General features: G+C 44.5%; 1 protein-coding gene and 1 long non-coding RNA gene across 4 annotated transcripts; one reads left to right on the top strand and one right to left on the bottom strand.

Annotated features, from left to right (window-relative positions):
- Window positions 1-13,557: 13,557 nt before the first annotated feature.
- Window positions 13,558-155,778, bottom strand: kitlga (kit ligand a). 3 transcript variants are annotated; one of them, XM_059977650.1, is made up of 11 exons: window positions 155,256-155,778; window positions 154,724-154,828; window positions 110,568-110,681; window positions 97,098-97,160; window positions 88,949-89,107; window positions 85,480-85,639; window positions 47,675-47,800; window positions 22,408-22,556; window positions 22,072-22,124; window positions 20,624-20,701; window positions 13,558-16,522 (listed from the first exon to the last, which is right to left on the bottom strand). In XM_059977650.1, exons 1-10 carry the CDS (start codon window positions 155,268-155,270, stop codon window positions 20,644-20,646), a joined length of 1,002 nt encoding a protein of 333 aa, XP_059833633.1. In that variant the 5' UTR covers window positions 155,271-155,778; the 3' UTR covers window positions 13,558-16,522; window positions 20,624-20,643. The 3 variants fall into 3 exon arrangements, with proteins under 3 accessions (XP_059833633.1, XP_059833636.1, XP_059833634.1); XM_059977653.1 differs by lacking the exon at window positions 47,675-47,800 and having other exon boundaries at window positions 155,256-155,777; XM_059977651.1 differs by lacking the exon at window positions 154,724-154,828 and having other exon boundaries at window positions 155,256-155,777.
- On the top strand, window positions 126,843-137,900 carry LOC132398358 (uncharacterized). The gene is made up of 3 exons (XR_009513630.1): window positions 126,843-127,200; window positions 134,611-134,696; window positions 134,872-137,900. It is a non-coding gene; the product is annotated as an uncharacterized LOC132398358 (long non-coding RNA).
- Window positions 155,779-256,754: the final 100,976 nt, after the last annotated feature.

Genomic DNA, 256,754 nt, shown 5'->3' with positions numbered 1-256,754 from the left:
TCACTGTTGCTGATGCGTAGGGTGGACTTACAGTCATTTTGGTCTTAATGCCCTGCCACATGTGCCTCATGTGAGGTATTGCACTTTGGAAGGACAAACCAAGGTAGAGCATAAATGGTAGGACACAGAGGAGTGCAGTAGAACAGAGGGATCCAGGAATAGAGATACACAATTCCCTAAAAGTGGCGTCGCAGGTAGAAAGGGTAGTGAAGAGAGCTTTTGGTACACTGGCCTTTATAAATCAATGTATTGAGTATAAGAATTGGAATGTTATGGTGCGGTTGTATAAAGCATTGGTGAGGCCGAATTTGGAGTATTGGGTGCAGTTTTGGTTACTGAGTTACAGGAAGGATATTAATAAGGTTGAAAGAGTACAGAGAAGGTTTACAAGAATGTTGCCAGGACTTGAGAAACTGAGTTACAGAGAAAGGTTGAATAGGTTAGGACTTTATTCCCTGGAGCGTAGAAGAATGAGGGGTGTTTTGATAGAGGTGTATAAAATTATGATGGGTATAGGTAGACTGAATGCAAGCAGGCTTTTTCCACTGAGGCTAGGGGAGGAAAAAACCAGAGGACATGGGTTAAGGGTGAAGGGGGAAAAGTTTAAAGGGAACATTGGGGGGGGGGGCTTCTTCACACAGAGAGTGGTGGGAGTGTGGAATGAGCTGCCAGATGAAGTGGTAAATGTGGGCTCACTTTTAACATTTAAGAAAAACTTGGACAGGTACATGGATGAGAGGTGTATGGAGGGATATGGTCCAGGTGCAGGTCAGTGGGACTAGGCAGAAAAATGGTTTGGTGCAAACAAGAAGGGCCAAAAAGCCCATTTCTGTGCAGTAATGTTCGATGGTTCTATGGTTCCTGTCTTCAGTGGGGGGTGGGGGGAGCAATGTACGCAGTAGCAATCCCAATAGCAGTGAACACCCTCGGTAAATAGAAGGGGCTGCTCGTTTCAGTTAAGGACTCTACCTGAGCTGAACAATGGGTCGTCACTACTGAAGCATTCACACAGCAGTGTTATTAATGTAGACCTCCATTGTTGGTCTTGCCAGAGATTGTGGGAATTCTGTCAGTCCAATAAAAGTTGAAACTGTTTCGGGGTTGGTGCCTTGGATCCACGTTCCACGTTTCCATCATAATGTCCTTCATCACGTGCTGAGTCAGTCTCAGACTGGGGTTTATTTTTTAGCGATTGAACATTTGAATGCACAATCGGAGGGAGAGCTGGCCTGTAGGGTGCCACATTTAGTCTTGTACCAATACCAGCGTAACTTTTGCGGTTTCATTTCCTTGTGCAGCATTTCCGATGGTGCCTCCCGCCCCCACCCCCGGGTGGCTGGAGCAGAAGACAGCGCGGTGTGCAATAATCCCATGCCGCGGAGCTCATCTGCTATCCAGCAGCTCGCTGATGATGTCACTTTATCTGCCTGCCTGCTCTGCACCTTCTCAGTAACTGTAACGTGCAAACGGAGCTTTTCACAGTATCTCGGTAATGTGACAATCATAAACCAATTACAGGTTGGCACAGTAGTCCAGCTGTCCGCGCAATGCCTTCCAGTGCCAGCTTTAAGACCAGGGTACGATTCCCGCCACTGTCTGTAAGGAGTTTGCACGTTCTCCCCGTGGGCCTCCCCTGGGTGCCTTGGTTTCCTCCCACATTCCAAAGTTGTACTGGTTAGAGTGAGTGAGTTGTGGGCATACTATGTTGGCACAGGAAGCATGGCAAGACTAGTGGGCTGCCAGCACATTTCTCACTGATTTGATTTGATGCAGATCAGTGTTTGTTTCAGTGCTTCGATGTAATAAATAAAGCTAATCTTTCAGTCACCAACTACCCTTGAGTTGGATCTTACCATTTCCGTAAAATGTCCGGCAAATTAGATTTAAAGATTAGTTTTACTTGTCACGTACGTTGAAACATACAGTGCGATGTGACTTTTATGCCAATGACCAACACAGCCCGAGGGTGTGCTGGAAGCAGCTCACAAGCATTGCTGAGCTTCCAGTGCCAAAATAGCATGGCCACAAACTACAAACCCCAACCCCTACATCTGTGGAACACAGGAGGAAACCAGAGCACCCGGAGGAAATCACAGGGAGAAAGCACAAACACCTTACAAGCAAGAGCTCGAATTGAACCCATGTCACTGATGCTGTAAAGCATTATGCTACCATGTTGCCTACTGTGCAGGGCACAGTAGCAAGTGGAGTGTAAGGTGCAGAGGGGAGGAGAGGGTGGGTTGCATTGGGTGGGAAGGGCTGGATGTATAAAGCAAACACTAACCATTTTGCTGCCTCAGAACTGACCATTTTCCCAGGCACTTAAAACAACAAATACTTCTTTTGCTGCTAAAGCACTCAGAGTAATTACTGCAAGTTACTAAAAACACTCCTTTGTTTCTGGGAATTTGTCCATGGGAACTAAAAATAACCGAGAGTTAAGCTGAAATGTAAGCCAGGTCTCACAATTCTTACATTTGGAAAGAGCACATCCAGTGTTGTCCTGGTTATCATTAAGTTGCTCTTAATCTGACAACTGAGAATTAAATCTGTAGTGCACACATTAATGGAATCTGATACAAAGTGATACCCTATATGGGGTTCACTAAGCTATGTTTAAAAATTAATCCATTAAAAATCCACTTTGTAATTTTTGATTTGATTTGCTTTCTCTGAACAGCATAGGTCACAGGGTGTATTATAGACCATTAGACCATAAGACAAAGGAGCAGAAATTGGCCATTCGGCCCATTGAGTTTGCTCCACCTTTTCATCATGAGCTGATCCAATCTCCCCTTTAGTCCCAATACCCCACCTTCTCTCCATAACCTTTGATACCCTGACTATTCAGATACCTATCAATCTCTGCCTTAAACACACCCAATGACTTGGCCTCCACTGCCGCCCGTGGCAACAAATTCCACAGATTCACCACCCTCTGGCTAAATTTTTTTTTCGCATCTCTGTTCTGAGTGGGCGCCCTGCTATCCTCAAGTCATGTCCTCTCGTACTAGACTCCCCCACCATGGGAAACAGCTTTGCCACATCCACTCTGTCTTTGCCTTTCAACATTCAAAATGTTTCTATGAAGTCCCCCCTCATTCTTCCAAACTCCAAGGAGTACAGTCTATCTTGTCATATGCCTCCAGGTACTCTGTAACCTCATCCTTGACAATTGACTCCAACAACTTCCCAACCACCGATGTCAAGCTAACAGGTCTATAATTTCCTTTTTGTTTCCTTGCCTCCTTCTTAAAGAACAGAGTGATATTTACAATCTTCCAGTCCTCCGGAACCAGGCCAGAATCTATCGACTTTTGAAAGATTGTTGCTAATGCCTCTGCGATCTCCACTGCTACTTCCTTCAGAACACAAGGGTGCATTCCATCTGGTCCAGGAGATTTATCTACCCTTAGACTATTCAGCTTCCTGAGTACTTTCTCTGTCGTAATTTTGACTGCGCATATTTCCTTCCCTGCCACCTTTATGTTCAGAAGCAGCGTGAAACTTCATTTAAATATCTAGATTCCATCTAGTGTGCTGCTTGAGTTATTTTTGATGTCCTGTATCTTTTTGTGTAAAGCCCTCTGTTGTGCAATCAATATGTCAAAAATATTTGAGTAATCTTGTATGTCTGCATGCCATGCTGAAGAGTAAACACAAAGTTAGATCCACATTTTGGACTTCTATGTCTTTCTTTGAAATAGTTTAATGTTTTGAAGTTACAGAACACAACATTTTCCTTGGCTAAAGCCCAGGTTTAACCCGCACCAAATGCTGAGGCAGCTCAGCAGGTTAGGCAGCATATATGGAGAGAAATAAATAGTGGCCACCTTGGCCCAAGACCCTTCACCAGGTCTCCAGTGTGTTTTCAGTTTACTCTGCATCAAAAAACAAACCCTGATTCAGAATCAGAAACAGAATTATTATCAAATTTAAAGGATAAAAAATAAACAGATTAGCTTTATTTGTTACGCATACTGTACATTGAAACATCAAAACATACAGTACGGTGCAAAAGTCTTAGGCACGCTGGATTTTTAAAATGGTTTCAGATGGTATGACCATCACAGAACCCTGATCTCCATATCAGTCGGGCTGTCTGGGATTACCTGGAGAGACAGAAGAAAGCAAGACAGCCAAAGTCTGCAGAAGAACTGTGGCAAGTTCTGCAAGATGTTTGGAGCAACCCGCCAGCTGATTTTCTTATAAAACTGCACAACATTGTACCTAAGAGAATTGATTCCAATTTAAAGGTCACACCAAATACAGATTTTATTTAATTTTTTTACTGTTTACTGTTCTTTATAGTAAATTTCTGATATATAGAAACTTTTCATTTCATTATTTTTGAAAACACCTTTACTGGTTGTTTTATATGTGACTAAAACTTTTGCACAGTACTGTAAAGTGAAATGCGTCATTTGCGTCAACAACCGACACAGCCATGGGGAGAACGTACCAACGCCTGTTAGGGTATGTCTCCAGCAACAATGAATATACAATTAAGACAGGTTTTTTAAATAAGCCAATAAGCATTTATTCAACCCTGCTCAACAAAAATGAAAAGTAAACAAACAACTAACTTAACTGGAAGTTAACCACTATACGGCAACTCTAACAGTTCTTAAAGCAATAAATGAGAACACAGTTCTTAAAGTGGTAAATGCGAAAGTCCAAATAATTTATAGTAAAATTAGGAGAGACTTTCCTGAAGTAACAAATTTCTTGATGACATGACATTACCACTAATCCCAGCCGAAATATGTCTGAAAGACTCACAATGAAGGAAATTTTAAAATTGCTTAAAGGAACTGACCTTTTCCTTGGTGAATAACACTGCTCCCAACCCTTTCTGATCTCACATGCAGGGGTTATCTCGGATGCAGGTTACTATTTCCTGAATGAAGATCCAATAAGGTCGATCCTGTATTAAACCGCCGACAACACCAACTTTACTCGATCCTTCGGGTTCCTGTACTTTGGTAAATGCTTCACTCTCCAACTGAATTGCAAAGGTAGAGAACCAAAACTGGCAGCATTAAGTGAAACTGTCGGCAATAGCCTTTGAGACTTAAGATGGAAAGTAAAACTCGACTTTAAAACAAAACTGCATCATGAGACCAAATATGCAGCATAATGGAGTAACTGATGACTTAAACAACGTCTCAACACGAAAACTCCTGCCTCACAGCAGGCTTTCCAGTTTTATACCTGTTGAGAACAGGTCATCACGTGACCTCACACTGGCAGGAAATTACATCACCCCCATCATCACAAGACCATTACATCATACTCACCAGATACTCAATTACATCATGGTCATACTACAGTCACAAGATACCCATGGGGTATGTAACACTCCTTACACACAGAAGTGGGACTTAAACCTGAACAATGATCACTGATGCTGTAAAGTGTTATGCTGGTTGCTAAGCTACCATGCCTCCCTAGATGACACAAAATGGCTTGCTTTACAGCAGATGTACAGTGCATCGGAATAAAATTACTGCAAATAACAAAAAATTGATAATGAGGCAAAAAGAGGAATAATGATGTAGTGTTCCTGGGTTCTTGGGAATTTCTGATGGCAGAGGGGAAGAAGCTGTTCCTTAAATGTCGAGTGTGTATCTTCAGGTTTCTGTTCCTCCTCCATGAAGGTAGTAACAAGAAGAGGGCATACCCCAAACAGTGAGGGTCCTTAATGATGGTGCTTGAGGTACTATCTCTGGAGGATGTCCTCGATAGTGGGGTGGGATGGAGCCTGCAGCCTCTTGTGATCTTGAGCATTTTCGCCTCCAAACCAGACGGAGATGTAACTAATCAGAATGCTCTCAACTGTACATGTGCAGAAATCTGTATATCTTGGTAACTAGAAATTAGACTTTGTCCTTTTTTGCAATGTTCTGTATGTTCTGTGCTGGACCTAAATGCCCACTCATAGGACTTGCTGCGAGAGTATGCATGTGTGCTTTTTAGGATGCATTTCCTGAATGATTTGCATGAAAGAGCTGCAGACACAAAAAACCGCAGATGATGGAAACTGGAGAAAAAAAACAATCTGCTGGAAGAACTCGGCAGGTTGAGAAGCACCTGTGGAGGGAGAAGAACCCTGGACATTTTGTGTCACAAAAGACCATTGGGTCTTTGGTAAGACCAAAACCAACTAGTACACACAATGGATGGCTGTAGGAACCTTTGGGACCAATGCAGTGTTTCCACCTTAAACATTGACAGTACCTCTCCCTCCACAGATGCTGCCCCACCTGCTGAGTTTATCTGTAGGTGGTTCTTGCTGTAGGTTTCTGCAGTCACCCTGTATCATATCATCATTCACATTGATAGCAATGACCTGATAGAGATGTGTAAGAAGATAAGAAGCATAGATAGAGTGGAGAGACAGAGACTTGTTCCCAGGGTGGAAATGGTTAATAATAGCGGGCATAATTATAAGGTGATTGGAGGGAAGTATTGAGGGATATCAGAAGTAGGTTTTTTACACAGAGAGTTGTAGGTGCATGGAATGTCCTGCCAGGGTGGTGGTGCTAGAGGCTGATACATTAGGGACATTCAAGAGACTTTTAGATAGGCACATGGATGAAAGAAAAATGGAGGGCTATGGAGGAATCAGTAAGACTGATCTTACTTTAAAAGGTTGGCACAATATCGTGGGCCGAAGAGCCTGTGTGGTGCAGTAGTGTTCAATGTTCTCAACCAACATGGCACTTCCTCAACGTTGGCCCAGAAGTGGAAAGCTAAAAGAACTGCAGATGCTGGAAATGTGATGTAAAATCAAAATATACTTGAAAAACTAAGCAAGTCAGGCAGCACGGGTGGAAGACAGAATAGCTAACATTTCAGGTTGAGGACCCTTGATAGATTTTTGTACTTAAATCCCTGCACCAGAACTTATGAAGTAATCAGGAAAAAAGATCAGGCCATTGGTTGAGGAGTCGGCAGGCGATCGGCTCCAGGATTTGAGTTACCGTAGGAATGGCAGCCTAGGGGTCAGCCTAGGCGTGCATGGGGGGTAGTGGCAGTGTAGTGGTTGTTATAATGCTTTACACTGCCAGCAATCTTGATTCATTTCCCAGGGCTGTCTGTAAGAAGTTTGTACGTCCTCTCTGTGACTGTGTGGTGGGTGCTGATTTCCTCCCACGTTCAAAAAGAACATTCAGGTTAGGGTTAATAAGTTCTGGGCATGCTATATTGGCACCAGAAATGTAGTGACTCTTGTGGGCTACTCCTAGCACATCATTGGACTGTGTTGGTCTTTGACTCAAATGACACTTTTCACTGTACATTTTGATATACATGTTAAGAATAAAGCTACTCAACATTGTCCTTAGAAATGTAACCAACCACCCACAGTCTTTTATTAAAAATAAATTGAACACAGCATGGTTTCTTGGGGTTTATACCGCAAGTGAAATATTTATCCATTTACCCTGCAATTTGTGCTAATCAAGAGTTCAACTTAAAAAAAATGTCTTTCATTACTTCATAAGATCCAGAAGGTAGACATTCTGATAATAAACGTACCCATTCCTTATATCCTCAGGGACTTTTCAGTCTTTAATTAGAGCTGTATTTAATTCAGAAATAGAGAAAAGAAGACTTGAATTTCTATGATTCCCTTCAAATCCTTGGGGCTTTCCAAAGTGCTTGAGAATCAGTGAAGTGTACCAGCTGTCAGATTGTAAGAAACACAAGTCAATTTCTGCTTCCACCAATGCCAATGAAATGACCTTTGTCAGAGATGTTGAAGGAGGGATAAATATTAGTGCAGTCGTGTGGAGTGGCTAGTTTGTTCTTCAGAGTTAGGCCTACAGAAAGTGCTCCAGTGTAATTTCTCATCTGAAAGCTGGCTTCCTGCTGTGCCGTGTTCCCTCAATGCTGCATTGACGAATATACATCTCCAGCGCCAAAGGAGGCCACTCAGACTATCATGAACATTCTGACCAAAAGGGGCACTTGAAACTAATCCCCACAGCCTGTTGGGGGAACTAAGCAGCTGGAGCACCATCAGGGGTAGAGAAGGGAACCGTGATGCTTTGGGTTGTAACCTTGCATCAAAAGACCATAAGTCCATAATACATACTGTAGAACAGTACAGGCCCTTTGGCCCAACCTGATAACCTAATGTAAGATCAATCTAACCCTTCCCCCTCACATAGCCCTCCATTTTTCTGTCATCCATGTGCCTAGCTAAGAGTCTTTTAAATGCCTCGAATGCATCTGCCTTACCAGTATCCCTGTTGATGTTTCAGACTGAGAATTTCTGATGAAGGGTTTAGGCCTGTCTGTTGCCTGTTCATTTCTCTTCCTGGATGCTGCCTGGCCCACTGAGTTCTTCCTACAATTTGTGTGTTGATAATGTAAACCATTGTCAAGGTGGTGGGGTGGCCTGGTGGGTGAAATGTGTGGGTTGCAAGTGGTAGGAACCAGGCCAAGGAGGAGGGCGATGGACAGTCTTTGGGACCCATCCACGTCCCATTTCTCAATTCATTTTACCATACATCAAATATTCATCCAGATACATTTTGAATGGCATTTTCAACTCCATTATCCTCTCAGTCCGAGTTCCAGAGCTCTCCACTTTCTGGTTGAACATAGAACAGTAGGAGCTCTTTGGCCCACAATGTTGTGCTGACCTTATAACCTACTCTAAGATCAATCTAACTCTTCCCTCCCACATAGCCCTCCAGTTATCTTTCATCACGTACAAGATTGTCTTAAATGTCCCTAATGTATCTGTCTCTAAAGCCACCCTGCTAGTTTATTTTATGCACTCACCACACCCTGTGTAAAAAATCCTACCTTCAACATCCCCCCCCCCCCCAATACTTCCCTCCAATCACCGTAAAAGTATTTCCTCACATATTAGCCATTTCCAGTCTGGGAAAAGGGTGCTGGATGCCCATTCTGATTATGCCTTGATCAAGTCACCTTTCTGAAACGGTAAGGCCACAGTCAGTCCACGTGGGCAGCACCGTTTCTGGCCCCATTACGCTGGGCACTGGGGCTCCCCGGGGCTGTGTGCTCAGCCCGCTGCTGTTCACACTGCTGACACATGACTGTCACAGGATCCAGCTCCAACCGTGTCATCAAGTTTGCGGATGACACAAAAATGGTTGGCCTCATCAACAACAACAGTGAGTCGGAGGAGGAAATGGATGGCCTAAGCCTGAATGTGGAGGAGACAAAAGAAATCACTGTGGAGTTCAGGAAGGTGCGGACAAACTAACCCCTTCTGAAAATACATGGCTCCTCCATAGAGACGTTAAGACAACCAAGTTCCCGTGAGTTCACATCATGGACGACCTCGCCTGTCCCTCAATATCACCTCCCTGAACAAGAAGTCACAGCAGTGCCTCCACCTCCTAAGAAGATGGGGGCAAGCAAGGATCCCCCATTTTAACTTTTACAGGAACACCATTGAGAGCATCCTGACAAGTTACATCTCCACCTAGCATGGGAGCAGCCAAGCATCCCTACAAGGACTGTGAGAACAGCTGAGGGGATCACAGGGTGTCTCTCTACTATCCATTGGAGATGTTTATCATGAGTGCTGTGTTCACAGGTCCCGTAGTATTATTAAGGATCCCACCTGCTCATCCAGCATTCTCTTCGACTTTCTACCTTCAGGAAGGAGACTCCAAAGCATAAAAGCAAGAACGGTCAGGATGAGAAACAGTTTCTTCCCCCAGGCCATTAGGCTTCTGAACTCCCAGCCGCATCGTATTCGGTCACTGTTTAATCTGTTCCAGACTTTCCAATATTTAGTTATGCATTTTAGTTAATTAATTATGCATGAATCCTTTTTAGATCTTATCCTTACCTTAATAAATTATTATGTGTTATGTGTGTTGTGTATATTACTGTGCTTTACATCCTGGTTCAGAGAAATGTTGTCTCTTTTCTCTATACATTATATAATTATATTTGTTATATACATGTATATAGCTAAATGACAATACACTTGACTAGTCTTGACTTGATTCATTCTCCTTTGCTCTGAAGACCATAAGACATAGGAGTGTGATTTGTCCATTTGGCCGGATGAATCTGCTCCGGATAAGCTGTTTATTGTGTAAAATAGCAGACTTGAAGGAGCAATCAGTGATCTCATCAACCCCAGTGTATGGTGACCAGATTTGAGTGGTTTAAACTGGTCAGGATTGAATAGAACAAATGTCGTCACCTAAGGCATGAAGATGAAGGCGAAGATGAAGGAACAATACTGCTTGTAGCCCCGGGCTACAGCCAATGAGAACTGACACAGGTCAGCCAGATGGCCTAGAGCCAATGGGATTGAAATTAAACACTTTCTGATAAGGAACTGTTTAAAAGAAAGGAGCTTTGAATGCAAGTCAGTGACAACTTGCTGGAGACAAACCATCCCAGATCACTGAAGTAAATAAACCCACGTTAGGCATGGGGAGACTAGATCAGGAACATGGGACACACCTGGCCAGTGCAAATTCCGTTTGATTACCTTTTCTATTCGTTGACTCTTTGTGGAGGGTCAGTAGGTGTGCACACTGGTATTTGGTTGTGTAAATACGCATGCTTGTGAACTCAGCCAATAAATGTACTTCTCAGTAAATTCAGATACTCGCTGTGCTTAACTGATCACTATTAATAAGGGGTAAATCCTTGTAACAATTCAAGGTGGAGCTTGATTTTTTTTAATTAGTAAGAGAGTCTAAGATTATGGAGAGAAGGAATAGGAATGGGGTTAAGATTGAAAGGTTGCTAAGAACATTTACAAAGATTTTGTTGGGTCTTGAGGACCCGAGTTATAGGGAAAGGTTAAATAGTTTAGGACTTTATTCCTTGGAGCGTAGGAGAATGAAGGCAGATTTGATAGTAACATGCAAATTATGAGGGATATAGATGGGGTAAATAGAAGCAGGCTTTTTCCACTGAGTTTGGGTGAGACTAGAACTAGAGGTTATGGGTTAAGGTTGAAAGGTGAAAGCTTTTAGGGAGGCTGAGGAGGAACTTCTTCACTCAGAGGGTGGAGCGAGTATAGAATGAACTGCTGGTGGAAGTGGTGGATGTGGGCTCAGCTTCAATATTTAAGAGGAGTTTCGACAAGTTCATGGATGGGAGGGGTGTGGAGGACAATGGCAAGGGTGTGAGTCAATGGGACTAGGCAGAATAACAGATTGGCATGGGGAGAACATGTTGTATTGCTCCATGAGTCAATGACTCCCTTCCTCCTTCCTACACCATTAGTATTGGCTGCAGCACTTCCAAAGCAACCTACCACAGACCATCGTCCAGCTTGAGGAAGAGGCAGGCTGAGAACAAGGTCTCTGCAAAGACCAGTTCTTCCACATGGATCTGCCTGCATTCACCTCCACAATTGTCAGGGAAGATAGGGGGTTTGACAGGAATTTCCTGCTCACACACATAAGATTCCTCACTGCTGGCTGTGCTTTGATAATGGATTCCTTGTAACGACCTGAGCAGAGACACCCCAGTTCACGTGGTATTTCAGCCACACACTGCCAAGTTTGTCTGCTGTCCCACTCCAGGATGGGCCCCATGTACTCCACCCCTTTAGAACAGAGGTGAGGGGGAATTGTTTTAGCCAGAGGATGGTGAATCTGAGGAATTCATTGCCTCAGAGGGTTGTGGGGGTCAAGTCATTGCTTGTATTTAAGGCACAGTAGCATATGGTTTGTAAAGTGCTTGTGACTAGGGTTCAATCCCTGACATTGTCAGTAGTTCATGGCTGTGTGGGTTTCCTCTGAGTGTTCCCGTTTCCCTCCTGTTCCAAAGACATACGGTTAGCACTGGCACTGGAAATGTGGTGACACTTGCGGTCTGCCCTCCAGCACAATCCTCACTGATTTCACTGTACGATTCAATGTACACGTGACAGATACAGGCAGAGTTTGTTAGGCTCCTGATCGGTAAGGGCAAAGGCAGAAGAATAATTCAGAAAACCAGGATGAGACATGGATGAGAGGCGCCTCTAGGCCCTACCCCCTCCCCATCTCTATTACTGGGCTTCGGCCCTCTCTTCCCCCCCCCCCCCACCATTCCTGATGAAGGGTCTCGGCCTGAAACGTTGGCTACTCTTTTCTCATGGATGCTGCCTGACCTGCTGAGTTCTTCCAGCGATGTGTACATATTCTCAGGATGAGACATGATCGGATGGTGCACCAGCCTCTATGTGTAAAATGGCCTAACTCTGTTCCTGCATCTTATATCCATTCCTGTAGCGTTATTAGAGCAACAGACAACCTGCTGGAGGAACTCAGAGAGTTGAGCAGCATCTGAGGGGTTGGGGGAGGGGTAGAGTGGAAAAATGGTCAATGCTTCAACCCCAGACGTTGACAATTCCTCTCCCACCACAGATGCTGCTTGACCCACTGAGTCCCTCCAGCATTTTGTGTGTTGCTCCAGATTCCAGCATCTGCAGTCTCAGTTGTCCCCCATAGCATTTTTGGGTAGAGTGCACACAGTCAGGATTGCAGTGTGGGCTAGCATAAACTCGATGGGCCAAATGTCTTCTATGTTGTAAAGAAACATGGAAACAAAGGAGGGATTCCCATGAGAGTATCAATAACTGTTCTTAGCTGTGTTCATTAGATCTCATTAATTTGTTTTCTGTATTTTAAATTGGCTTTTAATGTTTCTTAACCATTTGTTTAATTTGCATCAGTTTTATCATTTTAGAGATACAGCACAGTTACAGGCCCCACCAGCCTAACAAACCCACGCAGCCCAATTGCAACCATGTGAACATGTTAACCCGTACATCTTTGGAATGTGGGAGAAAACCGGAGCTCCCAGAGGCAACCCACAGGGTCACAGAGAGAATGTACAAATTCCCTACGGACAGCGGAGAGAATTAAATCTGGATCACTGGCACTGTATTATCATTACGGCATCATTATGTTACCATGCTGCCCCAGTTCTTGAATATATGTGTGTCTTCCTGCAGGATTTTGATTGGAAGCTCACAGTCTATTAATCAGGCAACAGGTCAATTCTCATGCATTCTAGGCTATAGAGGGTTGTAGGCCTGGCCAGCTCCATCACGGGCACAACTCTCCCCACCATGGAGGGCATCTTCAAAAGGTGATGCCTCAAGAAGGCGGCATCCATCACTAAGGACCCTCACCGCCCAGGACATGCCCTCTTCTCGTTGCTGTATCAAGGAGGAGGGACAGGAGCCTGAAGACACCCACTCAGCATTTCAGGAGCAGCTTCTTCCCCTCTGCCGTCAGATTTCAGAATTGTCCATGAACCCACAAACACTACCACAGTATTTATTTTGCATTGAAACTTACAGTAATTTTCATTTCCTGAACAGGTCTGCTGCCACAAAAAGATGAATATTATAATGTATGTGTGTGTTTGATGGTGAGCATGGATCGGTTGGGCTGAAGAGCCTTTTTCCTTGCTTGATAACTCCATGTGTGTGTGTATTGTTATCGAGAGGAAGGTTATCATAATAGAAAATAGATTCATACATTTAAGGTAAGTACTCCAAAGCTGGTGTGGATGTTATGGACAAAATTTGAAATGCAACTGTTTGTAAAACAAAGAACTGTATTTGTCCAGGATCATTTTGTTCCAGACCTTTGGATTCTCAGAATCAGAAGAATCGGGTTTATTATCATTGGCATGTGACGTGACATTTGCTAACTTAGCAGCAGCGGTTCAATGCAATTCAATAGCCTATCCTGAGATTTGGCCAGTTGTCCCTGATCCCTCCCTGTTCTGGTCTCCCTTTGCATACACTCCTAGTTCTAGGAGGTTCACGAGAGTGATCCTAGGAATACAAGAGTATTATCTGAGGAACTTCTGATGTCTCTAGGTCTGTACTCCCTGGAGCTCAGAAGTTCGAGGGGGTTATCTCATTGAAACTCACTGAATACGGAAAGACTTGGATGGAATGGACATAGAGAGGATGTTTCCAAATGCATAAGAGTCTAGCAACTGAGGGCACTGCCTCAGAATAAAGGGATATTTTTTTTAAAACTGAGATGAAGAAGAATTTCTGCTAATCAGTGGTGAATCTACATAATTCATTCCCACAGAAGGCAGTGAAGACCAAATCATTGGGTTTTTTTAAAATGGAAGTTAATAGGTTGCTGATTAGTAAGGTTGTCAAAGGTTATGGGGAGAAAGCAGGAGAATGGAGTTGAGAAGGAATAATAAATCAGCCATGATTGAATGATGGAGCCGATGGGCCAAATGGCCTGATTGTATGCCTACATCTTATAGTCTCTCCTAGGAAACACAGGATCTTTGCAAAGGGAAGTTGGCCTTTAAGCATCTTTATGTTTGGATCAGCCACAGAATTCTTAAGGCCATAGTGTGTAAACCAGACAAATTCTGATGCTGTGTTAGAGAAGCAAGATGGGATTGTATTATTCAACCTCGTCTATCTAGGGGACAATGTGAAGTCACATGGAATGGGCAAAAACACAGGAAAATGAGACCAGGAATAGTTATAAAATCCAGAAATTTATTAAAAAATGTATATTCCTTGGAATACTGTCTATCATTCCCATCAGATGTGACCCCCCCACCCCCCACAGTGGTTTAGAGTATACACATCAATATTCCTTGACACAGGACATTTGACACAGTAAAATCCTTTACCAGTAGTCAATATCACGCATTTGACACAAACTGGGGCAGGGGTCCAAAAGCTGGGATGGACTTTGAGGAGGCTTGAAGGAAAGCTGGTGAAGTTTAGGGAGGGGTTTCTGGTGGTTGGGCAACAGGGTAGCTGAAAGGGTATTTGTCAACGTCAAAGTAATGGACATCTGTTCCTGGAGATGAAACACATTAGTAGAGGGGTGAAGAATGTAGCTAAGAAAGGGAAGGTTAAGGTCAGGGAAATGAGGGTGAAACCCTATTTGCTCACCATAAGCTGGTTTCCTCATGGACATTGTGCCCAAAAGATCTGATCAGGTCAACACTGTTTTGTAAGAAGGAAGTTGTATTCATGTAGCACCTTTCACATCTCAGGATATTCTTTGTTAGAGTTTTAAGGCCTCGGGGAATTTGATTTTGGTGATGTTGATTGTCAGATTAAATTAAGACATACTTGCACTGGTATTTTAATAGCTGTAGAATGTGCCTTTTATGACTGAGGTTCCATTTCTTTGCTGCATTTTAAATGATGTGACCATTCATGATTTAGACATATAATATGGAAAAGGAAAGATACCAGGAAGAACTTCTGTTTCACTCCAAAATACTGCTGTAAAATCTTCTGCAAGCACTTGAGAGAGCAGAGACAATCTTGCTTTAATGTTTCATCTGAAAGACACCATTGACAATGCCACACTTTCTCAGCACAGCAGGAAGCCATTGCACATTCCTACTGATCACATGACTTAGAGGTGAGGTAACAAACCAATGAGCTAGGTACAGAAACAGCCAATGATAAAGTGCTTCCATTACCTTAGGACCCTGTTCAGCCAATGAAATGACTTTTCATTGTGAGAAACATATTAGCCAATTAGTGTGCACTCCCTCAGACAAGAAGAATGAACAGTTAATTAGAATGTGAATATTATACTGGGTTAAATATCAGCTATAATTCCATTTAAAGACATAATTACATTGGTATAGTTTAGATCATAGGATATGCCTTTGCAAATTATTGTTCTGACACATTGATGCAGATTTATCAATGTGACCCATTCATTATTTCAACATTGACTATAATATACAAAAAGAATAATAACTGGTTCATATTGGATATCTACCGGTTTGGTTAGGAGAGAGGCATCAAAAATTCCAGGACTATCTAAGTGAGGTGAGAAACCTGGATCTTCGGATTCTCCTATACTCCTATACAGAATGGCTTTCTACAGGAGTGATCTTTATTGCTGAGTTATCTTTGAGATCTCAGCTTAATGCCAAATGGGTTACATTGGCCAGGCTGAGACAGCTGAGCATTTTGGAAACCCCGGCAAAATCAGAGCCTTCCCAATGTGTCTTCACCTGCAAGTTTGTCTGTGCCTTCAAACTCAATATGTGCTATGTTGTGTAATGTCCAGCAGGGCTACCTTGGGCCGAATGGCCGCCTTCTGTGTTGCATCATTCTAAATAAAGCGTAGAACCGACATCTCATTGCTGCTAAGTTTATGACCTCGTTTAGATACAGGTAGTCCTGTAAGAACCCAAAGTACTTTTTTACACCATGAAGTTGGTATAAATCACTGCTTTCTCCTTATTCCACCATCAGTTCCAAGCTAAACTCATTGCCTTCTCTGAGCTGATGGAAAGTCCTGGTGCGATGTGGATTCATTGCAAGTTAGGGATGACAAGAAGGGGCTTCCACTCGGAGAACGAAGGTGCACTTCTGTCAGCGAAGGTACCCATCCAACGCTCAGTGGGGACCTCCCGCAACCATCTCACCAAAGGAGATGCCACCAGTCCATCGCATCAATCCCGTTTCTTCTTCATGTCAAATGGAAATAATACAGGTGTGGAAAATATTGGACCAGTTCAGAAACTGCACAAAACTGACTACCTGGAAATGAAAGAAAGTAAATATGTCACATGGTGCAAACAAAATTTAAAAAAAGTTGCGAAGTAAATTTATTATCAAAGTATGTATAACAGACAGAACCCTGAGATTCATTTACTTGCAGGAACCCACAGGAAAATAAATAAATACAATCGAATCCATGTAAAACAAAGACAGATTCCCTGAAGATGAGCCTATATGCTCTGGAGTTAGCTGAGTTCTGAGGTGAGTGAAGCCATTCACACCGGTCCAGGAGCCCAATGACTGTAGGACAATAACTGTTCCTGAAACTGGTGATTCAAAAACTTGTGATTCTTTTCCTGCAAGTTTCCCGCCAATATTCCATGATCTCCACCTCATTTCCAGGAACCCTGCCCTCTCATTCTCAGTTACAACTCCGGCCTGACAAGTCTCTGAGATCACCACTGGCAGACATATCTTCAGTGTCCTGCCCTCTAAACTCTCTCCTGAAACCCAAGTCAGAGGGTCTGGTTAAACCAAAACTTAAAAGTTCAAAGTAAATTTATTATCAAAGTATCAAAGTTTCTGTCACCATATGCTACCTTGAGATTCATTTTCCTGTCAGCATCACAGTAGAACAAAGAAATACAATAGAATCAATGGAAAACTGCACACAAAGACTGACAAGCAACTGGGGTACAAATGAAGGCAAACTATGTAAATACAACAAAAATATAAATGAATAAATAAGTAAATATTATTGAGAACGTGAATTGTACAGTCCTTGAAAGTGAGTCCAAAAGTTGTAGAGTTGAGGTGGATGATGGATAACGTCATCGTTCCGTTCAATATGGTGCCAGCAGACAATGATTCCTCTGGTGACATATTCTAGATGCCATCCTCTTCAATTATTTCACTTTCTCTACAGCTTTTTCTTGCTCTTTTTGAGTGATTAATAAAGTGTGTTGGATCTCATTAGCTGGACTGAGTTCAAGAGCCACAGGGTAATATTGCAGCTGTATAAAACTCTGTTAGAGTTTCACTCCTTCTTTGGTGTGAAGGAGAATGAGAGATGACTTGATAGAAGATGATAAGAGATATTGATAGTGTGGATAGCCAGAGGCTTCTCCCCAGTTTAATATGAGGGACTGTAATTTTGAGGTAACTGGAGCAAAGTATAAAGGGGATGACAGAGGTAAGTGTTTTTTTTCAAGCACAGAGTGTGGTGGGTATGTGGAACACCTGGCCAGGGATGGCGGTCAAGGCAGATACATTCGGGATATTTAAGAGACTCTTAGATGAAAGCACATGGATGAAAGCAAAATGGAGGGGTATGTAGGAGGGAAGGGTTAGATTGATCTCAGAGTAGGTTAAAAGCAAGATACAACAATGTGGGCTGAAGGATCTGTACTGTGCTGTACTGTTCTATGTAGATATAGATAAAAGAAAAATGGACTGCTATGTGGGAGGGAAGGTTCATTTGTAGTGTATTAAAGATTGTGAGCCAAAGGGCTTGTTCTATACTGTACTGATCTACGATGCATGTTCTATATATTTCAGGATGGATCAGGACAACTGTCTCAAGTGTACAGTTCTAGTGTACAGAATAAATCATAAGGATCAAATATATCAATTAGAATGTCTGAGAAATAGGCACCCTGCCAACAAATATTCTCTGCAGTATTTCACATCTGATAGTAATGATATTCGATCTCCCTTTCCTTTGGAATTAGCTTGCCTGATAATTCAATCACAGTATGGGTTTATGGAGAAGCAGTTAGTACTTAGGAAAACTTGACCTGCGACAATTTTTATTCACGCACCTTAAAAGCATCCTATCTGGATGCATCACAGCTTGTTGTGGCAACAGCTCTGCTTGAGACTGCAAGAAGCTGCAGAGGTTTGTGGACGCAGCTCAGGACATTATGGAAACCAGCCTCCTCTCCAAGGACTCTATACTTATCGCTGCCTTGGTAAAGCAGCTAGTACCATCAAAGACCCTGCTTACCCCAGGCATGCTCTCTTACCCCCTCTCAAGGGACAGATGATGCAAAAGCCTGAAAGCACATAACACCAGGCTTAAAACAGCTTCAATCCCGCTGTTAAAAGACTATTGAACAGACCCATAATATGATAAAATGGTCTCTTGACCTGAAAATCTATCTTGTTATAGTCTTGGACCTTATTGCCTACCTGCACTGCATTTTTTATGTAACTGTAAAACTTTATTTTGAACTTCATAAGACTATAAAACATAGAAACCAAATTAGGCCATTCAGCCCATCAAGTCAGCTCTGTCACTCGATCACAACTGATTTATTTTCCTTCTCAACTCCATTTGCCTGCCGTCTCCTAATAACCATTTCAACGCTGACTATTAACCCACGCTTTAAATATACCCAATGACTTGGCCTCCACAGCCATCTGTGACAATGGATACCACAGATTCACCATAATCTAGCTAAAGAAATTCCTCATCTCTGTTCCAAAGGGATGACATTCTATTCTGAGGTTTTCCACTCTGGTCCTAGACTCTCTCACTATTTGAAATATCCTCCCATGGCCACTCTATCCAAACCCTTCAATATTCGGTATGTTTCAATGAAATATCCTCTTCATTCTTCTAAGCTCCAGTGAGAACAGATCCAGTGCTATCAAAAGCTCCTCATTTGTTAACCCTTTCATTCCTGGGATCATTCTTGTAAATCTCCTCTGGAACCTCTCCAACACCAACACATCCTTTCTTAGATAAGGGGCCTTATCCGGCTCACAAAATTCCTATTGCCACCTGAACAATGCTTTAAAAAGCCTCTGCATTATATCCCTGCTTTCATACTCTAGTCCTTTCAAGATAATTGTTAACATTGCTTCTGTCTTCTTTAACCTTCACTCTTATTGTTTACCTTTTAATACCTCAATGCATTATTGTAATGAATTGATCTATTTGTATGTTACCCAAAATATGTTTTCATTTGTACCTCAAGCAAACTGTTTTTCAATAGCATCAGTTGTACTGGTTTGTGTTCAAAAAGCAGTGATTTCTTTGGTGGGAAATAAGCAATAAGATATTTCAGAACTATTTTGCTCAATGTGGTTTCAAGCATTCAGACTTGGAAATGCCAAGAACAGCCAGGAGTGAAAATGAAACAATTTCACTACTTTAACAAGTTAAAAATTATGAAGAATTTGAAGGTATCGACAATAATCTTGAATATTAAACTTTGGTCCCACCGAACACTCAGCTCTCACTTGTGTGGCTCCAAGTAGCTGTTTGCATGTGACAGTGACCATACCCTGGTACACTGCTTTGACAGGTGGGCTAAACTTTGTGAGGGTAGCCTGAGTCTCATACCCATGCGAAGCCACTTTCAAGGAATTATGGGTCTGTATACCCCGGTACCTTTGTTCTACTGCTCCTAGTTTTAAGCAACTCCCTGAATTTCTAAACAAATCCCTGAGAAGATTTATAACTGGAGGATCAAGTCATTCCTCAGAGCTGTGGAGGCACTCGGCATAGGCAGAGGTTAACTGCGTCCATGACAACCCGGAAGCAGTTAGAAGCACAAATGCAAGAGATTCTGCCGATGCTGGAAGTGTTGAGCAACATGCACAAAATGCTGGAGGAAATGCAGGTGGCAGCACATATGGAAGGAAATAATGGTTGATATTTCAGGCCCAGGCTCTTCACCAGGGCTGGCGTTTTGTGTGTGTTGCTTCCATTTTCCTGCACTATCCCCATACCTGTTGCCTCTCGTGATATCCAGAACTTTATCGATGTCTGTCTCAAATGAACGTGGACTGAATGCCCACAGCACTCTGATATACAGAATTCTGTACATTTAACATCCTCACCGCCAAAGTGCTGAATGGCAAACCCTTCTTTCAAAGACTGGGAACCGTTAACACTCCAGGCTGTTGGATACTAGTTCAGTGTCCACTCTGCTCCATCATGAATACCCTCAGCTGTGGGATTGCTCCCTCAGGCAGCAGAGATCATTTTGGGGAAATGGGACAAAGACAGTGGAAACAATTAGAGACTTAAAGAAGGCTCAGAAGACAGGAATCAAAAATATCCTTCCTTTACGTTACAAGTTACATGTGAGACAAACGAAAATAAACACATTTATTGAAGAAATTACCTACCACATTATCAGCTGGTAACTTTATGTACAAGAATCTTGATTTTCAGCGATGAATTGGACATCTTGCTCTGTCTCCAACCTGTGGAACATTAATTAATATTAACAGGGTTGCACAGTGGCTAATGGAATCTTATTACAGCGCCAGTGACCAAGGCTCAATTCTGCCACTGTAAGGAGTTTGGATGTTTTTCATGCATGGGTTTCCTCCAAGAGCTCTGGTTTCCTCCCACAATCCAAAAATGTCAGTAGCTTGATTGGTCACATGGGTGTAATTGGGTGGTGCTGGCTCATTGGGCCAGAAGAGCCTTTTATCATGTTGAATCTCTAAGTGAAAAAAAAATCGCTCCAGTAATCTAGATAGTTTGCAATATTAATGTATTACAATTGGTGAACCTCAGATTTAAGGCTAAATTAGAACATAGAATATAGAACACTATAGCACAGTACAGACCTTTCAGACCCCATTGTTGTGCCAACCCTTTAGCCCCAAGATCCTTCTGTTGGTCCACACTCCTCCGAATCCTGCAATTAATTTTCTATTCTGCTTTCAAGCTCACCTTTCCAAAGTGAATCATTCCACTCTTTTCCAAACTTAACTCCATTTGCTAATTCTCAGCCCAACTCTGCATCCTATCAATGTGTCGCTATGACCCTTGACAGATTTCTACGCTGTCCACAATGTCACCAACCTTCACGTCCCCTGTGAACTTACTAACCCACCCTTTCACTTCCTCTCATTCAAGTAGCGTATAAAGATCACAAAGAGCAGGAGTGCCAGGACAGATCCCGGTCACTGGCCTCCATGAAAAATACAGTATGTTCTAACTAAAATCACCTTCCACCTTCTGTGGGGAAACCAGTTCTGAATCCATGTGGCACAACTGGTAACATGGAACTTACAGGAGACAGGGGAATTAATATTTCAGGTCAAAATCCTCCATCATTCAAGCCTGACACATTAACTCTATTTTTCTCTCCATAGATGCTGCCTGACTTGCTAGTAAAGTATTTCTACTGTTGTCTGTTGGCATTTTATGTTTCAAGTGGCTGTAGTTTTGTACATGTACGTTATGTGGTACCCGATGGACAGTAAGGTTTATACCACATGCACTCTGAGCAGTTCTGGGAGGCATGCAGCAGGAAGGATGTGGGAAAAGTGTAGATGCTTCGATGGCAAAAGTTCAATAAGGGGAGTAGGCATAACCCTGGGTATTAGAGACCAGTAAGTCTTACTTCAGTAGGGGGCATATATTGGAGAGGATTCTTTGAGACAGGATCAAGCTGCATCCATAGAGGGGGATAAACAGTTGATGTTTCGGACTGAGACCCTTCATCAGGACTGTTTATTCATTCCTATAGATGCTGCTTGACCTGCTGCGTTCCTGCAGCACTGTGTGTGTGTGTTGCTCTGGATGTCCAGCGACTGCTTGTGTAAACTCTTGTGTTTACCTTGCTGCTTCATGCTCGTTGTCCGTTGGGTTACGTCTACTGTTTCGCTTTCTCTGTGGAGAGAGGCACACAAAGGGTTAACGGGTTAAGATTGAGCCTCCAGTCCATAAGAATGTTGCTCGTAATTGCAGGCTATAAGACCATGAAACATACAGTGTGAGCAGAATCAGGCCATTCAGCCCATCAAGTCTGTTCTGCCATTACATCAATAACCCTCTCAATTCAGTTCTTCTGTCTTCTCCCTGGAACCATTGACACCCTTACTAACCAAGAAGCTATCAAGCTCTGCTTTAAATATACCCAGTGACATGGCCTCCACAGGCACCAGTGACCTACCTTCTGTGTCTGGATGATGAGGCACGTGAGAATCACAGTGATCGTCGCAGTGCAAGCAACGGTGGTCAGAATCATAGGAAAATGGTCCATTAATGTGGCACAGTTGATACAACCTCCCTTGATATGATTGAGATCGCTTAGTGGCTGATCTGTAAGGAAAGCAATATTTCTCTGTCAACACATTGCAGTGATACATGGATTCACGTGCATTAAAGTGAAGGGTGATTCCCTCTGGTGAAGTCTGAAGAAGTGCTGGGGGTTTACTGTTCTGGGAGATGGGTGGCCTGTAGCTCCCAAAGTGGCCACCAAGTGTAAATCACCATAGACTGAGGTCTGTTTTCTTGCAGGCTTTCACAGCAGACAGAAAGAAACACAACGGAATCAATGAGAAGCTACGCACTGAGAAAGACGGACAAACAAGTGATATGCAAAGGCAACAGATTGTGCAAATACAAAAACTAACTAATAATACATAAATAGTATCGAGAACATGAATTGTAGAGTTCTTGAAAGTGAGCCCATAGGTTGTGGAATCAGTTCAGTGTTGGGGTGAGTGAAGTTATCCACGCAGGTTTAGGTGTCTGATGCTTTAGGGGAGAGGTGATCTACAAGAGATCTTCAAGCTCACGTTGGCATTCACAAGGGTGGCACGTGAAAAGGACTGAGATCAGAGCTACGATATGAAAACGTCACAGATAAATCCCACTGAAGATTCAGGAGAAATTGTCCAGCATGGTAGCAGAGCGGATTGCGTAACGCTAATACAGTGGTAGCAACCCAAGTTTGGTTCTGCCACCATCTGTAAGGAGTTTACACATTCTCCCCATGACTCTGAGTGCTTCAATTTCCTCTACAGTCCAAGGGTGTACAGATTGGTAGGTTAACTGGTCACCTGCTGTAACTGTGTGATGTCTCATTGGGCCAGAAGGGCCTGTTACCATGCTGTATCTCTAACTAAAATAAAAACAAAGAAGCGATTTTACCAGATAATTGCTGTAACTTGGGACTTGTTCCCACCAGGGTGTAGCTGAGATGATCTGAGTGAAAAAGATGAGGAACTGTGGAAGGGGCACCTGGAATTTGAGAATGTTCATGGCATTTTTTTTGAGTTAAGTGGCCTGATTCTGAGTTGTAAATAATTACAATGGTAGGCTTTATAGTCCAATGGGAAGGCCAGTTTGGTCCATTCCACCTCTGTCTGCAAGGAGTTTGTACGCTCTTCCCATGACGATGTGGGTTTCCTCCGGTGCTCTGGCTTCCTCCCATAGTCCAAGGATGCATGGTTGGGTTCTGTAAGTTGTGGGCATGCTCTGTCGGCTCAGGAAGCACGGTGACATTTGCGGGCTGCCTCAAGCACACCTCGAGCTCTGTGGGTCACTGACACAAAATGACACTGTATGTTCTGACATACAAGTGACAAAGAAAGCTAATCTTTCGTAACTTTATCTTTCTCCTGCCACTCTAACTCCCCTGGCATTGATTTTAGTTACTGAATTCCTCACAAGTCCGTGCAGACTCGTTGGGCTGTAAGGACCTCTTACCGTGCTGTAAGGACCTGTTACCATGTTGTAAGGATCAGTTACCATGCTGTAAGGACCTGTTACCATGCTGTAAGGACCCGTTACCGTGTTGTAAGGACCCATTACCGTGTTGTAAGTATCAGTTACCATGCTGTAAGTACCTGTTACCGTGTTGTAAGGACCCGTTACCGTGTTGTAAGGATCAGTTACTGTGCTGTAAGGACCTGTTACCGTGTTGAAAGAGCCTGATGCAGCAGAGTTCATGGCACCATGGGTGGCTCTGCGGCAAAGGAGGGAAGGGAAAGGAGTAGGAGAGCTATAGTGATAGGGGATTCGATTGTAAGGGGAATAGATAGGCATTTCTGTGGCCACAAACGAGACTCCAGGATGGTATGTTGCCTCCCTGGTGCAAGGGTCAAGGATGTCTCTGAGCGGCTGCAGGACATTCTGGAGTGGGAGGGTGAACAGCCAGTGGTTGTGGTACACATAGGTACCAACCATATAGGTAAAAAACGGGATGAGGTCCTACAAGGTGAATTTAGGGAGTTAGGAGATAAACTAAAAAGTAGGACCACAAAGGTAATAATCTCCGGATTACCACCAGTGCTACGTGCTAGTCAGAGTAGAAATAGGAGGATATTTCAGATGAATACGTGGCTTGAAAAACGGTGCAAGGGGGAGGGATTCAAATTTCTGGGTCATTGGAACCAGTTCTGGGGGAGGTGGGACCGGTATAAACAGAACAGTCTGCACCTGGGCTGGACTGGAACCAATGTCCTAGGGGGAGCGTTTGTTACTGTTGTTCAGGAGGCTTTAAACTAATGTGGCAGGGGGATGGGGACAAGTGCAGAGAGACAGAGGGGTGTAAAATGAGGGTAGAAGCAAAAAGCAGTAAGGTGAAAAGTAAAAGTGTCAGGCAGACAAATCCAGGGCAAAAATCAAAAAGGACCACTCTTCAACATAATTGTATAAGGGCTAAGAGTGTTGTAAAAACAAGCCTGACAGCTTTGTGTGTCAATGCAAGGAGCATTCGTAACAAGGTGGATGAATTGAATGTGCAGATAGTTATGAATGAATATGATACAGTTGGGATCACAGAGACATGACTCCAGGGTGACCAAGGATGGGAGCTCAACATCCAGGAATATTCAATATTCAGGAGGGATAGACAGAAAAGAAAAGGAGGTGGGGTAGCATTGCTGGTTAGAGAGGAGATTAACACAATAGAAAGGAAGGACATTAGCCTGGAGGATGTGGAATCAATATGGGTAGAGCTGCATAACACTAAGGGGCAGAAAATGCTGGTAGGAGTTGTGTACAGGTCACCTAACAGAGGTAGTGAGGTTGGGGATGGCATTAAACAGGAAATTACAATGCGTGCAATAAAGGAACAGTAGTTATAATGGGTGACTTCAATCTACATATAGATTGGGTGAACCAAATTGGTAAGGGTGCTGAGGAAGAGGATTTCTTGGAATGTATGTGGGATGGTTTTCTGAACCAACATGTCGAGGAACCAACTAGAGAGCAGGCCATTCTAGACTGTGGATAAATGTGAGGTTATCCACTTTGGTTGCAAGAACAGGAAAACAGATTATTATCTGAATGGTGGCCGATTAGGAAAAGGGGAGGTGCAACGAGACCTGGGTGTCATTGTACACCAGTCATTGAAGGTGGGCATGCAGGTACAGCAGGCTGTGAAAAAGGCAAATGGTATGTTGGCATTCATAGCAAGATGATTCGAGTACAGGAGCAGGGAGGTTCTACTGCAGTTGTACAAGGCCTTGGTGAGACTGCAGCTGGAGTATTGTGTGCAGTTTTGGTCCCCTAATCTGAGGAAAGACATTCTTGCCATAGACAGAGTACAAAGAAGGTTCACCAGATTGATTCCTGGACTGGATGGACTTTCATATGAAGAAGGACTGTATCGACTAGGCTTATACTCGCTGGAATTTAGAAGATTGAGGGGGGATCTTATTGAAACATATAAAATTCTAAAGGGATTGGATAGGCTAGATGCAGGAAGATTGTTTCCGATGTTGGGGGAGTCCAGAACGAGGGGTCACAGTTTAAGGATAAAGGGGAAGTCTTTTAGGACCGAGATGAGGAAAAACTTCTTCACACAGAGAGTGGTGAACCTGTGGAATTCTCTGCCACAGGAAACAGTTGAGGCTGGTTCATTGGCTATATTTAAGAGGGAGTTTGATTTGGTCCTTGGGGCTAAAGGGATCAGGGGGTATGGAGAGAAAGCAGGTACAGGGTTCTGAGTTAGATGATCAGCCATGATCATACTGAATGGCGGTGCAGACTTGAAGGGCCGAATGGCCTACTCCTGCACCTATTTTCTATGTTTCTATGTACCAACGCAATTAACTTCAATCACACAACTCTGAACTGATTCTACAATTTACAGACACTCTCAGGTACCCTTTACATCTCATGTTCTCACTTTTGTGTTACTTGCACAGTTTGTCTTCTTTTGCACGAGTTATTGTCAGTTTTTGTTTGAGTCTACTTTGCACTTTTCCGGATTGAACCATATCTGCCTCTCTGCCGTTGATTGGCCAGATATTCCATCGTGAGCGAGCACGAAGTCTGACAGAGGTCCACCCACTCTGCCGGGCGTTAATCTTCCACGCCTGAAGTACCGACTCTTGGACTTTGCCTTGCAGAAGAGTTCCCTTTCCTCTTGCCACTCAGGCAGGCTGGGATCTGATCCAAGTTTTACTAAACTCAAAGGAGTTGCTGAATGCAAAGTGTTGTGATGTGGTCAGAATGGGCTAAACTAATAATTTTAAGGTGGAATGGAGGACAGCATTTCAGACTGCCTGTTCCCACTGGGAGCTTCATCCTTACGTCTGAAACTGAAGAAGGAAGTATTCTGCCTGTAATTCCTTTAACTGTTACCACTCTAATATTGACCTTATTGAGTGTTGTAAAAACAAGCCTGAAGGCTTTGTGTGTCAATGCAAGGAGCATTCGTAACAAGGTGGATGAATTGAATGTGCAGATAGTTATTAATGAATATTGTATTGTTGGGATCACAGAGACATGGCTCCAGAGTAACCAAGGATGGGAGCTCAACATCCAGGGATATTCAATATTCAGGAGGGATAGACAGAAAAGAAAAGGAGGTGGGGTAGCATTGCTGGTTAGAGAGGAGATTAACGTAATAGAAAGGAAGGATATTAGCCTGGAGGATGTGGAATCGATATGGGTAGAGCTGCATAACACTAAGGGGCAGAAAACGCTGTTGGGAGTTGTGTACAGGCCACCTAACAGTAGTAGGGAGGTTGGGGATGGCATTAAACAGGAAATTAGAAATGCGTGCAATAAATGAACAGTAGTTTTAATCAGTGTCTTCAATCTACATATAGATTGGGTGAACCAAATTGGTAAGGGTGCTGAGGAAGAGGATTTTTGGAATGTATGCGGGATGGTTTTCTGAACCAACATGTCGAGGAACCAACTAGAGAGCAGGCCATTCTAGACTGGGTATTGAGCAATGAGGAAGGGTTAGTTAGCAATCTTGTCGTGCGAGGCCCCTTAGGTAAGATTGACTATAATATGGTGGAATTCTTCATTAAGATGGAGAGTGACATAGTTAATTCAGAAGCAAAGGTTCTGAACTTAAAGAAGGGTAACTTTGAAGGTATGAGACGTGAATTAGCTAAGATATTTGGGCAAATGATACTTAAAGGTTTGATGGTGGATATGCAATGGCAAGCATTTAAAGATCGCATGGATGGACTACAACAATTGTTCATCCCAGTTTGGCAAAAGAATAAACCAGGGAAGGTAGTGCACCCGTGGCTGACAAGGGAAATTAGGGATAGTATCAAGTCCAAAGAAGAAACATATAAATTAGCCAAAAAAAGCGGCACACCTGAGGACTGGGAGAAATTCAGAGACCAGCAGAGGAGGACAAAGGGCTTAATTAGGAAAGGGAAAAAAGATTATGAGAGAAAACTGGCAGCGAACATAAAAACTCATTGTAAAAGCTTTTATAGATACGTGAAAAGAAAAAGATTGGTCAAGACAAATGTAGGTTCCTTACAGTCAGAAACAGGTGAATTGATCATGGGGAAAAAGGACATGGCAGACCAATTGAATAACTACTTTGGTTCTGTCTTCACTAAGGAGGACCTAAATAATCTCCCGGAAAAAATTAAGGGACCGAGGGTCTAGTGAGATGGAGGAACTGAGGGAAATACATGTCAGTAGGGAAGTGGTGTTAGGTAAACTGAAGGGATTAAAGGCAGATAAATCCCCAAGGCCAGATGGTCTGCATCCCAGAGTGCTTAAGGAAGTAGCCCAAGAAATAGCGGATGCATTAGTGATAATTTTTCAAAACTCCTTAGATTCTGGATTAGTTCCTGAGGATTGGAAGGTGGCTAATGTAACCCCACTTTTTAAAAAAGGAGGGAGAGGAAAACCGGGGAATTATAGACTGGTTAGCCTGACATTGGTGGTGGGGAAAATGCTAGAGTCAGTTATCAAAGATGAGATAACATCACATTTTGAAAGAGGTGAAATCATTGGACAAAGTCAGCATGGATTTGTGAAAGGAAAATCATGTCTGATGAATCTTATCAAATTTTCTGAGAATGTAACTAGTGTATATAGTGTAATATGTGGTATATTTGGATTTTCAAAAGGCTTTTGACAAGGTCCTACACAGGAGATTAGTGTGCAATCTTAAAGCCCATGGTATTGGGTGTATGGTATCGATGTGGATAGAGAACTGGTTGGCAGACAGGAAGCAAAGAATGGGAGTAAATGGGACCTTTTCAGTATGGCAGGCAGTGACTAGTGGGGTACCGCAAGGCTCAGTGCTGTTTACAATATATATTAATGATTTAGACGAGGGAATTAAATGCAGCATCTCCAAGTTTGCAGATGACACGAAGCTGGGCGGCAGTGTTAGCTGTGAGGAGGATGCTAAAAGGACGCAGGGTGACTTGGATAGGTTAGGTGAGTGGGCAAATTCATGGCAGATGCAATTTAATGTGGATAAATGTGAGGTTATCCACTTTGGTTGCAAGAACAGGAAAACAGATTATTATCTGAACAGTGGCCCATTAGGAAAAGGGGAGGTGCAAAGAGACCTGGGTGTCATTGTACACCAGTCATTGAAAGTGGGCATGCAGGTACAGCAGGTGGTGAAAAAGGCAAATGGTATGTTGGCATTCATAGCAAGAGTATTCGAGTACAGGAGCAGGGAGATTCTACTACAGTTGTACAAGGCCTTGGTGAGACCGCACCTAGAGTATTGTGTGCAGTTTTGGCCCCCTAATCTGAGGAAAGACATTCTTGCAATAGAGGGAGTACAAAGAAGGTTCACCAGATTGATTCCTGGGATGGCAGGACTTTCATATGAAGAAAGACTGGATCGACTAGGCTTATACTCACTGGAATTTAGAAGATTGAGGGGTGATCTTATTGAAACATATAAAATTCTAAAGGGATTGGATAGGCTAGATGCAGGAAGATTGTTTCCGATGTTGGGGGAGTCCAGAACGAGGGGTCACAGTTTAAGGATAAAGGGGAAGTCTTTTAGGACCGAGATGAGGAAAAACTTCTTCACACAGAGAGTGGTGAACCTGTGGAATTCTCTGCCACAGGAAACAGTTGAGGCTGGTTCATTGGCTATATTTAAGAGGGAGTTTGATTTGGTCCTTGGGGCTAAAGGGATCAGGGGGTATGGAGAGAAAGCAGGTACAGGGTTCTGAGTTAGATGATCAGCCATGATCATACTGAATGGCGGTGCAGACTTGAAGGGCCGAATGGCCTACTCCTGCACCTATTTTCTATGTTTCTATGTACCAACGCAATTAACTTCAATCACACAACTCTGAACTGATTCTACAATTTACAGACACTCTCAGGTACCCTTTACATCTCATGTTCTCACTTTTGTGTTACTTGCACAGTTTGTCTTCTTTTGCACGAGTTATTGTCAGTTTTTGTTTGAGTCTACTTTGCACTTTTCCGGATTGAACCATATCTGCCTCTCTGCCGTTGATTGGCCAGATATTCCATCGTGAGCGAGCACGAAGTCTGACAGAGGTCCACCCACTCTGCCGGGCGTTAATCTTCCACGCCTGAAGTACCGACTCTTGGACTTTGCCTTGCAGAAGAGTTCCCTTTCCTCTTGCCACTCAGGCAGGCTGGGATCTGATCCAAGTTTTACTAAACTCAAAGGAGTTGCTGAATGCAAAGTGTTGTGATGTGGTCAGAATGGGCTAAACTAATAATTTTAAGGTGGAATGGAGGACAGCATTTCAGACTGCCTGTTCCCACTGGGAGCTTCATCCTTACGTCTGAAACTGAAGAAGGAAGTATTCTGCCTGTAATTCCTTTAACTGTTACCACTCTAATATTGACCTTATTGAGTGTTGTAAAAACAAGCCTGAAGGCTTTGTGTGTCAATGCGAGGAGCATTCGTAACAAGGTGGATGAATTGAATGTGCAGTTAGTTATTAATGAATATTGTATTGTTGGGATCACAGAGACATGGCTCCAGGGATGGGAGCTCAACATCCAGGGATATTCAATATTCAGGAGGGATAGACAGGAAAGAAAAGGAGGTGGGGTAGCATTGCTGGTTAGAGAGGAGATTAATGTAAAAGAAAGGAAGGACATTAGCCTGGAGGATGTGGAATCGATATGGGTAGAGCTGCATAACACTAAGAGGCAGAAAACACTGGTGGGAGTTGTGTACAGGCCACCTAACAGTAGTAGGGAGGTTGGGGATGGCATTAAACAGGAAATTAGAAATGCGTGCAATAAAGGAACAGTAGTTATAATGGGTGACATCAATCTACATATAGATTGGGTGAACCAAATTGGTAAGGGTGCTGAGGAAGAGGATTTCTTGGAATGTATGCGGGATGGTTTTCTGAACCAACATGTCGAGGAACCAACTAGAGAGCAGGCCATTCTAGACTGGGTATTGAGCAATGAGGAAGGGTTAGTTAGCAATCTTGTCGTGCGAGGCCACTTGGGTAAGAGTGAATATAATATGGTGGAATTCTTCATTAAGATGGAGAGTGACATAGTTAATTCAGAAGCAAAGGTTCTGAACTTAAAGAAGGGTAACTTTGAAGGTATGAGACGTGAATTAGCTAAGATATTTGGGCAAATGATACTTAAAGGATTGATGGTGGATATGGCAAGCATTTAAAGATCGCATGGATGGACTACAACAATTGTTCATCCCAGTTTGGCAAAAGAATAAACCAGGGAAGGTAGTGCACCCGTGGCTGACAAGGGAAATTAGGGATAGTATCAAGTCCAAAGAAGAAACATATAAATTAGCCAAAAAAAGCGGCACACTTGAGGACTGGGAGAAATTCAGAGACCAGCAGAGGAGGACAAAGGGCTTAATTAGGAAAGGGAAAAAAAGATTATGAGAGAAAGCTAGCAGGGAACATAAAAACTGACTGTAAAACCTTTCATAGATACGTGAAAAGAAAAAGATTGGTCAAGACAAATGTGGGTTCCTTACAGTCAGAAACAGGTGAATTGATCATGGGGAAAAAGGACATGGCAGACCAATTGAATAACTACTTTGGTTCTGTCTTCACTAAGGAGGACCTAAATAATCTCCCGGAAAAAATTAAGGGACCGAGGGTCTAGTGAGATGGAGGAACTGAGGGAAATACATGTCAGTAGGGAAGTGGTGTTAGGTAAACTGAAGGGATTAAAGGCAGATAAATCCCCAAGGCCAGATGGTCTGCATCCCAGAGTGCTTAAGGAAGTAGCCCAAGAAATAGCAGATGCATTAGTGATAATTTTTCAAAACTCCTTAGATTCTGGATTAGTTCCTGAGGATTGGAAGGTGGCTAATGTAACCCCACTTTTTAAAAAAGGAGGGAGAGAAAAACCGGGGAATTATAGACTGGTTAGCCTGACATTGGTGGTGGGGAAAATGCTAGAGTCAGTTATCAAAGATGAGATAACATCACATTTTGAAAGAGGTGAAATCATTGGACAAAGTCAGCATGGATTTGTGAAAGGAAAATCATGTCTGATGAATCTTATCAAATTTTCTGAGGATGTAACTAGTGTATATAGTGTAATATGTGGTATATTTGGATTTTCAAAAGGCTTTTGACAAGGTCCTACACAGGAGATTAGTGTGCAATCTTAAAGCCCACGGTATTGGGGGTATGGTATCGATGTGGATAGAGAACTGGTTGGCAGACAGGAAGCAAAGAATGGGAGTAAATGGGACCTTTTCAGTATGGCAGGCAGTGACTAGTGGGGTACCGCAAGGCTCAGTGCTGTTTACAATATATATTAATGATTTAGACGAGGGAATTAAATGCAGCATCTCCAAGTTTGCGGATGACACGAAGCTGGGCGGCAGTGTTAGCTGTGAGGAGGATGCTAAAAGGACGCAGGGTGACTTGGATAGGTTAGGTGAGTGGGCAAATTCATGGCAGATGCAATTTAATGTGGATAAATGTGAGGTTATCCACTTTGGTTGCAAGAACAGGAAAACAGATTATTATCTGAATGGTGGCCGATTAGGAAAAGGGGAGGTGCAATGAGACCTGGGTGTCATTGTACACCAGTCATTGAAGGTGGGCATGCAGGTACAGCAGGCGGTGAAAAAGGCAAATGGTATGTTGGCATTCATAGCAAGAGGATTTGAGTACAGGAGCAGGGAGGTTCTACTGCAGTTGTACAAGGCCTTGGTGAGACCGCACCTAGAGTATTGTGTGCAGTTTTGGTCCCCTAATCTGAGGAAAGACATTCTTGCCATAGACAGAGTACAAAGAAGGTTCACCAGATTGATTCCTGGGATGGCAGGACTTTCATATGAAGAAAGACTGGATCGTCTAGGCTTATACTCACTGGAATTTAGAAGATTGAGGGGAGATCTTATTGAAACGTATAAAATTCTAAAGGGATTGGGCAGGCTAGATGCAAGAAGATTGTTTCCGATGTTGGGGAAGTCCAGAACGAGGGGTCACAGTTTAAGGATAAAGGGGAAGCCTTTTAGGACCGAGATGAGGAAAAACTTCTTCACACAGAGAGTGGTGAATCTGTGGAATTCTCTGCCACAGGAAACAGTTGATGCCGGTTCATTGGCTATATTTAAGAGGAAGTTAGATATGGCCCTTGTGGCTCAAGGGATCGGGGTTATGGAGAGAAAGCAGGTACAGGGTTCATGATCACACGGAAAGGCAGTGCAGGCTCGAAAGGCTTAATGGCCTACTCCTGCACCTATTTTCTATGTTTCTATGACCTATTTTAATGGCATTTGTTGGCAGTTGGAATGAGGGATCAGAAAGTTCTTGGCAGAAGTATAATTCTAATCTGTACTCTTTTATATTCTGTGGCCACCTTATCAGGTACACCTGTGGTTTGAGTATCGCCAAAACTGTTGATCTCCTGGAGTTGTCACGTACAATTATCACCTACAGGTCTCCTGGAATTGTCCTCTAGAATTTAAAGAGAATGGTGCGAAAAAACCCCTCAAAACATCCAGTGAGTGGCAGCTCTGTGGGTGATAATACCTTGTTAATGAGAGAGGTCAGAGGAGAATTCCCAGATTGGTGGAAGCTGACAGGAAGCTGAGAGTAACTCAAATAACCATGTGTTACCTGGGCTGATAATTCTGGTCACTGAATTATAGGAAAGGTGTCAACAAAATAGAGAGAGTACAGAGGAGATTTACTAGAATGTTACCTGGGTTTCATCACCTAAGTTACAACAAAAGTTTGAACAAGTTAGGTCTTTATTCTTTGGAGCATAGAAGGTTGAGGGGGGACTTGATAGAGGTATTTAAAGTTATGAGGGGGATAGATAGAGTTGATGTTGATAGGCTTTTTTCCATTGAGAATAGGGGAGATTCAAACAACATTACATGAGTTGAGAGTTAAGGGGCAAAAGTTTAGGGGTAACATGATGGGGAACTTCTTTACTCAAAGAGTGGTAGTTATGTGGAACATGCTTCCAGTAGAAGTGGTAGAGGCAGGTTCGATTTTGTCATTTAAAGTAAAATTGGATAGGTATATGGACAGGAAAGGAACGGAGGGTTATGGGCTGAGTGCAGGTAGGTGGGACTAGGTGAGAGTAAGCGTTTGGCACGGACTAGTAGGGCCGGGATGGCCTGTTTCCGTGCTGTAATTGTTATATGGTTATATGGTTACAGCAGTGGAGAAGCGAATGTCTGAATGCACAACCCATTACACCTTGGAGTGGATGGGCTACGGCAGCAGAAGACCAAGAAAATACACACTTTATTAGGTAGAGGAGGTACCTAATAAGGTGGCCACTGAATGCAGATTCTAGATGCTCCAAGCATTCATCCATTGTACCTCCCTGTGTCCCAGCTCTGGGTCTCATGTGCAGTTCAGTGGATGTGCGCTTGCCTCAAGGTTTGGAGTTCAAATCTCTGTCTGATGGTTTCAACCAAATACCTGGGCTGATGATTGAGAGCAATGTGGAGGGAACGATGCCTCACTGCAGGCCATTCATTACTCCTGCTTACCCATCCAACGTTCTGTTCAATGTTTACCCATCAAAAATTCACCAAGAGATCAAATGCTGCTTGCGGGAACTTGCTGTGCACAAGTTCCCATCTTAATGAGGGAAGAGTGGTTTGTAGTACAGAGACATAGAGTCATACAGCACGAATACAGGCCCTTCGGCCCATCTGCACCATGCTGACTAAGATGCCCGTCTAACCTAGTCCTATTTGCCCACATCCCTCTAAACCAGGGGTTCCAAACCTTTTTTTATGCCATGGATCAATACCATTAATCGAGGTGTCTGTGGACCCCAGGCTGGGAACCTCTGCTCTAAACCTTTCCTATCCATGTATCCATAATGTCGTACCTTATTGTTCACCTGCCCTGCACTTTCTCCAGAAACAGCTAGGAATGAAAGGGTTAACATATGAGGAGCATTGGATGGCTCTGGGCCTGTATTCACTCGAGTTTAAAAGAATGGGGAGGGGGGATCTCATTGAAACCTATTGAATATGGAAAGGCCAGATAGAGTGGATGTGGAGAAGGTGTTTCCTATAGTAGGAAAGTCCAGATTCAGAGGGCATAGCCTCAGAATAGAAGAATATCCCTTTAGAATAAAGATGAGGAGGAATTTCTTTATCCAGAAGGTGTGGAATCTGTGGAAGCCAGAGAATCTGTGTTTTATAGAGTTGCTTTTATATTTACATTCATGGTTATTCTGTTTTATTATTGTGTTCTTCATGCTTATCACATTATCTTATACTGCATCAGATTTGGAGAAACAACCATTTCACTCTCATTTTCAACTGTCTACTGAAGAAATAATCTTGAACCTTGAACCCCTCTAAGTTCATCACCTTCTGAAGCAAAACAACACTTGATTGGCATCCCACAGGGCACTGTGGCTGCTAAGAGTGTGACCTACAAAATGTTGCTTGCCCACGTTATTTTGACTTGTAGCCTCCAGACTTGCAACCTCCCCCAACAAGGACAGCAGGCTTATGGGACCATCACCCTGTCCCACATGGTGCATGTTTCCCTCACCCTACATGTTAGTCGCGGTGCTTAAGATTAGGAGGTGTGTTTGGTTTTAAAGCATGTGATTTGGGTTAGGAAATATTGGCTAGGGTTAGCGGGGGTTTTGGCTAGAGGAGGTAGGGGTGTTGCTAAGATTTGGTGGGGTTGTTGGCTGGGGTAGACTGAGTGTGTTAGGGGCTGGTGGTAGTGTTGGCTAGGGTTGGTGCATCCCAAATGGCCCTCTTTTTCATCATCATCATCGGCTGGAACCCTTGGCACACTCTCCCCAACAGCTCTGAGGACATCTTCAGCAGAAGGACCACAGGACTTCAAAAAGAAAGCTCACTACCATGTTCCTGGGAGGGGCAACATCCCCCCCTCCAAAAAAGAAAATAAATCCTTACTTTACAATTATCTTTTGAAATATGGCCAAATTATATTGTCTCTTGCTTAAAGTTCTGCATTATTTGAAGAGATCTGGCATGGCTCCCAGAATCTCTTCCACATAAAGATCAGTTGTATTCCACATACTAATGACATTGCTGAGGACATCATTTATCAGAAGTGTCTACAGATAGATAATAGAGGCAATTAACATCTCCATGCTCCTGATTTTCCTGATGTCTATAACCTTGTCTCGTACAGTAATCTTCCAAAGGCTCTGTCCCTGAATTGAATTGTTCCATCTTGGGCACTGTGCCTTCAACTGCTAGAACCCAAAGCTTTTGGAATTCTTCCCAGAGATCTTCTCCCTCCCTCCCTCCCTCTCTCACTCATTTCTTCTGCCTCTCTCTCTCTTTCCCTTTCCCTCTCTTCTCTCCCACTTCCCCTCTCTATACCCATTTTTTTTCTCTCTTTTCTCTCAACCCCACTCTCTTTCTCTAACTCAATCTCACCCCCTCTCCCTACTCTGTCTCTTTTCTCTCTCTGTCTCTCAGATATTTAAATAATGAGCAGGATAGAGAAAGGAGATTTGGTTGATGTTGGTGCACTTGGATTTTCAAAAAGCCTTGACAAGATGCCACACATGAATCTGCTTAATAAGCTATGAGCCCATGGTATTATAGGAAAGATGGATGAATCAGTGGCTGATTGGCAGGGGGCAAAGAGTGGGAATAAAGGGAGCCTGTTCTGGTTGGCTGCCAGTGACCAGTGATGTTCCACAGGGGTCTGTGTTGGGATCGATTCTTTCGATTTCAATGATGGAATCGATGGCTTTGTTGCAAAATTTGCAGGTGATATGAAGATGGGGGAGGGGCAGCTAGTTTTGAGGAAATAGAGAGGCTACAGAAGGACTTAGACAGATTAGGAGAATGGGCAAAGAAATGGCAAGATGGAATACAGTGTTGGGAAGTGTATGATCATGCACTTTGGTAGAAGTGAAAGGGTTGACTATTTTCTAAATGAAGAGAAAATACAAAAATCTGGGGCACAAAGGGACTTGGGAGTCCTGTTGTGGGATTCCCTAAAGGTTAGCTTGCAGGTTGAATCTGTGATGAGGAAGGCAAATGCGATGTAAGCATTCATTTCAAGAGGACCAGAATATAAAAGCAAGGATGTCATGTTGAGACTTCATAAAACACTGGTGAGGCCTCACTTGAACAGTTTTGGGCCCCTTATCTTAGAAAGGATGTGCTGAAACTGGAGAGGGTTCAAAAAGAGGTAAATGAAAACGATTCCATGATTAAATGGCTTGTCATATGAAGAGCGTTTGATGGCTCTGGGCCTGCATTCAGAGGCATTCAGAAGAATGAGGGTGACTTAACTGCAACCTATCGAATGGTGAAAGGCCTTGATAAAGTGGATGCGGAGAGGGTGTTTCCTATGATGGGAGAGTCTAAGAGCAGAGGACACAGCCTGGTTGTCATTAGTTGAGGAGACAGATTTAGGTGTGAAGTCCTGTAGGTAGAACAGGATGATGACTGGTAGTGGATCAGTCTGTGTACTATAGAAATTCAACAGATCACATCCTTTGCATTATGGAGTCTTACAGCAAAGAGAACAGCAGGTGACCAGGTAGAGAACGGAGGGAAATGGATCATGAGCAGGAGAGGAATTTAGTTTTGATTGGCATTATGGCCTGTGGGCTGAAAGGCCTGTTCCTGCACTGTACTGTTCTATGATCTATGTAATACATCGATCCAGAGGTCTATTGGAGTTATTGACCTGGAATGTACACCAGAGTTCATACACTAACTAGATCAGGGGTTCTTAACCTGGGATCCACAGGGGTCCGTAGATTGATCCCAAAGGGTCCATGAACTTCAACAGGAAAAAATTTACATCTTTATTTTCACTAAAAGTTAACATTTACTTCAATTAGGAATGTAGGCAACATAGCACAGTAGTATTAACAATACCTGTGACTTTGTTATCAATAGAAATCACAGATATTTTCATATCACATTAGAGATGTTACAAATATCTCAAAATATTGCTCACTGCTTGTTTTTAATGCATTAATAATGTGTACATATATTACTATATGACAGATTTCTTAAAAATTTTGAAAACAGTGTTTCAATATAATTGGCTTCTTTTGTTACCAATTTTTGTGACAAGTGTGCGCCTTGCTTAAAGTAAAAATGAATGTAAATAAGTGATTATGTGGACTCTCTTATTCTTCTTCTAATTGTTTTTATGTTTTAGAGTTACAAAACAGAACACCTTCCGTGACCTGTGGCACCAGGGAAACCTTCCACCCAGGATGGAGGTGCGGTGAAAATAGGCAGTTGTGGTGGAAGCAGTAAAATGATGGAATTTGATGAATAATCCATCCTATCAACCCGAGGAGGAACTTCTTCACTTGGAGGGTGGTGCAAGTACGGGATGAGCTGCCAGTGCAAGTAGTGGATGCGTGCTTGATTCAACATTTAAGAATACTTCGGACAACCACATGAATGGGAGGGTTATGGAGGACTGTGGTCCAACCGCGGGCTGATGGGACTAGGCAGAATAATAATTTTGGAACGGGTTAAATAGGCCAAATGGCCTCTTTCTACGCTACCTCGCTATTTCTCCCTTGCTCTTTTTCTTGTAACTTATAGCAACGTTTATGTATTGTATTGCATTGCTGCTACAAAACAAAGAGTACAACATAGAACTTGGAACAGTACAGCACAGCACAGGCCCTTAGCCCAACAATGTTGAGCTGACCTTATCAGCCGACTCCAGGACCAATCTAACCCTTCCCTTCCACATAGTTCTCCATTTGCTAGCATGCTACGCTGGTGCCAAAAGCTTACTGACATTTGCACAATGCTTGCCGAGTTGATTTTCTGCCAGCAACACATTTCAGCATACGTTTGAAAGCACATGTGAAAACAGCGCAGTTTCATCCTGATCTTTATTTTTCGTTCATCCATGAACCTATCTCTTAAATGTCCCTAATGTTTCTGCCTCTACCACCACACCCTGCAGCATGTTCTACGCACCTAATGCTGTCTTTGTAAAATAACCTACCTCTGACTTCTTGCCTATATTTTCCTCCAATAACGATAAAATGAAATTCATGGCACATGTCAGTGATACTAAACCTGATTCTGATTTTGAATGTGGCCTGGGCTAGTCAGCCAAATGCTGAACCTTCCTCGGGAGGGTTTATGCCAGAATCTAAGCGAAGACATGCAAAGCCTACATTCCAAGGAGATCAAATCCAGATTGAGTGACCTGGGGCCAACAGGCTACAGAGAAAAAGTGTGGTAGAGAAAGTGAACCCAGTATTCTAGGTGAGTAAGACGCTGTCGCATCAAAGGATATACCTTCTAAAGCATTGAGATACTGAAAATATTTCTTTGAAAGTCAGTGATTTGCTGTGCGAGCGGATTGAATGTTACCCGCAATGTGAAGCCATGTGCCCATCTGACTCAAAGTCAAGTCAACCAGTCACTGCATGGCGGTAACACACACACAAATTCTGGAAGAGCTCTGCAGATCAGGCAGCATCTATGGTGGGAAATAAACAGTCAATTTTTCAGACAGAGACACTTCAGCGGGACTGCAAGAGAAGGAGAAAGAATCCAGAGTAAGGTTTGGAAAGTTACCAGATGAGGGGAAAGGTGGGTGGGGAGGGGGAATGATGTTGGAAGCTGGGTTGCGATAGATGGTGGAGGTAAAGGGCTGAAGGAGGAATCTGGTAGGAGAGGAGAGTGCACCATCAGAGAAAGGGAAGGAGGAAGGGCACTAGAGGGAGCTGATTCAGTTACTCTGAAGTCACGGCAACTAGATCTCAGAAGCAACAAGGGATGAATTTCCAGGGGCCAAGCCTGGGCTGCAACTTGGTTAATGTATAATTCAAATAAGGTGGGGGGGGAGGGAAAGGGGCATGAGCAGGTGAGGGGGAAGCCCACTGGGTTCTTGCAGGCTGTTGTCAAGAAGTTACCAGTCAAGGGATGTCTGTCACAGGACCAGCTCCAGAGGCCACGCAAAAGAGCAGGCTAGAAAAAGCACTGAGGGTATGCTACTTAAGAAGCAAGAACAGCCCAACTCCCGGATGCTGCTGGGACAATATTTTAGTAATTTTACAGCAATGGGAATATTTGCTGTCTTCCACAAGAACCAGTTCACAGGAGGATTCTTGCCTCTATCTGGGCAGGAAGAGATAGCAGGGTTACTTGTGTTTCAAGGTGGTGGATGTGCCCTTGGCACAAATCTATAGATTGGGTGGAAGTAGTAACGTATACAGAAGGATGGAGAGAGGTCATACGGCATTAATAGAAAGCAATAAAGAGTCGGCGTTTCGGGCCAAGACCCGTCAGGGACTCAAAATGGAGTCCTAATGAATCACAGGATTAAGCAGTGAGACTGTTCATTTGTATTTGGCATATCATGTACGGTACCATGAGACATAGGAGTCATTTGGCCCATTGAGTCTGCTCCACCTGTCAACCATGGCTCATCTATTTTCTCTATCAACCCCATTCTCCTGCCATCTACCCGTAGACTTTGACATCCTTGCTAATCAAGAACCAATCACCCAAGATCAGGATTCAAATATATTTATCATGAATACATCAAACCATACAATGAAATGTGTCTTTGACGTTAATAAGCAACACACCCAAGGGTGTGGTGGAATTAGCCACACATCCCTGCGCCAACATAGCATGCCCACGAGGCTTGACAGAACAACATAGGAACACAGGAAAGGATAATGTTGTGCGCATCCTGTAGAAGAAATGTTATTTTCACAGTATAGTACAAAAGTCTTACACACATATATTGTATATAGTTAGGGAGACTGAGACTTTTGCACATCACTGTAGTAACTTTATGTATCGTACTCTACTGCTGTTACTAAAAGAAACAAATTTCATGACATGTGTGATAATAAACTTGATTCTGATGTGGGTCTCTATTGTGGACTGAGAGAGGGAAGGGGGCAGGGAGAGGGGAATCACGGTTGGGGAAAGGGGAAGGGAGAGGGGAGGGAGCGGAAAGCACCAGAGAGACATTGTGTAATGATCAATAAACCAATTGTTTGGAATCAAGTGACCTTGCCTGGTGTCTCAGGACTGGGTGTATCTGCACCTGCGCCATTCCCTGCCCCGGCACACCTTCTCTGCCACGTGTCCCACACCCATCCCGCGGTGCCCCATCCTCACCCTTCCCAACATCCTTTGCACCTGCCAGATTTACAAGCTCGTTCTCTGCTCCACGTTGACAAATACAATCCTATGCAAACATTTTGGGACCCATAACTACATACATGTGCCTAAGACTTTTGCACAGTACTCTATATCAACTGAGTGGCCTAAATCAAACACAGATTGAGTTGGAAGTCAGACTGCATTCCACTGTGGAATCCTGCCAAAAACTCCAACCACTTAATTGGTAATACCACAATAGGCGTTTGACCTACTGATGTCAAGCCAGCCTCTGTGGCCACACACCCACAAGAGAGAATGAAAACAATCAAGGCAGAATTTTGAGCATTAATGTCACATAAGAAGATGAGTTTGTAACTTCAAGCAGCAAAGGGGAAACATCTGGATTCTAAAGCAATTTAGTGTGTCAGTCAGGACACCAAACCGAGATGGAGAGCCCTAAGAAGAAGTCAATGCTGTAGCCACTGAGTGCAAGACTTCTAATAATTTTTTGAAGTTTTTATTTATTGATTGAGATACAATGCAGCTCAGGCCCTTCTGGCCCTTCACGCCGTGCTGCACAGCAACCCCCAACATAACTGTAACTTAATCAAGGTCGCATTACAATGACCAATCAATGTATCAACTGGCATTTCTTTGGATTGTGGCAGGAAACCAGACGGTCATGAGGAGAAGGTATGAACTCCTTACAGACAGTGGCGGGAATTGAACCCGGGTCACTGGTACTATAAAGCATAGTGCTAACCATTACGCTACTGTGCCACCCATAATTTAGCAACTACAGCTTGGTACTACAGCTGTCCAATACCCATTCATTAGGTACACTAGTACACCTGCTCATTAATGCAAATATCAGACAATCATGTGCCAGTAACTCAATGCATAAAAGCATGCAGACATGGTTGGGAGGTTCAGTTGTTATTCAAGCCAAACATCAGAATGGGGAAGAAATATGATCTAAGTGACTTTGACCATGGAATGATTGTTGGTGTCAGATGGGGTGGTTTGAGTATCTCAGAAACTGCTGTTTGCTTGGGGTTTTCATGTACAACAGTCTCTAGAGTTTACAGAGAATGGTACAAGAAACAAAACAACATCTAGGGAGCGGTAGTGCTATGGGTGAAAATGCCTTATTACTGAGAGAGGTCAGAGGAGAATGGCCAGGCTACCTTAAGCTAACAGGAAGGTGACCGTAACTCAAGTAACCACACATTATGACAGTGGTGTGCAGAAGAGAATCTCTGAAAGTACAACACGTTGAAACTTGAAGTGAATAGGCTACACAAACGTACACTCAGTGGCCACTTAATTAGGTGCAGGAGGTATTGAGTAGAGTGATCACTACAGTAGATTCCGGTTAATTGGGACACATCACGACCAGTACATTTTGGCCCAACAAAGCAGCTGCCCCAATTAGCAGGTTTCATGGAAATCGTTAAAAAGGTATACAAAAGACAAACTACTGTTTAACTGAGTAACAAATTATGTACTTAAATGAAATATGGAACCTTCATAGATGATTTTGACAACTACTGTACATGCTCCAAATCTTCATTTTCATTGTAACATTCAAATTGATCATTGACATATTCAAATTCTTCATAGTTCCTAACTTGTTGAAGCAGTGAAATAAGTTCATTTTCAATCCTGGCCAATTCTGGCATCTCCAAGCCCGAATGCTTGAAAGTGCAGTTCTAAATTGTCTTACTGCTTACTTCTTGCCCACTATCAGAGACAAAAATCTCTGCCCTTTAAACACAAACGCACACAACTGACGAGCATAGTCAACGTTTTGGGCCGAGACCCTTCAGCAGTACTTTTTCCATAGAAGCTACCTGGCCTGCTGAGCTCCTCCAGCATATTGTGTATGTTGCTTGGATTTCCAGCACCTGCAGATTTTCTCAGTCCTGCTGAAGGCAGCATCCATTATTGAGGGCCCCCACCATTCAGGACTTGGCCTCTTTTCATTACTATCATCAGGGAGGAGCTATAGGAGCTTAAAGACTCACACTCAGTGTTTTAGGAACAGCATCTTCCCCTCCTCCATCAGATTTCTAACAGTCCATGAACCCATAATCATCACCTCACTCTTTTGCTCTTCACCTGCACTGTCTTTTTCACACAGGTGGCTCCCAGGGCTGTGTCCTAAGCCCCCTCCTTTACTCTCTACATACCCATGACTGTGTCACCACCAATCTGCCAATTAAATTTGCTGACGACACTACACTGATTGGCCTAACCTCAAATAATAACGAGGCAGCCTACAGAGAAGAAGTCGTTACCCTGTCACAGTGGTGTCAAGAAAACAACCTCTCCCTCAATGTCACAAAAACAAAGGAGCTGGTTGTGAGGAATGGAGACAGGTTCATCCTGATTGACATCAATGGATCTGGGGTTGAGAGGGTGAACAGCTTTAAGTTCCTCAGCATACACATCACCGAGGATTTCACGTGGTCTGTACATACCGGCTGTGTGGTGAAAAAGGCAGAACAGCACCTCTTTCACCTCAGATGGTTTAAGAAGTTTGGTATGAATTCCCAAATCCTAAGAACTTTCTACAGGGGCACAATTGAGAGCATCCTGACTGGCTGCATCACTGCCTGGTATGGGAACTGTACCTCCCTCAATCACAGCATTCTACAGAGAGTTGTGCGGACAGCCCAGCACATCTGTAGATGTGAACTTCCCACTATTCAGGACATTTACAAAGACAGGTGTGTAAAAAGGGCCTGAAGAATCATTGGGGACCTGAGTCACCCCAACCACAAACTGTTCCAACTGCTACTGCGGGAAACGGTACCGCAGCATAAAAGCCAGGACCAACAGGCTCCGGGACAGCTTCTTCCACCAGGCCATCAGACTGAGGAACTCATGCTGATATAATTGTATTTCTATGTTATATTGACTGTCCTGTTGTACATACTATTTATTATAAGTTACTATAACTTGCACATTGCACATTTAAACGGAAATGTAACGTAAAGATTTCTACTCCCCGTGTATATGAAGGATGTAAGTAATAAAGCCTATTCAATTCAATTCAATATACTCTTATTGTAAATTTATAGCAATTTTTATATGTTACTCTGTACTGCTGCTACAAAACAACAAACTTCACCACACGTCAGTGAGAACAAACTCGATCCTGATTCTGATTCATACAACATAGAACATTACAGCAGAGCACTTTGGCCTTCGATGTTCTGCTACCCTTTTAACCTACTCGAAGACTAACCTAACTCTTCCCTCCTGCATAACCCCCCATTTTTCTATCATTTAAGAGTTTCCTAAAAGTCCCTAATGAATCTGCCTGTAATACCACCCCTGGCAGTGCATTCCATGCACCCATATTTTTGACTGAGTGTCTGGTTTCTACCACATGGTTTTATCAGGCACTGGTGCACGCTGAGAGTTGATTGCCTTCAAAAATAATGTTTTATGGTTGGCTTTTGCCAGAGTAAGGAGAATAATAAAGCGGCAGCACGCTCAATGTGAAATGTGCTGATGAGTCTTCTCACATTAAAGGTGTGACCTGCAGAAACTTTCTTCAATCATTGATGTCCTGATAACAATGTCATTGTGCAATGCTTCTGTGGAAGTCCTACTGAGTCATAATCATACAATGCTTAGAACTGCATTTGCTTTTCTTGAAATTCTGGCGTAGCAGACCCACTTTTCACTCAACACACACAAAATGCTGGAGGAGCCCAGCAGGTCAGGCAGCATTGATGGAGAGGAATAAATGTTTCGGGCTGAGACTCTTCATCGGGACTGGAAAGGAAAGGGGCAGAAGAAGGTAGGCAGAGGGGAAGGAAAGGAGCTCAAGCTGGCAGGTGATAGGTGAGACCAGGTGAGGGGGAAAGGTGGCTGGGGGAGGGTGGGGGAAAGGAAAAGCTGGGAGGAGATAGGTGGAAGTAATAAAGGACTGAAGAAGTAGGAATCAGATTGGACCATGGCAGAAAGTGAAGGAGAAGGGAGGTAATTCAGCTCCACTTAAGTCATTACGACTAGATCTGAGAAGCAATGAGGGGTGAATCTCCAGAGATAAGTCTTTCAACATTGGCCGGGCTGCAGCTCAGATAAGATATATTCCAAATAAATATTCCCTATCTATTTCTCTCACATCGTTTGAGGAAGCCAATGGACCCAGCCTCTACCAGATCCCTTCCTGTAACTTTCTTAGGTCAATTGCCCTCTCTTGCACATTTACCTCTGCCCTCCTTGGCCTTGAAGGGGACGAAAGTGTGGGCAAAATGAAGCAGACACCAGGAAAGAGGTGTCCCGACCCACCACAATCTCCCAGACCCTGTCGGGGGTGGGGGATTCATGCTTTAATCCCACTGAATTTACAGCAGAGAAACAGGACATTCTCCCCAACAGGTCACCAAGTGGACTCAGTTGCGATTTGATTGGATGGGCTGGTGGAGCAGACTGTATGATCAACTGGGTTACCTCTACAGGCACTGCCAATGTTAGACCTATAGCTGAACTATTGTACCTCCTAAAATGGAACAGCATTTAATGGCCTGGCATTGGGGCATCAGGACATGATGTCCTTGCCCACCACTAAAGGATTTGAGGATATTCTCACTTCTCACATCTTGATTCCTAGCCACAAAGGCAATGTCCCTTCAAATGCTCTTCCAGTGCGCGCCACAGTAGCCTAGAGGTTAGGACGATGCCGTTACGGCTCAGGTGCCTGGAATTCAGAGTTCGATCCTATTGTCCTCTACAAGGAGTCCATACGCCCTCCCTGTGGAGCGCGTGGTGTTTCACCCAGGCGCTCCGGTTTCCTCCCACGTTTCAAAGAGGTACCAGTTAGTAGGTTAATTGGTCCTTGTAAATTGTCCCGCGATGAGGTTAGGGTTAACTTGGGGTTGTCGGGGGTTGCACTGCTCGATGTGCAGGAAATGCCTACTCTGCACTGTATCACTAAATCATTAATTAATAAAGGCACCTCCTGTAACTCCAGAGTGACCACTGAGTGCATATTCAAGGTCATCTGCTGCTGTAGACCATCCACTTCAAAGCTCGGTGTGTTGTGTTCAGAGGTGCTCTTCTGCACACACTGTTGTAATGAGTTACGGTCTCCTTCCTGTCATCTTGAAGCAGTCTGGCCATTCTCCTCTGACCTCTCTCATTAACCAGGCATTTTCACTCACAGGACTGCTGCTCGCTGGACTTTTGATTTGTCTTTCTTGCCATTCTCTGTATATTCTAGGGACTGTTGTGCATGAAAATCCCAGTCTGCCACCAAGAATCACTTCACGGTCAAAGCCACTTGGATCACATTTTTTCCCCATTCTGATCTTTAGTTTGAACAACAACTGAACCTCTTGACCACGACTGCATGCATTGATGCATTGAGTTGTTGCCACGTGATTGGCTGATTAGATATTTATATTAATGAGCAGGTGCACAGGTGTACCTAATAAAGTGGCCATTGAGTGTATCTGTGTTCATTTTAATTCCTATAACCTTCTGATCCTTGCCTTCTGAGTCCCCAAATTTAACACTCGATGGCAGCTCTTGTTTTTGGAAACATTTTAGTGGGATAGGTGGTGATCTAAATCAAGGACATTGAGATCTAACTTGTTATACGCAGAGCTTGTACCTGCCCTGCACTTTTGCTGTAGCTGTTACATTTTATTCTGAATTCTGTTATTGCAATGGACTCTGTAATGAAATGATCTGTACAAGCAGTATGCAAAGGTTAGCTTTAGTCATAAGAGTTATAAAACTCTACAGCTTAGAAACAGGCCTTTTGGACCATCTAGCACATGCTGAACTAATATTTTTCCTAGTCCAATTGACTTGCATCTGAACCACAATCCTCCATACCTGTCCCATCCTTGCACCAAAGGTCACTTCAAATCGAACTTGCATCCATCACTTCCGCTGGCAGCTCGTTCCACACTCACAACCCTCTGAGTGAGGAAGTTTCCCCTTAAATATTTCACCTTTCACACTTATCTCGTGACCTCTAGTTCTAGTTATATCCAACCTCAGTGGAAAAAGCCTTTCATTTAACTTGTCTATACCCCCATAATTTTGTATATGTCGAGAAGTCCCCTAATTCTTCTGTGCTCCAGGGAATAAATTCCTAACATTCAACCTTTCTCTATAACTCATGTCCTCATGTTCCATCAACTTCCCTGTAAATTTTCTCTGCACCCTTTCAATTTCACTTTTCACCCTTAACCCCTTAAGCTTCATTTGTCACAAGTACATTGATACTTCAAAGCAAGCAAGACAAGCTTCCTCACTGTATCTTGGTACATGTGACATTTCTATTCTACCTCAATATTTATGACTCTGTATAGATATGATCTGTATGAATGGTATGCAAGACAAGCTTTTCACTGTATCTTGGTATACATGAAAATGAACCAGTTCCAATTCCGAGACGTGGGAGGTTGGGTGCAGAAAAATGCTGATGCCTGGTGGGAGAACAAGTGGAAGGGGTTTACAGTGGGTTCAATCTGTAACTGCAGCTCCGTCCTCGGGCTTGTGGTGGAGATTTATTAGCTGGCATAATGGAAATGCTCAAGTTGCCTGGCTTAACACAAGCACATGTCCGCAGAGGCCTTGGGTCACTCTACATGTTCCCCTGTGCAGTGCTTTAGTAAATACTTACTGGCTGTGAGAGAGTGTCTCTTAGCACGGACCGGCCTACCCCGCTCCGGATGTGTGTGTTCACACCTGGGCACACAGGTTTTAGTTATCTGCTCCAGAGTGTATAAGGTAGAGTTGGAGACACGCCCTGGGTAGAAAAGGGTGGGGTGCTGTCAGTGTGTTACATGAAAGAAAGACGCCTAGCAAACTACGTGATTCGTTCCCTACACATCTACTGAAAGAGGGCATCTGGCTTAAATGGTCTATGCTGCCACTTCTAACGCCTCCATCCCAATTCTTCCCAAATCCTTTTGTCCCTCAACGACATCCAACTGCCCTCTACCTGAGCCTCAGTTTGTTCCTGTTGAAGCCATTTCTAGGCTTCCCTGCTTAATCTCAGCAACCCTCCCCTGAGAACCCACCACCCAATCACTTCTAAGCTGGGGCCAGGGCGATTTAATTTATTATTTAGAAATATAGCGTGAACGGGCCCTTCCGGCCCCTCGAATCATGCTGTCCAACAGCCCACCCATTTAACTCTAGCCTAATCACAGGACAATTTACAATGACCAATTAACCCACTAGCCCGTATGTCTTTGGATTCTGGCTGGAAAGCACATCACCTGAAGGAAACCCACACGCACACTGGAAGGAATGTACAAAGGACACTGGAATTGAACTCTGAACTCCAATGACCTGAGCTGTAATACCATTTTGCTAATCTCTATGCTACCATGGCACCCCCACTTGGAAGCCCAAACATATAATTCCACAATTATTTTCTGTTAAAACTCTTCCCAGTGAACTGTGATGGAAATTTGACACCTTAATTGATTATCAATCTCAGAACACATTATCAATCTCAGAACATCACTGCCCTCGTTTCACGATAGCAGAGTGGCTACCATAACAGGTTACAGCACCAGTGATGGGAGTTCGATTCCTGCCACTGTCTGTAGGGAGTTTGTACGTTCAACCCGTGACCAAATGGTTTCCTCTGGTGCTCCACCTCCTCCCTCATTAGTAAAGCTGAATAAACTGTAGGCATGATATGCTGGTGCCAGAAGTATAGCCGTACTTGTGGGCTGCCCCTAGCATATCCTTGGGCTCTGTAGGTCGTTGACGCAGTTCATTGTACATTTATAATGTATGGTACCTGTGACAAATAGAGCTAATCTTTTTTCAAAAAAATCTTTAAGGAGGAGATCTTTCAACACCTCAAAAATCTTTCTCCATTCAATTAATTTTACTTACGATTAATTGGCCCCTGTATGTTGAAATATACAATGAAAAGAGTCATTTGTATCAAACCAAATCAGCGAGGAATGTGCTGAGTGTGCAAATGTTGCAATACTTCTGGCACCAACAAAAGGGTTGGTGACCCAGAAGCATGGTGACACTTGTGGGATGCCCAGCACAACTCTCACTGATCTTCATTCCCCAATCCTTGCTACCTTTGCCTGGGTACTTCAAAGCACTGGTATATGAAGAAGATTATTCTCAGGGCCTTTGATAGTTGATAAGTTACTTGACAGACACGAGGCGACTCAAAACCCGAATTACCAGATTGTAAATTAATTTTTGCAGTTATTTTCACTTGGCTGCTTAGAGTGAGAACTGAGATTTGGTGAAATAATGCTATGCTGCCACTAAAGATTCCCTCAGGGCATTCCACCTATTGTCCTTCCAAACTCTTAACACTTCTATCTCCTTCTCTCTGACAGCTGGGAGGGGAGGAGTTCTCCCTCAGAATCTAACAGCCGCTGTGCTGACAAAACCCAGGCCTATCCAGCCAACTCCACTCAGTCAATGAGAGTGGACCCATGTCTCAAACACACTCACTCAGAAACACCTTTATAAGGAGAGCTGGGGTTGGGGGTGTCGGTGGGTCATCCCCTGCTATGTGCTCTGGGTACCTCAATGCCCTATTGTAATGTGCATTGCTTCAATGCAATGATGTAATGAATTGACCTGACAAACAGTATACAAGACTAGTTTTCCACTGTACCTCAGTACCTGTGACAGTAATAAACCGATTTACCAATTTATCAGTTTCCTACTGGTTTGGGATTGAGCGATGTAGCTGATGAGAAAACCCAGCCAAAATAACGGCTTTTGTGGACATGATCTCCCAGCGGCCACCCATTTCAATTTGACTTCCCATTCTCACACCAACATATCTGTCCATGGACTCCTCTACTGTCAGGAAGAGGCCAAAGACAGGTTGGAGGAGCAACAGCCCATATTCCTTCTGAGTAACATTCACCTTGATGGCATGGACATTGACCTCCCTCCATTTCTCCAGTTCCTCCGGCATTTTGTGTGTGTGTGTGTTTTTCAAGATTTCCAGCACCTGCAGAATCTCTTCTGCCTCTAACTTGTTAAATGCACTCCTAAACAAAGTAAATTGCTTTTGGCTTTAATCATGTCCAGGATCAGAGCTGACCAATGCTTAGTTTGGTATCATGGGATGTGGAACACGTTTGGTCGAATCATCTGAACATCTGTTTGTCAGAACCATTAGATCAATCATTTTGTGTCACTGATCGTCACACAAACCTCTGAACTTTGTGACCTCAGCACTGGCAGAGAGGCTACAGCCAACGGTGACTCACTTGTGAATTTTCACTGGATTTGCACTGTCATATTATGTTCAAGTTCTGGAGTTCATACCTTTAAAGGTGAGAGAGATGAGGAAAGTTTAAAGGAGATATGCGAAGAAATTTTTTTGAGACGGGGAGCAATGGGTGACTGGAATGGGCTGACTAGATAGGTGGTAAAGGCAGATATGATAGTGATTTTTAAGAGGATGTTAGACATGTGGATGTGCAGGGATTAGAGAGATATGGGTCACATACTGTCATAAGTATTTAGTTTAATTCAGCAGCGTGCTTGACACAGACACTATGGGCTGAACGACCCGTTCTTTGGCAGAACAGCAGCACCCCAACTTCCTTAGAGGGCTAAGGAAATCAGTCGCATCCATGTTGACCCTCGCCAGTTTTTACAGATGCACCACAGAAATCATCCCATCAAGATGTATTGCAGATTGGTATGACAACTGCTCTGCACCATATGAAACAGCAGAGAGCAGTGGACAGAGCCTAGTCCATCAGGTCCACCAGTCTGCCCCCCCCACTGACTCCGTCTACACTTCCCACTGCACCAGTAAAGTCCCAGCATTATCGAAGATCCCATTGACCCAAGCCATTCCCTCTTCTCCGCCCTCTCATTGGGCAGAACATACAAAAGCTTGAAAACGCACACCTCCAGGCTCAAGGATAGCTTCTACCCTTCCTGTTATTGGACTGTTGATTAGAGCTCTTGTAAAATAAGATGTCCTTTTGACCCTGCTTTCTACCTTGTGGCCCTTGCTCCTTTTTGTTCCATAAGGTACAGCATGGAGCCAGCCCTTCCGGTCCTTTGAGCTGCTGATTTAACCCTAGCCTAATCACGGGACAATTTACAATGAACAATGAACCTACCAGCTGGTACATCTTTGGACTTTGGGAGGAAAGCCACGCGGTCAAAGGGAGAGCGTACAAACTCTGTTCAGGCAGTGGTGGGAAATGAACCCCAGTCACTGGTACTGTAAAGTCTCATGTTAATCACTACGCTACCGTCTAGCTGCACTTCCCCTGTAACTGTACACTGCGGTCCGTTATTGTTTTTCCCTTGTACTACCTCGATGCACTGATGAGACGAACAAGGGGAGGGCAGTGAATGAGAGAGACCCTAGGAAGGAAGAGCCTGTGGCTCAGGCTGAGAGTCAGGAGCATTGGAGGAGTGGGGAGGGGTGGGGGGAACTTGTGAAACACAGTAAATGGACTTACTGTCCATTTCTTTTCAACTACTGAGGACATCTGCATTAATTTTGAACTGATTTTGTCCTATTGACTTCAAAAACCTCTGAGCAAACAATTAAACAAATCCAGAAAATTGGGGTATTTCGTACTTTATAATTGGGTCCTTTGACTAAGAGAGGATGTACTGGCATCGGAGAGGGTCCAGAGGAGGTTCGCGAGAAAGATCCCGGGAATGAAGGGGTTAATGTTTGCGAAGCATTTGATGGCTCTGGGCCTGTACTCACTGGACTTTAGAGGAATGGGGGGAGGGGGGAAATTTCATTGAAACTTATCAAGTATGGAAAGACCTAGATAGTGTGGATGTGGAGAAGATGCTTCCTATAGTAGGGGAGTATAAGACCAAAGGACAAAGCTTCTCAATAGAGGGGCACCCCTTTAGAACAGAAACGATGAGGAATTTCTTTAGCCAGAGGGTGGTGAAGTTGTGGAATTCATTGCCACAGACGGCTGTGGAGAACAAGTCATTGGGTATATTTAATGCAGAGGCTGGTAGGATTTTTGATTAGTCAGGGTGTCAAAGGTTATAGAGAGAAGGCAGGATAATGGGATTGAGAGGGATAATATATCTGCCATGATGGAATGGCAGAACAGACTCAATGGGCTGAATGGCTAGATTGCTCTCCAATGTCTGATAGTCTTACAGATCTCCTCCCAGTAAGTCTAGCCAGTTGGAAAGCCTTCCTTTCTCCCCACTGCCCACAAGAAGGTGCAAAGACTCAGCAGGTCAGACAGCATCTATGAAGGGAAATGAAAGTTGAAGGTGTGGGACAGAACCCTTCATGAGATAAACTGAGGAATTCCTCCAGCATCTTGTGCACTTTGCTCAAGATTTCCAGTATCTGCATAGCCTCTTGTGTTTTCCGCACTGCCGTCAAGTCCTTCAACTGACCTGAGAAAAACTTATCATCTCAGTCCACATATATGTTACCTCTCTCAATTTTGCACACGTGTAATTTATGCTAACTTAAGTTTATGTCAACTTATGTTTGTCCTCATCATGGTAGTGCAGTGATTAGAACATAGAACATAGAACCTAGACATCTACAGCGTATTACAGGCCCTTCGGCCCACAATATTGTGCTGACCATGTAACCTACTCCAGAAACTCAACCTATTCTCATAAAACATGCTCTCCAATCTAAGCAACAGACTTGTAAATCTCCTCTGCATTCTCTCTAGAGTATCCACATCCTTCCTGTAATGAGGTGATTAGAACTGAACATAGTACTCCAGGTGGGGTCTAACTAAGATCTTATATAGCTGTAACATTACCTCACGGCTCTTGAACTCAATCCCACGGTTAATGAAGGCCAACACACCATACACCTTCTTAACAACACTGTCAACCTGCACAGCAGCTTTGAGTGTCCTATGTACACAGAGTCCAAGAAATATTTTAAGATCTACACTGCCAAGAGTCTTACCATTAATATTATATTTTGTCTTCAAATTTGACCTACCAGAATGAACCACTTTATACTTTATTGTCACCAAGCAATTGATACTAGAGCGTACAGTCATCACAGTGATATTTGTTTCTGTGCTTCGTGCTCCCTTAAGTACAAATTGAAGTAAATATAATAAAAATTTAAATTATAACTCATAATTAGAAAATAGAAAAGGGAAAGTACGGTAGTGCAAGTCAGGTCCGGATATTTGGAAGGTACAGCCCAGATCCAGGTCACGATCCATTCAGCAGTCTTATCTCAGTTGGAAAGAAGCTGTTCCCAAATCTGGCCGTACAAATCTTAAAGCTCCTGAACCTTCTCCCAGAGGGAAGAGGGACAAAAAGTGTGTTGGCTGGGTGGGTCGTGTCCTTGATTATCCTGGCACCACTGCTCCAACAGCGTGCGGTGTAAAGTGAGTCTAAGGATGGAAGATCGGTTTGTGTGATGTGTTGGGCTATGTTCACGATCTTCTGCAGCTTCTTCCGGTCTTGGACAGGACAACTTCCATATCAGGTTGTGACGCACCCTAGAAGAATGTTTTCTACGGAGCACTTATAAAAATTAGTGAGGGTTTTAGGGGACGGGCCAAATTTCTTCAGCTTTCTCAGGAAGTAAAGGCGCTGGTGGGCCTTCTTGGCAGTGGACTCTGCTTGGTTAGACCAAGTCAGGTCATTTGTAATATTCATCCCGAGGAACTTAAAGCTTTTGACCTGTTCCACTTAGCTGTTCCATTATTCTTATCTCTTACCTGTTCCACTTCACACTTATCTGGGTTGAACTCCATCTGCCACTGCTCAGCCCAGTTCTGCATCCTATCGATGACCTGCTGTAACCTCTGACAACCTTCCAGACCATCCACAACAGCCTCAACTTTTCTGTCATCAGCAAACTTACTATCCCACCTTTTTACTTCATAATCCAGGTCATTTATAAAAATGACAGAGGAGGGGTCCCAGAACAGATTCCTGTGGAACACCACTGGTCACCGTCCTCCATGCAGAATGCGAACCTTTGCCTTCTGTGGGCAAGGTGGGTCTCCTTGGATTCCATGCCTCCTTACTTTCTAAATGAGCTTGGCATGGGGAACGTTATCAAATGCCTTACTGAAATCCATGTACACTATATCCACTGCTCTACCTTCATTAATGTGTTTTGTTACTTCGTCAAAAAATTCAATCAGGCTTGTAAGGCATGACCTGTCCTTGAAAAAGCCATGCTGACTATCCCTAATCAGATTATGTCTCTCCAAATGCTTATAAATCCTGCCTCTCAGGATCTTTTCCAACAAGTTGCCCCCCCCCCCCAATGGAGTAAGACTCATTGCCCTATAATTTCCTGGGTTATCTCTACTCCCTTTCTTGAACAAGGGAACAACATTTTCAACCCTCCAATCCTCTGGTACTTTTCCCATCCCTATTGATGATGCAAAGATCATCATCAGAGCCTCAGCAATCTCCTCCCTTACATCCCACAATAGCCTGGTGTACATTTCATCTGTAGCTGGTGACTTATCTAACTTAATGTTTTTCAAAAGTTCCAACACACCCTCTTTCTTAATGTCTATATGGTCAAGTGTTTCAGTCTGCTATAAGTCATCCTCACAATTGCCAAGGTCTTTTTCCCTGGTGAATACTGAAGCAAAGTATTCATTAAGTACCTCTGCCACCTCCTCCAACTCTATGCACGTTTCCACTATCGCACATGATTGGTCCTATTCTCACATGGATCATCCATTTGTTCTGCACATATTTGTCGAATGCCTTGGGATTTTGCTTAATCCTGCTTGCCAAGGCCTTCTCATGGCCCCTTCAAGCTCTCCTAATTTCATTCTTAAACTCCTTCCTGGCAATCTTGTCATTTTCTAAAGCTCTAACAGTACCTAGTTTCTTAAACCTTTTGTAAGCTTTTCTTTTCTTCTGAACTAGATTTTCAACATCCTTTGTACATCATGGTTCTTTTACCCAACCATCCTTTCCCTGCCTCAATGGAACATTCCTATGCAGAACACCATGCAAATATTCCCTGAACATATGCCACACTTCTGCCGTGCATTTCCCTGAGAACATCTGCTCCCAATTTATGCTCCCAAGTTTCTGCCTAAAAATATCATATTCCCCCCTACCCCAGTTAAATATTTTTTGAGATTGTCTGTTCCTATCCCTCTCCAGCTTTATGATATAGGAGATAGAGTTGAGATCACTATCTCCAAAATGCTCTCCCATTGGGAGATCTGACACCTGACCAGGTTCATTTTCCAATACCAGATCAAGTACAGTCTCTCCTCTAGTTGGTTTATTTACATATTGTGTCAGGAAACCTCCTTGAACACACCAAACAAACTCCATCCCATCCAAGTCTCCTTGTTCTAAGGAGATGCCAGTTAATATTAAGAAAGATAAAATCACCCATCACAACAACCCCATTAATATTAGTGTAAAGATATATAGCACCAGCAACCCAGGTTCAATTCCTCCTGACATCTGAAAGGAGTTTGTACTTCCCGTGATAGTATGGGTTTCCTCCAGGTGCTCTGGCTTCCTTGCATGTTCCAAAGACAAATGGGAGACATTGTGGGCATGCTATGTTGGTGCTAGAAACATGGTGATACTTGTGGGCTGCCCCCAGCACATCATCGGACTGCATTAGTCATTGATGCATACAAGGCATTTCACTGAATGTTTTGATGTTTCAATGGACGTGTGACATAGAAAACTAATCTTTATCTTTCTCTTTATAAATGTAACCACCTATCCACAGACAAGGACCATGTGTAGGCAGATGGAATCAGTTTAAACTGACATTGTGATTGGCATTGATGTTGTGGGCCAAAGGACAGGTTTATTTTATTTAGAGATTCAGAACTGGTTACCTGCTGTATGATGAACATTTGATGCTGTGAGTCTTACTGGACAGAGGAATCTCATTGAAACCTACTGATTATTGAAAGGCCCAGATACACCATAAGACAATAAGTTATAGGAGCAGAAATAGGCCATTCAGCCCATCCAGCTTGCTCCGCCATTCAATCATGGGCTGATCTAATTCTTCCAGTCATCCCCACTTCCCTGCCTTCACCCCATGCCCTTTGATGCCAAGGCTAATCAAGAACCTATTTATCTCTGCCTTAAATACACCCAATGACTTGGCCTCCACAGCTGCTCATGGCAACAAATTCAATACCACCCTCTGACTAAAATAATTTCTCCGCATCTCTGTTCTATCTAAGTGGACGTCCTTCAATCCTGAAGTCGTGCGCTCTTGTCCTAGAATCCCCTACCATGGGAAATAACTTTGCCATATCTAATCTGCTCAGGCCTTTAACATTCGGAATGTTTCTATGAGATCCCCCTCATTCTCCTGAACTCCAGGGAATACAGGCCAAGAGCTGCCAGACGTTCCTTTCATTCCTGGAATCATTCTTGTGAATTTTCTCTGAACCCTCTCCAATGTCAGTATATCCTTGCTAAAATAAGGAGTCCAAAACTGCACACATGGTCTCACAAGTGCCTTATAGAGCCTCAACATCACATCCCTGCTCTTACATTCTATACCTTTAGAAATGAATCCCAACATTACATTCGCCTTCTTCACAACTGACTCAACCTGGAGGTTAACCTTTAGGGTATCCTGCACGAGGACTCCCAAGTCCCTTTGTATCGCTGCATTTGAATTCTCTCCCTATCTAAATAATAGTCTGCCCATTTATTTCTTCTACCAAAGTGCATGACCATACACTTTCCAACATTATATTTCATTTGCCACTTTTTGCCCATTCCCCTAAACTATCTAAGTCTCTCTGCAGGCTCTCTGTTTCCACAACACTACCTGCTCTTCTACCTATCTTTGTGTCATTGGGAAATTTAGCCGCAAATCCATTAATACCATAGCCCAAATCATTGACATACATCATAAAAAGCAGTGGTCCCAACACCAACCCCTCTGGAACTTCACTGCTAATTGGCAGCCAGCCAGAATAAGATCCCTTTATTCCCGCTTTCTGTTTTCTGCCAACCAGCCAATGCTCCACTCATGCTAGTAACTTCCCTGTAATTCCATGGGCTCTTATCTTGCTAAGCAGTCTCATGTGTGGTACCTTGTCAAAGGCCTTCTGAAAATCCAAGTACACCATGTCTACCGCATCTCCTTTGTCTACCCTGCTTGTAATTTCCTTAAAGAATTACAGTAGGTTTGTCAGGCAGGATTTTCCTTTCAGAAAACTATGCTGGCTTTTGCCTATCTTGTCATGTGCCTCCAGGTACTCCATAATCTTATCCCTAGCAATCAATTTCAAAAACTTCCCAAGCACTGATGTCAGGTTAACAGGTCTATAGTTTCCTTTCTGCTGCCTCCCACCCTTCTTAAGTAGCGGAGTAACATTTGCAATTTTCCAGTCATCCGGTACAATGCCAGAATCTATCGATCATTGTTAATGCCTCCGCAATCTCTCCAGCTGCTTCCTTCAGAACCCAAGGGTGCATTCCATCATGTCCAGGAGAATTATCCACCCTCAGACCATTAAGCTTCCTGAGCACCTCCTCAGTCGTAATTTTCACTGCACAAACCATACTTCCCTGACACTCTTGAATGTCTGGTATACCACAGATGTCTTCCACTGTGAGAACTGATGCAAAATATGCATTCAGTTCCTCTGCCAACTCTGCATCTCTCATTACAATATCTCCAGCGTAATTTTGTATTGGTCCTATATCTACCCTTGATTCTCCTTTACCCTTTATATACTTAAAAAAAGCTTTTAGTATCTTCTTTGATATTAGTAGACAGCTTCCTTTCATAATTCATCTTTTCCTTCTTAATGGCCTTCTTAGTTTCATTCTGAAAGTTTTTAAAAGCTTCCCAATCTTCTATCTTCCCACTAGCTCTGGCTTCCTTGTATGCCCTCTCTTTTGCTTTACTTTGGCTTTGACTTCACTTGTCAGCCACAGTAGTGTCATTCTTCCATTCAAAAAATTCTTATTATTTGGAATATATCTGTCTTACACTTCCTTCATTGTTCGCAGAAACTCCAGCTATTGCTGCTCTGCTGTCCTTCCTGCAAATGTCCCTTTCCAGTCAGCTTCGGCCAGTTCCCCTCTCATGCCATTGTAATTTCCTTTATTTCACTGAAATACCAACACATTGGATTTTATTTTTTCCTTCTCAAATTTCAATGTGAACTCGACGATATTGTGATCACTGTTCCCCAAGGGTTCCTTAACTTTATGCTCCCATAACACCGCCGAATCATTGCACAACACCCAATCCAGTACAGCCGATCCCCTAGTGGGCTCAACAACAAGCTGTTCTAAATAGCCAGTCCTCAGACATTCCACAAATTCTCTCTCTCGAGGTCCAGTGCTGACCTGGCTTTCCTAATCCGCTTTCATGTTAAAATCCTCAATGGTTATCATGACATTGCCTTTCTGACACACCTTTTCCATCTCCTGCTGTAATTTGTAATGCACATCCCGGCTGCTGTTTGGAGGCCTGTATACAACTGCCATTAGGGTCCTTTTACCCTTGCCATTTCTTAACTCAACCCATAGAGACTCTACACCTTCCAATCCTAAGTTATCCCTTTCTAATGATTTAATATTTTATAAAACACGGAGCCACACCTCCCCTCTGCCTACTAACCTATCTTTCCGATATACCGTATATCCTTGGATGTTCGGCTCTCAGTGGCAGCCATCCTTTAGCCATGTTTCAGAAATGGCCACAATGTCATACTAGTCAATCTGTAGCTGAATTTCAAGATCATCCATTTTATTCCTTATGCTGTGTGCATTCATAGATAACACTTTCAGTCCAGTATTTGTTTCAGTTTGTTTTAACTGCACCACGCCTCTATTGCCCTGTAACTCATGCCACTGGATTTGATTAAACCTCATCTCCTGCCTGTCCCTTTATCATCTCTGTCACACGCTATCTTTGATTTATTTCTATTTTCCGCTTCCTCAGCCCTATCACTCTGGTTCCCATCCCCATGCCAAATTAGTTTAAACCCTCCCTAATAGCTCTATTAAATGTCCCTGCTCGGATATTGGACCCCTTTGGGTTCAGGTGTAACCCGCCCTTTTAGTACAGGTCCTACCTCCCCCAGAAGAGGCCCCAATGATCCAGGAACCCGAAGCTCTGCCCCCTACACCAGTCTCTCAGCCACACATTAATACGCCTGATCATGCTATTCTTGCACTCGCTAGCACATGGCACAGGCAGCAATCCTGAGATTACTACTCTAGAGGTCCTGCCTTTCAGCTTCCTACCCAACTCCCTGAATTCCCTCTTCAAAACCTCCTCCCTTTTTCTACCTATGTCATTTGTACCAACGTGTACCAAGAATTCTGGCTGCTCACCCTCTCCCTTCAGAATACTCTGCATTCGATCCGAGACATCCCGTACCCTGGCACCTGGGAGGTAACACACCATGCGGGTATCTCTATCAGGCTGACAGAACCTCCTGTCTGTTCCCCTCACTATGGAATCCCCTATGACTACTGCATTCCTCATCTTCCTCTTTCCCTTCTGCTCCACGGAACCAGGCTCAGTGCCAGAGACCCGATCACCATGGTCGTCCTGTGTCAGGTCACCCCCCTCAACCGCATCCAAAATGAGATAACGATTACTGAGGGGTATGGCCACAGGGGTGCTCTCCACTATCTGAGCTTCTCTGACGGTCACCCACTTGTCTAACTCCTTCAGCCTCGGGGTAACTAATTCCCTGTAGCTCCTCTCTACCTCCTGCTCACTCTCCCTAATAAGCTGTAGGTCATCGAGCCGCAGCTCCAGATCCCCGAATGGATGTGGAGAGGATGTTTCCTATAGTGAGAGAATGTCAGACCAGAGGGCACAGCCTCAGAATAGAAGAATGTCCCTTTAGAACAGTGATGAGGAGAAATTTATTTTGCCAGAGGGTGGTGAAGCTGTGGAATTCATTACCACAGATGGCTGTGGAGGCCAAGTCATTGGGTATACTTAAAGTGAAACTGATAGGTTCGTGATTAAACACAAGGAAATCTGAAAATGCTGGAAATTCAAAAAACAACACACACAAAATTCTGGTGGAACACAGCAGGACAGGCAGCATCTATAAGAAGCACTGTCGATGTTTCGGGCCGAGACCCTTTGTCAGGACTAACTGAAAGGAAAGATAGTAAGAGATTTGAAAGTAGTGGGGGGGGGAGGGGGAAATGCGAAATGATAGAAGACTGGAGGGGGTGGGATGAAGCTAAGAGCTGGAAGGGTGATTGGCGAAAGTGATACAGAGCTGGAGGAGGGAAAAGGATCATGGGACGGGAAGCCTCGGGAGAAAGAAATGGTGGGGGGGGGGGGAAGCACCAGAGGGAGATGGAGAACAGGCAAACAACTAAATATGTCAGGGCTGGGGTAAGAAGGGGAGCAGGGGTATTAACGGAAGGTAGGGAAGTCCATGTTCATGCCTTCAGGTTGGAGGCTACCCAGCCGGTATATAAGATGCTGTTTCTCCAACCTGAGTGTGGCTTCATCTTGACAGTAGAGGAGGCCATGGATAGACATATCAGAATGGGAATGGGGCATGGATTTAAAATGTGTGGCCACTGGGAGATCCTGCTTTTTCTGGTGGACCGAGCGTAGGTGTTCAGCGAAACAGTCTCCCAGTCTGCGTTGGGTCTCACCAGTATATAAAAAGCCACACCGGGAGCACCGGACGCAGTATACCACACCAGCCGACTCACAGGTGAAGTGTCGCCTCACCTGGAAGGACTGTCTGGGGCCCTGAATGTTGGTGAGGGAGGAAGTGTAAGGGCAGGTGTAGCACGTGTTCCGTTTGCAAGGATAAGTGCCAGGAGGGAGATCAGTGGGAAGGGATGGGGGGAATGAGTGGACAAGGGAGTCGCGTAGGGAGTGATCCCTGTGGAAAGCAGAAAGGGGGGGGGGGGAGGGAAAGATGTGCTTGGTAGTGGGATCCCGTTGGAGGTGGCGGAAGTTACGGAGAATTATACATTGGACCTGGAGGCTTTTGGGGTGGTAAATGAGGACAAGGTTCATGATTAGTCAGGGCATTAAAGATTACAGAGAGAAAGCAGGAAAATACACTCAGTATACCTGTCCACCTGCCTGTTATTGTAAATATCCAATTTGCCAATCATGTGGCAGCAACTTCATGCATAAAAGCATGCAGCCATGCTCAAGATGTTCAGTTGTCATTTGACCAAATATCAGAATGGGGAAGAAATCTGATCTAAGTTACTTTGATCATGGAATGATTGTTGGTGCCAGATGGGGTGGTTTGAGTATCTCAGAAACTGCTGATCTCCTGGAGTTTTCACACACAACTTTCTCTAGAGTTTACAGAAAATGCTGCAAAAACACACACAAAAAACATGCAGGGAGCAGCTGTTCTGTGGGTGAAAGGTCAGAGGAGAATGGCCAGACTAGTTCAAGCTGACAGGAAGCTTACTCAAATTACTCAAGGAACCACACGTTACAACAGTGGTGTGCAGCAGAGCATCTCTGAACAAACAAGATGTTAAACCTTGAAGTGGATGGACTACAGCAACAGAAAACCATATCACGTTCCACTCCTGTACCTAATAAAGTGGCTACTGAGTGCAAATCTGCCCTGGTCGAATGGTAGAACAGATGCAATGGGCTGAATGGCCTAAATGTGCTCCTATGCCTTATGGTAAAAAGCTCTTCCGACTCAATAAACTCCTGTTGCTGAATTACACCCATGTGACGTCTTTGGAATGTGAAAGGAAACAGGAGCATCTGAAGGAAACCCATGTGGGAGAGCGTACAAACTCCCTACAGACAGCGGCGATGTTGAACACGGGTCACTGGGGCTGTAACATCATCACGCTGCCATGTTTAAGCCTATGCTCTACCCATAAGGAGCACTGGGGTCGACCTTGTGATGCAGCAGCACAGCTCCTCAGGCAAGCCCTCTCCCATGGTGGCTACTGGTCAGTGCTGAAAACTGATCCCAAGGAAACAGTCGGCAGGACTGGTCCGAAACATCGACCGTACTTTTCGCCACAGATGCTGCCTGGCCTGCTGAGTTCCTCCAGCATTTTGTGTCAGTTGCACTAATGGAACACTGCCTGGGTCCTTGTATGATTTATTAGTGTCTATTTTACTTATTACCCAGTAATAAGCTCTATGCCCTTTCTGCGTACTGTTTTACTGAAACACGATCCCAGGATGGACACAGATACCTTGAGCGTTGGACCACAAGTCTACTGATTAGATGGCCACGCCACTGTGTCCAATAGTATATTGATCAACAAGACCTTTGGTAATATCAAACAGACCAATCTCTTACTTAACTTGGCAACTTCCTTTCATAGAGGTGCCTTTTATTGAACCACAGTAAGCACACACACAGTGCTGGCCAGGGCACTTCACTGGGACTTTCCCTATAGTCACATGTTCTTCAGCTATAATCATTGAAGTAACATAAGCTCAGTCATTACCACGTTTTTCAAATGGTGAGACTGTACATTCACTTTTAGGTTTGACTTTGGTATTCTAGTTTTGCACACATCTTCATGTTTATAACAGAAACACAGAAATTGGTTGAAAGCTACTAAAAGAGGTGAACACAGGATAGAGATGTACAAAATTATGAGGGGTACAGATAGGGTAAGTGCAAACAGGTTGTTCCCACTGAGGTTGGCTGAGACTAGAACTAGAGGCCATGGGTTAAGCATGGAGAAGTTTAAGGGGAACCTGAGGGGGTACATCTTCACTCAGAGGGTGGTGAGAGTGTGGAATGAGCTGCCTGTGGAAGTAGTGGATGAAGACTTGATTTCAACACTAGAGAGAAGTTTATAAAGATACATGGATGGGAGGGGTATGAAGGGCTATGGTCCGGGTGCGGGTTGATGGGACTAACCAGAATAATAGTTTGGTATGGACTAGATGGGCTGAAGGGCCTGTTTCTGGGCTGCAGAGCTCTACGATTCTATGACGGCAGGCAATAATGTCAAAAGTATTACTGCTAACTCTTAATCAAATGGAATGCTAAATTCATGCAACATCCCCTCTTGCACTGGGCTATTTGTTAGTTCCATTCTGCTGAAGGCAATGAGGCCATTCACCCCATCACCTGCGCTAGTCCCTGGTAAAAGTGGCTCAATTTAGATCTTCAGCACCGACATGATAGTACAGTATATTTATGTATTTATGCACATTTTATCCATCCCATTCTTTAACCTCCAACTTCATTTTTTGTAAGATTCATTATTCTTTATAATTGTTGAATGCTGTTTTACTGTTGCATATCACACACTAACCAACACACCACAGCAAATTCTTAATACATACGAAAGTATATGATGAATCACCTTAATCCTTGATCCTAATGACTCTACAAGTGAGTCTTCTAAGAGCACAGATTTTCCTTGCAGTCCCTTGCACTCAAGTTGTTAGTTAATCAGTTCCAGAATAGCAAGTCCTTTGCATGGGAAGAGAATCTCCCTTGCATCTCCCAATTTCCCTTCTGATTTCTGAGCAATTATGATTTAAAAAAAACTGGCATGCAAGATCATTTTCTGGGGATTTCTGAAATTTCAGAGAGGTGTAACCAAGTTGAACTTCAGAATGCTTGCTGACTATAATTAGGCTTAGTTGAATTAGATGTTTAGTTTTCATATTTGTTTGCATTTTGCTAAGCTTTAGTTGAAGCAAAGTACTTCACAGGCTTATTTTAAACTTGAAACAGTTCATTATTGAACTGAAGCCTACTGGGGAAAAAGTAAGTCTGTTTGAAAGTTGATGTCCTCAAAGGAAGAGAGTGAATTAGTGTATTTCACAGGCGAATTAACAGTCACTTGAATCACAAATAAAATAAGACTTTTACAGCATTTTTGACTCTGCAATTGATTCACTGGCCAGAGAAAACATCTTTCCCATTCGCATTTTCTCAAACGTCTTAAGTGTAAACACCACCCCCTAATCTCTGTTCCAACTGAACTCTCTGAGCTCTCTGCTGAACCTTTATCCCAGGTGATGTCTGGGTGAAACTTCTCTGTTCAACGTCCAGGATTTTAACATCCTTCCTAACATGTGCTGGCAGGAACTGTGCACAATGGTCCCAGTGTGACCTAATCAAAGATCTGTGAAGATATCTCTATTTTTGCAATCAGTGCCCTCATGTATAAAGCAACTAAGAGCATCTATTTATATGAAAATGACTAAATGCAAGCAACACAAAACATCCTTACTCAGAGACCATCTGGAACATAGAACTAATTACATCAGGAAGTGATTGATATAGAATTGTGCATGGGCTCTTTAAGTTAACTCTGAAATTTCATTGATCTTCACACTGCAGCCTCCAAGTATGCACAATGTGTAAACATCGACAATGGCCTGTTCTAGTCCAGCTATGTTGATGTCAAGGGCAAGAAAGCTCAACAAGGCCTTCACTTCTTCAGAAGGCTAACAAAGTTGGCAGGTCCCCATCGACCCATACCAATTCACCACAGAAAGCATTCTATCTGTTGTGCCATGGTTTGGTACGGCAATTGCTCTGCACGTAACTGCAGAGAGTTGTGGACACAGCTCAGCACATCACGGAAACCAACCTCCCCTCCATGGACTTCCTCCACACTTCTCACTGCCTCAGTAAAGCCGACAACTTAATCAAAGACCCCACCCACCCTGAACAGTCTCTTCTCCCCCTCTCCCATCAGGCAGAGATACAAAAGCCTGAAAGCACGTACAACCAGGCTCAAGGACAGCTTCTATCCCACTGCTACCAGACTCTAGAATGGACCACTTGTACGATAAGATGGACGTTTGACCTCACAATCTACCTTGTTATGATCTTGTACTTGATCATTTACCTGCACTGCATTTTTCAGTAGCTTTTACGCCTTCTTCTACCTCAATAAACCGTGTCGTGATTTGATATGTATGAGCAGTATGCAAGACGAGCTTTTGTACATGTGACAATAATAAACCAATAGCAATACTTGCACAGTCCCAGAATTGGGGGGACTGTTCGTGCCGTATAACAACGCACTGCTATAGGGTGTACATTTCTGTCTGGAGTGTCTCGGAAATTGCTGCAGAGTTTCTGAGGGTCCTTTCATAAATTGCTGGTGTCCCTTCATCTAACCAGGAGACTAGCTCTAAAATCCAGGGGTGCTGAAATTCTGAGATAAAATCAGTAGGTTAGTCAACTTCTGTGGAGGGAGAAGCAGAATCAACATTTCAGACTGGTTTCAGCACCCTCTATTTCTCTCCACAGATGCATAGTATCTCCCATTTGAACAGCTAAAATTCCTCACTCTCTGGGGCTGTTAAAAGGAGTTAAAAACGGCCTTTGGCCTTCAGCGTGGTTTGGGGGTCTGTGGCCTGAGGCCTAGATGTCACTAGCAGCCTGCTCTATCCATGGAGTCTGCAAACAGACAGAGGGGTGGAGAAGGCAAATGATATGTTTGTCTTCACGGTTGACCCATTAAACATAGCAGTTGGGAAATCATGATACAGCTAAATAAAACTCTGGTTAGGCCGCACTTGGTGTATTGTGTGCATCTCTAGCTGCTCCATTGTAGGAAGGATGTGCAGGCTTTGGAGAGGATGCAGAAGAGGTTCACTAAGATGCTCTCTGGATTAGAGGGTATGAGTTGTGCGGAGAAGTTGGAAATTCTTGATTTTCTCTGGAGTGGTGGAGGCTGAGGGGAGAGTTGACAGAAGATTATAACATTATGAAAGGCTTTGATAGGGTGGACAGTCATAATCAGGTAGAATATCACTGTCATACATCATATTGTTTTGCAACAGCAGTACGTTACTATACAAAATAATAAAATACCAGAAGTTACAATAAGAAACAGCAAATTACATTAAATAAGCAGTGCCAAAAAGAGAGCAAAAATAGAGTGGTAGTGTACATGCATTCATTGTCCATTCAGAAATCTGACAATGGAGGGGAAGAAGCTGTCCTAAAACATTGACTGTGTATCTTCAGGCTCCTGTACCTCCTGCTTGATGGTAGCAATGAGAAGAGGGCATGTCCTGGGCAATGGGGATCTTAAACGATGGATGCTGCCTTTTGGAGGCATCGCCTTTTGAAGATGTCTTCGATGCTGGAGAGGTTAGAGCCCTTGATGGAGCTGTTGAGTGTGCAACTTTCTGCAGCTTTTTCTGATCCTGTGTAGTGGCCATTCCACACCAGATGCTGATGCAACCAGTTAGCATGCTCTCCAGGGTAAATCTGTAGAGACTTGTGAGAGTCTTTGGTGTCATATCAACTCTCCTCAAACTCCTAAAGAAATATATTTGCTGTTGTGCCTTCTTTGTAATTGCATCAATATGTTGGGCCCAGGAGAGATCCTCGGAGATTTTGATTCTGGCTCTTCTAATTCCGACAGCATTGTTAGATGAGCACACGGGTAGGAAGGGAGTGGAGGGATGGGGATCATGTACTGGCTGACAGGTTTCTGGTTAATTTACCATCTTGGTTGGTACAGACATTATAGGACGAAGGGCTTGCTCCTGCACTAAACTGTTCAGTATTCTGTGTAATCCGAGCCCCTGGGTTATTGCAAACAACAAAGGCACAAATATGTGAAATAGGGTGGGGAAGGGCTGTGGGAGGCAGTGATAGTGTAGGTGGGGTGATAACACTGAATTTGGCAACAGGCCCAGTCAAGTACTGACATAAACCCAGCCCTTACATAGTCAAGTTTCTCAAATCAGCATCTGGTTCATGAACCGACCCTGACTCGACTCTGCTTCGTGAACAGTCCCTAACTCGACACTGATTTGTGAACTGACCCTGACTCGACTCTGGTTCGTGAACTGACCCTGACTCGACTCTGGTTCGTGAACTGACCCTGACTCGACTCTGGTTTGTGAACTGTCCCCGACTGGACTCTGGTTCGTGAACTGTCCCAGAGTGGATTCTGGCTCATGAACTGACCTGAAGAAGGGTCTCAGCCTGAAACGCTGACTATTTATTCATTTCCATAGATGCTGCCTGACCTGCTAAGTTCCTCAAGCTCTTTGTGTGTGTTGACGTGGACTGGAATCTGAGTCATGAACCGAACTGGACTGGACTCTTGTTCTTGAATTGACTCCAGACTTATTAATGCAGCTGATTCTTACCCTCCCTCTGAAATGGCCCACAAGTGTAACTAGCAATGGTCATTCATGTGAAATGAAAAAATAGATTTAGAAGGATTCGTTTTCAACCAAAGCCACTGCTGTCAAACTGTGCCCAGACATGAAGATGTTTGGGGTCTTAACATTGACACCCGTTACTTCAGAGCCTGTGATCAGCAGCAGAGTAACACAAATCTCAAATAATCTCACCGATGCGATCAGTGTTCCTTGACGGAGAAAACATTCCACTCTCATTAACCTCCTGCTCCCACGATCCACAGACACAGCAAACTGTGTGTCAGGCATGTCAGAATATAAGCTTCTGCTTTTAGTAACCTAACATTCACTATTAATCATCCGTGCGTTCCCCCTTGCAAATAGTTCAAAGTCACTGAACATTCAGGTTACACCATAAACTGATTTTATCTTTTAAAGATAACATTTGGATTTGAAATCTCACACAGCTTAGGCTCTTCCAAATGCCTTTTACACATTGTACTTGCACCCACCTCTACACCCTTCCATCTACCCACCATCCTGTGTGAAAATCTGGTCCTTCAGGTGAGGCTTTATCAGGCACTGCTCAGACCACACTTGGAGTATTGTGAGCCCCTTGTTTATGAAAGGATGTGCTGTCATTGGAGAGGGTTCAGAGGATGTTCAGGAAAATGATGCCTGGAATGAAAGGGTTAATGTATGAGAAATGTTTGATAGCTCTGGGCCGGTACTCACTGGAGTTCAGAAGAACGAGGGGCAGAGGGGAATCTCATTGAAACCTACTGAATATTGAAAGGCCTCTATAGAGTGGACACAGGAGAGGATGTTTCCTATGGAGGAGGAGTCTAGGATCAGAGGGCGCAGCCTCAGTGTAGAGGAATGTCCATTTAGAACAGAGATGAGAAGGAATTTCTTCAGCCACTGGGTGGTGAATCCCTGGAATTTATTGCTGTGGAGGCAAAGTCATTAGGTAAGTTTAAAGTGGAGGTTGATAGGTTCTTGATTAGTCAAAGGTTACAGAGAGAAGGCAGGATAAGGGAGTTGAGAGGGATAATAAATCACCCATGAAGGAATTGAGGAGCACACTCGATGGCCCAATTCTGCTCCATTGCCTCATGGCCTCATGGTCTTATTTGACTCTTTCCCCTTTTGTCTTAAAGCTTTGCCCTCACTCACCCTGGGAATAAAGGATGTGACCGCTCTCCTTGTCTATGCCATCCCTTGTGATTTTAAACGGCTCTGTAAAATCACACCAGAGGAAACGTCTCAAGCTGCCATGTGACTGGCTGATGAGATATTCGTATGAAAGAGCAGATGTAAAGGAGTATCTCGTGGAGCGGCCAGAGTGTAGCTGTGGACCATGCTGGGAATGAGCATCAGAGTTGTTGTCGATGGGTCTGGTGTGTGCTGTTCAGTTCCTGTATGAGGCTGGTGTATCTCACCCTCTGCCTATCAGGTCGCTGGATGCCAGCGGCCCAAGAAGAATACGATAGTGTCTCGAAGCTGCATTGCTGCAGCGCCATTGTTCTGTGCCATGAAAAAACAAACACTGGCGTTTCAGTGCAAGGACAAGATGCTGGAGCAGAATTAGGCCAGTGGCCCATTGAAACAACACAAAACACTGGAGGAGCTCAGCAAGCCGATCAGCATCTATGGAAGTAGCAGAGGTTTCGGGCCGAGACCCTTCTTCAGGATTGGAAAAGGAGATGAGAAGTCCAGTTCCGTCCCAGGATTTCTCCAGTCTTGATGAAAGGTCTCGGCCTGAAACATCCATGGATGCAGCCTGGCCTGCTGAGTTCCTCCAGCATTTTGTGTGCATCGCTTGGATTTCCAAAATCTGCATATTTTCTCATACCGTTCCACCATTCAATCATGGCTGGTTTTTTAAACCTCATCCTCCTGCCTTATCCTCCTTTGCAATCAATCTCTGCCTTATCAATACTCAATGACCTTTGGGGCAATGAATTCCACGGCTTTACCATCTTCTGGTTGAAGAAATTCCTCTCCATCTCTCTTCTGTTGTGCTCTTGGATCTCATGATATTGTGTATTCTCTTATTTTGTTCCACCTCCTCACATGTGGATGTTCTGGCATTGGAACTGGTTTATTAATTAACTTACTGAGATACTGTGGAAAGCTTATTGTGTATACTTTTCATATGGGTCAAATCATTACACTGTGTATTGACGTAGAAAAATAAAACAGTAACAGAATAGAGTGTTATAGCCACAGAAAAAGTGGAGTACAGGCAGTCAATAAGGTGCAGGGTCATAACTCCGGGCCTCTTCTCACTGGAATTCAGAAGAATGAGGAACGGCCTCATTGAAACCCACTCAATGTTGAAAGTTCTTGATGGAGTAGATCTGGAGAGGATGTTTCCTATGGTGGGAGAGTCTAAGACTAGAGGACACAGCCTCAGTATAGAGGGATGTCCTTTTACAACAGAGATGAGGAGGAACTTCTTTTGCTAGAGTATGGTGAGTCTGTGGAATTCTCTGCCACAGGTGGCTGTGAGGGCCAAATCATTGGGTATATTTAAGGCAGTGGTCGATAGGCTCTTGATAAGTCAGGGCATGAAGGGATAGAGGGTGAGAGATCAGGGCTGAGAGGGAAATAGATCAGCCATGATGAAATGGCAGAGCCAAACGGCCTAATTCTGCTCCTATATCTGATGGTTTTATAATGAGGTAGATTGTGAGGTCAAAAGTCCATCTTATCATACTCCATTTAATAGCATTTGTAATGGCAGGTTAGAAACTGTCCTTGAATTTGCTTGTACATGCTTTCAGGCTTAAAGAAGGATTAAGATTAGCTCAGTTTTATGTCCTGCACATACATCAAAAAAATCAAAAGACAGTGAAATGCATTGTTTGCACCAAAGAGCAGCGGCGCCTAAGGATGTGCTGGGGGCAGCCCGCAAGTGTTGCCAGGCTTCTGGTGCCAAGATAATATGCCCACAAATTCCTGACCTGTACATCCTTAAGAGTGTGGGAGGAAAGCAGAGTACCTGAGGAAGCCCGCCCTGTCACGGAGAGATCGACAAACTCCTTACAGACAGTGTGGGAATTGAATCTCCATCTTATGCCAAGCACTATGCCACCACGCTGCCGTGTGTATCATCTGCCCACTATGAGGGGGTAGAAGAGAGAATCTCTGGGGGAGAGTGGGCTATTTGATCATGCAGGCTGCTCTACTGAGCCCCCAACCCTGTGTTGAACTTAGGTACCAGAAACCTTCCCTTCGGTCCACACGAGCAGACACAGGGACACAGTGGGTGTGGAATTTCTCCACGTTGTGCGTTTCTCCCAGGTATACCGTCCTTACACATGTTGCCCAAGCAAGCTCCCAGAAGGTTTTCATGGACTCTTACACCTTCAGTGATTGCTTTTCACTGACCCTCTGAATTCCTCCTCTTTCATTATAGCTGGACACAGAGAACATAGAACATGACAGCACAGTAAGGCCCTTTGGCCCATGATGCTGTGCTGACCTGTTAACCTACTCTAAGATCAATCTAACCCTTCCCCCTCACACAGTCCTCCATTTTACTTTCACCCCCATGCCTACTTAGGAGTTTTCTGATGTACCTGTCTCTACCACTCCTAGCAGCACATTCCAGGTTCTGTGTAAAAGCTGTAGCTCTGACTTTCCTCCAGTCACCTCATATCTTGCTGATATTGAGATATGCCTCTTTAATAGCTGGACACAGAGACTGCATCTGCTGTGTATATACCGGCAGCTGTGAGGGGGACAGCACCGGAGTGCAGTTGGTAGAGCCACTGCCTCACAGTGCCAGTGACCCGGGTCCAACATGCCCTCGGGCACTGTCTGCGTGGAGTTTGCATGTTCTCCCTGTGACTGTGTGGGTTTGCTCCAGGTGACCAGATCCTTTGCCCATCCCAGAAAATTGCAGGCTGATACAGTAGCTTAACGGACCACTGTTAAACAGCCTCTGGTGTAGTTGGGTGATAGAATCTGGGAGAGATGATGGGAATGTAAGGAGAATAAAAGTTAGTATTGATGTAGAATTGATGCACATGGGTGGTTGATACTCAGTGTGGACTTGAGGGACAAAGTGCCTGTTTCTCTGTGATAGTCTCCCTCTCCTCTCTTGTGCTAAAATTCTTGCAACACGAGAGAGAACCCAACTGGACAACTCCGTGATCCTTGAAATTGAAAGCCTTGATCTTTGCATGTCTTTCATTAAGATGACCAAAAAATATTAATCTTATGCTATTAAAAGTAAAATTTATTAATATATGTTACCATATACTACTTTGAGATTCACTTTCTTGCAGGCATTTACAGAAAAAGAAATATACAGTAATAGAATTTATGAAAAGCCATACATAAAGACTGATAAACAACTAATGTGAAAAAGAAGACATATTGTGCAAAAAAAATACAGTAGATTCCAGTTAATTGGGCTAACAGTTAATTAGGGCAACAATTTATTTGACCATAAAAGGATAATCATCAGACTTTGGAGCAGAACAAGGCCATTTGACCCATTGAATCTGCTCCGCCATTTCATCATGGTTAATCGAATTATTCTCCCAGCCCTAATCTCCTGTCTTCTCCCTGTATCCCTCCATGCCCTGGTCAGTCAAGAATCTATCAATCTCTGCCTTAAAGACTTGGCCTCCACAGCTGCCTGTGGCAAAGAATTCCACAGGTTCACCACTCTCTGACTCAAGAACTCCCTATTCATCTCTGTTCCAACAGGACGCCTCTCTATACTGAGGCTCTGGCTTCTGGTCTTAGACTCTCCAACCATAGGAAACATCCTCTCCACATCCACTCTATCAAGGCCTTTCAGCATTCAACAGGTTTCAATGAGGTCACCCCTCATTCTTCTGAGTTCTAGTGAATACTGGCCATCAAACGCTCTTCATATGACAAGCAATTCAATCCTGGAATTCCTCTCCAACTTCAGCACATCCTTTCTGAGATAAGGTCCAAAACTGCTCACAATACTCCAAGTAAGGCCTCACCAGTGCTTTATAAAATCTCAATATTACATCCTTATAATAGGACGACTCTAAAAGAACAAAAGCTAAATCGTTGAAATTGCCGGGATTCCTTTATTTATTTGGGACATTATGCCATTTACTTGGGGCAGGAAACTATATATCAACATTTTTTAACAAGTGTTAGTCACGTGCACTTGCGTGGCCATTAGACACTGCACCATGCCTAGAGTTTTTAAATAGTGTGTGTGTGTGTGTTTTTGTGTTCAAAAAGCAGTAATTTTTGCCAGTGAGAGTTGGCGAGAAGTAAGCAGTAAGCCAATTCAGAACTGCATTCAATCTTAGAGGTGACAAAAACAGCCGGGTGTGAAAATGAAACGATTTCACTACTTCAACAAGTTAGGAGGTACGAAGAATTTGAAGATATCGACAATCATAGAATATAGAATATTACAGCACATTACAGGCCCTTTGGCCCACTCTGTTGTGCCAACCCTCAAACCCTGCCTCCCACATAACCCCCCACCTTAAATTCCTCCATATACCCGTCTAGTAGTCTCTTAAACTTCACTAGTGTGTCTGCCTCCACCACTGACTCAGGCAGTGCATTCCACGCACCAACCACTCTCTGAGTGAAAAACCTTAAAACATTATGGGAAATTAGTCAGTTATCTGCATTAGATGTTTAAACTGATTTTGTTCATTTATAGTCAATCAAAAGACTATAATGCAGTTTTATATTATTGTAGAAGTATTGGTAGTGTTATTGTCTATAATACATTTCATTAAAATGCACTACATTGTTACTCAGTTAAACAGCAGTTTGTCTTTTTTCCAGTCTCCTGACTATTTCCATGAGACTTTGGCTAATTGGTCCAATATGTATTGTTCCAGTTATGTCCTAATTAACCAGAATCGTAGAGTCCTTGAAAGTGAGTCTGAGGTTGTAGAAGCAGTTCAGAGCATCTGTGGAATTGTTGACATTTTAGTTTGAGTCTCTGCATCCTTTTCTCTCATGGATACAGGTCAATCTGCTGAGTTCTTCAGGCTGTTGGTTCAGTGGTCCAGATTTAGACCATAAGACATAAGACCAGAATTAGGCCATTCAGCCCAGTGAGCCTGCTCCACCATTTCATCATGGCTGATCCTGGATCCCATTCAACCCCAGACACCTGCCCTCTCACCATATCCCTTGATGTCCTGACCAATTGGGAATATATAAACTTCCCCTTTGAATATACATCTTCTACATCTTTCTGCATCTACAATATTTCTACATCTCCTGTCTCCCGTGTCCCTCTCAGACCTTGTTGTGTTGTTTTCACCCTGGCCCTGTTCATTCTCCCCATATTCCCATGAAACATCCCATTTGGGAACTGACAGGGAACATGGAGAGAACTAAAGCATGGACTTATTGTAGGATGCATGTAAACAGGTTCTCGGTGGTTGTCATGGACTAGGTGGGCCTATTTCCATGCTGTATCTCTCTACAACTTACACCGAAGCAAAAAATCCCAGGACTTTGAAAGGAAAGACATTGTGAAACTGGGGAGGATGCAGAAAAGATTTACCAGGGTGCTGCCGTGCCCCGAGGGAAAGACTGGGCGTTCTGGATCTTCATTCCGTGCAGCACAGGAAAATTCATAGAAATTTACAAAATCATGAGAGGCACGGATAAGGTGGATGGTCACTGTCCTTTCACCAGGACTGGGGAGTACAAAACTAGTGGAAAGTTTGAGCGAGATGGGGCTTTTCTCTGTGGAGCAAAGCAGGATGAGAAGTTGACTGATGGAGGTGGCTGGGATTATGTGAGGCACAGACAGGGTGAACAGCCAGCAGCTTTTTCCAGGGTGGAAATGGCCAGTAACTAACATCTGGTTAAGGTGAGTGGAGAAACGTTTAGGGAAAATTCTAGAAGTTACTCAAGAGCCCACGGCAGCATGGCGTTTACGTAACATTTTACCGCGCCATCTGTAAGATTGGGGATCAATTGCCACTGCTGCCTGTAAGGAGTTTGTACGTTCTCCACGTGACTGCGTGTGTTTCCTCCAAAATTCCTAAGATGTACAGGTTAGGGTTAGTAAGTCATGGGCATGCTATGCTGGCGCTCGAAGCATGGTGACCCTTGCAGCCTAAGTTGGCGCAGATGGCACATTTCACTGTATGTTTCAATGTACAAGAGACAAATAAAGCTAATCTTTATCTTTAGCTTTTATCCTGTTATCAGACTCAGAAAGGAGCTCTCATGCACAAAAGACAAACACTTGGTCTTCTGCTGTCTGTGGAGCAGCTGTTGTTCCACCTGGATCTTGAACTACCTTTTAAGCAGTGGCTGTCGCCAGGGCAGCAAACTCTCTTTATCTTCAGCTGTCCTAGGCTACACACAGCAGGAGCTTAATAAGGTCCCAAAGGCAGCCACATCAGGGAGTGCAGAATTCCCAGCAAGAATTTCTGGAGAACACTTGGACCACAGGGCAAGCAAGAAGTGGCTCGCACAGCTGTTCCCCACATGCACAACACTGGCATCCTTTCGGACAGCTGGCGTCAATCCAATTCATTGGCACTGTCAAGTCAGGGAAGCACTCGATGATTCACCAGCCATGTCTCTATTGTCCAGTGTTCCATCGCATAAAGGGCACTGGGACATCTGAACTACCTCATCCCCAGAGGTAGCAATGCCCTCTCAAAGGGTGGATCTTTGCACGGCAATTACTGCTCCAAGTGACCCAACACTAACCTTTTTCCCACTGTGTTTGGGTTCCGTGAGAGCCCAAAGGCAGCTGTCACATGCATTGGCCTGTTCTGCACCCACAATGCAGTGTAGCATACAGGGTACCTTCAACATCACCCAGGGTGTAAAACCCTCTGCAGTGTGGAGCAACAACCATCCCCTAGGAGATTAGTCAGCCATTTTCCAACTGAGGCACGCTGAATTCCTCACTTCCCCTGGGGTCAGGAAAGTGTTGTCAGACCCCAGACGCACGTACAGAATCGAGACACAAAGCCGGCATGGTTGCGCCACAGTTAGAGTAACACTTTACAGTGCCGGCGACTGTGGTTCAGCTGCCACCACCGTCCATAAGGAATCTGCACATTCCCTCTGTGACCACACAGATTTCCTCCAGGTGCTCTGGTTTCCTCCCACACTCCAAAGACACATGGTCAGGGTTAGAATTAGTAAGTTGTGGGCGTGCTATGTTTGCGGACTGGCCCCAGCACACCCTCGGCCTGTGTGGGTCACTTTTGCAAACAATGCATTTCACTGTATGTTTTGATGTTTCGATGTACATGAGACAAGTAAACCTAATCTAATCTTTAGATGCCCTTTGCAATGTGGTCCTGACTGGGTGCTGTCTATTGAATGGACTTCTGACCACACAATCTACCTTGTCATGACCTTGCACCCTATTGTCTACTAACACTACACTTTCTATGTAACTGTACCATCAGTTCATACATTGCTTTGTTTTTTCTTTGTATGACTTTAAGGTTAACTTTATTTGCCACATGTACATTGGAACATACAGTGAAATGCATCATGGACATAACATTATTATCAATAGTCGCTCTGCTTTTCCTTTAATTGGGCTTATTCTATGGTACGCCTTTTATCTGAGACTTGCTTGCTGGTCTCTGAGCTGACTTTGCCGGCAATCAAAACGTAATGAGGCAGCACAATAGCGTAGTGGTTAGCACGGCGTTTTACAGCAACTGGGGTTCAATTCCCACCACTGCCCATAAGGAGTTTGCACGTTCTCCCTGTGACCTCGTGGGTTTTCTCCCACAGTCTGAAGGCGTTCCAGTTGGTAGGTCAAATGGGCATTGTAAATTGTTCTGAGATTGGGCCAGCATTATATCGGGGGATTCCATGCAGTAACACAATAAATGAATAAATAAATAAATTAACTAGTGTTTTTTCCTGCCAGCAAACCTCTCCTCCAAGACTAAGAACAGAGCCACTTCCATACTGACTGAGCGCTAAGGAAGAGGCTGGTATTGGTGTTGGTTTATTATTGTCACATGTCGTGTTCAAATGGCACAGCAGACTTGATGGGCTGAATGGCCTAAGTCTCATCAAGTATCTAATGCTCTAATGGATTTGGGTGGGATCAACTGAGCAACAGCGGATGTGTTTCTACACATGCTATCCATAAGACTATCCCGCTTTCACGGATTGCAAGTAGATTGGTGGTAATGTAAGGTGTAAGGTTTCTGGTGTCACACTATCATGATTAACCTCCCAGCTGGTTTTAACAGGTATTGGAAGAGTCACTGTTGTTTTCTGAATGGTTAAAGCACAACAGAGTGGGTGGGAAGCCAAGTAGCCATATGAACTTCCAGTCTCCCTGACAATGCCTACAATGATCTGGCTTTTCTCATGAAAAGATCACTAGCCTGTCAGGGATTATACTCCAGAGCAGAATTGTTTACTACTCCACAATTATCCCCTCTTGGATGAACATCTGGAATGTCTGCTTAACGCACAAAAGTTGGATTGGACAAGTAGAAACAAACTCCAACATAACTGTTCTTTTCCAAGCTTGTTTTCAGAGACTTAATTAGAAGAGACCAAAATAGATTTGTTTTCCTAAAGTAATCTTTATTATGGGGATGAAGTCATGCACCATTTGACCTTTTACCAGTGGCTTTCTCACAGGAACGACGGACAGACTGGTAAAACAATGCAACAGAAGGCCTACAAAAAGTGGAGATACAGTCCAGTCCATCACAGGAAAAGCCATCCCCACCACTGAGCACCTCTACAAGGTGCACTACCACAAGGAAACGTCATCAAGGACCCCCAGCTTCCAGGCCACACTCTCTTCTTGCTTTTGCCATTGGTCAGGAGGTACAGGTGCTTTAGGCCCCTCACCACCATGTTCAGGAACAGTTATTACCCTTCAATCATCAGGCTCCCGAACCAAAGTGGATAACTTCACTCGGAACAGAACAGCTTCCACAACCGATGGACTAACTTTCAAGGACTCAACAACTCATGTTTTCAATTTTATTCATTTATTATAATATTTTTTTCTTTTTGTATTTGCACAGTTTGTTGTCTTTTTCACATTGGTTGTGTCAGTCTTTGTGTGCATGTATTTCCAATTGATTCTTCTGTGTTTCTTTGTATCTATAATGGCTGCAAGAAAATGAGTCCCAGGGAAGTGTGTGGTGACATATACGTATTGGATAATAAATTTACGTTGAACTTTGAACTTGGTTCTCTGTTCTGGCAATACCTTGAAGTCCTTTTTAATCCCTTGCCAGGCCTCTCTTCCACTGTATCCTCCTTTACCCCTCCCACTTACTGTTAATTCATCTGTCCCTAAAGACATCCAAAAATCCCTCCAAATCCGGCCTTTTTTATTTTGTGAGGTTCTCAATCTATATCTCTTTGCCTTTCTCTTCCTTCTAAATCCTTGGCCAATTGACCTCATTCATCCCAGTGCAGTTTTTGTGATGAACATAGAACATAAAAATTTATAGCATGTTACAGGCCCTTCGGCCCACAATGTTGTGCCGACCATATAACCTACTCCAGAAACTACCTAGAATTACGTTACCGTGTTGCCCACTATTCTTCTAAGCTCCATGTACCTATCTAATAAAGACCCTTGTATCCGCTTCTACCACCGTCACTGGCATTGCATTCCACACACCCACCACTCTATGTGTGAAAGACTTACCCCTGACTTTCCCTCTCTACCTACCTCCAAGCACCTTAAAACTTTGCCCCCTCATGCTAGCCATTTCAGCCCTAGGAAAATGCCTCTGACTATCCACACAATCAATGCCTCTCATCATCTTATACACCTCTACAAGTTCACCTCTCATCTTTCACCACTCCAAGGAGAAAAGGCCAAGAATCCATTGGACAGTATACTTAATGTAAGATTTAGGGGTTTGGATAAGCATGGGATTATGAGAGATAATCAGTGCGGCTTTGTGTGGGACAAGTTGTACCTTAAATTGTGATTGCTTTTTCTGAGGCAACAAAGATGATTGATCATAGAAGGGCAGTGGATATTGTTTATATTGACTTTAGTAAAACATATGTAAAAGGTTCCTCACGGTAGGCTGAACCAGAAGATTAAGATGTGAGTTTAAATTCATACAATGGCTTATTCATAGAAGAGAGAGGGTAGTGGTGGAGGGGTCTTATTCTGACTAGGAGTCTGTGACCACTGGTGTTCCAGAAGTGTGGATACTGTGTGGATTACAGGATGTGTGTACTATAAGGAGAGTTTGGTTAAACTCATTAATACTGGAGCGTTAAAGACTGAGGGGATATCTGACAGAAACTTATCAGAGGCATGGAAAGAACTGTCAAATACTAGAAGGCATAACTTTAAGATGAGGGGGGTGAGAAAAGTTTAGAGATAACATACAGGACAAGTTTTTATTTTAAACACAGTGACAGCTGTGTGGAAAGCCGTCAGGGTTTGGTGATGGAAGGAGATACATGAGTAGCATTTCAGCAGACACATGACGATGCTGGGAATAGAGTGACACAGACCATCAGCAAGGATGATGGGATTAATTTAATTTGACATCATGATCATCACAGACGTCACGGGCTAAAGCCTGTACGGTTCTACAACAGGAGCAGAAATCCTGATTTTCCAGTGAAGAAAGGGAATGTGGTGGAGGATCCCATGTATTCTCTCTGTCTCACCCTGGCATTTAAAACATCGGTTCCTCTGTCATATTCGTTGGTCAGTGTTAACCTGCTTGAGTGGGATTACACACAAGCCTAATGAAACAAAGGTTCTATGATTAATATCTCTAATCCTGTCTAATCCATAGCCCACTTTCAGATATCCAATACAATTCACTTTCAAGGACTCTTCATCTCATGTTCTTGATATTTATTGCTTGTTTATATATTTTTATTTTTTTTCTTTGTACTTGCACAGGTTGTTGTTTTTTTATTGCACATTGGTTACTGTCTGTCCTGCTGAGTGTGATCTTTCATTAATTCTTGTTTCCTGTATTCATCATGATGAATTGTCTGATTCAAACAAATCTTCTGATTTAAGATGGTGCTGGTGAAGCACAATGACTACTTATCAGTAGCAAGCAAAAGGAAGAAAACTACTAACTACTTTATTAATCACACTCTTTCTGGTAAACAATCATGGCAATCAATTATCTGTAACTTCTCTTTCAGAGTTGAGCTTTTGAACCATCGGTACGACCCAGCACTCTTATTACTGAGAACTGAAGTCTCAAAGGTGCAGGACCGTTGCGACAGAGCATGTACAGGCCGAACTGGGGCAAGGTCCGCGATCAGGGAATGAGCCAATGTATGATCGTCGCTTGAGTGGACTTGGAGGCAATTTGATGTAGCAGAACCAAAGTGAGGCAGAGCTGAGGTGCAGGACAAGGAAAGAACTGAGGTTCGATCGATTTAAGAGCCGGGTCGAATTGGAAAGGTCGGATACAGACCAAATGGATCAATGGCCTCAGACCCGAGAGCACATCGAACTGGCAGGGCCCAGGTCTCGGAGCAAGGTACAACTGGAGCTTTGTTTAGGTGCTGAGACAAATTGGAAAGGTAAGGTATGGGCTGAATCGAGGTGGTGGGGTCCAGGTCTGGGCCTGAGAGCGAGGACAGAACTGTGGTTTGATCAATTTAAATGCTGGGCCAAATAGGAACATAGAAAACCTACAGCACAATACAGGCCCTTCAGCCCACAAAGCTGTGCCTAACATGTCTTTACCTTAGAAATTACATAGCCCTCTATTTTTCTAAGCTCCATGTACCTGTCCAGGAGTCTCTTAAAAGACCCTATCGTATCCGCCTTCACCACCATCGCCAGCAGCCCATTCCACGCACTCACCACCCTCTGCGTAAAAAACTCACCCCTGACATCTCCTCTGTACCTGCTTCCAAGCACCTTAAAACTATGCCCTCTCATGCTAGCTATTTCAGCCCTGGGGAAAAGCCTCTGACTGTCCACACGATCAATGCCTCTCATCATCTTGAACACCGCTATCAGGTCACCTCTCATCCTCTGTCGCTCCAAGGAGAAAAGGCCGAGTTCACTCAAGCTATTCTCATAAGGCTTGCTCCCCAATCCAGGCAACATCTTCGTAAATCTCCTCTGCACCTTTTCTATGGTTTCCAACTCCTGTATCAAATACTGTATTAAGGGTGAAAGGTAAAATATTTAAGGGGAAGCTGAGGGGGAGCTTCATCACTTGGAGGGTCGTGCGAGTGTGGATCGAGCTGTGAGTGGAAGTGGTGGATGTGGTTCCAGTTGCAACGTTTAAGAGAAGTTTGGATAGGGAGCGGACGGTGATGGTCCAAGCGTGGGTTGATGGAGGAGAACAGTTTGGCATGGATTAGATGAGACTCAGGACTTGTTTCTGTGCTGCAGTGCTCTATAGCTCTACGAGAGGTTGGGTTGTCTTCTTTGGTATGTCTGGGGCTGACAGGAGACCAGACAGAAGTTTAAAAAGTATAACAGGCATACTGTAGATAGCATAGACTGGCAGAATCTTTCTCCCAATGTAGAAATGTCAAGTACTATACATGTTATTTAAGGCGAAAGGGAGAAAGTTAAAGGAATTCTGCAGGGCAAGTTTTCTTACACTTTGATAGTGGTGTGTGCTTGGAATGGGCAGCCGGGGGGGAGGGAGGGGTGGCACTTAAGCATCTGGTAGATGGGCAGGTGAATACACAAGAATAGACAGACACAGATCATACACAAGCAGAAGAGAATTAGATCAACTTGGTATCATGTTCAACATAGACATTGTGGGCCAAACGGCCTGTTGCAACGGCCTGTTCTACATTCTATCCACAGTGTAGGTTGCTAAACTCCCGGGTACAGTTGGAGCACTGCACTGTCTAATGAGATGATAAATGGGGCTCCATCTCGCTGTTACAGCCCACGTACAAGGTCCCCCTGCTACTTTTCAGAAAGAAAATCACGGCCTTTGCCAGCATGCTCCATTCAACACTAACCAGACACTTTAACTGTTGATCAATAGGATGGTTTGTGAAGTCTTGTTCTTTGTGAATTGGTCCTGCATCAGTCTACAAAAGAACTGTGATTAGACCAATTCATTCACTATGAAACTCTCTGGCACAGGACATGAAAATTATTTCATGGGACGAGCCAAAGAAGGGATCTGGGATTCCGGTTTGAATGCTGATGTGCAATTTTGTGTTTTTGTTGGGTTTTTTTCAGAAGTTTCCTCTCTGGAAATTCCTTTCTCAAGGACTGTTGGTAGCAAGCTTCCAATGGTATGACTCAGCCCTCCCATAGCAGGCCACGCTCCAAGTCCTTCTCAGGCAATGAGTCAAGGCCAAACACTCCTTGTCATAACAAGGGATCTAGTCTAACCTAAGCTGAGAGATTCCCTGATACCTGTCAGGCTTCACAGTCTTCTGATCAAAGAACAGCTGCAATTTCTATAGATGTAACTTGGAGAGCACCCTAACTGGTTGCAACACCATCTGCTACGAAGGGACCGATACACAGGAATGGAAAAAGCTGCAGAGGGTTTTTAATACATCCTTATAGTAATCTATAGCAATTGTTATATATTGCATGGTAATACCCACATCATCCAGGGCATGCCCTTTTCTCATTAGGAACATTGGGGAGGAGACACACTGAACGTTTTCAGAATACCTTCTTCGCCTCTGTCATCAGATTTCTGGGCAGTCCATGAAATCAAGAGTTATTTCTTATTGCAATTTAAAATATCAATTATGCCCTGCTGTCACAGAACAACAAATTTCACAAAATATGTCAGTAAAAATAAACCTAGTTCCGATTCAGACTTGAGCATGACATATCTGAAAATATGACAATGGACGTAATTCCTTCCAATCTCTCAGGCTGTACTGTTGCTCAAATGGACCATGGCTGATCTGCATCGGATCTCCACTTTGCCACTAAACTCCGTAATTCCAAGGTCAATTACATTAATTTTAATATTTTTGATTAACCCCCCCACCTTCCCCGAGCCTCAACAAATTTTAAGAAAAAAGTAAGCATTCATATAGCACCTAGAGACCTTTTTAGAGACATTTACAGCAATTTGAACGCGGAGGGATATATGAAGCTTTAGGAAGTAGAGGACTATGCCCATTTAATCACTGATGTATGTGCCCGGCACCTACCAATGCCTAACTGAGTTTGTATGTTCTGCCCGTGACTGTGCGGGTTTCCTCCTGGTGCCCGTTTCCTCTTACATTCCAAAGGGGTTCAGTTAGGGTTAGTGAGTTGTGGGCATACTATGTTGGTGCCAGAAGCAAGGCGACACTTACAATCTTCAGGCTGTGCTGGGGGGGGGTTGCAGACGAAAAGCTACACGTTAATTGTTTTGATATACATGTGACAAATAAAGCTCATCCTTGAAACTCTAATCCTTAATCTCTTGATCTACAGGAGGCGCAGCCGCAAAAAGGCAGACATCCATCATCAAAGATGTCCACCATTCTGGCTATTCCATCTTCTTGCAGCTACCATTGGGCAGGAAGTACCGAAGCTCAGGTCCCACACCAGTAAGTTCAAGAACAGCTACCTCCTTCAATGCTTTAGTTCTGACACCAACCAGCGCAATGCGAATCACTACTATAGCAACACTATCAACACTTTGGTCACTTTATGCTATAATAGACTTAGTTTTATTTGTCATTTCACACAGCATGCAGGTGCTCAACAATATGGTGACCTGGTCATTAAGATCTTCAGGAATTCAATTAATCTATTCATTTGGTAAACGAGTTAGTAAACAGGTCCTGTCAGATGGAAGTAAAAGGAACCTTGCACACAACATCAGTAAGACCAAGGAATTGATTGTGGACTTCGGGAAGGGGAAGTCAAGGAAAAATACACTAGTCCTCATCAAGGGATCAGCAGTGGAAAAGGTGAGCAATTTCAAGATCCTGGGTATCAACATCTCTGAAGAATTATCCCGGGTGCACCATATTTATGCAATTATGAAAAAGGCATGACAGCAGCTATATTTCTTTAGGAATTTGAGCAGACCTGGTATGTCAGCAAAGACTCTCACAGGTGTACTGTGGAAAGCAGTTGCATCAGCCTCTGGTATGTAGGGGTGACTGCACAGGATCAGAAAAAAAGCTGTAGAAAACTGCAAACTCAAAAAGGTGGCACCTGCCATTAAAGACCCCCATATCCCCATCACACAGGCCATGCCTTCTTTTCATCACTACCATCAGGGAGGAGGTAAAGGAGCCTGAAGGCACACATTCAATGCTTTAGGAACAGCCTCTTCCCCTCAGTAATCAGATTTCTGAGCAGACCCAGGTACACTACTTCACTATTTTTATCCCTTTTTTTGCTCTTTTTGCACTACTTAGTTTAATTTTTATACACAGTATATTTCTGTATTTCACTCCACTGTTGCCACAAAGCACCAAATTTCACAACATACTATATGCTAGTGATATTAAACCTGATTCTTATTCTGAGGTAAAACACCTCAAAGTCACCCTGATTTATAAAAGGGATGTGTTCTTTGAAAGCATTTCATTCGGCAAAATATCATTAATTGAAATTGTATGATTGGTAGTTTTGGAATTGGAATTGGTTTATTATCGTCACGTAAACTAAGATACAGTGAAATGCTAGTATCTTGCATACTGTTCATACAGATCAGATCATTACATAACGCACTGAGGTAGAAAAAGATAAAACAATAACAATGCAGAACAAAGTTTAACAACTACAGGAAGGTGCAGTCTAGATAAACAATACAGTCCAAGAATATAACGAAGTAGATTGTGAGGTCAAGAGTCCTACAAAGGGTACATTTGAAAGATTTATAACAGCGGGATAAAAGCTCTCTTTGAGCCCTGTGTTATATACTGTCAGGCTTTTGTATCTCCTGCCCAGTAGGAGAAGGGAGAAGAGAGAATGCCATTTGGTGCATCACTTTTCTATTTGTGCAGAGTGGTGTGTTAAGGGAAAGAAGATTTGTAAACTAATGATTCATAGCCTTGGTATTAAAGCAAGTTCTTGCAAATCAAACATTCATGAATTGAAGAATTACTCTTTTAGAGAAGCAAGCAGAGGTGCGACCAGGAAGATCATCCTCATAGCTTGGGTAATGTTTAGACCTCAGTCAACTTTACCTAAAATGCTAACTGTTAGGTCTTTGTCAAGTTGCAGTTTGTAGGAGCTTGCTCTACACAAACTGGCTGTCGTGTTGTAATACTGAAAGGGAGAAGGGGATGAAGCTGTCTCTCTTTTGTCTGGGGGAGCCTGGGATCAGAGGGCACAGCCTCAGAATAGAAGGACGACCCTTTAGAATGGAAATGAGGAGGAACTTCTTTAGCCAGAGGGTGGTGAATCTGTGGTTTAGATTGGCAGAGACGGTTGTGGAGCCCAAGTCATTGGGTTGATAGGTTCTTCGCTAGTAAGGGCGTCAAAGGCTATAGGGAGAAGATAAGAGAATGAGATTGAGAGGGAAAATAAATCAGCCATAATGGAACGGCGGAGCAGAGTCAATGGGCCAAATAATCCAATTCTGCTTCAATGTCTTGTGGTCTACTACATTCCTATGAACACCACCTTGTTCTCCACACCAGCTTTAGTCTGACGAGTCTCTGCCTCATTCTCTCTGAGGTCGAACTACACATCCAGAGGGGTAGTGTGCTCACCTCCAGGTGAAAGGACAGTCAGGGGGACACTAAATGTACTCAGACAGAAAGAACTGGGGCATTGTGCACTCCTCTGGTAACCTCACCAACTACAGGTAGGGCACGACTGTAGCAGAGAAGAGAATATCGCCTGGCTTGGAGAATTATAGTTGCAAAGGGAGACACAGGCTCGGTTTAGATTGCTCTTTTCAGGACAAAAGGAGAGTATGCGGCTCTGGATAGAGTAGGAAGGAAGATGTTTGAGAGGCATGGCACACTGGTACCAGTCTTGAAGCTCTCCAGAGACCTGGGTTCAGTTCTGTCTCTGTTGCATCTTTGTGCGGGTTCCTATGACAAAGTGGGTTTATTCCGGATGCCCCGGTGTCCTCCCGCATCCAAGGGAGCTGTGGGTGGGCAGGTTCGTGGTGTGGGTGAGTGCAGGCGGAGCGTGGTGATGAAGTGCTTGCTGACTGGCATGGGCTTGACAAAGTTGTTTCTGTGCCGTGTGACTCTTTGACTTAATATGTAGACAGTATGGATTCAAAGCAATTGATTAGAGGGGACCCAGGAAGTTTGTTATACCCAAGTGGTCTGGAAAACACCGCTGAACTATACTTGGAATGAAGGAATGAGAAACTGTGGACTCAAAACTGGGAACAAGGACAAAATTGGCTAGCATGGGCATGATGGGCCAAAAGGACTCTTGCTGTGCTGCAATTTTTTTGCAGCCCTGTGGCCATCCTGGTCTCCCAACGTCTTATGCTGAATCTCACCCTGTGATTTAGACAACGCCAGGAATGCTGCTGGAAAACCTGGACGCCTACCTGCGTCTGGCTCCTCCACCCTGCAGCTGACGTCGGAGTCACACGGGCTGCTGTCCTCTGCTGACTGGAAGGCGCCAATGATTTCGTTGAAGTAATTGAAGTATTGCCTGGGCTCCAGGTTGGATTTTTCACAAGTGTATTCGGATTCATCCACGTAATCCTGCATCAAAACAACAAGATAGTTAATTAGACCCCCAGAGTGTCTGGATACAAACTTGATTATATAGAACTCCATTAGACCAAAGACAGAGGAACAGAATTAGTCCATTTGGCCCATCGAGTCTGTTCCGCCATTCCATCATGGCTGAATTATTATTTCTCTCAACCCCATTCTCCTGCCTTCTTCTCATAACCCTCGATGCTCTGACTAGTCACTTCAAATGTACCCAATGCCTTGGCCTCCACAGCCACCTGTGGCAATGGATTCAACAGATTCACCACCCGCTGGCTGAAGAAATTCCTCCTCATCTCTGTCCTAAAGGGATGTCCTTGTGTCTGAGACTCTGCCCTCTGGTCCGAGGCTCCCCCACTATTGGAATCACCTCTTCAGGTCCACTCTATCTCAGCCATTCGATATTTGGTAGGTTTCAATGAGAACCCCTCATTCTTTTAAACTCCATCAAATGCTCCTCATACTGCGATCCTCTCATTCCCAGGGTCGTTACTTGTGAACCTTCTCTGCACTCTCTCTAGTGCTTGCACATCATCTCTTAAACAATGGAACCAAAACTTGTCACAATACTCCAAGTGTCTTCTGAGTAATGGCTCAAAAAGCTACAGTATTACCTCTTTGCTTTTATATTCTAGTCCTCTGAAATGAATGTCACCATTGCCAAGGCATTGGGAATACTAACACAGGGTACCTTTCACTGGAGAAAGACATCACCCAACCCACACTTTCAAGGAATCTATAACTCATGTATTCAGTATTTTATATATACACATTGTTTGTATTCTTTTGCACATTGTCTGTTTGTCAGCCTTTGGTGTAGTTTTTAATTGATTCTATTATATTTCTGTTCTACTGTAAATGCCTGCAAGAAAATGAACCTCAAGGTGGCATGTGGTGATATATATGTACTTTGATAATAAATTTACTTTGAACTTTGAACACTGCATCAAAAGTCACAACACATGATCTGCACAGCTCTTCAAAGGTACATGTATACACGGGTAACTCCAGTCTCACTGGCAGAGGGTGGTGGATTTTTCGTAGAAAATGTCTACATTGCGATATTTCATATTGCGAAGATGCACCCATCAAGAAATGTGAGTTGACAAAGTATAACTTTTGTGTAGTCATGGTTACAATGTTCACATAAATTTTAGAGAAAATTTAAATTTGGCATCCCACATTATCAGATAGTACTTCTGTGAATTCTATTAGGACAAATTTTCATTTCCTGAACACCATTTCCCCTGGCAACCCCACTCAAACAGCTAACATTTGTGAAATTATACGATGAATCAATTATTTACAGAGATGCTTTTTTTGCCAGAATTTAAAATGAAAACATTTAAAATTTAATTATGAATTCTTAATCATCAACCACAAAAAGCTCAACACATAAAATCTCCATATTATTCCTCCAAATAATTTTCAAGCACAACTATCTCACATCTGGTATTACAATTTTTAATGTTGCTTGAAGATGTTTCCAAGCATCAGTAAGATATGGGCTAATAAAACTCCATTTATAGATGCACAGTAGGGAATATCCTGACTAGCTGTATCATGTCCTGGATAAGGAAGTGGAGGGATGGGTTAGTAAATTTGCTGATGACACAAAGGTTGGGGGTGTTGTGGCTAGTGGGGAGGGCTGTCAGAGGTTACAATGGGACATTGATAGGATGCAAAACTGGGCTGAGAAGTGGCAGATGAAGTTCAACCCAGATAGGTGTGAAGTGGTTCATTTTGGTAGGTCAAATATGATGATAGAATATAGCATTAATGGTAAGACTCTTAGCAGTCTGGAGGATCAGAGAGATTTTGGGGTCCAAGTCCATAGGACACTCAGAACTGCTACGCAGGTTGACTCTGTGGTTAAGAAGGCATACAATGCATTGGCCTTCATCAATTGTAGGTTTGAGTTTACGAGCCGAGAGGTAATGTTGCAGCTATATAGGACCCTGGTCGGACCCCACTTGGAGTACTGGGCTCAGTTCTGGTCACCTCACTACAGGAAGGACGTGGAAACCATAGAAAGGGTGCAGAGGAGATTTATAAGAATGTTGCCTGGATTGGGGAGCATGCCTTATGAGAATAGGTTGAGTGAACTTGGCCTTTTCTCCTTGGAGCGACAGAGGATGAGAGGTGACCTGATAGAGGTGTTCAAGATGATGAGAGGCATTGATCGTGTGGACAGTCAGAGGCTTTTCCCCAGGGCTGAAATAGCTAGCACGAGAGGAGCTAGCTAGTTAAGGTGCTTGGAAGAAGGTACAGGGGAGATGTCAGGGGTAAGTCTTTTACTCAGAGAGTGGTGAGTGCGTGGAATGGGCTGCTGGCGATGGTGGTACAGGTGGATACGATAGGGTTTTTTAAGAGACTCCTGGATGGCTACATGGAGCTTAGAAAAATAGCGGGCTATGGGTAAAGCCTAGGTAGTTCTAAGTTAGGGACATGTTCGGCACATCTTTGTGGGCCGAAGGGCCTGTATTGTGCTGTATGTTTTCTAGGTTTCTATGTTTCTGTGACCTGGTATATAAACACCAATGGCCAAGAATGGAAAAGCCTATAAAAGGTGATGGATACAACCAAGTCCGTCACAGGAAAACCCTTTGCCACCTTTCAGCACATCTGCGATAATCAGTGCCACAAGAAAGCAGTGCCCATCACAAAACCCCACCATCCAGACCATGCCACTTTTAGTACCTCCTGTACCTAATAAAGTGACCATTGAATGCATGTCTGTTTCAAGGTTCAACATATTGTGCATTCAGAGATGGTCTTCCGCACACCACTCTTGTAGCACGCGGGTATTTGGAGTTACTGCCACCTTCCTGTCAGCTTGAACCAGTCTGGCCATTCTCCTTTCAGCTCTCTCATTAACAAAGCGTTTTCACCCATAGAACTGCCACTCACTTGATGTTTTTTGTTTCTCGCACCAGTCCCTGTAAACTCTACAGGCTGTTATGCATGAAAATCCCAGGAGGTCAGCAGTTTCTGAGATACTCAAACCACCCCATCTGGCACCAACGATCATTCCATGATCAAAGTTGCTCAGATCACATTTCTTCCCCATTCTGATGTTTGGTCTGAATAACAACTGAATCTCATGACCATGTCTGCATGCTCTTATGCACTGAGTTACTGCCACATGATTGGCTGATGAGATGAGTTGTGATGAGCAGGTGTGTGATTGAATGTTTATAAGATTAGCTTATACGTATGCACATAAAGTGACGTCACGTGCAGAAGTATCTCAACATAAGGTGACTGCCCACACAGAGTGGACATTAGGTACCTTACCTTTCCATCTTCAGACAGACAGTTGTGAATACCATTCAGAATCCGGTGGAGCTTCTCAATAATTAAATAATTTGATGAGTTCTTGGCAAACTTATCTGAAAGGCTGTCTAAGCTGAAGGACATTTCGGGTACTGTTAGATGCAGCCAACATGTATCTGTCTGCAAGGGGGAATAAATGAACAAATTAACCAACAGTAAGGCAACATCATGGAAGAGATGTTCAGAGAGCTGAGCTGAGATGGAATTGACCAGGGCTCCCGGGTATCATCGCAGCTCTATAAAACTCCAGTTAGTTCACACTTGGAATATTGTGCTCGGTTCTGGTCACCTCATTACAGGAAAGATGTGGGCGCATTAGAGAGGGTGCAGAGGAGATTTACCAGGATGCTGCCTGGATTAGACAGCATTTCTGACGGGGATAGGTTAAGTGAGCTAGGGTTTTTCTCTTTGGAGTAAAAAAGATGAGGGGTGACTTGTTAGAGGTACACAAAGTGAGAAGAGACATAAATCGAGTGGATAGCCAAGGACCTTTTTCCCAGGGAGGAAATGATTAATACCAGGAGACATAATTTTAAGGTGACTGGAGGAAAATATAGGGTGATGTCAGAGTGATTTTTTTTCTCACAGAATGGTGAGTGCATGGAACGTTCTGCCAGGGGTGGTGGCAGAGACAGATATATTAGGGACATTAAGAAACCCTTTGATAGGCATTTGGATGATAGAGAAACAAATGGCTATGTAGGAGGGAAGGGTTAGATTGACCGTGGAGTAGGTTAAAAGGTTGGCACAACATTGTGGGCCAAAGAGTTTGTACTGTGCTGTAGTGTTCTACATTCTATGTCCTAATATATAGAAACCAGGTAATGATATAGAAGTTAAATCAATCCTGTAAGTGGCACTCTCATTAGGAGTTTGAGAGTACTTGGTATGTTAGCAAAGACTCTTATAAAGTTTGACAGATGTTGAATGGAGAGTATTCTGACCGGTTGCTTCTCAGCCTGGTAGGAGGCTCTAATGCTCAAAATCGTAAGAGGCTGCAGAGGGTTGCAGGCTCAGCCAGATCCATCACGGGCACAAACACTGAGGACGACTTAAAGAGGTGGTGCCTCCTGAGGCATCAACTGCTAAGGAGCCTCATCATCTAGGACATGTCCTCTATTCATCACTACTATTAAGGAGGAGGTACAGGAGCCTGAAGACCCACACTCAATGATTCAGGAACAGCTTCTTTCCCTCTGCCATCAGACTTCTGAACTGTCTATGATTCTCTCTATTCCTATTTTTTTTTCCACTACTTATATTTTTGCTGGAAAGGGAGGTGCTGCCATACTAATGGGGCTTGTGGGATCTTGCTGTGTGCATTTTTGCTAGCGTACTTGCATACATCCTGCATGGAAAGTGTGCCATTGGATGCGAGGTATTCTGGTTGAGAAGGGTGAAATAGAAACACAATTTCCTTTTGATCCTCGGCCATTTTTATCGGTGCACTGAAAGCATTCTGTCTCGATGCATAATGGCTGGCGATGGCACACGACCACAAGAAACTTCAGAGCATTGTGGACACAGCTCTGCACATCACAGAAACCACCGTCCCCTCTATGGACCCCACCTATACGTCTTCCTTCCTTGGTAAAGCAGCCAGCAACATCAAAGTCCCATCCCACCCCAAACATTCTCCCCTCTCCCTCCTCCATTTGGTCAGAAGATACAAAAGCCTGAAAGCACATTCCACCAGGCTCAAGAACAGTTTCTATCCCACTGTAATCAGACTCTTAACAGACTTCTTGTACGCTCAGCTGGACTATCTACTGTGCCGTGATATAATCATGCACTTTATAGTTTACCTGCACTGTACTTCTTCAGCAGCCTTTACACTTTATTCTGCATTGTCAGGGCTTTTATCTTATCCTAGCTCAATGCACCGGTAATGATCTGATCTGAATGAACGTATGAAAGACAAGTTTTTCACTGAATCTCGGTACACGTGACAACAATAAACCAATACCATTCTCAACTGGGTGTGGTTTTAAATACATGAAATAAAAATAGGATTGGATCACATGGTCCCTCCTGACTCTCTACCATTTGGTAGAATCCTGGTTGATCTTGACAACTACCTCACTCTTCTTCAGTGAGCTAAAAGAATAACAACAAAGAAGCTGGAGAAACTCAGCGGGTCAGGCAGCGTCCGTGGGGGGGAAATGTACAGTCAACATTCTGGGTTGAGACACTTCATCTGGACTTAAAGGTGAAGGGGTTGTGGCCAGTTTAAAGGGGTGAGGTGAAAGGTGGACCAGGTGAGGAAATGTGGAGGGGGGAGAAATGGAAGTAGTGATGGAGGCTGGAGGTGAGAGATGTGGTTGATGAAGTGCTGCAGATGATGGAATCTGATGGGAGAGGAAGATGGAGCATGAAACCAAATAAGAGAGTTGGGGAGAACATACAGAAACAATGGGAGGAGGTGGGCAGATGGAGTGGACAAAGGAGAAGAAAGATAGAGTGAAGAGTGGGTCAGGATGGACTGTGTGTACCAGGTGGAGAGGGCAGGATGCCTGAACTTGGAGAACTCAATATTCATACTCTCTGGTTGTAGAATATGAGGCCTCTAGTTTCAGCCTGGCAGTAGAGTAGATTGAGGACAGCCAGGCTGGTGTGGAAATGTGGAGCAGAATTGAAATGACTGGCAGCCAGGAACTCCAGACAACCATGGCGGAGAGTGTGCAGGTACCCCGATAATGAGATCGGTAAAAAACTTTAGGAACTCACTAAACGCCCCAGAACGTGAAGGGTCTGTACGGTGATGTAGGGTTGTGTTCCAAGTTGCAATTCCCATGTTCTATGTTCACTAACTCTATTCACTTGGTAGAGAGCAACGCCAAAGATTTTAATTTCTGGTGAGCGTGCTGTTCAGAGTCATCTTGCATTCCTTCAGGTTCAACCTTAAAAGCTGCCCTGTTTCTTCCAGCTTTCCTGCATTGTTGGCAACTCTCTGCTGTCACGAGACCTGCGACAAGTAACTTGGCAAACCTCGGCATGCCGAAGAACCTGCCAAAAGTGGGGAGCGGTGACCCACGGAACCGGGATCCCGATCCGGCACGAACAATGGGTGTGTGAGCTACGGAAACATCACTGGAGAATGGAGACACACCACAGTTTTCACATTCCCTGGCTTTTAGAACATAGTACATAGAACATAGACCAGTACAGCACAGGAACTGTACAGGCCCTGGGATCCACAATGTGGTGCTGAACAAAGTAAATGTCTAACTAGACTAATCCCTCTGCATACACAATGGCCATATCCTTCCAATTCCCACATACTCTTGTGCCTATATAAACATCTCTTAAAAATCTCCAATACATCTGCCTCTACCATCACTCAAGGCAATGCATTCCAGGTATCCACCACTCCTTTGAACAAAAGGTGCAGTTTAAGCTTACCTTCGCTGTTTCGAAATTCAAAAGGAGGCGTACAAAATGAGAAGAGGCACAGATTGAGTGGATGGACAGAGACTTTTGCTCAGGGCAAAAAATAGCTAATACAAGGGGGGGGGGGGTCATTTTAAGGTGATTGGAGGAAAGTATAGCGGGGATGTCAGGGGTAGTTTTCTTTATGCAGAGAGTGGTGGGTACATGGAATGCTCTGCCGGGGGTGGTGCTACAATCAGATACATTAGCAACATTTAAGGAACTCTTAGATAGGCACACAGATTATAGAACAATGGAGGGCTGTGTAAGAGGGAGAGTTTGATTGATCCTATAGTAGGTTAAAAGGTTTGCATAACATTGTTGACTGAATGGTCTATACTAAACATAGAAAACCTACAGCACTATACAGGCCCTTCGGCCCACAATGCTGTGCTGAATATGTACTTATTTTAGAAATTACCCATAGCCCTCTATTTTTCTGAGCTCCATGTACCTATCCAGGAGTCTCTTAAAAGACCCTATCCACCACCTTCACCGGCAGCCCAGTCCATGCACTCCTCACTCTCTGCGTAAAAAAAACTTACCCCTGTCATCTTGTCTGTACCTACTTCCAAGCACCTTAAGTCTGTACTGTGCTGTACTGCTTTATGTTCTATGTTCAAGGGCAGTTAGTGGAATGGGGAAGGCAAGTTCATGAAGAAAATAGAAGCAGGAGTAGGCCACTTGGACCCTCAAGCCTGGCCTGCCACTCAATATGATCATAGGCTGTTCTGCCCCAGGCCTCAGCTCCTCTCTGTACTGGTCACGCAGCCCTCAATCCCTCAAAACACATCTCCTTCCTCCTTGGGTGCCCACAGTGACTCAGCTTCTGCTGCTGTCTGCAGTCCCGAATACCAAAGATTCACCACCCTCTGCAAGATCTGGAGACGGCAACAAGGAAAATGATCTATGTAGTACAGTGCAGCATAGGAACAGGCCCTTCAGCCCACTATGTCTGTGCTGTACACAATGCTGGATCTGCTTGTGCATAATCTACATCCCTCTATTCCCCGCATGTTCATGTATCTATTTAACAGCCTCTTAAACATCATGATCGTCTCTGCTTCCACAACCACTCCTGGTAGCCTATTCCAAGTGTTGTAATGTGAGTGTAAGTTAATACTGATTGGGAGCTGTTGGTAACAAGAGGTGGGCTCCGGGGTTGGCGGGGTTTCTTACTTCCAGTGTGCATTGTATATAGTTCCACCACCCATGCTGCACAAGGTATCTGAAAGCCTCTGTATTGTAAATATCATTTGCTGTCCCAGATAAAGATGTTCTTTTGGCTATGAACTTGCTGAGTGGTCCTTTTGTAAAGTAGAAGTTCCCACACCAGGCACTCATCATGCTGTGTAAAATACTTGCTCTGTACACTTCTCCAAGGTTGAACTTCCTCCTGTTGGGATGAAGGCATACCCTCTAGAACCTGACATCTCTACTCTGGGGAAAAAAGATTCTGATTATCTACCCTATCTCTGCCTCTTATAATTTTATAAACTATCCTGTCTCACCTCAGCCTCTGCCACTCCAAAGGGAAAAAAAAACATAAGTCTTCCCAACCTCTCCTTATAGTTCATACTCTCTAATCCAGGCAGCATCCTGGTAAACCTCTTCTGCATCCTCTCGTAAGCCTCCACATCCTGTAATGGGGTGACCAGAACAACACACAATACAGTCGGCCCTCCTTATCCACAAATTCCGCATGCGCGAATTCAATCAACCGTGAATCGCGAAAACCCAGAAGTGCTCTTCCAGCGCTTGTTGTTCGAGCATGTACAGACTTTTTTTCTTGTCATTATTCCCTAAATAATTCATTATAACAACTAGTTTACATATCATTTACATTGTATTAGTTATTATAAGTAATCTAGAGATGATTTAAAGTATACGGGAGGATGTGCATGGGTTATCGTGGATCAAGATAAAAAAAAATCGTAAGTTCTCTTACTAAGTAAGTCCGAACAGGTACTTTCGGTATTATTTAGCGTCAGTTAATCAAACGTTTGTCTTAATATATAGTATATATTTTACCTTTATATGCATATAAAACGCTTAAGAAAGTATGTTTCAACGCTGGGCTCGGGAACAGAAGTTCCCAAGTTTGATCCAGTGACAGACCGCTCCGAGTGCGCTCTCCACCGTGCTGTGTTGATGTGGAGGATCGAAAACCCCAAAACCCAATAATTAAACCATTGTGTTGCTTAGTAATAATTGTAGCTTTCATCAGGGCAGCACCTTTCTCACTTTATCCTTTAAAGTTGTTCTGGTCGTTGACCGACGTAGTCTAACGCTTTTCCAATGACCGATGGCGTTTCACTTCTTTCCGATTGCTTTATTATTTCCACTTTATTTTCAATCGTGATCGTGATTATTTTCGTGAACAGAAACACTGCGGATACAGAGCTCTACCACCGGGTCCTCATGTCCACCGCACTGAGACAGGTTAAATAAGGTCTGGGGTTCCGCTGGGTCCTAAGGTCCACCACATTGAGACCCAGTTTGAATAAGGCACTTGAACATCCGCGTTTTTTGGTATCCGCGAGGGGTCCCAGAACCAATCCCACGCGGATAAGGAGGGCTGACTGTACTCCAAATGCAGCCTAAACAAAGTTTTATATAGCTGCAATAAGACTTCCTGACTTACACTTGGTACACGCCCTTTTCCAGTTGTTCTCCAAAGAAAGTTGGAACCTTAGCCTTTACTTCACAAAGGAATCAGTATGCCAGAACTAATTGGTGCCAAGGCTAGTTTTGTGTTTTAAACTAACTCAAGGCCAGAATTTTCTGAAATTCTAAGCCAACTACACTCTCTTTAGTGAGTCTTCAGAATCAGAAATATCCATGTGATGTGGAATAATGAGAACCTCTATATGAATTTCTCCAGTGCGTGGGGCATAAATAATAGGGGAATTGGAGACCATTAATGGTGCTTTATCTTGTTAATTCAAACTCTTTCAATGATGAGTAATGAAAGCATCTGAGAGGGACTCTTTGATTGGACAACGAGATCGGAGGGGTAGTCATGTGACAGAAGCACCATAGGTGGCTCAGAGAGAGCTAGACTGGGGTCACCATTATGTGACGTTGCCATGGTAACTGTTTAGTTGTCATGCAACCAATGGTATACTTTAACGAGAACTAAAACACTTTAGCATTGATTAGAAAAGAACAGATATACAAGATTATGCAAGATTAGGGAGGTCATATTTAACTATACAAAACATTTGTTAGGCCACAGCTAACAAGTTTAGGTCACACTATAGGAAGGGTGTAGAAGATGTTTACATAGATATTACCAAACCTTGAGAATGGTAACCAGGAAGGTCTGGATTATTTTCTTTGGGAGAGCAGAAGTTGAGGAGAGATTTAATCGAGTTGTTTAACATTGTACTGAGACTTTCAGTGTGAATTTCTTGAGCACCTTCATCCTGTCTGCTGAAACAGGTGGGATTTCCTGGCTGCCCTCAATTTAATTCTACTTCCCATTCCCATTCAGACATCCCAGCCCATATCCTCCTCTATTGCACTCACAAGATTGGAGGAGGAACATCTCATATCTCATCTGGGTAGCCTCCAACCTGAAAGTACAAACATTGAATTTTCTAACCTCTTGGAATTTCTCTCCTCTCCCCCTTCTCTCTTTTCATTTCCTCATTCTGATTCCCATCTTACCCCTTCTCCTCTCCTCACCTGCATCATTTCCATGGATGATACCTGACCTGTTGAGTTCCTCCAGCATTTTGTGTGTGTGTTGCCCTGAATTTCCAGCGTTTGCAGGAGCTTGTGTTTATTAGTTTATTATTGTCAAGGTATGCCTTGCAGATGGATCCTTCCAAACATTAGTACAATGAGATGGCACAAAAAGGAAAAGCAATAACACTGCAGAATAGAGTGTTACGGTTACACAGAAAGGGCAGTGCAGGTGGACAATGACTGAGAGATCAAAAGTTCGCCTTTGTTGTACAGGAGGTCTTTTCAATAGCCTTATAACAGTGAGGCAGAAGCTGTCCTTGAGCCCGGTGGTATGTGCTTTCAGGATTTTCTATCCTCTGCTCACTGGAAGCTGGGGAAGAAGAGAGAATGTCTGGGTTGTTGGGGTCTTTGATCATGTTGGCTGCTTTCTCAAGGAAGCCAGTTGTGTAAAAGATCTGAAGGAGGGATTGACGGTGTGCGGGATGGACTGGGCTGCTCTCAGAACTCACTGCACTTTCTTGAGGTCTTGGCCAGGGCACTTGCCGTACCAAGCGGTGATGCATCTGGAGAGCATGGCTTCTGTGGTGCACTTATAAAAATTAGTGAGTGTCAACGGCTCACGCTGAGTGTCCTTAACTTTCTGAGGAAGTAGGGGCACTGGTGTGCTTGTTTTGGCCATAACCCTGTGTGGTTGGACCAAAGATGTGGAGGATATATTTGGCTTGGCAGAGGGGATAATAACCAGACATAGGTGGGGTATAGCAGTGGGGCCATGAAATTAAAATATTTGGTAGAGGTACAAGAAAAGACCTGAGGGAAAAACTTGCCCAGCGAATGCTGGGGTGTCAAGCACATTGCCTCAATGGGCGGTGGATGTTTACTTTATGATAATAATAACAAATTTCTCAAGCTATTTTCAAAGTTAACTTCCCTTGAAGTTAAGTAGAAAAGAAACTTACTAAAGTCAACAGGTAAAATGTTTACATACCACATTAGGGACTTTAGAAATATATCTTATCTGGATTTTGTAATCACTTGGCAAGTTCCCAACCTAAAAGAAAAATAAAGAAAAACTTAAGTGACAGATAAATAAACCTGACATTCTGCAAAGAACAAAATAGAGCTTCAATCATAAACATAAGAGATTCTGCAGATGCTGGAAAGTCAGAGCAACACACAAAAAATGCTGGAGGAACTCAGCAAGTCAGGTCGCATCGATGCAAATGAATAAACAGCCGATGTTTTGGGCCAAGATTCATCTTCAGGACTGGAAAGGAAGGGGGCAGATGCCAGAATAGAAGTGGGGGGAGGGGTGGAGGGAAGGAAGACTTGCTAGAAGAAGTTGGGTGAAGCCAGGTGGGTGGGAAAGGTAAGAATGTGAAGGAATCTGTTGGGAGAGGAGAGAGTAACTTGGGAGAAGGGGAAGGAGGAGGTGATAGGCAGGTGAGTACAAGAGGTGAGAGGCCTGGGTGGGGAATGGAAGATGAGGGAAGGAGGAGGGAATTTTTTTTTACCAGAAGGATAAATTGATGTTCATGCTTCAGATTGGAGGAGTCTGTGGACTGATACGTTGGAACAGGAACGGGGATGGGGATGGGTATTATAACGGTCGGCATATTTGTATATTTACACTTGCCACTGCGTACATTGAGCACAGTTACAAGGAGCTCTGCTGCAAGGAATGTTAAAATCCTCCACCAGCCAGGCCATGCTCTTCTACCACTGGCCAGGAGGAACAGGAGCCTTAAGACACACACATCATGTTCAGGAACAATTATTACACTACAACCATCAGGCTCCTGAACTGGTGTGGGTAACTTCACTCAACACTGGACTAATTCCCCAACCTATGGACTCACTTTCAAGGCTCTGCAATTCATGTTCTCAGTATTATTTTATTTGTACAAATTGTACATTGGTTGTTTGTCAGTCTTTATGTATAGTATTCAGAAATTCCTTTGTATTTCTTAATTTTTCTGTAAATGCCTGCAAGAAAATGAATCTCAAGATGGTATATGGTAACATAAGCATTTTGATAATAAATTTATTTTGGCTTTTGACTATGTATGCAATTAAGTACTAAATGCATGACGTGGCATTGGACCTGGATATGGGACTGAGAATTACCTCAGCAGATAAGAAGCTCTGGCAGAAATAGGATTGTACTTGAATAAATCTTAAAGGGAGGGACAGTCCTTCACTGTACGGTTGATATGGAGTCTACTTATAAAAGACAAAGGATTCGACCCCAATGCAATCTTGGAGCCTGTGCCCAATCTGGAAAGGCCTTGTGCAATATTTGGTGCTTTCCTCCCAGCTGATCCTCTTGCATGTGTCTAGTTCGGGCACTGTCTCCACTGGAGGAGAAAGGTGTGATCAGTCCTCCATCCCGAGACCCTGACTACTTCCAGCAGCAGTTTCAGATCCAAAGTTCAAAGTAAATTTATTTTCAAAGTGCGTATATGTTACCATATACAACCCTGAGATTTATTTTCTTGTGGGCATTCATAATAGAGTCAATGAAAAAACACAAGCAAAGACTGCAAATAACCAGTGGAGATCCAGCCACAAGAAGATGTCATATACACTCCTAATTCCACGCATCTAACATGCAGGCCTTGCTCTGCTGGAGGAACTCAGCGGGTCACTTGGCATCTGTGAGTGCAGGAGGATAGTGCAAAGGAGGCAGTATTATAAAGAGGAGGAGGAGAAGGGGAGTGAAGGTACCAGCCATCACACCTTTTAACACTAAGACCTGATACAGCGTCTCGACCCTAAACATTGACCATCCTCCTTTGCCTCCACAGATGCTGCCTGCAAAGGGGTCTGGGATTGCAGATTCATAATTCCTTGAAAGTGGTGTAAGGGGATAGGGCTGTAAAGACAACTTTTGGCATACTTGCCTTCATAAATCAAAATACTAAGTACAGGATTTGGGAAGTTATGTTGAAGTTGTGAAGGATGTTGCTGTGGTCTAATTGGGAGCACAGTCACCAACATACAGGATAGTATGTTCAATCTTATCAATAAGATTGAAAGATTGCAGAGAAAATTGACAAGGAAGTTGCCAAGGCTACAGGACCAGAGTGGAAAGGGGAGGGTTGAATAGGTTAGGACTTTATTCCCTGGGGTGTGGGAGGCTGAGGGGAAATATAAGGGTATGCAAAATAATGAGGGCTATAGTTCGGGTAAATGCAAGTTGGCTGCTTCCACTGAGGTTGGATGAGACTAGAATTAAAGGTCATAGGTTAAGGGTGCAAGTTGGAGTGGTGAATGCGTGGAGTGAGCCGCCAGTGGAAATGATGGATGTGGGTTTGATTTCAACATGTAAGAGAGGTTTGGGTAAGTACATGGATGGAAAGGTGTGGTCAATGGTATTAGGCAGATTAACAGTTCAGCATGGAATGGATGGGCTGAAGGGCCTGTTTCTGTGCTTTAATGCTCTATGACTATGACTCTTTTCCTCCACACTACACTGTTAGTGTTGACAGTAGGGCTTCCAGAGGCAGGTTTTGAATGAAGACTAAAAACTTCCACAAATACTTCTGCATGGATCTGCTTGGGTCGCGGTTTGTCAGGGTTTGTCAGAAACTCAGGACTTGCTTCTGTGGTGTAACTCACTGAGATCCCTCAGCAGTTTGCAGCTCACTCCAGGTTCCAGGCTACCGTGCACAGCTCTGCAGGAGACACTGCGGGATCAGCCCACTACACTGGGGACGGACGGTAGACCCCACCCCAGCAAAGAAATGCTGTTTTTTGATGTGAAGGATATTCCCCAGACCAATGCATTTCCCTTTAAGAGGGACAACTGCTTAAAATGCACACAGCTAAGGTCAGCGGGAAGATATTTACATGTAAAAAGGAACACCGCTAACTCACAGCACGTCAGTCACGGACACCAGGCAGAACAGCGCACTGACCTGAATTACTGGTACTCTCTCTCTCTCCTAATCCACTAAATATTTCCAACAAATTAATTTGGATGACAGAGATTTTCTTTACTGTTGACTGCTTATTTCGTTCACAAATTATATTTCCGATTTCTTGTACTATTCTATCACTTTGAGGCTTAGTTTTACAAGCTAGAGAAACAGGCCCTTCTGCCCACTGAGTCTGTGCTAACCATCAAGCATGCACTCACTCAAATTCCCTTATATTTTCCCTAAATTGCTCTCCCGGATTCTCCCGCTTACCTACACACACAAGGGGGTCACTCCTTTACATTTTAAACAAACCAGGATGGGCTTGAAAACTCTGGGTGCAATGGACCACTTAAAAAGGGAAGTTAAGGTCTGCCCCGAGCCTGATTGGCTCATCAGGCCGGTGCTTATGCTGATTTCCGTGGCGTGAAGCAACTGAGAGTACAAGACTCCTCCCACACCCCCCCCCCCCCCCCCCGCAGATAGGACGTCAGTCTATTGCAACTTGAAAAGGAGTTAAAGGCAATTTTGTTTTGTATCCTGTGGCCCTAAATTACCCAGCACCACAGAAAATAAGAGAAAAGAGAGGCTGTTGATGCTGGAATTTGGAGCAAGACAGAAAAAGAAAACAAACTCCAGGAGAAACTCAACGGGTCACTCAGCATCCGTGGAGGTGGAGAGATGGTTGGCTTTCAAGTTGAGACCTTACATCAGTTCCAGTTCATGTAAAGGCTCTGGACCTGTACTCACTACAATTTGGAAGAAGGAGGGAGGATCTTTTTGAAACCTATTGAATGCTGAAAAACCTAGATAGAGTGGACATGGACAGGATGTTTCTTATACTGGGCGAGTCTAGGACCAGAGGCCACAGCCTCAAAATAGAAGGTTGGTCCTTTAGAAAAGAGGTGAGGAGGAATTTCATTAGCCAGAGGGTGGTGTTCATTGTCACAGGCTGCTGTGGAGGCCAAGTCACTGGGTATACTTCAAGCAGATTTTGATAGGTTCTTGATTAGTCAGGGCATCAAAGATGGAATTATGACATTGTAGCCTTTAGTGAGACTTGGTTGCAAGAGGGGAAGGACTGGTAGCTCAGTATTCTAGGGTTCCATTGTTTTAGACAAGATTGAGCAGGGGGGATTAAAGGGGGAGGGGTGGCAATACCAGTCAGGGAAAATGTCACAGCAGTGCTCAGTCAGGATGGACCCGAGAGCTTGTCTAGTGAGGCTTTATAGGTAGAATTAAGGAATAAAAAGGTATGACCATGTTAATGGGATTACATCGTAGACTACACAACAATCCACAGGATTTAGAGGAGCAAATTTGTAGAGAGACTGTAGACTGTTGCAAGAAACATAAGGTTGTGATAGTAGGTGATGTTAACTTTCCACATATTGACTGGGTCTCCCATATTGTAAAGTGGCTGGATGGGAAAGTGTTTGTCAAATGTGTTCAGAAATGTTTCCTTAATCAGTACATAAAAGTCCCAATGAGAGAGTGTGAGACTAGATCTTCCATAAGGGAATGAGACAGGGCAGGAGGTGGAAGTTTGTGTAGGGGAACACTTTGCATTTTGTGATAATGATACCATTAGTTTCAAGGTAATTATGGAAAAGTACAGGTCTAGTCCTCAGGTTGAGATTCTAAATTGGAGAAAGGACAAAGTTGATGGTATCAGAAAGGATCTGGCAAGTGTGGATTAGGACAGGTTGTTTTCTGGCAAAGGTGTAGTTTGTAAATGGGAGGACTTCAAAAGTGAAATTTTGAGAGTACAGAATTTGTATGTTCCTGTCAGAATAAGGAGCAAAGTTAACAGGCTTAGGGAACCTTGGTTTTCGAGAGATATTGAGGCTCTGGTTAAGGAAAAGGAGGAGATGTGTTGCAGGTACAAGCAGGTAGGAACAAATGAGGTACTTGAGGAGTATAAGAAATGCATGAGAATACTTAAGGAAATCAGGAGGGCGAAAAGAAGGCTGAGGTTGTTCTAGCAGACAAATGTATTAAGAGCAAAACGATAGCAAGGGACAGCAATGGTTTTCCAGATGATTGGAGTGTTAATCTATGCGTGGAGCCGAAAGGGATGGGGAAAATGTGAAATGGATCTTTTTGCATCTGAATTTACTGTGGAGATGGATACAAAGTCTATACAAGCGAGGCAAAGCAGCAACAAGGTCATGGACCCCATACAAATTACAGAGGAGGAGGTATTTGCTGTCTTGAGGCCCATTTGGATGGATAAATCCCTGACAAGGTGCTCTCTCGGACCCTGTGGGAGCCTAGTGTAAAAACTGCTGGGACCCTAGCAGGGATATTTCAAACAGCCTTAGCCACGGGTGAGGTGCCGGAGGACTGGGGCTGGCTAATGTTGTCCCGTTGTTTAAGAAAAGCCCTAAGAATAAACCAGGAAATTGTAGGCCAGAGAGCCGCACACCAATAGTGGCACCTGGATGGTATTCTAAGGAACTGAATATACAAGTAACAACACACACACACAAAATGCTGGTAGAACACAGTAGGCCAGGCAGCATCTATAGAGAGGGACGCTGTCGATGTTTCGGGCCGAGACCCTTCGTCAGGACTAACTGAAAGGAAAGATAGTAAGAGATTTGAAAGTAATGGGGGGAAGGGGAAATGTGAAATGATACGAGAAGACCGGAGGGGGTGGGATGAAGCTAAGAGCTGGAAAGCTGATTGGTGAAAGTGATACAGAGCTGGAGAAGGGAAAGGATCATGGGACGGGAGGCCTCAGGAGAAAGAAAGGAGGCGGGGGGGGGGGAGCACCAGAGGGAGATGGAGAACAGGCAAACAACTAAATGTGTCAGGGATGGGGTAAGAAGGGGAGGAGTGGCATTAACGGAAATTAGAGAAGTCAATGTTCATGCCATCAGGTTGAAGGCTACCCAGCCGGTATATAAGGTGTTGTGCCTCCAACCTGAGTTCAGATTCATTTTCACAGTAGAGGAGGCCATGGATAGACATATCAGAATGGGAATGGGACATAGAATTAAAATGTGTTGCCACTGGGAGATCCTGCTTTTTCTGGCAGACCAAGCGTAGGTGTTCTGCGAAACGGTCTCCTGGTCTGCGTCGGGTCTCACCAGTATATAAAAGGCCACACCGGGAGCACCGGACGCAGTATGCCACACCAGCCGACTCACAGGTGAAGTGTCGCCTCACCTGGAAGGACTGTCTGGGGCCCTGAATGGTGGTGAGGGAGGAAGTGTAAGAGCAGGTGTAGCACTTGTTCCGTTTACAAGGATAAGTTCCAGGAGGGAGATCGGTGGGAAGGGATGGGGGGAAACGAGTGGACAAGGGAGTCATGTAGGGAGCGATCTCTGCGAAAAGCAGAAAGGGGGGGAGAGGGAAAAATGTGTTTGGTAGTGGGATCCAGTTGAAGGTGGCGGAAGTTACGGAGAATTATATGTTGGACCTGGAGGCTGGTGGGGTGGTAGGTAAGGAGAAGGGGAACCCTATCCCGAGTGGGGTGGCAGGTAGATGGGGTGAGGGCAGATGTGAGGGAAATGGGAGAAATGCATTTGAGAGCAGAGTTGATGATGGAAGAAGGGAAGCCCCTTTGTTTAAAAAAGGAAAACATCTCCTTCGTCCTGAAATGAAAAGCCTCATCCTGAGAGCAAATGCAGCGGAGACGGAGGAATTGTGAGAAGGGGTTAACATTTTTGCAAGAGACAGGGTGGGAAGAGGAATAGTTCAGATAGCTGTGAGAGTCTGTAGGCCTATAGTAGATATCAGTAGATATGCCGTCTCCAGAGATGGAGACAGAAAGATCAAGAAAGGGGAGGGAGGTGTCGGAAATGGACCAGATAAATTTGAGGGCAGGGTGAAAGTTGGAGGCAAAGAAAATGAAGTCGACGAGCTCAGCACGCGTGCAAGAGGCAGCGCCAATGCAGTCATCGATGTAGCGAAGGAAAAGAGGGGGATGGATACCGGTATAGACTTGGAACGTGGACTGTTCCACAAAGCCAACAAAAAGGCAGGCATAACTGGGACCCATACGGGTGCCCATGGCTACACCCTTGGTTTGGAGGAAGTGGGAGGAGCCAAAGGAGAAATTATTGAGAGTAAGAACTAATTCCGCTAGACGGAGGAGAGTGGTCGTAGAGGGGAATTGGTTAGGTCTGGAATCCAAAAAAAACCCGAAGAGCTTCGAGACCATCTCGGTGGGGGATGGAGGTATATAGGGACTGGATGTCCATGGTGAAAACAAGACGGAGGGGGCCAGGGAACTTAAAATCATTGAAAAAATTCAAAGCATGAGAAGTGTCACGAACATAGGTGGGAAGAGATTGAACAAGGGGGGATAAGACAGTGTCAAGGTATGCAGAAATGAGTTCAGTGGGGCAGGAGCAAGCTGAGACAATGGGTCTATCTGGACAGGCAGGTTTGTGGATCTTGGGTAGGAAGTAGAAACGGGAAGTGCGGGGTGTGGGAACTATGAGGTTTGTGGCAGTGGATGGGAGATCCCCAGAGCTAATAAGGTTGGTGATGGTATACAAACCTCATAGTTCCCACACCCCGCCCTTCCCGTTGCTACTTCCTACCCAAGATCCACAAGCCTGCCTGTCCAGGTAGACCCATTGTCTCAGCTTGCTCCTGCAGTATGGAGTAGAAAGGAGGGATCTGGGAATGCAATCCGTAATCCCTTGAAAGTGGTGTTACAGGTAGATAGGGTCATAAAGAGAGCTTTTGACACATTGACCTTCATAAATCAATGTATTGAGTACAGGAGATGGGATATTATGTTGAAATTGTATAAGACTTTAGCGAAGCCTCATTCGGAGTACTGCGTGTAGATTTGGTCAATTACTTACAAAAAAAGATGTAAAATAAGATTGCAAGAGTGCAAAGAAAATTTTAGAAGGATGTATCCAGGACTTGAGGTCCTGAGTTATTGGGTAATGTTGAATAGGTTAGGATTTTATTCTACAGAACACAGAAGATTGAGGGGAGATTTGTTAGAGTTACACAAATTTATGAGGGCTATGGACAGTATGTTCCTTAAGGTTGTCATAGCTGGGGGTAGTAGTGGGGAAGAGCTCCCACTACCTATTCAATGTTCCCAATGGCATGCGTCTCGAATAGCCTCTGTCGACTCTGTTCAACTCCTGGGCTCCACATGTGGCTTATGAAGCCCAGTGGAACTGTTTCTACTGACAGGAGAAGGGGCAAAGGTGGGTTACCGGTGCTTTAAAACCAGTCGCTTCAGGCAGATGGGGCTCATGAGATATGGTTGGCAGCTCACGCAGGTGAAGGACAACTCTGATCTCAAACCTTTGCTGCCTTTGCGGCTCGACCACTCATGGAGGAGGTTTCAGGAGAAAACCCTGAAGAAAAATCTGGGGCTGGAATCCCTAAGGCACTCCTACATTGAGTTCAGTCCTGACTAGACACACTGCAGTTCCAAAACTATTCCTGTCGTTCCTTCGGATTCACCAGCTGTGTGGAGAAGGGGAGCATGCTACATGGACAACAGCTTGTGTATCTCCATATTGTATTGCCCTGGCTCGTGTATCTCCATATCGTATTGCCCAGGCTCATGTATCTCCATATCGTATTGCCCTGGCTCGTGTATCTCCATATCGTATTGCCCTGGCTCGTGTATCTCCATACTGTATTGCCCTGGCTCGTGTATCTCCATATAGTATTGCTCTGGCTCGTGTATCTCCATAATCGTATTGCCCTGGCTCGTGTATCTCCATACTGTATTGCTCTGGCTCGTGTATCTCCATAATCGTATTGTCCTGGCTCGTGTATCTCCATACTGTATTGCTCTGGCTCGTGTATCTCCATATCGTATTGCCCAGGCTCGTGTATCTCCATATCGTATTGCCCTGGCTCGCGTATCTCCATATCGTATTGCCCTGGCTCGTGTATCTCCATACTGTATTGCTCTGGCTCGTGTATCTCCATATCGTATTGCCCTGGCTCATGTATCTCCATACTGTATTGCTCTGGCTTGTGTATCTCCATATCGTATTGCCCTGGCTCGTGTATCTCCATAATCGTATTGCCCTGGCTCGTGTATCTCCATATCGTATTGCTCTGGCTCGTGTATCTCCATATCGTATTGCCCTGGCTCGTGTATCTCCATAATCGTATTGCCCTGGCTCGTGTATCTCCATACTGTATTGCTCTGGCTCGTGTATCTCCATATCGTATTGCCCTGGCTCGTGTATCTCCATAATCGTATTGCCCTGGCTCGTGTATCTCCATATCGTATTGCCCTGGCCTGATTCCCTTAACACGGTCTGGAACATACTCAGAGACAGACTCCTCAACAGTTTTGAGTCTAGAATTCCATATTCACTGCACTCTTGGTTGACCTTGACCAATGGAGGGCCTCAAGTGGATAGGTTTAATGCAAGAAGGCTTTTCCCTCTCAGGTCAGGTAAGACTACAACTAGAGGGCATGGGTTAAAAGTGAAAGGTAAAATGTTTAAGGGGAACGTGAGGGAGAATATCTTCACTCAGAGGGCGGTGAGACTGTGGAACTAGCTGCCAGCACAAGTGGTGGATGTGAGGTTGATTTCAACACTTTAGGGAAATTTGGAATAGGTATGTGGATGGGGAGGGGTATGGAGGACTGTGGTTGGGGTGCTGCTGGTCAGTGGGACTAGGCAGATTAATGGTTGGCACAGACTAGGTGGGCTGAAGGGCCTGTTTCTGTGTGTGGTGTCCTATGACAAAGGTTATGAAGAGAATGCAGGAGTGTAGGGTTGAGATGGATAATAAATCAGTCATGATGGATTGGTGGACCAGACGATTACTAAACGTCCTAATTCTGTTACTATGTCTTGTGGTTCACCTGAAGCATCTGCCATGCTGCTGAGTTCGTACCTCAGCTTGTTTAAGCATCACACAGAATAAGACTGTCTGTTCATCTCATTGTTGTGTGTGGGATCTTACTACGTAGAACTGGACAGAGTGCAGGTCCGTTGGTTATTATACTATTTTGAAGGTTGTGTGATTGAGCCTCTTTATTACGTTTACCTGCACACCTGCTCGTTAATGCAAATATCTAATCAGCCAATCATGCGGCAGCAACTCAATGCACAAAAGCATGCCGACATGGTCAAGAGTTTCAGTTGTTGTTTAGGCCAAACATTCGGATGGGGAAGAAATGGAATCTAAGTGACTTTGACTATGGAATGATTGTTGGTGCCAGACAGGGTGCTTTGAGTATGTTAGAAACTGCTGATCACCTGGGATTTTCATGCACAACAGTCTTTAGAGTTTACAAAGAATGGCATGACTACAAAATAACATCCCATGAGTGGCAGTCTGTGGGCAAAAATGCCTTGTTAATGAGAGGGTCAGAGTAGAATGGCCAGACTAGTTTAAGCTGACAGGAAGGCAATAGTAACTCAAATATCCATGCATTCCAACAGCGGTGTGCAGAAGAGCATCTCTGAATGCAGAACGTGTCGAACCTTGAAGTGGATGGGCCACAGCAGCAGAAAACCATGAACGTACACTCTGTGGTCACTGTATAAGATGGCTTCTGTACCTAATTAAAGTGTCCACTAAGTATATGTTCCAATCTCAGTGCTGTACTGTAGCTTTAACTTTAAATAAATGGGCTACGTACCGCACCCAACCCGATTAAAGTCCACGGGTTATGATACTGTACATACCAGCTGGTATCAATCAGAAAAAGACAGCATGGTTGTAAACAGTGAATCTGGTCCACCACAGGGAAGGCAATATGGTGTTCTTACAAAATCCAGTGACTTCAGACCCACCAACCAATGTGACTGGTATATTATTGCCCTCTTGGGACAAATTGGTACAGACAAGACCTGGTCTTGTCAATAAAGCCCACACACGTACGAAGGAATTAGATAAGCAACTGCAATGCTTAACAATAAGACAAAGAAATCTATTGTGCATGAAGCAATTTGGGAAGAATTGGATCAGCTCATTTGCAGATGACACCAAAACTGTGGGTGTAGTGGATAGTTATGAACCATCAAAGCTTGCAGTGGGATGTGAACCAGCTGGAAAAATGGGCTCAAAAGTGATAAATGGAATTTAAAACAGGAAAGTGTTGCACTTTGGGAGGAAAGACCAGGGTAGGACTTACATTGTGAGTGGTAGGGTACAGGAGAGGGATCTGAGAATAGAGATGCATAAATCCTTAAAAACAGCATCACAGGTAGATAGGGTCATAAAAAGAGTTTTTGGCACATGGGCCTTCATAAATTAAAGTATTGAGTTACTGTTTCATAGGACATTGGTGAGGTCTAATTTGGAGTGTTGTGTGTAGTTCTGGTTACCTACCTACAGGAAAGATGTAAAGAGTGCAGAGAGAATCTACAAGAATGCTGCTGGGGCTTGAGGACCTGAGTTAGATGGAAAGGTTGAACAGGTTAGGACTTTATTCCCTGGAATGTAGGAGAATGAGGGGAGATTTGATAGAGGTGTACAGACAGGAAAAAGCAGGCAGGCTTTTTCCACGGAGGTTGGGTGAGACTAGAATTAAGGTCATAGGTTAAGGGTGAAATGTTTAAGGGGAACATGAGGGGAAACTTCTTCGCACAGGGGGTGGTGAGAATGTGGAATGAGCTTCCTCCGGGAGTGATGGATGCAGGTTCATTTTCAACACTGACACAGATTTGGATAGGTACATGGAAGGAGGGATATGGAGGGTTATGGTCCGGGTGTAGGTCATAGTGTGGCATGGACTAGATGGATCAATGGACCTGTTTCTGTGCTATGCTGGTCGATGCCTCTAAGACTCTGAGATTGCGAGGGCAGTAGACGGGTGTAAGTTTAAAATTTTCTCTGGGAGGGGATGCTGAAAACAAGAGGACAGGGTTTAAGAGATTTAAAAGGGACACTAGGGGCAACTTTTTCATGCAAAGGGTGCTGTGTGTTTGGAATATGCGGCCAGAAATAGTGATAGAGGTAGGCATATTTGCAATATTTAAATGCCACCTACATAAGTGTCTGGATAGGAGAGGTATTGAGGGCAATGGGCCAAATAGAACATAGAACATAGAAATCTACAGCACATTACAGGCTCTTTGGCCCACAATGTTGTGCCGAATATGTAACCTATTCTAGGAACTGCCTAGGATTTCCCCATCTTCTGTTTTACTAAGCTCCATGTACCTATCCAAGAGTCTCTTAAAATATCCTATTGTATCTGCCACCACTGCTGTTGGCAGTGCATTCCATGCACTCATCTCTCTCTGTGTGGAAAAACCTAACTCTGATATCCCTCTTGTACCTACCTCCAAGCACCTTAAAACTATGCCCCCTCATGTTAGCCATTTCAGCCCTAGGAAAAAGCCTCTGGCTATCCACACAATCACTGCCTCTCCTCATCTTATACACCTCTATCAGGTCACCTCTCATCCTCTGTCGCTCCAAGGAGAAAAGGCCAAGTTCACTCAACCTGTTTTCATAAGGTACGCCCTCCAATCCAGGCAACATCCTTGTAACACTCCTCTACACTCTCTATAGTATCCACATCCTTCCTGTAGTGAGGTGACCAGAACGGAACACGGTATTTCCAGTGGGGTCTGACTAAGGTCTTATGCAGCTCTAACATTACCTCATGGCTCTTGAACTCAATCCTATGGATGATGAATGCCAACACACCATAGGCCTTCTTAACAACACAGTTAACCTGCATAGCAGCTTTGAGTGTCCTACGGACATGGACCCTAAGATCTCTCTGATTCACCACACTGCCAAGAGTCTTACCATTGATATTATATTCTGTCTTCAAATTTGACCTACCAAAATGAACCACTTCACACTTATCTGTTGAATAAATGCAGGAAGATGGGTCTAGCTCACTGGGTAAACACAGCTGGAATGGATGAGATGGGCTGAAGGGTTTTTCCATGACCAGATTTCTAAACATCTTAGAGCAGAGTTTTCAAATTGGAACTTCAGTCCCAGCTGAGCTTGCTTAGCTGGCAGTGAGAGGGGCTCTCCCAGTCAGATCCTTCCTCATACCTGGACTACCACTTCGATGGCATGTTGTATGGATGACTGTACTGGGGATGAGATGGTTGGTCATCTCTTTGTGGGCTGTGTGTTTGCAGGGAGTGCTTGGAGAAAGATGCAAAGGCCTGTGTTACAGCTTCATCCCGCGGTCTCTCTGATCCAGACACACACATACACCGCCTTTGGTCTGTCTGAAACATCGAGATGTCCATCAAGGGATGCTGCTGACTGTCACATTGCAGGGGTACAGTACGTGCTGGGAGACGTACCAACGCTGGGTGCAGCCATCACCAAGGCTCGGTTGGGGAGGACTACGGTGTTGTGTACTTCCTCTACTGGACAGGCAGGGGCCGGGTTGGGTGAGGAAGCCCTTCAGTTATTGTAGCAGCGTATCACCCCAGGAGGCCATGAACAGCAACAGTGCTATTGACTTTACAGAATGTCATACGACAGAACTTAATGCATTGACTATGAATGCAAAGTCTATTTTTGTACATTTTTATGAATATAGATTAAATAAAAAACTACTATGATTAAGGTGCTATGACAAGGTTATTACTTACCAGTTCATCAATGCGTTTTATATCATCAGTCACTGGGTTCCCTGTCTTGCATATAGGTCCTCCAAATATATTGGGCAGAAATAACTGCAGGCAAATCACGCTGTTTATCAAAGTCTGTGAAAGAGAAGGGTAATAAATCTGAAACTCAGTGAGACATCAGCTGCCCTTGTTACACTTTCAGATAACGTCCTCAGCCTCCACCATTTATTCCCCTCCGTAGTTGCTACCCGACTTGCTGGGTTGCTCCAGCGTTTTGTGCATATTGCTCAAGATTTCCAGCCCCTCTCATGTTTAATGTTTTCAGATTTTGTCTGTCAGGTGCATTCTTTACTTTAAAAAAAATCAAGATCTGAAAACAGATAAAAACTTGACAATTGTGGGGAGGAGACCTTTCGGGACCTTGTGGATGGTCAAGTGTGACCTGCTACCTGCTACCTTCACATGGTGTTCCTGCACAGACCACGTGTCCCTTGACAACAACTCACTTTCAAAGCCTCTACAAATTATGTTCACTGTATTTTTTATTTGTACAATTTGTCTTCATTTGCATGTCAGTGATTGTTTGTGTATAGTTTTCATAAATTCTATTGTATTTCTTTATTTTCCTGCTGGAATTGTCCACAAGAAAATGAACACGCACGCACGCATGCACACACGCACACACACACACATCTTGATAATAAAGTTACTTTGACTTTAATATCCAAAACTCTGTCGATCTCTGGCCTGAGTATGGACAGTGACAACGTTCTTGCGTGGAGAGTTCCAAAGATGCACTACTGTCTTGGTGAAGCTTTCTTTTACCTGAATGACCAGCCCCTTAGTTTAAAATAGTGACTGCTGGCTTGAGGTATCAGCTCTGCACCTGCCCTCTCATGCCCTGTTAGAGTTTTACATGTGAGACCAATTCGCATTCTGCTAAGGTCAAGGAGAGTAAAGATCCAATCTGCATCACCTCTCATCTTAGACAAACCAGCCATTCTCGGAATTAATCTGGTGAAGATTCAGCGCACAGTCATATCTCTCTTCAGTAAAGGAGAGCAAAACTGGAACTACTCTAACTCTGTCCCACTAGTACCCTTTATAACTTCAGTACAAAATTATAAATCCTCATTTGGATGTGATGAGAAGGTCACAGATTTAGGGTGAAAAATGAAATATTCAAGGGGAACCTGAGGCAATCTTCTGCACTCAGAGGATGGGGTGAGTGTAGAATGAACTGCTTGATGTGGGCTCAGTTGTGAGATTTAAGGGAACTTTGTATAGGCACATGGATGAGAGAGAGGGTTTGGAGGGCTGGATGCAGGGAGATAGGACAATGCAGAAGATTGGGTTAGCACGGACAATTTGGGCTGAAGGGTCTGTACCTGTGCTATGCCTCTGATCCCGTGATTAAATCCCTATAACAAGGAGACTTGGGTTCAAAAATAAAAGCCATTGCTCCATTTGCCATCTGATTGCTTGCACATCAGTGTTAACTTTGAGAGATTTATTTGCCATGACACTCTGAACACCAGCATCTTTTGCCATTGAAGAAAGAGCCTGATTTCTAACTCGTTCCACCAGAGTGGAAGACCTGAGATAATTCCATCTCAGTGTGAAGTCTCCTCTATCCCCCAGATCCTCACAGCCCACTCAGCTTTGCATCATCAACACATCAGGCCAGAAGGAAAAGGAAATAGAAGTTCGTTCATCAGGTGACACATTAACATCCAGGTGCAGGGTGCTGGCACTTTGGTCAAACTATATCGATGCACAGTGGAGAGTACCCTAACTGTTTGCACCCTAGCTTGATATGGAAACGCCACAGAAAGTGGAGGATACTGACTAGTCCATCACAGACCAAGTCCTCCCCACCACTGACCACAGCCACACAAAGCAGTGCCAAAAGAAAGCAGCCTCCATCATCAAAGACTCTCTCACCATCCAGGACACGCTCTCTTCTCATTACTACCATTGGGCAGGAGTTACAGGAGTCTCGGGTCTCACATCACCAGGGTCAGGAACATCTATGATGCACCATCAATAACTCACACTGAGACGTAAGGCGAGATATCGGCTTTTATTGACTGGAAGAAGGAACCAGGCGTGAGTGTCTATCATACAAGGTCTTGGAGACTGAGGCCGAGCGTCAGGCCGCAGGTCTCCTTTATACAGGGACCTGTGGGAGGAGCCACAGGAGCAGTCAGCAGGGGCGTGTCCCGACAGGCACATAGTTCACCACAATCTATTACCTTACAACCATCAGCTTCTGAACTGGAGTGGGTAACATCACTCGCCACAATGCTGAACTGGTTCTACAACCTCCAGACTCACTTTGGAGAACTCTTGAAAACTCAACTTTTCAGTATTTTTAATTATCATTTTTTACATTGATCTTCTTTTGCACATTAGCTGTTTATCACCCTTTGTTCATTAAAACTTTTTCATAAATTCTATTGAATTTCTTTATTTTCTTCTAAATGCCTGCAGGAAAATGAATCTTGAGGGCATATGGTATCATATATGTATTTGATAATAAATTTACTTAAACCTTGAACTTTGACCCAGCATCAGGACTGAGAGTGGAGAAGGGGAATGGCCAGTATTAAGAGGAAAGGGGGATTGATGAGACCAAGATCAGTGTTCTCCACTGCCAGTCCTGATGTCGGGTTGCAACACAAAAAGTCAACAATTCCTTTCCCCTCCGCACAGATGCTGCTCGACCCACTGAGTTCTTCTAAGCCAGGGGTCAGCAACCTTTACCACTGAAAGAGCCACTTGGACCCGTTTCCCACAGAAAGGAAAACACTGGGAGCCGCAAAACCCGTTTGACATTTAAAATGAAATAACACTGCATACAACGTTTTGTTTTGCCTTTATGCTATGTATAAACAAACTATAATGTGTTGCATTTATGAAATTGATGAACTCCTGCAGAGAAAACGAAATTACATTTCTGCATGCAACAAAAACATTTTGACCTCCGAAAAAAAGACGTTGGGTTGAAGGTTACTTTGAAGTAAAATACTCAACGTCTATTTGAGTCCTTCTTGTATTTATGAAAAACGCCAAACTTAAATTTGCCGCCAGCAGCAAACCAAAAATAACGTCAGCCAGCTGTCAACCTGAAAAATAAAAGGACTATTTCACTGAACAATGAAAACATATGAATATACGTAAAATAATAGGCAATTAAAATATTTATCATCCTTGTTCAGGTTGACTCACACCTGACAATGCAGTCGTATTCAGTAGGGATGGATCGATGCTTAGGGGAGTGACCAGGAAGGATAATGTGTTTTTTTCCTCTCTGAACTCACAGAAGCGTTTCCCAAACGATGTTTGCATTGCGATGATTGCAGAATGTAAATACTCCGAATTTATCATGTCGTGACCTTGTTTGAACTCTCTCAAATTGGGGAAGTGAGACAATGTGCCTTTCTGTAAATCTCTGGCAAGCAACGTCAACTTGCGCTCGAATGCCAAAACATCCTCCAACATGTGCAGGGCTGTACGTCCTTACCCCGTTGAAGAGCTGTGTTCAGCGTGTTCAGGTGCGCTGTTATGTCTACCATGAAGTGTAGCTTTTCCAGCCACTCTGGCTGTTCCAGCTCAGGAAAGGTGAGCCCTTTGCTGCCCAGGAAAGTTTTCACTTCTTCCAGACACGCGACAAAGCGTTTCAGCACCTCCCCTCTGGACAGCCAGCGATAAAAACACGTTGTAGCGGTGTGCTACACGCAGTCAGTAAACTGCAGTCAAAGATAGCTTTATTCGAACTAAACAGCCTTGCTTTTAAGCCTCCCTCAACCCGCCCCCCATGGGCGCGGATGCTCCAAAAGACACGTACTCACAAACCCCCGTAGGCTATCTCCCTTAGCCTGAACGCTGGCTAATTGTGAGCCGGTTCGGATGTGTCAGGAAATGGGTCGCCACAAAGTCTTATTTAGATTGTACAAGATCACCATAATCTTCAAATTTAGATTTACATTTCAAAAACTAACAAACTAACATAAAATACATTTTAATTAAATACTGACCATGTAGCGGTGTGCTACACGCAGTCAGTAAACTGCAGTCAAAGATAGCTTTATTCGAACTAAACAGCCTTGCTTTTAAGCCTCCCTCAACCCGCCCCCCATGGGCGTGGATGCTCCAAAAGACACGTACTCACAAACCCCCGTAGGCTATCTCCCTTAGCCTGAACGCTGGCTAATTGTGAGCCGGTTCGGATGTGTCAGGAAATGGGTCGCCACAAAGTCTTATTTAGATTGTACAAGATCACCATAATCTTCAAATTTAGATTTACATTTCAAAAACTAACAAACTAACATAAAATACATTTTAATTAAATACTGACCATGTAGCGGTGTGCTACACTCAGCGCTAAAATTACGACACGGAGTCGGTAACTGCAGTCGAAGGAAAAAACTTTATTCGAAATCTTCAGCCTCACTTTTAAGCCTCCCTCAACCTGCCCCCCATGGCGCAGAGGCTCCAAAGCTCTGTGCTCGCAAACCCCCGTAGGCTATCTAATTGTGAGTCGGTTCGGATGTGCCAGGAAAAGGGTCGCCACAACCAATTATTTCCCAAAGCAACAGGGAGCCGCAGCACAGACGTAAAAGAGCCACATGCGGCTCCGGAGCCGCGGGTTGCCGACCCCCGCTCTAAGCATAGGGATTCTCAACCTTTTTAATGCCGTGGTCAGGTCAATGAAGTTTGGAAAAGCCCTGTTTTATCAGATCATGTGTTGCTCCACTAAGAAAGCACTGTACTTCAGTTAAGACCAATTCAGTCTTCACCCCATTTCTTTTTTGTTAAGTAGCAGAATTCACAAGGGATGTGCTTCTGAATGAAATAGTGATTAGACCAAGCCTGCTTTACAAAGGCACCTACAGGTTGAGAAGTTCATTCACAAGGCAGCACAATTAAACTGTTTACTTAAACAGATGCAAACTGAAAGTACGTGCCAACATTAACCTGTGAGCAGGCACACTGCCTAGTTCTGCTGTCTAACAGGGCTGCGGCCCTGTTAGATAGCGGCATGAATCATTAAAGACCCTCATCACTCAGGACCCGCCCGGCTCCTGTTACTACCATCAGGGAGGAGGTAGAGCAGCTTGAGAATCAGAATCAGGTTCATTATCACTGAGATATGTTGAGAAATGTGTTGCTATACGGCAGCAGCACTGCAATGCATAAAAAGTACTATAAATTGCAGTAAGGAATTAATCTACATAATGAAAAAAATTAAATAAGTTGAGCAAAACGAGAGCAAAGATAGTGAGTTACGACGCACTATTTACGAGTTTCTTCCCTCTGACATCAGGTTTCTGAATGAACCCATTGAACACTCCCTCACTATTTTACTCTCTTTTGTAACTATTTATTTATTTTTAATATTTTTTATTTAGGGATACAGCACGGTACCGTTCCCAATGAGCCGGACTGCCCAGCAGCCCACTGATTCAACCCCGGCCACGTCACAGGACAATTTACAATGACCAATTAACTTAATAGCCACTACATCTTTGGACTGTGGGAGGAAACTGCGGCACCCGGAGGAAATCCACACGCTCACGGGAAGGATGTACAAATTTTCTTACAGAGGATGGCAGAATTGAACTCTGAAGTTGGACGCCCTGAGCTGTAATAGTGTCACAGCAACCTCTATGCTGCCGTGGCACCCAAAATATGCTAATTTTTAAATGCATTGCTGCAAAACAAAAAAAAGTCACAACATATGTTAAAGATAGATGCTCCATAGATGCTGCCTGGCCTGCTGAGTTCCTCCAGCAGTTTGTGTGTGTTGCTCTGGATTTCCAGCATCTGCAGATTCTCTCATGCTAGTGATAATAAACCAGATTCTGATTCTGATCTGCGTCAGATCAGATCTCGAACAGATATTCCTGTCACTCTCTCACCACCTATGGCCCAACCACTGCTTCTTGATGATGATCGACAAGCCTCCAGCTTTCAGTGACCTCTATTGGCAATTCATCAGTCCTCTCCCCCCTTGGGCAGGGTGAGACAAGAACTCCTGGTCATAGGTTCAAGGTGAAAGGTGATATATTAAAGGGCAGTGGGAGCTCCTTCACTCAGAGGGTGGTGCAAGTGGTACCAGCTGCCAGTGGAAGTGGTTAATGTGGGATCAAGTGCAACATTTAAGAAAAGTTTGGATATATACCTGGGTGGGAAAGTAATGAGCAGCTTTGGTCCAGGTGCAGATCAATGGGGCAAACTACAGTTCAGTACAAACTAGATGGGCCAAAAGGCCTGCCCCTGTGCTGCAGTCATCTATGACTTTAGGATCAGCTTCTCCTCCTCCGCCATCAGATTTCTAAATGGACAATGAACCAACCCATGAACACTATCTCACTAATTTTGCTCTCTTTTTGCACTGCTTGTGTAACTTAATTTTTAAAATATAATTTCTTATTTCCTTATTTCACAGTACTGCTGCTGCAAAACAAGAAATTTCATCACATATGTAGGTGATATTAAACCTGATTCGGATTGTATGGCCCCACAGGGTGCATCATGAGACACTTAAATCCTCACCTGCCCCGTCTCGCATAAAGCCTATTTTTGAACCTGCCCATAGCTCATGCACAAAGGCTGCCATCACTCAGCTCCAGCAGTTGTTGAGAAGAATTTAATTAATATTAATTAGCTGCCTTTGATCTATTGTCAGTCATCGAATAACATGGCCATTCTGAGCAAACTATTGCATCAGTCTTATCTATTCATATCATGATTTGTTTAAGCTATTCGCTCAATTGAAAATTTCACTCAAATTACAGGAGTGTTTGCCATGGGCAAAAGAAATTGTGGACTATGGATATTAATAAAGAGCACAATATTAGGAGGCACCAAGAGACGCTTTGATTATTTTACTGCGTGCAAATTTAGTGTCTATTATGGAGAGAATACATAGAACAAAGAGTTGTGTGCTTTTGTATATTGAGAGATTGGTTTTATTTGTCACATGTAGGTAGAAACATCAAAACACATGTGACGTTTGCATCAATGACCAACAGACTGTGAGGATGCACTTGGTGCAGCCCACAGGAGTTTCCATGCTTCCAGTGCCAACAGAACACGCCCACAAACTTACAAACCCATTTGGAATATGGGAGGAAACTAGAGCCCCTGGAGGAAATCCACTCAGAGAGGGCGTAGAAGCTCCTTACAGGCAGCGGTGGGAATTGAACCCCGAACGTTAATCGCCGGCTCTGTAATCGCTCTAGGTCCCATAGGCCTGGGATCAGGACTCGTTCAGTGAGAGATGTTGGGGTGGCTCAGTGGTGCAGATGGTGGAGCTGCTGCCTCACAGCACCACAGGCGCGGGTTCAATCCCAGCCTCAGAAGCCGTCCGCGTGGAGCTCGCAGCTTCTCCCTTTCACTGTGCGGGTTTCATCCGCGTGCACTGGTTTCTTCCCATATCCCAATGATGTACAGTTTGATAGGATAATTTTCTACTGAAACGTGTGTAAAAGCGGTGTGGGGTGGAACCTGTGTTTGGTGGGGGGCATGAATGAGTTGCGGGAAAATGGTGAGCAGAAAATAGGTTAGGATATGATGGTTGTGTATGGATGGTTGGTGGTCAGCATGGACTTAGTGGGCTGAAGGGCCTGACTTTGGGCCATGTGTCAATGGGAAAACTACGTTGGGATAAATGGTCGGCAGGCTGTGAGTTAGTAGATTGGTATTCATTCCTTATTGTCATATGTACAGAGATAAAATGAAAAGTTTGTCATTCATACTGTTCACACAGATCAGATAATTACACAGAGCACTGAAGCAGAACAAAATAAAACACCTGAACACTAAACAGTAGGCAAGATTACAATCAATCGAATAGATCAAAGCTCCGAAGTCTTACCTTGTTATGAACGTGCTCTGCCATTGATAGGGAGAAAGGAACCAAAATCTATTGTCACACCCCACCCGGTTTCATACAACCATCAGATTCTTAAACTGACCTGCACAATCATAATGCTTGCACAGCACTGGAACACCATGCAGCACCTCTTGCACTCCCATGGACTTGACTGATAGTGTGGGGTTTTTTTAGCTGTGCTAAAACAGGACAATTTTGAATCTTATGATTTTTTTGGTCTCTTCCTATCTATGTAATTTATCTCATAACTTACACTCAGTAGCTCTTTATTCAGTACCTCCTGTATCTCAGAAAGTGGCCATTGAGTGTAGATTCATGGTCCTCTTCTGCTGTAGCCATCCACTTCATGGATCAATGAAGTACCTTCAGAGATGCTCTTCTGCACACCACTGTCGTAACATGTGGTTATTTGAGTTACTGTCGCCTTCCTGTCAGCTTGAACCAGTCTGGCCATTCTCCTCTGACCTCTCTCATTAAAAAGGCATTTTTGCCAACAGTACTGCCACTCACTGGATGTCTTCCTAAAAATTTTTCACACAATTCTCTGTAAACTCTAGATACTGTTGTGTGTCAATATCCCAGGAGATCAGCAGTTTCTGAGATACTCAAACCATCCTGTCTGGCACAGTCAAGGGGTTACTCAGATCACATTTCTTCCCCATTCGGATGTTTGATCTGAACAACAACTGAACCTCTTGACCTTGAGTGCATTCTTTTAACACACTGAGTTACTGCCACATGATTGGCTGGTTAGATATTTGCATTAATAAGCAGCTGTGCAGATGTATCTAATACTGAGTCTATTATAAGACATAGGAACTAGATTAGGCCATTCAACCCAATGAGTAGGCTCCACCATTCCATCATGGCTGATATATTATCCCTCTCAACCCCATTCTCCTGCCTTCGCCCTACAACCTTTGACATCTTTACTAATCAAGAGCTTATTAACCTCCACTTTAAATATACACAATGACTTGGCCTCCACAGCTGTCTGTGACAATGAATTCCACAGACTCACCACTCTCTGGCTAAAGCAATTCGTCCTCACTTCTGAAGGAATGTGCCCCAATTCTGAGTCTGTGCTATAGGTAATATCCTCTCCACAACCATTCTATATCTTTCTATATTCAATGGGTTTCAATGAGACTCCCCTCTTTCTTCTTAAGCTCCAGTGAGTACAGGCCCAGAGACATCAAACACTTCTCTAATATGAACCCTTTCATTTCTAGGATTATTTTGTGAATCTCCTCTGGACCCTCTCCAATGTCAATGTATCTTTTTTTCAGCATTTAAAGCCCTGGACCAATTCAGTTAAATAATATTGAAAGAAATATTAAGCTCCAATCTGGTAGTCTGTCATTGAGAACCTATCTGACTTTGTCATCTGTTCAGGGATTGCAATCTTTAATAAATATGTAATTAGACATATCCTGCTTACGAATAAAACATCTGGGCAAAGTTAATTAGCAAAAATAATGGATAAATTAATCAAAGTCATTATGGATTCACTAATTATTAAGGTCAATTGTGTTTACGTGGTGCAAGTTCTATAATTATAAAATGGAAGAAGACTGATATGATTCAGGTTTAGGGGCGAATATTGGCGAAGACCCTCCGAATAACTGGATCCACCCATTGGGATAAGCAAGTCTTTCCCAGTTTGCATATGGGGTCTTTGAGCAGAGATGTGAATTCTGTGTCTCTGTCCACAGATCCTGTCTGACCTGTTGAATGTTTGCAGCCGTTTAGTGTTGTTATTGCAGATTTCTAGCTCTCCCTGATTTCTATTTAATGTGGAAATAATACAGGGTCAGGGGCGGCTACCGATGAGGACATCAGTGAACAGGACGAAGATGAAGTTTGGACACACAAACCTGAGTAGGAGCAAACTGAAAGATTACATGATGTTGGTGTTGGAAACAAAACAAGTGATTTATTAAAATCCGGTGCTCACCAGAAGACCAGCCAAAGCTGATCTACCTGAGCATGAATTTGATGCAGCTTTTACATTCTTAGTTGATGAGATTACCAGTGAAATGATTTTTCATAACAGAATGATAGCTCTTAACAGATTAGGATCTGATTACAGAAATAGACTTATCCACAGGTCTATGGGTATGTCTAAGTTTCTTTTACAACAATGGGTGCACACATAATTAGTGAAGTCCTTGAAATGTGGGTGTTGTCACTGCTGCACTGCATGCCTCTACTTCTGCCTACCTATTAGCCCTCACTATTCTTTCCCTACAACTGCGAGAAAGGAGGCAAGTCAGAGCCAAGCTGAGACATGGGGTGAAGAAGTGGTAGTGAGGTGGTCTCGTGAGATTATGAAACCTATATAGAGAACCTAAAGAACTTGATGTGAGCAGCATGAGGGCACTGCGGTAAGGCTAACGTTATCACAGTGCCAGTGACCCGGGTTCAATCCCATCGTTCTCTGGAAGGAGTTTGTACGTTCTCCCTGTAATCTCAAGGGGTTTCCTCCAGATGCTCTGGTTTCCTCTCACGTTCTAAACAGGTTTGGGTGAGTAGGCTAATTGGTGTGATTGGGCAGCGTGGGCTCATCGGGTCAGAAGGACTGTTGTATCTTTAAGTAAATAACATATACACGGACATGATTTCCTGAATGAGACCAACTTGATTGTGATTGATCGTCGGTTTATGACTGATGGTGGCTTGAAAGCAGGTGGGATTTCCACTAACTTTAAAAATTATGCCAACTTATCAGTGTGTATACAGTATTGAACTGAATTGACTTTATTACTTACATCCTTCATATACATGAGAAGTAAAAATCCTTACGTTACATCTCCATCTAAATGTGCAATATGGTACTATAATAATTTATAATAAATATTATGCACAACAGGATAGTCAATATATCATGGTTCAACTATTTAAAAGATATACAAACATTGGCTTGAACGTATATCCTTGAGCATGAAGTTTTGTGCTTTCAGACTTCTGTACCTTCTGCCTGAGAGGAGGGGAGAGGCTCGGGAGAAGAGAGAATGGCTGGGTGGGGTCTTTCATTATCTTGGCTGCTTTCCCGAGGCATTGAGAAGTCATGAATGAACTTTGTTAGCTCAAAGGTTGGGATTTAGTTTGAAGGTGGAACAATTGTTTCAATGCCCGTTTGAAAAGATGTTTTATACACAGGAAAATGTCCTGGAGCAGTACTGTGTACAGGAGTCGGGCTGTTATGTTGAAATTGCACTCAATGCACTTTAGTAAACTATTTAAGAACTTTTTAAAAGCTATTTATTAATGCTTTTTGGGAGGGTGATTTTAGATGCATATCATATTTATACTGAGTTAAATACTGTATGTAATTAGTTTTGCTACAATAAGTGTATGGGACACTGGAAAAATGTTGAATTTCCCCTTGGGGATGAATAAAGTATCTATCTATCTTGTATCAGGCATTAGTGAAGCCTAATTTGAAGTAGTGTGTCACCTACCTACAGAAAAGATAGTAATAAGGAAATTTATAAAGTTGATGTTGATTTGAGGACCTGAGTTAAAACAAAAGGTGAATAGATTAGGACATTATTCCCTGCAGCGTGGGAGAATGAGGGAAGATTTGAGAGAGGTATACACAATTATGAGGGGTATAGGGTAAATGCAATCAGGCATTTTCCACTGAGATTGGCTGAGACTAAGCTAGAGGTCATAGATTAAATGTGAAATGTGAAATTTTTTATGGGGATTGTGGGGAGGGGGGGGAGCACGGTGGAGAACTTCACTGAGAGGGTGGTGAGAATGTAGAAATAGCTGCCAGTGGAGGTGGTGGAGGCGTGTTGATTTCAAAACTTAAGATAAGTACATGGATGGGAAGAGCAATGGTCTGGGTGCAGGTCAATGGGACTAGACAGAATAATCTTTGGTTTGGACTAGAAGGGTTGAAGGGCTTGTTCTTGTGCTTTAATGCTCAATAACTGTACAACGTGGATTCTGATAATAGCCTGTTTGCTTGTTGATCACAGTGATTACAATCATAGAGTCCCAGTTCAATATTAAGTAAGATTAATCAAACTCCTGTCTAGTCCTGGCAGTTGAGGAATTAAGTCAGTATAACCCTGGTCACAGGAAGTTTAAGTTAAGAAATTGCAGCAATTTCGTGTCGGGACCCTTCATCAGGACTGGAAAGGGAGGGGAGGGAAGCCAGAATACGAAGGTGTGGGGACGGGGAGGCGTACAAGGTGGCTGGTGAGGGGTGAGACCAGGTGAGGGGGAAGGTGGGTGAGTGTGTCGGGGAAGGGAGATGGAGTAAGAAGCTGGGAGGTGATAGGTGGAAGAGGTAAAGGGCTGAAGAAGGAGGAATCTGGTAAGAGAGGACAGGGGAGAAAGTGCACCAGAGGGAGTGATGGGAAGGTGAGGGGAGTAACCAGAATGGGGAACTTACTTTGATTTTGAATGAAAAGAATGGAAAAAGAGTGAAGGAGGGAGGGAAGAGAAATTACTGGAAGGCAGAGCAATTGATGTTCATGCTATCAGGCTATTCAGACGGAAGGTGACACTCCACTAACCTGAGTTTAGCCTCAGTGTGGCAAAAGAATAGGTTGTGGACAGATTTGTCAGAATGGGGGTGGCCACTGGGAAATTCTGCCTTGCCTACTTGTCTTTTCTATAAACAGTTGATGTTTTAGGTCTGTTGAACAGTCTCAGCCTAAAATGTTGACTGTTAACTTTCCTTCATAGATTCTACCTAACCTGCTGAGTTTCCCTTGCACTTTTTTGTGCGTTACTCAAGATTTCAAGCATCTGCAGAATTTCTTGTGTTACCAGGACGGTGCCTGGATTAGAGCAGATGCCTCAGCAGGAAAGTCTGAGTGAACCACGGGTTTTCTTTTGGGAGCAATGGAGAACGAGAGACAACTTGTTAGAGGTGTTACAAGATAATAGGTTACAGACAGGACAGCCAGCAACTTCCTCCCAGGGTGAAAATGGCCAGTACCATGAGAATTCTTTTAAGGACGGTGAAAGGAAGTTAGGGGAGATGTCAGAGGTAGTTTTCATTTTACACCCAGTGAGGGGCACATGCCTGGAATGTAGTGCCAGACGATTCACCAGGAGCATTTGAGAGGCTCTTCGTTGGGAACATGGGTGAAAAAAAATGGAAGGTGATGGGCTGTGTAAGAGGGAAGGGTTAGTTTGATAATGGTACAGTAAAGTGGGCCAAACTGTGCTATGCTGTTGTCCCTTCTATGTTTGAACAGACATTGGGTTTTGTCATATAGTCCCAGGGATGTAGTTATCACTTGCTTGCCACCTCTGGTTATACATTAGATGGTGGTGGGGATCTGGTGAAGATGCTGTTGATAAGAAGTTCCAGGATTGAGACCCAGCGATAAAGGGAAAGCATTATATTTCCAAGTGATGACAATAAGTGGAGTAGTTCAAAAGACTGGCACAATGTTGTGGGCCGAAAGGCCTGTACCATGCTGCTCTATACTCTGTGCCAACTTTAATGACCTCTCATCAGAATTGGAAAGGCCTAATTATACTGTAGGGCGGATTAACGAGTGAGCTGGCCAATGTCCATCCCTCAATCTGCAGCACCGGATTTGGTAAATGATCAACATTTCCCCACTAGTGAAAACATCTCCACACCTAACCTACCATGTACGCTTGGGATCATATTTACTTCAGTCAGAACAACGCTCACTCTCATCAGCTCCAAGGACTATAAATCGTTAGCCGGTTCAGCCAGAGGGACAAATCCCTTATCTCAGGAATTATCTGAGTGAACCGTCCCTGGACTGTTGGGTTTGGATTCATTCATGGACATCCAAACCTACACTGAAATGAGTAGTCTATGTTACAACCCACACAAGTTAATGAGGTGCTGGGGGCAGTGTGCAAGTGTCGACATGCGTTCCAGTGCCACCATAGCGTGCCCACAATGGTCAGCAGAACAGCAGCAATGCATGGCCCTTGCCTCCCTCCCACTTAGCATACCGACAGGCCTCCAACACCAATACAGCCCACCTCCAGCCTCCAGAGCACTTGCAGACATTGGGCCCCCAAGTTCCGGACTCAACATCGTGGAGAACATATCTCCACTATTGTGTCAACGCTTAACCAAGATCAGCATTCAGGCAACCCGTGGCTATTAGATTCCTCTGCTCATTTTGATGGACGTTTGCGGAAAGGGAGACTTCAGGGATACTTTTTAAGCACTCCCGGGTGATTGAATTGTGTTGCCTGTCATTGAAAGATCACTGACTTGACTGTTCTGTTGAAAGTATCCTGACTGGTTGAATTATGGTCAGGTACAGCAATCAGATTATGCAGGAACACAAGAAGCCAAGTCAAGTTTATTGTCATTTCGACTATAAACCACTGGTACAGCACACAGTAAAAATGAAACAACGTTCCTCCAGGACCCTGGTGCTACATGAAACACAAAACTACACTAGACCATGTGAGACAGCACAAGGCGACACTAGACTATGTAAAACAACGTAAAAACGACATTAGACTACAGATCTGCACAGGACTACATAAAGTGAACAAAGCAGCGCAGGGCAGTACAATAATTACATAAACAAGTCAATAGGCACAGTAGAGGACAAATTACAAAATAATAATAAATGATGTAGATGTCAGTCTAGACTCTGAGTATTGAGGAGTCTGATGGCTTGGGGGAAGAAACTGTTACGTAGTCTGGTTGTGAGAGCCCGAATGCTTTGGTGCCTTTTCCCAGATGGCAGAAGGGAGAAGAGTTTGTATGAGGGGTGCATGGGGTCCTTCACAATACTGTTTGCTTTGCGGGTGCAGCGTGTGGTGTAAATGTCTGTAATGGCGGGAAGAGAGACCCCGATGATCCCTTCAGCTGACCTCACTATCCGCTGCAGTGTCTTATGATCCAAGATGGTGCAATTCCTGAACCAGGCAGAGATGCAGCTGCTCAGGATGCTCTAGATACATCCTCTGTAGAATGTGGTGAGGACGGGAGGGTGGGAGATGGACTTTTCTCAGCCTTGGCAGAAAGTAGAGATGCTGCTGGGCTTCCTTGGCTATTGAGCTGGTGTTGAGGGACCAGGTGAGATTCTCTGCCAGGTGAACACCAAGAAATTTGGTGCTCTTAATGATCTCAACGGAGAAGCTGTCAACGTTCAGTGGAAGGTGGTTGCTCCGTGCTCTCCTGAAGTCAACAACCATCTCTTTTGTTTTGCTCATGTTCTGAGTCATGTGCCTGTGAGGAAGCTGCAGAGAGCAGTGGAATAGGGCTACAAATCATGGGCACGTCCCTCCCCACCGTCGGTAGTATCTACAGGAAGTGCTGCCTTAAGAAAGCAACATCGAAAGATCTCACCATTCGGATCAAGCCATCATTGGGCAAGAGGTACAGAAGCCTGAAGTCTCACACACCAGATTCAGAAACAGCTAACTCCTGTCAACTGTCTGGTTCTTGGACCAACCCTAATCACTACGGTTTAGCAACACTGGGAGCACTTTGATCACTTTGCACTGAAATGGACTTTTCTGTTCTAATTGTGTTCTTCCTTGTAAAATTGTGTGTAACTTACGTTTAGTTGTGTTATCGTCGATGCTGCTTATTTGAAGCCATGTGCCTGTGAGGAAGCTGCAAGTGAGTCTTTCACAAACAAGAGAAAATCTGCAGATGCTGGAAATCCCAGCAACACACATAAAATGTTGGAGGAACTCAGCAGGCCAGGCAGCACCTGTGGAAAAAAGTAAAGTTGACATTTTGGCCCAAAACATTGACCGTGCTTTTTTCCATAGGTGCTGCCTGGCCTGCTGAGTCCCTCCAGCACTTTGTGAGTGTTGCAGTGAGTTTTTCGTTGCCCCTCTGCATACATGTACTTGTGCATGTGACAATAAACTCAGCCTTTAATTACACCTTCTCTAGAAGGAGGAATATCTCAGGGCAGTGTTCATGGATCGTAGACTATAAGACAAAGGAACAGAATTAGGCTATTTGACCATTGAGTCTGCTCCACCATTCCATCATGGCTGATTTTTCTTCCCCCTCAACCCATTCAAGATGGTGGTGAATCTGTGAGAATCATTGCTACAGATGGTTATGGAGGCCGAATCATTGGGTACACATAAAACAGGGTTTGATATGTTCTTAAATAGTAAGGATGTCAAAGATTATGAGGAGATAACCATGTTCCAAAGACGTACAGGTCAGGGTTAGTGAGTTGTGGGCATGCTATGTTGGTGCCGGAAGCATAGAGACACTTGCGAGCTCAGGCTCAAAATCTTCAGATCGCATTGGTTGTTGCTGCAAATGAAGTATTTCACTGTATGTTTCAATAGTCATGTGACAAATAAGGTACTGGAAAGACATTTATTTATTTATTGAAATACAGTGTGGAATAGGCTGTCCAACAACACCCAATTTAACTGGGGCCTAATCAATTTACAATGACCAACTAACCTACCAACTGCTACGTCTAACCTGCCAACTGGAACTGTTCCAGCCTGCGATTTATTGCTTGGAGATCGACTAGGTGATCCAGCATTTTGCTGTCTCCAAGAAGATTCCGGGACGTGAGCAAGTACTTGGACGGCCTTGAAGCAAAGAAACTTGGAGACTGGACGCAAACCGATGATCGATTCCACTTTGCCGATTAAAACATTGAGGAAGATAAAGACGGGGAAGTGAATGTGGAAAGTGTGCAAGAGTTCAGTACTGACTGCCTGCATTTTGATCACTGCTGGAGAAGGAGTTCCTGTGTGGCCTATCACTGTGTGGCTCGCTGTGGCAGCCGGGTAGGCCTCTCTGCCTCGTGTGGTATCCCTCTCTTTCGATGACATCGGTGATGTCGGAGGATGCTACTGTGGCTCTGCATTTACAGATTGGATTATTGCGTTTATGGACTGCGGACTTTTTCAGACTTATGGCTTGTAAATTCTGTGCTTTTCCATCCATTTATTTTCTGTTTTGTTGTGCGAAGGAAGGGTGGTTAGTCAGGGGGGGGGGGGTTAGTGAGGGAGGGGCTGTTTGGTTGATGTTGCTGCCACATGATTGGCTGATTAGATATTTGCATTAATGAGCAGATGTACCTAATATAGTGGCTGCTGAACACACACACACTATATATATACAGGTTATTATTGTTTTCAAATGGCTTTTTAATTTTTTAAGCATAGCGAATCAACATAAAAATGTATCACTAATCCAGATTGCTGTAAATCAATAATTAAGTATTAGCACATAACAGTTACATTTTATATCACTAGCACCGTCTACACCAGCAAGGTTAATTTTTAATACCCAAGTACTGATTTCTATTTGTCATACTAGGGAAGTCTGCCACAGAAAGCCAGTATCTATTGGACATTTCAGAGGTTACAGTCAGTGGTGTTGTGTAATGATGGCAAATGCTGTCATTTATTTGCAAAACCCTGGCCATGATATCAAAGTGCAACTCCACAGCAAGTTTACAGAGCTGGTGCAGAATGAAAGTGAAAGGCCCTGAAGAATCATTCAGCTCTGCGTTGATACAAAGGAAAAATAACTGCTGTAAATCCAAAACACAACAGGAATGTTGGAAGCACTCAGCAGGTCAGGCAGCAACTGAACAAAGTTAGTAGAAACTCAGCAGGTCAGGCAGCATCCGTGGAAACGAGCTGTCAACGTTTCGGGCCGAGATCCTTCATCAGGACTGAAGAGGGAGGGGGCAGGGGCCCCCCTTCACCCATCCCAGTTTCACTCTGCTTCCTCCTCCAGCTGCCTATAGCACCTCTCTCATGATTATGCCTTCTTCTACTACACAGTGCTTTCACCTTACATTCCTTCTTCACCTTTCCTGCCTATCCCCTCCCCCACCCCTTGATCTTTCCTCTGATTGGTTTTTCACCTGGCACCCACCAACTTTCTCCTTCCCACCCTCCCCTACCTTCTTTATAGGGTCCCTGCCCCCTCCCTTTTCAGTCCTGAAGAAGGATCTCGGCCCAAAACGTTGACTGCTCGTTCCCACGGATGCTGCCCGACCTGCTGAGTTCCTCCAGCTTGTTGTACATGTTGATTTGACCACAGCATCTGTAATGTACTTTGTGTGAACAAAGTTAGTATTTTAGGCCAATGACCTTACAAAGAGATCAAGCAGATTTTTGGCAAGTTTGGAAACAGGAAGGGGAAAAAGGGGAAAAGAAAGGATGTGATAAGTTGGAAATCTGGTGAAGGGTCTCGGCCTGAAACATCGACTTTATTCCTCTCCATGGATGCTGCCTGTCCTGCTGAGTTCCTCCAGAATTTTGTGCACGTTACTCTGGATTTGCAGCATCTGCAGAATCTCTTCCCTTTATTGGTTGGAAGGTTAGGAGACTGGAAGCTGGGAGTTGCCCTTGTGAATTAATCGCAGGTGGCTTGCAAAGTGGTCATCCAGTCTTTGTGGTGACTGGTTGTGAACCAAGTTGAGAGCAAAATTGAAATACAGATTCAACCAGAACTATTATAGATCCATAGCGTCATAGAGTCACAAAAACAGGCTCCTTGGCCTACCCACCATTACCATTATTCTGTCTAGCAGTTTATTCCACACTTGCACCATCCTCTCAGAGCGAAGCAGTTCCCTCATGTTCTTCTTAAATATTTTGCCTTTCACCCTTAACCTATCATCTCCGGTACCCAACCTCAGTGGGAAAAGCCCGCCTGCATTTACCCGATCTATACTCCTCAATTTTGTATACTGTTGGCTTTGAGGATTGGTGACAGGTCACTTCCAATTATGTGGTGGGTGCAAGGTTCATTGCTGGAGTCTGTTTTATCTCACCCTGGTAATCTAAGAGTTAAGAAGTCACGCTGAGGGAGTGTGGTGCAGTGGACAGGTTGGAATTTTCAAAAGCTGCTAAAATATGAAAATAAGAAAATTGTAGAGAAAGGAACCAGAGGATAATTAGAGGTCCCTCTTCAGAAAGCTAGCAGTGTCGTACTAGGCTAACCACTTTCCAAACCCTAGGGCTCTTCTCTTTGGAGAGGAGGAGGATGAGCAGTGACTTGATAGAGGCATACACAGATAGAGTGGACAGTCAGAGACTTTTCCCAGGGTGGAAATGGCTAGTTAATACAAGGGGGCAAAACTTTAATGTGTTTGGTGGGGGAAACATGGGGTGGAACATCAGAGATAGTTTTATTTTATTACACGGAGAGTGGCAGGTACGTGAAAAGTGCTGCAAGACACAGTGGTAGAGGTAGATATTTTATGGACATTTAGAAACTTTTATTTTCATGGATGGAAGAAAAACCTAGGGCTCTGTGGAAGAGGAAAATTAGGTGGATTTTGGAGTAGGTTAAATGGACAGCACAACATTGCGGGCCAATGGGCCTGTATTCTGCTGCACTGTTCTATGTTCTTTCACTCAGTAGTCAAGGAGACTGATTGAGGGCAACGTTGCTCCAATTAGTTACATGGAGTAGGAAATAAGCTGCTGGAGGGACCCAGCGGGAATATGGAGTCATGACAGATGAGTTATAGGGAGAGGTTGGACAGTCCAGGACTTTTCTTTGGAGCACAGGAAGAGGTAATGTTATAGAGGTGCATAAAATCACGAGGGGCATAGATAGGGTACTGTCTTTTGCCTTGGGTGTGAAATCAATGACAACAGGCATAAGTTTAAGTTTAATTTTATTTTTTCATTAATACAGCATGATCCTCAAGAGGACCACAACCTTGTTGTGGTTTGGAGGCTTGTGCGCATCAATGACATGGAAAGCTATGTTGGCTGGAGTCAGGGCTTCATCTTTGGCTCTTGGTAGGGTCACCCACGCCAAACAGGTTAAAGGGTAGAGGCCAGACTAAGAGTCGCCCACCAGGCCACCAGGTTTGGAGGTTTCTCCTCAGGACTAACAGCCCTGACTGGTCAAACAAAACTGTTACGGAAATGGCAATGAAGAATCTTTCTACACCTGAGTGCAACGGTATTCCTGCGTCTCCACCTAAGACTCGCATGGCCGACAGGAGCGAACACTGAGGGAAAGTTACTGGCATGATGAAGGAAGACCTGGCCACCACCAAGAACAAGACCAAAATTGGCCAATGATGAACAGAGGTGGAGGAACTTCAACCCTGCCCTAAACGCAGGTGGTGTACCAGGCAGCAAGTTATACAACATAATAGCACGGCTTTCCAGCTCAACACTGCCCAAACCAACCCTTGTGCCTGAGTAACCTAGCAACCCTAATGTCTTTAGAATTAGGAAGGAAGCTGGAGCACTCAGAGAAAACCCTTGAGGTCATGGTGAGAACATACAAACTTCCTACAGATAGCGGTGGAACTGAACACTTTTCTTGGCACCGTAATAGTGTTTGACTAATCACTACACTACAGTGTTGCTAGGGGAGAGAGATTTAATAGGAACCTGAAGTGTTTGTTTTAATTCAGAGGTGGTACATATGGAATGAGTCACCAGATGAAGTGGTTGAGGAAGGTACAATTGTAAAAAAAAATTGGACAGGGACATGGGTTGGAAAGTTTAGAAGGATTTAGGCCGAAGGTGGAGAAATGGGTCTAGCTGGGATGGGCATGTGTTTGCATGGAACATTTTTGCCACAGGTATGTTTCTGTGCCGAATGATTCCATTATATTTTGTACTGAGTAAGTGCATCAGTCCTGACGATCCATCAGCCCCTCAGTCGCTGCCTGGCCCACTGAGTTTCCCCAGCAATTTCATTTTTTTCCCCCTCCAAATTCCAGCATCTACAGCACCTTTTGTCTCTAAAAAGTTACCTGTGTGTTCTGACAGTTAATGAACAAGTGAGAGCAATAGATTAACAAGTACTATCGTGTCAAGAATTCCACTGGCTCCCTGCCACATCTGCAAGCTCGTCCACTGTTGGAAGGTCACCACGGGTAGAACATCATGAGAAAACAATTTTCTCTGTGATCACTATTGTTACTGAGCACCCAGCTACAATGGAACCTTTTCAAATGCCACACGAAACTGCTATGCCAAAGAAAGTCTTGGAATACAACCATACAATTATTTAAAAACTTGACTATAATGTCATACAATTCTTAGATTCTGAGAATCATTGAGTCATACCGACCCTTCCGCTCAACGGGACCATAGAAAATAAGATTCCCATCAGAATGCATCTAATTTGCATGGGTTTGGCCCATATTCCTTTAAACCTTTCCTATCCAAGTACCTGTCCAAGTGCCTTTTAAATGTTGTTATTCACTCCGCCTCCTCCAAGAGGACCACAACCTTGCTGTGCTTTGGAGGCCTGCGTGCCTCAGTGACTGGACAGCTATGTTGGCTGGACTTCCGGCTTTATCCTTGGCCCTTGGTGAGGTCGCCCATGCCAAACAAAGGGTAGAGGCCAGACTAAGAATGGCCCTCATTCTTCCAGGTTCAGAGATTCAGCTCAGGGCTGACAACCCTGACTGGTCAAACAAAGTTTGTTACGAAAACAGCAATGAAGAATCCTTCTGCACCTGACTGCAATGATATTCCTGAGTCTCCACCCGGGACTTGCATGACTGACTGTAATGAAAACCGAGAGGAAGCCACTAATATGATGAAGGAAGTCCTGAACACCACCAGAGATGGAGGAACTTCATTGCTGCCCTAAATGCCAGCAACGTAACAGGCAGTAAGTCTACCTGCCTTAACCACTTGAGTGGTGCAGCAGCATAGGGGCTAACACAACACTTTACAGTGCCATCAATCAGGGCTCTCTTCCCCACCTTGTCCTTAAGGAGTTTGTACGTTCTCCCTGTGACTACGTGGGTTTCCTCCCACATTTCCAAGATGTACGGGTTAGGGTCAGTAAGTTGTGGGCCTGCTATGTTTGCACCAGAAGCTTGGCAACACTTGCACCCTGCCCCCAGCGCATCCTTTGACTACATCGGCTGTTTCTGCAAAAGACGCATTTCACTGTATATTTGTACATGTGACGAATAAAACGAATGTCTGCTTCCCAGACAACAGAAAAGCTACCCCCTTCTGACCGGAAGGAATCCAACATTCCTGTCTACAAACAGGGTTAGAGGCGGTGAGAGGGATTTGCATACAGTGAAAACTCCTGTCCTGTCTGCCTGCATTTCACCCGTCACCCTCTCTTCTTGATACTACCACTGGGCAGGAGGTACCGAAGCTTTAGGCCCTCACACCATCAGGTCCATAAACAGGCTCTTTTCTTGTTTAGCAGCCTCAGGACCTTGCCAAAGGCTGCAAGACCCGGGGTGTATACTGGAACTCCCTCCCTAACCTGGGCTGAGAAGTGGCAAGTAACTTCCTTCAAACTTCAAAAGTTCAAAGTAAATTTATTATCAAAGTCTGTATATGTCATCATATACTACCTTGAGATTTGTTTTCTCAGAGGGAGTTACAGGTAAAAAAAAGAAAAACAACAGACTTCATGAAAAACTAAAAAATAAAGGCTGATGAACAACCAATGTGCATTGGGCACAGAACTTAAAATAAATGAATAAATAACACTGAGTTATAGAGTGAACCTATAGGTTGCGGAATCATTTCAGCATTGAGGTTAAGGTTAAGTATCCACATTGGTACAGGTAGCCTGTAGGGAATCTGTTCCTGAGCCTCTGGCATGGAACCTAAGGCTCCTGTACCTCCTATCAATGGTAGTAGTGTGAAGAGACCATAGCCTGGATGGTGAGGGGACCTCGACGGATTCTGCTTTCTGGCAGTGCTCCTTGTAGCTGTGTTCAATGATGAGGGGGGCTTTGCCTATGATGGACTGAGCTGGATCTGCCACTTCTTGTAGGCTTTTCCATTCCTGGGCACTGGTGCTTCTTGCCAAGGAGTGACAATATCCAACAAGAATACAACTCATCACTCCCTGACGTTCAATAGCACTGCAATCAGTGAATCCCCCGCGACCGATATCTCAGGAATTACCATTAATCACAAACTTAAATGGAGCAACTATAAACACAATATTTTAGCAGAACAATCATTCTGTAGTGCTTTTTAAGAACCTTCTCTATTAAAAAGTCTCTTAGTTTTATTTTCATTAGCAAGAAAATGTCTGCAACTTGACATGAGTAACCAGCTGGGTCAGCAATGCAGACAATTCGCAATTGAAAATTAAAATAAAACGGACTGTAAGTGCTGGAAATCTGAAATAAATCTGAAATAACTGCTGGAAAAAAACACAATGGGTCAGGCAGCGTATGTGGAAAGAGAAATAGAGTTCATGTTTCAGGTCACAGACCCTCTTTCGGAAATGGAAGAAAGGGGAAAAGCCAAGGAGGATGGATGCAGAGAAGCGAAGGAGATATTTCTGATAGGGTGAGACCAAGTGGATTGTTGTGTTAATGTGAGAGGTTAGAGAAAGAAAACACAAAGGAAAAATAGGACCATAGGACATAAGAGTAGAGTTAGGCCATTTGGCCCAACGAGTCTGCTCCACCATTCAATCATGGCTGGTTTATTATCCCTCTCAACCCTTTTTTCCTACTTTCTCCCCATAACCTTTGACACTTTGACTGATCAAGAAGCTATCTTTAAATATAATCATTGACTTGGCTCTACAGCCATCCGCAGCAACGAATTCCATAGATTCACCACCCTCTAGGTAAAGAAATTCCTCCTCACCTGTTCTAAAGGGATGTCCTTGTATTCTGCGGCTGTTCCCTCTGGTCCATGACTCCCCCACTATAAGAAACATCCTCTCTATGTCCACTCTATCCAGGCTTTTCAATATTCAATACGCTTCAAAATAAGATCCCCCCCCCCCCCCCATTCTTCTAAACTCTAGTGAGCGCAGATCCAGAGGCATCAAACACACCTCATATATTAACCCACTGATTCCCAGAATTGTTCCTGTGAACCTCTTCCGAACATTCTCCACTGAAGCTTTAAGCTTCAACCTCAACTTTATCAACAGCTTATCACCAAAGTGTCCCTGTCCTCACTCCACAGATATGTTGGGCAGGAGGGGAAGGATATTGAAATAGTCCTTTGAAATTTATTTTAAACACAAGAGGTTTGGCACATGCTGGGAAGCATGAGCAATACACACAAAATTCTGGAGGAACTTCAACAGGTCTGGCAGCATCTACAGAGAAGAACAAGCAGTCGACATTTTAGGCGCAGACCCTTCATCAGGACTCGATTTGTTAGGTTAGGTTTTTAGATTTGTTTTCTTTCTTTCCAGCTCTGCCAAAGGACCTTTGACCTGAGACATCACTGTTTCTCTCTCCACAGACGCTGCCTGACTTGCTGAGTGTTTTCAGCCTGAATGGCCTTCAACTGGACCGATGAATCTATTACTGAACAGGGTTCAGAGGCAGGTGCGTGTGGCCGGCTCGAGCAGAGCGATAAGCGATTAGCTCCCCCTTGCATGGCCTGTTCCCGTGTCACTCCCATTCCCCACCTCTTTTCCCTTACAGACAATACATTCCCCCTGGATACACCCGGCTCCTATTGCAAAACGTCTGACTGAATCTCTTTTCTCTGTCCGTCCAGGTCTGTGTAAAACAAAAGAAGTCTCCTTCGCTCCTCATCGACTGAAGGTGATTAAATTACTGGACTGGTATCTTAGCGTGATTAAAGATCAGTTAAAGCTAATCTTTAATTGACTAGATTAATAAACTAGTCTAGCTCTTAGACTAGCATTTTAACTGTCACATGTACATTGAAAGATACAGTGAAATGTGTTCTTCTGTGTCAATGGCCAACACAATTCAAGGTTTGTGCTTGGGGCAGCCTGTATGTTTCCCGGTTTACTAACCTTCATCTGTATGTCTTTGGAATGTGGGAGGAAACTGGAGCACCAGGAAAAAACCCACATGATCATGGGAGCAACATATAAATTGTATAGGCAGTGCTGGGTATTGAACCCTGATTGGTGCTGCAAGGCAATGTGCTAACTGTAAAGTTACCATGCCACCGGAAGGCTAAGAGATTTGAACATAACTACAAGAACCAGAGTTAGAATCCTACCATTGCCTGCTGTGGAGTTTAAATTCAGATATTCATCTGAAATTTGTAAATAAAAATTGTCACAAAGACCAACAAACTACAGGATTTCTGTTGAAATCCATCTGCTTCATCAATGTCTTACAGTAGGAAGAAATCGGCTGAAAACCAAAATCTATTTTGGTCTATGTATACTCAGTGGCCTCTTTTTTAGATATACCTGTGTATCTGCTTGTTAATGCAAATATCTAATCAGCCAATCCTGTGGCAGCAACTCAATGCATAAGAGCATGCAGACACGGTCAAGAGGTTCAGTTTTTGTTCAGACCAGACATCAAGCACATCGCTCTCTAGGGTTATACAGAGAATGGTGCAGAAAACAAAAAAAAATCCGGTGATTGACCGATCTGTGCGTGAAAACACCTTGTAAAGAGAGAGGTCAGACGGAGTCGAGGCAGACTTGTTCAAGCTGACAGGAAGGCAACAGTAACTGAAATAGCCTCGTAACAGTGGTGTACAGAAGAGCACCTTCGTACACACAACACGTCAAACGCCGATGTGGGTAGGCCACAGCAGCAGAAGCTCAAGTCGGGTCAGGAGAGCTTCTAAAGTGGTGAAATGCAGTGGGTGGGAAGACAGCTGGTAGGAGGGGTGGTGCAGAATATGTTGGAATTATCACAGAAATTTCAAAGTAAATTTATTATCAAAGTTTGTATATGCCATTATATACTACCTTGAGATTAATTTCCTTGCAGACATTTGCAGGAACATAAAGAAATACAATATAATTTATTAAGCCTATACATAAACAAAGACTGACAGACAACCAATGTGCAAAAGGAGAAAAAAACTGCAAATAAATATTAATAATACTGAGAAAATTAGTTGTAGAGACCTTGAAAGTGAGTCCATAGGTTGTGGAATCAGTTCAGAGTTGAGATGAGGGCAGTTACCCACGCTGGTTCAGGAGCCTGATGGATGAAAGGCAATAATTGTTCTTGAACCTGTTGCTTTGGGATCCAAGGCTTTTGTAGGTCCTGCCCAATGGTCATAGCGAGAAGAGAATGTGGCCTGGATGGTGGGGGTCCTGGATGATGGATGATGCTCTCTTGTGGCAGTGTTCCAGGTAAATATGTTTAGCGGTGGGGAGGGAGGGGTCAAAGGTTATGTCATTATGTCACTAAGGGCAGAGGTGTGAAATTACGGTGTCAACTGACCTTGAATGGAATGAAAAATGCTCCAGGAGTCAGAGTCAAAGTGGAAGTCAAATTGATTATCAAAGTACCATCTGATCACATCAAAATTAATCTGAAGAAATTCAACTTTACATATAAAAAACAGGGAAGATATTGCACTCAATAGATAGACCAGGAGGAAATCTGTTCAAGAGAGAACTGTGCTATATAAGGTCAACTTCTACTTTGCAGCAGAGAACAAGTGGCTGCTGCTAAGGAAGAGAATGATCAACCAAAGGATTCAACCACTAACCACAGCCACCACTTACTCTTGCCACACTCAACATTCCCTCTAAATATTTTTCTAAACAGCTGTGTGAACCATCTATTGCCCTGAGTAGGAATCCATTCTAATTAATTAAATTATTTGTTTTTACACAGCCTGAAAACTGCGTGGCACTTTACATGTTCTGTTTGTAATTATGTATACCATGAACATTTAGATTTACATCAAACACAAATGACACTCACAACACAAGTGAATATTGTCAGGTCGTCAAATCAACTGGTGTCTGTGTTTAGCAGGTCAGTGTTTATTTCCATTCTGTATTTATTGTTACAATTTGTAACAGTGTTGTAACTTGAAACACTGACAATGTAAATACATTGAAGCTCTAAATTATTACAAAATAAAAGCTATGGTGCATTTATTATATCAGAAATTTATGCATTATATTCATTAACGCCAAATTCATTAGAGGATATTTCACAATTATATTAGCATAATTACAAAATTATATTAACAGAAAACTATATTAAAAAAATTCCAGCTTTGTGGCAACAAGGCTATGTGCATGGAAGCATTTCAGTTACTGTGTGGCCGTGCACCCGTGCAGTTTAAAGAAAGCAGTGCCCACACTGCACCAGAATATGTAGATCCTGGATCAGCCTCTACAGACACCTGAGGACCCACCAATAAACAATTCCTTTGGAGAACATCATACTCGACTCAAGAGATTGCACTACAATTTTATCTCACCATATACTGTACTACCTTGAGCTGGTGTGTAGCCAAGTGGTTAAGGCATTCGTCTAGTGATCTGAAGCTCGCTAGTTCGAGCCTTGGCTGAGGCTGCGTGTGTGTCCTTGAGCAAGGCACTTAACCACACATTGCTCTGCGATGACACCGGTGCCAGGCTGTATGGGTCCTAATGCCCTTCCCTTGGACAACATCGGTGGTGTGGAGAGGGGAGACTTGCAGCTTGGGCAATTGCCGGTCTTCCATAAAAGAAAAACGTTGCCCAGGCTTGCGCCCTGTAAACTCTCCAAGGCACAAATCCATGGTCTATTGAGACTAATGGAGGTCTACACTACCTTGAGACTTTTCTTGAAAATAGAGAAATAAATGTACCTTGAAGGAGTGTTGGGCCCCTCAGTCCCTTACATAGGAAGCGGTTGAGCTCTTCTTGTCAAATTACAGGACCTTTTACTCCCTGGCATCTTCCCTTTCCATGTTGCAGTCACAAGCAGATGTGACACCTTACCAGGCAGAACAGATCTGCCATCTCAGGTGGAACAATCCAGAAGGAACTTGGTCTTTATCTGGTTGCAAAGCAACAGTCCGGGTCAAGTCAATAAAAAGTTCTGGCAGCCGAGGAATGCTTCAGTGAACTTTCCAAATTGGACCGTAACTCACAGAAGCTGAAGAGCGAGTTAAGGTGGAAGAGGTCAGTAAAGGTACTGCCCCGTTTCATCAGCTCTGCAGAGTAATCAGTTTATGCGAACCTATCAATGGTGCCGGGGTAGCGCAGCAGTTCGCTCAATTGCTTTACAGTGGCAGCAATCACTGATCACCGTCTGTAATGAGTTTGTACGTCCTCCCTAGGATCATGTGTTTTGATGTTTCAATGTACATATGAGAAATAAAGCCAATCATGAATTGATCTTAAAATCTAATAGTTTTAAGCCTTATTCCTGATATTGTCAGTACAGAGTTTGTGTGGAAGTCTGGAGTTGCAGAGGAATATTGTTTTGTTTGGTTGTATACATGTACAGTGAGATGACAATAAACTTGAACTTTCTCCCTGTGACCATGTGGCTTGCTAGGGTGTCTAAGACTTTTACCCAGTGCTGTAGCAATTTTATGTATTGTACTGTACTATTGCCACAGATAAAACATATCAAGAGTGATGATAAACCCGATTCTGATATGGGTCTCTACTGTGGACTGGGAATGGGAAGGGGGCAGGGAGAGGGGAATTATTGTTAGGAAAAGGGGAAGGGAGAGGAGAGGGAGCAGGAAGCACCAGAAAGATGTTTTGTAATGATCAATAAATTAATTCTTTGGAATCGAATGACCTTGCCTGGGGTCTCAGGGCTGTGTGAGTCTGCACCCTCACCACCCCCCACCCTGACATTCCTTCTCTGCACCTGTCCTACACTCGATACGCACATGGCAAATAAGGCAGTTCTCTATTTTAGATGTTTCAGAGGTCATACTCCTGTGTTACAAAGATAAAGGACATCTCCCATCTGGGTCATTCACTTTCCCAACCCACCCCACCCAACACCAGGCAGAAAATACAAAAACTTGAGCAAATGTACCACCAGACTCAAGATCAGCTTCTATCCCATTGCTATAAGATTCTGGAACAGATTTCTTGTATCATAAAGTTAATCGCTTGATCTCCATCATAGCCCTTGCTCTGTCTACCTGCTGTGTTTCTACATCAATATACTCATTTTTATTTTATTTTCATACTACCTCAGCGTCCTTATGTATTGATTGACTTGTCTGGAGAGCAGGCAAACTAATGGCTTTCTCTGCATCTTGGTACACGTAATTGGTAACGGGTTTATTACAGTCACATGTACAGAAGGCCTCCGTTGGTCGGGGTTGCGTCCCAGCTGTCCGCGTGATACACAAGCCGGGGCTGTACAATATGGGGAGCAAGCATGTGCTGAGAGTCTATCCATCTCTACAGATTACTTTGAAATCTGTTGAGGTAGTACAAGGGAAGCACAAGAACAGAGTGCTGCAGTTACAGAGAAAATGCAACACAGGTAAACAAATAAAGTGCAAAGGTTATCAATGAGGCCAGGAGTTCATCTTTATTGTATAAGAGTTCCGTTCAAGAGTCTTACAACTGTTATTGCAGCCAGACAGCATAGAGGCTCAAATCCCGCTGCTATCTGTAAAGAGTTTCTACAATCGCCCCGTGAGCATGTGGGTTTCCTCTCACTTTCCAAAGGTGTAGGTTAATTGGTCACATGGCTGTAAATGGGTAGCGTGGGCTTGTTGGGCGGGAAGAGCCTATCACCCTGCTGCAGGTCTAAGCAAACTCTAATGCAGGCGGCTCCCAACCTTGGTTTAAATATGCCATGGAGACTTACCATAAACTGAGGGGTCCGCGGACCCCAGGTTCTGAAACCCTGCTTTAATCTAATCCTGTAACAGTGGAATAGGGCAAGGCGACAGAATATCTGGGATAGGAAGGGTTTTTGATTATGTGAGAATTATAAACTAATTACCAGTTTCCAGCAACGAATCTCTGTTGCACAGCCGTGAACTTACAAAGCCTTGTAATGAGCAGGAATATATTTAAGCAATCATTTCATTGGGTTATGTTAGGGGAGGTGCTTCAAATAGACAAGGTGAATCAGTAGTTAAATATTATACAAGTCCTCCTCCAACTTTCAATTTCAATGAGATCTGATGAGTGATGACATCCACTAAATAGTTTTTCAAGAAACAAAGGATGATGACAGCTCCCCCCGGCCGAACGAGCCTGTGCTGCCCGATCAGACCAATTAATATTAACCTGGGAACATGGGAAGTACACCCAGGGGAGACTCACACAGTCATGGGAAAATGAACAAACTCCTTACAAACTGAGGTGGAATTGAACACGGGTAACAGGTGCTGTAGGAGTTATGAATCACTGTCTCTCCAAATCTACCACTGGCTCAGCTTTATGCTTCTTACCAATTCCACCCCTCCCCCCACCAAACATCTCCATAGTCACCTCTGGCCTGGCCATCCCACAGGTGCTCAACATTGCTTCAAATCTGGCCTCTTGCATCACCCGAATTGCAGCCATCTCCTCACCTCTGATCCTCAACGCTTCCAAATTCCCTTCCCAACCCATGTACACCCCTGTAATCACGATGTTTGAAGACCGAAGACAAATTGGATGTCTGGCAGAACCATTGAGGAGGTTGAAGCCCGATGTCTGCTGGAGTCCTGTCCTGGGGTTAGAAGACTGTGGATGCTTGAGGATGGTAAGGGAAAAAATGGGGCCTGTTTTTGCTGTTGCTTTGTTGCTTGTTGTGTTCTATGTTGTTCTGCCGAGCATTCTGGGCACGCCATGTTGGGATCGGAATGTGTGGTGACACTTGCAGGCTGCCCCCAGCACTCTTTCAGTAAAACGACACATTTCACGACATGTTGCAATGTTTTGATGTACATGTGACAAATAAGGTTAACCTTTAATCCTCAAGCTTTCTCACCTTATCTTTGCTACCTACTCCTCTGGACCATAGCTGTGAAGAAGCTGTAAGTGAAGCAGTCATGGTGACATCAAAGACGGGAATCAGTAAGTAGGTCATTGAAGACTAAAGGTCACTTATAAGAGGAGCTTTATTTGTCACATGTACAAAGTGTACATCGAAATGTCATATATGTCAACGACCAACACGGTCTGAGCATGTGTTGGGGGCAGCCCACAAGGGTTGCCATGCTTCTAGTGCCAACTTAGCATGCCCACAACTCGCAAACCCTAACTATTTGATATACTTTATCAACACATCCGGTAATCTTGTGGAAAGGTAGACTTATCGGATGTTAATTATCTAGATTAGATTGCTACTGCTTTCTGTGAACAGGAAGTAGCTGAACAATTTTCCACACTGTTGACTAAATGCCAATCATGTAATTGTTGTAACTCAACAGAGTTAGAGGTGCTCTAAGGACTACCTCAGGTCATTCATAGTCTTCAGTACCAATAGGTCTATCCTGGGCCCAACATACTGATGCAATTACAAAGAAGGCATTGCAATGGCTGTACTGCATTAGGAGTTTGAGGAGATTTGGTATGTCATCAAAGACTCCAGCAAGTTTCTACAGGTGTATTGGGGAGAGCATTCCAAAGGGTTGTTTCATGTCTGGTATGGAGGCACCAATGCACAGGACTGAAAAAACCTGCAGAGGGTTGTAAACTTGGGCAGCTCCATCATGAGCACAAACCCCCTCATCACCAAGTACAGTACACCTTTAAAAGGCAATGTGTCAAGAAGCAGCATCTGTCATGGACATCACCATCCAGGACACACTCTTCTCATTACTGCCATCAAGGAGGAGGTACAGGAGCATGAAGAAAAACAAACTTGTAGGAACAGCTTCTTCCCCTCTGCCATCAGATTTACGAACACCCATGAACCCATAAACACTACCTCATTATTCTGCTCTCTTTACAGAATTATTGTTACATGTATTTTTATTGAAATTTATAGCAATTTTTAGTATTACACAGTATTTAAAGTCACAAAACAACTAATTTCACAACACAAGAGATTTTGCAGATGCTAGAAATCCAGAGCAACACATACAAAACGCTGGAGGAACTCAGCAAGTCAGGCAGCATCTGCGGAAATAAACAAACAGTCAGCATTCCAAGATGCATTATCAGGACTGGAAAGGGAGAGGGCAGAAGCCAGAATAAGGTGGAGGTAGGGGCATGAGCATAAGGCAGATGGTGATAGTTGAAACTAAGTGAAGGGTTTCCACAACATATGGCAGTGACATAACAGCCCAGTACTAAATATCATCGTCCCCTCAGAATTAATCAATGAGCCCCAAGGCCTTGGACTCAGTACCTTTTTGTGCAATTCGATCTTGGATTTCCTCACTTGCAGACCTCAGTCAGTTCTGATTGGCAACAAAATCTCCTCTACAATCTCCATTAGCAGAGGTTACACCACAAGGCTGTGTGCTTAGCCCCCTTTCTCTATTCAGTTTACACTTACGACAGCGTGGCTATGCACTGCTCCAATGTCATATTCAAGTTTGCTGGAGACACAACTGTCATAGGCTGAATCAAAGGTGGTGATGAATCAGCATATAGCAGGGATTTTGAAAATCTAGCTGAGTAGTATTATAAGAATAACCTGTCTCGCAACGTCAGCACGAGCAAGGAACTGTTTATAGACTTCAGGAGGAGAAAACCAAAGGTCCATGAGCCAGTCCTCTTTGGAAGATCAGAGGTGGAGAGATTAGCAAATTAAATTTCTAAGTATTATTATTTCCTGGGTGCAGCATGTGAGTGCAATTATGAAGAAAGAATGGCATCATCTTTACTCCCATAGGTGTTTGCAGTGATTCAGCATGTCATCTAAAACCTTGGCAAACTTCAATAGATGTGTGGTAGACAGTATAATGACTGGCTGCATCACAGTCTAGTATGGAAACACCAATGTCGTTGAGCAGAAAGCCCTGCAAAAAGTGGTAGATACAGTCCAGTTCATCACTGTTAAAGACCCCCAATCATTAAGCACATCTACATGAAATACTGCCATCAGGAAAAAGGCACAAGCCTCAGCACTCACAACAGCAGGCTCAGGAACAGTTACCATCGGGCTCTTAAACCAAAGGGGATACCTTCACTCAAATTCGCTTGCCCGATTATTGAACTGTTCTCATAATAATGGACACACATTGAAGGTCTCCTCATCTTGTTCTCGATATTTATTGCTTATTTATTTATATTATTGTATCTTCTTTCTTGCATTTTCACAGTTTGTTGTCTTCTGCCCTCTGGTTGAACACCCAAATTGGGTGGTCTTTCATTGATTCTGTTATTATTCTACAGATTTGTTGAGTATGCCCAGCAGAAAATGCATCTCAGGGTTGCACATGCTGACAGATATGTACTCTGATAATAATATTTACTTTGAACTTCAATAATAAACTGGATTGTGATACTGGTAGGTTAATTGCTTACTGCAAGTTACTCCTTAGTTGGAAAAAAAATAAAAACAATGTTGATGGATATGAGAGGAAACAAGTTGAAGGCAGGGAATTAAGGGCAAGTGACTAAAATCTAACGACTATTGAAAGGCCCAGATAAAGTGAATATGGACAGGATGTTTCTGATAGTGGGGCAGTCTAGGACCAGAGGGCACAGCCTCAGAATAGAGGGATGTCCATTTAGAACAGAGATGAGGAGAAATTTCTTTAGCCGGAGGGAAGTGAATCTGTGGAATTCATTGCCACAGATGGAAGCCAAGACTTTGAGCATATTTAAAGTGGAGTTGATAGGCTCTTGATTAACCTGGGTGACAAAGACTTCAGAGAGAAGGCAGAAGAATGTGGTAGACAGGGGTAATAAATTAGCCATGATAGAATGCCCAAGCAGATTTGATGTGCTGAATAGCCTAATTCTGCTTCTAGGTCTACAGGTTTATTGGTAAGGTGGTGGTGCATTTGGTTGCAGTGGCTTCTAAAGGTCCAACCAAAGGTGTTATTGTCTTTTCTAAACATGTCTTTTATGATTTCAAGACCCTGCTGGACATTAAGAATTTGATGGTCTACCCCATCAATGAGTTGCTAATTGGTGGAGAAACTGAAGGAGCTGGATTTGGCATGGATCTTGCTGTTGCCCAAGTCAGCAAGGTGTTGGTGTGCAAAGGCAGTGTGCAGTCTAACGTTGAGTGTTTGTCTTAGTTGCTTTACCTGTGATCGCAAGATCCTGTTGGACATTGTTAGTGTGGAATGCTGCAAGTCCAAATCACTGATGCATTAATGGACAGTGGGGCGGATGATGGGGGGGGGGGGGGGGCTGTGTAAGCTCGATTGTAGTGAGGACTACGACTCAAGCCACAATATCGCCTGTTTACTGCCACCCAGGAGGTGTTGGAGTCAGTGCAATCCACTGATGCTGCCCCCTAGTGTTTTCTCGGCAAAGACCAGCTACACCGTATTCGACTGCAGACTGAAGCAACATTCATATATATGAATTACCCTATATTCTTTTTACCCCATATATAGATACAAATTATCCTTTTTTGTGTAACTGTATTTTTCTGGAATTGTATAGGTGTTAAATTTGCCTCATGCTGTGTAAGAGCTTTGGAACTGTGTTTTGCACTGGAGCTAGAGTAACACTGTTTTGTTTGGCTGTATTCATGGGTATTAGGGTTCTTCAACTGGATTCTTCTACTGGAACCAGAGGGCCAAACAGCCTCCTTCTGTGTTAGAAGGACTAACTTTACAGTTGGGATGTTATCTGCTCCCTGTGCGGTATCCAATACTTTTCATATGGAGTGAATCGAGTTGGTTGTTTCCACGGGGAAACAGTGATTTCATTTAGAGTCATAGAACACTACAGCACAGAGAAAGGCCCTTCAGCCCATCTACTCTGCTATGAAATGTTTATCTGCCGAGTTCCATTGACCCGCGGCCAAACCAGCGCTCTCCATACCTCTCTCATCTATGTGCCTATCCAAATTTCTCTGAAATGTTGAAACTGACCCCACTTTCACCACTTGAACTGCCAGCTCATTCCACAGGCTCACCACCCTCCCAATGAAGTATGCCTTCATGTTCCCTTTAAACATGACCTCCAGCTGTAATTTCTCTCAACTTCAGTGGAAAAAGCCTGCTTGCATTTACCCTATCAAACTTCCCCTCAATATTCTATCTTTTAGGGAATGAAGACCTACCTATTCAATCTTTTCCTGTAACTCAGGCCCTCAATTGCCAGCAACATCCTGGTTAATTTTCTCTGCACTCTTTCAATCTTACTTACATCTTTCCTATAGGTGATCAGAACTGCACACAGTACTCCAAATTAGACCTCACCAACATCTTATGCAATTTCAGCATAACATCCCACTCCTGTACGCAACACATTGATTTATGAAGGTCAAAGTTATAAAAGCACTTTTTACAACCCTATCTATCTACCACCTCCAAGAAATTATGGTTCTGTATTCCCAGATCCTTCTGTTCTACCACACTCCTTAATGCCCGACCGTGCACTGTGTAACAGCCACAGTGTTACATCTATTGCATGATGGAGGAAAGCCAATAATAAAAAAAACATTCGGTAGATTAGGATCCTTCCATTTAAGTAAACTGGCTCTCCTAGCCAGTAACAGCTGTGTAACAACCTGGTTGCTCCTCCCAAGTTGCAACACATCAGATTTGTCTGCATTAGCTGTCCTCCAGTCCTGTGGCACATCGCCCATGGCTAAGGATGTTTTGAATAGCTCTGCTCGGGCCCCTGTCATTACTGCACTAACCTTCCGAAGGGTCCAAGGGAACACTCTGTCGGGCCCTGGGGAGTTATCCACCCTAAATTGCCTCAAGACAGGAAACACCTCCTCCTCCGTAATCTGTATAGGGTCCATGACCTCACTGCTGCATTGCCTCTGTGTCCATCTCCCAAGTAAACACAGATATAAAAAATCCATTTAACATCTCCCCCATCTCTTTCAGCTCCATGCATAGACTACCATTCTGATCTTCCAGAGGATCAATTTTGTCTCTATATATCCCTTGGCTCTTAATGTAGCTGTAGAAGCCATTGGGATTCTCCTTCACCTTGTCTGCTAGAGCAACCTAATGTCTTCTTTTAGCCCTCCTGATTTCCTCCTCAAGTGTTCTCTTGAATTTCTTGTACTTCTCAAGAAACTCATTTTTTCCTACCTGCCTATACCTCCTTCTTAATCAGGGTCTCAATATCTCTTGAAAACTAAGATTCTATAAAGCTGTTACCTTCGCCTCTTATTCTGACAGGAACATACAAGCTCTTGTATTCTAAGTTTTTTTAGTTTTGAGGTCCTTCAACTTACTAAGTACAACTTTGCCAGAAAACAACCTGTCCTAATCCAAGCAAGAAAAGAAAGACTTTCTGATCAAATCCAAAACTTTGAAAAAATAACTGGAAGAGAGTCAGTACAAAAATCAATAAATCAAATTGTATGAAAATACTGAATACAAAGTCGCCAGATTTCTTCAGATTTAAAGGGAGTATCAAATGTCCAACTTCTTATTTTCTCTAAACTTAAACAGGACATGATGGAGGAAAGCCAATAATAAAAAAAAATTAGGTTGATTAGGATCCTTCCACTTAAGTAAACTGGCTCTCCTAGCCAATAAAGTTGAAAAGGTTATCATCCACTGAGCAGAAACAAGAAGATACAGTATCCTGCTTCTGATGGAATAAACACAAAAATTGCTCTAAATTAATTTGGTTGTAGGTCCAGATTCAAGACTTTTGATAAAGTTTTAAAGACATCTTTCCAAAAATTGTCCAACTTTATGCAAGACCAAAGTGGCCTTAAAGTGGCCTCAATATTGGGTTAAAGTGGCCACCTCAATATTACATCTATCGCAAATAGGATTGATATTGGGAAAAATACGGGCTAATTTATCCTTTGACATATGTGCCCAATGCACTACCTTGAACTGTATCAAGGAATGACGGGCACAAATAGATGAAGTATTTACCAAATGAAAAATTTTACTCCACTGATTATCTGAAAGTAAGTCTTGAAATTCCAATTCCCAAGCACCTTTAATTTTATTGTTAGATATCATTCGTAAATTCAATAACCATTTATAAATTGTAGCTATCAGTCCTTTTTGAAGTGGTTTAAACTAAAAAGAGGTATCTATCATATTAGGTGGATAAGCAGAGGGGTAACTTGGAAGTAAAATACATTAAAAATTCCTAATTTGTAAATATCTTAAAAAGTGTGCATTAGATAAATCATATTTATCTGCTGAGTGAAAGACATTAAGCAATCCCCTATAAACAAATCTGAAGAAAGTTATTATTCCTTTGGCCTACTTCTTGTAGGGGAAATTATAATGTATGCTAATATCTAGTCAACAGGGGTGTGGATTGTGTGAATATTGTGACAAGAAACCGCAGACAAAAGTAGAGACATGGAATGCAGCAGTGACAACACCCAAGTCCCAGGAACTTCACTAATTACATTACAGCATGCACCAATTATTGTAATTGAAAACTGGAATTCCTACCAGACCTGGATAATCATTTTATTGTGTAATCAGCCTAATCTGTCACTTAATTAGGTCTTCTTGAAGCTACCAATCTATTATGAAAATAAAGTTTACTGGTAATCTCATGAGCTGAGAATGTAAAAGCTGCATCCAATCATGTTTGGGTAGGTCAGCTTTGGCTGGCCTCCTGGTGAGCACCAGATTTCAATAAGTTGCCCATTATTTTGAACACCAACTCCAGGTGATTTCAGTTTGCTCCTGCATACTGCATCTGGATGCACACAGGGTACGATAAGATAGACTTGACCTCACAATCTACCTTGTTGTGATCTTCCACTCTATCGTTCAGCTGGACTGAACTTGCTCTGTAGCTTTTACATTTTATTCTGCACTGTTACTGTTTTACCTTATTCCACCTCAATGCACTGTGGAATGATCTAACTCGTATGAATAGCAGTCAAGACAAGCTTTTCACTGTATCTCCGTACATCAAGCTATCAGGCATAGGAGCAGAATTAAGTACTTTGGCCCATTGATTCTGCTCCATCATTCAATCATGTCATGTGACAATTATAAACCAACTCCAACACCAACCTCATCTTCAGCGTTCAGCCAGTAAGGACAGAGGAGGAAGCGGTCCTGCTCTTGATCTTGGGGGAGTATTTCGCCGTTCGGAAAAGCATTATAATGTTTTATCTGCCAGCGAAATTTGCTCCAAGACTGACGAGCAAGTCTCAGATAAAAGACGTACTGCAGATTTGGCCCAATTAAAGGTAAAACAAAGAGCGACTATTATACAAGGTGAGCCTGTTGATAGTAATGCTACATCTGTTGTTGACAACGTTGAGGTTAATTCACATTCTAGTGATGATATTCTTGTTGAAAGTGATTTAGTGTCCCTGTAGATGACATTTTAGTGAATAATGGTTTTAGTGGGGATAGACCTTCTATGTCAACCTTTGAGGAAGGTAAATATTCTTCTATCTGGGGAGGGGTCCTGTTACCACTCTGGGCTCCACTATCTTTGAGAAAGGTGATATTCTAAGAACTTCTGTTTAAATTGTACACTACCTTTTGTGACTACTACACCACCGGCTATGGGAATACTTAGTGCTGTTTCTGATAAGTACAATTTCAACCCTTTGTGCAGCGCTGCCAGGTCAGCATCTCATTTTCAGTCCTGCAGCTGCTCGCAGCAAGGTTTTCTGTTTTCCTCATCGATCCCTGGTTTGATGGAGATGGTGGAGTGAGAGGTTACCGAGTGTGGTGCTGGTGTACTCTCCCACTTCTGCTGATGGTTCACAGCGTCCAGCAGATTCTATAATCTAGGGCAACAAACAAAATGCTGGAGGAACTCAGTGTGTCTGGCAGAATCAGTGGAGGGAAACAGACAACTATTTTGAGACCAGATGAAGGGTCTCGACTCAAAATGTCAACTGTCCATTTCCTCCCATGGGAGCAGCCTGACCCACAGAATTCCTCCAATAATCTTGAGCCTTAGCTATCTTGATTCCATTCCACTGGGCTTGATGGTAGTGCCACATATCATGGGGGGCATGCTGTGTGTGAATGCAGGACTTTATTTTCACAAGGACTGTGCAGTGGTCACTCCTACCAAAGCAGCCAGGCATGGGTGGACAACGCACCTGGTGCAATGGTGAGGACCAGATACAGCTTCTTCATGGTCATCTCACTCTGATGTTCAACTTGACAACCATGTCCTTCAGCACTTGCCAGCTTGGAGTGTGATGTTGGTTGGAGCCTTTCTTGGTGACAGTCATTGAAGTTCTTTTTCCTTGATACTTTCATTGTTTCTTACAAATATTACTCGGCACAAGGAAGCATTGACCGAGTCATCAAATGGTGCTGGGAGACAATTGAGCTGTTTTCTTCGCCATGTTCGAGTTGAAACCACGAAACCTCCTGGAGTCGGGAGTCCAAGTGTGAACTCAAAAGTTCAAAGTAAATTTATTATCAAAGTACGTATATGTCACCATATACAACCCTGAGATTTATTTTCTTGTAGGCAAGAACAATGATATCCAGTAGAATCAATGGAAAACTACACACAAAGACTTACAACCAATGTGACTTACAACCTTGAAGACAACTGTGCAAATATAAAAGAAAAATAATAATAATAATAATAATAAATAAATAATATTGAGAACATGACTTGTGGAGTCCTTGAGAGTGAGCTCTTAGGTTGTGGAATCAGTTCAGTGTTGAGGAGAGTGAAGTTATCCACGCTGGTTCAGGAACTTGATTGGTGAGGGGTAATAACTGTCTCTGAACCTGATAGTGTGGGACCTAAGGCTCCTGTGCCTCCTTTCCAATGGCAGCAGTGATCCCGAAGCTTCTGCTGCCCTCCTCTACGCCAGAGTACTTGCATCTCGAGTACATCTGTCCTGTTTGTGAGACTGGACATACACTGACATTGTGATGGAGACTTCCAACACATTGTCTATGTGGCATGACTCAGGTCATGACCACATCCAGCTCACCCAATACAGATATATAGCGGGTGTAGATGTAGATACTGTATCTACAGATAGGACTGCATGGCAGCATAACACTTTACAGTGCCAGTGATGGGATTAGGGTTCAATTTCCGTACTGTTTGGAAGAAGTTTATATGTTTTCCCCATGACCACGTGGGTTTCCTCCAGGTGCCCTGGTTTCCTCCCATTTTGCAAAGAATGGTACAGGTTAGAGTTCGTAAGTTAGGGAGTTGTGGGCTTGTTGTGTTGGTGCTAGAAACATGGTAACACTCACGAGCTGCCCAGCAGCACAATCCTTGGTTGCTGATGCAAAGACAAGTTTCACTGTATATTTCGATGCATATGTGACAAATAAAGCTAGTCTTTATGGAAAGGACCAGGCCGACTTCCGAAGTCTGGGAGTGATGGTGCTGTCTCTGAATTCAATCCTGAGGTTAATTCAGGGGAGCTTATCCACTTGTATCCTTTGTTCTGTTTCACATAGTGACAATGGTACAAATGTCTGATCTACTAGGACAAGTTCAGAGGGCAGCTAAGAATTAATATCATTGCAACACACAAAAAGTACGGGAGGAACTCAGCAGGCCAGGCAGCATCCATGGATTAAAGTACAGTTGACATTTCAGGCCGAAACCCTTTGGCAGGATTAATATCCTTGCTGGTTCTGCAGTCATCATCCACTGGACGAGAGGGATGACAACAACTGCAATTATTCATTGCTGATGACTGTTTAATCTGACCAAACAGGAAAACTGTCCTAATTAATAACACAATCTCCAAATCTAATACAGCTCCTCTGGACCATAATAAATAAAATCTCTGAATTGCTTCTAAACACGTATCAGAATCAGACTTATTTTTACTGGACATGTCATGAAATTTCTTGCTTTGTGGCAGCAGTACAGTGTATTACATAAAAATATGCCATAAATTATAGTAATAAATATTAAAGAAACATGTAGTGCAAGACTTCAGCAGAAACACTGAGGTGGTGTTCATGGGTTCATTGTCCATGCTGAAGTCTGATGGTGGACGGGAAGAAGCTGTTCCTGAAATTCTGAGAGTGCGTCTTCAGGCACCTGTATCTCTGTACTGATGGTAGCAATGAGAAGAGGACAGGTCCTGGGAGATGGGAGTCCTTGATGATGGATGTTGCCTTTTTTGAGGCATCGTCTGTTTAAGATTTTGAATAGGTCTTTCAGCCCCTTGTCATAAACTCAAGAGATTCTGCAGATGCTGAATATCTGGAGCAACACACACAAAATGCTGGAGGAATTCAGCAGGCCAGGCAAAATCAACAGAGGGGAACAAAGTGTCAACCTCTATTCGTCCTTAAAGCGTCAATCAAGGGTTTCGACCCGAAACATCAACTGTTTATTCCCCTCCATAAATGCTACCTGACTTGCTAAATTCTTTCAGCATTCTGTATGTGTTGCCCGCATCCCGTTAAACCTCCCCTGAACCCTCTCTAAAGCTTCCACATCCTTCCTATAATGAGGTGACCAGAACTGAACACAATTGTCTAAGTTGGTGAAAAACTCACACACTAGTCATCAGACAAATTCCACAGAATTATTGTGAATGGGCAGAAGGGAATGTTTTGTAGCTACATTGAGAGTCTGGTTTCTTCCTCATACTCCTAGCCAATATTCATTTAAACATAGTTCCGTCTCTGACTCAGCTAGAAACTAATGGCCACTCTTAAGCACTTTGTAAAACTGTGATTTTTTTTTTGGCACCTCTCCATCCTAAAGGAACTTGTTTTATAAGAGAGTTAGAAGCCGGAACTAAAGTCAGGCTACAAAACCTAATAAAGAGCATCAGGACTGGAAGGAAAGTGGGGAAGAAGGTAGAACCAGCTACCTACCATCAAATGTCTTGGTGTTAGGGAGGGAGTGCCAGTATATTAACGCACTCTTTCACCTTCCCCCTCATGTATCATTTTCAGCTTGTACTCTTTCTCTTCTCTGTCTGGTTTCTTCCTCCTTCCTTTTCAGTCCTGACAAAGGGCCTCGACCTGAAACATTGACTGTTTATTCCCCACAATCAGTGCTGCCTGACCTGCTGAATTCCTCCAGCATTGTGAGAGTGAGGGTCAATTAGCCCCATTGTATTTGCTTCCTCATTCAGTAAGATCGTGACCTCCCCTTTACCCCAGGCTCACTTTCTCCCATTCTCTTGGAGTTTCTTAAATGACCCTGTTGTATCCGTCTCTATCACCACCCCTGGTAGTGTATTCCACGCACCCAGCACTCTGTGTGTAAAGAGTTTAGTGTGGCCGTTACAGGTGTGGACCTTGGGCATCGTCTGTAAGGAGTTTGTACACCCTCCCAATGAACGTGTAGGTTTCCTCCAGGTGCTCCAGTTTCCTCCCACGTTCCAAAAACGTTCAAGTTAGCAGGGGCTAACTGGTCATTGTAAGTTGTCCTGTGATTTAAGTGTTAAATAGGTGGGTTGCTGGGCAGTGTGGCTTATTAGGCTGGAAGGATCTATTCTGCACATCTTTTAAAAAAATTACCTCTGACGTCCTTCTGAACATTCCTCCAATTACCTTAAAATTTGGCCCTCTTATATTAGCTATTTCTGCCCTGGGAAATTATACCACTATTTCTTCTGGCAGCTAGCCCCTCTTACCACCCCCCCCCCCCCCCGTGTAAAAAGCTTGCCCATCAAATTCCCTTGAGAACTTTGCTGATATTTGGGATGAAGTGTGAAAAAACAAAATTCCTTTTGCCCTAAAGATGCTTCTCAATTCACTGAGCTCCTCCAGCAGATTGACTGTGTGCCCCCTTTTAAGTCCATGAGACCATCAGACATAGGAGCAGAATTGGGCCCTTTGGCCTTTCGACTCTGTTCTGTCATTCCATCATCAACCCCATTCTCCTGCCTTCCCCCCCATGAACCTCTACTTTAAATACACCTGATGGCTTGGCCTCCACAGCTCTCTGTGGCAATGAATTCCACAGATTAATCACCCACTGGCTAAGGAACCTCCGTTCTAAAGGAATGCCCTTGTACTCTGAGGCTGTGCCCTCTGGTCCTAGACTCCCCCTCTATGTGAAGCATTCTGTCCATGTCCACTCTCTCTAGGCCTTTCAATATTCAACAGGCTTCAGTGAGATCTCCCCTCATTCTTCTAAACTCCAGTGAGCGCAAGCCTAGGGCTAACAAACGTTCTCAGACATTAACCCTTTTATTCCTGGGATTCTTCCCTTGTACCCTCTAATTTTAGACTCCCTAACCCTAGGGAAAGAACTGATCATCTACATCATGGGTTCCCATCTTGGGGTCCACAGACCACTTGGTTAATGGCAGGGGTTCATGGCATAAAAAGGTCGGGAACCTCTGATCTACCTGAATTAAGTCCCTCATGATTATAAAACCTCAGTGAAGATCCATCACTCCATTATTCCAGTGAAAAAGTCCCAGCTTATCGCCTTCCGATTTCCATGAATTTTTTTTTACATCCTCTCCAGCTTTTTAAAATCCTTCCTGCAATATGGCAAACCCGGACACTGAAAATCTGGAAGAACACACACAGAATGCTGGAGGAACTCAACAGTTCAGGCAGCATCTAGGGAAATGAATAAACAGCCGACATTTTGGGCTGAGACCCTTCATCAGGACTGGAAAGGAAGGGGGAAGATGCCAGAATAAGAAGGTGGGGAGAGGGGAAGCACTAAAAGTACAAGGTGATAGGCCAGGGGTTCCCAATGTGTCTTATGCCAGGAACTAACAGCATTAAGCAAGGGGTCCGCAGACTCCACGTCGAGAACCCCTGTGACAGGTGGGGAGGGGAGGGGAGGGGGGAAAGAAGTAATGCGCTGGGAGGTGATAAGTGGAAAATGTTGAATTATGTTGACATATTGTCCTTAGGCACAGAATTCCAAAGATTCATCAGTCCCAGTATGACTCATCTGTCATCTGACCCTTTATTTTAAGACAGTATCAAGTCAGTTCTGGACAAACTGGCCATAGGAAATCACCAACTCCAAACCCCATAACTATTTTGTACAGATGCCAAATCATGATTTTTTATGGGATATAAAATATGCATATGTTCTAGGACAGCATTTTGACACCCATCCATCTTCTTATTCTGTATCTTCCCCTTTCCTTTCCAGACTTGATGAAGGGTCTGGCAGGTTTATTCATCTCCATAGATGCTGACTGACCTGCTGAGTTCCTCCAGCAGTCTCTGTGCCCTGCTCTCGATTTCCAGCATCTGCAGAATGCCTTGCTGCTCTGCTGTGGAATCTCTTTGCGGTATGCCTATCCTGGAGCAGTTAAATTCTCTTCAACGCGAGTTCAGTCACTCACTGCTCCCCCGTTAGTGATCTCTGATTCTCCGATCAAACTCACTACGGGAACCTGGCACCTATCATCTGCCAATTTGTACTCCTTCCTTCCACTTCCCCATTCATATCCTCTCTTCTGGCCCTTTACTTCCCAGTCCCGATGAAGGATCTTTGCCCCGAAACACCGACTGATTACTCCTGTCCATAGAAGCTGCCCGACCTGTCGAGTTCCCCCAACATTTTGTGTGCGTGGCTCTGGATTTCCAGCATCTGCAGAATCTCTTGTTTCAATGCTTGCATCCTATTGTGATCGCTCTCCGTTTTTTAAACCCCTTGATATTGGCATTATAACTAATGGCTGAAGTTTATTTAAAATTAAATACAAATTAACCCAACCTTGAGCCGGTAGACAGTTCCGGACTGGCTTGAGAACTCTTTCTGAGGATACCGACAGTTCCTGCGTGCCCCTGAGTTTAATCCCTCTGCCACGTTACACTTCTGCTATACATTCCAACAGAAATAACACTTCCATAATAACGCGCGAGCTTGCAAAATCCGTTCGCGCGACACAGAACGTGCTGGTTTCGCATTTGCTTTAACTACAACAGCATGTCTGCATATGCCAGAAAGAGAAGGAAAGAAATACTCCCCGAATCTGCGCGCCCTCCCCGCCCAACCCCCTCACATTCTTCAAATTAAGACTAAAAAACGTGAAATAAATTGACAATAATGCAGGATTCTCACCTACAGAGACTCCACACCCCCCCCCCCACACACACACACACACAAATCAGGCAACGCATGTGGTATCACTAACACTGAAATCGTCTCTCCCTTTTCTTCTCCCTCTCCCTCTCCGAGACTGAATCCAAACGGGAGAGACCTGTTTCCCCAGGACATACCAGGGCTGATTTTACATTTCACTTACATTTGCCTCCTTCATAAGGAATCTTGGTGATGTTATTCGCACTCTCCCTTCACGAAGATCCGGTTAGTAGCGACAGTTGAATTCCGACTGTTGTGGCATGTTTTCTGTGGGAGTCACGGAACAGATTCACTATCACCTCTCGCTACAGCAGAAGGGGGGCTTGTAAAAATATATATATCGATGAGTATTTATGCAAAAAGGCAGTTTCCTTGTGCAGAGAGCAGGCACGCCTTTTTTTTAAAAAAAATTATGTTTGGCAAGAGAAGGAAACAGAAAGCGAAACACATGTGGGAGACGCCAACAGTCCCATACAACCGGTCCCTCGCCCAGAGTCTGCACACGCAGCGGAGCTTCGGGGGGCTCCTCTGACTGACACCCGGGAGGTCGGCGAGAACCCGCGCAAGGCGCTTCGCATGTGTAGCCCTATTCCCGACGATGACTCTGTCTTTGAAACTTGGAGCTCTGAGCGACAGTCAGTCCGGTGTGCGGCAGGTCGAGCAGAATGGTACCGAGGGTCAGGACAACTCGTAGTTATTGAAAGACTTCAGCGGCTCCTCCCTCCAAAAAACCCCCGCGGGCCAATGGGAAGCTTTTTTCCCCCTCGGCTTACTAATGTCGAGTCAGTGCCAATTTGTACACAGCAAGCTCCCACACACAGTGATCAAGCGACCGATGGCACGATTCAGTGATGTTAGTTTAGATGGTGGTTGGGGGGTAGTTTCATGTTACATGCTGGAGAGGGTACAGGGAATCGGAATCACAACTTTAACATAGAACATCACAGCTCTGTACCGGCCATTCGACCCACGATCTTGTGCCAACCTTTTAACACACTCCAAGATGAATTTAACCTTTCCCTCCCACATAGTCTTCCTATTATCCATGTGTCCATCCAAGAGTAATCATTGTCCCTAGTCTACCTGCCTCTGCCACTAAACCTGGCAGGGCGCTCCACACGCCCACCATTCACTGTGGGTTAAAAAAAACACTTATCTTTCTTTCTTTTTCAATCTTTTTCAAATTCATATACATAACAGCATTAATATTGCAAAGAGAGTGGGATTACATCATTGATAAATGCATATACGAATATAAACTAGAAATAACATGCATAAATATACTAAGCCTCCCAAACTCTTAATGTAGATTAAACATGATAAAAAAAGATATAAGTGAAAAAATATGAAAAGAAAAAACCCAAATGAAAAAGGAAAACAAAATATATACTAAACTAAACAAAACGACACTAAACAAAGCTGGGCTATTATATTACATCGGATAAAATCATTAACGTCGTTAGTTCCGCTCCTCTATCCATACATTTAAGGTTGATAACAAGAATTTGGAAAAACACTTACCTGACATTCCCCTATATTTTCCCTCATCCACTTTAAAATTATGGACCCTCCTATTAGAATTAAAATCAACTTCACTACCACTGACATACGTCGTGAAATTAGATGCTGTGCAGCAGCAGTACAGTGCAATACATAAACATATTTATAAACTACAAAATGGATGTATAAAAATGAACATAAAGAGAGTAAATTAGTGAGGAGATGTTTATGGGTTCATGGACTGTTCAGAAATCTGATGGTGCAGGGGAAGATGTTGTCCTTAGAGTCTTCACGCTCCAGTGCCTCCTCCCTGATGGTAGTAAAGAGAAGAGGACATGTCCTGAATGGTGAGGGTTCTTCATGTTTGATTCCAGCTTCTTGAGGCATTATCTTTTAGCAGATGTCATCGACGGTGGGGAAGTGTGTGCCTATAATGGAGCTGGCTGAGCTTACAACCCTTGGCAGCCTGTGCGCTGGTCCCACCATACCAATCGGTGATGCAACCAGTCAGAAGGGCCTCCACAGTACATCTGTAGAAATGTGTACCAAATCTGCTCAGACTCCTAATGAAACATAGCCACTGCCGCAACTTCTTTGTAAATGTATTACTATGTGGAGTCCAGGATAGATCTTCAGATCTTAATGCACATGAACTTGAAAATACTCACTCACCCTTTTCACTTCCAACCCCTCGAGGAGATAGAGATAAGAACATCGGCAAAGAGATTGGAAAAATTGTTGGACAACTATCTTCCCCTTGTGTATATTGTGTGGCATGGTTTAATGATTGGTTGATAAGAATTATTTTCATCCTTTTACTACTTAACCAATTTTCTTTCTTTCTGTATTTATTCCTGGTATTAATTTAATAAAGTAATTTCTTATAACCTTGCTTTGTGCACAGTGCCTCCTTTGTTTGTGGATACTGAATCACAAAAGGAGAAGGAATGACTGTAAAATGTTTTCATTACAGTTGACTGTCCATTTCCCTCTACAGACACTGCCTGACTTGTTGAGTTCCCCCAGCTCCTTTGTGTCTTACTCCACATTCCAGCACTTGCAGCCCCTTGTAAGACCATAAGACATAGGAGCAAAATTAGGCCATTTGGGCCATTGAGTCTTCACTAATTTATCATGGCTGATTTATTATCCCTCTTCACACCATTCTCCTGCCTTCTCCCATAACTGTTGACATCCTTACTAATCTAAACTATCAACCTCTGCTTTAAATATCCCAATGACTTGGCCTCCTCCAAAGCTGTCTGGCTAAAAAAATTCCTTCTTATCTCTGTTTTAAAGGAACATCCCTGTATTCTGAGGATGTTGACTTTGGTCTATGACTCCCCCACTATATGAAGCATGTTCTTCACATCCACTCTATATAGGCCTTTCAATATTCAATAGGTTTCAATGAGATTCCCCTTCCTGCTTCTAAGCTCTAATGAGTATAGGCCCACAGCCATCAAACGCTCCTCATACAATAGTTCCAAAATCATTCTTATGAACCTCCTCTAGATCCTCTTCAATGCCAGGACATCCTTTCTTAGATAGGAGGCCCAAAGCAAGATGGTGGCACGATGCAGCACGCAGCAGCCACTCCAGGAATGAATATCTGTTATCTGTAAGTAGGGGCCATGTACAATCCTGATTTGATGGAGACGGACGTGTGAAGCATGGCGGAACATCTGGTGAAACTTTTGAAATGCCTGTTTCGCTACTACTGTGCGATCGGAAAAAATCTCCGGGAGGAAGGCCTCAAATGCTCGGCTTTGCCTGTTGCTTGGCGGCCGATATCAGGGTTGAAGCGCTCGGCAGAGATGGTGCTCGGTGTCGGAGGGCTGGTCGGAGGCTCGAAGTTTTCGGACGGACTCGGACTCGGCTGTAGTCGGAGCTCCCAAAGTGCTGTATCGGCAAGCTGCGATGCTGAAGGTTCATGGCAGGAAGAGTTTTTCTTCCTTCTACCGTCTGCGTGAGATGATGGACTGTCGGGACTTTGAGACTTTCTTTTAAACCGTGCCATGGACTGCTCTTTATCAGGTTACAGTATTGCTTTGCACTGTTGAAACTATGTGTTAACGATAACTATGTGTAATCTATGTGGTCTTATGTAGGTCTTGTAGCTTTAGGTTTGTCTGTTGGGTTTGTAGTTCCTTTCCAGGGAATGTGCTAAGACGGTAGCGTGATATCGATATGCAGCAGCCTCTCCGGACTCTGGATTGGGGATTACCAAACGTTATGTGGTTTTTCTTGTGTGGTCTGTTTTGTGCTTTTTTCGTGATATCATTCTGGAGAAAGTTGTCTCATTTTTTAACTGCATTGTATTTGTGGTTTATAAATGACAATAAACTGAATCTGAATCTGAAAACTGCTGAAAATACTCGAAGTGTGGTCCAGCTAATATCTTATAAAGTATTACATTCTTGCTTTTACAATATATTCTTGTACCTCTCAGTTAACAAGAACTGAACTGCAGCAGCTGACAGTTCTGTGACAGGGTGTCAGGTTGGCTGTATATGTGACCTCCTGGCCCTTTGCTGCACTGACCCCTGACCTCTATGGTGGAACACTGGCTTTCCAAGGAGGGTAACATCCTCCACATCTGGCTCTCAACTAACATCTGGGCATACTGGTGTGCAAATGATGAAACCCAGCCCCTTCTTACCCCACAATGAAAGGGACAGAGCCACTAACCCTGCAGAAAAAATAGCAAGTGCAGTAAATGACAACACACACAAAATGCTGGTGGAACACAGCAGGCCAGGCAGCATCTATAGGGAGAAGCGCTGTCGACGTTTCAGGCCGAGACCCTTCGTCAGGTCTCGGCCCGAAACGTCGACAGTGCTTCTCCCTATAAATGCTGCCTGCCCTGCTGTGTTCTACCAGCATTTTGTGTGTGTTGTTGTTTGAATTTCCAGCATCTGCAGATTTCCTCGTAAGTGCAGTAAACATGCAGATATTCTCAATTTTAACTTTAAATTATTTATGACTAAGATACTTGAGTTAAAATTGATTTTTAATAATTTTAAATTGTATTGAAAGTTCTTAAACAGTTTCATTTTGGGACTAGCTATTTTGGTTACAGACCACTGGGAGCAAAGTTCACTCTCTCACCATAACTCATTCCCCCTAGAAACACCCTCGTAAATTTCCTTTGCAATCTTTTCAACTTAATGGCATCTTTTCTAGAGCAGGGTGACCATAACTGAACATAATATTCCAAATGCAGCCTCACCCATGTCTTGAACAAATGCAACGTGACATCCCATAAGACCATAAGACATAGGTGCCGAATTAGGCCACTCATCCAACAAGTCAATAGGATTGAGAAGGAAAATAAATCGGCCTTTTAATCATGGATGATCTATTATCCCTTTCAACCTCACTCTCCTGCCTTCTACCTGTGACCTCTGATGCCTTTACTTATCGAAAACCTATCAACGTCTGCACTAGGTATACCCAATCACTTGGCTTCCACAGCTGTAGGTGACAACGTTTTAGGAACACCTTCTTCCTCTCTGTCATCAGATTTCTGAATGGCCCATGAACCTATAAACACTACCTCACTCACTAATCCTCTTTTGCACTATTTATTTATTTTAATTCTTATTATAGCTGAATAATAATGCTTTATCTATTGCACCGTACTGTTGCCATGAACCGAAACATTTCACAGCGTATGTCAATGATAACAAACCCGATTCTGAATGTGATTCAGATTATTTCAGACATTAGAATCTGGAGCAACACACAGTCTGCTGGTGGAACTCAGTGTCTGTTGGGAGAAAGATACTAATACAACATAGAAACTTAGTACAGGCCCTTTGACCCACAATGTTATGATGGCCATTTAACCTATTCTATGATCAAACTAACCCTTCCTTCCCACAGAATTGAATTGAAAATACACGTGGACTAAGATGTTAACTGTCCTGTGCTGTCATCAATGAGATCATCAGTTGATCTGCCACCTGTCCTCAGGAGTTTCGGCCCGCTTATGATCAAGACTCCCTCAAGGTGGTGGGCCAGCAGTGCTAAAGCACCACCTCCCACTGGTGAGCTTAACAACTTGGCATCTGCCTCTATCAAAGTTGTTGGCCACTTCCATCCAACAGATAGTCTACTCTTCAGGTATCTATGCAGCCACTGAAGAGTTTACAAAAGATGGATACACTGTCCAACTATCTGCCCCTCTGGACGTACTTGGTCCACACCCATGATGATCCTGCCTCTGCTGCCTCAGCTACAGCCCTGCTGGTTGACTTGATCTCTCTTCTAGTGAAGCCAAGGTCACGCAGCCACTTCTGGAAAGTGAACGCAATAAAGCCATGGCACCCTACTTCGAATGGATAGCATGAGACCTTCCACCCTCTGTCTCTGCACTCTGACCTTAATTCTGCATACTTGGTTACATTGTGCTCATGGGCTTCATCGATGTTGTCTTCCTAGGGGACTGTGAGTTCACCAATAACCACTTCTCTACTGGTGTCTGACCAGACGATTATATCTGGACACAATGTGGTGAAAACTATTTGCTCCGGGAAATTGCCTTTCCCATCCAAGTCAGCCTTGACACACCAATCATTGGCTGAAGAAAGTATGCTTGATCGTGGGCCTGCGCTGTACACCCTTGACTTAGAGCCTTCTTTCACAAATGATATGCGATGTTCTGTGCAACAAGGGGTGTGAGATAAGTTGTGCTGCAGTACACTCTGCTCAACCGCTTCTGTTACAACTTTGAGAACGTTGTTATGTCTCCAAGTGTACATGCCGCTGGAAAGATTGACTCTGCGTGCACTCAGAATATGCTGAAGTGTTCCCTTCTCGCAAAAGCAGTACACCTGTCTGTCTTATCTTCATAAGGTGCTGAGGTTGGCAGGTGTTGGGAGCAGGTTATACACTGCTCTATATAGAAAAGAAATGTGGAGTGGTTCCATTTGCCACAGGATATTCCAAGATAGATATCATTGTTCAGCACTTTCCCACCAGGTCCAAGCCCCTTGTTTGGTCAGGCCAGCTGCTTTAGTTAACCTCTTCTCCTCTTCTACCTCTCGTATTCCATGAGCTACAAGCTCACGACGCTCCGTACCGGTAGAAGGTGACCACCACTTGTGGGTTGTCCATCCAAGTCCCTGGCAGCCCAGCTGGGTAGCCCCAACTATCTCCGTGTGCATCAATCTAGACTCTGCCTCATCAACTGCTGCCTGGGCTGACCACATCCTGCCTGATCACACATCCGGCTGGATGTTCTTGATGACAGGAGCTTTTGAGTCTCAAAGCATCAAGAATGATCCTACCTTGGCTACCTTGACCTCTTCAACAAGGGATTGCACTGGGATGGTTAGCTTTGTCTGGCTACTGTGGATTGCAATATTAGTGAGGCTGCTCGGTACTCCAAGCCATTTCTTCACATACTTGTTGATCTTCCGTTCCATTGCCTCAACATGGGACATTGCCACTTCATAGACAGTTAGTGGCCACGTTATCCGTGGCATCAGTCTGTACTGCAAGCACCACAACTTCAACTTGCCAGGCAAGCTACACTTGTCAACAGACATCAGACCTCTGCTGATTTGTTTTCCTGTCTCTTGAAGCCTCCTGGTGTCTCTCAGCTCCTCTGTGTACCATCGTCCGAGGCTCTTAGCTGGTTGGTCCTGAATGGATGGAATCTCCTCTCCACAAAGGGTGAAATGAAAGTCAACCAGCTTTCCTCTCCGAAGAACAACGCTCTTCGACTTCTTGGTCTTGAACTTCATTCTTCCCCAATCCATTAGCTCCTTCAGTCTAGATGCACAATTTCCACTGCCTCCGTGCTAGGACCCAAAAGGGTGAGATCGTCCATGAACGCTCATATTGGTGGCAACTCCCCTCCGGCATTAAGTGCGACACCTGGTCCCACTGATTCTGCAGCCCTCATAATGACCTCCATGGCTAACACAAAAAGGATGGGTGAAATCGCACAGCCCATTGGGATACCAATGTCCAACCTCTGCCACCTAGTTGTAAACTGCTGAGTGGAAAACCTCATCCGGAAATTGTTGTACTGCAGAACGAAGTTCCTCACCTTAGCAGGAAACCATAGGAATTCCATCGCAAACTCAATCAAGGCATGGGGAACAGAACCGTATGCATTTGCAAGATCAAGACAAACTACAGCCAGATTTCTTCTCAACCTCTTCGACTCCTGGATGGTATGCCATATCATACGAGTATGTTCAAGGCATCCCGGGAAGACTGGTATTCCTGCCTTCTGCACAGATGTATTTACCAATCCATTCTCCATCACAAATGGAGATATTCTTTCTGCTAGAATGCCAAACATAATCTTCCCCTCTACATTCAGGAGTGAGATTGGTCGGAACTGACTCAATGTAGTAGAAATCTCTTCCTTCGGGCTGTATACTCCTTCAGCCTCACTCCATGACAAAGGAACAACACCTTGTCTCCACACCACCTTTAACAATCTCCACAAGTATTTCCTCAGCTCTTCACACTTCTTGAACACCTTATACGGCATTCCATTAGGTCCTGGTACTGAACCTGACCTTGCCTTTTTGATGAACTGCTCAACTTCTGCCAGTTTGGGTTCTGACAGATTGAACTTCACTCCTGGCTCCATAGGCTTCACAAGCCCAGAAATGTCAAGCAAAGGAGCCTCCCGCTGTTTGTTAGAGTAAGTGCTTGTCAGGTCATCCTCAAGTTCTTGTTGAGAGATGTTAAGTTGCCCACTCTTATTTTGATCAAACAATCTCTTTGTGATCTGGTGATGGTTCTTAAAGGATGCCTTTCTTGCCTTCTGTCTCTTCTTTCTCTTTTTACGCTGTGACTCTGCATGACAGAGTGATGCTAACTTTATTCGAAACTGCTCTCGGAGATCAGCAAGCCCTGGCTTGTCACCCTCACTTGCTACCTTCCACCTCTGTCTCAAAGATCTAAGCTCTCTCCTCAACCTACTAATCTCCTTCTGGTGCCTGCTTGGTTGCTGTGTGGGCTTTGCTTTCCTGAACTCAACTAAACCAAACCTGTACTTTCCAACATTATAAATCATATCACCCATCGCTTCCAACTTTCTCTTTGATGTTCCCCTGAGAGTGTTCTCCAACATCATACTGATATCCTCACCAAGCCTTCTCATCTGCCATTGCTGACCACTTGACCCTCTTCTTCTCTACCACCTCACCACCACCATCATGCAAAGGATCTACCTGGGTACTGTGGTCTGCAACCTGACCTGGGTCATCTTGTCTGACCTGGAGTATGATGACTCTCTCCAGGGCGAATCGCTGTGGCTTGTGTATCAGTGGTTGAAAAGACCACATCTTCTGTGCTTGGTGAAGTAATTTCATCTTCATCCACTGGGATGGAATAGCACTTCAACTTTGCTTGGTGGACTCGTAAACCTTTAATGCTGGAAAACGCTCTCCCACACCAACACACTGGACACTCAGAGCCTCTTATCCTACTTCTTGGTCGTTGTCATTCCCTGTAATTAACTGTATCTGTCTAGTTGGGTCCATCATTCTCCCTCCCTCTCAGAGGACCCCAAGGGTATGTTTCTCCATGTAAACTAGAAGCTTCAAGAAATGGGTGCTATTCTGAGCTGGTGCCTGGACTGCCAATCCTGACACCCCCCGTGCCAGACTTTCATGACTGTCCGCTTTCTCTCCACGCTGCCACCGGACATAGTGAGACCTGGTTGCAGGAGAGGCAGGACTGGCAGCTTAATGTTCTGGGGTTCTGTGTTTTATATGTGCTAGAGTGGGAGGGATTTAAGGGGAAGACATGGCATTAAGTCAGGGAAAATGTCATGGTAGTGCTCAGTCAGAATAGACTGGAGCTCTCATCCAGTGAGGCTTTATAGGTAGACTGAGGAATAAGAAATGCATGAGTAAATTAATGGGATTATATTATAAAGCACCCAATAGGGAATTAGAGGAGCAGGAGTAGGTGATTTTAACTTTCCACGTATTGACTGGGGATCCCATACTGTAAAAGGGCTGAACAGGAAAGGGTTGGTCAGATGTGTTCAGGAAAATGTCCTTAATCAGTACATCAAAGTCCCAATTACAGAGAGTTGCAATACTATATCTCCTGTTAAGGAATGAGATAGGACAGGTGCCAGAGATTTGTGTAAGGGAACACTTTGCATCTAGTGATCACAATGCCATTAAGTTCAAGCTAAATTATGGAAAGGGATAGGTCTGGGTTTGGCATTTTAAGTTGGAGAAAGACCAATTTTGATGATATCAGAGAGTATCTGGCAGTTGTGGATTAAGAAAGGTTGTTTTCTGACAGAGGTGTAGTCAGTAAGTGGGAGGCCTACATAAATTAAACTTTGAGAGTACAGGGTTTGAATGAAAAGGCAAGGATAACAGGCTTGATTTTGAGAAATATTGCAGCCCTGTTTAAGAAAAAGAAGGAGATGTTTAGCACTTATGGGTAGGTAGAACAAATGAGGTACTTGAGAGTACAAGAAATGCTAGAGAACAATTTAAGAGGGGAACCGGGAGGGCTAAAAGAAGACATGAGGTTGCCCTAGCAGAGAAGGTGAAGGAGAATACTAAGGGCTTCTACAGATATATTAAGAGCAAAAAGACAGCAAGGGACAAAGTTGGTCCTCTGGAAGAACAGAAAGGTAACCTATACATGGAGCCAAAAGAGATGGAAAAGATCTAAATGGATTTTTTACATCTGTGTTTTCTTGGTTGATGGACACAGAGTCTATAGAAGTGAGGCAAAACCACAGAGGTCATAGACCATATAAAGATCACAGAGGAAGAGGTGTTTGCTGTCTTGAGGCAAATTAGGATGGATAAATCCCTGGGGCTTGACAAGGTCTTCCCTCGGACCCTGTGGGAGCCTAATGCAGAAATTGCAGGGGCCCTAGCAGAAGAACTTAGAACATCCTTAGCCATGGGTGAGGTGCTGGAGGATTAGAAGATAGCAAACATTGTTCGGTTGTTTAAGAAAGGCTCTAATAATAAGCCAGGATATTATAGGCTAGTGAACCTGGCGTCCGTGATGGGAAAGTTACAGGAAGGTATTCTAAAGGAGCTGATATATAAATATTTGGATAGACTGATTAGGAATAGTCAGCATGGCTCTGTGCATGGCAAGCTGTGTCTAACCAAGTTTATAGAGTTTTTCAAGGAATTTACTAAGAAAATTGATGAAGGCAAGGCTGTGGATATTGTCTACATGGACTTGAGCAAGGCCTTTGACAACATCCTGCTTGGGAGTTTGGTCAAGGAGGTTCAGTTGGTTGGTATTCAAGATGAATTAGTAAATTGAATTAGACATTGGTTTTGTGGTGGAAGCCAGAAAATGGTAGGAGATGGTTGGCTGTCAGACTGGGGGCCTGTGACTAGTGGTGTGCCACAGGGATCGGTGCCGTGTCTGTTGTTGTTCATCATTTATATCAATGATCTGGAAGATAATGTGATTAACTGGATCAGCAAAATTGGGGCTGTAGTGAATAGTGAGGAAGACCATCAAAACAAGCAGCAAGATCTGGACCAACTGGAAAAATGGGCTAAAAATGGCAGATGGAATTTAATGCACAGTTGTGCTGTATGGAACTCTGTGGGGGGAACAGCAGATTAGGTCTTACATAGCGAGCAGTGGGGCACTGAGTAGAACAGAGGGATCTGGGAATACAGATCCATATTTCCTTGAAAGTGGCATCACAGGTAGATAGGGTCATAAAGAGCGCTTTTGGCAGATTGTCTTTCATAATGTTGAGTACAGGAGATGGGATGTTATGTTGAAGTTGTAGAAGACCTAATTTGAAGTATTGTGTGTAGTTTTGGTCACCTACCTGCAGAAAAGTTGTAATTAAGATTCAAAGCATGCAAAAAAAATTTACAAGGATGTTTCTGGGAATTGAGGTGTAGTTAAAGGGAAGGGTTGAATAGATTAGGACTTTATTCTCTGGAACATAGAAGACCAAATGGAAATTATGTGGGGTATAGATAGAGTAAAAGCAAGCAGGCATTTTTCGCTAAGGTTGGGTGAGATGCCAACCAGAGGTCTAGGTTAAGGGTGAAATGTGAAATATTTAAGGTGAACATGAGTGGGAACTTCTTCACCTAGAGGGTGGTTGAGTGTGGAATGAGCTGCCGGCTCAAGTGGTGGATGTGAGTTAGATTTCAACATTTAAGAGAAATTTGGCTAGGTACATGGATGGGAGGAGTATAGAGGGCAGTTTAATGTGACTGGGCATGCTTTGGCATGGACTAGATGGGCCAATGAGCCTATTTCTGTGCTGTGGTGTTCTATGACTGTGACTGTATAGTCTCCATTTTTTGTCATCCATGTGCCTATCTGAGAGTTTCTTACATGACCCTAATATATTTGCTCCTGCCCCCACCCCTGGCAGGGTGTTTCATACACCTACCACTGTCTGTAAAACAAGTACCCCTGCCATTTCCCCTGTGCTTTCCTGCAAGTCCCTTAAAATTATACCCCCTTGTATTAGCCATTTCTGCCCTGGGCACAAAACTGTTGATGTTTCATGTTGAAGTTAAGTAGTTTATTTGACCATTGTAAATTGGCTGAGGGGGTAGAACCTGGTGGGGGGGGGGGGAAGACGATGGAAAGTGAGAAAAATAGAAAGGGGGATTAATGTAACTGGGTGGTTGATGGTTGGAGTGGACTTGATGGGCCGAAGGGCCTATTTCTACATTGTATCTCTCTATGGTGATTGAATCTTTGTCCAGATTTTTCTTGAATGTTGTGAGCACCTCTGCCCCCACCACCATCTCAGGCAGTGTGTTTTAGGTTCTAACCAGTGAGAACCTGCTGCCTCAGATACCCTCTGAAGTTTGAGATGTATTATGCTTATTGAGATCATTATTTTAGACATACAACATGATAATGGCCCCTTCCAGTTCAACGAACCTGCACCGGCCAATTGCACCCATGTGACGAATTAATTGACTATTCTGTACACCTTTGGAATGGGGACGGGAAGCTGGAGGAAACCCACATGGTCACAGGGAGAATATACAAACTTCTTCCAGTAATGGGAGTTGAACCCTGTCATAGAGTTATGCTAACCACCACATCCCCAAACTGCCCCTTAAGTTTTACATACCTCTGCTCTGCAGAAAGGTTTCCGAAGATCTTACTCTATCTGGGCCTCTCCTAATTTTGTACGCCTCTCACCTTGTCTATTTCATCAAGGAGTCAGCAGTGGAAAGAATGAGCAGCTCCAAGTTCCTGGCTGTCAATAGTTCTGAAGATTTATCCCGGGCCCAGCATATTAGTGCAATCATGGAGAAGGCGCTCCAGTGGCTGTACTTCATTAGGAGTTTGAGGAGATGTGGTATGCCACCAAAGACTCTTGCCAATTTCTACAGCTGTACCATGGAGAGCATCCTGGCTGGTGCATCACTGTCTGGTATGGTATGGGGACTGGGTACTGCACAGGTTGCAAGCTCAACCAGCTCCATTGTGGACTCTAGCCTCCCTACCCTCAAGCATTTCTTCAAAAAGCAATGCTTCAAAGAGGTGGCATCCATCGTGAAGGACTCTCATCATCCAGGACATGCCCTCTTCTCATTGCTGCCATCATGCAGGAGGCACATGATGTTTTCAGCACAGCTTCTTCCCCTCTGCCACCAGCTTTCTGAACAGTCCATGAACTCATGAACCACTTCAGTACACTGGATTCTGGTTAATTGAGCCATCAATTAATCGAGATTGCTGCTTATTTGAGCCAACTCTTAAGAACAAAAATGAATCAAGAAAATAGGCCAGGGTCTCTTTCTTTTATTTGGGACATCATGCCACTGAATTGCGACAGGAGACTTGCCAAACAGTTTCTAACTAGTGTCAGTTGTGTGCACTTGAGTGGCTATTAGTCGCTACACCCGTGCTTAGAGTGAACAGTTTTTAAAATAGCTTCAGTTGTGTGTAACACACACAAAATGGTGGAGGAGCTCAGCAGGCCAGGCAGCATCCACAGAAAAGAGTAAATAGTCGATGTTTTGGGTCAAGACCCTTCAGCAGGACCTGTACTCCTTTACATAGATGCTGCCTGGCCTGCTGAGTTCCTCCAGCATCTTGTATGTGTTGCTCGGATTTTCAGCATCTGCAGGCTTTCTCTTGTTTGTGTATTCTCTCAGTTGCGTGTGTTTGTGTTCAAAAAGCAGTGATTTTTGTCACTGATACTTGGCGAGAGATGTCTCAGAACTGCTTTGCTCACTGCGGTTCCAAGCATTCAGGCTTGAAGATGCCACAACGACCGGGAGTGAAAATGAAACAGTTTCACAAGTTAGGACCGATCAGGAATTTGAAGGTATCAATTATCATCTTGAATGTTACAATAAAAATGAAGACTTTGAGGATATAACTGGAAAGGATTGCATGAAGGCAGTCTACTATCTGCACTAGGTGTCTACGCTGATTTTGTTCATTTACAGTCAATGAAAAGAACACGGCAGTGTACACTGGATGATCTCCTCCATTGATAACTATTAGGACAGCTTTTTGGCACCATAGTAGCATTGGTAATTTGTTCTGTACTTCATTTAAGTATATAATTTTTTACTTAGTTAAACAGTGCAGTACTTTGTTTTTTATACCTTTTTAAATATTTCCATGAAACTCCAGCAAATTGGGGCAGCAGCCTAATTTGATCAAAATGTACTGGCCCGCTGTGTCCCAATTAACCAAAATCCCCTGTATTTTTGCTCTCTTTTTGCAGGATTTATTTATTTTTTGTATCTACGTATTCAGTTGACGTTGCCAGATAGAGTCTTTCAGAAACTGCAGATCTGCTGGGATTTTTCACACAAAGTAGTCTGTAGGGTTCACAGAGAATGGCAGAAAAAAAACCTCATCCAGTGATGGCAGTTCTGTGGGCAAAAATACCTCGTTAGTGAGAGGGGTCAGGGGAGAATGGGCAGACTGGTTCAGGCTGACAGGAAGGTGACAGTAACTCAAATAACCAAGCATTACAACAGTGGTGTGTAGAAGAGCATCTCTGAATGCAGAACACGTCAAACTTTGAAGTGGATGGGCCACAGCAGCAAAAGACCATGAACATACACTCAGTGGCCACGGTGTTAGATACACATAAAGTGGCCACTGAGTGTTTGACTTATAGTAATTTACTGTATATTTTATGTATCACACATGTTATGCCCAGGTTCATATTCTTTATGTTATGCTGTATGTATTTCATTTTGTGCAGCTTTTTAAGAGCTGTTTGTTCTACTTTCAGCCTGTTTGGGTTATCGTTGAAGATGAGGGAAGATGTGGAATGTGTGCCATCTAATTAGCGGGGGGTTTTCCATAAGGTTGGTCTTGGGCTTTTGTTTGAGAGGAGATGAAGAGAGAAGACGCTGGGGAGAACCGGTTATATGATCCGGTAGGAGACCCGTTTGTTCGAGATGGATTGCGAGCGATGTTCAGAACATGTGGACCGAGGACTCAGTGCGTGAGTGACAGAGAAGTTCATGATGAGCTCCAACTTGTGCACATTTGACTGTTTAATTAATTCTTTTTGTTATTCTGTACTAAACATTCTGTTAAGATTCATAAATATAATTCCTTTAATTGTGTACAGTGTACTCTCTGTTATTTTGTGGCATTAATTTATTACAGGGTAGCAAATGACACAGCATCCACACAAACCAAGGTCTGAGGTGGGATCAAGCATGCCTCAATCTCATGGATTTGACGGGGCTAGAGGTTGTCTTTCCTAGACTTACACAGCCAAGGAAACTGGGGTGGTTCACTTGGTACTGCTGCTGCAAAACAACAAACCTCACAAAATATTTTGGTGATACTAAACCTGATTCAGATTCTCCCTTGGCCTCCAAAAAAAAACCAGATTCAATCTCTGATGTCTCTCCTCAGAACTGAAGCACTCTGCCTATGGAATCAATCTCGATAATCAATTCTCTCCAGTGCTATCACATCCTCATTCCATTCATCTAAATCTCATTAAAGGAGCCACTTCAGAAGGAAAAACAAAAGCAGATAGCATGTGCCAAACAAACACAGTGGTTGACCAAGGATGAACCTTGCACTGTTTTGTGTGAAGGAATGAATCTCGAGTTGAGACCTTGTTAGACTTCAACAATTGACTTAGGTAACAGACCCTGTTGAACTTTGGCCCACTGTGAATGATCACAGATGCAAGCATGCCTGAGAGAACCAAGACTGGGGATGTGCTACATGAAGAAAATGCAGATGTAAGAAAGCTCAACCTGGTTTGTCATTGCTGCTCAGGCAGCATCTGTGGAGGAAAAGGACAGTTGATACTTTGCTTCAGGATTCTTCAGAGAATCTTAGAGCACTATATAAAAGAAGCAGGCCCTGTGGAACATATGCTCCATGCTGAACTGTTATTCTGCCTAGTCCCATCGACTTGGATCACAAGCCTTCATACCCTTTCCATTGATGTACTTGCTTACTGCCTGTGACACCGCTGACGTTTACAGCAGCAATTTCTGGTGATGTTCAGGGCTTCCTTCATCATGTCAGTAGCTTCCTCTCGGTTTCAGCCATATAAGCCCCGGCTGGAGACACTTGGGTGTAGTGGGATTCCTGTTTCCGTAACAATTTTGTTTGGCCATTCTGGGTTGTTAGCCCTGAGCTGAAGCCCTGAACCTGGAGGACTGGTGGACCACTCTTAGTCTGTCCTCTACCCTTTGACCTGTTTGGCATGGGTGACCCTAGCAAGAGCCAAAGCACAAGGCCCTGACTCCAGCCAACATAGCTCTCCGGGTCATTGAGGAACGCAAACCACCAAACCACTTCAAAGTTATGTAATTACTCTTAAATGTTGAAATTGAACCCGCATCCATCACTTCCACTGGCAGCTCGTTCCACATTGATGCACCATCAATAACTCTCTGAGACGTGAGGCGAGATATCGGCTTTTATTGGCTGGAAGAAAGAACAAGCAGCAATTGGCCACCATACTACATCCTGGAGACTGAGGCCGGGGCTGTGTCTCCAATCGCCTTTATACCGGGGTCCTTGGGAGGAGCCACAGGAGCAGTCAGTGGGGGGGGGGGCATGTCCAGACAGGTATATGTAGTTCACCACACACACCCTTGCCACCCTCTGAGTGAAGAAATTCCCCACATATTCCTCTTAAATATTTCATACAGTTAAACAGGTTTGGCTTGTCACTTATCACTCTAAAGCACTTCTACAGATGTACTGTTTAAGTATCCTGACTATGAACACGAGAAATTCTGCAGATGCTGGACCCACACAAAATACAAAGCAACCCACACAAAATACTGGAGGAACTCAGCAGGCCAGGCGGCATCTGGGAAATGAATAAACTGGCAATGTTTTGGACCGTGACCCTTCCTTGGGACATTATGGTCTGGTAAGGCAATGTGAGGGCATGGGGATGTAAGAAGCTACAGGCTTGTGTAGTGGACTTGTTACCACTGAGATCCTCCATTACCCTCCACCTACCCCTTCTTTGCCACTAGCCACCTTCCTCTTGGACTCTCAGGGCAATGAGAGGTGAACCTTAGTCTTGTTGCTCTGTCCAACTCATGCTGGAGCTTGGAACTGCAGCCTGCACTTTGGTGGAATGGGTCTTGCCAGCAGAACTCAACCCTTTCTGTAGCTTCACGTCTGACATCAGCTTGCGGCCCTGATGCACCATCAATAACTCTCGGAGATGGGAGGCGAACGATAGGCTTTTATTAGCTGCAAGAGACCACGAATAGCAGCAAGAGACCATCACACAACATCCTGGAGACTGAGGGAAGAGCAGTGCCTCCAACCGCCTTTATACCGGGGTCTGTGGGAGAAGCCACAGGAGCAGTCAGCGGGGGGGCGTGTCCAGACAGGTATATGTAGTTCACCACAGGCCCTGAGGTGTAGATGTGATTCCTGAAGGGTGTCAACTGCTCACAGTGAGTCACTTTGCGCCATAAAGGATGTTATGTAACATCCACGAAATGCTGGAGGGACTCAGCAGGTCAGGCAGAGTCTATGGTGGGGAGTAGAGTGCTGCCCTTTTGGGACACGACCTTTCATCAGGATGCGGCCTCAGCTCGAAATCGTCAGCCATTCACTTCCCTCCATAGACACTGCCCGAACTGCTGAGTTCCTCCAGCTTTCTGTATGCAGTGCTCAAGACTTCTAGCAGCTGCAGAATCTCTTGTGACTTTGTTCTCATTTTGTTCATTCTTCCAAAAAAACATTCTTATTTTATGTTTTCCTTGTGAATGCTGTTTATCAGATGCTTTGTTCCTGTGGCAGTCCTACAAGTAGCTTCTTAATTGCACCTGTGCATACATGTGTACACTTGTTCAGATAAAAATAATTTGACTTTGGCAATGTAACAGTGTGAGATTAAGATTAAGTTCAGATTTATTTACCACACGTTCATCAAAACATAGAGTGAAATGTGTTATTTGCACTAACAAACAGCAAAGAATCCCAGAGTGTTGTACAGTATTTAAATTAACATCAAACAAGCGAATACTTCACACATACAGTGGCATGCAAAAGTTTGGGCACCCCTAGTCAAAATTTCTGTTACTGTGAAGAGTTAAGTGAGTAGAAGATGAACTGATTTCCAAAAGTCATAAAGTTAAAGATGAAACATTCTTTTCAATACTTTAAGCAAGATTAGTGTAGTATTTTTACTTTGTACAATTTTAGAGGGAAAAAAGGGAAAGGAGCACCATACAAAAGTTTGGGCAACCCAGGAGATTTGAGCTCTCAGATAACTTTTACCAAAGTCTCAGACCTTAACTAGCTTGTTAGGGCTATGGCTTGTTCACAGTCTTTGTTAGGAAAGACCAGGTTGACTCCTCAAACCTTGTCCAAACAATCAGCAGCCATGGGCTCCTCTAAGCAGCTGCCTAGCACTCTGAAAATTAAAATAAATGATGCCCACAGAGCAGGAGAAGGCTATAAGAAGATAGCAAAGCATTTTCAGGTAGCCATTTCCTCAGTTTGTAATGTACTTAAGAAATGAAAGTTAACAGGAATGGTGGAGGTCAAGTTGAGGTCTGGAAGACCAAGAAAACTTTCTGAGAAAACTGTTCATAGGATTGCTAGAAAGGCAAATCAAAACCTGCATTTGACTGCCAAAGACCCTCAGGAAGATTTAGCAGACTCTGGAGTGATGGTGCACTGTTCTACTGTGAAGCGACACCTGCACAAATATGAGGGGTGATTGATAAGTTTGTAGCCTAAGGTAGAAGGCGGCAATTTTAGAAAACCTAGAACATTTATTTTTCAACATAGTCCCCTCCTACATTTACACACTTAGTCCAGCGGTCGTGGAGCATATGGATCCCTTCTTTATAGAAGTCGGCTTCTTGGACCTCCAGAAGTGATTGACAGCAGGGGTGATTGATAAATTCAAAGAAGGAGATGAGTTATACAACTCTCCTAACGTGTACTTGCAGATCAACTCCTTGACAATTATGCAGCAAGTTTGAAGTTAATAATTCATCTTCTTCTACCTTAGGCCATGAACTGATCAATCACCCCTGCTGTTGACCACTTCTGGATTTCTACAAATAAGGGATCTGTATGCTCCATGACCGCTGGACTATGTGTGTAAATGTAGGAGGGGACTATGTTGAAAAATAAGTGTGCTAGGTTCTCTAAAATTGACTCCTTCTACTTTAGGCCGCGAACTTATCAATCATGCCTCGTATGACCTTCATGGAAGAGTCATCAGAAGAAAACCTTTCCTGTGTCCTCACCACAAAATTCAGCATCAGAAGTTTGCTAAGGAACATCTAAACAAGCCTCAACACACACAAGATGCTGGTGGAACACAGCAGGCCAGGCAGCATTTATAGGGAGAAGCGCTGTCGACATTTCGGGCCGAGACCCTTCGTCAGGACTAACCGAAAGGAAAGATAGTAAGAGATTTGAAAGTAGTGGGGGAAGGGGGAAATGCCAAATGATAGGAGAAGACTGGAGGGGGTGGGATGAAGCCAACAGCTGGAAAGGTGATTGGCGAATGTGATACAGAGCTGGAGAAGGGAAAGGATCATGGGACGGGAGGCCTCAGGAGAAAGAAAGGAGGCGGGGGGGAGCAACAGAGGGAGATGGAGAACAGGCAAACAACTAAATACGTCAGGGATGGAGTAAGAAGGGGAGGAGGAGCATTAACGGAAATTAGAGAAGTCAATGGTCATGCCATCAGGTTGAAGGCTACCCAGCCGGTATATAAGGTGTTGTTCCTCCAATCTGAGTTTGGATTCATTTTGACAATAGAGGAGGCCATGGATAGACATATCAGAATGGGAATGGGACGTGGAATTAAAACGTGTGGCCACTGGGAGATCCTGCTTTCTCTGGCGGACCGAGCGTAGGTGTTCAGCGAAACGGTCTCCCAGTCTGCGTTGGGTCTCACCAGTATATAAAAGGCCACACCGGGAGCACCGAATGCAGTATACCACACCAGCCGACTCACAGGTGAAGTGTCGCCTCTCCTGGAGGACTGTCTGGAACCCTGAATGGTGGTGAGGGAGGAAGTGTAAGGGCAGGTGTAGCATTTGTTCCGTTTACAAGGATAAGTGCCAGGAGGGAGATCGGTGGGAAGGGATGGGGGGAAGAGTGGACAAGGGAGTCGCGTAGGGAGCGATCACTGTGGAAAGCAGAAAGGGGGGGGGGGGGAGGGAAAGATGTGCTTGGTAGTGGGATCCCGTTGGAGGTGGCAGAAGTTACGGAGAATTATACATTGGACCTGGAGGCTGATGGGGTGATAGGTAAGGACAAGGGGAACCCTATCCCGAGTGGGGTGGCGGGTGGATGGGGTGAGGGCAGATGTGCGGGAAATGGGAGAGATGCATTTGAGAGCAGAGTTGATGGTGGACGAAGGGAAGCCCCTTTGTTTAAAAAAGGAAGACATCTCCTTCGTCCTGAAATGAAAAGCCTCATCCTGAGAGCAGATGTGGCGGAGATGGAGGAATTGTGAGAAAAGGATAGCCTTTTTGCTCACATTTAATTGACTCTGCCTCCCGTTGTTTCTCCCGTCGAGCTCTGAGGGCGACACTCTCCGCCATGAGAAGGTACCTGGTGTCCCTGTCACAATCCCTTCCACGCCTCCGGGACACCTTTCTCTCCGTTTGCAATGGACCTGTCTGTTGTTTCATCCTCCGTCGGATCCATGCGTGCAATCGCCATTTCTTTGACTTTATCACGTCCTGCAAGGATCGCAAGATCTTCCATCTGCAGACCCCAGAGCATGGTCTTCGTATCACGTTCCCGGCCCCGGCCGTCGATCTCGGCTGCCCCAGCAACCCAGGGCATTTTGAAAATCTGGACTCCAGCACCATCACCGCGGGTTCCAACGGCCATGGATTGGCCCCAGCCGTCGATTTTGACTGCCCCAGTGACCCAGGGCATTTTGAAAATCCAGACTCCAGAGCCATCACCGCGGGTTCCAACTGCCATGGACAGCTTCAAAGCGATTGCACAACCAGCGACTGCGACTCCAGCCTTGAACTCCCGTCTACTGCCCTCGCAATCTCAGAGTCTTAGAGGCATCGACCAGCATAGCACAGAAACAGGTCCATTGATCCATCTAGTCCATGCCACACTATGACCTACACCCGGACCATAACCCTCCATATCCCTCCTTCCATGTACCTATCCAAATCTGTGTCAGTGTTGAAAATGAACCTGCATCCATCACTCCCGGAGGAAGCTCATTCCACATTCTCACCACCCCCTGTGCGAAGAAGTTTCCCCTCATGTTCCCCTTAAACATTTCACCCTTAACCTATGACCTTAATTCTAGTCTCACCCAACCTCCGTGGAAAAAGCCTGCCTGCTTTTTCCTGTCTGTACACCTCTATCAAATCTCCCCTCCTTCTCCTACATTCCAGGGAATAAAGTCCTAACCTGTTCAACCTTTCCATCTAACTCAGGTCCTCAAGCCCCAGCAGCATTCTTGTAGATTCTCTCTGCACTCTTTACATCTTTCCTGTAGGTAGGTTACCAGAACTACACACAACACTCCAAATTAGACCTCACCAATGTCCTATGAAACAGTAACTCAATACTTTAATTTATGAAGGCCCATGTGCCAAAAACTCTTTTTATGACCCTATCTACCTGTGATGCTGTTTTTAAGGATTTATGCATCTCTATTCTCAGATCCCTCTCCTGTACCCTACCACTCACAATGTAAGTCCTACCCTGGTCTTTCCTCCCAAAGTGCAACACTTTCCTGTTTTAAATTCCATTTATCACTTTTGAGCCCATTTTTCTAGCTGGTTCACATCCCACTGCAAGCTTTGATGGTTCGTAACTATCCACTACACCCACAGTTTTGGTGTCATCTGCAAATGAGCTGATCCAATTATATTGTATTCTTCCCAAATTGCTTCATGCACGATAGATTTCTTTGTCTTATTGTTAAGCATTGCAGTTGTTTATCTCGTTCCTTCGTACATGTGTGGGCTTTATTGACAAGACCAGGTCTTGTCTGTACCAATTTGTCCCAAGAGGGCAATAATATACCAGTCACATTGGTTGGTGGGTCTGAAGTCACTGGATTTTGTAAGAACACCATATTGCCTTCCCTGTGGTGGACCAGATTCACTGTTTACAACCATGCTGTCTTTTTCTGATTGATACCAGCTGGTATGTACAGTATCATAACCCGTGGACTTTAATCGGGTTGGGTGCGGTACGTAGCCCATTTATTTAAAGTTAAAGCTACAGTACAGCACTGAGATTGGAACATATACTTAGTGGACACTTTAATTAGGTACAGAGGCCATCTTATACAGTGACCACAGAGTGTACGTTCATGGTTTTCTGCTGCTGTGGCCCATCCACTTCAAGGTTCGACATGTTCTGCATTCAGAGATGCTCTTCTGCACACCGCTGTTGGAATGCATGGATATTTGAGTTACTGTTGCCTTCCTGTCAGCTTAAACTAGTCTGGCCATTCTACTCTGACCCTCTCATTAACAAGGCATTTTTGCCCAGAGACTGCCACTCATGGGATGTTATTTTGTAGTCATGCCATTCTTTGTAAACTCTAGACTGTTGTGCATGAAAATCCCAGGTGATCAGCAGTTTCTAACATACTCAAAGCACCCTGTCTGGCACCAACAATCATTCCATAGTCAAAGTCACTTAGATTCCATTTCTTCCCCATCCGAATGTTTGGCCTAAACAACAACTGAAACTCTTGACCATGTCGGCATGCTTTTGTGCATTGAGTTGCTGCCACATGATTGGCTGATTAGATATTTGCATTAACGAGCAGGTGTGCAGGTAAACGTAATAAAGAGGCTCAATCACACAACCTTCAAAATAGTATAATAACCAACGGACCTGCACTCTGTCCAGTTCTACGTAGTAAGATCCCACACACAACAATGAGATGAACAGACAGTCTTATTCTGTGTGATGCTTAAACAAGCTGAGGTACGAACTCAGCAGCATGGCAGATGCTTCAGGTGAACCACAAGACATAGTAACAGAATTAGGACGTTCAGCAATCGTCTGGTCCACCAATCCATCATGACTGATTTATTATCCATCTCAACCCTACACTCCTGCATTCTCTTCATAACCTTTGTCATAGGACACCACACACAGAAACAGGCCCTTCAGCCCACCTAGTCTGTGCCAACCATTAATCTGCCTAGTCCCACTGACCAGCAGCACCCCAACCACAGTCCTCCATACCCCTCCCCATCCACATACCTATTCCAAATTTCCCTAAAGTGTTGAAATCAACCTCACATCCACCACTTGTGCTGGCAGCTCGTTCCACAGCCTCACCGCCCTCTGAGTGAAGATATTCTCCCTCACGTTCCCCTTAAACATTTTACCTTTCACTTTTAACCCATGCCCTCTAGTTGTAGTCTTACCTGACCTGCGAGGGAAAAGCCTTCTTGCATTAAACCTATCCACTTGAGGCCCTCCATTGGTCAAGGTCAACCAAGAGTGCAGTGAATATGGAATTCTAGACTCAAAACTGTTGAGGAGTCTGTCTCTGAGTATGTTCCAGACCGTGTTAAGGGAATCAGGCCAGGGAAATATGATATGGAGATACACGAGCCAGAGCAATACAGTATGGAGATACACGAGCCAGGGCAATATGATATGGAGATACACGAGCCAGGGCAATACAATATGGAGATACACAAGCTGTTGTCCATGTAGCATGCTCCCTTTCTCCACACAGCTGGTGAATCCGAAGGAATGACAGGAATAGTTTTGGAACTGCAGTGTGTCTAGTCAGGACTGAACTCAATGTAGGACTGCCTTAGGGATTCCAGCCCCAGATTTTTCTTCAGGGTTTTCTCCTGAAACCTCCTCCATGAGTGGTCGAGCCGCAAAGGCAGCAAAGGTTTGAGATCAGAGTTGTCCTTCACCTGCGTGAGCTGCCAACCATATCTCATGAGCCCCATCTGCCTGAAGCGACTGGTTTTAAAGCACCGGTAACCCACCTTTGCCCCTTCTCCTGTCAGTAGAAACAGTTCCACTGGGCTTCATAAGCCACATGTGGAGCCCAGGAGTTGAACAGAGTCGACAGAGGCTATTCGAGACGCATGCCATTGGGAACATTGAATGGGTAGTGGGAGCTCTTCCCCACTACTACCCCCAGCTATGACAACCTTAAGGAACATACTGTCCATAGCCCTCATAAACTTGTGTAACTCTAACAAATCTCCCCTCAATCTTCTGTGTTCTGTAGAATAAAATCCTAACCTATTCAACGTTACCCAATAACTCAGGACCTCAAGTCCTGGATACATCCTTCTAAAATTTTCTTTGCACTCTTGCAATCTTATTTTACATCTTTTTTTGTAAGTAGATGACCAAATCTACGCACAGTACTGCAAATGAGGCTTCGCGAAAGTCTTATACAATTTCAACATAATATCCCATCTCCTGTACTCAATACATTGATTTATGAAGGTCAATGTGTCAAAAGCTCTCTTTATGACCCTATCTACCTGTAACACCACTTTCAAGGGATTACGGATTGCATTCCCAGATCCCTCCTTTCTACTGCATACTGCAGGAGCAAGCTGAGACAATGGGTCTACCTGGACAGGCAGGTTTGTGGATCTTGGGTAGGAAGTAGAAACGGGAAGGGCAGGGTGTGGGAACTATGAGGTTTGTATACCATCACCAACCTTATGAGCTCTGGGGATCTCCCATCCACTGCCACAAACCTCATAGTTCCCACACCCCGCACTTCCCGTTTCTACTTCCTACCCAAGATCCACAAACCTGCCTGTCCAGGTAGACCTATTGTCTCAGATTGCTCCTGCCCCACCGAACTCATTTCTGCATACCTTGACACTGTCTTATCTGCCCTTGTTCAATCTTTTCCCACCTATGTTCATGACACTTCTCATGCTTTGAATTTTTTCAATGATTTTAAGTTCCCTGGCCCACACCGCCTTATTTTCACCATGGACATCCAGTCCCTATATACCTCCATCCCCCACCGAGATGGTCTCGAAGCTCTTAGGGTTTTTTTTGGATTCCAGACCTAACCAATTCCCCTCTACGACCACTCTCCTCTCTCTAGCGGAATTAGTTCTTACTCTCAATAATTTCTCCTTTGGCTCCTCCCACTTCCTCCAAACCAAGGGTGTAGCCATGGGCACCCGTATGGGTCCCAGTTATGCCTGCCTGTTTGTTGGCTTTGTGCGGTATCCATCCCCCTCTTTTCCTTCGCTACATCGAAGACTGCATTGGCGCTGCCTCTTGCATGCGTGCTGAGCTCGTCGACTTCATTAACTTTGCCTCCAACTTTCACCCTGCCCTCAAATTTACCTGGTCCATTTCCAACACCTCCCTCCCCTTTCTTGATCTTTCTGTCTCCATCTCTGGAGATGGCTTGTCTACTGATATCTACTATAAGCCTACAAACTCTCAAAGCTACCTGGACTATTCCTCTTCCCACCCTGTCTCTTGCAAAAAGGCTATCCCCTTCTCACAGTTCCTCCGTCTCTGCCGCATCTGCTCTCAGGATGAGGCTTTTCATTCCAGGACGAAGGAGATGTTTTCCTTTTTTAAACAAAGGGGCTTCCCTTCGTCCACCATCAACTCTGCTCTCAAATGCATCTCTCCCATTTCCCGCACATCTGCCCTCACCCCATCCACCCGCCACCCCACTCGGGATAGGGTTCCCCTTGTCCTTACCTATCACCCCATCAGCCTCCAGGTCCAATGTATAATTCTCCGTAACTTCTGCCACCTCCAACGGGATCCCACTACCAAACACATTTTTCCCTCCCCCCCCCCCTTTCTGCTTTTCGCAGAGATCGCTCCCTACACGACTCCCTTGTCCACTCTTCCCCCCATCCCTTCCCACCGATCTCCCTCCTGGCACTTATCCTTGTAAGCGGAACATCTGCCTTTACACTTCCTCCCTCACCACCATTCAGGGCCCCAGACAGTCCTTCTGGGTGAGGCGACACTTCACCTGTGAGTCGGCTGGTGCGGTATACTGCGTTCGGTGCTCCCGGTGTGGCCTTTTATATATTGGTGAGACCCGACTCAGACTGGGAGACCATTTCGCTGAACACCTACGCTCGGTCCACCAGAAAAAGCAGGATCTCCCAGTGGCTACACATTTTAATTCCACGTCCCATTCCCATTCTGATGTCTCTCCATGGCCTCCTCTATTGTCAAAATGAATCCAAACTCAGGTAGGAGGAACAACACCTTATATACCGGCTGGGTAGCTTCCAACCTGATGGCATGAACATTGACTTCTCTAACTTCCATTAATGCCCCTCCTCCCTTTCTTACTCCATCCCTGACATATTTAGTTGTTTGCCTGTTCTCCAGCTCCCTCTGGTGCTCCCCCCACCTCCTTTCTTTCTCCTGAGGCCTCAAGTCCCATGATCCTTTCCCTTCTCCAGTTCTGTATCACTTTCGTCAATCACCTTTCCAGCTCTTAGCTTCATTCCACCCCCTCCGGTCTTCTCCTATCATTTGCATTCCCCCCTCCCCCCACTACTTTCAAATCTCTTACTATCTTTCCTTTCGGTTAGTCCTGATGAAGGGTCTCGGCCCAAAATGTCGACAGCGCTTCTCCCTATAGATGCTGCCTGCCCTGCTGTGTTCCACCAGCATTTTGTGTGTATTATTGTTTGAATTTCCAGCATCTGCAGGTTTCCTCGTGTTTGCTATCTAAACAAGCCTAATGCATCTTGGAAATAAGTCCTGTGGACTGATGAAGTTAAAATAGAACTTCTTGGCTGCAATGAGCAGAGATATGTTTGGAGAAAAAAGGGTGCAGAATTTCATGAAAAGAATACCTCTCCAACTGTTAAGCACGGGGGTGGATCGATCATGCTTTGGGCTTGTGGCACGGGGAGCATTTCACTTGTAGAGGGAAGAATGAATTCAATTAAATACCAGCAAATTTTGGAAGCAAACATCACACCGTTTGTAAAAAAGCTGATGACGAAAAGAGAATGGCTTCTACAACAGGATAATGATCCTAAATACACCTCAAAATCCACAATGGACTACCTCAAGAGGCGCAAGCTGAAGATTTTGCCATGGTCCTCACAGTCCTCCGACTTAAACAGCATCGAAAATCTATGGATAGACCTCAAAAGAGCAGTGCATGCAAGACGGCCCAAGAATCTCACAGAACTAGAAGCCTTTTCAAGGAAGAATGGGCAAAAATCCCCCAAACAGGAAATGAAAGACTCTTATCTGGTTACAGGAAGTGTTTACAAACTGTGGTACTTGCCGAAGGGTGTGTTACTAAGTATTGACCATGCAGGGTACCCAAACTTTTGCTTTGGGCCCTTTTCCTTTTTTGTTATTTTGAAACTGTAAAAGATGGAAATAAAAAAGTAATCTTGCTTAAATTTTAAAGAAATGTGTCATCTTTAACTTTATGCCTTTTGGAAATCAGGTCATCTTTTACTCGCTTAGTAACGCTTAGTACTCACAGTAACAGAAATTTTGAGCAGGGGTGCCCAAACTTTTGCATACCACTGTACATACAGAGACAGATGATTAATAGAAGTACAGTCCCATGCTGCTTTTACTAGAAGCTATTTTTCACGGTATTTATAGCCTTTCTATGTTTGTCCATGGCAGTAAACCTGAACTTTGTCCAAGGATATTCCACTAATGTTTCCTAATTGCTATTACATTATAATTAAACCAAATACCACATTAAAAACAGTTCACGCAAGTGCCTTGTTGCCCTGGTCTGTCTAGTCATAATGCTACTTCCTGCCACGACAAGTACTAATATATTACCAAATAATGTAATTAGTCCAACAGAGAAACACAAACAACACTGTTATAATATGTTGCTGGGCAAAACAGTGAGTTTGTCTGAGCTTTCATTTGAAACCGTGTCCTAGGGAGAAGAAATAACAAAAGTTTTTAGAAGGTTGATCAATGTGGGATAGGATTTGAACAAAACAATTCTTTTCAAGTCAAGTCAACTTTTATTGTCATTTCAACCATAACTGCTGCTACAGTGCATAGTAAAAATGATAAGTTTTTCAGGACCATGGTTTACATGACAAAGTACAAAAAACTAGATTGAAACTACGTAATTAAAAAAAAACACAGAGAAAGCTATACTAGACTACAGACCTACACTGGACTGCATAAAGTGCACAAAAACAGTGCAGGCATTACAATAAATAATAAACAGGACAGTAGGGCAACGTGTCAGTCCAGGCTTCAGGTATTGAGGAGTCTGATAGCTTGGGGGAAGAAACTGTTATATAGTCTGGTCGTGAGAGCCCGAATGCTTCGGAGCCTTTTCCAAGACGGCAGGAGGGGGAAGAGATTGTTTGAGGGGTGCGTGAGGTCCTTCATAATGCTGTTTCCTTTGTGGATGCAGCGTGTAGTGTAAATGTCTATGATGGCGGGAAGAGAGACCCCGATTATCTTCAAAGCTGACCTCACTATCTGCTGCAGGGTCTTGCGATCCGAGATGGTGCAATTTCCGAACCAGGCAGTGATGCAGCTGCTCAGGATGCTCTCAATACAACCCCTGTAGAATGTGATGAGGATGGGGGGGGGGGGGGTGGGAGATGGCCTTTCCTCAGCCTTCGCAAAAAGTAGAGACGCTGCTGGGCTTTCTTTGCTATGGAGCTGGTGTTGAGGGACCAGGTGAGATTCTCCGTCAGGTGAACACCAAGAAATTTGGTGCTTTTTACAATCTCTACCGAGGAGCCGTTGATGTTCAGCTGGGAGCGATCGCTCTGTGCCCTCCTGAAGTCAACAACCATCTCTTTTGTTTTGTTCACATTAAGAAACAGGTTGTTGGCTCTGCACCAGTCCATTAGCCACTGCACCTCCTCTCTGTAAGCTGACTCGTCGTTCTTGCTGATGAGACCCACCACGGTCGTGTCATCAGCAAACTTGATGATGTGGTTCGAGCTGTGTGTTGCAGCACAGTCGTGGGTCAGCAGGGTGAACAGCAGTGGACTGAGCATACAACCCTGGGAGCCCCCGTGCTCAGTGTGATGGTGTTGGAGATGCTGCTCCTGATCCGGACTGACTGAGGTTTCCCAGTCAGGAAGTCTAGGATCCATTTGCAGAGGGAAGTGTTCAGACCCAGTAGGCTCAGCTTTCCAATCAGTTTCGGAGGGATGATTGTGTTGAATGCTGAACTGAAGTCTATGAACAGCATCAGAACGTATGTGTCTTTTTTATCCAGGTGGGTAGGGGACAGGTGGAAGGTGGTGGCAACGTTGTCATCTGTTGAGCGGTTGGGGCGGTACGCAAACTGCAGGGGGTCCAGTGAGGGGGGGGCAGCAGGGCGGCTAAAGTGCGGCAGAGACATAAGTATAAGGGAGTGAGTAATAAGTCCAACTGGGAATGCAGAAGTAACATTAATCGTCTGGAGTGTTGACTTAGTACCACTTCGTATGAGCATACATTCTGTTACCTCCTGTACCTACTAAAGTGGCCATTAAGTGTACATTCGTGGTCCTTTGCAGACCATCAACGTCAAGGTTTGACATGTTGTGCATTCAGAGATGTTCTTCTGCACACCACTGTTGTAACGCGTGGTCATTTGAGTTACTGTCGCCTTCCTGTTAGTTTGAACCAGTCTGGCCATTCTCCTCTGACATCTCTTGTTAACAAGTTGTTTCCACCCACAGAGCTGATGCTCACCGGATGTTATTTTCTGTTCTTCACACACACCATTCACTGTAAACTCTAGAGATTGTTATACAAGAATATATGAGGAGATCATCAGTTTCTGAGGCACTCAAACCACCCTGTCAGACCCTGACAATCATTCCAGCCTCAAAGGCACCCAGAACACATCTCCTCCCCATTCTGAACCTCTTGACTAGGTCTGCATGCTTTAACGCATTGAGTTGCTGCCACATGATAGGCTGATCAGATATTTGCATTACTGAGCAGGGGTACAGGTATACGTATAGAGAGGCTGCAGAATGCAGAATATAGAACATGGCCCCTTGCCCCGTGATAATGTGGCTGAACCGTATCAGATGAGTTGCAAGAATGTGGCAAGTGCACGTGTAGATGTTGAATTGTGAGGTAGGTCAATTGAACCTCCTACGCATAGAAGGCCCTCTCTTTATGCATGGGCTTTTGAGTACAAGCATTTTTTTTTGTCCTGGTAGCTCCAGTTCATGCTTCCACACCTGTAGGTTACCCAGTGTGTACTGTACCTAAGGTGACTCAGGAAATATGTTTAATCTTACTAATCCATTGTTGTTGTTGTTAGTCCACACATATATGATAGTGGAAACTTTATAACCTACTCTCAGATCAATCTAACTCTTCCCTGCTACCTTGCCCTCCATTTTCCGATCATGCATGTATGTTTCAACAACGTTCCACCCTCCTTAGTAAATTCAATTGCTTTTCACCTATTCCTACCTCTCATCATGGTGTACTGCACTTATGGGTTCCTGTTGACCTACGTTCTGCCTCATTTGTTTATGTCTGCCGTAATGCACACCATCATCCCCTTAGGCCCCCTTACAGCGTGATGCACCATCAATAACTCACACTGAGACGTAAGGCGAGATATCGGCTTTTATTGACTGGAAGAAGGAACCAGGAGTGAGTGTCTATCATACAATGTCTTGGAGACTGAGGCCGAGCGTCAGGCCGCAGATCTCCTTTATACAGGGGCCTGTGGGAGGAGCCACAGGAGCAGTCAGCAGGGGCGTGTCCCGACAGGCACATAGTTCACCACACAGCGGCCCGTTCTGTGGTTGGGAATGGGGAGGAAAGACTTTTATCACAGAAAAGAGGGGTAGACTCGAATGTGTTTTGGTAGATCAACTCAAACTGGCCCACCGAAATTGGAAGGTTCCACTACCATACCCCCACGATCACAACATGACCAGAGGCCTCTGCTCTTCCTCCACCCTTGGAACACAGGACACAAGCTGGGTGGCTTCTCTGAGCTCACAATGCTGGTTTTAGTGAATTCTGGGGAAGCCTCTATAAGATAAATAATTCACAACCGCTGGCATTGAGTTAGTTTCACTCTAAGAGGCTGGTCTGAAGTGATGATGTAATTACTTTAGCACACTTTAAGTTCAGATCTTAGGTGTTCAATAAATGGGTTGCTATGGTTTTTCGAAACATAAAACAACTCTGCAGTTTTATTTACAAAAACCTACACCACCACACTTGGCAGAGCATTCCATGCACCCATAACTCACTGTGTGGAAAACTTATCTCTACCATCTCCCCTATACTTCCTTCCAACCACTTTAAAATTATGAACTGTCATATTAGCCATTTCGACTCTGGGAATAAAGTCTCTAGCTGTCCACTCAACCCTTGCCTCTTATCCTCTTGTATGCTTCTCATCCTCCTTTGCTCAAAAGAGAAAAGCCCTCACTTGCTCAACTTATCCTCTTAAGATGTCATCTCCAGTTCTGGCATCCTCCTGGTAAATCCCCTCTGCACTCTCTCTCAAACTTCCATATCCTTCCTATAATGAGGCGACCAGAACTGATCGCGGTACTCCAGGAGTGGTGTAATCACGGTTTTACAGAACTGCAGCGTTGCCTTGCTGCTCTGGAACTCAATCCCGACTAACAAAGACCAACACACCATATGCCTTCTTAACAATCTTGTTAACTTCCACAGCAACACTGAGTGACCTGTGGACTTGGAGCCTAAGACCCTTTGTTCCTCCACACTGTCAATAATCCTGCCGTTAACCTTGTTGGCTGCCTTCAGGTTCGACTTTCCAAAGTGTGGTCTGAGCAGAGTTTTAGAGAGCTTCAACATCTCCTCACTGCTCTTGAACTCAGTCCCCTAACTAATGAAGGCCAACACACCGCTGATCTATGACTCTTACCATCTTCTACACCACCACCTTGCCCCCTCTCATCCTCTTTTGCTCCAAAGAGAAAGGACTTCATTCACTCGACTTTTCCTCAAGAGTGGCTGAGCAATGCTGCTGTATTAATGGAGGAACAGGTTAGACACAGAAGTCATAGAGGCATACAGCCTAGAAACAGATTGTGCTGATCAATTGCCCACCTGAACTAATCCCATTTGCCTGTGTTTGGACTATATCCCTCTGAAACTTTCCCGACTATGTAGCTGTCCAAATCCAAAAATGTCCATCACAGGCCAAGTCCCCCCCACCGCTGAGCACATTTACAAGGCACAATGCCACAAGAGAGCAGCACCATCCAGGTATTGCTCTCTTCTTGCTACTAACTTTGGGCAGGAGGTACAGAAGCCTTAGGCCCCACACCAGCAAGCTCCAATGTTTCAAAGGTTTGGAAATCAGAGTATATATATGTAGGTATCATCTCAGAGTATATCATTTAATATCAGAGTATATATATAATATACAACCTGGAATTCGTCCTCTTCACAGACCTCCACAAAACAAAGAAACTCATTCAACAATAGAAACACTGAAGCTCCAAAGATTCCTCCCTCCACCCACACCACCAGCAGCACTGATCACCCCCACCTGCAGCAGAAGCACCAAAGTACCCATTGACAAACACGAGGAAATCTGCAGATGCTGGACATTCAAGCAACACACACAAAATGCTGGTGGAACGCAGCTCCAGAGTCCAACAGACTACAGCTCATAAACTAGAACTCCAGAGTCTCAGACAGGAGCAGGAACAATTATTACCCCACAACCATCAGGCTTCTGAACTGGTGTGGGTAACTTCATTCACCTCATTTTTGACTTGATTCTACAATCTTCTGATTCACTTTCAAGGACTCAATGACTCATGTTCTCAGTATTATTTATTTTTATTTGCACAGTTTGCCTTCTGCATATTTATTATTTGTCATTCTATATACGTGTAGGTGTAGGCCTCCGTTAGTCTTGATAGACCATGGATTTGCACCTTGGAAAGTTGTTTTTTTTATGGAAGACCAGCAGTTGCCCTCACCACCGATGTTGTCACCAGTTTGTCACCAGTGTCATCGCAAAGCAATGTGTGGTTAAGTGCCTTGCTCAAGGACACACACGCAGCCTCAGCCAAGGCTCGAACTAGCGACCTTCAGATCACTAGACGAACACCTTAACCACTTGACCACACGCCAACATAGGTATATATATATATATATGTAGATAGATATAGCTAGGGTGCTAGGAATTTTGCACAGTTATGCATTGCCCTGTACTGCTGCCACAAAAAAAAACAAATTTCATGACATAGGTGAGTGATGATAAACCTAATTCTGATATGGGTCTCTATTGTGGACTGAGAGTAGGAAGGGGGCAGAGAGAGGGGAACCATGGTTGGGAAAAGGGGAAGGAAGAGGAGAGGGAAGCACCAGAGAGACATTCTGTAATGAAGAATAAATCAATTGATTGTAATCAAATGTCCTTGCCTGGTGTCTCAGGGCTGAATGTGTCTGAATCCATGCCACCACCCTTCCCCCCAACTCCTTCTCTGTCACCAGTCACTCATGGCACTCTACTCTCATCATTCCCAACATCCTTGGTTCCCACCAGATTTACAAACTCACTCTCTGGTCCACATTGACAAATACAGTACTATGCAAAAGTCTTTGGCACCCTAGCTATATATATGTGGCAAAGACTTTTGCACAGTACTGTAGTTTTTCATAAAATGCTGTTGTATTTCTTTTCCTCTTGTAAATACCTGCAAGAAAATGAATCTCAAGGTAGCATATTGTAATCAACGTTTCCTCTAATTTTTTTTGCAGTTGTGTGGACTAACGATTGTTCTGAGCAGAACATTTTTCCACAGCCTGAAAACTGTGCGGCACTTTAAATGTTTTTGTACAAAGTATGCATACTATGAATATTTATTGTAGATTCACATCCGACTAACAAAAGCCTTCACTCACATTACAAGTAAACAAGGTCAGGGAATCAAAACATCTGACAGGGCACAATGTCAAAAGTAAAATGTTTGGATTAAATTGCGTCGGCGTTCAGCGGGCCAATGGTTTATTAAAAGTGAGCTACCAAATTCCATTATGTGCTCATTGCTACAATTTGAAATAGGGTTGTAACTTGACAATGTAAATACACTGAAGCTCGAAAATGTTTCAAAGTAAACATTGTGATACATTTATTATTTAGAAAATTTATGGATTATATTCATTAATGTATAATTAATTACAGGGCATTTCACAATTATATTAACATAGATTTCTAAATTAAATTAGCATAATTTTATATTAACATTATATAAAAGAAAATTCCAGCGGTGTTGCAAAAAAGGCTATGTGCGCGTGAATATTTCAGTTAATGTGCGGCTGTGCAGCTTAGAAGGAATAATGATAGTAATATATACATACTTCGATCATAAATTTATTTTGAAATTTGCACTTTGAAATATCTTTTAAGTCATGCTGTAGTTCCTCAACCACTTAACCACTTTCTCAAGCAGAAGGATCAAAATGATTTAGTGAAGAAGGGTTAAATGGATAGCATTGGCTAGTTGAGCCAAATGGTCTTTATCTTTCCTGTTAGTAGTAGACCCAAGATCAGTTCTTCCTCTAGGACCTTCTGGTCCACTCTTCCCAACCTCTTCTTTGCCTCAAATGGGCTTTCCAGAATCTATCCTCAAGGGAACTAAACCCAGAAGGGGATGGTTAGAAGATGAAAAAGACAGGATTGCTCTTATATAGAGCAGGCATGGACCCAGTGGGCAAAATGGCCTCCTTCATTTCTGTAACCTGTCCATCCTATGAATCAGAAATGATAGGTCTTCATTAACCAGAGAGACTGGTTACATTGGGACTAACAAAGTCAAAGTAAATTTATTATCAAAGTACGTATACTGTTTGTCACTGTATACTACCTGGAGCTTAATTTCCTTACAGGCATAATCAACAAATCCTTAACAGAATAATAACCATGATAGAATCAATAAAAGACCACACTAAGTTGAGTGTTCAACCAGTCTGTAAAAGACACAAACTGTGCCAACACAAAGAGAAAGAAGTCTTAGTATAATAAGTAAATAAGCAAAAAGATCGAGAACATGAGATGAATAGTCTTTGAAAGTGTGTCCATAGGTTGTTGGAACATTTCAATAATGAGGCAAGTGAAGTTGAGTGAAGTTATCGCTTCTGGTTCAAGAGCCTGATGGTTGAAGGATAATAACAATTCCTGAACCTGGTGGTGTGAGTCCTGAGGCTCCTGTACCATCTTCTTGATGGCGACAATGAGGAGAGAACATGTCCTGAGTGGTGGGTGTCCCTGATGATGGATGCTACTTCCCTGCGACAACGTTTCATGTAGATATGCTCAATTGCTTTACCCGTGATGGACAGGGCTATATCCATTACTTCTTGTATGATTTTCTGTTTAAGGTCATTTGTGTTCCCATACCAGGCTGTGATGTAGACGGTCAATATATTCCTCAGAATACAGCTATAGAAGTTTTTCAGAGTTTTAGATGTCATGCTGAGTCTTTTCAAACTCCTAAGGAAGTATCTCAAGCCAGATGAAGTTGTGTTTATTATCATGTGCCCAAGAACACTGAGGCAGTGACATCACAGGCACATAGATTACTCCTCAAACACAGTATATGAATTACACCAAAATGGGTTCTATTCCTTTGCTCTCTGTAAGGAGTTTATACATTCTCCCAATGACCGCATGGGTTTCTTCCAGGTGCTCTCACTTTCTTCCCAAGTTCTGAAAACATATGGTTAGTAGGCTAATTGGTCATATCACTGTGTTTCAGAATGTTAACTGGTCACAGGGGGGTAACTGGGCAGGGCAGGCTGAGAACCAGAGGAGATAATCGGCAGTGAACCTGGAAAATGAGGACGCTCAAGATTGTAGATGTTGGAATCTGGAGCAACAAACAACCTGCTGAAAGAACTCAGGGTTCTGACCTGAAATGTCGACAGCTCCTCTCCTCCCTGCAGATTCTGAATAACCTGCTGGGTTCTTCCAGAAGACTGCTTATTGAACCAGAGGATGGGAATGTTTCATCCCGTCCCTGTGATGTGACTAAAAGGGGTTAAAATCAGATTTAACTTGCAAGACAAGCATACAGTATGTAAAGAGAAATTTGGGGAAAAAAATTGAGGAATCTCCTCCAGCCTCAGCAGAAGGCCCACCTCAGTCCTATTTGGGTGGACATTGGATTACACTGGGGGCAGTAATGAGCTTCAAATATTCAAGAAACCAGCTGCTCCTAATCAGGGGTTTAAGTTACTTGGGATGGTTTTGGGGACGGTGAGGAGTTAGGAGTTAGGTTAGGGTTTAGGGACTGTGATGTAAGGAGTTAAAGATCAGATTAGAGCTTAAGGGTAAGGAAGTGGAGGAGTTAGAGGTGAGGCCTGCACTTCGCACTCTGCGCTCAAAGATGAGCAAGGTGGATGAGGGGCACAGGACGTCCGCAGACTGGGCCTCTGCTCTGTGCTCAAGTAGCCAGCGATCTGGTCAAGGGATAAAAGATACCTGGTATCCGGACCTCCACTTCAAGCTTGAAAGGCTAGCGATGTGGACAAGGGGGGATGAAGGACACCTGTGGTCTGGCCACTTTACTAGATACCTCCTGTATCTAATAAAGTGCCCCCTGAGTGTGTGTTCATGGTCTTCTGCTGCTGTAGCCCATCCATTTCAAGGTTCAACGTGTTGTGCATTCAGAGATGCTCTTCTGCACACCGCTGTTATAACGTGTGGTAATTTGAGTTACTGTCGCCTTCCTGTCAGCTTGAACCAGTCTGGAAATTCTCTTCTGACCTCTCTCATTAACAAAGAGTTTTTGCCCACACAGCAGCCGCTCACTGGATTTTTTTTGATTTGCACTCCATTCTCAATCAACTCTGGAGACTGTTGTGTATGAAAATCCCAGGAGATCAGCTGAGATACTTAAACCATCCTGTCCGGCATCAACAACCAATCAACAGCAAAATTCACTTAGATCACATTTCTTCCCCATTCTGATGTTTGGTCTGAACAACAACTGAACCTCTTGACTGTGTCTGCATATTTTTATGTATTGAGTTGCTATTACATGGTTGCCTGATAAGATATTTGCATTAATGAGCATTAATGAGTGTACAGGTGTACCTAATAAAGAGGCTACTGAATACAGACTGTACATGATGTAAGTACTGTTTTATATGGCTCTTCCAGTGAAGCACAGCTTAGGTCATATACACATTCCATCCCAATGTGCTTTGCTTACACAGAGTGCGTGGACAACCAGAAGAAACGGTGAGAAATTCTTGGCCCATTTGGTTTACATCAGAATGGAAACCAAATCCCTCAAACACATGAACATCAAATCGGCCACAGACATATAAAAGAGGGAGATGAAGAGAGGCCTCTTCACACAGCAAGGACGAGGAACGCTTTGAGGTATGAAATCGAAGACAGGTTCAGAACGGTATTGGTTGTCCTTGCTAAAGGACAGAAGAGCTAAAGCTCTGTGTTGATCACTTAAAGGTCCCGCCTCTTCCACATAACATCATGCCTTTTGCCTTGTCCTTTTAAAAGCATAAGACCATAAGTCATTTGGAGCAGACTTTGGCCAGACAGCTCATCAGGTCTGCTTTGTCATTCAATAGTGGCTGATTCATTATCCCTTCTCAACCCATGTCTCAATCCCTCAGAAAAATAAGGTAGGGGGAGATCTCATTAAAATCTGTTGAATACTGAAAGACCTAGATAGAGTGGATAGGATATCACCTATAGTGGAAAGAGTCTAGGACCAGAGGGCTCAGCCTCAGAATTGAGGGATATCCATTTCAAACAGAGATGAGGAGGGAATTCTTTAGCCAGATGGTGGTGAATCTGTGGAATTCACGGCCATAGATGGCTGTGAAGGTCAAGTCATTGGGTATTTTTAAAATGGAGGTTGTAGGTATTGATTAGTAAGGGTGTCAAAGGTTATGGGGGGGACGCAGGAGAATGGGATTGAGTGGGATAATATATTGGTCATGATGGAATAGCAGAGCAGACTGGATGGGTTGAATGGCCTAACTCAGCTCCTATGCCTTACGGCTTTATACTGTGAGAAATAGGACATTCTGTGCTTTCAATTCTCGGAATGGTTAAACAGGCGCACGTGTCTGTGAGGTCGGTGACAATTAACTGGGAGCAGGAACTGGAATTCAGGAATGTCACCATTTGGAATGCTGCTATGGAGCTCTGGGTAGGTTCAGTTGTCAGGGACGGAAATCATGTCCCATAATATCACCCCAGCTGTTCATTCATTCATATATTTATCACACACGTACCGAAGCGCACAGTGAAACAACCATTAACAACCAGAACGATCGAATGATGTGGGGGCAGCCCACAAATGTCGCCACACATTCCGTTACCCCCAACACTGCGTGACCACCGTGTTCTGCAGAGCAACTGGAAAGGAAGCTCTATTTGTCGCATGCATGTTGAAACAGAGAGTGAAATGCACCCTTTGTGTCAAATCCAATCAGGGAGTGGTCCTGGAGTGTCCAGTTGAGGTGTGAGGAAACAGCAGCGCCGGAGGAAACCCAGGTGGCCACAGGGAGAATGTGCAAACCCGTTGCAGGCAGCAGCAGTAATCAAATCCCAATCTTACAGCAGGCACCCGAAAGCAACGCACTCAGCCATCGGGCCTTGGTTTCTCGAATTCCAACTGGTATCGACCAGGACTCGCCAATGGTGACCAGTGAGTAAGCAGTATGGGACCCAAACTCCAGGCCTCAAACGTCAGACACCACTTGTCTGGAAAATGGGAAACGCTAGTAAAATGAGGAACGTAATGAACAGGCCAGGCTTACTGAGGAACAGAAGTTTAGAATTGCATGCAAAGTTAATGAGTTTTTAAAAAATTTTTGGTTATTCTCATTGGCAAAAATACAGTATTTTTGATAATCTGAAAAAAAACTCAGACAAATGCATCTACTTTTGATTACTATCAGAGATCATAACTAACTTGGTCACTCAAGCATCAGTTGGAGTTAATTGTGGTCTTCTTAGTAATACCACATCACATTAAGAAATGAATAAATAAATGAAAGTTCAAAGTCACTCATATGGCTCCTGTTTATGTCAATATGCCTCTGTTCCCAAGATACCATCATGTCATTGACAGCTGCATTTCATTCCATATTCAAAAGCAGTTGGAATTGGTCAGTGGTTTATGCATAACATCCGCACTTTCATAAACACATTACCACTGAAAATACTTACAGTTTTCAATTTGAAGCTCAAGGGATTCTGCAGATGCTAGAAATCCAAAGCAACACACATTAACAAAATTGCCGGGTGAACTCAATGGGTCAGGCAGCATCTATGGAGGTGAATCAACAGCTGACGTTTCAGGTCGAGACCCTTCATCAGGAGAGATGGATTTTAAGCTTGTTGTCATTTAAAAATGTCATGAAAGTTAGCTTTTGCAGCAGCGGCAGAGTATTTTACAGGGAGAGCTAATAACTAGTAAATGGAAATGTGGACTGTGTTAATGTGGTAACAGGGAAATGCAGTCAAAAGTAGAGACATGGAATGCAACAGTGACAACACCCAAGTTTCAAAGTTCAAAGTAAATTTATTATCAAAATACATATATGTCACCATATATAACTCTGAGGTTCATTTCTTGCAGACACGCTCAGTAAATCCATAAAATAATAATAACAATAACAATGAAAGCCTGCGCCAACTGGAGCATTCAACCAGTGTGCAGAAAACAATAAACTGTGCAAATACAGAAAGAAAGAATAATAATAATTAATTAATTAATAAATAAAGAAATAATAATAATAAATCCATAATCAATAAATTTCAAGGACATGAAATGAAGGGACCCTGAAAGTCAGCCCGTAGGGTGTGGGAACATTTCAATGATGGGGCGATTGAAGTTATCACCTTTGGTTCAGGAGCCTGATGGCTGAGGGGCAGGAACTGTGCCTGAATCTGGTGGTGTGAGTCCTGAGGCTCCTATAACTTCTTCCTGATGGCAGCAGTGATTTCAGAAATTTCACTAATTATGCTACAGCGTGCACCCATTGTTGCAATAGAAACAGCTAGACCTGTGGATAATCATTTTACTTGGTAATCAGGGCCGAGGCTAGTACTTAATTACGTCTTTCTGCAGCCACCATTCTGTTATCAAAATGTTGTTTTACTGGTAACCTCGTCAACTGAGAATGTAAAAGCTCGACCAAATCCATGATCAGGGAGGTCAGCTTTATCTGGTCTCCTGGTGTTTTTAATAAATCACCGTTTTTTTTCCAACATCGATTCCGTGCAATCCTTCAGTTTGCTCCTACTCTTGGCATTGAGCTCCTAAACAAGCCGAGGACAAACATAACGTAACAAAGGTTTAAATGAACATGATTTATATATAAGTGACATAACAAGATAAACTAAGATAAACAAAGTGTCAGTGCAAATTGAGAGGAAAGAAAGAAATATGGTCTGAGGCTGTGTTTCTCAGATCAGTTCAAGAATCTGATGGCAGCGGGGAAGAAGCTGTTATTGAAACTTGTGGTCTGAGATATGTAGTTAATAATTAAGCTACATATCAGACATTGTATAAAGTGTAAAAAAATAAATCTGGCATCTTCTTAAAACACAAGAGTTTTTTGCAGATGCTGGAAATCCAAAGTATCATACACAAAATGCTGGAGGAACTCAGTAGGTCAGGCAGCGTCGATGGAGGGGAATAAGTTGCTGATATTTTTAGGGTCGAGCCCCTTCATCAGAGTGGAAAGGGAGGGGGAAGAATCTGGAGTGAGAAGGTGTGGGAAGGGAAGCGAATACAAGCTGAAGGTGATAGGTGAGACCAGGTGAGGGGGAAGGTGGTGGGTGAGGGATGGGGAGGAGTACAAATTGGAGGGCGTACAGAGATGTACAGATGTACAGAGAAAAAGATTCCAGAACCTCAGGGTTTAACAGAAATATCTATTACAAGTTGCCCTATTGCTAACTGTAGCTGATCAATAAAACTATTAACGCCACTGTATTGTTCATTGCACTTGTGTGTATGGCAGACACTGTTAATCTGGACAAGCAGACTTTCCAGACATTTGGATGTTAGCCTGTTAATTGTCCAATGAAGCTTTTTTCTAGATTTTACACAGTAATTGCACGCAATTGTAAATTGAGTAATTTTCAAGAAAGCAAGGAAACCACGCCTTATTGATTTAGAGAGGAATGGTTTCAGATGGTATGGTCTCCACAGAGCCCTGATCTCAACATCACTGAGGCTGTGTGGGATTACCTGGAAAGACAGAAGCAAGCGAGACAGCCAAAGTCCGCAGAAGAACTGTGGCAAGTTCTCCAATTTGCTTGGAACAACCCACCAGCTGATTTTCTTATAAAACTGTATGACAGTGTACCCAAGAGAATTGATGCAGTTTTAAAGGCAAAGGGCGGTCGCACCAAATTTAATTTGATTTAGCTTTTTATTGCTTACTGATTTTTATAGATTTTTTTTGATGTTTAGAAACTTTCCAATTCATTCTTTACAGGATTTTTAAATGTGTCTCGGACTCTTGCAGAGTACTGGATAAATTAGGATTAGTGCGTCCTTATACATTTCTAGTCTATAGTGAAGCATGCAATAATCAGGTTATTTCTCCATAAACCAAGAACGAATAGGGAAAATTGTGGAGGCATTTTGATAGATTTCCTGTAATCAATTCCACACGCAATTGTTCTCCCTGATGTGGCTGATTTATTTGAGAATTTTCTGCAACTGGATGGCAGGTTAGTGTATTGATTAGCACAATTACTTTACTGTGCCAGCAGTTACTGATCGGGGTTCAATTGTAGCTGTCCATAAGGAGTTTGTATGTTTTTCCCTGTGACCATGAGGGTTTCCTCTGGGTGCTCTGGTTTCCTCCCACATTCCAAAGACGTACGGGCTAGGATTGGTAAGTTGTGGGTATGTTTTATTGGCACTTGAAACATAGCGACACTTGTAGGCTGCACCAGCACATCCTCAGATTGTGTTAGTCGTTGACACAGACAATGCATTTCACAGATCAAAGATCTGATGTACATGTGACAAATAAAGATAATCTTTATCTTTCTTTTAAGAACTTTGCAGTATGAGACCCTCGATACAATGTTGTTTCAATCCCTGGATTTAGTTGGGAATGGGATGATGTCTGTCCAGAAACTCATTTTATGAGAGTAAACATGGGATCGCGAGTTACTGTAGGAATAGTGGGTCAGGCAGCATCTGTGGAGGGAGATGGACAGTTGATGTTCCAGATCATGACGCTTCATCTGGACTGAAAGAAGGGAGATTGTCAATATAAAGAGTTGTGGGGAAGGGCTGGAGCAAGAACTGCCTATTGAATGGTCAATCCCAGACACAAAGGATTCTGCAGAAGCTGGAAGTCTTGAGCAACACACACAAAATGCTGGAGGAAGTCAATAGACAATAGGTGCAGAAGTAGACCATTCAGCCCTTCGAGCCTGCACCGCCATTTTGAGATCATGGCTGATCAATTACCATCAATACCTGGTTCCTGCCTTGTCCCCATATCCCTTGATTCCCCTATCCATAAGATACCTATCTAGCTCCTTCTTGAAAGCATCCAAAGAATTGGCCTCCACTACCTTCCGAGGCAGTGCATTCCAGACCCCCCAACTCTCTGGGAGAAGTTTTTCCTTAACTCTGTCCTAAATGACCTACCCCTTATTCTCAAACCATGCCCTCTGGTACTGGACTCTCCCAGCATCTGGAACATATTTCCTGCCTCTATCTTGTCCAATCCCTTAATAATCTTATATGTTGCAATCAGATCCCCTCTCAATCTCAATTCCAGCGTGTACAAGCCCAGTCTCTCTAACCTCTCTGCGTAAGACAGTCCGGACATCCCAGGAATTAACCTTGTGAATCTACACTGCACTTCCTCTACAGCCAGGATGTCCTTCCTTAACCCTGGAGACCAAAACTGTACACAATACTCCAGGTGTGGTCTCACTAGGGCTCTGTACAAATACAAGAGGATTTCCTTGCTCTTGTACTCAATTCCCTTTGTAATAAAGGCCAACATTCCATTAGCCTTCTTCACTGCCTGCTGCACTTGCTCATTCACCTTCAGTGACTGATGTACAAGGACTCCCAGATCTCTTTGTATTTCCTCCTTACCCAACCCTACACCGTTCAGATAATAATCTGCCTTCCTGTTCTTACTCCCAAAGTGGATAACCTCACACTTATTCACATTAAATGCCATCTGCCAAGTATCTGCCCACTCACCCAGCCTATCCAAGTCACCCTGAATTCTCCTAACATCCTCATCACATGTCACACTGCCACCCAGCTTAGTATCACCAGCAAATTTGCTGATGTTATTTTCTATGCCTTCATCCAAATCGTTAACGTAAATGGTAAACAGCTGTGGTCCTAATACCGAGCCCTGTGGCACCCCACTAGTCACCACCTGCCATTCCGAGAAACACCCATTCACCGCTACCCTTTGCTTTCTATCTGCCAACCAGTTTTCTATCCATGTCAATGTCTTCCCCCCGATGCCCTGAGCTTTGATTTTACCCACCAATCTTCTATGTGGGACCTTATCAAATGCCTTCTGAAAATTGAGGTACACTACATCCACTGGATCTCCCCCGTCTAACTTCCTGGTTACATCCTCGAAAAACTCCAACAGATTAGTCAAGCATGATTTACCCTTGGTAAATCCATGCTGGCTTGGCCCAATCCTATCACTGTTATCTAGATATGCCACTATTTCATCCTTAATAATGGACTCTAGCATCTTCCCCACCACCGATGTCAAGCTGACAGGTCGATAGTTCTCGGTTTACTCCCTCCCTCCTTTCTTAAAAAGTGGGATAACATTAGTCATTCTCCAATCCTCAGGAACTGATCCTGAATCTAAGGAACATTGGAAAATGATTACCAATACATCTGCAATTTCCAGGGCCACCTCCTTTAGTACTCTAGGGTGCAGACCATCTGGACCTGGGGATTTGTCAGCCTTCAGTCCCATCAGTTTTCTCATCACCGTTTCCTTCCGAATGTCAATCTGTTTCATTTCCTCTGTTACCCTATGTCCTTGGCCCATCCATACATCTGGGAGATTGCTTGTGTCTTCCTTAGTGAAAACAGATCTAAAGTACTCATTAAATTCTTCTGCCATTTCTCTGTTTCCCATCACAATTTCACCCAATGCATTCTTCAAGGGCCCAACATTGTTCTTAACTATCTTCTTTCTCTTCACATACCTAAAAAAGCTTTTGCTATCTTCCTTTATATTCTTGGCTAGCTTGCATTTGTACCTAATTTTTTCTCCTCGTATTGTCTTTTTAGTTAAGTTCTGTTGTTTCTTAAAAACTTCCCAATCATCTGTCCTCCCACTCACCTTAGCTCTGTCATATTTCCTTTTTTTTAATGCTATGCAATCTCTGACTTCCTTTGTCAACCACTGTGGCCCTTTCCCCCCCTTTGAATCCTTCCTTCTCTGGGGGATGAACTGATTTTGCACCTTGTGCATTATTCCCAAGAATATCTGCCATTGCTGTTCCACTGTCTTTTCTGCTAGGCTATCCGTCCAGTCAACTTTGGCCAGCTCCTCCCTCATGGCTCCATAGTTTCCCCTGTTCAACTGCAACACTGACACCTCCGAGCTGCCCCATCCCTCTCAAATTGCAGATAAAATCATATTATGATCACTACCTCCTAATGGCTCCTTTACTTCAAGATTGCTTATCAAATTCTGTTTATTACATAACACTAAATCCAGAATAGTCTTTTCCCTGGTCGGCTCTCGTACAAGCTGTTCCAAGAACGCATCCCGTAGGCACTCTACAAACTCCCTGTCCTGTGGTCCAGCACCAACCTGATTCTCCCAGCTCACCTGCAGTTGAAATCCCCCATAACTACTGCGACATTACCTTTGCCACATGCCAATGTTAACTCCCTATTCAACTTGCACCCAATATCCATGCTACTGTTTGGTGGCCTGTAGACAACACCCATTTGGGTCCTGTTGCCCTTATTGTTCCTCAGTGTGTAGGTGAGCAGTAGAACCTGAGGGGGGGGGGTAGGAGTTGATGGAATTGTGGGGAAATAAAAACATTTCAGATGAATGTGAGATTAGTGCAAGTGGGTGTTTGATGGTCAGCATGGAGTCAGTGGCATGTTTTAGTCCTGGGTGGCTCTTTGACTTCTTGGCTGTCTATCACGTGAAAGAAAGCCACGAGGCCACTGTAAGTGCATGTAAACTCCACACGGACGGAGCCTGGGGTCGGGGTTGAACCTAGGTTACTGGGGCTCGACCAGCTGCACCACATCGCATGCCAAACAGGTCAAAGGTCGAGGCCAGACTAAAAGTGGTCCACCAGTCCTCCGGGTTCGGGGGTCAGCTCAGGGCCTACAACCCGAAATGGAAAAGCAAAACTGTTGCAGAAAGAGCAACGAAGAAGAGTGGTGCATCTGAGTGTGACGATATTCTTGAGTCTCCACCCGGGACTTAAATGATTGACCCTAGTGGAGGCTACTGACACAATGAAGGAAACCCTGAACACCGCCAGAGATGGAGGACCTTTATTGCTGCCCTAGACTTCAGCAGTGTAACAGGCTGTAAGTAAGTAAATTGTCTGTAGAGCATTTTCCTTTCAAACTATGTAATCACAGAGCATTAACAGCTTTAAAAGCAAGAAAGAGAACTTTAAGATCAATTCTGTATTAGCACATCTGAGGTTACCATACTGGTCAGACTGAGAATGGTGGCAGATTTTCTTTTCTGAAATAATTGGTGAGCCAGATGGGGTTTTGTAGTCACTGGTAGATTTATTTAAATTCCAGATTTGTTTAATTAACTCAATTTAAATTCCTTAGTCACCATAGTGAGATATAAGCTCAGGTCTCTGCATAATTAGACTAAATCTCAGCGAGCAAGTCTAGTAACTTAAGCATAATGTCACTACTTGCTCATTGAATGCTTGGTCAATACCACCCAATGGGGCAATTGCTCCCACCATTTCTCTGCCAAAATTCCACCCCACATCCAAGCCCCTCCTGGAGCTCACACCCACTCCACACAGCCAGTACCTGAGGCTGGGATTGAACCCAGGTCAGTGAGATAGTTCTACCAATTGTATCACTTCTGTAGCTGGGTGTACAGACCCAGTAAGGACAGCTGGAAAAAATACTGTAAATGTTATGAAATCTTCATAGCTCATTGAACTTACCTGTTAACTTGCAATTCAATAGTTGTACCTCAAGTCATACCTAATCAGTGAATCATGTCTTCCAGCGAAAGCAAGATTATATAACAACTGTCTGACGTAGAGTTCCTGGAATGGGAAGCCTGACAACGTTCCTCCTCTGGTTCAGGTGGAGTTCTGGAATCAGCACTGGCATGTTGAACCAGAGCAGTGTGTTCAGTTCGCACCACAGCAGCCAGCCATTTTAAATCCCAATCAGAATCTGGTTTATTCTCACAGATTTATGTCATGGAATTTGTTTTGTGGCAGCAGTGTGGGCGTAACAAATTAGTATAAGTCACAACAAATATAAATAAACAAATAATGCAAGCCTGGAATAGTGAGATCGTGTTCATGGACCATTCAGAACCTGATGGCGGAGGGGAAAAAGCAGTTCCTAAAACATTGAGTGTGAGTCTTCAGGCTCCTGTACCTCCTCCCTTGTGGTAGTAATGACACGAGGATATGCCTCTGGTGGCGAGGATTGTTAATGATGATTACTGCCTTTCGAAGATGTCCTCGATGGTGGGGAGGGTTATGTCCATGAAGGAGCTGGCGGACGCCATAACCCTCTGAAGCCTGTTCCGATTCTGTGCATTGGAGCCTCCACAACCAGTCAGAAAACTCTCCCCTTACATCCATTTCGTGACAGAGCAGATCTCCTCAAACTCCAAATGACGTGTCGTCGTGATTGCTAGGTGCAGAATAGATCCACTGAGATGTTGACGCCCAAGAACTTGAAGCTGCTCAAACTTTCCACCAATGACCCCAGTAAGGACTGCAGTGTGTGCAAATCTAAACTCAGATAATCAAGGGTCAGGTAGCGAAGGTGATTATGGTTGTTATGCTGACCTTTCAACTTACCCTAATCTAACTCTTCCCTCCTCCTCTATTTTTTTTTATCATCCACGATGCTTAAATGTCCCTTATGTATATGCCTCTACCACCAACCTGGTAGGTCATTCCACGTACCCACCACTCTTTGTGTAAAGGCATTCCCCCTATACTTAACTCCAATCACCTTAAAATTATACTCCCAAGTGAAGAAGCGATTTTCCCAATCCACAGATGACTACACAAACAGACTAACTTTCAGAGAGAAAGCTGAGCTTGGTGAATTAGAAATGAATTTGAAGAGTGATTCCTCTTTGTGGTCAGATCTAGATAGATCTCGGCAGTAATATGCGGACATGCTCTAAGATCTGCGTACAGGGGTAGAAAGCCGCAAAGGCTCAGTGGGAAAGGACCACAGTATAGCGTTCTTCCACTGCTGGACAGGGAAGGGCCGTGTTGTGTGAGGAAGCTTCTCAGTTATTGTAGTAGTGTAGCACCCCAGGGGACCACATGAGTGGCAGCAGCTCTGTTGGCTTTAAGGAATATAATAGAGCTCTACTTAAAGCATTGACTATAAATGTTAGAATGAAAAGGAATTACACTCTTTAGACTACAAAACCATAAGACTTCGAAGCAAAATTAGGCCATTTGGCCCATCGACTGTTCCAGCATCAATATGAAATGAACATGGAGAGGATGTTTCCAACAGTGGGGGAGTCTAGGACCAGAGGGCACAGCCTTAGAATACAAGGACGTCCCTTTAGAACAGAGACAAGGAAGAATTTTGATGGTTTGCTTGATCTAATTCTTCTCCTATGTCTTATGGTCCTATATGCACAAGTACATGTATACACAGGTATAGAGGCAAGCTTACCTGCAGCAGCATCATAGGCACGTAGCATCAGATAAGTGGCATTAACAAGAAAAACTTAGATTGACCATACGTTATACACATTTTTTTACAAGACCCAACAAAACCAGAACAAAAATAATTCACTTTTGTGAGAAGTTATTGTTCGTTGAACTGCACCTCAGTGCACTGTTGCAATGAAATGATCTGCTTGGATGTCAGGCAAAAGCAAGATTTTCACTGTACCTTGGTAGTGAGATTAGTAAAGGATTTGGGTAAACAATGGTTGGTATGGACTTGGTAGAGCAAAGGGTTAGTACCATGTATGTTGGCATGAAAATATAAAATGCTTTTATTGCAAATAATTCAATTCAGGCCACAGAGTTACACAAAGGACTATGATGTAGAATAATAGAGGGGACTAACTTGAAATACAGAGATCTTATCCTTATCTTTTGGCTCAGCACAGACAAGGTTCTGAAAGAGCAAGTCGGCAAGTTCAGCGTCTGCTGCAGACGCAGATACCGTGACGCGCAACGGCCGTCCAATTATAGAAAAAGTCTAAAGACAAAGCCTGCTGTGGGAACAGTGCAGACCACTCCTGGTACTCATGGATGGACATTCAGTGGAAGTTGTAGCAAGGAAAGGGTTAAAACGGTTCACTGACAGAACGAGAGCACAGACACTTTGTCCAAGCTCTTCTACGTGTGGAAGTTCAGTAAGGCAACAGTCAAGCTGTCCTCTGTTCTCCTGCGAGGAAATGAATCTCAAGATAGTATATGCTGACATGTATCTACTTTGATAACAAATTTACTTTGAACCCTGAAGATGATATGCTGATAGAGACAGTGTGCAGACGTAGTGCAGTCACCTAGTAGGCTAAACATGGCCCTTGGAAGCCTTACTCCCCTCCTTTGTACAGCTTTTCTGTTCAAGCCTGGGAACAAAGATCACCAAGACAAGATAAAGATGCAAGCAAAGGATTCTAGGAAAACACTTACTATTGAACAGTTATTTTACTCATTCTCAAGTATTATTGGCCATAAACAAATTGGTTTGATTAGTTAAAGACACCAGAAGTATGTATTTTGATTGGAGCTTAAATATGCAAATAATAGAACATAGAACATAGAACAATACAGCACAGTACAGGCCATTCGGCCCACAATGTTGTGCTGATCCTTAAACCCTGCCTCCCATATAACCCTCCACCTTAAATTCTTCCATATCCAGTACCTATCTAGTAGTCACTTAAATTTCACTAGGGTATCTGCCTCCACCATTGACTCAGGCAGTGCATTCCACGCACCAACCACTCTCTGAGTAAAAAAGCTTCCTCTAATATCCCCCTTGATCTTCCCTCCCCTTACCTTAAAGCCATGTTCTCTTGTACTGAGCAGAGGTGCCCTTGGGAAGAGACACTGGCTGTCCACTCTGTCTATTCATCTTAATATCTTGTATACCTCTGTCATGTCTCCTCTCATCCTCCTTCTCTCCAGAGAGTAAAGCCCTAGCTCACTTACCCTTTGATCATAATGCATACTCTCTAAACCAGGCAGCATCCTGGTAAATCTCCTCTGTACCCTTTCCAATGACTTCCACATCCTTCTTATAGTGAGGTGACCGGAACTGGACACAGTACTCGGTGTGGCCTAACCAGAGTTTTATAGAGCTGCATCATTACATTGTGACTCTTAAACTCTATCCCTTGACTTATGAAAGCTAACACCCCATAAGCTTTCTTAACTACCCTATCTACCTGTGAATCAACTTTCAGGGATCTGTGGACATGTACCCCCAGATACCTCTGCTCCTCCACACTACCAAGTATCCTGCCATAATGGAATTCAGAAGTGCACAAAGTTTCTATTGAATCAATATCTGTACCATCTAGTCAATTTCTGTACAAAACTCGCATTTCTTTGTTCAAATTTCAGAGCAGTTTGGTGACGGGCCATGGTATTCTCTTTGTGCACAAGTAAATGAGACTGAGGAATGAGTGGGGACTATCAGAGCCCAGCTAATTGGTGACGGCTCTGTGTGGCCTCTGCCCATGTAATCCCTTTGAAGACCAGACACATCTCCTCCACGGGTTATGACCCAGTTTTGTCAAAACACAAATTGTTTGCTAGTTGGATTGCGGCATCCAGCAATGTATTTAAATAATGGCCTAGGCCAATGTGTAGTTAAAGCAGGCTGTTTAGCTCACCCAATCAGATTGATGCACCATCAATAACTCACACTGAGACGTAGGCGAGATATCGGCTTTTATTGACTGGAAGAAGGAACCAGGAGTGAGTGTCTATCATACAAGGTCCTGGAGACTGAGGCCGATCTTCAGGCCGCAGGTCTCCTTTATACAGGGGCCTGTGGGAGGAGCCACAGGAGCAGTCAGCAGGGGCGTGTCCCGACAGGCACATAGTTCACCACATTCACCCCCCCTTCGTTTGAAAAAGTCCTCATGTAGCGAAGGTTCTTACAAGTCAAGCCGATCAGGCGGTCGAATCTGTCGCTGCGATCTACGTAGCACCGGCTGTGACCGCATAGGTGCCAGCAACATTGGCGATTGCACAGGGGACGGGGGTTGCGCGTGTTCTTGCCCACTAGGCGCCGGTGATCCCTCATGCATGTGCGAGGCGCCTGGTATAAATGCGTACGAAACGCCCGGTATACAAGTGTCGTGAGGAGTCTGTGTAGGGCCTGGTGAGTACGGTGTCACCTCTGGTGCAGGGTTCACAGTTACCGGAGAGCCTTCAGGGTAGTGGTCTGCTGCACCTGCGGGTGCCAGGTCGCGGATGGAGACCGTGTCCTCCCGCCCATCAGGTAAGACCACGTAAGCATACTGGGGGTTCGCATGGAGAAGGTGAACCCTCTCCACCAGCGGGGAGTATTTATTGCTCCTCACATGTTTCCGGAGCAGCACTGGCCCCGGGGACGTCAGCCAAACTGGTAGGGTGGTCCCAGTGACAGACTTCCTGGGAAAAGAGAATAGGCGTTCGTGAGGGGTGGCATTGGTGGACGTACATAACAGAGAGCGGATAGAGTGCAGTGCCTCAGGGAGGACCTCCTGCCATCGAGAGACCGGCAACCCTTTGGACTTGAGGGCTAAAAGTGTGGCCTTCCACACTGTGGCATTCTCCCGCTCTACCTGGCCATTACCCCGGGGATTATAACTCGTGGTCCGACTGGTAGCAATGCCCCTAGCTAGCAAGTACTGGCGCAGCTCTTCACTCATAAAGGAGGACCCTCTATCACTGTGGATATAGCAGGGATACCCGAACAGAGTGAAGAGCTGGCGCAGGGCTTTTATGACGGACGTGGCAGTGGTGTCGGGGCAGGGGATGGCAAAGGGGAACCGTGAGAACTCGTCAATAACACTGAGAAAATAGACATTGCGGTCAGTGGAGGGAAGGGGGCCCTTAAAGTCAACACTCAGGCGTTCAAAAGGGCGGGTGGCCTTGACAAGTTGTGCCGTGTCAGGACAGTAGAAGTGCGGTTTGCACTCGGCACAAATTTGGCAGTCCCTGGTCATCGTCCTGATGTCCTCCAGGGAGTACGGCAGGTTCCGAGCTTTCACAAAATGGTAAAATCGGGTGACCCCCGGATGGCAAAGTTGTGCATGAAGGGCGTACAGCTGGTCGAGCTGTGTGCTAGCACATGTTCCCCGGGATAGGGCATCAGGGGGCTCATTGAGTCTGCCAGGCCGGTACAGGATATCATAGGTGTAGGTGGAGAGTTCTATCCTCCACCGCAAAATCTTATCATTTTTGATCTTGCCCCGCTGTTGGCTGCTGAACAGGAACGCAACCGAGCGCTGGTCGGTCAGCACAGTGAATCTTTTGCCAGCAAGATAGTGCCTCCAGTGCCTAACAGCCTCCACTATGGCCTGGGCTTCTTTCTCCACCGCGGAGTGCCGAATTTCAGAGCCTTGGAGGGTGCGAGAAAAGAATGCTACTGGTCTGCCTTCCTGATTAAGGGTAGCAGCCAGAGCGAAATCGGAGGCATCACACTCCACTTGGAAGGGAGCGGTCTCGTCCACTGCATGCATCGTAGCTTTGGCAATGTCCGCTTTAATGCAGTTGAAGGCCGCGCAGGCCTCAGCAGAGAGGGGAAACGAGGTAGACTTGACCAGGGGGCGAGCCTTGTCTGCATAATGGGGGACCCATTGGGCGTAATAGGAAAAAAACCCCAGGCACCGTCTGAGGGCCTTGAGAGTGGTGGGAAGAGGGAGCTCTAACAGGGGGCGCATACGTTCGGGATCAGGCCCAATAACCCCGTTTTCCACGACATACCCAAGTATAGCAAGGCGGGTGGTACCAAAAACACACTTGTCCCTGTTATAAGTAAGGTTCAGAGCTGCGGCCACTTGGAGAAACCGTTGGAGGTTGGCGTCGTGATCTGGCCTGTCATGACCACAGATGGTGATGTTATCCAGATAGGGAAATGTGGCCTGCAGTTGGTACTGGTCCACCATCCGGTCCATTTCCCTCTGGAAGACAGAGACACCATTCGTGACACCGAAAGGGACGCGCAGGAAGTGATAGAGCCGGCCGCCCGCCTCGAAGGCGGTGTAGGGGCGGTCCTCTGGGCAGATGGGGAGCTGGTGATAAGCGGATTTCAGATCTATTGTCGAGTACACCTTATACTGAGCAATCTGGTTGACCATATCCGCGATGCGGGGTAGGGGGTATGCGTCAAGCTGCGTAAACCTATTGATGGTTTGACTATAGTCCACCACCATCCTATTTTTCTGCCCAGTCCGAACAACAACCACCTGGGCCCTCCAAGGGCTTGTGCTCGGCTCAATGATCCCCTCCCTGAGCAGCCGCTGCACCTCCGACCGAATGAAGGCCCGGTCCCCCGCGCTGTACCTCCTGCTTTTGGTTGCCACAGGTTTACAGTCGGGGGTCAGGTTGGCGAACAGCGGTGGGGGAGGGATCTTGAGAGTGGAGAGGCTGCAAGTGTCGGTAGCGCAGCTGTTGGCCTGGTTCTGGATGGGATGTGTGTGTCCGTGTGTGTGTGTGGTCAGTAGCGGGGTATGTGAAGAAGTCCCACAAAACTGAGGATTCTTGACAGTGAGTGGTGGGAGGGGCCCGTCGTATACCATAGTCACACTTTCGAGATGGCTCTGGAAGTCCAGCCCCAATAGCACAGGTGCACACAGATTAGGCATGACCAGCAGTTCAAAGTCCCGATATACTGTGCCTTGCACCACCAAAGTCGCTACACAACCCGCCCGGATGTCTGCGGACTGCGACCCAGAGGCCAAATGGAACCTCCGACTGACCGGCCGCGTTGCAAGTCCGCAGCGTTGCACTGTGTCCGGGTGAATAAAACTCCCAGTGCTGCCCGTGTCAAACAGGCATCCAGTCCAATGCCCCTCCACCTGGATGTCCATCATGGATCTTGCAAGCTGGTGTGGGGCGCTTTGGTCGAGGGTTACAGTGGCCAGAGTTGGATCGCCGTCGGGGTACCCGGTCAGCATCGGAGGGTCGGGGGCGGGGCATGCTGACGTTGACAAAGATGGCCGCCCACATCCGGGGTACCCGGTAAGCATCGGAGGGTCGGGGGCGGGGCATGCTGACGCCGACAAAGATGGCCGCTCACATCCGGGGTACCCGGTCAGCATCCGAGGATCGGGGGCGGGGCGTGCTGACGTCGACAAAGATGGCCGCCCACATCCCGGCATGCAAGATGGCGGCCTCCACGTTTCACCCGCAGCGCTGCACTCCGCTCGAGGTTGAGACTTACAGACCTTGGCGAAGTGGCCCCGCTTTCCGCAGCTGGAGCAGGTCGCTTCTCGCGCTGGACAGCATTGTCGAGGATGTTTCTTTTGGCCACAGAAATAACAAAGCACGAGTTGCTTACGGGCCACAGCCGTGGTCTGGGTCGGGGAGCTCGTGGAATGGCGACTGGCGGCGGCGTTGGCGAATTCGCTCCCGGGAGCCGGCGGTGGCGGGGTCTGAGGCGTCCACGAAACCGGCGGGGAATCGCGCGACTGGACAGCGTCGGCGTTATGCCGCGCAGCTTCTAGAGCATTGGCCGTCTCTATCGCCGAGCTTAAGGTAAGATCCGAGTTCTCCAGCAGCCGCTGGCGCATGTACACTGACCTCAGTCCCGTCACAAAGGCGTCTCGCACCAGCAGCTCCGCATGCTGTTCTGCCGTGAGCGTCTTGCAGTCACAAGGTCGGACGAGTGTCTGTAGTGCTCGGAGAAACTCAGCGCACGATTCGCCAGGCCGCTGTTGCCGGGTAGCTAAGCGATGTCTTGCGTAGACGGTGTTCACCGGCCGCAGGTACTGTCGTTTGAGGGCGTCCAGTGCCCCTTCGTAGGTCGGCAGGTCCCGGATAAAGGAGTAAACTTTGGAGGAGACCCTCGAGAGTAGGATTCTGTGCATAACGGCGGGTTCAGTCGCACGAAGCTCCGCCAAGTACGATTGGAAGCATGCAAGCCAGTGTTCAAAAGCGAGAGCTGCGTCAGGGTCTTGAGGGTCCAAATCCAACCGGTCCGGACGCAAAACGGGTTCCATGTTTTAAAACTTCCAGTCAATAAAATTGATGCACCATCAATAACTCACACTGAGACGTAGGCGAGATATCGGCTTTTATTGACTGGAAGAAGGAACCAGGAGTGAGTGTCTATCATACAAGGTCCTGGAGACTGAGGCCGATCTTCAGGCCGCAGGTCTCCTTTATACAGGGGCCTGTGGGAGGAGCCACAGGAGCAGTCAGCAGGGGCGTGTCCCGACAGGCACATAGTTCACCACACAGATATTGCCACAAACAGAATTCCCAGCAGGCAGAAGATGCCTGCAGCCCAGAGGCAGTCAGCAAATCCAGCCAGCCAGTCTCCCAAACGCTCGCTCCTGTGTGCCGGCTGTACGTAATCTAGGTGTCTTTAACCTGAGAGGATCTGCACACTATGTCCTCAATTCTATTTGATTTTTGAAATGGGTTATTTCCTTCCATACAACTGTTGGTGCTATTGACTCCTGCATTATGCCCTGTTATAAGGCCATAAGACATAGGAGCAGAATTAGGCCATTTGGCCCATGAAGCCTGCTCTACCTTTCCACCATGGCTGATTTATTATCCCTTTCAACCTCATTCTCCTGCCTTCTCCCTATAACCCTTGGTGCCCTTACAAATCAAAACCTATCCACCTCCATGTTAAGTAAGCCCAATGACTTGATCTGTGTCAATGATTCCCACAGATTCACCACCGTTTGGCCAAAGAAATTCTTCCTCGTCTCTGTTCTAATGGGACGTCCATCAAATCTGAGGCTATGCCATCTGCTCCTAGACTCCTGCACTATAGGATACATCCTCCCCATGCCCATGCCCACTCTATCAATATCCAATTTCAATAAGATCCACTCTTATTCTTCTAAAATCATAGATTTCAATGAATTCCACTCCTATTTTTCTAAACTCCAGCAAGTGCAGGCCCAAAGTCATCAAACGCTGCCATTGTATCAGTAATCAATTCCAGAATGACTGAGGAATGAGTTCAGTTAATCGGATGTTTGGTCGTACAACACCAGTGACCACCCTGTCCGACATCAGGCAAACCCTTTGCTTTGCTGAGTCATGGGCCTGCTCCCGTATTTGTCCGTCTCGCTGCACTTTCCCTGTAAGTGTAATACTATATTCTGTATTTTCTTTTCTTTTTCTATTTATGTGTGGAATGATCTGTCTGGATAACACACAGATAAAAAGCTTTTCACTGTCTTTAATAAACATGTCCGTAATAAACTAATTACCAATATGAGGACAAACAAGAGTAAGTCTGCCAATGCTGGAATCCTGAGCATCACACACAAAATGCTGGAGAGACTCAGCAGGCCAGTCAGTATCTATGGAAAAGAGTACAGTCAACATTTGGGGCCAAAACCCTTCGGCAGGCTGGAGTCCAGTCCTGTCGAAGGGTTTTGGCCTGAAGCGTTGACTGTACTTTTTTTCATAGATGCTGCCTGGCCTGCTGAGTTTCACCAGCATTTTGTGTGTGATGCCAATATAAGGACACTGATCCATTTCCACAGTGTGAGTGGCTTACATTGAATAATAGTCTGCAACTTTGATCTTGACAACATGAGACAAAACATGTGAAAGCACTGAACATGAACCGTCAAGTTTCAAAGGCAGAGCTGACAGATCAGTACGTGCAGAGAAGGAGGCCTAAGACTGTGATTTATGTAAGATCCCTCTATGCACCGATTACGTGCAGATATTTCCAGAGCTCTGCTGTATACTGTAACCGCACATCACGGTGGTGTGCATTTAATCATGTGTGTTTCATTGTATGTATAAATATCATGAAGACAAAGGTTAGCTTTATTTGAAATGACAAAACATACTGTGGAATGCGTCATTTGCATCAATGACTGACACAGCCATGTTGGGACAGTTCGTAAGCATTGCTACGACCCTGGAGCCAACATGGCATGGCCATAGCTCACCAACCATAACCCATACGTCTTTGGAACGTGGGAGGAAACACATGTGCTCATGGGGAGACCATACAAATTCCTTACAAAGAGTGGCGGGATTGAATGCTGGCGCCGTAAAGCGATTGCACTAACCACTACACTCCTGTACCAACCATTCTAAGAAGATCCACAAGTAATGAGAAACACCAGGGAGAATGATTGTGTGTGCAATCTATTTCGAGAAAACTATCAAAATGCTGCCACAACTTGCCCTGTGCATTCCTTAGTTTGCATAGAAATAAACAAATTATTGTACACAGAACACAGAACATAGACCTGTACAGCACAGGAACTGGCTTACAGCCCAAAATGTTGTGCCAATCAAAATAAATTGGTAATCAAATGACAAGCTAATATAAACTCTTCTGCCTACACAATGTCAGCATCCTTTCATTTCCCTCACATTCATGTGTCTATCTAAACGTCTCTTAAAATTCCCTAATATTTCTGCCTCTACCATCACCCCAGGCGGTGCATTCAGGCACCCACCACTCTCTACGTGAAAAATCTTGCCCTTCACATCTCCTTTGCTCTCCTTTAAGACCCTCCCCTTAAATGCATTCTCCTTGGCATTAGACATTTGGGAAGAAGATACTCCCTGTCTACTCTCCCTATGCCTCTCATAAACTTATAAACTCTTTCAGATCTCCCCTCAGCCTCCACCGCTCCAGAAAAAACAACCCGAGTTTGTCCAAACTCTCGTTTTAGCACATGCCCTCTAATCCAGGCAGCATCCGGGAAAACCTCTTCTGCATCCCCTCCAAATCCTCAACACCCTTCCTCTAATGGGGTGATCAGAGCTCTATGCAATTCTCCAGATGCAGCCTAACTAGAGTTTTATAAAGCGGCAACATAACCTCCCAACTTTTGAACTCACTACCTTGGCTAATAAAGGCGTGCATGCCATAAGCCTTCTTAACCACCCGATCAACCTGAGTGACCACTTCCAGGGAGCTATGAACCTGGACCCCAAGATCCCTCTGCTAGTCAACACTGTAAGGATCTTACTCTTTGCATTTGATCTAACAAGGTAGATCATTTGATTGGGTTACACTCATCGGCCATTTCTCCACTCATATCTCCAACTGATCTATATCCTGTTGATTTCTTTGCCATCCCATTATCCACAGCACTAACAATCTTCGTATCATCTGAAAACTTACCACCCCACCCATTTACAAGTTCATCCATGACATTTATATACATCACAAACAGCAGAGGTCCCTGTACAGATCCCTGCGGAACACCACTATGGCAGATCTCCAGCTCGAGTAAGATCCTTCGATCGTTATCCTCTGTTTTCCATGGATCCCATGCGTCTTGATCTTCCTGATGAGCCTCCCACAAAGGACCCTGTCAAACACCACACTAAAATCCATGTGGACAACATCTATTGCACTACCTTCATCAATCGCGCTCGACAAGTCAAAAAGTCAATCAAGTTAGCAAGACTTGCCCCGCATAATGCCATTCTGGCTGTAGCTAATTAGGTCATGATTTCCAAATGCTCATAGATTCTATCCCTAAAAATTCTCTCCAGCAACTTCCCCACTACTGACATGAGACTCATTGATCTACAGTTTCGAGGATTATTCCCAGTTCTCTTGAATAGCGGAACAGCATTAGCTATTTATCAGTCCTCTGGGACAAGAGAGGACACAAAGATATTAGTCAAGGCCCCAGCAGTCTCTTCCCTTGCCTCTTTCAATCACATGGGTATATCCCATCAGGCTCTAGGGACTTATCCACCTTAATACTCTTTGAGAAACTACCACTACCTGCTCCTTTATGTTGCAGCTTTATAAAACTCTAGTTCAGTTGAAATGCCCCAGAATATCAATACACACAGCACTAATCTTCTGATCCTCCACGTCCTTCCCCTGGGTAAATAGTGATGTAAAGTAGTCATTAAAGACCTCACCCACATCCTCCCCTCTCTACCCTTGAGTGGCCCTACCCTCTCCCTATCCTCTTGCTCTTCATTGTATGTATAGAATGTCTTGGGAATTCTCTTTAATCCTTCTTGCCAATGACTTTTCATGGCCACTCCTGGCTTTCCTAATTTCCTCCTTGAGTTTTTCTGGTTTCTTTATAATCCTCAAGGCTCTGTTTGATTATAGCTTCCTAAGCGTTAAATATTTTGCCTTTTTCTTTTTAACTAAATTGTCACCACTGTCAACATCCAAGGTTCTCATACCTTGCCATCCTTATCCTTCCTTCTTACTGGAACATACCTGTCCTGTAGTCTGTACAGTTGGTCTTTTAAAATCCTTCACATGTCAGATGTGTAGATGCCCAAAAACAGCTGTGCCCAATGAACTCTCCCTCGTTCCTGCCTAATGTTCTTGTAATTTGCCCTGCTCCAATTTATTACCCTCCAGCAAGGTCCATACTTAGCCTTATCTATAGCAAACTTAAAACTTAAATTATGGACACTGTTCCCTAACTATTCACCCACTGAAAGGTCAGTCACCTGGCCAGGCTCATTACCCAACACCAAATCCAGTACAGCCTCTCCTCTTGTTGGACTATTTACATGTTTCAATAGAGACTAGAAATTTATAAGGAATCCACAGTAAAATCCGATTCATCTGTTACCTTTTCAAGCTGCACGTTCCAGGTAAGGTCAGCAGCTCTGTGACAAAAAAAAAGAGAAATCTCCTTCTTTCCCTTCTGTTTTTCTTGGTAGCTATTTTAAATTTGTCCACCAGTTCCTGCTTGTGGAAATAATTAAGGAAGAGGAATCAAGGGCCCTCTACAATTTTCCATGGACCTATTCTGGTATGAGGAGAAGTGGTCTAGTATCTTCTGACTCTCTACATATGTGTTGGGGTGACATGGTGCTGTGGTTTCAATACCAGACTCATCTTGAGAGCCTTGAGCCAGTGATATGGCAACATAGCTTTGGACCTGGCATAACAGCTAAATTCAAACAGCTGAATAACTCTGGAATTAATTATTAATTATCAGTAACAGCAAACATTAAAACTATAACTTTTGATGAATATCAATGAACAATCAAGCTTTGTTCAGGAAGGAGGTAGAGAGCATAGAGGCATGGTGTCATGACAGCAGCTGTTTCTTTATCCTTCTTGGAAAGGAGAGGCACTAATGTGCTTTGTAGGCCATGGTCTCTGTGTGGACGGGCCTGGACAGGCTTTTGATAATAGTCACTCCCAGGAGCTTGGAGCTGACCTCAGCACCTTAAGATCATAAGACTATAAGACATAAGAGCAGAATTTGGCCATTTGGCCCATTGAGTCTGCTCCGCCATTCCATCAAGGCTGATTTATTATCCCTCTCAACCCCATTCTCCTGCCTTCTAACCATAACCTTTGATACCCTGACTAATCAAGAAGCTATTAACCTCCACTTTAAATATACCAAATGACCTGGCCTCCACAGACATCTGTGCAATGAATTAACAGACTCATCACTCTCTGGCCAAAGAAATTCCTCTTCATCTCTGTCCTAAAGGGATGTCCTTGTATCGGAGACTGTGCCCTCTGCTCCTAGGCTCCCCTGCTATTGGTGTGAAAGATTACGGGAGAAGGCAGGAGAATGGTGTTGAGAGGGAAAATGGATCAACCTTGATGGAATGGTGGGGCAGACTCAGTGGGCTGAATGGCCTTATTCTACTCTTAATGTTGAAAATGAACCTGCATCCACCACTTCCTCTGGCAGCTCATTCCACACTTGCACCCCCCCCCCAAGTGAAGATCCCCTCATATTCCCCTTTGGGATGGAGATAGAGAAGATTCTCTACCCTGTTTTGAGGTCATCACATACCCAAGGCCATGCTCTTCATATTCAATCATAGGATGAGACATAAGACATATATGAGCAGGATTAGGCCATTCAGCCCATTGTGTTTGCTCCTCCATCTCATCATGTCTGACCTATTACCCCTCTCAACCCCATTCTCCTGCCTACTCCTTGTAATCTTTGATGGCCAGACTAATCAAGAAATTCTCAACCCCACTTCAAATACACAGAATGACTTGGCCTTTACAGCCAGCTGTGGTAATGGATTCCACAGATTCACCATCCTCTGGCCATAGAAATTCTTCCTCATTTCTGTTCTAAAGGGACGTTCTTCTATTCTGACCTGAGGCCTCTGGTCCTAAACTCCTCCACTACATGAAACATCATCTGCAAGTCCACTCTATCTTGACCTTTTAATATTCAATGTGTTTCTATGAACTCACCTTCTCCCCATTTTTCTAAACTGTAGTGAGTACAGGTCCAGACGATCAACCACTCACCCATCCTGTGGACTTGCTGTTCTCCATAGCGTGTCCATCCCTTGAGTGGCATTCTTAGAATTGTTTGCTCCTCTCTAACGCTCTTACCTGAAATCCTCAGGGGCTCTTTAAATAAACATTATTCACACTCATCGTCCATCTGATGCATAAATATAAAATATTATTTTGATTAAAGGAAGAATGTTCAAAATAGATTAGTTACCTCAAGCTATGAAATGCAATAAAAAGTATACCCAGAACAAATGATTTGAATTGCTGTTTACTGTTTTGAATAGTTTGAGTATCAAATATCTTTTGGGACTTTCAAACTTGTGACTACTGAGGTGAGAGGGAAAACGTTAAAGGGTGCAGAAGGCATGTGTTTTTCACTGATATTCAGACTCGTTATCTGTCACATGTACATCGAAACATCTAGTGAAATGTATCGTCCTTGTGTCAAAGACCAATACAGTCCGAGGATTGTGCAGCAGAGGGCCCACATGCATTGCTATGCTTCTGGGGCCAGCATAGCTCGCCCACATCTTACTAACCCTAACCCATATGCCTTTGGAATTTGGGAGGATACCAGAGCACCTGGAGGAAACCCACGTGGTCACAAGTTCAAGTTTATTGTCATCTGACTGTATGTATTTACAATCAAATGAAACACCATTCCTCCGGACCACAATGCACCCCCTAAACATATACCATACAAAACACATAAAATAAAATATTACCATAAATAAATTAATAAAAAAATTGAAAATGCATTTAGTGTGCAGTGCTGGTAAATAGTGAACAGCTGTGAACAGCTGTGGGACCCACAGTTGCTGAGATGTAACTTATTGGAGGTGTACAAGGTGATAAGATGCATACATTGAGTAGAAAACAGAGACTTACTTCTTTGGCGGAATAGCAGGAGGTATCATTTTAAAGTGATTGGAGGTAAGTGTAGAGGTATTTATTTTGCGCAGAGAGTGGTGGGTGTGTGGAATGTGCTGCCAAGGTTAGTGGCAGAGGCAGATACATCAGGGGTATTTAACAAACCCTTAGGTTGGAACACGAGTCAGGGAAAAATGGAGGGCTGTGAAGGAAGGGAATTTAAGAGCAATCTGAAAGGATGGCATAACATAGTGGGCTGAAGGGCCTGTGCAATGCTGTAATTATCTATGTTTTTATGTTCACCAGTATCTGAGAACAGAGACTTCTACATACTTGGTTTACACGATCAATCCCTTATATTGAAGCTCTGTTCCCCTGGAGTGTCCTACCAGCAAAAACAGTGCAACGTCTCCCCTGTGAAGCCCCCTTTTGGATCTTATATGCTTGAAGAAATCTATGTATTGAGTATAGGAGTTGGGATGCTGTGTTGAGGATATACAAGACATTGGTGAGACCAAATTTGGAGTATCGCGTGCAGTTCTGGTCACCACCCACAGGAAAGATGTCACCAAGATTGTAAATGGTGACATACAGTATATGTACTTTGATATTAAATTTACTCTGAACATTGAACTTTGAAAATTTACACAATGTTGCTAGGACATGAGGAGCTGAGTTATAGGGAAAAGCTGAATAGGTTAGGACTTTATTCCCTGAAACATAGAGGAATGAGGGGAGATTTCAAGATTCTTTACTGTCATTTTCAGTACATGTGTAAAGGAGAACAAAATAATTGTTACTCAAAACCCCATGCTGCACAAAAAAAGAGATAGAGGTATACAAAATTCTCAGTGGTATAGATAAGGGTAATGCAAACAATAGAGGTTGGGTGAGACTAGAACTAGAGGTCATAGGTTAAGGGGAAAGATGAAATATTTAAGGGGAAACTAAGAGGGAACTTCTTCAGAAGGTGATGCAAATGTGGAATGAGCTGCCAGTAGAAGTGCTGGATGTGGGACTGATTGCAACAGTAAAGAGAAATTTGGATAAGTACATGGGTGGGAGAGGTATGGGGCTATAGTCCAGGTGCAGGTCGATGGGACAAGGCAGGATAGGAGTTCAGCATGGACTAGATGGGTGGAAGGGCCTTTCTCTGTGCTGTAGTGCTTTTTGACTCTCAGACTCTTGGAAGGTCACCTCTCTTGGGAATACGGACCCAGACGGTGCAGGCTCTCTCAAAAGGACAACCCTCTCATCCCAGGAACTAGACTGATGGATCTCCTTTGGACTGGCTCCAGTGTTGCCATCTCCCTAGCAGCTGTGCACAATATTATAGACATAGTCTCACCAACACCCCATACAACTGAAGCCAAACTTCCCAATTTATAACCTTCAACACCTTCACCAAAAAGGCCAAAATATTGTTTAATGCTTAATGGCTCGTTGAACCTTCCTGCTAACATTTTGGATTTGTGCATTACAGCACTGAGACCCCACTCAGCTTCACTCCTTTGCAGCCTCTTTCCATTTAGAATACAGAACATCACAGCACAGTTCAGGCCCTTTGGTCTGTGATGTTACGCCGACCTTTTAACCTACTCTAAGACCAATCTAACCCTTCCATACTACATAGTCTTCCATTTTTCAGTCTCATCTATGTGCCTGTCTGAGTTTTTCGAAGTACCCCTGATCTATCTGCCTCTACCATCACTCTACCAGTGCATTCCACACACCTACAACTCTCTCTGTGTGAAGAACCTCCCTCTAGGATCTCCCAGTACTTTCCTCCATTCACCTTAAAATTATGCTGCCTTTACTTAGCCATTTCTGTCCTGGGTAAAAGATTCTGGCTATTCATATGATCAATGCCTCTTATCATCTTGTATTCCTCTATCAAGTCACCTCTCATCTTCCTTTGTTCCAAAGAGAAAAGCCCTAGCTTACTCAACCTATCTTCATAAGACATGCCCTCCAGACAACACCCTGGTAAATCTCCTCTGCACCCTCTCTAAAGCTTGCACACCCTTCCTATAATGAGGTGACCAGAACTGGACACAATATTCATAGAACATAGAAAACAGGAATCTACAGCACATTACAGGCCCTTCAGCCCACAAGGTTGTGCCGACCATGTAACCTGCTCTAGAAGCTGCCTAGAATTGCCCTACCACACAGCCCTCTATTTTTCTACATGTAAGCTCCATGTGTAATTTTGGAATTGTCCTTGGGATTCCCTTTATGATATTGGAATTGCAAGTGTAATAATCCGCTTTCTGGTTCCTCTCACTGAAATAGCACCCACACATTAAACTCTATATGCTAATTTTTTGTACAGTCACAATATCCCTCTGCAGATTCACAATCTCCTCATCAAGCACATGCTCTTCCACATATCTCTGTGTCATCGGCAAACATGGAAATGTTACATTCTGCTTCCTTCTCCTGTCACTAATACAAACAATGAATAATTGAAGAACAAGAGTCAATACAAAATAATTAAAGGCTCCACCCACCCCAGACATTTCCTACTCTCATCTCTCCCATTGGGTAGAAGTTACAGGAGTGCAAGCACCAATCATCAGGCTCAAGGACAGCTTCCACCCCACCTTTACAAGGTTATTGAATAGGTTATTGTATGATAAGATGGATTCTTGACCTCACCATCTACCTTGCACCTTATGGTCTACCTGTGCTGCGCTTTTTTCTGCAAATATTACACTTTGTTCTGTGCTCTGTTAATGCTTTCCCTTGTACTAACAAAATGAACTGTACGGATGGCATGCAAAACTAAGATTTTCACTCTGCCTCCGTACATGTGACAATAATAAACCAATTTACCAGGTTTCCTGGGTTATATCTCACGTACATGAAAAACACATTTACTCCTATTCTCTGTTATAAAGAAAAATTAGACGGATTACTTGTCACATGTGGATTGCAACATCAAAACACACAGTGAAATGTGACATTTTTCAAATCAGAAAGGATTGTGCTGGATGCTGCTGTCAAGTGTTGTCACGATTCCAGTGTATACCCACAACTTAATAACCCTAATCCTAACTGTGCGTCCTTGGAATATAGGAGGAAACCGGAGCACCCAGTGGAAACCCATGGGGGTCATGGGAAGAGCGTGCAAACTCCCTACAGACAGCCACCGGAATTGGGCTCTGGTTGGTGATTGCTGGTGTGACTCTTGTGCTACCGTGCCACTCTTTATGTTGAATGTACACAATTTATGTGTCAGTGTCCTTTGCATGTAAGCATTTTTGAAATCTAGGTGCACAGAACAAACAAGTTTCCCTCTGTCAGCACTCCTTCTATCCTTGAATAATCTGAGTTATTTTTATCAAACATCATTTATCACTCATGAATGTTTTGATTAAGTGATAATCACTTTCCTAAGTGATTTTCAGTTTCCTCTTTATTGACTCTAGCATCTTGCCAACACTAGACATGAAATCAAATTGCTTTGAATTCATAAACACAAAAGATTCTGCAATGCTTGGAATCTTAAGCAGCACACGCACCCAGTCCCATTTCCTTCCGAGTCCTGACTGAGTCTCAGCCCAAAGTATCGATTGCTTGTTCCTGTCCGCAGAGGTTGTCTGATCTTCTGAGTTCATCCAGCTCAAGATTTCTAGCGTCTGCAGAGTCTCTTGTGTTTATGATTTGTTACCTCATTATTCCCTTCACAAGATCTCTCATGGACAACACACACAAAATGCTGGTAATTTCTCCTCTTCCCTTCTCTCTTTTTTTCTATTCCCTATTCTGGTTAGCCTCTCACTCCTTCTCTTCTCACCTGCCCATCAACACCCCCTTTCCTTTCTTCTGTGGTCCACTCTCCTCTCCTATCAGATTCCTCCTTCTTCAGCCCTTCACATCTTCCACCTATCACCTCCAAGTTTTTTGCTTCATGCCCCTCCCCACCCACTCGCACTAACCCTCACCTGGTCTTACCTATCACCTGCCAAATTGTACTCCTCCCCCATGCCCACATCAACCTTCTTACTATCCTTCTCCACTGGTTCTCCACCAGGGGTGCAGATGCTGGAGGGGATGTGGCAGGCCAACAACCTGTGCTCAGTCTGGGGGCTGGCCCCTTTCCATTGGTGCTGCCCTCCAATTTTTGCCTGCTGGAAGACAACCTGGCCGGTGTTCGTCAGTGGCTGCACTAGTGCAAGATGAGGAACTGCTGCTTGTTCTTGCATGAAAATGTGTCTCCAACATCCCATGTACCATCGATCTACAATCCATGACACATAGTGACTTGGGCTATATATATTTTTTTTATGACTGTTTTTAATTATATAGTACTATGTTCTGCGCCTTGCACCTTGTTTCATTTGGCTGTGTTCCTGCGTATGGTTGAATGATAATTAAACTTCAACTTGAACCTGATTGGGGCTCCCGCCCACTCTCTCTGCATTCCTGAAGGATCTCACCCCGAAACGTTGACTGCTCGCTCCCGTTCATAGATTCAACCTGACCTGTGTGTTTCTACCTCTCCTATTGAACTTGTGTTCTGAGAGTCACAATGGTTTGCTTCCAATCTTCGTGCCCTCCCGGAGTGGAGAAAGTTTTAGTAAACTTTAACCAATGGCTCCACTATTTTTGCAGCCACTTTAAAACCTTTAAAAACATCCTTCATCCCTGCTAAACCTCCAACTTCACCCCCCACCTGTAGAGTCTAGCCTGTGGGATTCCAGGAACTGTAATCTAATCTCCAGGTAAAGATCACCAAAGCTGATTGTAAATAAAACATTCTTTGAATATTTTTGTTTAAAAGTTGTGGAGATATTGGTGATGGAAGTGTGGTGCAGTGAGTAGAATGAGAGGTCATGTCGACCATTTTGGTGGTGAGACTGCGTCAGTAAAGGACTTTAATGAAAATTAAGAGACCGCAGATGCTTGAAATCTGAAACTGTCATGGCCAGAACTATAGCTGAATGTCCAGTTGTTGCCTTGTGGGATCTTGCTGTGCGCACCTTTCTTATACATCAGTAGTATAAAACACGTTGGTGAGGCCAAATTTGGAATGTTGCGTACAGTTCTGGCCATCCACTCACAGGAGAGATACCAATTAGATTGAAAGAGTGCAGAGAAACTTTACGTTACTGGGCCTTGAGGACCTGAGTTATAGGGAAAGGTTGAATAGTTAGTACTTTACTCCCTGAAGATTAGGAGAATGAGGGGAGATTTCAGGATTCAAGATTGTTTAATGTCACTTCCAGTATCCAAGTGCAAAGGCGAATGAAATAATTGTGACTCTGGATCCAATGCAGCAAATAAAAAGATAGAGTTATACAAATCATGAGGGGTAGAGATAAGGTTAATGCAAGCAACTGAGGTTGGGTGAGACAAGAACTAGAGGTCAGAGGTTAAGGGAGAAAGGTGAATTGTTCAGAAGGAATCTGATGGGGGAACTTCTTCACTGAGGAAAGTGAGAGTGAGGAGTGAGCTGCCAGTGGAAGTGGTGGATGTGAGCTCAATTTCATTATTAAAGGCAAGTTTGGATAGGTACAAGGATGGGAGGTGTCTGGAGGGCTATGGCACGGGGAGCACCATTTCCAAGGAGTGGTGTCTCAGAAAGGCAGTGTCCATTATTAAGGACCTCCAGCACCCACAGCATGCCGTTTACTCACTGTTACCATCAGGTAGGAGGTACAGAAGCCTGAAGGCACACACTCAGCGATCCATGAACAGCTTCTTCCTCTCTGCCATCCGATTCCTAAATGGACTTTGAAACAGTGAACACTACCTCACTTGTTTAATATATATTATTTCTGTTTTTTGCACTATTCTTAATCTAATCAATTTATGTATACTGCAATTTATTTATTTATTAGTTTATTATTATTTCTTCCTTCTTCTATACCAAGTATTGCATTGAACTGCTGCTGCTAAGTTAACAAGTTTCACGACACATGCCGGTGATGATAAACCTGATTCGGATTCTGAGGTGCAGGTTGACGGGCAGGACAACTGTTCAACACAGACTAGATGGGCTAAGGGGCCCTGCTTCTGCCAGGTAGTGCTCCATGACTCTATGACCTCGGCTCTATTTTAGTGGTCCGCCCGACAGAGGAAAGTGATGGAGAACCTCACGACATTTCTCAGGCAGCTTTGATTTGAAGCCCCAGTGATCATCTGGAATTCGCTTGTTAGCATGTTGTGGGAAGGTCTTGATGCATAGGCAGTCAGCTCCATGGTCAAAAGTTGGCCTAGAAATCTGTCTGAACTTTCCCCCTACACTAATTGAATCCTGAAATCAAGTGTGCACGCTGGATGATCAGCCATTTTATGTGCAATATTAAGCGCAGCAGTTAGATACTTGTGACTAAAGACACCACCTGGCTGGACGTTGAGCAGTCTCTCACACTCTCTGTTGAGTTGCTAGCTCTGTTTTTGGACAAGTTTTACTGGCAGCCCCTCCCTGTTGATGCGGTGCAGGGAAGAGACGCTTGCAGTCTACACAATATATAAAACTACAGGGCACAGGATCAGAATTCAGCCATTCAGCACATTGAGTCTGTCTGATTTATTATCCCTTTCAACTCCATTTTCCTGTCATCTCTCAGTAACTTTTGATGCCCTTACTAATCAAGAATATATCTACCTATCTTGATCTATCACCAGGACCATTTGATAGATCAGACGTTGAATATGGGCGTCTCAGTAGGACAGTGGTTACTGTAATGCTATCCCAGCGATTGGAGTTCGATTCCCTCTGCTGTCGGTGAGGAGTTTGTCCGTCCGACCACAACCAAGGTGAGAAAGATAGTAGCCAGGGTGAGCCCACAGAAAGCTGTGGGGCTGGACAACAAACCTGGTTGAATGCTGAGGGATTGTGCAGCCCAGTGAACAGGGGTCTGAATGGACACCCTTGATATCTCTCTGAAATAGTCCACTGTCCCTGCAGCCTTCAAGGCAGCTACCATCATTCCAGTGCCCAAAAGAGTGATGGTCATTAACTGGCCCAAACGATTACTGCCCGATGGCACTATTCTCAACTATCATGGAGAGCTTTGAGCAGCTGGTAATAGGTTGTATAAAATTCCACCTTCCAGCTGCATTCGACCCTTCCCAGTTTGCCTACTGCGCAAATCGGTTCACTTCCAAACCATAGTCTGATGCAGCTATGGCCTCCCTCTCCGCCCCGTCCTACCAAGAAAATGATGCCTCATTCGCCAGGCTGTTGTTCACTGATTTCAGTTCAGCGTTTGACATGGCCATCGCTCAGAGGCTGGTGGGTAAACTGTCCTCGTTGGAGCTCAACACCCCTCCCTGTAAGTGGATCTGGGTTTCTTGTGGAAAGATCCCAGTCGGTCTGAGTTGGCGGCAATATCTTAAGCTCTGTTATGCTGTGCCCCCAGGGCTGTGAGCTCAGTTTGGTACTGTTCACACTGCTGACTCACGACGGCACTCTCAGATCCATCTCAAACCGCTTCATCTACTCTCTACGTTTCCAAATTTTGTGCCTTCAGATATTTTGGAGAGTTTATTTGAATTAGACCCTTTTCAAAAAGGGCTTATTTCAAAACTTTATAATATAATTATGAGGATACGTTCAGAGCCTCTTTATAAGACTAAAAAGGATTGGGAAACAGAGCTTAGTCTTAGTATTTCTAGTGAGAATTGGGATAGAATTCTTCAATTAGTTAATACATCATCGATATGTGCCAAACATTCACTAATACAATTTAAGGTCGTACATAGGGCCCATATGTCCAAGGATAAATTAGCTCATTTTTACTCTCATATTAGTCCTATTTGTGATAGTTGTCAATCTGAAATTGCGTCTTTAACTCACATGTTTTGGTCTTGTTCATTTTTGGAGAAATATTGGAAAGATATTTTTGATATTATTTCTGCGATTTTGAATATCGATTTACAACCTCATCCTATTACCGCAATTTTTGGTTTACCAATCTTAGACTCACTGCATTTATCTTCTTCTGCCCGTTGAATGATTGCATTTCTAACTCTGATGGCTAGAAGATCTATATTGTTGAATTGGAAAGAAATTAATCCTCCCACTGTATTTAATTGGTTCTCTCAAACTATGTTATGTTTAAATTTAGAAAAAATTAGAAGTGGTACTTTTGAGACTTCTATTAAATTTGAAAAGTTATGGAGACCATTTATTCAACATTTTCATATGATGTAATATGACCCTGTGCCAAGTTCATTTGATTTCCCAGCTTTTAGCTTATGTATTTTGAGAGGACCGGAATTGACGGCATTGATGAATACTTATTTTTGTGAGATATTATAAACAGCCCCCACTTTTTTTTTCTCTTTTTTTTGCTTCTTTTTTCTTCTATATTAGTTATTAGATTAGATTAGCTAGTTTTGCATTATATATTTTTTTTTGTTTTTTTTCTTTCTTTTTTCTGTTTTCTTTATATCATATATTATGAAATATTTAGACTTACTATGTTCATACATATATTTTATGGCTTATGTCTTGGTAAACTCATTTATATTGTAACTATTATGTATGTTTTTTTTCATATGTAATGGAATTTATATGTTGGTAATTTCTTTATCAATATATCATTTGTATTCTGTCCATATTACTAATATTAATAAAAAGATTTAGAAAGAAAGAAACAAACTGCTTCATCAGGTTTGCCGGTGATACAACAGTGGTTGGCCTCATCAGCAACCATAATGAGTCGGCACACGAGAGGAGGTTGAGAGGCTTGTCAAATGATGTGAGAACAACAGCCCGAGTCTCAATGTGGATTGAATTGACTTTATTTCATGCATCCTTCTCATGCACGAGGAGTAAAAATCTTTATGTTACGTCTCCATCTAAATGTGCAATGTGATTTATACTTGTGCAGTGTGATTTATACTTGTGCATACGGGCTATGCCATAGGCCTGATTTTTACTTCTGTGTCGCCCTACACCATAGCGAGCATGAGTTGGTGTGCGCCAAAACGCTAGATGGCGGTGGGGTTTCTATGCCACTGTGTTGAGTTTCTTCGTGAGGGACATGGACGAGGAAACGCACTTCAAGCATTTTCGAATGCCGGCAGGTAGATTTGACGATTTGGTTCATCTATTTTGCATTGGTGTACAGTCGTGGCAGAGAAGAAGCAACCAGAAATGTGTAGGAGGAAATGCAATGCTACTGTGGTGAATTACATATACCTGTCTGGACACGCACCACCCCCCCCCCCACCCCGCTGACTGCTCCTGTGGCTCCTCCCACTGACCTCGGTATAAAGGCGATTGGGGACTCTGCCCAGGACTCAGTCTCCAGGATGCAGTGTGGTGGTCAATTGCTGCTGGTTCTTTCTTCCAGTCAATAAAAGCCGATATCTCGCCTCACATATCAGAGAGTTATTGATGGTGCATCAGCTACCAATTGGAGCAATCACAGTTGTTGTGGTCTGTGTTGCCACAATGCATGAGTAACTTTTCTGGAGAGGAACACGTCACCCTACAGCGTAGGGTACAGCATAGGTATGGCGTAGGGTACACGTTACCTACGGCATCAATGTGACGCACAAGTTTAAATCAGCCTTAATGACTGGCGCTGAATGTTAGTTGCGATGTGCGTCAGCCACCCTGTGGCAGTGTAAGGTACTGCAGAACTTTAGTGCCTTCTCAGAATCAAGGGAAATAATCAGAAACAAAGGCACATAATCACAGACATACGTCATGAACAACGTTTCCTCTAATCTCTTTTATAGCTGCATGGACCAACTATTGCTCTGAACAAGAAATTTTTACATGGCCTGAAAAGTGCACGGCATTTCAAATGCTTTTTTTGTAATATGTATTCTGTGAATACTTGGAATTAAAATTGAAATGTCACATTCTTTTGATTTAATTTGCTAACTGAAGGGTGTAATGAACTTCAAATGTAACACCCTGGTTCACATTTTTACTTCTATGCCTGAGGTACTTCATTTTGGCAGCTCTGAAAGAGCTGCCTGTCTGCGTTCAGCCTATTTGGATTATTGCTGAAGATAAGGGATGCTGAGGAACGTGTGTCATCTAATTAGGATGGTGGAACTGGGAGGTTTCGTGACAGGCCTTGGGTTTTTTGTTCGGCGGGAAATAACAAGCGAAGATGTGGAGAGAACCGGTCGTAGGATTCTACCCGGTAGGGAGATTGTGATTCAATGGAGCGAGGTGTTGGGGTCTGCAGAGGATCAGTGAATATGTGTGACCTTTGGAAGAGTTGTCCAACTGTTTAATCATAATGGGCCCCTTTTTGTTTTCTTTTCTTTCTTTGCTTTACTAACTTTTAGTTAAGATTCTGTCAGTACCTCCATTCGAACTTTGTCGTTTTGTGTGTTTCCCCCTAGCTGTCAGTCTGTGGTTTTGTATCGCCATGTGCTCCTGTTCCCTTTCCTTCTCGACTCCGGCCCCTGTATCACTGAGTACTCCGTCTCTCATCTGTTTCTCATTATTACCTGTATTGCTGCCACCTGTGTCTCATTGTGCTCCACCTATCATCTACCTCTCTGTTTATTGTTCAGTGTATTTCAGTCCTGTGTTTTCAACTGTTTGTTGCCAGATTGTGCCAGTGAATTTTCCTGAGCCTTTCCAGCATTTGTATCTGTACTCTGTCTGTCTGAATATCGATTTTCCTGTTTCCCCATTCTGGTTTTTGGATTTCTCTGGATGTTTTGATCTCTGCCTGAACTTGGGCACTGACTTTGTTTGCATCTTGGGATTTGTTACTCAATTAATGTCACAGTGTGCAGAGTCCTGGGTCTGCGATTGGATCCCTGCTCCAGTGTCCTGACACATTCACAAACATAATTCCTTTAATCATATGCAGAGTGCTGTCTGTTATTTCCTGATGCTAGTTTGTAACAGGGTAGCAGCTGCACAAACCAGGGTTTGTAGTGAGAGAGCCGTCTCAATCTCATGGGTTTGGCGGGATCGGAGAGTGTCTTCCCTAGACTTACACAGCCAAGGAAATCAGGGGGTTTCAGAACAAAGAAAATCTTTCACATTTCTTATTTCAAATCTATTGTCTATAAACACTGTGCAGATTAATTTCACATCCATATGAAAGATGGGTCTTAATCCTCATTAGATCATCCAAATGTTCCTCTTCCAGTCTGTTTCTGCATTTACATTTGATTGAATTCATAAGTCTGAATTCATGTCCACAGTCAGTACCAGAAATTTGAATTATTCTAATGTTTTTTTGAAAGATTACTTACTAAAAAAGTTGAAATATAGAATTTTTCACATCATACAAATACAAAACCTGACTCTGCGTGTTACAGCTATATAGGACCCTGGTTAGACCCCACTTGGAGTACTGTGTTCAGCTCTGGTCGCCTCACTCCAGGAAGGATGTGGATACTATAGAGAGAGTGCAGAGGAGATTTACAAAGATGTTGCCTGGATTGGACAGCGTACCTTATGAGAATAGGTTGCGTGAACTTGGCCTTTTCTCCTTGGAGTGACCTGATAAAGGTGTATGAGATGATGAGAGGCATTGATCGTGTGGATAGTCAGAGGTTTTTTCCCAGGGCTGAAATGACTAACACAAGATTGCATAATTTTAAGGTGCTTGGAAAAAGATACCGAGGATATATCAGGGGTAAGTTTTTCATACAGAGAGTGGTGGGTGTGTGGAATCCACTGCCCATCAAGATGGTGGAAGTGGATACAATAGGGTATTTTAAGAGCCTCTTAGATAGGTACATGGAGCTTAGAAAAATAGAGGGCCATGCGGTAGGGAAATTCTAGGCAGCTTCTAGAGTAGGTTACACGGTCGGTTCAACGTTGTGGGCCGAAGGGCCTGTAATGTGCCGTAGATTTCTATGTCCTATGTTCAATTTAGAGTTCCAACATATTTACATCGTCAGTGTTTCAAGGTACAACTCTGTTACAAATTGTGACAATAAACACAGAATGGAAGTCAGTAGCTCATTGTTAATAAACTGCTGTCACTGAAAGCTGGCGCAGGTTAAAGTGTTGCATAGTTTTCAGATCAGGTGAAAACTTACTGCTCAGTGCAATGGTTGGTCAGTGCAACTGTAAAATAAATTCAAAGGAACATCGGCCTTAAATCATCTGAACGATATAATACTTATATTATACAGCTGTTTATTGCCTACAACTCAGTGTTCAATGCCATCATAATCTCAGTTCTAATTAACAAGCTCCAAAACCTGGGTCTCTGTGCCACCCACTGCAACTAGATCCTCGATTTTCTCTTCAGGATAGCAAAAGTCTGTGCAGATTGGAAATAACATCTCCTCTTCGCTGACAATCAACACTGGCACACCAGTAGAGAGTGCTCTACTCTCTCTATACTCATTATTGTGTGGCTAGGCACAACTCAAACACCATCTTTAAAACTGCTGATGATCCAACTATTGTTGGCAGAATTTCAGACGGTGACGAGGAGCCAACAGGAGTGAGATAGATCAGCTGGTTGAGTGGAGTTGCAGCAACAACTTATAATTGTGCATACGGGCTACGCCGTAACCCTGATTTTCACTTCTGCATCGCTCTACGCCATAGCGAGCTTGCGTTGGTGTGCGCCAAAATGCTATTTGGCATTGGGGTTTCTATGCCACTGTGTTGAGTTTCTTCGTGAGAGACATGGACGAGAAAATGCATTTCAAACATTTTCACATGTCGGCAGGTAGATTTGACGATTTGGTTCATCTATTTCACATCGGTTTACGTGCAGCCTACAAACATGGCGGAGAAGAAGCAACCGGAAATGCGTAGGGGAAAATGGGATGCTACTAAGTGGACCAATCACAGTTGTTGCGGTCTGCATCACTGCGATGCGTGAGTAACTTTTCTGGAGAGGTGCATGTCACCCTACAGCGTAGGGTACAGCGTAGGTGCGGCGTAGGGTACGCAACACCTATGGCGTAGAAGCAATGCACAAGTATAAATCAGCCTTCAGTAAGACTAAGGAACTGATTGTGGACTTCAGGAAGGTGAAGTCGAGGGAACACACAGCAGTCCTCATCAAGGGATCAGCAGTGGAAAGGGTGAATGGTTTCATGTTCCTGAGTGTCGACAGCTCTGGGGGTCTGTCCTGGGCCCAACATGTCGGTGCAATTACAACGAAGGCATGACAGTGGCTATATTCCATTAGTAGTTTGAGAAGCTTTAGTACGTCACCCAATACACTCGCAAATTTCTACCGATGTACTGTAGAGAGCATTCTTACTGCTTGCTTCATTGTCTGGATTGGAGGGGACATTGCAGAGGATCGAAAAAAGCTGCAGAAAGTTGTAAACTCAGCTAGCTCTAACATGGGCACTAGCCTCCCCAGCATCGAGGACACCGTCAAAAGATGATGCCTCAAAAAAGCGGCATCCATCATTAAGCACCCCCATCACCAAGGACCTGCCTTCTTCTCATTGATACTATCAAGGAGGAGGTACAGGAGCCTGAAGACACACAATCAATGATTCAAGAACAGCTCCTTCCCCTTTGCCATCCGATTTCCAAAAGGACAACAAACTCCACCTTTGTATTTTTACCTCCCTTTTTGCACTACTTATTTAAATTTTCTTTTTTAAATATATATTCTTCTTATTGTGGTTTATGGTTTTTATTATTTTGTATTGCACTGGACTGCTACCGCCAGACAACAAATTTCGTGACATATGCCAATGATTTTAAACCTGATACTGAGAAGGTCTCAGGTGGTGAGGGTCTTTAATAACAGGTGCTCCGTTCTTCAGACATCCCCTTTTGAAGATGTCCTCGGTGGTGTGAAGGGTCCATGATGGAGCTGGCTGAGTTTTCAGCTTTCTGCTGCCTCTTGTGATCCTCTGCACTGGAGCCCATGTACCAGGCAAAAATTTACCAGATGGTTAAATAATAATCTTTTGTTTAAAGTCTCAGTGGTCTTCCTCTTCTCTGTAACAACTATTTATCCATTTTCTATGATTTTCTTTGAAGTATTATAAAACTAAAATTAACAACACAAGGGTAATAAAATGTGTCTGACATTTGCTCCTGATTTGGGCCATCAGTCGCACCTGTACTTGCACACCTTCACCACTAGATGGAGGTGTCTGCTCACCCATACACCTGTACCTGTCAACACCATTACAACAAAGTTGATATTTCCATTTTTTCATATTTTCTAACAAGGAAAATCATTAGGGTTTCTGGATTGGTGTATGGGTTCTATTCTGTGGTTTGGGGAGGAGGTAGCCAAAAATAAAATTAGCTGTGATTGAATGGTGAAGCAAACTCGATGGGCCAAATGGTCTAATTCTGTTCCTTTATCCAATGGTTTTATGGTCTGCAAGACAAGCTTGACACTATATCTTGCTTGGTACATGTGGCAAAAATAAACTAATTCCATGAATTAATATTTCAATTATTGTGCCTTCATTAGAATGGGGGAAATTAATTGGAAAACCACTCTGTTCGGCCAAGTGGATCCAAATAGACAATTTATACTCTTAAATGTTCTCTGCCAACTACTAATTGGATCTAGAATTGATCTATGAGTGCATTCATACTGTTATCAACTTCACCCTGACTCATCAGTACTGGCATAAGCTCAAGGAGCATTCCTACCCTTTCCAACACCACCTTTTAATTCCAGAAACATGGAAAGTACCTTGGAATAATTCACTGTCAGGAAGCAGGGCACAGTCTGGGGGGTTTCATCTCATTGACTGGAAATTGGTAATTGGTATATTATTGTCATATGTTCCAATATCCAGTGGGAGACCTTCCTTTGCATGACACCCAAACAGATCCATGCTCAAGGTTCAAGATTTAGGGTTCAAGTTTATTTGTCACATGTACATTGAAATGTACTTGCATTTAACAACCGACATACATCCCATTCCAGGTCGTAATAAAACAGAATGGAGAATATTGTGGTACAGTTACAGAGAAAGTGCAGTGCAGGTAGACAAATAAAGTGCAAAGGTCACGACAAGGTGAGTGAGAGGTCAATAATTCATTGAAGTGTCTTATAAGAACTGGGTAGATGCAGTCCTCGATCCTGAAGGTTTGTGTCTTAGGCTTTTGTATCTTCTTTCTGATGGGTGGGAGGAGACGAGAGAATATCGGGGTGGGGGTCCTTGTTTATGTTAGCTGTTTTCCAGAGGCAAGCCGCATGTAATCCAGGTTGTCATTCCACTGACTGAACACTAAATGCAGCACCAACAGGAGGGACCAGCCCCCAACCCAGCATGGCGGCCTCCAGCATCTCCTCCCATGGACTGATGCCACAGGCAAGCCGGCGGGTCGGGTTCTAGTCCCCGCTATGACTTGGGCTACGCAGCTGCCCTGCCACCAGTCTCACCAATAGACGAGGGAAACGGTCTTGCAACAACAATGTCCAGCAGGGTCTAGTGATTGCAAGAGAAACATCAAAGACTCAAGGTTTAGTGGCTCCTCTCAATATCGAGGACGTATACAGAAGACAAACTGAACATCCATGAAGAAAACCCCAAAGAATGAATGACAGTAAAGTGTTGGGGCCCCCAAGCCTCCACAACCCCCACCCATACACAAGCAGCAGCAAAGCATCACCCCTCCCCCTCCCCTCCCCCCACTTGTTCCAACCGGAAGCATTAATGCCCCCCCCCACCCACCAAGCAAGCAATAGCAAAGCTCCAAAAGTCCATGTTCTCAGTCCAACAAAAAGCTACAGTCCATAACCCAGCACTTTGACATGCCACATGCTCTCTGTCTCTCTCTCTCTCACTACCAAGGGGCAGAGAGGTGTCATGGTGAGAAAGAGACCGACAGATCGCTGTTTTGATGTTGCAGTCTGAAGCGATGCTTATTCAAGCTGGCCTGACTCGAGTGCCAGCAGACTGCCCACTGCTTTTGCACACCAACTACAATGCATTCCTGTAGCAGGCGGTAACACGGTCCGCACCAAGCCCAGCTCCTCCAGCTCGCCGATGGGGGAAACCTGCAGTACCTGACATTCTTAATGTCCAGCATTGTCTTGTGTTCGTAAAAATGAAGTTTAAAGAAGATCTTTGGTTCCCCCCCCCCGTGAGGCTGCTGTATCCGAACACGCTGCCATCTTATTGGAAGAAGCTCTAAACACTGCTGTGTTTTCTCCTTTCCCTCTCTGAGGTGGAACATTCTGTCCTCAGCAAGAGTCTCACCTGCCACAACACCGAGCTCTTCTTCTGTTGCCTCTTTCTCCAAGTCTACTTCTTTGACAAGAATTCCCCTCCCTGCACCAATGACCCCCTTCTCTAGTCTCCGAGCTTCCTCCTTTTCTTGGACACTCACTCTGGTTTTCTGCCTCCTCTGGAACTTTCCATCTCTAACTACAAATGAGACATCAGCCATCTTGACTTCAGCAGTCCTCTCGCTTCCTTGAACCTTACCCCGTTCTGGCTTCTGCCACCCTACCTTCACCGTCCCGAGGGTCTCGGCCCGAAACGTTGACTGTTCATTCATTTCCATGGATGCTGCCTAACCCGCTGAGTTCCTCCGATCTTTATTATCACTGACATATGTTGTGAGGTTTGTTGTTTGGTGGCACAGTAGAGTAAATAACTCAAATAAAAACATTATAGGTTAAAATATTAAAAGATAGTTCAAAAAGACAGCAAAATAGTGATGGTTCATGGGTTCATGATTTATCTAGAGACCTGATGGCAGAGAGGAAGGGGCTGTTCTGAATATGTTGAATGTGTGTCGTCAGACTCCTGTACCTCCTCCCCAATCGTAGTAATCATAACAGGGTGTGTCACAGTGGTGAGTGTCCTTAACGCTAGATACCATCTCCTTGAACCATTGCCTTCTGGAGATGTCCTTAATGGTGGAGAGTCTAGTGCCGACAATGGATCTGGCTGACTCTACAACTCTCTGTGGCTTTTTCTGACCCAATCCTCTGATCTTCTAGGTTATTTCTGTGTAATCTCAATATTATCACCAATAAATGCAACAAATAATTCAGGAGGAGCTTCTGAGGCTCAGTCACACTGCTGAGAGAGCTGCTGCCTCACAGTTCCACAGACGCTGGTTCAATCCCCGCCTCTGGCTCTGTCTGTGTGGAGTTTGCATGTTCTACTTGTTACCATGTGGATTTCCTCTGGGCACTCCCAATACCTCTCCGATCCCAAAGGCGTGCGATCTGCAGGGCATTTGGCCTCTGTAAACCAGCTCCCAGTGCACAGCTGAGTAGTAAAGTCTTCGAAGGGAATTAAAAAGTAGGGATTAGTATAAATATACACAGTGGCTAAATTACACAGTGCCTCCTGTACCTAATAAAGTGGCCACTGAGTGTACGTTCATGGTCTTCAACTTCTGTAGCTCAACCACTTCACGGTTTGATGGACTGTGTGTTCAGTGATGCTCTTCTGCACACCACTGTTGTAACGTGTGTATATTTGAGTTACTGTCGCCTTCCTGTCAGCTCGAACCAGCCTGGCTGTTCTCCTCCGACCTCTCTCATGAACAATGTACTTTCGCCCACAGAGCTGTCACTCATGGATGTCCTTTTTGTTATTTTCCGCACCATTCTCTGTAAACTCTGAAGACTGGTGTGGGTGAAAATCTCAGAAGATCAGCAGGTTTTTAGATATACAAACCACCTTGCCCGGCATTTCAAGGTCAAAGGCACTTAGATGACATGTCTACCCTTTTCTGATGTCCGGTCTGAACCCCTTGACCGTGCCTGCATGCTTTTATACATTGAGTTGCTGCCATGTGACTGGCTGATTAGATATTGGCATTAATGAGCAGGTGTACAGGTGTGCCTAATAAAGTGGCCACTGAGTGTAGGTGGTTCTAGGATAGCATGTACTTGGTAGGCTGAAGGACCATTTCAGAGCAATGTGACCGTCAGTTATTATGTAGAAGTCCTCACCTTGTCGTGGTGGAGAGGTGTGCCAGTTCCTGAGACCCGCAGAGTGACGCCATCTGCTGCTTAGCTCCAGGTAGAGTTGCCCATGGTGTGCAGAGGTCCCTGACAAAGAGCGATCCAACCAAGACCTGAACGGTGGAGGATGTCATCATCTGGCAGGAGATGGTGACCCATCACCACGGCAGTGAAGGGTCCCAGTCATCTTGCATTCCAGGCCACTGGACCCCGAACCCCATCTGTCAAGGACTATGTGGTGGCTGCCCGTGTATCAGGCTCCCCACATTAAACAAAGATGTGCACAGGTGTTTATTTATTTACTGATTGAGAAACAGCAGGACAAGGCCCTTCCGACCCTTTGAGACAGGCCCCCAGTAATCCCCGATTTAATCCCAGCCTAATCACGGCACAATTCACAATGACCAATTAACCTACTAACTGGTACACCTTTGGACTGTGGGAATAAACTGGAGCACCCTGAGGAAACCCATGCAGTCATGGGAGAACGTACAAACTCCTTACAGGCAGTGGCGGGAATTGTACAGTGTTGTGCCAAGCACTACACCACCACACCGCCCCATTCTTCATTAAGGGAATCCATCCTGATATCCCGGAATATGTGGATCCCGGATCGGCCTCTAAAGCCACCGAAGGACCCACCAGCAGACAAACTCTTAGGAGAACATCACACTCGACTCAAGTGATCGCATTACTTGTATGTAGAAGTGGAGGGAATCGGGAATTTAGAGTGGCTAAGGCAGGGACACGATGAAGAGGGGGTTGAATGAATGTAGGAAGTAGAGAGCAAGCGAAGGATTTGTATGAGAGGGTGAGATGAAGGTTGGTGGGAGGAGATTCCTGTAGCATTGACCATCTGGGCCGAATGGCCTTTTTCCATACTGTATATTCTCCACCTCTCAGTGAGGCAGATACTGATGATATAATTCAGGTCCACCTCCACTGCACTGATGGGAAGAGCATTTTCAATCTGAATCTCAGGCTGGAAAGGGTCCTGGCTCTGTGGAAAACATCGTGTGTGGTCCCAGTTCCCAAGCAGGACCAACTGACCTCACACATCATGAAGACCCTAGAGAGGCTGGTCCTGCCTCACCTCTGACCCCTGGTCAATCAGCCCTCGGTCCCCTGCAGTTTGCCTGCCAGGAGCACATTGGAGTGGGCGATGCTGTCATCTACCTGCTGAACAGAGCTGACTCTCATTGGATAAGCAGGTCAGCACTGTGAGGATCATGATTTTTTGGTTTTCCTCGTACCTTCAATACCTACAGCCCTCATTGCTGGGGGAAAGTTTCCATTCAATGCAGGTTGGCACTTCCATTGTGTCCTGGATAATGGACTACCTGACTGGCAGACCACAGTTTGTGTGGCTTCAGAGCCGTGTGTCAGACGTGGCTATAGTCAGCACTGGGGCCCCACAGGGGACTGTATTGACTCCCTTCCTGTTTACCCTGTACACCTCAGACTTTAGATACAACACTGAGTCATATCATCTGTAGAAATTCTCTGATGGCTCAGCAACAGTTGGGTGTATAAGCGGAAGTCAGGAGATGAATGCAGGGCCCTGGTGGAGGACTTTGTCAAATGTTGCAAGCTGAATCATCTGCAGCTCAACAAAGTAAGACAAAGGAGGTGGTGATGGACTTTTGGAAGACCAGGCCTGCACTGCTCCCTGTTACTGTAGATGGTGAGGATGTTGATGTTGTGAGGAACTACAAGTACCTGGAGGTTCACCTGGATGACAGTCTTGAGTGGAGCACCAACACAGAGTCTGTGTATAAGAAGGGCCAGAGTCACTTCTACTTCCTGAGGAGACTGAGGTCCTCTGGAGTGCGCAGGCCTCTCCTTCACAGGTTCTACCGGTCTGTTGTCGCCAGGACAATCTATGGGGCCAACACCTGTGTTGAAAGGCTGGCTCTGTCACAGGAGTCAAACCGGACACACTGGAGACTGTGGTAGAACAAAGAACCCTATGGAAAATCCTGGCAATTCCGGACAATGTTTCTCACCCTCTGAATTCCACCTTGCCTGAACAGAGGAGCATTTTCAGTGATAGACTCAGACAACTGCGCTGCTCCAAAGACCGATATATGAGGTCATTCTTACCCTCGGCCATCGGGCTCTAAAACGAGTCAGCCTGTAGCTGGGGAAGTGATGACCCCCTCCTGTTAGACTGTTTGTGGTAACTTATTTTTTATTCTTTCTACTTCTCTTCTAATATTTATATCTGGCACTTGTAATGCTGCTGTGCCTCTGCAAATTCCTCTGGGATCGATGAAGTATCTGTCTATCTAACACAAACAGTGTGAACTGAATGTTTTTATGTTTGTTTATTCATTTAGAGATGCAGTGTGGAGTAGGCCCTTCCAGCCCAATGAGCTGCATCGCCTAGCAACACACCTATTTAACTCTCGCCTAACCATGGGACAATTTACAATGACCAATTAACCTCTTGGCCGCTTGGCTTGGGGGAGGAAACTGGAGCACTCGGAGGAAACCCATGTGGTCCCAGGGAGAACATACAAACTCCTTACAGACGGGTCCAGGATTGAACTCTGAACTCTGACGCCCTAACCTGTAATAGCATTGTGCAACCTGCTACGATATCATGGTGCCTGAGTGAGAAATACATGTGTTAAGTAAATATGAAACCGATTTTGATCAGGCTCGTCTTTTCCTTGAAGCTGCACTAATTTTCCCTTTTCCGGCATTCATTCAAACTGTTACAGCGAGCCAGAACTATCAGCACCCAGTGGTCAGTGAAACCAATCCCAGCTGCCTTTCACTGACGTCATTGCCCCCCTCAGGGACTCGATTGTTCTGGGGTAAACCATTCAAATAGTCCTGGGAACTGTGAGTTTGAGCTGAGTTTTGAGGCTGGTGTGGTCTTACTGAATAAAGGGTGATTTTGTTTCCAGCTTGGTCTGTTGTGTCATCTGTGGTTACAGGCAGGAGAACACAACACGAACCCATTGGGAGGTTTCTGCTGAGTCTGCATCCACCTCCCATTGAGGTAGATCCTGACTCCTCCCTCTTCTCTGCATCAGATGCAGTTTAAGCTTGTTCCTTTGGGGCTGGGTGTGTTCAGAGGCTGAACAGGTGTGGACAAGCACGATCCATGTACCTGCCCAAGTACCTTTCACATGCTGTCATTTGCCACCCTCTGCTCTTCGCGCAGTGAGACTAAACCCATGAGCACACGTCAGGCCCAAAGGCTCCACGCCTTGCTACCTACGGGCATGGCTTTTAGGTTATGCCAGAGGTAATTTATTTGTACATAGAGATCGGTGGGTGCATGGAATGCTTCGCCAGGGCTGGTGGTAGAGGCAGATCCATTAGGGGTATTTAAGATCCCCTTAGATGGGGACATGGATGAAAGAAAAATGGAGGGTTACTTAGGAGGGAAGGGCTAGATTGATTTTAGAATAGGTTAAAAGGCCAGTACAACATTGTGGGCCAAATAGCTTGTTCCATACTGTATTGTTCTATCTTTTATTAAGTCTGTCTAAATGCTTTTTAAACATTGTGATTGTATCTGATTCTACCACTTCCTCTGGCAGTGTGTCTACTTCCTATATATATAAAAAAATCACCCCCCCCCCCAAAACTCCTTCGTCTCTCCTCCCCCCTCTGTCCTACCAAGGGAAAAAATTCTGAATATCCTCCAAACTGCATAGTTGTATCAGGTCACCCCTCGGTCTCCTTCACTCCACACAGAGGTTTAAAGGGGATTTTGGGTCCTCTTTAACCTTTCCACTCTCACCTTACACCCCAGTTCTAGACTTTCCAACCTTGGGATAATATCTAAGATCGCCCATTTTATCTAAGTCCCTCTGTAAGGCCTCCGCTCAGCCAGCTTCGCTTCGGGGAAAGCAGTCCCCGTCTATCCAACCTCTCCTCATATCTCAAACCTTCCCATCCAGCAACATCCTTTCCTGACTCTGGCCGGCTTAATCACATCGGGTGCTTCTTCACCTGGCTGCTCCGGCTGTTCCATCACTGCAGCCGTGTGCTGCAGCACGAAGGTTAAAGTCAAGTTTGTTGTCACGTGCACAAGCGCCCGTCTGCAGAGGTGCAAAGCAGAACTCGCTTGCTGCTGCTTCCCAAGCACAGATCATCAGACAACCAGCGTTCACAAAAAAACATGAATTAGAAATAAAATCCACACAACTTTTACGTGGCAAGAGCACAATTATAGCAAATACAAAAGCAAGGTCCACGCCAGTGCAGAGTGCTCAAAGTGGTCCTAATGTTACTGGCACAGAAGTGTCATAATGCCTTACAGCGCCAGCAGCCGAGGTTCAGTTACTGCTCTGTCTGTAAGTCCTCCCACATTCCAGAAGTCATCCAGGTTAGGGTTTTCCTCTGTTGGCACCAGAAACAGAGCAGCACTTTGCGGGCTGGTCCCAACACATCCTCGGACTGTGTTGGTTGTTGACGCAAATGCTTCTCAATATTTCGATTTACATATGACAAATAAAGCAAAACTTTTAATCTCTGTTTAAACCATAGCTGTGCGTGTTGGTTCAAGAACCAAATGGCTTAAAGGCCGTGGCTGTTCTTGGACCTGGTGTTGTGGGACACGCACTGCTGGGCAAGTGATGTCAGTGATTTGAGCCTGAGGGTCTCTCGCTCTCTGGGAACCACCTAGATGGGCACAAGCCACAACATTTCACAATGACAAAGGAGAGAACATCTGCAGAAGATAGAAATCCAAGCAACACACACAAAATACTGGAGGAACCCAGCAGGCCAGGCAGCATCTACGGATAAAAGTACAGTTGACGCTTCGGTCCGAAAAGCTTCAGGGGGATTCAAGAGAAAAAGCTGAGGAGTAGATTTGAAGGTGGGGGGAAGGGAGAGAGAAATGCCAGGTGATAGGTGAAATTGGGGAGTGGGGGGGGGGAAGAAGCAAAGAGCTAAGAAGTTGATTGGTGAAAGAGACAGAAGACCATGGAAGAATGAAGAAAGAGGGGTGGGAGAGGAGCACAAAAGGGAGGTGATGGGTGGGCAAGGAGAAAACATGAGAGAGGGACAAGGGGTGGGAAATGGCGAAAGGAGGCGCGGCAGGTATTACTGGAAATTTCAGAAATCGATATTCATGCCCTCAGGTTGGAGGCTGCCCAAATGGAATATAAGGTGTTGTTCCTCCAGCCTGAGTGCAGCCCCATCACAACAGTGGAGGAGGCCATGGATGGACAGATCGGAATGGGAATGGGAAATAACACACACAAACTGTTGGAGGAACTCAGTTAAGTCAGGCAGCATCTGGAGTATGGAGAGGAGTAAACAGTCGATGACCCTTCATTAAGACTTTGAATTTGAAGATTTAATGAAATAATAAAATATACCTGTATATTTGTTTGAAAATCATTTTTGCTTTCAGCAATAAAACTTTGTGGAGGTTATAAACCCAGAATTTATGATTTCATTCTATTAACTTTAAGAAAACTACTTGTGACTTTCAAAGTGCTGACAACTGACTGATTAAAGATAGATTTTCAGTGTCTTCAATCTTCCTCATCGTGGCACTTTGGGTTTTATTTTTCTGCCTGCACGGCACATTTCCATTTAATTCTAACACTGTGTTCTGTATTATGTTTTCCTTTAGGACCTCTATCAATGTAATTTCCTCAGAGCTCCTTCAGTCTTAGTGATATCTCACCTACCTACAGGAAAGAGATCAATAAGATTGAAAGAGTTTACAGAAGATTTGCAAATGTGTTGCCTGGACTTGAGGACCCCAGTTGTAGGTGGAGGTTGAACCGGTTTGGACTTCATTCTGTGGAATGTAAGGGGATGAGGGGTATAGATCGGGTAAATGCAAGCAGGCTTTTTCCACTGAATTTGGGTGAGACTAGTTTGATGACAACACTTAAGAGAAGTTTGAAAAAGTATGTGGATGGGAGGGATATTGAAACACTTGTGGTCTTATCTGGTTGAACTGGTTGCCGCACTCTTATGAGAAAATCAAATTAAGTAATACCACACTAGGTATTAGTAGTTCATCAGAAGCTCCAGTTATCGGAAGGAGGCAGTGAATAGAAAACACACACTTCTGGAAGCAAGTTTTGTTTATTAATAAATACAAGGTATATGAAATATTTACATGAGTAAGAGCAATCCAAAATTCCAACATTCTGTTACGTTCCAAATCTCAGATATCAACAAAAGCCAAGTTCCTGTCTAGTTAGAATCAGTGATATTCATTAGAATAACCTTCGTTACTCCAATTTCTCCAACTAATTAGATCTAGTGTTATTCACTATTTTAAGGTTTACAGATTAACCTTTCCTTTTTTTTTAATTTATCCCCAGTTTATTAGGAGCCTAATTGAATTCCTGTTCTGAAGAGTTATGGTTAACTTCAGTTTCAGTTCAAGTCAGTATGTCGACAAGTTCAAATACGATCTATCTACTCAGCTTAACTCCTTTCACATCAATTCTACAATGTCACAACTTCGAAACCAAGTAAATCTCATTCAGTGACTTATCCATGTCTTTGCAAAAATAATCAGTCCTCACAGAAAATCAAGTTCGGATCCTTTGAATGAAAATAAACTTATAGATCCAACCGTATTAAATCCTCTATGTCCTGAAACATTTTGTTCCCGCGTTGGTTCTTCGATCTTGGGTGGCTCGTCATCTTGTTTCTTGTTTCGTTGGATGAAATAGTTGATCATTCACGGAAAGCTGATTCACAATACTCACACAAAAAAAACCTGACCAACTCCCTTGGTGTGATTTAACACAACTAATTCCAGGTTACACGGTAGAGGTCTTGGACACTTGTCTCTGCTGATATTGCCTCACTACAGCTGCTGTGTGTTATAGCCGTAGCTTCAATAACCCTTTTATGGTTATCGTCTCTCCTCCATGGTTTCACCCCGAGGTTTTCAAGTAAGTAGGGTAGAGATACTCACTACTATTTCCACTTTTAAGTTTCTAATAGTTTGCTGCATTTCTCTCATTTTCCCGTGCTGTGTCAGCTGCACCTCGTTGTTGCATAGATTTCCCCCCCCCCCAGTTCTTTTTTTTAATTCAGTAAATCTTGTTTCCATTCCTCCACGGGTGGAGCTCTTTAACATTAACCTGGGTTACACTATGGTTCAGGTGCAATTTAATAGGGGTGGGCAGAATAATAGTTTTGCACAGACTAGATGGGCCAACTGGCCTGTGTGGTGCTGTAGTGCTCTGTGACTATAACTCTATGAAGAAGAAGAAGAAGAATAGCCTTTAACTCGGCAGTGGAGTTATCGGGGCACCATCATGACGGTGTTTCTGTGGCAAGCTATTCTTGTTTTATGAGGCCGAGTTGCTAGCTCAGTGCTCAACCTGACTTGGATTGGAACTCGGGAACCTTCGCTGCGGAGTCCGGCGCTGATGTCATTGCGCCACCAAGCGGCGCATAACTCTATGACTCTACCTCAATGTACCATGTATGTCTGGAATGGGAACGATCTTCCTGGATGGCACACAGTTTCTCAGCATGCGTGACAAATAAGAAACCAATTCTACCAATCCCCTCTGTGGCGCCATGACGAGGGTGAAGAGGACAGTAGTGGAGAGAAGTGGAGCGAGAGGCAGAAAGTTATCACAATTAAATGAAAATTGTCGAAGAGGTAATTCTGGCTGAGGTCTCAGCAATCTGTGACTGTAGTTCTGCTCTACAAAGGTTGACAACTGATTTACAAAAAAATGAAATATGTGGATTTTGAATGCTTCCATAAGCCCAGAATGCTCCCTCTCCTCCACCCAGCTTGAGGTGAACAGAAATCAAGATTCAAGCCTCATTAGTGCAGGGAAATGCTGAGCATATTTAGCAATCGATTCTGCGCCCACACTCAACATTTTAGGAACAACTTCTTCCCATCTGCCATCAGATTTCTGAATGGTCCATTGACCCATGAACACTACCTCGTTAATTACATAGGACATAGAACCGTACAGCACAGTACAGACCTCTTGGCCCATGATGTTGTATCGACCTTTTAACCTACCCTAAGATCAATCTAGCCCTTTCCTCTTGCATATCCCTCCATTTGTTTTCATTTATGTGCAGTGTGCAGAGCAGACCCAGTGATCTTTTCCATGTCTTATGGGCTATCTAAGAGTTTCTTAAATGCCCCTAGAGTAACTGCCTCCACTGCTGCCCTTGGCTGTGTGCTGCCCGCCTATTACTCACTGTAAAAACCTGCCTCTGACATCCCCACCCATACTTTCCATCAATCTCCTCAAAAATATTTATTTTTGCAACAGAATTTTCATGCCTTCCACTGTACAATTGCCACAAAAGCAACGTCGGTGATATTAAACCTAATTCTGATTCTTCTCTCTCAGCCGACTGCCCGGCAAATGACTAAAGCAATGGCTCCCACACTACGGTGCACAGCACAGCTCCGGGAGGAGCAGTTGGTTACAGGGGTGACAAGACGCTTCAATAACATCATGGTCATTTAATTAGAAAATGGACAAAAAAAATCAGAATGTACAAATGACATTCTGAAGACGTTGGAAATCTTGAGCGACGCACACAAAGCGCTGGAGGAACTCAGCAGGTAAGGCAGCATCTATGGAAAAGAGTAAACAGTCGATATTTCGAGCTGCGATCCTTCACCAGGACTGCAGGTGAGAGGCTTAACGTCAGAGTGGAAATGTCCAAAGTTGAAAGTAAATCTATTACCAAAGTACATATATGTCACCAAATACGACCTTGAGATTCATTTTGTTGCAGCATTCATCGAGGAACGAAGAAATATATAAAACATGAAAAACTACACACAAAGACTGACAAACAACCAATTTGCAAAAGAAGACAAAGTGTGCAAATATAATAAAACTAATAACTAAATAAACAAATAGATAGGTAGGTAAAGAATACTGAGAACTTGAGCTGCAGAGTGCTCGGAAGTGAGTTGTGCTCAGTGTTGAGGTGGAAGACGTTATTCACGCTGGTTCAGGAGCGTGCATGGTGCAACTGGGAGTTGAGCTTCCTGAGCGTCAGACAGTCAGGATGCGCACCTGCTCCGCCCTCCACATCCTCAGCAAAGGTTTCCCCAGGGCTGTCTGCTGGACACTCTGCTCACACGTGACTGCACGGCCAAACGCCTGGACAATCACATCGTCAAGCTCGCTGATGACACCAGAGTGGTGGGGCTCTTCACCAACAACGATGAGGCTACGGAGGGGAGGTGGAAAAGCTGGAGGCTTGGCACCAGGTAAATAACCTCTTCCTTAATGTCAACAGGACAAAGGAGATGGTTATCGACTTCAGGAGAACTTGCACCGCTCACACCCCACTTTAGATCGGCGGCACAGCAGTGGAAACTCCGAGCAGTTTCAAACTCTTGGGAGTGCACAGCCTCTCATGGCCCCAGAACACATCCTATACCATTGAAAAAGATCACCAATGCCTCTACTTTCTGAGGAGGCTGAAGAGAGCCACGTCATGCTACAGATGCGCAGTGGAGAGCATACTGACAAGCTGCATCACAGCCTGGTACAGAAACTGCACTGTGGCTGACAGGAATGCTTGTAGTCAAAACTGCCCAACACATCACCGGCACCAGCCCGCCTGGTCTCAAGGGGATATACAGAAAGGTGCTGGAAAAGGGCCAGTAACATCACGATGAATCCCACCCTCCCTGCTCATGGATATTTACACTTGTGTACAGGACAGTAAACAATCTTGCATCTTCATTGTTGAAGGCGCGTGGCCAAGTGGTTAAGGTGTTTGTCTAGTGATCTGAAGGTCATTAGTTCGAGCCTTGGCTGAGGCTGCGTGTGTATCCTTGAGCAAGGTACTTAACCACACATTGCTCTGCGATGACACCGGTGACAAGCTGTATGGGTCCACGGTGGCGTGGAGAGGGGAGACTTGCAGCTTGGGCAACTGCTGGTCATCCATTAAAAAAAATCTTGCTCAGGCTTGCACCCTGGAAACTTTCCAAGGTGCAAATCTACGGTCTATCTATACAAACGGATGCCTACTATACATCATTGTTGAAGGGTAATACCTGCCTACTGTATTCACTGATGGAGAGCTGCTTTGGGAATCAGGTTCCAAGAATCCCTGAGACAGTTCCAGCTCTTTAAAAGGATAAGCCTGTGATGTCATTAAGTGTTTCATCTCGGTGAGGGATTATTTTACTGAATATTATTAAGGGGCTTTCATTCAAGAGGGTAGGAACCAGTCCTGACTGATACCTGCACTTCTTACTGTTACCACCAGATGGGGCCAGAGCTCACTGCAGCGGCTGAACCCTGAAGTAAAAGGCCGAATGTCCGACCCCGGAATATTGCAGTCCTGGGTGTTGTTCTGGACCAGCACCTTACATTAACATAAATAGCATTAAGAAGTAGATTGGAGGGAGAAGATCACTGGAGAGGAAACTGCAGCAGGAGTGGTATGAAAACGATCACAGGGTATGAAAAGACCGGAGACCAGGTGATTGAAGGTAACTGGGATGGGGCCAATCAGTTAAACTGGTTTATCAATAGGTTTGATGAGGAGGCTTCTATTTACCCCTCTACAACCCATCCACCCCCAGTTCCTCCCCTCTCACCCCTCGTCTCTCTCTCAGACACTGGGGAGCCAACAACTACAGACACATGGACTATCACTGCTCCGCAGACCTCACCCAGGCAAGGCTGTGGGCCCGGACGGCATCAGCCCAGGGTTTCTGCTACTCAGCTGGGTGCAGACTTTCAATACATCCTTAATCTGAGCCTGAGCCTGAGCCTGGGGAGGGTCCCTGTGCTGTGGAAAACATCCTGCCTAGTCCCAGTACCCAGGAAGACATGTCCCACCACACCCAGTGACCACAGACCAGTGGCACTGACCTCACACGTTATTAGAAATACCAGCCCTGACACACCTCCAGACCATCATAAATCTGTCACTGGTCCTCCTGCCGTTTGATTACCAACCACACATTGGAGTCGAGGACGCCACTGTCTTCCTGATTCAACGGGCTTACACCCATGTGGAAGAGCCGCACTGTTCTTTGATTTCTCCAGTGCTTTTAACACCATACGACCTGCTTTACTAGGGAGTAAGCTCATGGAGATGCAGGTGGGTGTTCCACTAGTGTCCTGGATTACAGACGACCTGTCCAGGCAGCCACAACATGCGAGATTGCAGAACAGAGTATCAGATACCGCGGTGAGCAGTACAGGGGCAACTCACCGGATTGTCCTGTTCACCATCTACACCTCAAACTTCAGATACAAATCGGAGTCTTGCAACCTGCAGGGGTTTTCGGACGGTTCTGCAGCTCTGGGCTGTATCAGCCGGGGTCAAGAGGCTGAGTAGAGAAGAGAGGTGGACAACTTTGTTGAGTGATGTGGACTGAATCACCTGCAGCTCAACATCACTAAGGCAAAGGAGATGGTGGTGGACATCAGGAAGGTGAAAACCCCTCACATTCCCATCTCTATCAAGGGAACGGATGTGGAAGTGATCCAGGACAAGAAATACCAGGACAATAAACTGGACTGGACTGCAAACACAGAGGCTCTGTACAAGAAGGGACAGAGACAAATGGGCTTTCTGCGGAGGCACCAGTCATTCAGCATCTGTAGTACAGTGCTGCAGATGTTCTACAACTCAGTCATGACCAGCATTCTATCCCTCGTTGTGGTCTCATGTTCTACGACTCAGTAGAGACCAGCATTCTACCCATCGCTGTGGTCTGATATTCTGTGACTCAGTCGTGACCAACATTCTACCCCTCGCTGTGGTCTGATGTTCTACGACTCAGTCGTGACCAGCATTCTATCCCTCGCTGTGGTCTGATGTTCTACGACTCAGTGGAGACCAGCATTCTACCCCTCGCTGTGGTCTGATGTTCTACGACTCAGTCGTGACCAGCATTCTATCCCTCGCTGTGGCCTGATGTTCTACGACACAGTGGTGACCAGCATTCCATCCCTCGCTGTGGTCTGATGTTCCACGACTCAGTCGTGAACAGCATTCTATCCCTCGCTGTGGCCTGATGTTCCACGACTCAGTCGTGACCAGCATTCTAACCCTCGCTGTGGTCTGATGTTCTACGACTCAGTCGTGAACAGCATTCTATCCCTCGCTGTGGCCTGATGTTCCACGACTCAGTCGTGACCAGCATTCTAACCCTCGCTGTGGTCTGATGTTCCACGACTCAGTCGTGACCAGCATTCTACACCTCGCTGTGGTCTGATGTTCTACGACTCAGTCGTGACCAGCATTCCATCCCTCGCTGTGGTCTGATGTTCTACGACTCAGTGGTGACCAGCATTCTACCCCTCACTGTGGTCTGATGTTCTACGACTCAGTCGTGACCAGCATTCTATCCCTCGCTGTGGTCTGATGTTCTACGACTCAGTCATCACCAGCATTCTACCCCTCGCTGTGGTCTGATGTTCTACGACTCAGTCGTGACCAGAATTCTACCCCTCGCTGTGGTCTGATGTTCTACGACTCAGTCATCACCAGCATTCTACCCCTCGCTGTGGTCTGATGTTCTACGACTCAGTCGTGAACAGCATTCTATCCCTCGCTGTGGTCTGATGTTCCACGACTCAGTCGTGACCAGCATTCTAACCCTCGCTGTGGTCTGATGTTCTGTGACTCAGTCGTGACCAACATTCTACCCCTCGCTGTGGTCTGATGTTCTACGACTCAGTAGAGACCAGCATTCTACCCATCGCTGTGGTCTGATATTCTGTGACTCAGTCGTGACCAAAATTCTACCCCTCGCTGTGGTCTGATGTTCTACGACTCAGTCGTGACCAGCATTCTATCCCTCGCTGTGGTCTGATGTTCTACGACTCAGTGGAGACCAGCATTCTACCCCTCGCTGTGGTCTGATGTTCTACGACTCAGTCGTGACCAGCATTCTATCCCTCGCTGTGGCCTGATGTTCCACGACTCAGTCGTGACCAGCATTCTACACCTCGCTGTGGTCTGATGTTCTACGACTCAGTCGTGACCAGCATTCCATCCCTCGCTGTGGTCTGATGTTCTACGACTCAGTGGTGACCAGCATTCTACCCCTCGCTGTGGTCTGATGTTCCACGACTCAGTCGTGACCAGCATTCTAACCCTCGCTGTGGTCTGATGTTCCACGACTCAGTCGTGACCAGCATTCTACACCTCGCTGTGGTCTGATGTTCTACGACTCAGTCGTGACCAGCATTCCATCCCTCGCTGTGGTCTGATGTTCTACGACTCAGTGGTGACCAGCATTCTACCCCTCGCTGTGGTCTGATGTTCTACGACTCAGTAGTGACCAGCATTCTATCCCTCGCTGTGGTCTGATGTTCTACGACTCAGTCATCACCAGCATTCTACCCCTCGCTGTGGTCTGATGTTCTACGACTCAGTCGTGACCAGCATTCTACCCCTCGCTGTGGTCTGATGTTCTACGAATCAGTCCTGGCCAGCATTCTATCCCTCGCTGTGGTCTGATGTTCTACGAATCAGTCCTGGCCAGCATTCTATCCCTCGCTGTGGTCTGATGTTCTACGAATCAGTCCTGGCCAGCATTCTATCCCTCGCTGTGGTCTGATGTTCTACGAATCAGTCCTGGCCAGCATTCTATCCCTCGCTGTGGTCTGATGTTCTACGAATCAGTCCTGGCCAGCATTCTATCCCTCGCTGTGGTCTGATGTTCTACGACTCAGTCATCACCAGCATTCTACCCCTCGCTGTGGTCTGATGTTCTACGACTCAGTCCTGACCAGCATTCTATCCCTCGCTGTCGTCTGATGTTCTGCGACTCAGTCGTGAACAGCATTCTATCCCTCGCTGTGGTCTGATGTTCTACGACTCAGTCGTGACCAGCATTCTATCCCTCGCTGTGGCCTGATGTTCTACGACTCAGTCGTGACCAGATTTCTACCCCTCGCTGTGGTCTGATGTTCTACGACTCTGTCGTGACCAGCATTCAATCCCTCGCTGTGGTCTGATGTTCCACGACTCAGTCGTGACCAGCATTCTATCCCTCGCTGTGGTCTGATGTTCTGTGACACAGTCGTCATCAGCATTCTGTCCCTCGCTGTGGCCTGATGTTCCACGACACAGTCGTGACCAGCATTCTATCCCACGCTGTGGTCTGATGTTCTACGACTCAGTCGTGACCAGATTTCTACCCCTCGCTGTGGTCTGATGTTCTACGACTCTGTCGTGACCAGCATTCAATCCCTCGCTGTGGCCTGATGTTCCACGACACAGTCGTGACCAGCATTCTACCCCTCGCTGTGGCCTGATGTTCTACGACTCAGTCGTGACCAGCATTCTGTCCCTCCCTGTGGTCTGATGTTCTACGACTCAGTCGTGACCAGCATTCTACCCCTCGCTGTGGTCTGATGTTCCACGACTCAGTCATGACCAGCATTCTATCCCTCGCTGTGGTCTGATGTTCAACGACACAGTCGTGACCAGCATTCTACCCCTCGCTGTGGCCTGATGTTCTACGACTCAGTCGTGACCAGCATTCTGTCCCTCCCTGTGGTCTGATGTTCTACGACACAGTTGTGACCAGCGTTCTATCCCTCGCTGTGGTCTGATGTTCTACTACTCAGTGGTGACCAGCATTCTACCCCTCGCTGTGGTCGGATGTTCTACGACTCAGTCGTGACCAGCATTCTATCCCTCACTGTGGTCTGATGTTCTGCGACTCAGTCGTGAACAGCATTCTATCCCTCGCTGTGGTCTGATGTTCTACGACTCAGTCCTGACCAGCATTCTATCCCTCGCTGTGATCTGATGTTCTACGACTCAGTCGTGACCAGCATTCTATCCCTCGCTGTGGTCTGATGTTCTACGACTCAGTGGTGACCAGCATTCTACCCCTCGCTGTGGTCTGATGTTCTACGACTCAGTCGTGACCAGCATTCTACCCCTCGCTGTGGTCTGATGTTCTACGACTCAGTCATGACCAGCATTCTATCCCTCGCTGTGGTCTGATGTTCTACGACTCAGTGGTGACCAGCATTCTACCCCTCGCTGTGGTCTGATGTTCTACGACTCAGTCGTGACCAGCATTCTATCCCTCGCTGTGGTCTGATGTTCTACGACTCAGTCCTGACCAGCATTCTACCCCTCGCTGTGGTCTGATGTTCTACGACTCAGTGGTGACCAGCATTTTAACCCTCGCTGTGGTCTGATGTTCTACGACTCAGTCGTGACCAGATTTCTACCCCTCGCTGTGGTCTGATGTTCTACGAATCAGTCCTGGCCAGCATTCTATCCCTCGCTGTGGTCTGATGTTCTACGAATCAGTCCTGGCCAGCATTCTATCCCTCGCTGTGGTCTGATGTTCTACGAATCAGTCCTGGCCAGCATTCTATCCCTCGCTGTGGTCTGATGTTCTACGAATCAGTCCTGGCCAGCATTCTATCCCTCGCTGTGGTCTGATGTTCTACGACTCAGTCATCACCAGCATTCTACCCCTCGCTGTGGTCTGATGTTCTACGACTCAGTCCTGACCAGCATTCTATCCCTCGCTGTCGTCTGATGTTCTGCGACTCAGTCGTGAACAGCATTCTATCCCTCGCTGTGGTCTGATGTTCTACGACTCAGTCGTGACCAGCATTCTATCCCTCGCTGTGGCCTGATGTTCTACGACTCAGTCGTGACCAGATTTCTACCCCTCGCTGTGGTCTGATGTTCTACGACTCTGTCGTGACCAGCATTCAATCCCTCGCTGTGGTCTGATGTTCCACGACTCAGTCGTGACCAGCATTCTATCCCTCGCTGTGGTCTGATGTTCTGTGACACAGTCGTCATCAGCATTCTGTCCCTCGCTGTGGCCTGATGTTCCACGACACAGTCGTGACCAGCATTCTACCCCTCGCTGTGGCCTGATGTTCTACGACTCAGTGGTGACCAGCATTTTAACACTCGCTGTGGTCTGATGTTCTACGACTCAGTCGTGACCAGATTTCTACCCCTCGCTGTGGTCTGATGTTCTACGACTCTGTCGTGACCAGCATTCAATCCCTCGCTGTGGTCTGATGTTCCACGACTCAGTCGTGACCAGCATTCTATCCCTCGCTGTGGTCTGATGTTCTGCGACACAGTCGTCATCAGCATTCTATCCCTCGCTGTGGCCTGATGTTCCACGACACAGTCGTGACCAGCATTCTACCCCTCGCTGTGGCCTGATGTTCTACGACTCAGTCGTGACCAGCATTCTGTCCCTCCCTGTGGTCTGATGTTCTACGACTCAGTCGTGACCAGCATTCTACCCCTCGCTGTGGTCTGATGTTCCACGACTCAGTCATGACCAGCATTCTATCCCTCGCTGTGGTCTGATGTTCAACGACACAGTCGTGACCAGCATTCTACCCCTCGCTGTGGCCTGATGTTCTACGACTCAGTCGTGACCAGCATTCTGTCCCTCCCTGTGGTCTGATGTTCTACGACACAGTTGTGACCAGCGTTCTATCCCTCGCTGTGGTCTGATGTTCTACTACTCAGTGGTGACCAGCATTCTACCCCTCGCTGTGGTCGGATGTTCTACGACTCAGTCGTGACCAGCATTCTATCCCTCACTGTGGTCTGATGTTCTGCGACTCAGTCGTGAACAGCATTCTATCCCTCGCTGTGGTCTGATGTTCTACGACTCAGTCCTGACCAGCAATCTATCCCTCGCTGTGGTCTGATGTTCTGCGACTCAGTCGTGAACAGCATTCTATCCCTCGCTGTGGTCTGATGTTCTACGACTCAGTCGTGACCAGCATTCTATCCCTCGCTGTGATCTGATGTTCTACGACTCAGTCGTGACCAGCATTCTATCCCTCGCTGTGGTCTGATGTTCTACGACTCAGTGGTGACCAGCATTCTACCCCTCGCTGTGGTCTGATGTTCTACGACTCAGTCGTGACCAGCATTCTACCCCTCGCTGTGGTCTGATGTTCTACGACTCAGTCGTGACCAGCATTCTATCCCTCGCTGTGGTCTGATGTTCTACGACTCAGTGGTGACCAGCATTCTACCCCTCGCTGTGGTCTGATGTTCTACAACTCAGTCGTGACCAGCATTCTATCCCTCGCTGTGGTCTGATGTTCTACGACTCAGTCATCACCAGCATTCTACCCCTCGCTGTGTTCTGATGTTCTGCGACTCAGTCGTGAACAGCATTCTATCCCTCGCTGTGGTCTGATGTTCTACGACTCAGTCGTGACCAGCATTCAATCCCTCGCTGTGGTCTGATGTTCCACGACTCAGTCGTGACCAGCATTCAATCCCTCGCTGTGGTCTGATGTTCCACGACACAGTCGTGACCAGCATTCTACCCCTCGCTGTGGCCTGATGTTCTACGACTCAGTCGTGACCAGCATTCTGTCCCTCCCTGTGGTCTGATGTTCTACGACTCAGTCGTGACCAGCATTCTACCCCTCGCTGTGGTCTGATGTTCCACGACTCAGTCGTGACCAGCATTCTATCCCTCGCTGTTGTCTGATGTTCAACGACACAGTCGTGACCAGCATTCTACCCCTCGCTGTGGCCTGATGTTCTACGACTCAGTCGTGACCAGCATTCTGTCCCTCCCTGTGGTCTGATGTTCTACGACACAGTTGTGACCAGCGTTCTATCCCTCGCTGTGGTCTGATGTTCTACTACTCAGTGGTGACCAGCATTCTAACCCTCGCTGTGGTCGGATGTTCTACGACTCAGTCGTGACCAGCATTCTATCCCTCGCTGTGGTCTGATGTTCTGCGACTCAGTCGTGAACAGCATTATATCCCTCGCTGTGGTCTGATGTTCTACGACTCAGTCCTCACCAGCATTCTATCCCTCGCTGTGGTCTGATGTTCTGCGACTCAGTCGTGAACAGCATTCTATCCCTCGCTGTGGTCTGATGTTCTACGACTCAGTCGTGACCAGCATTCTATCCCTCGCTGTGATCTGATGTTCTACGACTCAGTCGTGACCAGCATTCTATCCCTGGCTGTGGTCTGATGTTCTACGACTCAGTGGTGACCAGCATTCTACCCCTCGCTGTGGTCTGATGTTCTACGACTCAGTCGTGACCAGCATTCTACCCCTCGCTGTGGTCTGATGTTCTACGACTCAGTCGTGACCAGCATTCTATCCCTCGCTGTGGTCTGATGTTCTACGACTCAGTGGTGACCAGCATTCTACCCCTCGCTGTGGTCTGATGTTCTACGACTCAGTCGTGACCAGCATTCTATCCCTCGCTGTGGTCTGATGTTCTACGACTCAGTCATCACCAGCATTCTACCCCTCGCTGTGGTCTGATGTTCTACGACTCAGTCGTGAACAGCATCCTATCCCTCGCTGTGGCCTGATGTTCCACGACTCAGTTGTGACCAGAATTCTATCCCTCACTGTGGTCTGATGTTCCACGACTCAGTCGTGACCAGCATTCTAGCCCTCGCTGTGGTCTGATGTTCTACGACTCAGTCGTGACCAGCATTCTATCCCTCTCTGTGGTCTGATGTTCCACGACTCAGTCGTGACCAGCATTCTACCCCTCGCTGTGGTCTGATGTTCTACGACTCAGTCGTGACCAGCATTCTATCCCTCACTGTGGTCTGATTTTCTACGACTCAGTGGTGACCAGCATTCTACCCCTCGCTGTGGTCTGATGTTCTACGACTCACTGGTGACCAGCATTCTATCCCTCGCTGTGGTCTGATGTTCTAACGACTCAGTCGTGACCAGCATTCTATCCCTCGCTGTGGTCTGATGTTCTACGACTCAGTCGTGACCAGATTTCTACCCCTCGCTGTGGTCTGATGTTCTACGACTCTGTCGTGACCAGCATTCAATCCCTCGCTGTGGTCTGATGTTCCACGACTCAGTCGTGACCAGCATTCTATCCCTCGCTGTGGTCTGATGTTCTGCGACACAGTCGTCATCAGCATTCTATCCCTCGCTGTGGCCTGATGTTCCACGACACAGTCGTGACCAGCATTCTACCCCTCGCTGTGGCCTGATGTTCTACGACTCAGTCGTGACCAGCATTCTGTCCCTCCCTGTGGTCTGATGTTCTACAACTCAGTCGTGACCAGCATTCTACCCCTCGCTGTGGTCTGATGTTCTACGACTCAGTCATCACCAGCATTCTATCCCTCGCTGTGGTCTGATGTTCTACGACTCAGTCGTGAACAGCATTCTATCCCTTGCTGTGGTCTGATGTTCTACGACTTAGTGGTGACCAGCATTCCATCCCTTGCTGTGGTCTGATGTTCTACGACTCAGTCCTGACCAGCATTCTACCCCTCGCTGTGGTCTGATGTTCTACGACTCAGTCATCTCCAGCATTCTATCCCTCGCTGTGGTCTGATGTTCTACGACTCAGTCATCACCAGCATTCTATCCCTCGCTGTGGTCTGATGTTCTACGACTCAGTGGTGACCAGCATTCCATCCCTTGCTGTGGTCTGATGTTCTACGAATCAGTCCTGACCAGCATTCTATCCCTCGCTGTGGTCTGATGTTCTACGACTCAGTCATCACCAGCATTCTACCCCTCGCTGTGGTCTGATGTTCTACGACTCAGTCCTGACCAGCATTCTATCCCTCGCTGTCGTCTGATATTCTGCGACTCAGTCGTGAACAGCATTCTATCCCTCGCTGTGGTCTGATGTTCTACGACTCAGTCGTGACCAGCATTCTATCCCTCGCTGTGGTCTGATGTTCTACGTCTCAGTGGTGACCAGCATTCTAACCCTCGCTGTGGTCTGATGTTCTACGACTCAGTCGTGACCAGCATTCTATCCCTCGCTGTGGTCTGATGTTCTACGACTCAGTGGTGACCAGCATTCTACTCCTCGCTGTGGTCTGATGTTCTACGACTCAGTCGTGACCTGCATTCTATCCCTCGCTGTGGTCTGATGTTCTACGACTCAGTGGTGACCAGCATTCTACCCCTCGCTGTGGTCTGATGTTCTACGACTCAGTCGTGTCCAGCATTTTATCCCTCGCTGTGGTCTGATGTTCTACGACTCAGTCGTGACCAGATTTCTACCCCTCGCTGTGGTCTGATGTTCTACGACTCTGTCGTGACCAGCATTCAATCCCTCGCTGTGGTCTGATGTTCCACGACTCAGTCGTGACCAGCATTCTATCCCTCGCTGTGGTCTGATGTTCTGCGACACAGTCGTCATCAGCATTCTATCCCTCGCTGTGGCCTGATGTTCCACGACACAGTCGTGACCAGCATTCTACCCCTCGCTGTGGCCTGATGTTCTACGACTCAGTCGTGACCAGCATTCTGTCCCTCCCTGTGGTCTGATGTTCTACAACTCAGTCGTGACCAGCATTCTACCCCTCGCTGTGGTCTGATGTTCTACGACTCAGTCATCACCAGCATTCTATCCCTCGCTGTGGTCTGATGTTCTACGACTCAGTCGTGAACAGCATTCTATCCCTTGCTGTGGTCTGATGTTCTACGACTTAGTGGTGACCAGCATTCCATCCCTTGCTGTGGTCTGATGTTCTACGACTCAGTCCTGACCAGCATTCTACCCCTCGCTGTGGTCTGATGTTCTACGACTCAGTCATCTCCAGCATTCTATCCCTCGCTGTGGTCTGATGTTCTACGACTCAGTCATCACTAGCATTCTATCCCTCGCTGTGGTCTGATGTTCTACGACTCAGTGGTGACCAGCATTCCATCCCTTGCTGTGGTCTGATGTTCTACGAATCAGTCCTGACCAGCATTCTATCCCTCGCTGTGGTCTGATGTTCTACGACTCAGTCATCACCAGCATTCTACCCCTCGCTGTGGTCTGATGTTCTACGACTCAGTCCTGACCAGCATTCTATCCCTCGCTGTCGTCTGATATTCTGCGACTCAGTCGTGAACAGCATTCTATCCCTCGCTGTGGTCTGATGTTCTACGACTCAGTCGTGACCAGCATTCTATCCCTCGCTGTGGTCTGATGTTCTACGTCTCAGTGGTGACCAGCATTCTAACCCTCGCTGTGGTCTGATGTTCTACGACTCAGTCGTGACCAGCATTCTATCCCTCGCTGTGGTCTGATGTTCTACGACTCAGTGGTGACCAGCATTCTACTCCTCGCTGTGGTCTGATGTTCTACGACTCAGTCGTGACCTGCATTCTATCCCTCGCTGTGGTCTGATGTTCTACGACTCAGTGGTGACCAGCATTCTACCCCTCGCTGTGGTCTGATGTTCTACGACTCAGTCGTGTCCAGCATTTTATCCCTCGCTGTGGTCTGATGTTCTACGACTCAGTCATCACCAGCATTCTACCCCTCGCTGTGGTCTGATGTTCTACGACTCAGTCGTGAACAGCATTCTCTCCCTTGCTGTGGCCTGATGTTCCACGACTCAGTTGTGACCAGAATTCTAACCCTCACTGTGGTCTGATGTTCCACGACTCAGTCGTGACCAGCATTCTACCCCTCGCTGTGGTCTGATGTTCTACGACTCAGTGGTGACCTACATTCTACCCCTCGCTGTGGTCTGATTTTCTCTGACTCAGTCATCACCAGCATTCTATCCCTCGCTGTGGTCTGATGTTCTACGACTCAGTCGTGACCAGCATTCTATCCCTGGCTGTGGTCTAATGTTCTACGACTCAGTCGTGACCAGCATTCTATCCCTCGCTGTGGTCTGATGTTCTACGACTCAGTCCTGACCAGATTTCTACCCCTCGCTGTGGTCTGATGTTCTACGACTCTGTCGTGACCAGCATTCAATCCCTCGCTGTGGTCTGATGTTCCACGACTCAGTCGTGACCAGCATTCTATCCCTCGCTGTGGTCTGATGTTCTGTGACACAGTCGTCATCAGCATTCTATCCCTCGCTGTGGCCTGATGTTCCACGACACAGTCGTGACCTGCATTCTACCCCTCGCTGTGGCCTGATGTTCTACGACTCAGTGGTGACCAGCATTCTAACCCTCGCTGTGGTCTGATGTTCTACGACTCAGTCGTGACCAGATTTCTACCCCTCGCTGTGGTCTGATGTTCTACGACTCTGTCGTGACCAGCATTCAATCCCTCGCTGTGGTCTGATGTTCCACGACTCAGTCGTGACCAGCATTCTATCCCTCGCTGTGGTCTGATGTTCTGCGACACAGTCGTCATCAGCATTCTATCCCTCGCTGTGGCCTGATGTTCCACGACACAGTCGTGACCAGCATTCTACCCCTCGCTGTGGCCTGATGTTCTACGACTCAGTCGTGACCAGCATTCTGTCCCTCCCTGTGGTCTGATGTTCTACGACTCAGTCGTGACCAGCATTCTACCCCTCGCTGTGGTCTGATGTTCCACGACTCAGTCATGACCAGCATTCTATCCCTCGCTGTGGTCTGATGTTCAACGACACAGTCGTGACCAGCATTCTACCCCTCGCTGTGGCCTGATGTTCTACGACTCAGTCGTGACCAGCATTCTGTCCCTCCCTGTGGTCTGATGTTCTACGACACAGTTGTGACCTGCGTTCTATCCGTCGCTGTGGT

This window comes from Hypanus sabinus, chromosome 8 (assembly GCF_030144855.1).
Source record: "Hypanus sabinus isolate sHypSab1 chromosome 8, sHypSab1.hap1, whole genome shotgun sequence".
NCBI lineage: Eukaryota > Metazoa > Chordata > Chondrichthyes > Myliobatiformes > Dasyatidae > Hypanus > Hypanus sabinus.
This window is presented reverse-complemented; position numbering and strand designations above follow the sequence as displayed.

What these genes read in the sequence shown, in the direction of transcription:
- kitlga (XM_059977650.1), bottom strand. An exon ending in GAGACACTCTCTCACAGCCA is followed by an intron (nt 22,557 to 47,674) that starts GTAAGTATTTAC and finishes CTTTCCTTACAG; the next exon opens with ATCAGCCACTAAGCGATCTC. An exon ending in AACGAGCATGAAGCAGCAAG is followed by an intron (nt 20,702 to 22,071) that starts GTAAACACAAGA and finishes AATGTTCCACAG; the next exon opens with GTTGGAGACAGAGCAAGATG.